Source organism: Crocodylus siamensis, chromosome 3, assembly GCF_052110815.1.
Source record: "Crocodylus siamensis isolate JL-2025a chromosome 3, ASM5211081v1, whole genome shotgun sequence".
Classification (NCBI taxonomy): Eukaryota; Metazoa; Chordata; order Crocodylia; family Crocodylidae; genus Crocodylus; species Crocodylus siamensis.
Genome location: NC_143397.1, coordinates 106,681,441 through 106,955,178, shown reverse-complemented (window position 1 = coordinate 106,955,178; position 273,738 = coordinate 106,681,441). Strand labels below are relative to the sequence as shown.

The following is a 273,738-nucleotide window of genomic DNA, read 5'->3' as shown; positions in this document are numbered from 1 at the left end:
GCGTTAGAGATTGTCAAACAACCTTAACTCCAGATAACGCTGCTCCCATCCTTATGAACTTCTTGTGCTAAAAAGTAACATTTGGAAGGCATTAACTTTATTTGCCTTTTAATGACTGAGAAGGAAAAAGTAGTAACAAATAATGGGCCACTTCTTTTTGGAACATTATCAAGTGCTTTGCTGACCAGAAGCAATTCACTGAGTAGAGCCAGTGCTTAACATCTTCGCTTTGTGTGCTGTGCCGTATAGAGGAAAATCAAGTTTGTTACACAGAAATTGCTCCTTTGAGTCCATTTCTCCCCCTATATTATATTCATACTCTCTTTTAGGAATATGCCATACAAGTGCTATACAAAATCCCCTTTTGTGTTTGCAATTTAAGGGGGAAGATATTGTCTGGAACAAATGAACTACTTGTATTAATTGTTTTCAACCAAATTATAAGGAAATCTGCAGTATGTGGGACCTAAAGAAGAAAAATATCTATCCTAACTCTACATGGTTTGTAGTTGGACTGTTCTGGCACTATATATTTCCCAGTATTTCAAAGATTTCCTTTCAGCTGCATATAATTGTCATCAGACTGCAAGGAATCTTCATGCGTTGACCTATATACGCTCATTCCAACCGTTAACTGCATTTGAATTTTGGAAACTCTGTAAAGTAAACAACGTTATGAGAGAAAACATAACTAAACGTATAAAACAAAGACTGATTTATAGTCTCAGGAAATTCAGAAGTGGGTTGAAGGTAATAAAGTAAAACCTAGAATATGTTCTATCTAACGAGTTCAAAAAAAGTCCAGAGGGACTAGAGACAGGAGTTGCAAAATGAGGCTAGTAACTGTACCAAAAAGCCGTGGGAAAGGATAACACAAAATAAATTACTAGATATGCCAAAGTTCCCAAATGGTTGCATTTTGCCCTTACTTCAAGGGAACTGAAGTAGAAATACCCCTAAATGACATTGCTACACCCACTGGGAAACCCAGATCCAAAAATACTACTTGTATGGCAGTGTTCCTAACACAGCTGGAGACCTGAAGTGGGAAGTTTTAAAAAATGAGGGAAAGGAACGACTTTGAAATAATTATAGTATTTTCACGCTTTTCCAAGAAAGGCTGACAAAGTGGATTTCTTCTCTGAACATTTTCCTTGCATTTTTTTCATGTTTTTTCCCAGTTTGTTTCCAGTAGGAAAAAGGAAAGAAATGAAAGGAAGTAACATGTTTTAGCTCACTTTCCTCTTATTCCAGAAAAAAGAAAGGAAATTAAGAAAGGTGGGGGGGAATAGCAAGTAGAACTTTCCCCATTATTTCAACAGCAGAATATTATTTTATTCTATTTGATTTTTTTCATTAAAAATCCCATTTTTTGTACCTGGGCATAGTTCCTAACTCCATTCCCAATCTGTGTTAATTAAACGTCAGACCAATTAGCCTTCCAAGGGCTGGGCTGTGTTCCACTCTCAGTAAGGGGCAGCATGTAGTTAGTTGCACTTTCTCTGGCACAAAACAAGGTTTAAATGATCAGTTTGCTAGTCACTGTGCATGTCTACATGTGCATTAATGTGCTTTTCCTAATATGCATTAAATTTAGTACCTCCAGTATGAGATATTATATAAATTCAGGCTGCACTAATGTGCAGTAGCACAAGCGCACACTTTTTGGGTGACTCATAATGCACAGTAGCCTATTCTACTGTGCGTTAGCATATTAACACTTTTTTTACACATTGCTTTAAAGCACAGTAGAATAGGCTACTGCACATTAAAGCACACGTGTAGACATGCCCACGTTGTGGTTCCCAGTTTCTTCTTTCAGCCACAGAGCTTATTCTTTCAGCTCTTTTCATTGCAACTAGCACACTAGCCCTTCTGTCACCAAATTGGCTCACTTGTGATGGCTTTTTTTTAAAATAAAATATATTTCTATATATATATAGAGAGAGAGAGTTTTATGTATATATACACACACATCCTCTATCAAAACCTTTCCATCACACATCTTAAACCGAATTAAGAAGCCAGCACTCCTGTTACAATAAATGTACTCACTCCCCTGCGCCCCCATGCACCCACCCTCTAACCTCCCCTAACCCAAAAACAGTCCCTTAGTCCAAGCCCCAATTGAGGGTTTACATTCTCAGTTCATTCACTGTCCTTGTCAATGTCAATGTCACTGTCACTTCTGCTGATGATGATCCTGTTGTAGTCCTTCTCACTGTCTCCAGGTCTAGTTGCGTCTTTGGCCTCTTAGTTCTCCCTTTCCACTTCACCTCCCAGGGAGTCTTTGAACAACCTGTGCCAGGTGTCACTTTTCCAGGTGGAGTTGGTTGCATCTTGTCCATCTTCTCTCACCAATTTCCAGTAGCAGGACTGGAGTTCACTTAGAAACATTCTAACACAGTCTGTCTCCTTGAGCTCAGAGTGCCTGTATAACAGGAGGTTCCTTCATTGCCACAGGACGCTTCTGATACAGGACACAAACTGGTCAAAGCATGTTGTCTAGAACCCCTGCTGCTCAGTCAGGTGTCCTTACAGCGCCGCCTCCCTTGGCATTAACCTGACTCCTGTCACTCCTTCAAGGAGCTGGCTTACCTTTTTCCACACATCCTTGGCATATGAGCAGTGCCACAGGAGGTGGTCAGTGATCTCTGTTTCTTCTTGGCAGGTTTCCCTGGGGCAATTGGGTCGAATCCCTCGTCCCTCACTGTACGTCCACACCCTCACAGGGAGTACTCAGCGTGCTGTTAACCAACTCAAGTCCCTGTGGTCCTTGCAGAGGTCCTTGTGGAAGATCTGGTTCCAGGTGGCTTGGCAATCGTCATCGGAGAGCATCTCCATGGTTGGTAGCCTGTCTCTGTCCCTGACTGCCTTCTGTATCTTTTTGTGGTTGGACATAATTGCTGAGCTTTTCTTCTGAAGCCTGTACTTCGCTCCAAAATTCATTCAGGACCCTGTAGAACTAGAGATGCTCCACAGTCCATGGTCTTCGGTGGTTGATGTGTACCCCCACCCCTCCGCCCCCAACCATCTCAGTAAAAACTGCAAAAAACTTTACTAGACAGGCTATTTTGGTCTATGGCCTGGTCGCCAGCTTGCAAATCTGGCTGTTGTACCAGGCCAACAGGAACGAGTATGTCTGGCATCCCCCTGTCTCCAGCCTGTTTCTTTTTGTATAGGGTCTTCCTTGCCACCTTCTCCATTCAGGATCCCCAGAAGAAGATGCACATGGCTCTCTGGATTCTGTGGATGATACGCTTTGCAGGGGGGAACTCCAGTGCAGTGTGCAGAAGCACTGGTAGCAAAACCAACTTTATGAGTGCCACACGCCCAACAATAGAGAGGTGGCGCCTGTGCCACATAATCAACCTCTGCTTCACCTTGGCCTTCTTCTCCCAGGCCCTCCTTCCACTCAGCTCTGGGTCAAATTCCACCCCAAGGATCTTGACCCTCTTGGGGGAACCAAGACCCCGGGGACTCCAGGTCTCCAAGCTCACCCATGGCCAGGCAGGTGCTTTTGCTCACATTGAGCTTGGCCCCCTCTGCCACTTCATAAATCCATGTGTGCCACAGGGCTCTTTCTACTGCACTCTTATTCCTACACAGGATGTTCAAATTGTCCATGTAGACCAGGACATTGGCCTGTTCCTTACTTCCTCTGGGGATCTGGACTCTGTGCATCCTGGGGTCCCGCCTGATGTGCTGAGCCAGGGGTTTGATGGCACAGATGAAAAGGATCGTGGAGAGGGGGCCGCCCTGACGGACCCCCAACTCTATCGCAATCCGCTCACTCAAGAAAACTTTTACCAGCACCTCGCTGCTTATGTCTGTGTACAGAGTCCTTACCCAGCTGGTGGAAGTCGGAGGAATACTCATCTGCTGCAGGGTCTCAAGAGAAACCAGTGTGACACTCTGTCGTAGGCTTTTTCCAGGTCCATGTTCAGCACCACCATCTTCTGTCCACTGTCTCATTCCAACTGGAGCACGTCTCTCAGTTGCAGCAGGTCCTGGTACTGCACACAACTGGTCCTCAGGGATGATGGCACTGAGGACAAGACTTTGGCCAGCAGTTTATAGTCGAAGTTCAGGAGGGAAATGGGCCTCCAGTTGTAAAACTCCACTGTATAATCCCTAAAAATACTACCTGATATGCGTCTCCTTTTATTGCCCTCACTGTAGCCAGCTTCCTATCTTTGTGATTAACTCACTAAATACCTGCCATATTTTCACCTCCATCCTGCCGACTCATATTTTCCATGCTAAATGCAATCTTCCTGTTTATCCAAGTAAAGAGAAATGGACAATAGTCCTTAACAACCTCCCCACCCTACCCCCATTAATAAATGGCAGATTTGGGATTTAAAATAGTTTGTGCTATAGTTTTCTTAAACAAACAGTAATTAGAAACCGTACCACAGATATTGCCTGCCAAAGTTGTCTCGTTGTCTAGCCAAATGCTTCTTTCAACATGCAATGCAAAAGGGACAGACATTCCTATACTCCTACTTCTTCTCAGGATGGCTGGGCAGTGGGCGTGGAAGCCAGATTTCCCCTCCCATTGGTTGTTTCCCTTTTATGACAATCAGGTGCTGAGTCCCCAAAGAAATAAATCACATGATTCCTGGTTATTCCTGCAGTAGGTTAAAAATCTCCTTGCTATATTCTTTGGCAAGGTTATGAAAATATGCAAGAGCAAGTGTTGGAGGACAATACTGATCCCAGAAGTGTTTTGGCTTGGGTATGAACAGATCTGAGTTTCTTCATCTTGCCAGCAGGACCTGAACTAGAGGAACTAAAGAACTCCTACTCCCTTTTGTCTTCTGATATTTATTAAACAAATTATTTTAACCATGGGAACAGAGTCTCTTCGTTCAGAGTCTCACTTGCCAATCAGAGCCCCTGCTTGCCAAGGAAAAAGAGTAGGATGAGGAGAAGCATGTCACGGCAAGTGTGGGAAAGCGTATTTATCATTTTTTTCTTAAGGACCCTCTCAAGCAAAAATAAAAGAGCTATATCCCCTTGCCTCTGGGTTCTCCATCAGGGGAAAAATGACGCACATTCTGTCTTGCCTTTACTTTCCCATTTAGTTCAAACAGATGGTGAGTGGTGCCTGCTGCAGTAAAGGCTGACTTCCAATTCATGCTGTAACCCCCACCCGCCAGCCTCATTCCAGGTGCTTGTGACTTTCTTCAGCAGATTCCTCTTTAGGCTGGCATTTCTGTCTCGCCTTGAAGGAGAGTGTTTTTGGAGCTCAGGCTAAGTTGGCTCAGTCGTTCTAGAGTCGTTCAAGGAAAAAAAATTCCTTCTTCCAATACCACATGGCTTGAATGGACATTTTGTGATCAAGATGGTGCCAAACTATGACTTGTTATTACATATCTGTGGGCACGTCTACACATGCACTTTAATGCACAGTAGCCTATTTTACTGTGCATTAAAGCATAATAGTCAAAAACCATGCTAATATGCTAATGCACAGTTAAAATAGGCTACTGCACATTAAGAGTCACTAAAAAAGCACACACATTCACTGTTGCACATTAGGGCAGCCTAATGCACATTTATTTAATACCTCACATTGGAGGACTGGAATTCTAACATGTCAGAGCAGATTTGATTAATTGAGTGTGCTGGTGCCCATGCAATTGCTGTGCTCCAGCAGCCTCCTGCGTCTCATGTACCAGCAACCCCACACTTAAAAATGGCAGTGGGGGTGCTTGAACTACAGCTCATCAAATGAGCTTTAGTTCAACTGCCGCCACCGCCATTTCTTTGTGCAGGGACCCTGATACAGGAGACTCAGTGTCGCTTTGATTAAAGCACCGCCCCCCCCGAATCCCATGCAAAAGTGTCCAGATGTACTAAATTTAATGCACAGTAGCAAACGCACATTAATTAACGTGTAGACATGCCTTGTGAAGGCGAGTCAGACCACCCAAGGAATACCCATGCTAAAGTAGAGACTAACGATTTAGCTCCATTGGAACCAGGGCTAAGCTACCCCTTAGGCTGGAGAGGACTGGAAATTAACTGCCCTCTATATAAGGAAACTCTGATTTAACTATGCCCAAGATGTAGGAGGTGAACAGGAAGGAACAGTGATTCTGAAGCCACGTCTACCTAAATACACTCACCTTGTTCCAGAACAGGGTCCACAAACATGTTCCAGGTAGGCTATTTGGTAAACCAGAATCTAGTAACTGCATCTATGTGGCAAACTGGGTGGGGGTATGATGAGCTGATTAGTGAGACACAGCCTGAGTCACCCACTATACCTGCCCTGGACATGCAGGGGTGTACAGCAAAAATAGCAGTGGCACTAATTTCTGCCACTGCTGTGCATGACCCTGTGCATGGGGTTAGGATGGACAAATTGTCTGGGGTGAGTAAGGGAGGCTGGGGCCAGCACCTAGGGTCCTGGGGGCCTCCAAGGGCAGCAGTGGTGGTGATCCAACTGCTTGCAGCCTGGCTGGCAGCCAGAGTATGGTATTGGCTGACCAGGTTCAGGTTTCTGGCGGCTCACGCTACTGCCATCCGTGCAGTGCCGCCTTTTTTAGTTGTGTTTTTTCTGACACTGGGATCTCCCAGTGTCTAAAAAACCCACCATGACGCAAATTAGCAGCATGGCAAAAGCTTGCACATGCATCACGTGCAGTTTGAGGCACTTCAAACTGCTCTGGGGCACTGCAGAGTGCACATGAGCACTCATGGGAACATGCCTTTAGCATCCCTATGTGCCAACCTTTACTCAGGATTTAGCACCAAAGCTCCAGCAAGCCCACTGCTAATGGACAAATAAAGCCAGGAACATAATATTTCTCTGCTCCTGTAAATGTTATCAAAATGCAAGGTTCAAGTAAAGCTTGAATTAAAGTAGCCTAGCTACTGTAAACTTACCATCATGTGAAGAGGCTAGTGGTGCATAACTTCAGCCAAATTTCCCTCTCTGATTTTGTTATAAATATTATTCATTGTGTGTCAGTCTGATCACTCCAAAACATGTTAGGTGCTTCCTAGGGATAAATCACATCCCTACCCCAGAGTGCTTACATTTAGAAAAGACAACAAACAAATAGACCAGAGGGAAAGGACAAAGTTTGCCAAAATTTGGTTACTAATCTGATCCCAGTTTAACATATTCTTGTTGGGAAAAAAAGAAATGTAGAACACTACTCATCTTTTGTCATGTGGGTTGGTGGTGGTCACACACAACTGCCAGCAGTGGCCATCTCATGTACCCCTACAGGCAGACAGCTCTCTGTTGTTCACTTGAATTTCCTGGGAGTTTTTGTTCATGCATCTCTTAGGTAGCCAGTACTGATCTAGTCATCTGTGTTTATATGCATGTCTGAAGCTATGGAGCTGGAATGTTGAAGAAAGAAAATGGTTATTCTTGCAAACCTTCCTGTTTACTTATTATCCACTGTAGGCACCCTAATAAATGGCCTTGTGTTTAACACTTATAAAGAAGCCATTCAAGGGACCTCTTAGAGGTCTGTGAAGATCAAACTCCAGGCATGTGTTAGGTAATGGCTGCGTTTGCAGAACCTGCTTTGTGTGGCAGCTGATAACATTGTAACTAACCATACTATGACAGAAATATGCCTGAGGAAACAGGCAAAATAGCTTTGTGGGTTGTTTCAAATTACTAATCCTGGGGGAATTTTAAGAATTCTAGTTAAATATTGAGGGACACGTGAGTTGGGCTCTTTAATTGTTCTGGTGCCATGAGAATGCTGGGAAAATTGATTCTTAAACAATATCATTCGTTGCTTTTTAATAACATTTCCCAGACGTATTCCAGTGTCATAATCTCTGGTAAAGACAATAGAACAGCTAAAGTTACTGTCATGCTATGTTTTGGAGTGATATTGTAGTCATGACAGTCCAGGACATGTGGAAGAGACACTGATTTTTGCAGGTGATATTTTTTACTGGACCAACAACATGGTTCAGGTAGACTCAGGCAAGCTTTCAAATGTCATGCATTTTTGCTTGTGTTGTGTTCTAGTAGCACATAGCACTACCATCCCCCTCTGTGTTCAGTGCTGTGCAAGAATATAACAAGATAGTCTCTGACCGCAGAAGATTAGGCAAATAAAGTCAAAGCAGATGAAAAAGGGAAAAAGCCACGACCCCATGAGCCACTTCCAAGTTTGTAGTCCTTTCTGAATCCCAAGATAGGATCTGCAGAAGAAAGGAAACTGTCACAAGAAAGTTTGAAGGGACAGAAGGTTCCTTCTACCAACAAAAAAGGCATACCGAGCCAGCCTGTGCTTTGTCACGTCCATCTTGATAAAAGGAACAGGAAGGCCAAACATCTTAGTTACCATCCCTAGTTCAGCCATGAAATTATTCCCTCTCCTACACGTACAGAGGACTGGCCTAATAGGGAATAAGGAAAAGAACAAACAAATATTTTAGTGTTGCTTCTAGCAACACATTGATTCCATAATTTGCCTTTTCAGCGTGGGAAGCTGTGCTAACAGCAGCAGCACCCTCAGGACTGCAAGGGGCAGAGAGTAGGGGAGCCGCTCAGAAGAGAATACAAGGAACATAGCTGTCAATTGGCTCTCCCAGCCAAACCTATGAAAGGCACATTCAACAGAAGAAAGAAGAGCGTGAGCATAACTGCAAGCAGGGTGAGGGGACGCCTGCCTCTCAAAAGCCATTGCCAGGCAGGCATAGAACCATAATATCCATGGCTCCTCTCCAGCTTTCAGATTACTTACGGGGGAAGGCCCTGGAGTGGTGCTGGCTGACAGGAATGCTCCATGCAACACACCCCCAACCCAGCGCAGACAAGGAGTTGAAAGAAGAACCCCTCTTCTCAGCAGGGGAACCAGGATTTTTCTCTTGCAACTTCAGCAAAAGGGCTGAGGACATTCCCAAAGGAGAAAACAAGATAAAGTTAAAATCATAAATACAAGCTGATATTTTGAGAGTTAACTAAAGCTGTTTGACAAATTTATAGCAAAACTTTTCTGATGGTAAACTGGGTTTTCAGCAAAATTATTTGGGAGGGGTTTGTGAAATATGTCTGATTCTCCTGGAAAATTGCAATAATACTTTGGTTTTCTGCCATTTTACCCCCCAAACTATTTTGGTTGAAATTTTCCAAAGGAAACAAACCTTTTTCTGACTAGGTGGAGGTGGATCCTTCCTGCCGCACCTACCACATCTCCTTCCTTTACAGCCCCTGTCTCTGCTTCCATCCACCAGAGTCTGGCATCTCTCTGTTCCTCCCCTACATGGAAGTCCAAGACTTTCTACCCCTCTTTTCCCTAGTTATCATTCTCTGTGTTTGAGCAGGTCAGGGAAACTTGCAAGAGGAATAAAAAGGTAACGGAGCTAAGGTATATTTATCCATGAATGAAGTGTGCCCCTGGCGGCTGGGGGGCACAGCGGCAACGAGAGCACAGTGGTGCCAGCAGGAGTGTGGCGGCGGTAAGCGGGGGGAGCTCCCAGAGACACCGCCAGTGCTGTCAGCTGTGGGGGTATGCCTGCAGACGCTGCCAGTGGTGCTGCCGGCAGTGTTGGCAGCGCCTTTTTGTAAGGGGTACACCAACATGCTCAGGTGGTGCGCATGCACCCGCGTGCACCCCCTACACATCACCCTTGTATTTGTCCCTTCTCTCTACTCTCTTTCCAAGCTCCCCCTCAGGTGTTCAGGCTCTAGCCGTTACCTGTATCATAATGGAAACTCATGAGTCCTCCACTCACATTGTCATCAAAATATGATGCCTCATGCACCAGCTCTTTCCCATCCAATCAAGCTGGCCAGATTTCAACTATCTGCATTTCTTCCCTTTAGGAACCAGTGAACAGTAAGTACATGACCTCTAGAAACAAAGTATTTTAGTTTAGCAGCTGGAACAAAGTAGCAGGAAAAAAGAGTTTTAAGCTTCAAGAACCAGCATGCACATTTGGCGTCTTCTCATGTGCCATTGCACTCCAAACTAAGGAATAGGGCAGGAACTGTTTATGTTCCCCTGCAAAGCCTAGGTACTTCTGTGTCTGGGTATTTTTCTGCTGTGATGGGAGATGTGATTGCAGTGGGAGTAAGCCACTCGGTTACCACTGGGCTGAAAACACACCAGCTCATGCCTCCAGTGTTTTAGGGCAGGTCAATGCCACCGCCATCCTGCACCCAGCAATGCTTCCATGGAACATGTTCACTTACTTGCTCCCACTCTACGCAAGCTAAATTTCCTACCTCTCCCTATGCCTGAAGAAGGGTGACTGCACCCAGAAGCTTGCCAATAACTTCCAACTACTCAGTTGCTCTAATAAAAGGTATTGCATCCACTCAAAGAACCATGCCTGCCTAGGTCCTGAGACCAACACGGCTACAACCAAAAACTCAGCACATCTGAAAATAGCACACAGAGGGAACGTGACTGGGCATCCCTCACGGCTGTGTTCCTGACACACCACAGAGAAGCTGTAGACATGCCCTTGGCTCTGAAAGCTCTGACAGTCCCCCAGAGCTATAGAGAGGGGAACAAGCCAGCTGTGCATGCCTTTCCCATTGCCCAGATGTTGTGAATATAAGATACTGGAGCTTTTCTAGCTATGGTTGTAGTCTGAGAGGCTTAAAATGGAAGCATAAAGGACCTTGATAGCAACAGGAAGGATGATGTGCCCACTGGGCACTAGTCTGGGATTCGGGAGAACTGAGTTCATTTCTCTGCTCTGTTCCAGACTCCCTGTGTGACCTTGGGCAAATTCCTCATCTCTTTGTGCCTCACTTGCCCCATCTACACCCCGCAGGATGGCTGCCAAGATAAATTCACTAGAGATTGAAAGATGCTTGAATACTGCAGTGGCAGGGCCAACAGATGCACTGGGCAAAAACCTGTACAACTTTGGATAGAAAAAAAGTGAAAAAATTAGCTGCATCTGGGACAATGGAGCTCATGGGCACAAGGAAGGGTGGGGACGATGGGGAGAATCATCATACAGAAAGAAGCAGTGAGAAAAGAAACTGGCTGAACATCAACTCCTGCAGGAGGCTGAGGAGTGAGAGCTGGGAACAAAGGAGTTCACAACAGAAAAGTGGACAGCAAGATTGGGATTGTCTTGGCAGAGGTCTCACAGCATCAGGCAAAGGGGCCATCTCTACACTCACATCAAGCTGACTGATCCCAGTTTAACATATCCCTTACTATGGACTTTGAGTCAAGAAATATGTATATTTTCTAGTCCCTGTGGCTGGGAAGATTACTGTGAAGATGCAAACCCAGCAGGCAAGTTAACTTTCGTAGGTTAGGGTACAGACACATAAAACATTAAGACTGGTTTAAATTAAGTTTAAGCCTGAAGCAAACTTACAAGCCTGTTAAATTAGTTTAAATTGTTTGGACCAATTCAAAAATGCACCTGGAAGAACAAGTACATTTTTAATCGGTTCGTGATGAACCAGGTCAATGTTACACTAAGGCTAGAAACAGACACTGACAAACAAAGCAGATCATCTGTGCTATAATGTGTCACGGCACAACTGATCTGCTTCACTGCATGAAACACATCTCACTCCTTGTCCTGCCCTTGACTGTAGGACAAGGAGCAATGTGATCTCCTCACTTTCCACACTTAATAGCCAGACCCAGGACACAGTCTGGCTGAGTGGGGAAAGCAGGGCCTTTTCCCACACATTTAGACCTGCTCCCCTATGATCATGGAGAAGTGAGTCTGGTTGAGCAAGGAAAAGCACTGGTTTCCCTGCTCAGCCAGACCCACGCCCTGGATCAGGCTGGACAGGGGAAAGTCCTTCCCCACACAGCCGGACACAGGTAAAAAAAGTTTTGTGGTAGCATAAATGAGTTGTCAGGCAACATCTGTTTCCACCCCAAGAGTTCTCTGACATGTGTATGGGCCAGTCCCCCAGGCATCCCACACTACATCACTCGGCCCTCTGCGGTAACTGGTGACTCTGGTGCACAGCCAGAACTCTACTACTCCTTATTTCCCCCTTTTGTTGGTACTTTTTATCAAATTTGAACTTCCTGTTCAATAAAAATACTCCTTCTAACAACCAGCTACATCCCTGCTCCCAGTCTGACTGTGTTCCTCCTCACACCCCGTACAAAATATAGGAACCCAAAAACATGGATCCAAGCGCTCCTGGCTGCCCCCTCTCCAAGCAAGCACACTGCAGAGTTTGGTCAAGAGCAGACTACTGATTTGAACTCGTGTTTAGGAGAGAAGGAGAAGCAGAAAAGAGAAAGTGCCCCCAACACAGGTCACCCACCCTCTGAGACCCCTGCCCCCACCCCAAACACGCACTTGCCTACTGGAAGACATGCTGAGCTGGGTGCTCACTCCCAACTCCTAGTGTCAGACCTGCAATACTTCAGCACTTAAAAGGTGCTACCTGGAAGGCACTGTACATGTGGACACCTCTGACTCATGACAACTGTGAACCTGTTCCCAGTCAGTGACATTTTGGAAAAATTGTTACATGTATCCACACACTTAGAGATGCTCCATAATCACAGGTTGGATCTGCAACTTAATGATTAATTATCCCATATTGTGAACTCCTTCCCCACTGATCCTCTCAATACATGCGACTGGCAAACAGTCCTTTCCCAAAAGCCCAAACATCTTCCCCAAGAGTTTAATATAATAAAAAGCAGAATGAACTAATGTATTGAGTGTATAAGCCAAGGTCAGGCTGGATTTCTCAAACCACTTCTTTTCAATGTAAATGTCGTCCCCATTGGCCACTGCTCCACACTCTGGCAATGCAGAGAACTGAGCTCCAGTTTGTCCAGAAATATGTAAGGCCTTGGCTACAAGGCTCGAGGCTGATGGCAGATGGATTATGGGGCCCAGAGCGGGGCACCTCAACCCACAAAAGACCAAAAAATTCTGGAAGCTGTTCAAAGAAGAAAGAAGGAAAAGGAGGAACCGATTCATCAGGAAAGATAAAGGGAACTCTAGGAAATGTGAGCTGGCCAAAGGGAGCCACAGGAGATGGGAGATGGGATAAGAGCCTGCCAGGCCTCCTATGGGTGTAAACAATGCAGAAGGACAGGAATTTAGGGTGGGGCAAGGGGGTAAATTTGCAGGGAGAGGAAAGAGGAAGAGAAGACAATATAGTAGCTATCTATGAGAAAATCTGTCTGGAAGTGACAGCTGGGAAATTGTCTCCCCAAGGGAGAGGTGAGAGTCCTATTGTTTGGGAAATTTCAGTTCAGATTGATGAACCGTGGAGAACTTATCTGGCAGAACAATCTTACACTGGCTCCAGGGACAGTGCCAAGTTTGGGTCTGAGAGTTATACTCAATCTTTAATGTCTGTCTGTTGCCAAATGGGGAAACCGAGGCACAAAGGGAGAGGAAGTGGCCTCCCTGTGGCTATCCAGTGAGCGAGTAGCAGAGCAGACATAGATCCCAGGAGTTCTGTCCTGTTATATAAGAGGCGCTGAGGCAGCAACATCAACGAGGACCCCAGATGGAGGAAGTTTGATGGAAGTTGCAGGCAGTGGAGTGGAAAACAGTGGGCAAAGCACTTCCCCAAATTCTTCAGCAAGGTAAGACTACATCATCTCCTCTCAGAAAGCTGTTTACCTGAACTCTGTCAGATGGCTCCTTCGCAGAGTGGTTATAAGAAACCAGAATGAACCTTAGCGCCATAGCTGCCCCATCAGTATTAGCAGAACATAAAAGCTGCCATCTATAGGTCCGATCAGTGGTTTTCAAAGCTGCTAAAGTCATGGAACCATTTCATACCACTTCCTCTGCCACAGAACCTCTACCCTTTCTTAAAGCTGACACAGAGCCAGGCAGCCCAGACTCACAATGGCAGTGCCCCAACTCCTGACCCACTCTACCATTACCCCCAATCTCTGCAGAACCCCAGGGCTCCCCAAAACCACTGAGTCAGATCATAGGTGCATCTAGCCCAAGGAAAAGAAAAATTTGGACGTGTCAAAATGAAATATTTTGATAAACAAAGCAATATTTTTTCCAACTCAAAATAAGGTTGTGGTTATGCTTTTACTACTACGACTTTTTTGGGGGGGGTAAAAATTAAAGACACTCAAAAATCAGATATTTCATTTTGCATCAAGCAAAATGTTTTTGTGACCCCAAACCATGGGTTTTTTGGCTTGATTTGCTGAAAAAAAAATGAAGCATTTGGGGTCTATTCAAAATGTCTGTGTTTTTCAATTCATGGGTACTTTGGAGGCAGACTGCACAACCAGGTATTTGCCAGTTCTCATCCACAGGAATGATTGATTCTTTGTCTTGCTGCATCTGGGGAGGGGCAGGAGGTGAAAAGGGACTGCTTTCCTCAGAGACTGAAGATACAGAGTTTGACTCTCCCCTTTCCTGCAACCTTAAAATGACCAAATTATCCACATAAATCCACTTACCCAGACTCACAGCTCCATTTCCTGGTCCTTGAACCAGCGACACATTAACTAGAAATCCAGGTTACCTGACTGGTCAAATCACTGTCACACTAGACTCATCTACACATGGGATTCATGTGCACAAATAAACTCCAGAGCTTATTGCTCTGAAGTTTTTTGCTCTCAGACATGCCATGTGAACATGAGCCCAGGAGCAAAAAGCTCTACAGCATATTGCTCTGGAGTTTATTTGTGCACAGTATGTAGAGCCCAGTCAGAGCAACCCAGGCTGGCAGGGGACCCAGGGTGGGGAGGTCAGCCTGCCAGCTCAGGGCTGCTCCAAAACAGCTCCATGGGCTGCGGAGCAGCTGGCTGGGGCAAGAGGGTGTTTCAGCATGGGAGCTGCCTACCAGCTAGTCCCGCACTGAAGCCCCTGCCTGCCAGTTAGCCCTGCATCACATGCCCCATCCAGCTGAGGCAGCATCAACACATGCGTTGCTGCTCACAAAAATGCTCACAAAAAAACTCCACATATATTTACAAGTCCTAACTTGCTGCAAAGTTTATTAGTTTCATGCATATGACAAGCCAGGGCAGCACCTGCTCCTCTCACCCCATAGAAATGTATATTTCTGATATGATAGATATAGTTAAAAATAAATTCATATACACGTCATTACTTTCTAAGATGATGGGAGGGGTGTTGCCACAGGGTCGCCAGCTGGAGACAGGATGGAGCATAGGGAGGTGCAAGCAGCAGGGTTTTGGGGTGACCGCAGCTTGGCAGGGGCTGGGGGGAGTTGGTGTGAGGCTCCTGGCGGGGGGCGGGGACTCTGGAGGTATGGGATTATTAATAGGGGTATTACTTACATACGCCTCCTGCTGTAATACATTAAGAAAGACAGTACTGGGGATAGATTAGTATTTGGTTCCCGTGCTGGAATTTACAGGGAATTGCACAGAGGACTTAATTTGTTCGAAAGCCATACAAACACAAACACAACGTACCAAAATAAACAAGTTTAATATTTTTAATGATCGTTATGTTAATGAGGATTAAATGCCGTAGCAGGTACAAGCAGCCATGCAACCTTATAGGGGCACACATGTAGATGGTGAGACATTTACTGTGCAGTTAATTAGTCAACTGCGCAGCAAACATCTGATATATATGCACCTACTGAAAGCTGCTTTAGCTCGCTGTGCTAACCAGAGAGTGTATTGTTCAAAATGACTCTTCAACTTCAAAAGATGGCCCCAAATTTACTGGGAGGTAAGTAAATACAGAATCCAGTTTTTTACTGTCCTTCCTGTGCTAGCTATGTGGACTGTCAAGAAAAGGTGTATATATAGATCACAAAGCATTTCAGAAGAAATTTTATAGTTCATGCAAAATTGTCTTTGAAGTTTTTAACTTCAGCCCATTTTCATTTTTTTTCTCCCAATCTCTTTCCCAGTGAAACGAGCATAAAGGCTAGTGAAAAGAGACTTTATTTCCACAGAAACAAATGACAAAACCCAACAATTCCCAAAAATTATTCAAAAGTTTTCACAGAAATTTTAAAATTTCAAGCAGTGTGGACCTCTCCTCTCCCATTTTTTTTCAGGGAGAAGATATGTTCTTTGGCAAACCAATTTAGAAAGATTTTTGAGTTCAAATCAGGCTGAGGCTCCCAAAAATGAGAACTTTTATTAGATAGCCTCCACTGGTCAAATGAAACCCATTTCATAATGTTCAGTTTATTTGTGTGAAAACAAAACATGATACTTCCTTCTAGAAAAGTACCATTGTGCATCTGACTAGATACACAAAGGAGCTGAACTGTTCCTTCCAGAAGGCATTTCCTTTAAGCTTTTCAATAGCTTTTTGTGCTCAAGTAAGTAATAACTTGTAGTGTTGACTTGAGCAAGGAAGCTGATGCTATTCCTCCAAGAGATTGTTGTGTCAGAATGCATATTAGTATACAGTTCCTTCTCCCTCCACAGTCCTTTCTGCTGTGCTCTTACAAACAAAAAGCAATTTCCTTCTCCAAATACTCTACAGTGGTTGGGGCTTTGGCAAAAAGAGAAATGTGTTCTATGGCAATAACACTTCTTTGTTCTGCTCTCCTATAGCGCCTGTCATCTGGTGATTTAAGCGTTTCTTGCAACAACAAATTAAGCCTCAGAATGCTTCTGTAAGTTATGTCACTAAAACAGAAGGTTCACTCTGCTTACTTGAGAAAGGCAAGCACTTGTGATGTAGAACACTGCTTAACTTAGAGGAAGCAGTTTAGAGGAAAAACAATACTGCATCTGAAACTGCTTGTGGAATTTTTATTGGTGAACCCTCAGTGAGAGGTGGCCTCAAGAAGCCTTTCTGCAGTAGTTAACAGCAACTTTATCAAACCTACCAATTTAGGAACAAAACTACATATTATTTTGTACCAGTTGATGGTGGAGTCAATCTTGTCAAAACAAGGAGCAATGGTCTCAAGTTGCAGCAAGGGAAGTTTAGGTTAGATATTAGGAAAATCTTTCTCACTAGGAAGGTAGTAAAAGACTGGACCAGGTTACCCAGAGAGAAGATGGTAGAAGCTCCATCCTTGGATATTTTCAAATTCTGGTGTGGGAGTTTCCCTACTTGATGTGACTATTCACGTGTTGGGTGGTTCAGAGCTCCCAGGAGCTAGCATATTAAGGGTGTTCCAGCCAAGGTTTATTAGAGAGTTCCTCTTTTTTTTTTCTAGCTTGTCCACCCAATCTCGCCTGCCATGCCTTGGTATACTTAAGAAAAAAAGAAGGAGGGAGGCTAACCACCCTACTTGGCTGCTATCCTAAGCTAAATATGCTTAATAAGTTGACAGTTACTGGCTGAGTATAGATAGGTCCCTCTTTGCTAAGTACTTAAGTGCCTCTGAGGGATGCAGGGTTCAGAGCATCTGTTTGCACAAGTGCCCTGGTCTGCAGTACCCTCATCCACAGTTTGGATGTCTTCTTCTACCACAGGCTTGGTATTGTATAAGTTGCTCATTGCTGGGACCTGTCAGTCGCCTCCTCTTGACTCTTTCTCTTCAGGTAAGTGTGAAGACTCCTCCGAGTCTCAAAGGGGGAAAGCTCCTTGCTTTCATCCCTTTACCCCCCCCCCCCCCGTGATGTTTGCTGTTCTTCTTTTAGTATAGTAATTTTCCTTCATGGAGCTTTCTCCACATCTGCTGGTCTGTCTCCATTTCGCTTTCACTTTTCTCTCCTCTCCTTCCAGTTTCTGCAGGGTGTGGTTTTTGATTGTTCCCTGTCTAGCACCCAGCCAACCGGAACTGGCAGGAGCTGATAAACTGGGGTATTCCTGCTCCCCAACTCCTGTTCAGCTCTTTAGTAAGTATTTGTGCTTGGGGCACCCACCCCAGCACTTCTTCTCTTCCATTCTGACAGTGCTGTCTTTGCTGCCACACCTGGCTAGACAAAGCTTTGGCTTGGATGATCTAGGTGGGGATGGTCCTGCTTTGGGGATGGTCCTGAGGTCCCTTCCAACTCTAACTTTCTATGATTCTATTATTCTATATTAACTAGGCACCTATTCACATTCTAATATTATAAAAGCCTAAGTCTGTCTGTCTATAATGCATTATTTGCACCCTGATTGCCTGACAGAAGCAGCCAATCAGAGTGCCCAAGCATGGGGGAGCACTGCCATGATCCCAAAGCTGCGCTGGGGACCAGACAGAGGATGGGGGAGCTGAGGCCAGCGCTACTCCTTGCAAGTGGTGTGGAGGACTGGACAGGGGGTTGGGGAACGGGGGACAGCAGAGCTGGCCTTGGCTCTACCACCCTGCTCCCTGCAAGAGGCACTGCAGCAGCATGGGGCATTAGGTGGCAGCACTCCATCCCAGCCCCCTCTCTCCCCCCATCATTCTTGACAGGCAATTGGCTAGTATACAGATAATGCTCTTGCACATGACACTCCCAGAGCACCTTGGTACACAATTCAACCAAAAAATGAAAGTGGGCTGAAGTTAAAAACTTCAAAGACAATTTTGCATGAACTATAAAATTTCAGGTGTTATCCTGAAAACAGCCAGGATCAAGACCTTGCAGCTCTCTCAGTTCAAGGGACATTTGCCCTCTGCAGGGCCATGAGTTAGACCTTACACAGAAAGAAGACCACCATCTGATTGGATTGAATAAGTCCTGCTGCACCCAAGTGGTTGGCGGGGAGCAGGAGGGAATGTTTCCATCTACCTGAACCTCTAGTCATTCCAGGACAAACATCAGGGCTTCCAGATGGTCAGCTGTTTCCAAAAGATCAACTTAAGGAGAGGGGATAATTTCCATCAAAAATTGATTGGCTCTTGTTTTGAAACACTAATCCCAATGAAAAATTGTAACTCACTTTTTAATTTTTTAGGTTGCTATTTTTTTCACACTCTTAACCTCCCTGCCATACATGCTGACAGATACCAGATGTGAAATAATGCAGAATTCTAGCACCAAGGTCTCCTACTGTAATTCCCCATCCCATTTTTCCCTTCCTCATATTGGTCCACCTAGCTTGTTCTACAGTAGTACCATATCCTTTTAGTGGTTCAGTCTTTAGCTTCTTTTCTCAGTTTAGACACTCAGCTGACTCTCCACATGAGCTCAGTGAAATTAATGAGACTGTGCATATGCATCAAATTGACGATGGGTTTAAGTGCTTTGCAGGGCTGGAACCCTTTATTCCAGGCAAGTAGGGAATAACTCCATCAAAGTCAATGCAGCTGTACCAATGCAACACAGCTCTAACTGAAGGAAGTCCAGGCCCTTTTTCTTCTAGCCTTAAATAGCTGCCTGCATGCCTGAACCTTGGCATCATTTTTCAGTCTAAGTCCTTGCACCCTTGTTGTGCTTTCCCTTTACCCATCTGATACATACGTGTGTACTTACAGGAGCCCAGCATTGTCTTCATTAAAAACAAGCACAATGGTGATAAGCTTTGCCTATTTGTTGCAATTCCTTACAAGGAACAGCCACATGGGATTGGTAGCATTGCACTGGACTCACTCTGCAAACCCCCAAACTGAGTGATCACTAATGGCAGCAAAACATTAATGTTAGCAGAGCAACTACTGTAGAAATCACTGTCCCCCATTTGGATTCTCCAGGGTTTGGAGCTTTGAATCTGAAGAGTTGTAAGAGTAAAATCTTGCCCCTCTCCCAGAATGCATTAATTCATGTATGTGCATACTAATAACTTAAGATCCCCATCCTGGGGTAACTGAATATGGCCATGCTGTGTCTGAGTCCTTCTCTTCTGCCTTGCTTACTTAGTTATTGTTAGTTTCACTTCCTTCTCCCTTTCTTATTCTATAAAACCTTTGGACCCTGAAGGCCAGATAAGTGGCATGGGGCCAGTCCACAGGCTGGATCCCAGAGGGAGGACCAGATCCCATGGGCACAGTCATATCATCCCCACAGGGCCAGAAATGTTGTGGTGGGGGAGTAGGGGCAGCATTAATTGCCTGGAAGCCACAGAAATTAATGCTGCCACCACTCCCTCACAGCCAAATTTCTAGGCCCATGGATTCAGTCCACAGGCCAGAGGTTGAACAGTACTGACATAAAACAACATGGAAGGTGTTATACACATTATTAGCTGCTTCTTTATATGATCCTTTCTCTGTAAGACCTCATTGTGGATCCAAAATAGTGGTTACAAGACGAACCATGCAAATGAGATGTTTTGGGATCTCACAAATAAAGGCCCCAATTTAGCACAACATTTGAGCCTGTGCTTCAATCCATGCCTGTTCAGCCAAGCTCTTGTACATGTGGTCAGTCCTATTAACTTAGCTAAGCCCAAGCTTAACCTTCAGAGCACAGCTGAGCCAAGGCTATAGGCACAGCAAGGCTTTTGGAGGGACAAGAGAGAGGTCCACTGCTGTGGGAAGCTTTTCTTTCCCTGCCAGGTTTCTCCCATTGTTTCTTGAGCACAAGCTACCACCAGCAACTCCACCCAGTTCCAGAGGTGACAATGCCAGGGAAAATGCCTGGTTCCTCTGCCATATACCACACACCTCCAGCACTGCTCACTCACTAAGAGCACTCTCTACAGAAAAAAGTGCTACTCTTATATATGTCCCATTGCATCTATACAACATCCTCCATCAGCAATGGTTGGCAAGCATTTGCTCTCAGGAGTACGGTTCAGCCCTCAGTCATAGCCAAACAGCTAACACTGCAAGAGAAGACAAGTTGTTTCTCTTACACCACTAAGAGGACCTAATGATCAATAAAATGAAATAGAAGTTATTCTGTGGAGCCTGGTTCAACTCTGAACAGACTCACACTAAGTCCTCCTTGAGCAAGGTTTGCAAAATTGAACTTGGCCTGAACCTAAGCAATTGCAAAACTGCCTAATATATTCGGATGCTCAATTCCCATTCACTTTTAAACCAGGGATCCAAATCCTTCTTTATGCAGCTTGAAATAGCTCAGTCTTGACCTTCAATAACCTGAGCAGACACCAAGACATGTCATCATGTCCTGGGAAGAATATCGAGTTCTTTTGTTCTCCAGGTTGTGCAAGTTCATCCAACATGGAGGTACAAATATGCACAGCTATGAAAATCATACCGGTAGCTCTCCATGTCCCAGGCAAGAAGCCCAGTGATATCGCTGGCACTTTGTGTGATGCTAATGTTAATACCAAAACAGAAAAGCACCAGACCACATACCATCAGACTCAGTAGAAAGGTAAGGATTAAATTCTTTGCGCTACTGCAAGAGGTGGACAAAGTAAAGAATAAAGCTGACTTGATATTACCTGCAGGAACCATAGCACCATTAATGTACAGAAGAAACAAAAATATCTGTGCAGCTGCAAAATATTAGCCTGCTTAAGTGCCTAAAGCCTTACAGAAAATGAGGAAGAAACAGTGTTAATTGCATTGTTAAACAATGAAGAAGTTATACGATGTAAAATTAAGTAATTCATCCCTTATGGGTAGTTAGAGAGGAAAAAACAATGTATAGAAATTATTTAAAATCCTGAACTATCTTGTTAAGAATTTCCCTCTTAAAATTAGCAAAACAAGTGAAGAAATAATTTGTCTATATGCTGTTGAATCAAGAAAGGAACTTTAGTACAGGAGGATCCACTCCAGCATGTAGGAGTACAGTTTATCATCCGTGGTTCTCTTCCAGCCACCAGATTTTTATTATTAGCAAATTGATCATGGCCACTTATTTTCTGCTCAAATGAAAGAGTATACTACTATAATGACATGAATATAAGATGGGGGGGGGTTTCCCCAGCCAGCATGGAGAAAAAGCTCCCAGTCTTACATTCACATTCAAGAACATCTCATTAAATATATGGTCTATCAATAAGCTGCTGCCAAAAACAGCATATGCTCAGTAATGGAAACCAAGTATACATTTGATTATATGCAGCCAACACAGAGCTTGACCATAAAACAAGTGGTCCATGTTGGACAAATACAGTGGCGGACCAACAGGGTGTGGGGGAGGGCAGAAGGGGGCCATGGTCCCCAGGCATCGACTTGGAGGGTGGGCACCAGCTGGGCCTTTCAGAGTTCTTATTGTGCAATGTGACCAGAGCCGGCCGTCCTATCTGCAAAACTTGCAACCGCAGGGGACCCCACAAAGCCAGCGGTGGCTGCCACATTTATTGTGTAGCCTGCCCACCCACACACCCCATGGGTTGGATATTTAATTGCCTGTTCTGGAAATTCCAACTGCCTCCTCCCAGTGTGCCGGGACTTTCATTTTCTTCCTAGCAGAAACAGGTAACGAAACAGGGCCAAGGCAGGAAACTTTAAGTATTGCTATGAGAAGGATGGGAGGCTGGCGGGGGGAGAGGGGGGCACAAATGCAAGCATTGGCCCCCAGGAGCTAGAGACCCATGGTATGTCACTGGGCAAATATACTGATGGGAGAGTCCCTCAAAAAAATGGGCAGTTTCTCTCCCAGGAGGAAAAGAGCACCAGCCCCGGATGTACCACAATACCAGGTCGGCACTTAGAGAATTCAGATCAAGCTCCAACATCCTCCTCTGATGCCAAAAATGCTGATGGGAACCTTCTTGTTTTTATTTACAAATTGTATTAAAAATACACTTATCATCCTACACATAGAAAGCTTTGCATATTGAGCATCTTTGTTTTACCAAAACTTCATATATAAAAAACTACATATCCAGAACCATACAACTTCATATATAAAACCCTTAAAAAAAAGATATAAACTTTCCACAAAAAAAATGCTACAGAATTATTTTTCTTCATACAGAAACCCATGAAAAACTACTACCTCAGTAACCACCCGAAAGTCTCCGTGCCTCCCATCATTCCTCTCTGTTGGTTCAATGAAACAATTGTGTCTAGTCCTTTTTCCTCCATTTCTTCTCTGCATGGGTGACTGGTGCCACCTTAGTTGGGGAGGCACATACTGCCCCCCCTCCCCCCCCCCCAGCAACCAGTCAGTGACTGCAGCCAGTCTTGCTGGCTGGGAAGCAGCCCCGGTGCTCCCAGAAGTGGTCGCAGGCTCCCTGGCCGGCGCTCCCACCTGCCCCTCCTGCCCGTTGCTTAAGCGGGGAGTGTGGCCTGTCAGGGGGTGCACATGCACCCTTATGCACCTCCTATGTGTAACCACTGCTTCTCTGCCTCTTCTTTTCCAATCTCTTCCTTGTCCCAATTGTTGTAGTATTTCAGTTCATGCAGCCCCAACTTCAGGCATGCTGTTTCAAGTGGAAGCCAAAACCTTAAAAACCAGAGGTTTAAACTAGTTCTAATATATGCTAATAAAATCCTTAATAACATTTCCTTTGATCCCTCTGGTATGAATCCATATAGTACCATCTCCCTCATTAATACAAGGTTTATTTTGGTGACACTCAGAAAGCAGTGGACCATTTCCTACATCTCCTTGGCATGTGTACACACCCAAAAAAATCCAACTTTTTCGTCTTCCCCACATCTCTTCCTTGGGCACCTTGATGAGCTTGTCAAGGTGTATCTGTGTTGCACCTGTCTCAGCAGCAACATATTTCTTACAACCATCCATGCTAGGTCATCATGTTCGTGTTCCCTTTTTAGTTATTTACCCGCCACCGCTCCCCACACCTCCTTCACTTGTCCTTCTATGAAGTTTCCCACTGGTGCCTTCCTGTCTCTCTCCCTTACTACTTTCATCAATTTCCTATGATCCTTCAGGACCTCTAGCCTTACCCTCCCTATTTTATACCTCTGCATGAAACCTTCCATTCCGATGTAATGAATTGGTGGCTGCCATATGCATGGACTCCCTTTTTCCTCAAAATTGCAGCTGCACGAAATCACGTGATAGCCATTGCCCCAATTGCCCCCCCCCCCATTACTGCCTGGAGCCATCCTTGTTGGGGGGGAGGGGGGGACAATTGGGGCAACCACCCTGGGCCCCACGTTTTGGGAAGTCCCGTGGACTATGCTGTCCAGGCCCTGTGGACAGCACCATTGGCATGTGCTGAAGGCACCATCCAGTTACTTGCGACCCCCAACCCCAAGCTCTGCACTCCAGCCTCTCACCCTCCCCTCCCTGCCGCACAGGCACCGCACAGGCTAATATGCCCCAGGCCCTGCACACCCCTAGGGCCAGCACTGCACTTACATATTTTGCATAGACAAACAATCCAAAGTCCAGCAGCCCCCATTCCCCCCTCTCTCTTGCTTTGTACAGTTCAGCTCTAGCCAACCTTTCTTTTTTAGCATTTCAGAAGGACACGCATATTGCCCTTCGTACTTTTCCTATTTGCTACCATGTCAGTGGGAATACAATTGGGAATAATACAATGAGAATACAATTGCAAGAATAATTGGCAGTAGCACAGGCTTAACCATTACCACTTTTCTGGCAAGGGACAGTATCCTTCCAGACCATAAGGGATAGTGTCCTTCTGACTGTAGCCTTCCTATCACCTTTTCCCATGCCGCATTACCTTTCCTCTCAGCATCCATCGGATCCCTAGCACCGTTTTCTCTTTCTCTCTTATTTGAAGATCCAACTTCTCCAAGTCCCTTCAGTTCCCCAGTCCAGTTATGGTGCTTTTTGATCTATTTAATTTAGGCCCCATCACTTCTCCATACTCTGATATATGCTTTAGCACCCTTTCCATCAAAAGTCTCTCTCTACTACATTTATATCATTCATTTATAGTAGGCATTTTACCTCTCCCCCTCCCAGTATCTTTATTCCACTTATGACCTTGTCTTTTCTTATTCTTTGTGCTAATGGTTTCATGACACACGCAAATAGTCGTGGTGACAGGGATCACCCTTGTCTCACCCTTGATGCCCATTCATTTGAACTTAACTCTCCACTTCTCTATACAATAACCCTATCTAACATACACATTTCCATGGGAGCTCCATTTTCCTTAGCACATGGAATATGTAATCATGATCTACTCTGTCATATCTTTTTCTAAATCTAGGTTTACTATAACTGTGTTTGTTTTCCTCTTTTGGATGTGGGACAGTGCATCTCTGATCACTCTGAGCAGTTCAGAGATCCTTCTACCTGGTACTTTGCATTAGTCTTCATGTCACTGGTGATGTGTAGGGGGTGCATGTGCACCCTTTGAGAGCAACAATGCACCCCCTGACTGGCTGCACTTGAAGCTTAGGCAATGGGCTGGGGGGGCAGGTGGCCCCCCTGCGAGTGCCAGCTGGGTAGTGGAGCACCGTGGCACTCCCAGAAGGGGCCGCAGCCACTTCCAGAAGTAACCACAGCAAGCGGCCGCAGTAATAGGGCATCTCATGATCAGATGTGGGGGGACCCTCCCCCCCCCGCTGGTCAGCAAGATCAGCCAAGGTGGGACCACCCACCCCCAGTTGGTGGGATCGGCCGTGGGGAGACACCTCCCCCACCCCACAGTCACTGACTGGTCACTGGGGGTGGGTCACATGCCCCCCCTGACTAAGGCAGCACCAGTTACCCATGCTTCATGTATTATGTTCTGGAAGTTTTTCCTCCTCCTCCAAGCCAGCATCTTGTCCATTAACTTATAATCCATATTAAGGAGTGTAATGGGTCTCCAGTTTTTCAGAAGTTCCTTCTCCCCTTTCTTGAAGAATAAGATCAGAGTGCATCTTGTAAAATCTTTCCCTGCCTCCCCTGTTTCCACTGTTTCCTCCAGCACTTCCATTCTATCCCTCCCTATCCAGGCCTAAAATGTCTCATAAAATTCCATAGGCAGTCCATCTGCTCCTGAATTGTCTTGTTTAAAGTTTATTAAGTACCCCTCCACCTCCTTTAAGCTTATCTTCTCTTCCATCTTCTTTGCTTCCTCTTCCTCTACTTTCTCTCCAGTCTCTTCCAGCAAGATCTTCATCTTCTCCCTGTCTATTGCCTCCTTCTGATATAGCTCTTCGTAAAATCTTCTCATTGCCTCCAACACCTTCTCTTGCTTTTCCATCCAGGTACCACCGTCTTCCTGCACTGCCTTTAGCTCTCCTCTTGCCATCTTCACTCTCAGTTCTTTTGTTCTTTCCCCTATGGTTCTTCTTTCTTCCTTCCTGAAGAATTCTCCAATCCTCTTCTTTACCATCATCCACCATTCTCGGGTACTCCCAAAATATTTTTTCAGTGTTTGCCACTCCTTGTGCTGTCTTGTATATGCTTCACATATCTCCTTATCTTGCAACAGTCACACATTTAACTTCCACAGTCCCCTTCCTCTTACGGGGCTCTTACCAAGACTTAGTTACACTTTCAGCATCTGGTGATCACTAAATGCCACAATAACAGTTTCTTTCTTTCTTATCTCTATTCCTTTTGATATAAACTCAAAGTCAATTCTTGATTGTTTCTTTCCACTGCGGTCAGTTCTAGTGAAAACTTTCTCCCCTACCCACATATCTCGCAGTGACCCTTCTTTTATTATATTTGCTAACCATCTGGATGAACTGTCTAAAGTTCTGTCTCCTCCTCCACCTGTCCTGTCACCCACTTCTATTATGCAATTCAAGTCCCCCGGTTCCATGTATGGTCTCCCCCGATCATGTAAACTGCCAGCTTTTTAAACAGAGCCTTCCCCAACTCCTGCTCTGGTGGTGTTATATGTTTAAAACTTCTAATTCTGCTCCCAAAACTAATAGTATATATTCACTGCAGTCTGCCACTGATGGTGTCTTCCATCTACTTTGCTTTTACCTCTGGATTCTTGAATAGTACTGCCACTCCAGCTGCTTTATATTCATTTAGGGTTACCATATTTTCAGGTCCAAAAAAGAGGACACCTGTGGGGGGTGGGGGAAGGGGGAATATGATGGGGGGGGGGCAGTGACATGCCAGTGCCCTGCCCCTGCCCATTCTGTTGCCTCCCAGTGACAAGCCATGCCCCCACAGCCCTGCTGCTGCCCCTCACTCTGGACCCACTGACCCCAACCCTGCCAGTGCCCCTCACTCCCAAACAGCAGTACCCTGCCCCCCACCCCTTGCTGGTGCCCCTCCCTCCAACCTGCAACCCCCTGGCATTGCCAGTGCCCTGCACAACCAACCCACAGTAACCCATCCCATCCCCTCATGCCCTTCACTTCTGATCCACAGCACCCTGCCCCACTCCCAGCTCTGCTGGTGCCCCTCACTCCCGACCTGCAGACCCCTCTCCCCCCCCAGACCTCAGGGTGGAGTTTGACCCAGAACTGATGGGGCACAGAGCATGGGAAAAGACAGAGGCTGATACCAGACAGAGAATAGGGCTATGGCAATCATGGCTGTGGCAATCACGATGCCTGTCAATGGGGGTGTGTGGCAGAAGGCCACCTTTGTTGCTCCGGAAAAAATCTGCTCTGTGACAATTTGGTTAGTATGGGTCCTGCAGAGGGTACACACCTTACCCTATCTATTTAGGTAACCTGAGTCGGATACATTCCTGAGGGAGGGGGAAACCTGCTCCCTTTGCCTACATGACTGGGATCACATACCTGGGTGAGGGGCTTGGGCTCCCTGGTGGGCTAGAGACTGCCAGTCTGCCCAGCAACGAGTGATGCATTTCAAATTGGTTGGCTGGCAGCCAACAGGTGCTGGCATCCATTGGACCAGGTAAATGAGGTCATAAGGGCTATGTAAGTTAAGGGTTGCAGAGGAGGTGGGGGGAGTAGCCATGATGAAAACTCAGAGAGAAGAGCTGGACCATCTGAAACTTGGTCTCTCTGGAAACTCATGATCAGGGAATCTCCACCTGCCTCTGAATGATACTTGTAAGTAAGCTACCTGAGATCTAACTAGATATATGGCTTGTAGTAACTCAAATGCATGATTAAAGACTACCCCAGCCATCCTGTTTGCTCTATCTGATTTCTGTGATACTACTCAACTCTGTACCCTATTCCAACCCTACTCCTTGTAACCAGTAAAGTTCCCCTCTGTGCCTAGCATGGGAGACTTATTGGGAGCGGGTCTAGATTATGCCTTGGGGTCCCCTTGGTTTGGCTGACTAAGGGAAACCACTACTTGTGCTTCCAACTGAAGGAAGCATCCCAAGTTCTTGCAGTGGGTCAAGTACCCTCGAGGGCTACTAGGTCTGTGTTTCCCAGGGGCTCTGTGCCAGAATCAAGCCTGTTCCTGGGTGGTGGCTAGCAGGTGTGCTCCAAGAAGGGGATCAGCCAGAGGTGAAGCATCCCCAGGAGGACACTCAGAGCCTGGAAGGTGGTCGGGTGCAGTGAGGTGTGTGGCTCAGTGCAGGAGCATCCCCTACTGGCCCGCCACATGGGGCACATGGTGCTGATGAAGGTGGTGTTCCAGCTGATGCTGCTACACACAACCCTAGGCTTCCCCCCACCCTCAGAACAAGTTGTTTGCAGAATTCAAAGAGCCACATGTGTTTTATTTTGGAACGCTATGTGAGAGAGAGAGGAACTGGCCGAGGTCATTGCAAGTCCCCTGACACAACTTTAAGAGCACTCGTGGTGCTCTGGTGAGGTACCGGAGGACTGGAAGAGGGCCAACATGGTTCCCATCTTCAAAAAAGGCAGGAAGGAAGACCCGGGAAACTATAGGCTGGTTAGTCCCACCTCGATCCTAGGCAAGCTGTTCGAAAAAATTATGCTGGCACACATCCAGGAAGGGCCAGCAGAAGACTGCATGCTTAGGGGCAACCAAACATGGGTTCATCAGTGGCAGGTCCTGTCAGACCAACCTGGTGGCCTTTTACGGTCAGATCACCAGATCATTAGATGCAGGGGTAGCAGTGGATATAGTCTTCCTGGACTTCCGGAAGGCTTTTGACACTGTCTCTCACCCCATTCTCATTAAGAAACTGGGGGGCTGTGGCGTAGACACCCACACAGTCACATGGGTTGCCAACTGGCTGGAGGGCCGCACCCAGAGGGTGATGGTGGATGGGTCCTTCTCAACCTGGAAGGACGTGGGCAGTGGGGTTCTGCAGGGCTCGGTCCGCGGGCCCGCACTGTTCAACATCTTCATCAGCGATTTGGACGAGGAGGTAAAAAGCACCCTGTTCAAATTTGCTGATGACACTAAGATGTGGGGGGATGTGGGCACACTGGAAAGACGCAACAGGCTACAATCAGACCTTGACAGGTTACAAGGGTGGGCGGACGAGAATAGGATGGGTTTCAACACAGACAAGTGCAAGGTGATGCACCTGGGGAGGAACAACCGGCACCATACCTACAGGTTGGGGAACTCCCCTCTTGCCAGCACGGAGGCGGAAAGGGATCTGGGAGTGATCATTGACTCCAAGATGAACACGGACCAGCAGTGTGGGGAGGCAGTAAGGAAAGCCAACCGCACCTTGTCATGCATCCATAGATGCATCTCGAGCAGGTCCAAGGAGGTGATGCTCCCCCTCTATGCGGCACTGGTCAGGCCCCAGCTGGAGTACTGCGTCCAGTTCTGGGTGCCGCACTGCAAGAGGGATGTCGACAACATGGAGAGGGTCCAGAGGAGGCCACCCGCATGATCAGGAGACAACAGGGCAGGCCCTATGAGGACAGGCTGCGGGACCTGAACCTGTTCAGCCTCCAAAAGAGAAGGCTAAGGGGGGATCTTGTGGCCTGTTATAAACTAGTCAGGGGGGATCAGCAGGCATTGGGGAAGTCACTGTTCCCCCGAGCACCACCAGGAGTGACCAGGAATAACGGTCACAAGCTGGCCGAGGGTAGGTTTAGGTTAGCTATCAGAAGGCGATACTTCACAGTCAGGGCGGCTAGGGTCTGGAACCAACTTCCAAGAGAGGTGGTGCAGGCTCCTACCCTGGGGGTGTTTAAGAGGAGGTTAGATGAACATCTAGCTGGGGTCATTTGACCCCAGTAGTCTTTCCTGCCATGGCAGGGGGTCGGACTAGATGATCTGCTCAGGTCCCTTCCGACCCTACAAACTATGAAACTATGAAAGGACTAAGCTGTACAAAGCAAAATGGTCCAGAGGTAGAGGAATGCCAGATACCCTTCCTTTCCTCTAGGCCAAATACATGAGCCAGGTTTGCAAACTGGCAACAGGGGTGGAATCTAAAACAACCAGCTTTGTTAAGTATTTTGCAGGACAGTTGCTGTGACAGTGGAAAGTGCACATTACAACAAATGGGACCCTGTGCACCATGGTTTCCCCATGTTTTTACAAGATCCTGAAGTGTTTTCAAGGGAAATACAAGCTGCATTACACTACCCTAGTGACCTTGGTGAACCACCGCAAGATACAGGAGGTGGTAAGGGCAAGAGACACCAAATCACCCATAGATTTACTACCTGGTGACAGCTGCCAGGCTGTGTGGGAGTGAATCTTTCACAAGGACCTGAAGAAATAGCACAGAGACCTGAACTGGCAGGCAGCCCACCATGCAGGCATGGAAAAAAACACAGCAGGAAAGAGGGGTCCATCCAACTGCCCAAGACAGACCTGCTACTGGCAGGCAGAAATGATAGACCACCTCTTCTGGGACTGCCCATATGCCAGAGAGTTGTGGAAGAAAGTACACACACTCCTCCTGGTGGTGACAGGTTTCAGAGACCTGACCAGGGCAGCACTTCTCTATGGGCACCTGCCCAGACAGCAAGGGAGTCTGACAGCCCACTTCAACCAGTGCATATCCTGCTTCAGGTATACACTGTGGAAAGCTAGGAACCTGCTCATAAACACACTCAGACCCCACAGTCGAAGACTGGATTAAAATGGGACTAAGTGAAACGGACTGGTACTGCAAGAAAACAGAAGAGGACGATGGGAAAGAAATGGAAGACCTTAGCTGGTGGAAAGGGGTCTGGCGTAAACTTTTTCAGAAGCAGACCCTCTGAGGAGGGCAGTGGGTGGGGGTACAGGTATGGAGATCGGTGCGCGGGAGCATGAATACACGGTACAAACTGTGTAACGGGTTTTTAGTTTCAGGATCTGAACTAAAATCCCTCAAAAGACTGACTTTTCCTGTAAGAATACTTGATGTAAACTACTCTACCCTTAAATCCCATAGTTCCTTAGCAAAGTATGGGGAAGAAGCTGTACAAAGCAAAATGGTCCAGAGGTAGAGGAATGCCAGATACCCTTCCTTTCCTCTAGGCCAAATACATGAGCCAGGTTTGCAAACTGGCTCGAAGTACGGGGAAGAAGCAGGAGGAACTCGCCCTCCTCCTAGCTGTCACCAGCCCTGACATAGTAGGGATCACAGAAACGTGGTGGGACTCATCGCATGACTGGGCGGTGAGTGTCAAGGGCTATAGGCTATACAGGAAGGACAGGATAGGAAGGAAAGGTGGAGGAGTAGCACTCTACATCAAGGAGGAATATACTTCCTCGTTAATTAGCATGGGGGTAGAGGGGGGGCACTCTGAGGTGCTCTGGGTTAGAGTAAAAGGCAGTCCAGGGGAGAGAGACTTAATGGTGGGAGTCTACTATAGACCTCCCAACCAGGGAGAAGAGCTCGACCTGGAATTCTTAGGTCAGCTTACAGAGGCAGTGAGGGCTAAGGATGTGGTCATCATGGGGGACCTAAACTTCCCAGACATCTGCTGGGAGGAGCAGTCAGCCAAGTCTGATCGCTCACGTCGGTTCTTAGCCAGACTGCAGGACCTCCATCTAACCCAGGAGGTGCACAGTCCCACCAGGGGAGACGCCTTGTTGGACCTAGTGCTGGCCACGGGTGATGACCTGGTGAGGGGGCTGCGGGTGATGGGCCACCTGGGAGACAGTGATCATCGCTTGCTGGAATTCACCATCCAGCGTAAGGTGGCAAAGGGCTGCAGCAAGGCAACAGCCCTAGACTTTAGGAGGGCTGACTTCAACAAGCTAAGGAGGATAGTTGGGGAAGCGCTGAGGACCCAGAGGGGAAGGGAATCAGATGTCGAAGGTGAGTGGTTGCTCCTTAAGGAGACGATCCTCCATGCCCAAAGGGAGGTAATCCCAACAAGGGTCAAAGGGAGCAGGAGGGCACATAAACCCCCATGGCTCACTAAGAGCATCCGGGAATGTCTCCTTGCTAAAAGGGAGGCATATACCCAATGGAGAGATGGGGTCATCGCCAAGAAGGACTATGTTATAGTCGCCCGAGGATGTAGGGGGGCAGTCAGGAGGGCCAAGGCAGAGTTGGAGATAGGACTAGCTTCCCGGATTAAGGACAATAAGAAGTCCTTCTTCAAATACATAGGGGGTAAAAAGAGGGTCCCGGGTAATGTGGGGCCCCTGCAGGACACGATGGGCAACTTAGTCATCACGCCAGATGACAAAGCTAACATATTTAACGATTTCTTTGCCTCTGTCTTCCTAAGTAGGGACCAGTTCAGCCACCTCCCTGCTGGGCCCCCCTCGGGCCCCGAGAGAGACACGCCTGGGCCAAGGGTTAGCGAGGAGTTAGTTAGGGTACTTCTGGAGAGGCTGGACGTGTTCAAGTCCGCTGGTCCGGACGATCTTCACCCTAGGGTTCTACAGGAACTGGCTGAGGTCATTGCGGGACCCCTGGCACGGCTCTATGAGCACTCGTGGTGCTCTGGCGAGGTGCCGGAGGACTGGAAGAGGGCCAATGTGGTCCCTATCTTCAAAAAGGGAAAAAAAGAGGACCCGGGAAATTACAGGCCAGTTAGTCTGACCTCAATCCCGGGTAAGCTCTTTGAAAAAATTATCCTGGCACACATCCAGGAGGGCCTTGCGGGGGAATGCATGCTCAGGGGCAACCAACATGGGTTTATCAGTGGCAGGTCTTGTCAGACCAACCTGGTGGCCTTTTACGATCAGGTCACCAAATCATTAGACGCAGGGGTTGCTGTGGATGTAGTCTTTTTGGACTTCCGGAAGGCTTTCGACACTGTCTCTCACCCTGTCCTCATCAAAAAGCTGAGAGACTGTGGTGTCGATGCCCACACGGTCAAATGGGTCGCCAACTGGTTGGAGGGCCGCACCCAGAGGGTGGTAGTGGATGGGTTCTTCTCGACCTGGAAGGATGTGGGCAGCGGGGTTCCGCAGGGCTCGGTCCTCGGGCCTGCACTGTTCAACATCTTCATCAGTGACTTGGATGAGGGGGTAGAAAGCACCCTGTTCAAGTTTGCTGATGACACTAAGATGTGGGGGGATGTGGGTGCACTGGAAGGGTGCAATAGGCTACAAGCTGACCTTGACAGGTTGCAACGGTGGGCGGATGAGAATAGGATGGGGTTTAACACTGATAAGTGCAAGGTGTTGCACATGGGGAGGAAGAACCGGCACCACACTTACAGGTTGGGGAACTCTCCTCTTGCCAGCACGGAGACGGATAAGGATCTTGGAGTCGTCATTGACTCCACGATGAACATGGGCCGGCAGTGTGGGGAGGCAGTCAAGAAGGCCAATCGTACCCTATCATGCATCCACAGATGCATCTCGAGCAGGTCCAGGGAGGTGATCCTCCCCCTCTATGCGGCACTGGTCAGGCCGCAGCTGGAGTACTGCGTCCAGTTCTGGGCGCCACACTTCAAGAGGGACGTGGACAATATGGAAAGAGTTCAGAGGAGGGCCACTCGTATGATCAGGGGTCAGCAGGGCAGGCCTTATGAGGATAGGCTACGGGACCTGAACCTGTTTAGCCTCCACAAGAGAAGGCTAAGGGGGGACCTTGTGGCCTGCTACAAACTGGTCAGGGGGGATCAGCAGGTATTGGGGGAGTCCCTGTTCCCCCGTGCGCTGCCAGGAGTGACCAGGAATAACGGTCACAAACTGGCGGAGGGTAAGTTTAGATTAGATATTAGGAGGCGCTACTTCACAGTCAGGGTGGCTAGGGCCTGGAACCAGCTTCCAGGGGAAGTGGTGCAGGCTCCTAGCCTGGGGATTTTTAAAAGGAAGTTAGATGAGCACCTTGCCGGGGTCATCTGACCCCGGTGCTCTTTCCTGCTAAGGCAGGGGGTCGGACTAGATGATCTACCTAGGTCCCTTCCGACTCTAGCTACTATGAAACTATGAAACTATGAAAGATAAGATGGGGAAACCTGCCCCATCAACTCACATGTGCCTGAAAGAACTTACCATTGATACATAAAAGGAAAGAAAGCTCTGAGTGCCAATTTTATCACACTTAACTCGTGTGAAATGTGGCCTCTTAGAGCTCCCGTAATTAAAGCATCACTTGCTTGTCCAGAGGATGCTAACAGAAGCTTCACTTTCTGCTCTCCCCTTTCATTTGCAAGGCAGCAACTGCCTGTCATGATGTATAGGGCCAGTGCTCAGCACAAAGGGGACTCTGTTCATAACTGGGACTGCTAAATTCCACCATTATACAAATATATGTATCCATATCCAGCACATCAGGGCTGACTCATCTTGGAGCTGGCATGATCTAAAAAAAATGATAAGGGCTTAGCAACTCACTGACTGAACTACAGGAGAATGCACAGTCACTCCATGTTCAGCATGTTCCAGTTGTTTTAATAATCTGACTCTCCTTTCTGAAACATTTATAATCATTTCAAGAAAATCCTTTGGCTGCTAATTTAATTGGTGTACTGAGTTTCTGGCACGCACCCACACACATACAAATACAAACAAACATACTCCTTAACAGGTCTCTCTTTGTCTTGGGGTGTCTGCTTGACCTGGTTAGTTCTCAAAGCCTGAGAACAATGGGAGGGGGTCCATATAACTCAAGCACTTCCTCCTCCCTCATGGTGCCTACAGGCACATCAGTACAGTAGAGTGTGAAAACGAACAATGAAGCTGAGGCTTGCTTGCATGCCTTCTCTCACTGGTTGCATGAAAGCTGCTATAGCCACAGTGACTTCACCACATGTCTCTGCAGTCCTGTTCTTTACATGCACGGTTTATCTCTATTCTCTCTGCCTCTGGAAGTGACAGTCTCCTGCTATTTTAGTGCTAGAAACATCTCCTGGAGGCTTTAGGAAATGGCATCAGTGTTAGTCTAACTGCTCTCAAGCTCTTGTTGACTTCACTGGGAGCAGAGTTATGCCAATGCCGAGTACTTTCAAAAACCTTACCCTAATGACCAACAGCAGGAACGGAGCCTGCACCTTCAGAACCAAAAAAAGCAACACTTGAACTCAAAGCTCTGACCAGCCGCTGGCAACAGTTTTGCCTCCAACACTTATTACATCTGAGCGTGTCAACACCACAGCCACTGCAGCTTGCTTAGACATACCCAAGAGAGCTGTAAACTTGTCTGCTGTGTAGCTATGAGCAGATGGAACTTGGCACAGGCTGCTAAACACCCAAAAAGCTGGGTAAATACATGGGCAGCTTGTCCATGCTCAACCCCAAGCTACTACTTGTTTGAAGCTGCTCCAGGCATGTTGACATGAGCTTCAATCACAGCAGTGTAGACTCACTCTAAAAAGTTAAAAACCTCCCATGTTCAAGAGTCAGAGGAAATGGTGCCATCTGCTGAATTTCCAAGGCTGCATTTGCAGACTTCCTTGGAACACTTCTGTTGACTATCAACCAAGCCCAGTTCTGACTTATGAAATATGATGAAATTGCAGTCCAGGCAAGTATGGCCAGGGGTGAAATATCCTAATTTCATAAAAACATACATACCACTGACATTTTTACAAATTAACTGCTTCACTGAAGCACAATAAGCCTTGCAGTTAGAACTAAAGCTTACTTGATTGCACAAGCAAAGCAGGAATTTAATCTTATTAAAGGGGATAAATATCTAAATTCAGCCAATATTAGGAAGAGTTAAACATCATATTTGCAAGAGCCAAAATATATAGTGCCATAAAAAAGTGTATGACCGTATAGCAAGAGAAGTGATTGGCAGTACATGATGAAATAAATGACACTGGATATCTGTGTGAGACTTGTGCAAGACATGGCAAGCGAGACTCAACAAGCCTTAGAAACACCTGTGGGAAGACCAACGATTCCCTAGTCTAGGTTGGAGTTCATCATGGGTCAGAAATAAGCCTGTTCCTGTTTATGCCAGTCCTACCAGCACAATGTTGGCATATGATGTGGACTTGATTGCAGAAAATGGGGAACCAAAGTAACAAGAGATTTTGCCAGATGGAGGCATATCTTGGATAGTCAGGGTAAAAAGATGTATGTCATATATGTTCTTGGGTGATGGTGAGGGGAACACACTTCAAGCATTAGAAGATCATCACATACCATCTGCATGCAAATTCAAGTATCTGGCTTCTATTGTCCAAGAAAAAGGAGAGCTACACGAGGAAATTATAAGTATAATAAATCAGGCAAGGATGAAATGAAGGAAAGTTAGTGGAGTGGTTCATGAAAGGAAAATGCCAAATCTTCTTGATAGGAAAAATCTACAGGACACTGATAAGGCCACTGTTGTTGTATGGGTCTGAGAGATGTGCAATGAAGAAAAAACTGCTGTGCAGGATGAGGGTGACAGAGATGAGGATGTCACAAGTGGATCTGAGGAATAAGCAAGAAAGGGCATATAAGAAATGAAAAGGAGTGGCAGCAGGCAAAGTTGGACATCTCCAGGGGTAAATCAGAGATGGGTTGGACAGGGAGCCAGGCGGCCAGAAAAGTCCATAGAAAAGAAAGTTTAAGCCATGAGAGTCAGGGGAAGGAGGAAGAGGGGAAAGCCCATGGAGACATGACCATGTAAAACAAGACCAAGAGTATGCAGTGTTTTAGGAGAAATGACTTAGTATGGGAGCTTGTGGGAAATGAGGACTAAAAAAGCAGATTCCTACCTAGTGCAAAACAAGCTTGGAAGAATGAGATGCTGGGCATGAACCCATCCACAGGTGCAGTGGCCACACCTCCTACTTTCTGCACCTCTGCCCATCTAGCCATAAGCCTGGCCATGATGACTTTATTTGTAGGTAGAGTAATAATCTAATACTTGCAGAGGGAATTTACTGGAAACTCACAGTGGTGTATCTCTCTAAATTTCTTTTGAGCAAATGAAATTATGGAGTAAATGAGAATGATGGATGGGTCTGTAAGAAACTGTATCTGTACCAATTTTGCTGGAAGACAACTTTATCATATGCACTAAACCAGAACGTTGCATATATGCACATGCATCCACAACTTGGTACACATCACAACACAGGCAAAGAAGACCCCTTGTGATAAAGCTGTGGCTCTCCAATAAGTGAGCACTGTCTGGTGCCAATTATATTCATCCAAAAATCTTCCAAAGAGGACAAAAAAATGGCATAATGCAAGCTTGCAAGATATTCAGTGATGGCCACCTGAAAAATCATTCAGTAATGACATGCATTCTCCAGTCCTTACTCTGGCTGAATGAAGTGAATGTACAGTTGTTTCCCCAGCTTTTGTCCTTTATGTGCTCGAGTCAAAGCTCGCTCTAATGCAATGCTTTCTCTTTTGCTAGGGCTTTGCTGCCAAAGAAACCCTAACTCCTGCTCAGGTTGAGCTCTTCCTGCTGTAGACCTCCCCCATATTACAGCAACACCAAGTAGAGCCCTTTGCCAGATAGACAGGCCCAGGTCCATCGGGGGCTGTGTGGATTAGTACCAGGATCTATCTCTGTTTTCCTACTGCTGCAGGAGAACAATATACTCTGGTAAGCCTATCCCAACACAGAAGGTGGGGTCCAACATGCCAGGCTAAGGGAGAGCGCTTCTGGAAGCACCAACTTCTGGATACTTCTGCCAACAATACCAAGTTTACTTAGCTAGATTGCCATGAACAAGCATCTGGAGAACCCCAGAGATATGTTACAAACATGACAAAGAAGAGCCTGCAGCCTTCATGTGAGTCAAGGCAGGTGGTGAAAAATGCAAGGAGCACTGCAGTTAGCTCTGCGTTTGACAGGGTGTGTGTACACGAGACGCTACATCGCCATAGTGACCAGCTACGGTGATGTAGCTCGTTGCTACAGCGATGTAGCATCAGTAGGCATGAACCATGACACTGATGGTACTGCATAGTAGCAACAAGCTACTGCACAGCAATTCATTGCTACTGCACAGTACGGTCAGAAAGGGCCCGTGCACCGCCGGGACTGCGCAGTAACGGCAGTGCTCATGGAGATGTGCCCACAGGGATGCAGTGGCTTGGGCAGCCAGAGGTGGGCAGGAGCATTCAAAATTCTGTCAAACCTCTGACAGACCATGCATTGCCTTGACACCAGGAAGCAGATACACATAATGGAGGACACAAATAATGGCTTGAAGCAGTTCTTCAAAAGATTTCTTTTCCAACTCCCTTCACCTTGCCAAGTTTTAGTGCCCTGCTTTTCTACCAGGTCCTGCTCCTCTATCCGCAAGCAACCTGTTGTCCGGAGGGTCTGCTCAGTGGACTAGTGAACTAGGACTTATGAAATGAGAAGACCTGGCTGTGATTTCTTGTTCAGCCCCAGATGTGTGTGTGACCTTGGGCTGGCCACTCAGGTCACTTCCCATACTCCAGGGTGGTGTCCATGTCCGTGTAATACTTTGGGTGGGCTAATTAGCACCACTGAGTGACAGTTGCCGAGCTAATGGCAGGCACCAGACAGAACAAAACTGCTGTGCATGCCTGTTCCCTTCCAATCTGGGATGGCATCACACTTGGCCTCCCCCGAGCTAACTAGCCTAGTTGCAGTATCACGCAGATAGGGCCTCACTTCCAATTTAGACAGAATCCAGCCCCAAAACAGACCAGCATGCTTGAGGGCACCACTCTGGAACAAGATGAGTTTCCACGATAGACCTGGCTTCTGCCAACCCAGAAATGCGAGTAATACTTCCCTTTCTCACAGGTCACCTGCTACAGTGACAGGAGCTACGTAATGAGAGCTTCTCCTCCGGAGCTGCAATGTTACAGACGGCTTTGCCCCCTGGGGAAGTTCTGAACTGAATCCGTTATGCACATTTTGTGCTTTGAATGCTTCAGGATTTGATTTGTGTTGATCTCTATGTGACATGCCTTTGTTCTCATATTTATGACCCCCTCCGCTCCCAGCAGCTTGCAAAGAAGATCTGTTTTTAGCAGCAGCACGAGGCAGGGTGGGGGGGCCCCACTGTGCCACATTCAGATGCCTGATGCACTAATCCTAGGTAAACACGCTCAATTTAGCTGCATTTGAGATGCCGAAACTAAAAGCTGCTTGTGTCTGTTTGAAAACTTACTCCACTGCCTCCTGGCCTCACGTGACATGCACGTTCTGTTCACTACAGCACAGCGAGGAGACAGGTGTCCCTTGTGCAGAGGAGTAACTGCAGGCATATCTTTGGCACTTTGTGCCACCCCACCGTGCAGGATCTTACAGCAGCGCCCTAAGCCAGAGGGACACTACACAGTGTTCAGTGGCTCAGCTCTGCTCCAACTGAGCTAACCACATTAGTAGGCTCCAAGCTGCTATTTGAGACCACACAAGTCACAAGAAAGGACCTCCTGGGTCATCAAGTTCAGTTCCCTGTTACCTCATGCAACCACCTCATGTAATTTAATGAAGACCCATCGTAAAACCTCTTATTTTCCTCCTCATCCCCCTCCTCTACTCCTATAAGAAAAGTGTTTGAGAGCATCGCTTCTCTGATGGCCAAAGATCTTCTAATTGCCAGCCTAACATCAGCCCCCACATTTAGACACTTCAACTCTGGGAAAGCTCACCAACCCCCTGACATCTCGTTTCATCTACACGGGCCCATAATCTTTGCTAACCACAGAGTAGTTTTACACTGTAAGGACAGCATCCCAACAGTAAGAGAGTAAATAATGCCACCTACTGGCACTGAAGTGAAAGATGATACATTTTATCCACTTGGTGCAATAAAGCATATTACAAACAGATTCCTACTAAATATAGGTCCTAAAGGAAATGTCGTTACAGTTCCTTAGAAACTGCCACTGTATTTTACTTTAAATGCAAACCATTTGGAGGTAAGCACATTTCCTTCTGAGCACTGTTAGCTCATCCCATCTTAACAGGAATCATTTTAAGAACTGACAATAGCTTTCTCCTTGCTAGTTGATGATGAATGGCAAGAAAACAGGCAATCAGACTCAAAGCTTGTATCAGCCATCCATGATGCCAGGATCCCAGCCTGGGCACCCACTGAAGGACTTCTTTAAAAGGAGAATGTCAATAGATTAGGACAAGTTAGGATTTGCCTCTGGAAATGTTTACACACCTATGTAATGTGAGCAAAGGACAGCATGCACGTAAATAACTGCAGGATCAGGCCTTAACTTTACAAAGGGGCATCCATATGATGGGATGTCCCATATTACGAATGATCTGAAGACAGGCAAATGGGTCATTCCATTCTTACAAGACCCACGGACACAGTTGGCATAGAAAAATGTGTGGGCAGGCAGCTTAAAATGTATAGAGGGACGTATCTGAACAATCTATGTGACTCAGGAGAAAAAACATTACTGGATACTACTGAGGCAAACAGCAGCAAACATTTTTTTCACAAAACATATACGTGCCATTAGGGTAAGCATCCTCACTAAAAATAGGAAATGCAAAACATAAAGCATTTGCCAAAGTACTCAGTTCTGTTTCCTCTGAATTCAATGAAGATTTTTACAATTGGCTTCAGTGGGAGGAGTGTTAGGATAAGGGAAGTACTTTGAAAATCCCCACTATAAAGGCTCTATGCATTCATGGCTTACACAGGCCACAATCTCATCTTAGAAAGAGATTTCTCCATTTGGGATAGAGCTGCACAGTTTGGCAGGCTCAGTGTAGAGATGACTGCTTTCGATTTTACTTTGCCTGCAGAAGAGCACCATAGTGAGAAGGGATACTGGCTTAGAGGCAGCATTGACCCGTTTCAGCATAGTACTTCAAATGCTGCTATATTAAAGGTCTAAGTTCTGTGTCACTGTTAAAGTACAAAACTGAGAGCAGACAAGTCAGTTGGCATATTCTAACATTGAAATGGCTGGAGCAAGGGTTTAGAGATGAGAATTCAGACTGAGCAAAAGTTGCTAAAGTGCAGCCAGCCTCTTCTGCACCACAGGAATTTCAAATCAGGCCAGAAACCAGCTGATTTTGGCTCCATTGGAGGGTTTTATTTTTCCCTTTTTCATAGGCTTTAGTCCCTTACTTTGCAGTATAGAGCAGGGGGGAACCTTATTTGTGGACTGTGCATGACACAGACATGCTCTAGCATATGCTACTTAGATCAAGTTAGAACTGGTGAAAACCTACTCTTGTTAAAAAGGCGGATTTTTTATTTTTCCATTTCAAAGCATTGGAAGCAGGGCCCATTTTTCAATATTTCCTGTTATTTTTCAAATTAAAAACATTATTCAGTATATTCAATGAGTATTGGAAATATTCCTTGGCAAAAATCCTGGTTCTAGATGCAATGCTGACCCCGATCCCTACCATCCCAGGGAGGTTTTTTCAGGGATGTAAGGAGAAGACCAGCTTTCTTGACGGAGAAGTCCAAAAGGATACTGAAGACAGAACAGCAAGAGATGGAGAACAGAATAGCTGGGAGACTACACAGTGCCCCTGGAAGCAAATTAATTACTTAGTAGAGCAAATTAGTGCAGACTAAGTGTTTGCACATGTAGACAGTGACGCTTACTATGCGGTTATTTGCTCTATTGCACAGTAAAACATCTCATGTTAGACATAAGGTAAGTCCCCATCTCCTTTTACTTCACATTGACTAGTTCGTTTGCCTAGACCTCTAAGTCTTTATTAAATGAGTTCTGGAAATATGGTTGTGTAAGGAAATGCCAGTTTCTAAGTATTTTAAAGTAGAGAAAAATAAAACGAGAAGCAAATTTATCTCTCAGCAACCATCATCAGGCATGGAGGGGGTGGCCCATTCAATATGTGCTGCTTCTTGCCCTCCCTTATTCTGGGCTCTTAGGAAGTCGTGTGCTGGTAGCTGCGAGTGCCTCCAATGGCAGACTGGAAGCCTAGGGTACCCAAGGCTGTTTCTTCCCTATGTACTTCAACAAAGAAGCTCAGGACTAGGAGGGTTGTATTGTACAGGTAGACATGGGGCCGGAGAGAGGGGGACATGAGCCACCAGGACAATTGCAGAGCTAATGGCAGGCACCAGACAGAAGAACAAAACTGTACATGTCTGTTCCTTTCCAATCTGGGAAGCCATCACATGTTCAGCCCTCATACTAAATCATGCCCTTTGGTTCATCACCAGGCTCCCATTATCTTCACCTCCCTTTGCCTCATTGCAGATCACAGCTAGGACATCGTAACTATGGAAACCAGAGGCAGTCTCAGAGTGGTTTTGCTGTGTCATGGCAGGGATGCTGCAGCAGCTCACAGAGCTGGCAGCTTCCATTTGAACTCTTGACAGTCACACTATGCCTGGGACCTTTCCTTCACCTTGGGGTCCGACAGCCACTGGGCTGCAGCTGGTGTACTGGGGACAGCACAGTTCAGGGTTGTTCTATAGGGGGCAAAATGAAGGGAAGGGATCTAGGGAAAGGTTATTATACCAACAGTTACCACCTTCAGCTACACATAGGTCCACCCCAGAAAGTCTCTCTCCAGCTGTCATTAAACCATGATGTTCAGGCACTTGTAGCTGCTTTAACACAGCATCCATGTTTGTAGGGAGAAACTCAGGTTCACACATGACTGGCACCAGCACTTCTGCTCCAGGGGTGTAACATCTCCAGAAACCAGTAGCCTCTTCAGGAAGACAAGCTGCCTGGGGTGTCCTCCCAGGGCTATGTCCCTCATGGGTCTGAGAAGGAACAAAGGAAGGATGAAGCATAGTAAACAATCAGAAAGGAAAAGGCCAGGAAAAGGCATGCCCTTTCAGAAATGGAGCTGAACGGAAATGCAGGCTATCAGAAGTTAACATTCACTTCAAGAAAAGATGGAGAACCATCCAAGGGACACTTGCTTATGGTATGCATGGGAGAGCCCTGGTTATCTGTATCTATTAGTGGAATGTGCAAGGAGTGGGAGGAGTCTGTGGTCCTGTAAGATACAGGCTCTTCTGAACACTTCGGCTACGGACAGACATTCAAAAAACCTGAACCTGAATTGATTCAATCTTTGCAGGTTAGCCTAACCTGGCTAGGCTGAACCAGTTTGTAACCACACAGACATCCCTTCTGGATTGAAAAAATGCAGGTGCATGCCCGCAGTGGCTCAGGCTAGAAGCTGGGGGGAGGTGGGGGGAATGCTAGAGCATCCCTCCCTTCCCTTCCAGAGTGTTAAGCTGGGGAGGGGGATGTTCTGATTAGGGAGGGGTTCCCCTTCCCCCCACTGCTGTTTATAACACAACATTTAGTTACACAGCATAGAGTCACACAGGAAGTTGTTAGCATTTATCAATCCATCAAGCAAAACAAAAGCTTCTCTCTTTAGTTCAAGGTCTTCTTAAACAACTTTTTCCAAGGAAGGAAGGGAGGGACATTACCAGCTACCTGGTGATTAGCTCCAAAAAGCCCTAAGCTGATACTGTCCTGTCTGCCTTTGTCCTGCCTTCCATAGCTCCGACTGTAACCAGCACATGGTATGCTAGCTAATGCTAAGAGGTGTCTGTGTAAGGCAGAGGGATCAGGGGAATCCCTGCTTGAGCAGGGGCGGGAGCAGGGGGGGAAGGCACAGGAGGAAGCCAGGCAGACACAGCTGTACCTGCAGTCTCTGCCAGAGCTCCAGCCAGGGAACAGAGGGGAGGGGCCAGCCCAGCTCTCTGGACCAGAGAGCAGAGCCCTGCCCAGAGTTGCAAAACATCTGGGATTAACTTAAACAAGGAGGGGACCTGGGACAGACATTGCATAAACCGCTTTGACTCAAATCACTTAAGTCTGATATTGCATTCAACCAGGTTTACCTCAAACTGGTTTCAGCCATTTTCAAACTGGTTTATGTGCACCGAATGTCTGTTCTGATACAGGTTTAAACCAGTTTCTAATCACTTAAACTGGTTTATATGTAAGGTCTGTCCCTAGCCTTCTGGTCTGAGGAGCTACATCATGACAAATATGTACAGCCAGAGGAACAGCACCTGATCAGAGCATGCTCTGAGCATGGAAAGGAATATATACTGGAAAGGAGGTATAGGGCTTGAGGCTTTGGACTGGAGCATATCTTCTTAAAGAGGCTCTAAACAGGGAATTTCTCATTGGCCTCCTTGACTTTCTATAGCAAGGTGCCCAGAGAAGGCAGACATTGGCTTGGAGACACTCAGAGCTAAAAGCAAGAGGCACTAAGGAAAAGAATCTAGGAGTCTTGGTACACCCAATATGTGTCTGCAATTGATGTAGCTGCACAAAAGGCACATGCAGTTTTGGGCTGCATCAGTATGAGGACTGGAGGCAAAACACAGGTGATGATAGTGCCTCTCTACTCATCACTGGTTAAGCCACATTTAGAGAATTGTGTGTGCAGTTCTGGGCTTCATGTTTTTAAAAGGATATGGAAAAATTAGGGAGAGTACAGAGGCAGGCAACAAAAATGATAAAGGGCCAAGAAGGCAAGTCATACAAGGAAAGGTTGAAGGAAACACACATGTTCAGCTTGCGGAAAACAAAATTAAAAGGGGATACAATAACAGCCTTCAAATGTATGACGGGCTGCCACAGGGGGTAACACCTTTCTTTCCTGGTACGGATGGTAGAACATAGACCAATGGCTTAAAGTTGCAGCAAAATAGGTTTAGATTGGATATCAGGAAAAACTTCTTCATTGTTAGAACATGGAGACAGTAGAACATCATTGGAGGTGTTCAAGAGGAGGTTAGATAAGCACTGGTCAGAGATAATCTATGGCAGGGGTTGCCACATGGGGCCAGGAAGGAATTTTTTTTCCCTCCTGTTGCTATGTGTCATGGGGGCTTTTCACTTTCCCCAGAAGCACTGCGTTTTGGCTGCAGCCAAAGCTGAGGATTAGGCCTGGGGTATGCCGGTATTCCTGCTGGGACTAAAACCTGGAAGTTCCTGGGTAGAAAACCTTGCCCCCCTGCTCAGGGCCAAACTGATCAACACAGCTGGTGACAGGAAGGAATTTTACCCTCATAGTGAGATTGGTGGAGACTATGGGGGGTTTTGCCTTCCTCATTAGAGGGAGTGTGGTCTCTTCCTTAGATCTCTCAAGACTATTTTATCAAATCTTGCAGCAGCAGGACACTGGCACCATTGTCCCTCTGCTTTCCCTGTGGCAGGTTAAGGTGCTATGCCTTGCAGTTGTGTGACAGGGTTGACTGTCCAGTTTTAGTAATAGGTTAGACAAGGTTTTATATGGGATTGTCTGGATAGGGATGATCCTGCTTCAGGCAGGGGGTTGGAACAGGTGACCTCATCAGGTCCCTTCCAGCCCTATTTTTCTATAATAAAAAATCTTTTCACTAATACCCCACAGGTGGAGCAGGGTAAGCAGGGGTATACCACCTACTTCTGCATGAATGGGTGGGATGTAAGGTTGCTCTCCTCTGGGCCCTACTCTAGCACAGCCTGCAGACAAGCACCCCCAGTCTGGGAGGGCATAGCAAACTGTGTGGAGCTTGGCAGGATGGGCACAAGTTGCAGGAGGGAAGAGCTTGGAGGAGGCATTAGGAAGATAGCCTGTGTGCACGTGGCTTGAATGGGACCTGCAGCGGCCCTAGCTCTGCAAAGGTTTCTTTTTTTGATAAAGAGCCTGATCTATTTTACATGCAGGGAGTCCTGTCCTGTTATTCTGCAGCAAATGGTACATGAAGCACAGTGGTAGCAGCCAGTCTGGTGAGACCCACAATAAGGAATAACGCGTAATTAACAGAAATATAGCAAACAGCACAAGGGGAGCCACACCAAAGGCTAAATTCGGTTTCTAGACAATAAGTGTGACACAAGCATGGGCTCAGTGGAAGCAAGACTATGTATGCAGAGCAGGCCACAGCAGAGAAAGATGAGAAAGTGAAGGTAAATCTTTTTAACATTTCACAGGGGGAAAGGTTGAGAAGTGAGTGAGACACTGTTGCCGGAAAGGATGCCTGAAATGCTGAAATTGCTGATAAAAGTCTGATGAGTAGTGTGACCCAACACGCACCTAAACTGAAGAGAAATACTGTTTTCATGCTTGAAACCGAGAAGCAGAAGTGGGAATAGATTGTTCCATTACAGAGATGAGAACTCTGGGGTCCATATGTAACTCTGGAGACAGACTCACTAATTAGATACAGAATCAGCTGTGGAACAAGCAATTCCACTTTATAGCAGTGGATGTTGACAGAAAGGGATCTAACAGCAGAAAAATACCTCCAAATAGCAAGGGCAGGCAATCTGTCTGGGAGAGAACCCTAACAGCCACTGGAACAAAACAGGTGCATGCTATAAAAGTATGCAGAAAGGACAGAGACAGACTGACTGCGAATGCGGGCTTCATGGTCCAATGTACATTATACGGAAAGCGATACAAAAGCCAAAAAAAAACATGCCCAGCTTACTGATTGTGATGCAAGGGATGCAGGATGCCATACTCCCTAATATCTCAGTGCCACAGCTACACTAGGAAGAAAAATGCAGCAGCACAAGAAGCAATCAAGGCTGTAGAGGCATCGGATAAAAAGGATGAGGTCTGCAGTGTGGCTGGAGGAGGTTCAGATTCTCTGTGCATATGCACTGCAGAAGGCAGCCCCCAGTCATTGCGCTATCAATGACCCCCAGTCATTAGCAACTAAATTATTAGACCAACAACCAGTCTGAGTAAATGTGGTTTGTGCAGGTCAACTGCAATATAATCCCAGGAGCATTAATATCTTCAGCAATAAGAAACTGAAGAAATGTGACAAAATCCTGGTAATGGACAATAGATCTTTTCTGAGTCCATGCAGTGGGAAAATGCAAATTGTCAGAAGGAAACCCATGCAACAAGAGATACCATTGTACCCACCACTATTGGGCAGTGAGGCAGTGCAAAGAATTTGATCACAGTGTAGTGCCACTTTAGCCTCATCATGGGCAAAGTAGCAAAACTGTGAGCCATATCCAGCAATCTAACATTATATAAGGGCATAGTTCAAGGAGATGGACAACTTGAGGGCAAGCTGATATTAGAAGTAGGTTCCCATGTGCAGCTCATGAGACTATGAAAATACAGAGATGAATCCGGGGGGGAGTGAGATAGTGTAGTTGCAACCCCTTTGATACCTCCTCTACTCAAAGTCTCAAACCAACTCCATATGCATTGCTATGATGGTGTTATCATCAGATATCTTGGCACTCAGAAGATTCATAGTGGCTTGGTAATAGGCTCAGTGTGGCACAGTACTGCATAGTACCTAAGAAAAAAATGCATTGTGCTATATGTGATGATGCAACACACCATCTACACCCAGCCTAGATCTGCTGTTGCTGAAATGGGAGGTTCCATTAAGCTCTAGTGGAGCCACTGAAGAAGGAAAAGGCAAACCTGAAACAAAGAGAAGTCATTAGCACAGGTCAATCAATAGCTTGCTAACAGTGAGGAAATCTTCAGATAAACTGAGAATAGCCATTGATACAACACCACTGAAGAGAAAACGGAAAATACAGTGCATCCCACTCCCTATCAGCAATTGAGCATATTGTAGGTGTTTGATGTAGAACCAATGTTGCTTCCAGTTTGTGATGTAAAGAATGGACTATCCTAGATTGAATTGTTTCAGTTAGGCCTGTGCGAAGTGGCAAGCATTTGATTCAGATTTGGCTGATTCACCGGGACAGTAATTCCATTTGGTGATTCAAGTCACTGTTCCAATTCAATTTGGCCAAATCGGATTCGAAGATTCAGCACCGATTCGGAGATTCGGCCATAGACTAAACAGGCAGCAGTCCTCTCCACACTGGACACAGCTGCCTCCAGCTGGTAAGTCTGTTGTGGTGGGCAGAGTGGGGAGGGAAGGAGCACGGGAGGGACAGATCAATGCTCCCACAGTGAGGGAGGGATATGAGGCTGGGACAAGCTGCCCAGCCAGGGCAGGGTGGCACAGGACTCAGGGAGGTGGGCTCCCACCACTGGACACCACTGTGTACCGCTGGTCTGGGAGGGCACAGGAGCGGGCGTGTGCCCCCGGATCTGCACAGGGCAGGCTGGGCTGGGCTGTGCTCTGGGAGGGTAGCCTCAGCTGCCCACTGCCAGGCTGTGCTCCATGGGGTGGGTGGAGCCAGGGTTGCGCTCCAGGCAGCTAGCCCCCACTGCAGCCCAGAGCACAGCCCTGGCTCTTCCTGCCCTGCAGAGCACAGTAGAGCGGGGGCTATGTTGGTGCTGCAGCCACCCTAGAATTCCCCATAGCCCTTTGCCACTGGCCCCTTCCTAATCCAAGTCCAGGTGCCTGCCCCCACGGCCTGCTGCTGCTCACCAAGCCAGGGTGGGGTAGGGCAAAGCCACGGCTTGTCCAGGAGGCACAGGGAGGCTGAAGTGGCTTCCACCACTGCATGTCGCTTGTCTGAGGCAGCGCAGCAGCACCACCATCCTGTGCCTCCCCACTCTGGTTGGATGAGCGGCGGGAGGGCATAGCCCCTGCTCCCAGCGCCTTCTGTCCAGAGCAAGCCATGCCTGCATCATGCCCCCTCACTCCCCACCCTGACTGGGCAAGTGGCAGCAGGGCATAGCCCCCACTCCCAGCGTTGCCACACCTGCATCCTGCACATCCCCCCCCCACACACACACTCTGGCTGGGCAAGCGGCTGCAGGGCAGAGCCCCTGCTTCCAGTGCTTTCTGCCACCTGCCCAGAGCACAGCTCAGCCCAGCCTGCCCTGTGCAGATCCAGGGGCACACGCCTGCTCCCATGCCCTCCTGAACCGGCAGTGCGCGTTGCTGCACAGTGGTGCAAGCTCCACTCCCTGAGTCCTATGCCCGTCCCCCCACCTGGGTAGCTTCTCCCAGTCCCAGTTCCAATCCCTCCCTCACTGCGGGGGTGTTGATCTGCCCCCACACACCCCTTCCCTCCCCCCTCCGCCCACCACAACAGACTTACCAGCTGGAAGCAGCTGTTTCCAGCATGGTCGAGGACTGCTGCCTGTTTAGTCTATGGCCAAATCTCTGAATCAGCACCAAATCTTTTCTGAATCAATTCGGAGGCTTCCAATTTGATTCGGACCTTTTAATGGGTCTCCCAATTCAATTCAGATTCAGAGGTTCAGCCACCAAATTGAGCTGAATCTTCTCCGATCGAACTGGCTACCAAAGCTTTGCACAGCTCTTATTTCAGTCCCCAGGCTCCCCTGGCCAACATTTTAGCAGGTACCATCAGGTAGAAATGTCCATGAGCATCAATCTGGCTCAGAAGGTGGGCCAGTATAAACTGAACCAGGTGCCAGAGGGTTGTGCATCAAGACTATGGCTGATGCTTTTCTAAATATAGATGTCAACAAAAGAGTTCCTGCCTTGTGCAGATGGTTGATCTAAATGACCTTTCAAGATCCCTTCAAACTCTGTCTCTGTTTTAATGTGATTCTAGGAAGCGGCTATCTGGGGCCATTGAGAAGCTGCAGTACCTCTTAGGCAGGTCTTGAGAGCAGAATATCAGGCTGACTGCAGACAGGAGGAATCTGAAGAGAGCAGAAATTGACAGCAGTGTCCAGCATTGGCCTCCAAGAGACTCCAGCCAGACATCAGGAAAGCAAGAACATGTTATTAAGGAAATGGCCAGACTATAGGACGTGAAGGGAGTCCAATCATTTTTAGAGCTGACCATCTAGCTTTCTGCATGCAGCTATCAGAAGCCTGTAAGCCCAGCAAACAGTTAACACACCACACTGCAGAACAGTCAGAGGCCTAAGACCAAGTGTTTGAAAAAGGAAAGGAAACCTTGAGCAAGCCCCTAGTCCTGAAGCACTACAACCCAATAGAACAACAAGTGCTTCGGTGAGATGGCTCAGAAGCACTTAAGCAAAACCAGCAGCCCAGGACATGGGTCTCTGACAGACATAAGAAAGGGGATGTGCTCAGACAGAAAGGGAACGCTTCAGGGTGCTCTTTGCAATGGCCTAATCCCTCCAGCTCACTTGGGACACATGATAGAAAGGTAGTCAGGTCACAATATAATGTAACTTATAGACATTCTGTTTCTGACTTCCCAAGACCATCTGTGTTATACTCTGGAAGATGCACTAGACTCAGCATATTTGCTACAGGTAGTGGCAATATCTTAGCCTCACCTCAGAGCGCTGGAATTTCAGTAACATATGTTGAAGCCGCTTGAATGCACTCAGCAGTGGCTTTTTCCTGCTGTTTCCATTAGTGCACTCAAGCAACTTCAGTTCACATTACTGAGATTGCAATGCTACAAAGTGAAGATAAGGTACTCCCCTGGAAAGTCATTACTGAGCGTGGCATATTTTTCTAAGTATAAGACATGGCCACAGAAAAAATACTCTGGTGTCTTGGGGAGTGGACTCTCTGGACACACAAGCAAAAATCAGCTTAACCAGCCTGGTAACCGTCACTAGGAAAGTGTGCCTACCTAGCCCTCCCTCTTAGCCAAGCTTTTTATGCAGTTCTGTGAGTCTCTTCATATCCCCCTTAGAAACACTTGGGCTTCTTTTGTTCTGCTTTTTGTAACTTTCTACTTTCCAAACCCCCTCCCTGCAGACAAACTGGTTTCTCAGCCTGAACCCCCTCCTTAGAGTACCCACTGCTGAAACTGGTTTCCTCTTGTATGCTGACCACTACATGTAACTGCCAGCACTGCCCCTGGTCTGGGGGAGATGTGACACAGCACTGAGTGCAACCCAGTGGATTCAATGCAGCAATTTTATCATAATTTCATAACATCAACCGGAATTCATAAACTGAGCACAGATTCCCTGGTATCTCCATGCGTGTGTGCCTAGGCCTGGCACCTCTTTAACTCGGTCCTAGTAAAAGAAATAAAGCATGAATATATCACAGGGTATGCACTGAAAGCACTGAGCTACAAAGGCAGGATGGTTCCAACTCTGAAATTCCTAACAAAAGCAAAAAAGAAGGATAACAGCCTCAGTATCAATCAGTATTAAAATTAATAGATCTCCATCTATTTATATCAATGGAAGATCTGGTCCACAGCCATCAAATATAGGCATTCCCCATGCAGTTTAATAAACTGAGCTGTCAATTAAGTATAAGTAGATAGATTGTTGCTGGTGAGTCCCTCTTCAGCTCTCATCAATATTTTATGACACTGCACAAGTCATCAAGGTAGGAAAGCCTTATACACAAAATAAATAACCAAGCTCCAAAGTGATTTATTTAGTTTTCATTCCTCTTGGGGCAGGGGATAAATCTCATCTGTGTTCACCACATGCCGTGTAAATGTATGATATCATCTGCAGTATTAAAACAATAGATGACCACCAAGACCAATACTCTGGTATGTCAAGTTCATAGTTTCGTAGGCATCTTCTAAACACTCCTGCCTCCTTACTGGAGGTTCTCAAAAACGTCCCCAAAACTGGCTCAAGGTCAGGACTGATACACATTAGGCTGTGGTCCCCATCCTTAGAGAAAGCTTTCTGGTGTGTCACTTTGTTGGTGGATGCTTATAGTGTGTTGACTCACTACATGATCTAACACAGCCAAACACGGCACATACAGGTTTATAACTCAGTGTTGATTTGGCAACATTTAACTCATTTTAATGGGGGAGAGAGAATTAATTGCTAACTATTCAGGATATGCTGCCCACAAAGAGAAAGCAAATGCTCTTGTAAGCTGCTTGTACACAATTATCTCTAGGCACAAAGGCTTATTTTGAGCTACAGTTTTGGGTATGACAGTGGGTAAAACAATGGACTTGGGCTTGGGAGACCTGGGTTTTTTTACAGCTGTGTCCCTAATCAGCCATGCTTTTGGGCAAGTCACTTCACCCCTGTTTTCATCTTTCTTCGTGTGTCTTCCATCTGTTTGGGCTGTCAGTTCTCTGTGGCAGGGACTCTCACTGTGAACTGAGCACAATGGGGCTTTGATTTGGTCTCCACCTTCTAAACACTATTGCAATACAAACAATATGAAGTAATTTATCTGCCTTTTGTAAATAGCCAAATATTAGTTCCACTAATGTTACTACCTTACATCTTTGTTGTATCATGCCACTCAAAAGGGAAAGTTTTAATTCTGGCACAAGATGAAGGCCTACATATAGCAGCTCTTGGAAAAAAGTAACGAGTAATGAGTCATCACTAAGCTAATGCGTCATATCACGCTACAACATGGGTCACCATCCCAGTTCATTCAGTAAGGCAAAAAAGGGCAGAAAACAACCCAAAACTGTATTATGCATCCAAAATGATTGTGCTGCTTTTTCTGAAAAACCAGTAAGTTGGACTTAACTAGAGCAGGATATAAAATAGTTTTCCCAGCCTCATGAAAAGGTCCAGGATTTCACAAAGGTCTTATTGGGCCAGAATGATAAAGATACAATGCCTCTCTAGGCAATGGTTTGGTGCTTAGGCATTCAGCTGAAATAGAAGAGACTCAAATTCAGGACTCCACCCAAGGGATATCTAATTATTCATACAAACTCAGTTGAAAAGCCCCACAGGAGGGATTGAAAGAGGTCCACATGAGAATATCAGATAAACATACAGGACAGAAACCTCATCTGTGATGAGGCCAAGATTCAAGTCCTTAGTCTAAATCAGGCACATATGCAACTGCAGACAACAGGCTATTCTAGGATGAATCCACATGCTCTCTCTCTACACAAAAACACCATCCTAAACCTGAGAAATCTTTCCTAACCAAAAGGTTCATCTCAGCTAGTACATTCCCACAAGAAAGGTTTAATTCCAATGCATCATCATTTTCTTACTTGCTAAAGCTCTGGCCTCTAGGTTTAGAATCCGTAAGTACCACTCCTTCGCCCTTCCCTGCAAGGTTATTTTCCCTTTCTTGGGGTTAATGATCAAAACAACAACACACACATAATTTCCCACTTTGTTCTCCTGTAGCCTGAAGGAAATAGGAGGCCCCAAACCTCAGTGATCCATGAAAATCAGACTACAGTTGAGCCAAACAAAATTGTCTTTTGCTCATTCAAATGGAGGAGGCAACGTGTGTTGCTAAGTGACTTTATAAATCAGCATCATTACCAGCCTGTCTAAAGCCTTCTGGTTTCTTGTATAATACAAGGACAGCTGGAAGAAGCAGCCAACACTGTTACTGGTTTCTTCCTCTCTCTTTCTCCCTTTCCTTGGGATTTTAGTAAGGCTTTAATGTCCCTCTAATTGATGTTCCTAGTAATCTAATTGGGAGGTACAAAAAAAGGAGCTGTCTAGCACTTCTTCTAAGCTGCCATCACATCATCTAGAATGTGAGCCTTCACTTAAAAGAAAAAAGGAAGCTTCCAGCCTTGATGGTTGTAAAGAAAAGTTTGAAAATGTGACCCAAGTTTAATCAAGGCCTGTGTCTGCAGTGAACTTGATAGTACAGCCTCCTCATTCAGCTCACTGAGGTGCTGCTACTCACCAAGGGGCAAAAGGACAGAAAGATTTGGCAGTATGCAATACACCAGCCTATCAGGGATCCTGGGGCACATACACAGGCAGCTAGCCTAGGTGAAGCCTATGCCACTGCATCCTCCCAGGCTACCTAGATTAAAGCTGGCAGCAGTTTTTCTATGTCTGCTGTAATCACACATCTGAATGCAGTGTAGGTGCACCTGAGTGACAGAGAAGAAAGGAGAAATATCATAGAAACAGACACAGAGAAAGAGCAGAGCCCCAAAAGAGACAATCAAAATCAACCTGTAGAGTAGGGCTCAGAGAGAGAAAGATTTTTGGACAAGGCGCTCACTGAACAAGGCTGGGAGCTGTGAACAAAGGAACTGCCTCCTATTTGATTCCTCTTGTGTTCAGGGAAGTGGGACTTTGTACATGGTTTTTTAACCAACAGAATTGTACCAATGAAATGCCCATCTTCCTCATCAACCTCCCAACAATGCACATGGCTCTTCAAGGTAGCTAAATGCCCAGGTCAAAAAGGGACAACTATAGCATGAAAACCTGCAGAGTCAACTGTGAGTGACTTATGAATTTGGTGCCATGAGTAACTGGCATTTGGGAGACAGACCACTTGTTTCCCAATCTCCAGGTAGAAAGGAACCAAGGCTAAGAAACCTAGCAGAGCCAAACAGCATATTAGCTCCATTGAGAAGGCACTGAGCCATGGTGAGAAGAGAGAACATGCACTCCTATTCTGACCTTCTGTGCCATGCAGCATGAGCAGTGTTGCACTCTGGCATCTCAGAAAGACCCCTGGATATACAAACAGAGGAGTAAGAGGGTATTTTTTATCCTTATATACAGCCTTGATTACTGGGTCTGGTTCTAGTGTCCTCATTTTAAGAAGATTGTTGGAAAACTGAAGATGGTACAAAGAAGAGCTAGAGAAGTAGCTCAGAAGAGCTACAAAGAAGAGCTACAGAAGTACTTCAGTCCCCAGAAAATATGGAGCAGGTCCTCAAGGAATCCATTTCTAAGCACTTGGAGGAGATAAAAGTGATCAGGAACAGTCATGGAGTCACCAAGGGTAAGTCATGCCTGACCAACCTGATTGCCTTCTGTGATGAGATGCAGAGAAAACAGTGGACATGATATACCTTGACTTCAGCAAGGTTTTTGATACAGTCTCCCACAACATTCCTGCAAAAAAGCTGAGGAAGTATGGGTTGGATGAACGGACTGTAAGGTGGATAGAAAGCTGGCTGGGTCACTAGGCTTAACAGGTAGCGATCAGTGGCTCAAGGTCTAGTTGAGGAAGATTGGCAGTTGAGGCAGAGGTGCCAGATGACAGAACAAGGAGCAATAGTCTCAAGTTGCAGCACGGGAAGTTTAGGTTGGATATTATAAAAAACTCTCACTAAGAGGGTGGTGCAGCACTGAAATGGGTTACTTAGAGAGGGGGTGGAATCTCCTTCCTGACTCAACAAAGCCATGGCTGGAATGATCTAGTTGAGGATGGTCCTGCTTTGAGTTTGGGTTGTACCAGGTAACCTCCTGAGGTCCCTTCTAACTCTAATTTTCTATGATTTTAATTGATGTGAAAATTGAAGAAAGTGCCTTGTGGTTCAGAGACTTGAGCTCAATCTATTTTGCTTATCAAAAAGCAAAGCAGAAGGTAACATGATTACATGGTAGAGGAACTTCCATAAAAAAAATTCTAGGCATGAAAGAGCTCTTGGATCAAACAGAGGAAGGCACAATGAGGATCTGTGGCTTGAAGCTGAAATCAGATAGACTGCAATTAGAATCTAGGCAGAACATTTTAATCCTTGGGGGATTAAGCCTTGGAACAAACTACCAAGGCAACTTCTCTGTTTCAGATAGCTAGAGTAGGTGCCATCCTGGATGTTACACTTTGGCCAAACACAAGTGACTGGGCCCAGTACCAGGAATGATGAGTCAAATTCACACCTGGAGAGTAGATTACATGGCTTAATCTTCAATCCCATCATTAAACTCTCTAAAAAGTAGGCAGGGCTTGGAAGAAAACCACCATTGTCAGTTACTCCCTTGACTGCTCCTTTCAGGCACTTTCAGCCCAGCTAGGAATGGCTCAGTTCCACAATACTAGAGCCTTCCCAGTTGCTTGGGTCCCTTCCCTTTGTGACTTGGAAGTTGAGCTATTTCCTCCTCCCTCCACCCTTGCTTTTAACAGTAATGCACTTTTTTACATCTCTGCTGCTGGAGAGCAAAGTCTCATTCTTGATTCAGCCCCACAGCATGGCAAGAAGGACACCTTCAGCTAATTTACATCTAAGTGAGCATTTGTCAGAATAAAGAATAAAGGTCTTACTGTGCAAAATGGCTGATGTGGCGGTACTAATCAATACTTGTTTGATGGATTGCCTGCCAGGAGTCTTTCAGGCACATCAATTCAGCTGTTAGACTTTCTGCTTGCTCATTGCTTAACAACATAAATAGAGATGAATCAAGGTATTTAACATAAAACTTCAGCTCAAGACCTGAACTGTTTAAAATGCACTATGTTTTCCAACCCCTCCTCTCATTCCTTGAAAAGAATGTTAAGCTTTGAAATTTTCTGTGGACCAGACACAGGGCTTGAATGATAAGTGTTTCACCAGGGGCTGCTTTCTCGTTGCAATCAAGAATTGCATCTGTAATACAAGGGAGACTCTCTTTTTTTTGCTTTCCCCTGAAGCAGAAACCTGCTGGGGAAGAAGAAATTAAGATTTTATTGGGAGCAACTGATGTTAGTGCAGACTTCTCTGCACTCCCCTTCCTTATCAGCCTCGCAGGAATTGCTCCCTGTGCTCCTGAGCAGGTTCTGCTGTTAATTGGTGTGAAAACAGCTGCCTAACTGGAGTTCTCAACTTCTGATGCTGCTGTACCAGGAGCACCTGCAATCACATCAGATCTCAAATACAAAGGGGTAAGCAACAGACCAGATTCTCAGCAGTGTTTGCTTCCAGTTGGCAGAAAGGGGAGTTGCAGCATGCCTAGCTCCTTGGAAAATCCTGCCTTATTTCAGAACCTAACTGGGAGCTAAGTATTTTGGAAAATCTGGCTCTGATACTGAACTCTTTTGAAGACCTGAACCTGTGGTAGCCTAATGCCCAGCCTGCCTCTGAGGCAGTGAATTTAATACAGCCACAACAGCTGGAAGTCTCCCCTTAAATAACATTAAGCTCCATCCTGTGGTGTCTTCTCCCACCTCCACCTTTTCAACCTCACAGCACCCTGTAGCAAAAATAAAAGACTAATGCCAGAACTTTCCCTGTCCTATAGAGTATTTGATTATTAGTGGCAGCAGTAATTGGCAGCGAGAGCCCAGACTCAAAGGGGTGTTATTTACCTTTAATAGTTGATAATGACTATATAAAGTATTAAAGTTGAGTTTCTTAGGCACCTAGGATGGCTGAAAAACAGTAATGGCTTAGAATTTGCATTTAACTTGAGCTGTTTACTGACTGCCTTGAATTTACATTTTAAAAGAAGTTTCAGGGATGTAGGTTGTTTTAAAATTTTAAAAGAAGTTTGACACCTGGCTAGTCAAACTATCAGGGAGAGACCGTATATTGGATTAGTGAAAGGCTGGATATAGTCTCCTGATCTTAACAAAATCATGAAAATTTTTTAGTCTGGAAAACATGCAGCTTTGGGGAACAAGAAGTTAATGGCACAGTGTGGGACCCCCTCAGAATCCAACAGGTGGTGAAAATGTACTTAAGACTGCTTCACGAGCATGGCTTTGACTTGAGTCTTTCTGGATACAGAAGAGACTGGTAGGCCTGTGCAAAGCAGCAAGTATTTGCTTCACATTTGGATTTGGCCAATTCAGAGGGACAGTGATTTGACTGGGTGATTTAAATCACTGTCCCGATTCAACTCATCCAATTTAGATTTGGTGCTGATTCAGAGATTTGCCCATAGACTATCATGGGGAATCACTAAAATACCTAGAACTTTGTCATTTTTTTGCAGATTCAGATGAAAACAGGAGAGATGGTAGCCCCTTCTGAGGGCATGAAGCCTGCCAAGTTTGAAAGAGATAGGTGGAGGGGTTTCTGTGAAAGTGCACCTCAAATTGTTGAAAACAAAACTCGTATCGCTTATGTGTGTTAAGGCAGAGCGGGATAAAAACTGCAGGGATGGTAGCCCTACATGCGGGCATGAGGCCTGACAGGTTTCAGGCAGAGTGGTGCAGGGGTTTCTGTGAAACTGCACCTCAAATTTCTGAAAGCAAATAGGTGCGGAGTGAGGAGGGCGGCACTCAGTCTGTTTGCAGGTGAAGCGTGGGGAATCCTGGCAGTGGGAGGTTCACCTTCAGGAACACCAGCTGCTTCACCAAAGTGGGATCCAAGGAGGTGCAGTGGGGTGTCACTATATCCCCAGCAATGCTGAACACCCTCTCGCTTGGCACACTCGTCAGTGGACAGGACAGGTGGTCTTGGGCAAGTGGCCAGATCCTGCCATACATGGCTGCAGGTTACCCCATAAGCCAAGGCTCGCAGTGCATCAGCTCCATGTCCTCATCGAGATAGGTAGCCACCAAGGCCATCACACTGCCTACCTGATAGTGGGGTCTGGTGCCTCTGAACCCCAACATTGAAGCCATGCCTTTGACCCACATTGGCAGTGGCTATGGTGGAGGAGATTGGCTCATGGTTGGAGTGCTGACATGGGAAAGTCACCCCTCTTCCCCATCCCCTGCCCCTGCCCTTCTGCCTCCCTGACTCTGTTCACCAGCACCTCTGTCCAGTGATCAAGGGTTTTGCTGCTTTTGCTGCTACAAATACTCCCCTTCACCGTCGGGTCACACATGCCCACCAGCACATGGACCATACTGTACCGCAATGGATCCAGCTGTTTTTTGATGCCCTCCTCCAGCTGCTTCACCAGTGCCTGCACCTCTGATGAAAGCAGCTTACCCCAGCCAGGAACATCAACCCCCTGGAACTTCTCCATTTCATTCTCATGCTCCTTCGCTATGAGGATCACCTGGCTAAGGAGGGCACCACCAGCGCTAAGGCTCTCAGTCTCCTTGAGGAATGGCTTGAGGACCACCAAGACCTGGGAGATGGTATCCCACTCTGTTTTGCTGAGGGAGCCGCTGATCCCAATCTCCCCAACCAAGGCCATCTCATGGAAGGCCTTTTGTTACTCGACCAGCCTTTCCAGCATCAGGTAGGTGGAGTTCCACCGAGTCTCCACATCCTGCATGGTTGTGCACTGAGGGATGCTTAGCTCTGACTGTTTCTCCTGCAGCATCTTGCCTGACTTGATGCTCTGGTGGAAGTAGCCAACTACCCTCCTACATTTTGAAATCAACTGGCTGGTAGTGATGACATCATCAGTAGGAGCCCTGTCCCCCTACAAGGCATCCCTGACTATGAGGTGAAACTTGTGTGCCACATAGCAGATGCCAACAAAGTTGGCATCACACATTAGCCCCATTTTCAGTCACCATGCACCCATGGGTGAGCTCGCCCTGCCCAATGAGCCACCCCTGCACCATGCAGTTTATAGCCACCATGCTCTCTCCTGCTGTGTGGGACTTATCTATCACCTCTGCTTGAAGGAGAGCTCACCAACGCCGTGACTGATCACACCAGTGCCCTGTGAGGGAGAGGTAGGCATGATCTCCACCCCAGGTGCTCCAGATGGCCGAGGTGAAGTGCGGGTCTACCTATGGACCTGCCTTCCGCAGCTCCACTGTCAAATACTCCCTTGCCTCAGACAGGGAGGGCACCACCGTCATGCTAAAGGTGGTGCATGTGGGTACTTGGTACAATGGGGCCATGAGCGCCATGAGCCGCCTGAACCCTGACAAAGGAGAAGGGCTGGCCATCCAGAGCAAACATCTCCCCAATGCTCTGGGTGACCTCGCTTGCCTTCAGAACATGCCCCCCTTTGTCTCCGCCTTTCCCCCACTGGTCCAGGGTGGCATGTCTTATCTTCTTGTGGATGGAGACTTTGGAGTGAGAGGGGGACTCCCCTTTGGGCATGCTCCCACTGGTGCCAGGCTGAGAAGGAACAAGGGGAGGGGGGTGCTGCCTCCTGAGATGCAGCAGCATCAACATGCTGGCAAAGTGTTACACCTCCTTGCCCCAGCTGATTGCTTTCAGCAGTGCTGGCAAGTAGCATACTTGGGATAATCTGCCACCTCAAAATGATCCCACACTACACTACCCACCCACTTCTGGGTTGAGGGTGGGGATCCTACCTTATCCTCCTCTTCACCAGGCAGAGGCACAACAGGGGGAGCTGAGCCACCTGCCTGCACAACCTCCTCCAAAGTGCCTTCCAGGGAAGGAGACCTGCCTCTCGGGGAACTTTGAGGGGTGTGGAGCACAAACTCAGATTCCCCCTCCTTCCCCAGAATTTCCTTCTCTAAGGCCCTCAGCTCCTCTGCTTCCAGATCCAGGTCCTCCTCTGGCACTGGAAGGCTCATTCTGAGAACTGAAATTGGGGTGGAAAATGTCATGCTGCTGCTGGTCAGTGGTGTTAGTGGTGGTGGTGCAGGTGCAAACACTGCTACCATCTCCTTGCTCCCACTAGCAGCAGAAGGCTTGTCGTTGCCAGGTGTGTCTATGGTTGGGGTAGGGGGAACTTACAGCTCTACCTCTGCCCCCTCTCCTTTCCCTGACAAAAGACCTGGCACCTGCCTTTCCAGCATGCTTCATAATGCTTGGTGTGCTGCAAAATGTGTGTGTGTGTGTAATATATGTTGTGCCAGAGCCTTTGAGACGCTGCTGCTCCAAGAGAGACACAGATCACTGCTGCTCACAAAAGGCACAGATCGCTTCAGACACAGCTTTATATGTTGTTTCTACATCCCTCCTCCAGCACACTGTGATTGGAAGGGAACTCAGAGAAAGATCACAGTCACTGGCCAGCTATGGGTGTCAATATCAGAGAAGTCCTTCTCCCCATCTCAGCCTTTTCCATATATGGAAGATCACCTCTCTCATCTCAGTTTCTTCTTCCTATGATTTCTGAATCTCTGAATCGATTCAGAGGCTTCCAATTCGATTTGGATCTTTTAACGGGTCTCCCAATTCAGTTCCGGTTCAGAGATTCAGTCACCAAACCAGGCCAAATCTCCTCTGAATTGAATTGGCTACTGAAGCTTCACACAGCCCTGAGACTGAATAAAGCAGGCTGAATAAAGATGTTGACAGGGGATAAATGGCAAGAAGCTATGGGGAGGGCAAATCTGCATTTTAACCTGTTGAAGTTGGCTGGGGACTATATCCTTGGATTTAAGGTGCAGGTTAAGAACAGGTTATTGTTCTCATATTTTCTTTTGTTTGTTTACAAGAGTATATCTCTGTATTTTAACATGGGGTTACTGATTTCTTATTCTGGTTCTTGGTTTTTATAATAAATCTGCTTGTCATCTTTACTTACTTGTTGCCAATGACACTTGTGATTCCAGAGTACTGATTGTACGGGCTTGCCCATTCTGTGGAAGGGGGCGATCCATCTTTTTCTGAGTCCATGACTGGACAAGGGTGTAAACCTTCTAGCTGGCAAAATCTGCCCAGCTAAGGGCTAGCAAAGCCTGAGCCAGACTGGTAAGATTGAGGCACCACAGGCCAAGCAGTTAGCCTCTGACACATCTCATCTGGTGTTCAGTGGTCAAGCAACAGGCAGCAGAGAGGGGTTTGAGGCAGAAGGGCACCACAAAGTTGTGGAAACACCCCAAGAGGGTGTTTCACAGGTGTCCCCAGGCTGCGTGCAGGGCTGGAGCGTGTCACATTCTCATGTTGATTTGCCACACACTCTCTCAAACCCAGGCTCCTGCCTCTTCCACAAGCTGAACCACTCAACTCTCTCATCTTCATTCATCCTCATTGCTTCTTCATCCCATCTCTGTCTGCTCCCCTGTTCTGTCTTTCATGCACATACCCCCAACCCTCTTCATTCATATCACTGCCCTTTTCCACTGCTTCCTGTCTCAACCTATCTCCAGACAGGCTCTCATGCACCCACCCCCTCTTCTCACATGCTGGTTTGCACTCTAATTCTGAGGAGGGGGCTTGGAAAATATTCCTGATGCCTACTACTCAAATGCCTCCCCCCACCCCCTGAGCCACCTGACTGTGGCTGACTGAGGTTCTCTTGCTGTCTTCAGCGGCTATCAGTCCAACCCTGTTTCCGAACCCTTACACTCTATTCCTGACTTCAAAGCGGCCATTCTTACACAACAACATTTTAAAAACAAATTTGAACAGGAAATTGCAGAATAAGAAATCACCCACAGACTGGGCTGCGTTAATTACGGTCTAAACCAAGACTACAGATTAGTTCATTACCCGAATTATCTTTTATGACCCCAGTATCCTTCAGTGGCTAGGGACAGACATTCAAAAAGCCTGAGCCTGAATTGATTCAATCCTTGCAGGTTAGTCTAACCTGGCTAGGCTGAACCGGTTTGTAAGCATACAGATATCCCCTCTGGACTGAGAAAATGTAGGCACATGCCTTCAGTGGCTCAGGCTAGAAGTGTGGGGTGGGGGGGGCACACTAGAGCAGCCCTCCTTCCTTCCACAATGCTGAGCTGAGGGGGTGGGGGCATGGCCAGGCCCAGGCAGGATGCACTGATTAAGGAGGAGTGCCCCCCAATAACAGATCATTTATCAGCTATGTTATCAGCATTTAGCACCCCATCAGAAAACAAAGCATCTCTCAGTAGTTCAAGATCTTCTTAAACAACTTTTTCCAAGGAAGGAAGGGATGGACATTACCAGCTACCTGTTGATTAGCTCCAAAACCCCCTAAGCCAACACTGTCCGGTTTGCCTTACACAGACACCTCTCAACATTAGCTAGCATACCAAATGCTGGCTATGCTCCATGCTGTGGGAGAGAGGAGGGAGGGATCCCTACTTGAGCAGCAAGGAGGGCAGGGGGAGGGAAGCGGAAGCCAGGCAGATGATGCTGTGCCTGCAAGTCTCTGCTGGAGCTCCAGCCAGGGGAGGAGCCAGCCCAGCTCTCTGGAGCAGAGAGCTCTACCCAGGCCAGGATGCTGGGGGACTCTGATTTAATTTAAACCAAGAAGGGGTCTGGGACAAACATTGCATAAACTGGTTTAACTCAGATCAGTTATGTCTGATACTACATTCAACCCACTTTATCTCAAAACCATTTTAGCCATTTTCAAACTGGTTTATGTGCACTGAACATCTATTCTGTTACAGGTTTAAACCAGTTTCTGATCACTTCAACTGGTTTATGTCTGTCCCTAGCCAATGGATTAACTGTTTTGTTTTTCTCTCTTCCACCCACCTTACCTGTCTCAACAGTGGCCTCTCCTTTTTTCTCTCCCACCCTTCTCTACCTTTTGTATTCTTCTATTTAGACACTCTGCTTTCTGTAGTCCTTTCACAGAATCTGATGAAGTAAGTGTGCTGCTTATGAAAACTTATGCTATGCATTTCTGATGTAGTTAGTCTATTAGGCAAGAAATGGACATTGCTTTTGTCCCAGGATAAACCATTTTATTCTGGAACCAAGTGAAGTCATTCAGACATCCAAGCTTATTGTCTTGAGATAAATCCTAAAAAAAAAGATAAGAAGTACTAACAGTTTATTGCAAAGTGCATCTGAATGATTTTCCCCAGGATTTCATCATGGACACAAAAGGAAAAAAACCAGCCGTGCATTCAGCTGCTCACTAAACCTGCATTACAAAGATGATGTGTGTATATGCTAATCCCAGGATATGTCTATTCTGGAACAAATACAGGGACAACTTGTTCAGGGAGAAAGTCAACATCTGTTCCTAGCCTAAGCTGCAAGTCTACTCTGCCTTCTGTCAGGCCTTGTCTTCTGCCTGCCCCCTCAAGCTTATTCTTTTGCTCTGGGAATGGCCCTTTAAGCATAGTGGCTTTTCACACTCTTACTTTACCCCTTCTCTCCCTGCCAACCTTTTTCTATTCCTTTGTTATCTCTGGACTTGCTCCCCTCCAATTTCCTTTCAAATATCTTCCTCTGGAATATGTGGAGAGGGAAAACTTAGACACAGAGAGGGGAAGTGACATACCCAAGGTCACACAGCAGGTGAATATCACATGGGACTTGAACCCATGTGTCCCAACTCCTACCTCAGAGCCTTGCCCACCAGACCATTGTAAGAGCTATATGCATCGATGGAATATTTTCATTTCTGTTTTTACATGTGTGCCAACCTCCCACCAAGGGCACCAGTGACACCACCACCCACTACTCCCTCTAGCCTGTTTTTGTCATAACAGACAATGTCCTACAGCTGCCTTCCAGGTATTCCGGATAGCAGATGTTCTGTCTATCAGAAACAGCACTGCTGCCGGTATGGCCTTTGCAGCCATTCAAGCAGCACGGACATAATGACACCAGCTAATGCCAGGTTTCCATCTGAATGCAGTGCTGCCTGCAGAGCCAAATACAAAAATCTGTGCAGCTGACAATAGAGATTTCTTCTTCAGGGCTCCACACCCCTACCAACCCAAGCAGTTGGAACAGGAGAAAGCAAGTTCCCCAAATGCTTCCCCAGAAGCAAGCAGGTCAGAGGCATGCAGGGGCAGCTAAGGGAGTGTCAGGCTTTATTAGAGTCAAGGCATGGGGGAGATGTGAAGGGAATCCTAGGTGGACAGTAAAGAAGATGGATGAATTCAGACTACCTGTGCTCAAATGGAGCAGCCTGGTATTATGCAGGGGATAGGACAGTATCCTGGACAGATACCAGGATTACAGTCTTCAACAGGCAGTAGGGAATCTGGCTGGAGAGGCAGGATGGTAAAGAAAATGGGAGCAAAGGGGGGTTTGGCTTGGGCAGACATCTGGGGCTAAAATCAGGATGTCCTACCCTCAACACAAGAGCAGGCAAAGCAGGAACAGCAGCATCTAGAATCCACAAGGACACGCGGGAGGGGTTAGCTGGCACCAAAGAGCACTGGTAGCCTCAGGCAAGGAAGATAATGTGGTACAGGGAGGAGCCAGGGAAGGGGAGTCATTTGCCAAAGAGACAAGCAGCTTTAGAAAGAGGCTTAGCACCAAGGAGGGAGGAGAGGGGCCTACAGCTGGGAAGCAATCTTCCAAGCCTCCATGAAATGGAGCGTAGCCCTCATGTTCTGAGAGGACATGGGCTGCCTCTAACTGCATTCATCCACTGGAAGCCTGGATCCCAAACTGAGGCATCTTGGCAGCACCTTGCTTGCTGCTTGGGCTGACAGGAAGCACAACAATCATAAACATTTGCTGTAGCGCATGTGCTTCAGGCAGCAGGGACCAGCCACTGGCAGGCAGCAGGGACCATGCTGCCCTTGTTTCTGTAATATATCATGTCCTCAGCCCAGAGCAGGGGGCCTCCCATATCTCTTCAAGACACAACAGCCTGAAAATGCCTGCTGGGAATAAGGAGATTCACCCTTCTCCTACCTGAACAAATTGCAGGGTCCTGGGGTTCTTTTGCACTGAACTTCTTGTCTGCCCGTTCTTGACAGCAATCCAAAAGGCTTTTTTTTATACAGGGGACGTGTGTGGCTGATGTAAGATAGCTGGAAGTATAGCACAGAGTTTTAACCATAAGGGAAATTAACCATTGGAAACCCTTCCAAAAGATGTGATGAATTCCCTTGAATTCCCCTGAAGTCTTGCCCAGCCCGTTGTCAGAGAGATGCTCTAGTTCAGCCACTCATGTCTGAATTACTAGGTGAAATCCTACCCCCTGTTCTGTTTGGGACCTTGGGCCAACTAATGGATTCTGCCCCCTGTAGAGCACTGTGGATCTCAAAGTACTTGACAAAGGAGGTGAGGCTCATTATCCCTCCCTCCCCCAACTTATCTTTAAATTATACATCAAAGTTTCAACAATAATCAGAGAAGAGTTTGAATATTTTATAGAAAACTAAATGTTTCATGTTTGCTTACAAAATAAAATTAATAAGAAGATTTGGCCATCGTTGTATTATTTATGCAGTTCTTCAGCAGCAAAAATAGGGGTAGCAAGCACAGTTTACTTTAAAGCCGCATCTTCCATTTCTCATCTAGCAGAGGTAAGAAAAAAAACACTGGCATACCCACCTCCCCTCCTCCCTTCAAGAACACATTTAAAGGAAAGAAGACTTACAGGCAATTAGAAAGAAGACTTGTTCTGCATAATTGAAAAAGTAACCATAACAATCCTCTGACCTTGGAGGTGTCACTAATTTCTCCATGCTTCTGTTTCCCTCCTCTTCCTTATCTGTCTTGTCTGCTTACTCCTCGTGCTTGCCAAGATTTTTACATACAAACCTTTTGCACTGAGATTAGAACTACTGGAGTCAATGGGTGAAGATCTGGTCTTGTTGAAGTCAATGGCAAGTTTTCCACTAACTTCCATGAGGTCAGGGCTACGTCCAATGAGGGTACTGATGAAGATGAGCTGTGCAAAAATCTTAGTCTGATTGGACTCTCACACTGGGCCTTCTTGGGGCATATGCAACGTGCTCCCTTCTAGGAGCTACTGTAACACAAATAATTGTGACTGTCACCATCCTATTGAGATGATTGCAATGTATTTGTCTTTTTTTGCAATAAGGAAGATGCACTACATATGTTCAAGAGACAGCTTAGACGTATGAGATGATTATTCAGTCAGATGCACCAGTTGTTTCGAGGAGAATTCAGAACTTGGCAGGCTGCAATGGAGAATGAAGGATGCATCTTTCACGCAGCCTTTCCAGTTCTTGCCAAATGTTGTCAGTCTAGGCTGAGATAGTCACAACAACTTAAGGGATTTGGACACCCAATTTACCCAAGAGAACTGGATGTCCAAATGTGTTAGGAAACCCTGACAATTTCTGCTAGGATGGCTCAACAAGCTGATTTCGGACCTGGGCAAATTTCTTCCCCCAAGGCAGACTTCCTGCATGATCACAGGTCAGTCTCTTGGCCCTTCTGTGCCTTGGTGCCCCAACTGTAAAATGTGTCTAATAGTTCATCTCTTCATACTGGGATTTGGTCGGAATAAACTCACTGTAGACCATCTGTGCTCTGACAGTAGTACAAGTCTTAGCCCCTGTCTGCACTGCCTCCATGCCAAGCCCATGAGCACCACCAAAAGGTACACCCTGTCCATGCAGTGGGCCTCATGAACAGGGATCCTGGTTTACCCTGATAAAAATAATAATAAAAAAAAAAAAAAATCACAAATTCTCTGATAAAACCCCCAAAATCTGTGATTAAAATTACCACCCCCACAGCTCCCCTTCTCTGCTCATGCCCCTCACTCCCCCCACAACAGCCCCCCAGCCCAACTGTCCCTCATTCCTGCCCCCTGCTCATGCTCCTTGCCCCACACCCACAGCCCCTGTCCGCCAGCCCTGCAGGAGGGGGCCCCCAGCTGCCAGGGCTGTGAGGCCAGGGGCCCAGGTCCACAGCTCTCTGCCCCCAACAGAACGCAGAGGCTGCTGCAGCAGAAGGAGCATGGAGCTAGCTCCCTCCTACTGCCTGCCTGCTGCAGGCTCGGGTGGGGGCAAGGCTGGGTCCCAGCTGTAGTTTGCAGTCTTGGTGGACAGGGGGGACCCACGCCCCGCAGATCTGTGGGAGGGATGGGGGCAGGATGGGTGCATGCTATGGGCTCATGTTTCCTGCCCTGCTGCCCTACCCCAGGGCCTCCGCAGCGTAGCATGTGTGACCCAGCAGGGCAGGGCACAGCAGGGATGTGCAGGAAAGCTACTTGCTGCTGCAAGCTCTGCAGTGCCATGGCGACACTTCCCCTGCAGGTGGGGGCAGCAGTGAAGGGTACAACCCTGTGCTACTGCCTGCACTGCCCCTGTGCACACCGGGGAAGTGTGACCAGGGCAGCAAGGAGTTTGCAGTGCCAAGCAGTTTTCCTGCATGGCCCAGCTGTGCTTGCCACGCTGGGTCTCACACGCTGTACTGCAGAGGCCCCAGGGCAGGGCAGCAGGGTGGGGAGCATGAGCCTGCAGTGCACACCTGCCCTACACCTGTCCCCCTGCACAGATCTGGGGGGCATGGGTTCCCCCCCCCCCAGGACTGTGCGCTGCAGACAGGAGCCGGCCCCCGACAAACCCGGCCCATGGTATGTGCACTGGGAGCTGCATGCTATTGGCCGAGCGGAAGCCACACATGGAGGCATGACGTCCACCCAGTCCAGGCCAGCCTTGCCTAGCTCAGGCCCTGGCTCATGGACTGGTTGCTGCATGCTATCAACCTGAGTGTGCTCTGTGCTTCCGTGTGCAGCCTCCCTGAAGGATCAGCAGCACGCTACACCAGGTTCATGCACTGCCAGCAGGGTGAGCACACCTGTGGGAAGCTGGCTGGGGGCTGAGGGAGTAGGGAGGTGTTGGGGAAAGCCCCACATGGAGTGCCCGCCAGGATGGTGGTGCATGGATCTAGAGCAGCATGGCGTCAGCCCTTCAGAGAAGCAGCACATGGAGGTGCAGAGCCCGTTCAGACCAATAGCGCCCCACTTGCGGACCACATGCCACTGGCTGGGTGGGCACTCCATGTCTTTGCTTAACACCTCCCTGCTCCTCAGCCCCCAGCCAGCTTCCCCACCAGCCCTGCCAGTGCCACCAGCCTTGACCTGCAGCCCCCAGTCCCCTGGAAGCCCCGCTTACCTCACAGGCTCCAGGAAGGAAAAGGAGCCTGAGTCAAGCCTTGGGTAACTAAGAGCCTCAAGCCTCGCCCTCTGGGCAGGGTTGGGGGTTTTCTGCCCCTTTTTCAATCAGCTCCTGCAGGCTGTGACTCTACCACCTGCAGAGCTCTTTGCAAAAGTTGGAAATCCACGGGTTTCTCTGGTAAAAAGTAAAGTCCATTTTTTCTCTGATAAAAATGGGAAATACATGGTTTTCTCTGTTTTTCCATGGGAAACAGAAAACCCAGATCCCTGATCATGAAGCATCCCTGAGACAAAGTCTGAGAGCAGCATTGGGGCCCCCAGTCAGTGCTGCTTTAAGTAAGCCAAATTGGACTTCAGCTTGCATTTCTGGGCTGTGGCACACAGTGAGTGGCAGCAAGCGCGTGGGGCACATTTCTCAGTGACAACCCTGGAAACAACATAGATATTCCTAGAGGCAGCTTTAAATGCTACAGATCAGCAAGATTAGAAAGTTGATCCCTACCCACTGAGTTCTGATACAGCACTGTGATGTTGCTAGCAATATCAGAAACCAAATAACATTAACATCTACTCAAGTTTATTGCATGTGCCTTGGTAAGTGATAAACATGATGCAAGCATTCTACCTTGAGGTGTGATGCATCTGAAATTGTAGAAACCTACCTGGGTCAAAGTGTGTTTGTTGGGGAAAACCATGCTGAAGATCACTGTTAAGATGTGACCCACATAGGCAAGAAAAAAGAAATTAAATTATAAGAACAATAACAATAGATTTATGCAACAAAAGCATAATTCCTAGATACTGAAAAGCAAGCTTGAAAATCCCTTTCTGGGGACTTTTTCAAAAAAACTGGGCACTTAGACAAGAAGAACAGCACAGAAACCTTGGGGAAAGTTTCCAAAATTGGCATGAAAATGACTTGTTACCTTATTATTAAGCAGTAATCCTCAGAAAGGGCCAGATTCTCAAGTTGTATAAGCCGGGATGGCTCCCAGGTGACTTTAACATCAAAGTAACCTTCATTTGACTTCACTAGAGCTGGGACAGTTTCCACCAGTGGAGGCCCTGGCCTCTAAAATGTTTTCTGTAGACTTTTAAAATCTTGACTCAAGATGAAAATTCAAGTTGATACTTACACCTCTCACATTCAAGTAATCAGACAGCCTTCATGAGTCAGTGAAAGGACTGCTCCTTGTGACTTAAAGCCAAGTACAAGTGTGAACAAGTAAAGCCCTCTCCAGGCTCATAAAACTCTGTGCCAGGCCTTTTTGATTTGCATTTTAAAATATTGGTGCCTGAAAGCCTCACAGCTTACCAGGGATGCAAATTAGTATTTATTACTGTGTAATTTATACAGACAAGACAAGGCCCCTGCCTGGACAGTTTACAATATAAACAGTACAGGCAGAATGGATACAAGCTCTCATCTTTGGCCTCTCTCCCCACACTGAAGTCAAAGGTAAAATTCTCACAGACTTCAGCATGAACGGAGGTAGGTAGAGGCTGGCCATGTTGGAAATCCCACCTGAAATTTGATGATCAAGAGGCAAAACCCAACTAGATGAGGAAAGAAGGTCCAAGCCTAGGACATGATGCACCAAGGCTCCTAGAACAAAGACTCATCAAACTGCAATGGACCTTACTCAAGGTCAATACCCTGAGGTAAGAGCAAGATCACTCAAGGGGCTTGGCCCACAGAGTACCAATGTGTTATCTGCTCAAGCACCCAGCTGAATGAGCACTAAGGACTGTGATAAGTCAGTCCTGGCCTACAGGTTGCCAAGGTGAGTGTGCAATGCCCAATCTGTGCGTGGCTCAGTGATCACCAGGACAGGGTTGCGATACTCAGAAAAGACCACTCAGTTAAGTGCCCAACAAGCCAAGCTGTAGGGGAGATGTGTTAAGTTTACTGGCCCAAAGGGCATTTACATGCTGACCAATGCACCTTTATTTACCCATAGAAGGGCCCAGTCTTCTGAAGTTCCTGACCCTGTGGAGGACCAGGAGCCAGAGGTGGAAGTCAAATGCTTTGAGTAGAGCCACCTAAGACAGAGCAGGTGCATCGGCCCAAGAGCACTGACTACTGGACGTGTCTAATTTACAGACCACCCCCATGCCAAGAAAAGGCCAGGATAGACCAAGATGCTTGTTTGCCTACCTTGCTGAGGCACCATATTAAGGAGATGGATAAACTGATGAATCCTTCATGCCCATGAGGTCACCGTGCCCTATTGGAGTAACTCTCTTGCCAGTTGACGACTGTAGGCCAGATCTTTCTGCCTACCAAGCATTGATATAGCAAGCTTAAGACATCAATATACCGTACTGCCCTGCTGATGAGCATGGATGCTTTAAGTTGAGGACTTAACCCCTCCTGCCTACCCCAATCAAATCCTTCCAAGACACCCATGCATTGTGTACTTCTTGGGCCATCTGGCCGATGAGGTGTCTTGCTTCTAGGACCTCCTGCTCAGCTTTGGCAAGGGAATGTGCACTCACAAATCCAAGTGTCTCGTGAGAGGTGCCTGCCATCCCAGATATACTCCAGAAAGGGCCTCCAGAACTGCCTGGTGACATACAGGCAGGGCAGAGGGTATGAAAGCAGCGGATCCTATCTATACATTTCTTTCCACAGGAACACAACAGAAAGTTAAGATAAATTAGCTTTAAAGTGGATTATTCAACTTTCATGAAACCCCTGTAGGGACACTGATCTTCAGAATTCAAAATTTGGTACAGACATTACACATAAACCAGTATAAGGGATTGGAAACTGGTCTAAATCTGCAGCAGAACAGAAGTTCAGCACACAGCCTGGTTCCAACGTGGTGGAAGCCTATCTACGACAGGCCTGGATGGATGTAGTATTACACTGAAGTACAATTTTCTTGCCATTTCCCAGTTGGTCTAATAAGAAGTATCATTTTGGAACCAAGAGTTCTAGTTTTTTGTATGAATTACACTTCATTGGTTCAGCTTAGAACAGTATGTCAAACTTCTGTCCCAGATCTCTGAGCGAATCAGCTTAGTTCACTGTCCTCCAGCACCCAGGTGTCCTGCACAGGGCAGCATGCTAGCCTCAACCAGTGCTTGTCTGCTCCAGGCAAGCCCCACCCTCGGGCTGTCACAGACAGGAGCCAGAAAAGCCTGACTCCTTCCTGCATGGCCAGATGTGTGTGGGGGAACGAAGCCCCACAGCTGTACAGCCCCAGCCCCGAGCCAGCACAGGAGGGCCTTGATTCCCCCCTCTCCCCTGCCCAACTCCCCTGATGGCTGCAGGCAGGAGCTGCACGCTGGCTGTGGTGCTGGAAACCAGAGGCAGGGTGGAGGAGTGGAGCCCCCTGCCCCGTGAGCCCCTCAGCTTGCTAGCTCGGAGTCAGAGGGGCCGGGCCGGGTCTGCCTGCTGGGAGGACTCCACTTCCCCTCCCCCCCACTTCCCAGCTTGATGGACAGCCATTCAGCCCCAGCCCCCAAACCAGCATAGCTGGGGGGCACACACCAGGGGGCTCTGTACCTCCCTCCCGAGCTGCTGCTGACAGTCGACAGCTGGCATGGGGGTGAGGCTGGGGCCGTGCTGGCCAGTCAGGAATTGTTTGGCAGCCTATTGGGAGGCGTGAGAGTGCCCCCTGCCCACTGGCCTTGGCCAGTGGAAGCTGCTTCCATGCCCCCACTCCAAGGGTGAACGCGAGTCCTGTTGACTCTTGAACTAATCTAGGGCACTTAGAAAAAGCCGAAAAAGTTAGTTCAAATCTGCCTCAGGCTTTTTAAACCTCTGTTTCTAGCCAGAGCGGCCAGAATTCAATGTAACTGAATTCCCTTTGGAAGAGAATGCAAGTCACTTCAATTCTGAAGAACAGTGTCTGCATAGGGGCTTAATGCACTTGAAATGCACCGGGTTAACTCCTCTGAGTATCCTTGGGTAGGCAAGCCCTAAGAATGACTCAAAGATTAATAAATGAGCTACAATAATTCATAACAGAGCAACTAGGAAATAGATGTCCTTCGAATTCCACGCTGCCAGTGCATCCAAGGCTGCCACTGCTTGCTTAGACTGGGGTGAAGAGTATGAACCCAGCATCCCGTGAAAACCAATTGGGACAAGTTCAGAGAGAGAGGGAGGGAGCACACCATGCAGGTGTATGAAGCAAAACCAGTCTCGTGGGCAGAGCGGGAGCACTGTTAAGAGACTCCTCCACAGACTGTGCTCAGGGTAGAGCCAACCCAGCTGGAATGGGACTCAAAGAAGCATTAGGGGTACATGCAGGTGCATATGTACCCCCTGAGATCAGTCGTGCACCCCCTGGAAGCTCCAGCCGCAAAACTGGAAGTGCCGGCAGAACTGCACTTCCAGTTTCGCTGCTGGCTCAGCTATCAGCTGGTGGGGGACCCCCCCGTCAGTGATCTGGTGCCACCCAGACTCAGGAGGCAGCAGTTGCCCATGCAAAGAAGGGACATGAACTGAAATGACTTAAGCTACCTGGAGTTTCTAAGAGTTCACAGTGTTTTGGCCTGTTTGACCCCGAGATCCTCCAACAGTGTACAGGTGCCTCACTCCCACTGAAATCAAGGCAACTGAATATCATTTTAGATTCAGGCTGGAGATCCGAGCTAGAGTCCAGTTACTGAGGAGTGGGGTGGGGAGAGGTTTGTAAAGACGAATCTCTTTAGCACAGAATACTTAGATGCCCTTCAGGCTGCACCCCCAAAACACATGCTCCAGCGCTATGTGACTAGACCATGCACAGAGGTGTATGAATTCATGTCTTGCTTGCACACTAACAGATAAGGATGGTTTTAGCTCAAGCAGCTTCCAGCACCTGAGTGTAAAAACCAAAGTTCCCAGGTTCAGACCCTATGGCTGACTGAACTAGAGGCACCGTTAAAGTCAGTTTAAGGAAAGAAATCATGACAAAAGCAAAAAGTTGCAACAGGTGTTGCTGTGTACACCCAGAGCCTGGGCAACAGCTCCCTAATGAACATGCCAGGGAATCTGGCTTCCTCCCAACCAGAATTGGATCCTGTCAATTTGTCTTAAGTGTAGTCACAAATCATAGCTAAGTAGAAAGAGCATTTTTTTTTGTTTTTCAGAAACAATTACAATCACTAACTGCCGCCCACACCGTAAGTTTTTCAGTTGCCTGAGAAACAGGACGTGGGCATTGCTGTGGTAACCAGAATACAGTTCTTCACCCTGCTCGCTCTTCTCGCCTAGCTGCGAGGTGCACCTGCCAGGGAATGGGCACAGCACGTGGTCCTAGGTGCAGTCCTTCCCTCCTCTCCTGGCAGTGCCCACTGCAGCACACCCCCATCCCTTAATGAAAACCTATTTGGAAGAGGCTGTGGAGGCTAGGGGGAAGCAGCAACTAGTTGCGATGTTCTGGGAGATGCTTATGGCTCCTTCCATCCCAACATCAGTGCAGTAAGGCCTGAAATTGCCCAGCAGAGGCGGTCCTTGGAGGTAAGAAGGAGAATGGTCACACCCCAAGAGCCATGCACAGCACACAATGCGTGATTATTTACACATGCTGGCCTGACAAAAATATCCTCTGCACTGTCTCAGATCATAGCTTTCCAGGCCTCATCAGTTATGTAAATCAAAATCCGTATTTTTCAAACCAGAGGCTCTTATCTGTTCTGAAAGCTGAGTCTACACTGAGTTTCCACTTCGAGATGTTGGCTACCTGCTCTGTATTTTATCTAACAAAACACCAGTTACAATTATTCTACAAGGGAAACGTGTGATTTTCGAAGTATTGCTGTACCCAAGGACTTTCTTGGCTCAAAACGGTCTAAAAATATTCACCTGCCTTTACTGGAAACCGAGCTGCTCTCCTACTGTTGTTCTCAGCTTTTGGGGTCATGACCCAAGGGAGATGGAAATGTTTCTGGTGATAATGATTTTTTTTTTAAAAGGAGTTTCAATTTCTTCCTTTCCCCATATATATATATATATATATATATATATATATAGCCTTTCAGATAGCTCAGGGTCGCTCCAAAATATAAAACCTGCTCCATGCTAGACTACTGTATCCAAGTCTTTCTGTTGCAAGTACAGGAGGAAAACGTTTGGTTGCTAAATCTGAATGGATTTTCATGAGGCCAGCAAAAGCCCCTGGCAATGTTAAAAAATGCACTGAAAATTCTGCAGATATCAGAACACTAAAAATTACAAAAAGTTTACTATGGAAATTGTTAGGGGGCTTGTATTTGACAGGCCAGGCTAGTGTGTGCGCGCTGCCCAGGCTAAGAGACTTTGACTAGCATTAACTTGCTATGGTTTTTTCTCAGTCTGAATTGAACTGGCATATTTTTCTTTAGATGCCTGCCATACTCTTCATTAACAGCATGGTTAGGATTTTCCCTCTAGCCCTCAGGCCTTTGAACATTCCCTCACTGCCATGACATAGGATATGTCCCATTTGTTACATTATTCTTTTTCAGAGGAATTCCTGTATGTTGAGCCATCTTTCTTATTGCTTTCAGGCTTTCACCATACTTCTCTTTCTGTTGATTTTCAAGACTTCCTCAGCAGTGCACTGGGTCTCCAGTGCATGCAAGCAATCAAATAGGTACACTTCCACGCAGGCTTGCCTGGGTGCCTGAATATCCTGACATACGCGCATGAGCTGGGGGTTGCATATGGACAGCTACATGTTTGCACACCTAAAAGCATGGCTACACACTACAGCACTTTTATTCTCAAATGAGGACAATTATGAACACTTCTGTATGTGTCCATTAGATAACACTGCCCCTGGGTTTCTAATTCTGCAAAACTGGCAGCACCTCCTTTCCTATTATTTTGCATTCTCAAAACTCATCCCATTCTGCTTAGAACATTTGGGCACTGGTTATCAGCATCTGCATCATTTGCAAATTGTCACATACACTCTCTTTCTGTCCCAAGACCTATACCACCCCTGGTTGTCATTAGACCTAGTGCTCCTGGAGTGTCCTTGGGAAGGGTTCAGGGATACAAGTTAACCTGTATCCCCAAAACATGGAAGATATTGTAATTAACCATTTTGAAATGAAAACTTTGTAATTTTTACAAAAAAGTAGTAAAATTAAACACCCTGAGACTTGGAGGCTAACATCCCTGCTTCAGCTTTTTATTCAGGCCAAATTTGCACTTGCAGAACAACATCTACACTACAGAACTGCCTTAGCCGGGAGAAACATTTTATCGACTAACTCTCCTGTGCAATATAAAACATCTTACCAAGAAAGAGGCAAAATTCAACATCCTGCTTGCCATCAGACACCTTTGAGGTAAATAGACTGCGCCAACTTTTATTCAAGCCTAATTTCCATAACATGAACTTTTCCACCTAGGGGATCTTATAACATCCCTCAATTCTCCTGTGTAATATGAAGTTTCATTTCTACCTAGGAAAAATTTTACAATCTTTGCATTCTCCTTTGCCTGAGGAAGGGCACGTGAGCTTGCAAATAAAGAATTTTTTTTGCAACTGTCTAGTTGGTCCAATAAAAGATATCACCTCTACCAAGAGTTCTGACTTCTTGGAGAAGGGTGGAAAAAGTCCTGCTCTGAACCCTTCCTCCATGCAAAGCAGCAGAAGTTTCAGTGGTAAAAGGAAGGACTTTGGGGGCCAACACAGAAAGGAGAGCTAAACTTCTAATCCAAAGCCCACTTAAGTCAAAGAGAGTTTTTCCCACTGGGCTCTGAATCAGGCCCAGAAATGAGACAAAGAAGAACTCACACATTGCTGGAAAAAAAAATCCTGTACAGAAACATGATGGGTGAATTTCATCAGCAGCTATCCTGAGTGCAGTACTTGGTAGTATCTCAAACTGACATTTTCCCCTTTCAGTTACTATATTAGGATGTGCTATTGTTGCTAGGTTGGTTAGTGCAGTTGCTAGCCTCATTTCATCAAAGGTCTACACTTACCTTTACTGGTTAAGTCGCTACCTCTTGCTGAATTCTTTATAAATGGGTCACATTCGCAACAACCATAGCAGCCCTAGATAGAGCAGGGACTTTGGGTATTCACTTGCATACATAACCTAACCCTTTCAGGCATCTCTAATCATCACTATACTCCTGAGTTGGAAATCTGAGATGAACATTGACAATACAAGAGCATATAGATGCATTTGTTTTTCAATTTGCAGGGGAAAGCTTCTGTTTTGTCATTTTGTTCTAGTTTAATGCATTGCGAGCAACGCGATGGGACTAAAGATTAAAAGCAGAAAGGGATCAGCAGAAAACGCTTATCAGAATAGACTTTGTCAGCTGGAAAGACAAAATAGAAAAAGATAGGGTGAGCAGCACTGACAGGAACATTCATAAAGAACATGAATATTTTCAGACACAGTTAAAACAGTCATCAGTATTTATATGGAGGTGCTGGATGTATTTTCTACATAGACTTTTCCTGTACAGGTCTGTACTTGTACAACAGATCATATTTGGTTATACCAGTGTTATCGATATACTCTGGGTAGGAATCAACAGGATGATTATTTTCAGGTCCTCACTCCTTCTTTGTATGGGGCTTTGCAATTACCATGGAATAGGCTTAACAAGCCTGCAGTTACAGCACTATATATGATCAGAAAAAACATGGAAGCATTTTGAACTGTTTTAATATACTCTGCTTCGTCTCTAGAGCAGTGGCTCTCAACCTCTTCAGACTCAAGCCACCCCTCAATAGACTCTAGGCACCCCTCAAAAATGCCAGCTCTTCATTTTCATTTGCTTTTTGTATACAATAACATAATAGATCAATTTTCCTGTTAGAAAAAAAGTCAGTACACCACAACAGGTCAAAGTGGTTTTAAGGATGAAGGATACCTATTTGAAATCTCTGGGTTTATCTTGTGAATCATGTTTGCACACTGCAGCACCCTGGTTGAGAATCACCACTCTGGAGCTTGAGAAAGCTCCTGCAGAAAAAAAAAACATTTTAGGACACTCAAACCTGTAAAGAAATCTTGCTAAACCAATGCTGATTTTCCCTTTAAACATACATGTATTTGTTGTTCTTGACTCTCAACATTTCAAACACCCCTAATTTAAAGAACCCCTCTGTGCCTTTGCAATGACTCATCTTCACCTGCAGTAGGGTGACTCATGCATCCATGCCTATGGCTCATTGGCTGTCGTGCCTTTGCTTTTAATTGGGCACACTATACAGGAAGCTGTTCAGCTAGGTAGGGGACTTGCAAAAAAAAACAGTCTGCTCAGTGTGGCTGAGCTGTGAAACATTGTCTACAACTCCTGACCTGGCCTCATGAAATCTGGCCTTGGGATACCACTAGCCAGCAATTCCAGACTTGCCTATTCCATAATATGCCCTTGCATCATCTGTGTTCCTTCCACACCCCTCAAATGTTCCTGTATCCTGGTTTTATACCACCTGCCTGTTCTGCCACTCTGCTCTCCAATGATCAATCAACATGGCTAAGAGGCTTCCCACCCAGTGCCTCCCTCCACCCCTCTCAGGTGTTCAGTAGTCCCTTAAAATCATCCTGCGTCCCTCCAAGCTCCTCAAACCTGCCAACCTCTGCCTTCTTTTCCCTGCCTTTTACCACACCCTTGCCTTTCACCTCTGCTCAGCAGGTACAGCAGCAGTATCCAGTCAGCTGTTAACAGTGGTTGTCATTCTCCAAAGGGTGGGATGAATTGCTCTCTCAGCCGTGGGCTGTAGAATGCTAGAAACACAAGGAGGAGTTTTAAGAGAGAAACCAACTGCACGGTTCCCTAGCAGTTCCTGTTTGCTCCAGCAATAATGGCAGGGCTGGACTGCACGCACTTTCACAGCTCTCTCTCATCCATGGAAAATCCCAGTTGGAATCTGAAAAATCAGCACCACACTCTTCCCTCAGGGCCCTCTAAAGTACACCTTGGCAGTAACAGACATGGCATCTGCTGAGGACTGGGCAAGATGAATCCCATGATTACTGCTAGGGACTGGTTAAGAATCAAGTGCATTCTCCATTGCAGCCCAGTAGTTAGCTGCAGTATCCTATTTAGACAGAAAGCAGAGTAGGTTACCACCTTATAAACCAATTCATTCAGTTAATCTAAAGGGTGCCACCTCACCCTGTCTTCTACCAGCTTTGGACAAATATGGCTAACTACCTCTCTGTATCCAATTTAAACATGATTGTCGTTGTTGCATATATTTCTACAGGATCTACCGCAAGGGGGCTGTGATCTGGTTTAGACTTGTCAGTGCTACTACACTACACATTAAAACAACAACCGCTTCAATGAAAGAGCATTCAAATCCAGCAGGTCAAATACATTTGGTTTATTTCTCTCTAAAGTTTGTACATATACATATATCATATACATATGTGAAATCCTTTACTGCTTCGCTCAATTTCAATGACATAAAAATCATTTGGAAGGCTGTAGACTCTTTGTTGCTCTAAAGCAACATTATTCCGACTTATAAAAACACAGAGGAACAGAATAATAGTCATGAACATGTACACAAGAGAGAACTCTACTATGTCTCACAGTTTCAATACATCAGAGGTGAATTATTTGTCTGCATACCATAGGCTTACTCCAGCAATGATAAAATGGAAGGAAATATTTATTTACAGTCACCTTGAATGAAAAATAAAGCAATGTAAACTTAATTTCAAAATATTATTTAAACGATATAACAATATCCACTTGAGTCCTTTTTCCCAGCGGGAGAGAGGACATTTTATAAGTGCTTTCGTTTGTCATAAAATTATCATTCTAGTACCTGTTCTGTGGAATAGCATAGGAGATCCAAGGGTGTCCTATGGTACCAACAGAAAAAAAGTAATGCCTCAATTCAGGAAAGTATTATTATTCAAGAAGGTACATGGGTAGGCCCATGTACACCCATGGTGCTTCAGCAAAAGCAAAAATGCTTTCATGAATTGGGGCCAGTACCTGGTCTGCATAGGTCTGACTGACTGCTGAGTTGAAAGTGGGCTGTTGTACCTCTATCCATGTTTATTGGACAGGGCCTGCACCAGCCTGAAATAGAGGCTGCACCCAGGGCTGGAGCAGCAGGTTTTATTTTGTGGAAGAAGGGCTGGAGATCCCATCAGTTCTGCTCCATTATAGACCAAACAGCTGAGCAGTGAGTGCTGAAAAAGGGATAGATCTCTTTAACATGCCCATGTAAACACATTCACTGGGACCTCAACATTAAAAGCAAACAAATATGATATGTGATTATAGAGGGGAGGTTCTTATACTAGCAAATGGGCACAGTCTAACAGCTGGAGAACAAGATAACAGCCTGGACATCTTGGGCCCACCAGGGGCCACCCCTGACCCTGCTCTACTCACTACTGATGCCTCAGACCCCAGTACCAGTAAGGTTTGGTCTGTATCAGTGGGGTTGCTTAACTGCATGCGACTGTGCATGCACATGTGCATGCACGTGCATATAGCATCTTCTGCAGTGCTTCCACTGAGCATTAAAACTTTTACACAGGTACTGAGTGCGACCTCAACAATATTCCTTATTCCACAGAAAGAAAGACCACAGCATCTCAGGTGTAGTAAGTTGTGGATGCTCCTGGCCCTGATCTAGTCAATTGTTTAGGCTTGGCCTCAGTGTGGCTGCTAACACTCTTAAAGTTAAGTGCAGGCAAAAGTGCTTTGCCTGTCAAAACAGGATCCAGCCCTATATCCTCTTTTCCCCTCCACTGTTTGGGGCCATTCTAATATTCCAGAAGTTTTGACATGGCTTAGATGTTAGTATGCAAGGCCAATGACTTTTATGACGCATGTACCAGGGCTAACAGCTTCTTCTGACTGCTTAAACTTTCCAAAGGCAACATATGGGAGTCACTGAAAATGCCCAAGGCTAATATATGACCTCTGCCACTCTGCTGTTGATGAACCAAATGGATTCTCAGGCCAATCTCTGCAATAGTTTAAATAAAATTAAATGAAATAAAAACACAATAAAAATAAAGCTGTTGCTACTTTCACACAAGCACAATCAAGTGACTTGGGCACCTGTGTCACTGAGACGCTTCGGAAAATTCTACCCTGGGTTGACTCTTCACAGAGTTAGGCCAATATCTTTGAAAACAGGAGCTGGAAATCAAGATTTCTTGGGTGGAAATTTCAGAAGTACTTAGTGCTGGTCTAATTCTGGTCCCATTGAAGTCAATGACGGATATCCGCAAAAGCCAGCAGCGCAACAACGTTGCTTTTCTAAATCTCACCCATCCTCCTTATTCAGGCTCCTAAATAAATAACTTCATTTTCAAGCATGTTGAACAAATGCCAGCTCCTGCTGAAATCCACAGCTTGGCAAAGACAAATTAAGGAATATGCTAAATCTGCAGAAGCTTTGAGAGCCGTTTAACTAAAACCAATAAACAATAAAAACAAGCAACTTCCAATAACAATTCATAGCTATTACACTGTTTGGGTAGGAATGAAGCATCAGAAAAGAAGCCATAAACTCTGCAGAGTTCAATCACAGAAGCCATATATCACAACTCTCTCTCACACACACACACACACACACACACACACACACGTGCATTCTGCATAAAGATACTCAAGAGGCAATGTCATGTAACTTGGTTTTTTTAATCTCCACTGGTACTTTGAGACAAGCAGCTATCTCCAAGATTTAAAGCTGTCAAGAAATTCTTGTTTTGTTTTTACAAGGCTGTTTCCTCCCTGAGTTATGCAGCGTCACTCATAGCTCTAAGCTCCATGAAATAGATACAAATACAAAATGGCCCTCATTCCAGTCTCCAACTTTTCAGTTTCATTGAACTCAAAGTGGGGTTTTCAAAAGTATTGGAAGTGGCTTACGTCTAAAGGAAAAAGGGACTTGTGCTCTTAAGTCACTTGAGCCTTTTGAAAGTCCCTGTGTGTATTTTCCCCAAATGCTGCAGGCTGGATTTAAAGGATCTCCTTATTTTCAGCAGATGGCGTCATCAAGGCGCACGAAAGCTCTGAGTCAAATAAATCTCTACTGCGACTTGGCTGACTGCCATGGAATCATGTCAGGGATTCATTTGGCTCATTGTGGGACTGAACATTTTGCCTACCTTTTTTTTTTTTTTTTTGATTTGACCAATGAAAGGCTGAGAATATGGGCCTTGGGCCTGGCTTGGATGTCACTTACATGAGCGGTATCTGGGTATATCATCATGGAGTTACCACCAATTAGCACTGGGTTAAATCAGATGAGAATCCTGCCCTCTCTGTTTTCTTATCGCAGCACTAGCATGTCATTAATTCTCATTCAGCCACACGCTGTGTTCTCTCTGCAAATGAAATGTTGGGTCTCTGTTTATCCAAATCACAGATGAATCTGAACGTTAGATGTCACAAGCCTCTCCTTATCAATAAGTTACTAGCTTTCCAAAATACCCTACCTATACAGGTAATAATTTTGAACTCCCTTAAACTATGGGAGCAGAGTCAAGTAAATGGCGAATGCTTTGCCAAACTCTAGCTTACATTCACTAATATTCTGTGGAGAGTTACAATATAAATAATTAAAATAAACTCAGTGCAGATGACAAAACAAACAAACAAGGTACATTTCATCATGCATAAGCCTTGCTCCTTTCAACGTTTGTTCGCTTGCTAATTAGCAACCTTCTGTCATTTGCTATAGATGTCACGGGAAGGCTTCCTAATGCTACATTTTTCTAGCTCTTCTGTTAATTCCTATAATACTGAAAAAGAAGTGCTGCTCTGCGTATGTGTTGGAGTTGGGAGTAGGGGGAAGTGCAGTCAGAGAACACTAATAATGCCTGGCTCTTACATAGCACTAAACAATAGATCTCAATGCAGTTTACAAAGGAAGTCTGAATCACTATCCCATTTTTTAAGAAGAGTGAAATGAGGCACATGGATGAAATGACTTGATAAACATGACTTAGCAGGCCACTGGTAGAACCAGAAATAAAATCCAGGCTCCTGAGTTCCAATCAACAATTCAGTAGGGCACAAATGGCTACCTACCAGAGGAGCAGTGGTTCACTGTATGTTTTCTGTGCTCACTCCTGTGGGATATTTCCTTCTCACTGCTGGCCCTCTCAAACAGAAGAGCAGGACCTTTTGCAGCTGTACATATCCCATTTCACTGCAGCAAGCATTCAGGTCAGAGTAAAAAGGGCTGTGAAGACCCAAGTCCTACCATTCCTTGTACTAAACCCAAGAACTGTGTGAGACTTCCCAGGGGAAGGCAGGCAGGCCACGTGCCTATACAGAAAAATTGACCCCCTGGAACCAAGAATACTATTGCAAATACCTGGTTTTCTTTCTTGAGACAGTTTCTGCATATTTCCATCTGGGGCAACTTGGTGCCCTGCATAAGACTCAGCTCAGGAATTCTAATCCAGTGCAAAACACATCTAAGCACCCCCAGGGGACAGCTGAACAAGGGCTCCAAGCCTGCTGTCTAAGAGCAAGCTCCAGATGCCCCACAGAAACTTCAGCACTGGGTAAGCACACAAGCAAGTAGCAGAGGATGGAAATGCTGCTGGCACAAGCTGTAGACAGTCAAAAGAGGCCTCTGACCCTGGACTCATGACAATTTATCTAGTATTTCGCTATCCATCGCCTAATCTGCCTGGAGGACTGATGAATGGAAATAGCAATCTTACACTGACTCCCCAAGGCTGCAAAACATCCAATTCTGAAATACCCAAGACCTAAACAAAATAAAATCTCCCTAGTTTCACAACTAGCACATGGTTTATACTGTTGCTTGAGAGAGAGTAAGGTTTTGGAAAGAGAACTGGGGTCAAACGACACCTTGCTGGGGCCGTTTGACCCCAGCACTCTTTCCTGCCATGGCAGGGGGTCGGACTCGATGATCTACTCAGGTCCCTTCTGACTCTAGAAACTATGAAACTATATCATGGTGGGATTCACGGGGGGGGGACATAATCTTGGGTCTAACTTTGGGGTAAAGATAGTGGGCACCTTTTGTCTCTGTAAGCTACAGCAAGAGGAGGACCAGCTATGGAAGTCCTTAGTCACCTCCCAGATGGGCTTGTGATCAGAAATGTAGCCTAGAGCAGTACGCCAAATAAAGAGCACAGCACCAAAGGATAGGATGCTGAGCCTGTCAACCTTGGTAGCCACTGGCTCCAGTACTGCCAGGGAATGGGCACTCTCATGGTGAGAAGATGCCAACCATAGCTGTCAAAGTCATTTTGTGGCAGTGGAAGGAATGAGACTGAAAGAACCATCCATGGGCACAGGATACACTGAGATAGTAAAAAGTGCACCCTGAAAAAGGTGAGGGGAAGCTGGGCAATGGTAAATAGGGCAAAACTGATCACAGGGAAGTGAAATGTACGTGCAGAGAGCCAATTCCCCACCTGTTGGGAAAGCAGTTGCCCATTTCTCAAAACAACACTCCAGTGCAATTCCCAGCAGTGAAAGGGTGCTGTCAGCATCTTCCCTCCTTCTAAGCATCTCACCATCTTGTTGCTGATGCGACTGTCCTGTCAAAGGCCTGCTGGCTTTGGGCCAGGAATACTGTCTGAGAAAAGCTGCTGCTCACCTTGGAAAAGGACAAAGCTGAAACAGCAAGGAAATGTGGGCCTTGAACCTCCTTAGCCCCCCTGAGTCCATGCGAGGAGAAGAGACTTGTAGGCTCTCCAAAAGGCTTCTATCCACACAGAGGAGTTCAATCCACAAACGGACACAAACAGAAAGATGCCTCTCCAGAAAAGGATTACTGTGATGCTTAGAAACAATCCCTCAACAATTTCCAAATACTCAGCTATTCTAAAAAAAAAGTTGTGACCTACACTCCAGGGAAATTATAGCCCCCAAAAACTCAGCCAGATTCATCATCAGTGATTAGCTGGCTGATTTAATGACCAATCTACCCAACATTAAGGAAACAACAAGATGGGTCTGAAAAGCTTAGGGTGCCCATATGTGACAATGTGAAACCCTTGACACGGTCCTCCCCACCCCCCACTGCCTCTCAAGTCAACAGTGCTGCTGCAGGCAGAGACAGGGGTCAGTGGTGATGGTGCAGCTCTGGTATTACTATTCAGGCAGCTAAGGGAGTCAATGGCAGGTTAATGACCCATTCTTGTTTATTTCACAGGTGTTAACCATTATCTCCCCTATTTAATGGTCATTCCATTAATCATACCAACCTATTTTAGGGCAATTTTGCTGTCTGCTACAGCTTCCTATTTCATGGCTCCTGCCACTTCCACCTCCCTGCCCTGCACATGGGGTGCTCCAAAATCTAGAACTGTTCCAGCAAAACCAGGATGTATGGTCACCCTATCCATGTTCCAAATACGTGCACATGCACACACATACAAACACACACAGGCACTTCATCACAATCCAGCCTAGTAGTATCAATCTCTTCCCAGCTATGGACCCTAGAATGAACCAATCCCAGAGCCCTATCTATATGCAGACCACAATGAGATTTGGGTCCCAGGATGACATTTTGGCCCTTTGATTGGCTGTGGATGCGAGAATGTGAGGGATGGGTTGCTTGTGCCTCTGAGGGATAATAGTGGCTGCTTTTTAGCTTTGCTCTCTCCCTCCTCCTTTTGCTCACTGCTCAGCTTGGCTGGTTGGACAACTCTAAGGGGTTGCCAAAACATCTCCCTTTCCCTGGAGCAGAGTATTGTGCACATGCTAGGGGCAAGCAGAGGTATTTTTAAGCTGGATGGAGGGCACAAGACCCTCAGCAGGAAGCCTCCTAGCCCCAGGCTTCCACTGAGGCCTAATGAGCACTGGAATTTTGCAGCTGTCAGCAGGACTCACTGGGAGCCTCATCCTCTGCCTAGCTAGAGCTGGTAATCCAGCCCATGATGAGTAAATTAAGCACAAGGCTGCAGAGATTGCCTGGCCTACCATAGGCCTGATCCTGACACTCTCACATTCATCCTGGGATGCTAGTAAGAGGTGTTGCTGAGGACGATAGGAGAGAAGCCTTGAAAAAGTCCAAGAGCTGCTCTAATTAAAATCCACCACCCTGCCCACCTGCACCCTGACTCATGTCTAGGCACCCTACGGTTTCAGCTTTGCTTCATCCTAACTTGCAGCTTGTTGCTACTGAAGTGGGTGACAGTAAACATTCAGCAAACACCGCTGGGCCTCTATCTGGAGACCTGTGCAATTCCTGGAAGGATTTTTTGTTTTTAATTACTGAAAAAATAGTGCAAAGGGTTAATTCTAAGAAAAACAGCTCTTCCTGCATTGGAATGACCTTGTCAGCCATAGCTGACAGGAGCTTCAAGCCACCTAGGCTACATGGTGCCAAAATAGAAACCTTCAGCCCAAGCCAAGTTTGGAATTACATTCAGCCCTGTGCTGGGCCAGTGATCTGATACTCTCATGGCACTGAGTCCTCAAGCCAATACACCTGGGTATAGACATTAAGCCACCCTCTAGGAAGCGACTCCTTGGATGATATACATAAAGCCAGCATCCCACTCATCCATTACATCCTCTTCCTGCAGTCAGCACAGGGGGGATATCTGGGATAATGGCTGGGCTTGCCTTGCAGCATGCTAACCTCTGGTTCTTTTACCAGCCCCATGGGATCAATAGCCTGGCAGCGATTCTCCCCTAACCACAAATGAGCTGGAATGTAAGCAGCTGAGAGCCTGGATAACTACACTGGACAAACAGATATGCTAAACAGTATTCAGAAGCTGGAAAACAGCACACTCAGAAAATCCCAGGAAATCATGAAGCCAGAGATGCATGTGCTGGCAGAGCTCCCTGGTTTTCCAGGCTGATTTACAGCTCCGAGAGTCTGGCCCACCCTTTCTAACTATACTGTAACATTAAAAGGAAAGCAATCTACAAGTGCCACTCAGCATTTGATCTGGCCCTCAGTGAAGTCTGTGAGTTTCTGCCAGTGGTTCCAAAAGCAGCAAGATTTTTTTCTCCTTCCAGTAAAACAATGGGCATATCAAAGCATTCATGTAGGAGCTCGCTACATTGGTCATTAGCAAAGGGACAGACTCAAGCAAAGCCAGTTACAAATCTAACAGAAGCTCACAAATTGCCAATTAACTAATCCGTAGGCCTCAGAGTTCTCACCAACACCATTTGGAGCCCAGCAACTATTTGATAGCTAGAAACCACAAAGAAATCACATTTTACTAAAACCCATTACATTTTACAAAATATATCCCAGTCCTTGGAGTGGCACAATAAATAATCAAAACTAAACAGCATTTGAAACATAAATAAATAAACAAAAAGTATTTTTGCAACTCATTGTCTTCAACTTTTCAAGTGGATTTTGCTCCCCACAACTGCAATGAGTTTTCTGGTCTTGACCATGAGTTAGCCAGTTTGGTACCAGGGTACTTTGCAAGATCACCAGCTTTCATGCAATCTTGAAGGAGCTGGAGTATTTTAAAAAAGTCACAAGAACTGAACAGGTCAAAAGTCACATCTTTGCTTTTTTAAACCATTGCACCCTGTCTGCAAACCCAGTGAATCAGGTGGGGGTGTTCAACAAGGTCAACCAAGAGCTGTACTGGCCCAGTAACAGAGCAAGGATCAAATGGCAGCTCTGGACTTTTGCTGGTTTCACTTTTGGGAAGTGAAATGCCACTCTCAGAAAAAGCTATGTCACCTCCTTATTTACGGGCATTCAACATTCCCAGATTATTCTCTCTTGCTCTATAACCTTAACTCATTTTTTTTTTTTTTTTTTTTATACCACCACTACATAATGAACAGCTGCAGGGATGCCTACGCTTTTCCCCTGAGTAGCTAATCTACTACACAACAGTGAGTAATTGAAATGAGTCCTCCTAACGTGCATTACCATGCACCTGTCTACACTGAACTTCATCTCCCAGCATGCTGCTTACGCATTTATCTTTGGCTTTCATTCAGGAAGACATTCCTCCATAGGTCAGCATTTTTGTGTGTGCTTCAGTTCAAGCTAAAAATTAAAAAAAAAAAAAAACACAAATGGGGAAAATGTCAGTCATCTCTACTCGCAGCTCTTCGAATCCCAGTCTGCCCCAGTATTAGTTTTAAAGACGGGCAGGATATTAGCTACCCTCTAGATCAGGACTGTCCAACTGACTGCTTGCGGCCCACAAGCAGTTAAAATATGACCCTTAGCCTTCTGTCCAGCCATCCAGCCATTACTCCCCTACTGCTCTGGCAGCAGCAAGAGCTGCAGTCCCTAGGCTCTCCCTCCCCCTCCAATATACACTTTCAAGCCCTGCCCCAGGGGGGCACGGCAGAGCAGTACAGCATGAAGAGCTGAGGGTAAGGCCAGAGCTGTGTGGGCACACAGTGTAGTGGCTGGGAGGGAGAGGCACCCATGGGTGCATGGTGCAGTGGGTTCCCATGGGCATGTGTGCACAGAACAGTTTGGTGGGGGTGTCACATGCAGCAGTGTGTCACCCAAGTGGCGTGCAGCCCAAGGGGACAGTGGCTCACCTTGCTGCTGCCCCCACCAATGCACCCTAGGGGGGCACGTGTTCCCCGGGCACTTAGACTTTAGACAGCCCCTGCTCTAGATTTCTAGCACACAACAGATTACATGTATTTGTTATCAATTCTGTGACTTCATAAATCCTGTCAAAACTGTTGGAATCAGTACCCTCTTGTTGTGCTGACTGCAACTACGACGATTCATTTGCTCCACCACCTCCTCACCAAATCCTACAGCCACTGGTGGCACAGCATCTTTACAGCAGTCCACAATTAGCATAGCACTGGGGTAGTGATCTCATAGCTGTCTACTGTAAGGGAAACTGGCACAGAAAAATGATTTAGCTGCTCCACAAAGTCTTTATCCTCCCTCAGCTGTCTGCTCGTCTGGCAGCTCAGTAGTCTAGAGTAAGCTGGTTTCTCTGACCGATTGGTTCTGGCCTCTCTGTGGAGCCTGCCTACCCACTTGAGTGGTGATCTCTGTCGTGTAAATACCTGCCCTCATAAGAACTGATCTAAAAGCACCAGCATGTTTCTTTATGGGCTACTTAATAAAGTAGCTGTTAAGATGGCCTGCCTCTGGACATTAAGGACTAGAGCTCACAGGCGGAATGAACTGTGCTAGGCAAAATACTACAGAATGAAACCTTGTCCCTCTCCCTGGGCCCAGGTTCCTGTACAGAAGGCAGAAGCAGGGATTAGGCAGAAGTGGCCATGCTGGATGATTTCATGGGGGCAGGGCTGGCTGACTATGGCTGCTTTGTTCTGGCTGCTAGGCAGGGGGAGACTATAACAGGGACAGTTTCTGGCCCTCAGAAGAAAATGTTTCAATTCCATTATCAAGTCCTTAAGACGTGAGGACTTCTGTTCCAACACAGACTTCCTAAGAGTGATTGAAACTAAAAGGGATCATTGGGGAGGATTCCCTTCTCAAGAGGGAAAGAAACTCAGCTAATACCAGAGAGAATGCAGGCCACCTGGGCATACTAAGCAGGAAGCAAATTTTAGGAAAAGGGAAAAAAGTGCAGCTGCACAATGTACATTAAGGCTCTCTATATAGCAGCTATGAGACAACAGGTTGTAAGAAATATATGGATACCTCTTGCTTCTTAAACATAAAGTGAAGGGTGACCTCTACAATGGGTTACTGCTTGATAAATGGCTGAATCTTCTCTAACCACCAAGAGAAACATGGCAGTGGGTTTCCTTTGCCTGGTACCCCAAGCTTTTGTTTTGAAAGACAAAAAGGAAACCCTACTTCAACTCTGGAATCTCAATGTTCCCAACAATTTTCAGGTTTAGCCCCTAAATATTTACAGGTCTAGCATGAATGCAATATTGTAACCTGTCTATTTACACAGCTCCCAACACTGAGCATAAGTACCAACATGTTTTGCATCACTGGGAAATCTCTATTCCCAGTGTCAGATTTTAACTGACCTCTCGCTGCAAGTGGCCAGCCCTACCTCTGCAGCTGTGCAACAATTCTTGTACAAAATTTGTGTGTAGCTGCAGCTGGAGTTCACTGGGCTGCAACACTCATCCAGTTACTTTTCCCACCCACCACAGAAAAGTCACAAGTGACTTGAGATGAAAGTCATGTGCCAATGGAAAAAGGTAAAAGGGGAAGCAACATGAAACAAAGTCCTAGTCCCCTTCCCAATCCTTGAACTTAAGAAGAGGTACTTCAATTGCTAACTGATAAATTAACAAGGCAAAGCAAGTCAGGAGCAAAGACATCTCCCACAATCTGTACAGGAACAACAAAATATACAATAGAAAATGTCACTAACACCCCATTCAGGCAGATGCGCTTGTTTTTGTGAATGACAGGTTATCAAAGGAAATGTTTGACCACCGGCATTTTACTGCATGGCTGTTCCTCCTGCTGTCTCATGCACCCTAGGTAACCTTCTGCTTAATGCTGGGTGTTTCTGGTCTGTAGTCCTTCCTCTCTGAGACGTTTCGCTTCACCTTGGCACTAACTGGGGACTCCTGATTTAAGGAAGGACTTGAGTGAGATTTCTTCAGTCCTGGCCCATCATTCTCGTTACTGCTCAGCAGCATTTTCCCCCCTTCTTTCAGAAGGGTAACATAAATCTCGTAGCGAATTTTCTGGAAAAAAAAAAACAAAAGAAAATAAAGGCAATGAATCAATCTGCATGAAATTCTATGGGTTATGATGGGCAGGTGGTCACCTTCACTCTTTCTAGCCTAAAATCCAGGAGCCTAATATGAATATGGCTAACATCCATTATTGCACATAAACTGTCTCAACCAGCTGGAACCCAGGAATGCTGCAAAATGAACTACTCTCATTTCTCGAGTGTGCAAATTCCTGCACTGTGACTAACGATGGCACTTGGCCAATCAGAGAGCAAGTTGAATGAACGTGCTGCACGGCAATTTCTGAATATACCAAACAAGATGCTGCCAGCCTTACTCCTGGTGAGTAGTATCTTATTCCATAATTAGACCCAATGAAAAAAAAAAAGGGGCTGCTCAGGGAGCAGCTTAGCATGAGCATGCTCAATCAGAAACAGTTCAGAAGGACACAAGTGGCTACTGCCCAGATTGCTATAGTTAAGACTCATGTGATCCTTCAGGCTCTGCTTTCTCCACATGGACTTGGTTTTAAAAAAAAAAAAACAAAAAACGACAAAAAACAGGGGTTCACAAAGTGCGTATACAATCCATGTTTGTCTCCAATGTGGAGTGAGAAGGCAGGCTTTACATTAGCATTTTTAGGGTAATTTTACCTGCCCCTTAGCTCATGGAAGGCCACTGTTCAAGTCCTGAGCACTAAAAATGGGCGTGGGCTGTAAGGGTAGTAGATCTTCCCTCTGAAGGGAGCAGTCTTTCCAAATACCAGAAGTCTGTTGCCTGTTCAGACCCCAGCATTTCTACGAGTTGAGGTGCAAGTCATTATGCTCAAAGTCTGATTTGTACAGTGTCTGGACTGCTACATTTCCATTTGATATGGGAAAATCATGCTCTGCAGAGGGCAACAATATGCTCTCACACACACAATAACTTAGCCATCAACAAGAATGAATAGTGATTAACAGGCATTCCCTGCAGGATTTCAGAAAAGATAGCCAGTATGGCTGGTATTGAGAAAAGTGCAAGCTACCCCCCCAACAGAAGTGATTCATTTAATAACCTGTCTCTGACACACCCACTAGTAAGCGAATGCTGGCATTGTAATTAAAGTGATTAATTAAAGTGAAGGGGGTAAGAGGGGGAAAAAGGCTTTCTGCTGACTTAATCCATTTTTCAAAATAACAAAACAGTCTCCAAATTATTATGTTTCTGACCAAGCAAAAATGTTTAATGAAAATTCTCTCAATTTATAATAAAATAATAAAGTCCAGACAATAATAATACTTATTTGAGTGCAAAAAACAAGGAAAAAAAGGAAAAAACACAAAGAAAAAAGGGCTTTGGAACCATTTGAAGAGCACAAAAAAAAAGGAAAAGTAAAAGAAGAGAACGTGACTGGGATTCCAATGAAGTACTTTGAAGGAACAGATTCTTACAGAGAAAGATCACAGAGAAACCCACTTAAAAATTAAATGAAGAAAAGCATTCTTATCAACTCCATATCTACAGCTTCAGCTGAATGCTGCAGAGACAAATATATTAAACAGGTAAGATGCGTCACTCAAAAAACCTGGAGAACCATCGGACAGAATTCTGATGATGCCTTGGGCAGAGGAGTGATTCACTGCAAAAGGAAGGAAAAATTGCTACAAACGTGGGGTCATCGCAATATTTATCAAGGGAAAAGTGCATTCTTTCTATCCACACATGTGTACCTACAGTTAAAATAAATGTGAGGGTACAAGACTAGGCAAATTTTAATGCCAGAAAGAGAATACAGGCTGAATTTTTGCCATATATATAAATCAAAGAGCTTTGTCAAGACTTTTATAGGGCCAGGATTTCATCTCTGTTGTCCATCTCTTTTAAACAGCTCTTTTTCTACCCAGACAATTTGACACACAAGGCCAGACCTTCTGCAAATGGGTATCATATTTTCTCATTTAAAATATATAAGATCCCTGGATAATTACATTAAGAAATCAAGAATATTAATGTTAAATAGAAAAATACTCAAATGCTTTAAGTTGCCTTCAGCTCTGCTTCTTTATTGGATGCAACAATGTAACCACATGCCAGGTTTTTGGCCACAACTGAAGCACATTTAAAGGTAAAGAACCTTCAGTACCTACCTGAAGAGAGAAACTACTTGGCTAGCGGCACTATTTTCTACAGGATGAAAAATGAGGGGAATTCTGATAGATGAAAGGGAAAAAGTGGCCAGAGAAGTAAGAGAATCTGGCCTCCTCTCTGCCTTAAGGCACCATGCTGTTTCCTATGGGACATCAGGCCCCTTTTCACTAAGCTTCCATGTTTCCCTTTCCCTTCTCTTACCACCTACTGTTCCCACTAACCTGAGGACAATTCAGGTTGCACTCTCACCTGCCAGCAGCCTTTTTGCCCCTACCTTGGAGAGGTCAGTTGCTAGCTCACAAGTGAATCTCAGTGACTTTGCTCCAAGAATGGGGACAAATAAGAAATCCAATGGAACATTTTGATTTCAGGTTTTTCACAGCGATCTTATGCTTTTTATAGTCTGCCAGCAATCTTATGCGCTCTGTGAAATCTTTTACAAGCATGAGGATAACCCGTCCTCACCTGCGAGTAGGTTAAAATCACCTCTCTCATGCAATTAAAGTATATGCAATCAAGAACATTTATCTATGGGCCCTTTTTGACAGCACTGGTCATATTTCATTTCATCTGCATGATTCAACTGTCCTTTGCGATTTTCTCTAAGGAAGGAGTTACCTTTTACCTAAATGCATGCTGTTCCAGTTATGATTTGTATTAACACCCCTGGCCGTTTCTCTAGATTCCTGAATGCTATATATTACTAAATATAACACCAGGCATGGAACAAACTCCCTAAGCTATAATCACACGGGAGCTTGGTTCTCCCTGACTCACCAAGCTATCAGAGAAGCAGTAAAAGGGTCTTAGTGTCAACCATAATCAGCCCTCCAAAAAGTCTCTCATCTCCTAAATACCATAACTCCCTTCTCCATAAACTCTAAAAATCTAGGGACATCAGGCTTGTGCTCTGCTGGCCAAGAGGGGAAATGCTGATGGACTTATGTATTCCAAAGACCTCCTTGCAAAATCAACCTGGCCTGGCCTGGCTCTGGTGATCCAAAGGATGTCTGCTGCTGAGGACAAGGCATGTATAAAGAGGCAGTTTTAAGATACAGATCAACACATTAAGGTAGCTCATGGAAATTCACACAGCTTCTGGAACCCCCAAGGAATGTGTTTTATTAGCCAGCCCTCTTGGAAGGCCACAAAAAGCCACATCTTGCACAAGCTGATCCTTGGGTATGTCCCCAGTGGAGTACATGACAATAACAGAGGCAGAGGCTGGGCTGGCCATAACAAAGCCCTAAGCCAGTACCAGTAGATGTGACCTTTCTATGCAAGTGGAGACAGACAAATTCCTGTGACGCTAGGAGCGACCGCTGATTAAACAGCTTCTGTACTGCAAAGCACAACAAGAATCCCCATCACTCTGTGGACTGAGGGGGTAGGGAACAGGGCTCATATTTCCCCACCATTTCTTCTGGTGGCTTTTCCTGGGACAACTATTATGTCTGTCTTATCTGGATGGAGCTTCAGCCTGTTAACTCCTAACCAAGCCCATGCCTTCGCCAGCTTTGCAAGCCAGGCCTGATGGAACATAAAGCTGGATGTTAACTGAGCACAGAGGATCCTATCAACTGGAGGCTTCACCATACACTTTGCATGAGAAGGCAACAGAAGCAAAGCTTGTAGTAACACAGAACAGAAACACAGACGGAGAGAAAGCACCCACTGAACGCTCCTCTCTGCATTCTGACATAAAGGAAAAAAGCCAATGAAATATCGCTCTGGTGGCCTCACAGCCCAGGTCTGACTACCTCTCTGAGGCACAGAGGTTAACGACATCAAAGATGTATACGACTCAGTAAAGAAGCCTGGCCTCTATCTACCACCAAGAGAAGAGACTCAAAACATCGAACCAGGGCTGTCTTCAGACCTTAACCAGAACTGGAACCAGAGTGATCAGGGGCCAAAGAAATCTGTCACATACAGGTCTGCCAAACTGACTCCCCGTGCTTTAACCCTGATCTTTTGTTCAAAAATGAAATATCAGGGCCAGGCCAGTAACTATCAGCATCAAGAGACAACATGCAATGCAAGGCCTAACAAAACAATTGCTTGTTGGAAAGTTAAAGTACCTCTCCTCCTTGAAGAAAGGGAGTTACTTTGTCCTTTGATAAAGGACTCAGTGTTACTTGAAAGAACACAGCTGCAGGCCTTAGCACCCTCAAAACTTCACTCAGAGAGTACATGGAAGAGGTCACCATGAGATCTCTGCTTTGAACCCAGGTGCTTTTGTCTGCAAAAAACAAGAGGAAGGTCTCTGTATGAAATGTTCAGGACTGCATGCCTAAAGAGACCAGAAAACCCCTGGCTATTTGCCCAAACCCTGGACAGTCCTGCTAGCTGAAACTCTGAAGATGCTCTGGTGAAAGAGGAGACTTTTCTCTCTGTCTGTCACAGACACAACACCAATCTCTTTATGCTCCAGTCTACCTTGTGGAACAAGGCGTACTATCCTATTTTATCTGTTTCCTCTCCCACTTTACACATGGTGCAGGTAACCTTACCCTGTACCAAGAGTTTTGGTAAGTTCAGAATGGCTGCTTCCTTTAGAGTATATGCATGAAACATGATTACTGTCCTTTATTTTACCAAATAATACTAAGACCGCATTGTATAGGCATCTAGTGAGAGCCAGTCCCTGCCATGAAGACAGCTCATGATCTAAATGGATGGGACAAAGGAAGAAACTAAATCCCAAGCTCTTGAGACCCTATCCTTAATAGCAAGACCATCTTCCCCAATGAAGTAACAAGCAATTGGAGTCAGATCTCTAGAATTGTGTCAAATGTGTGTGGCACTAGCATCATTTGTATCTCTGTGTGTCAAGCTATGCGCAAGTACACTGACCAAAATCCCCAGTTTAAAATATATCCACCATATTTTACATGGAAGGATCTGTTCACATATATTTTAAACTGAAGTGCCTTCTTTTGGTTAGGTAGGTCAGACCTTTGTTAACTAGTGTTAATAAGGTAAAAGAAAAACTTCACAGAGTCTGTCTGATATACAGATCTGCCTGTAGGAGTGTTGATAAGATGAATCTCTACTTTTAGAGTCCTTTTCAGTTTAGAAAAACAACTGCCATATTGTTCAGTGTCTTAGTTCTACAATAATTTCTACCACAGTATCAGTTTTCCTCAATAGAGATGCCTCACCAACTGCCCTCGCAGCAGTAGCCCACACCTACCTCAAACTCCAGATAATGATCTTTCAGTTTGTAGTCATCCACTTCCTTGCCCTTCAGTTTCTTGTCTGGCGGGTAGGAGCGATGTTCAGCTAACTCGGTTGAGATCTGCTTCAGCTTGGCTTCATGCGATTTTAGCTGTTCATCCTTCAGAAACATACAAAGCACTTAAGTGTCAGAATCAAAAACATGTAATAAGTAGAGACAGGAAAACCCCCCCGGTTCCAAGATTCTACCAAGTAGCATTAAAAACAAAATATTTTTCTTTTAACTAAGCCACTAAATCATATGGGTCAGGTCCTCAAGCCTTGGTCCTCAGCTCCTGTTGAACTGCAATGGAACAGCCTACTTTTTAAAGATTCTCTGCACCTTTACACTCCCAACAGACCTATGGCAAATCCATCATTCCTCCCATATAAGAAAACCATGGGACATTCTGGCAGCACAGCACTGTTGAAGATGTAGTGCTCACACTCCAGTAAATCCTGTGCCAAAACCAGTGCTGTTAGGTGGGGCAGAAGTAAAAGCCTTAGCTCCTGACAATTTTACACAGGCCTGTTGTGAGGCAGAGCTGGCATCATTATAAAGACACCTCCCCACCATGACTATCAGTAGATGCTCTCCACCCTGTGGCATCCGTTTGCTGAGAGCAGTTTCCAGGCACAAGCTCTCCTGGGAAGAGGATGCGCTGTCCTCTCTGGAAGATTTATTTCCTTTGGTTAAACTCCTCTCCTCATTTATTCCCCTGGGCAGCTGGAAAAGATAAGGAGTTGCTACTCTTTCTTTCTAGACAATTTCCTTTGCCACAGTCCCAAACCCACTCGCTTCCTCCAGTCCATCTGTGTCAAGAATGGCATCCCTTCTGCAGCTCTCAGCGTGCTTTCCTGCAGCTTGTGAAGTTCCTCACTCCTGCAGGACAGACTTATGGCCATCTCTAAATCAGGGCTTCATGCTCAATGTACTTGATTGGTCTTTAGTGCCAAGTGAGCTAATACTGCAGGAGAGAGCAGAAATGCTGGAATCTGATGCGATGGAGGAACTCCCAGGCTGGATCAAACCTGAGGTCTGGAAGATTCCCCCTCTGGAAGTGGCAAGTACCAACAGCTTCTGAGGAACCTATGAAGACCCTATAGATGTGGGGAAACTGGCAGCCGTATTAAGCCTCCTCTTGATCTCTGAAGTTAAGAGTCTGGCTTAAGCCGGAAAGCATGAGGTTTAAAGTCCCTTCCAGAGTTCTTGTAGTCATTGATAATAATCCAGATATAAATGTTCCTCCCCTCTGTCCACTAAACTCTTGACCTCCATGACTTCCAGTGGCAGAGAGTTCCACAGTGTAGTTATGCCCAGTGACATGAAGCATCTCCTTTCATCAGTTATGAATTTGCCACCTTTGAATTTCGTGTACTCTTGTTCCTACACTAAGAGATGGGAAGAGACATTTCTGATCCACCTTCTCTAGACACCATGTTTTTAATCATGTCCCCTCTTACCCACAACTTACCAAACACAGGACATAAGAACCGAGAAGGAATTTGGTGCCTCTCCTCCACCCTACCCCCTATTACAATTAAGATCTGATCTTGCACTCATTGACATCAATGAGAATTTTGGCACAAGCTTCCCTCTGTCTAGAATCAGGCCTTGTGGAAGCATGCATTATAAGAGGGATTTTGAGTGAGTTTACAAAATCCTAAACAGCAAGCAGAGGAAGTTGACAATTCATATTTTACCTTCTGCAGACTGAGAAGCAGCCTGCTGGCAACATCTCCAAGCTGGCAGATAAAAGCAGACAGGTTTCTGCTTGTCTTTGAATTTATCTGCGTTGAAAATTTAACATTCTTTTTTGCCCTAGCAAAAATAGCTTATCATATTCCACTCCTCCTGTCTGTCTTTCTCCAATACACAGACCTTGGGGTTCTGTTCCATTATTATTTTTTTTCCAGATAAAATGGAAATAATGCATCTAGGAAACTACATGCTAAGTGGAACAATCACGCAGCACAGTGATCAGTAAAAGGATTTTTTTTAGAGTTACTGGGGGAAAATTACTGAAACAACCACCAAAGTTACAGTAAAAAAAAACCCAAAAACACGCTGAACAAGATACTAGGTTGTATCCACAGAATGAAAACCCAGAACAAAACAAGTTGACATTACATTGGTATAGAGGCACTTTTTAGATTTCTACCTTGCATATGGCATGAGAAGTTGATCACCCTGACGCAAGATGTTATTGCCCTAAGGAGGGTACAATGGAAGCTGATGAAAATTACACCATCTTTGAAGGAACTAGCATATGAGGAAAGGCTGAGAGCACTGGAATTACGTTTAATCAGAATCAGGAAGCTGTAATGATGGCAAAAGGTCTTTAAAAATTTATGAAAAAGAGCAATCAAGATCAGGGAGATCGCATCTCACAAATTTAATCTCAACTACATAGGCGATGCATAGGGAGGGCATGTGCCCCCCCCCGAGACTGGCCAACGCTGAAGCTGCCACCAGCTTCTGTAGACAGTTGTTGCTAGCACCCACCTCCACAGCCAGGGGCAGCTGTGGGCAGTCCCCGCTCACAGACAACACCACAGGCAGCAGCTGAGGGTGGTCTCTGCTTGCTGCCATGGTGCCCACACAGTTGCAGGAGGCACCAGTCATTCATGTCTCAGAAAGCTGGTAGTAAGCAATACACTTGTGCTGACACAGTGTCAGGGAAGCACAAAGTTGGTTTACCTTACATTCTAGAAAGTCCTCCGATTTGGAGGAATCCCAAGTGGTGAATAGATGCAAATCACCTGCAGAGGTCCTAGAGAAGAGGGTGGATGCATGCATTTAGAGTACTTTATTTAGCAGCCTGGGCAGCATTAGAGCCCTTCTGATGCTGCTCTAAGTGACTGCGGGTGACTGATGATGATGAACCACCTCATAGCTAGATCAGGGAGCCATGAAAGTGGCTCAGACTCAATTCTATCATCCAAAAAATCCCAAAGAGTCCTGAGCATTGCAGTTTTCTAGCAAGTCAGTAAGAGCCAAGAAAATATGTACCTATAAAAAAAAAAAAAAAAAAAAAAATACCCATACCTTTGTTTTTAGAACAGGAGGGGGCTCAAAGGCATAGTTCAAATAAATCTCATAGGAACATATATCTCATGCCTGTAACCTCTTTGTTCTTATACATTCAGCCGTTCCCATGGAATAAGGGCTTTGTATCCAATATAAACTTAATATAAAGCTACAAGATCCCTTCCTTCAGGAAAATAAGCTTTGTCAAAGTCTCCCTCCCTCACCAATCCTGCCCCGCTCTGCAAATATTTCTCATGCCAAAAAGCAAAAAATTTGCTTTTTCTCATGCCAAAAAGAATCCCCATTATTTCTAAGTTCCAGCACCACTTCGTGCATAGTGGTCTGAATTGGAATAGCACGAAAATAGTGTAGCCCCTGCTCTCCCTTTCCAAGGTTACTGCCAACCAAAGGCATCACTACCACAGGAAATGTACTCGCTAGAATGGCAGCTCACCTGAGAAAGCTTTGTCGTGGTGGCAGGCAGAAGCGGGCGGCTGAACTTCTTCTGAGAGCCAATAGCAGCTGGAAATGGAGGTGCAGAAAAGACAGCTGCGACACAGTTGATTTTGTCAATCCAGGCTTGCATTTCATCTTGACTTCTGAGGAATGCAGACAAATATCAATGAGGACATCTGTGGGCCCATTTGCTTTTCCCACTACCTCCTCACCATCAGTGTGACACCTAGGGACTGGCTCATGAGCTCACTCCTGTGGAACAGCTAACTCAGCATCCTGTCTCCAATAATGATTAGCGTTGTGTGTTTCAGAGGCACACACAACAAATACGTTTCTTTCACACCACTTTGATCGGAGGCTGGCCTGTGCCCTGAAAAGTCAAAATGCTCTAACTCCTCATTTTTCCATCTCTCTTTTTGCCCTTAGCTGCTTTCACTGAACCCCAAATAGCTATGCCATTAAGTTGATCAGTAAACACTCCCCTTCCCTAATCAACCACTCAGTCACAGAGTACAGATGCAGAAGCTACTTCTTGATTAAATTTAAACCTAAATATTGGCCCTTGCCAAAAAAAATTGACTGTTTCAGCCATCCCCTGTCCCTTGCTTCCTAATGTAGAAAAATATGCATAAATGCAGTTCTTTCCCAACCAACTTGCTTCTCTAGAATAGTCTTGAGATTACTGCCAAGCCAGGACCTGCAGTACCACCAAGATCTTTCAATTAAAGTCTCTTAAATACTAGGGAGATGCAAGGTCAATTAAAAATTGTATGGGGAATGCCACCAAATGAAGCACTAATGATGATGGCGAGACAGGAAGGAGACAAGAAAAGCCTACTGGATAGTATAAAATCTAGTTTGGGACAAAGTTACATGTGAATAAAGCATGTGTCAATTCTTCTTCTCTTTTCCAACTAAAGCCCAGTTCCTGTGAGCACGGTTCCATGCAATGTGAGTAGTCCTACACCGCATACAGAAAAATCTGTGCTTAAAACCTTGCAGGATACTGGCTGAAAAAGATGCAAAAATTGTTTCAGAAAGACAAAAACCCCATCAGACTAGGCCTTGTGGTAGGATCCTACATGTAAAGAAATCAACCCTAAAGTATTAGACTGAGTTCATCTCTCTGCCTACTGTTTCCAAACTCATTTTGCTGCTTGTTCTATCTAAAAGGAACCTCCAGCACCTTTCAAGCTTGAATTTGTGAGTCTTGTAAGAACATGTTCTCTTTTTAGCACACCAGGGGTACATCTACCTGTGCAATTAATCATAGAATGATAGAAAATTAGGGTTAGAAGGGACCTCAGGAGGCCATCTAGTCCAATCCCCTCCTCAAAGCAGCACCAGCCCCAACCAGATCATCCCAGACAAGGTTTTGTTTAGCCAGATCATAAAAAACTCCAGGAACAGAGAGTCCACAAACTCTCTGGGTAACCTGTTCCAGTGTTTTACTACCTTCCTAGTGAGGAAGTTCTTTCTAATATCTAACCTAAGCTTCCCTTACTGCAACTTGGGATCATTGCTCCTTGTTCTGTCATCTGCCACCACTGAGAACAGTTAACTCCATCCTCTTTGGAACCACCCTTGAGGTAGTTGAAGACTACTATTAAATCTCCCCTCAGTCTTCTATCCTCTGTATATCATTCCGAAGTTTATTGCTGTCAGGTGCCGCGTTTACATGTGTGCTTGAGACTGCAGAATGTTGAGCGGATTGGCAGGGGGTCCAGGGTGTCAGCCTGCCAGCCTGAGGCTGCTCTGACCCAGCTCAACATGCTAGAGGAGCTCACTGGGGCATGAGGGTGCTTTAGTGCACGGTTTAGCCAGCAGACAACACCCTCATGCCCCAGCCAGCCCCATTAGCATCTACACATGCCCTGCTGTGCAGTAAACAGCACTGCAGCAGGACAGTACTTGTATGTACAAGTACTAACTTACAGTGGCATGTATTAGTTTACTGCGACCTAATAGGGCTGCACTTGTGGACACAGAAAGTTTACTGCAGAGCTAATTAGGCAGCTCCACAGTAAACAACTCATGTAGATGCACCCCATGGGATCTATAACTGGATTAAACAGCTGCATCATATCCTGGTATATTAGGAATGTGCTGGGGCCACCTGCAAGTGGGCCAGAACAACACCAAATGTATTTAATCCAATTTTTTTTTCAATGCCAGGAGATAGAAGCAACATTTAAAGTTGCAAGTAAAAGTATTAAGACCAAGCTAGAATCCTTTACTGCGAGCTTCCTCTCTTTGAAGCTACAGCTCTTGGCTTCCCAAGGAAAGCTGACAACCTATACACCTAGCTTGAAAGCTACTGTGCCCTCACAAAGCTCCATGAAATTCTCTGTGGAAGATCAGGACTTAGGCATAGATTCAGATTTTTAAACCCAGAAGGAGCCTTTAAATCATCAATTCTGACCTCATGTATAGTGCAGGTTGAAGAATTCCAGCCAGGGACTCTTGTGCTGAGCTCAGAAAACTTATGTTTGAATAGAACTTACTTCCCAGAAAGGCATCTGGTTTTATTTTGAAGACATAAGGAGAAGGGAGAATCCAAGATTGTCCTAAGTAGCTTGTTCCAATGATTAATCACCCTTGCTGTTAAAAGTGCGCGTCTTATTTCCAATTTTCATTTCATCTGGCTTCAACTGCCAGTTGCTACTTCTTGTTATGCCTTTCTCTGCTAAATTAAAGAGATTTTCTGTGCCCAGCATTTTCTCCTCATGAAGTACATATACATCATAATCAATGCTTCTTGGGCTTATTTTTGATTAGCTAAAAAGATCAAGCTCTTTAAGCTTTTGATTTAACCCTTAAGTCACAAATCTATGCTGATCGTCTCCATCCCAGAATGTTAAAAAAAAAAATATGGTCCCCTCTGTTCCCACCTTTTCGCTTCCCATAAATTAAACACCCATATCAAAATGATAAATTTGCAAACTCACTGGGCTTGGAAAAGCAGGACTCTCCAATCAGCTGTTTTGAGCTTTAAAACATTAGGCCTTTTCTCATAGTCGGTTGCCTTTGATGCTAACGCGTGGTGTACACTCACTGCATTTTTAAGATCTTCCTCTGACAAAGCCTTTTCTGGTTTATATTCATCCTGCAGGATTTAAAAATGAAAAGACAGTATAAATTATTCTATATTATTAATCTCTTTCTTTAACCTAAGAACAGCAATAAAGTCTTGCCCCACATAGGGCCATCAGCAACATTAAAAGATAGAAATTTAATTTAATCAGCCCTAAAACATGTGCCTTCCCTGCTATTAAAATTCTACCTTTTCATATTCTTTAGTCTCTCTACAAAAGATGTGAAGAAATTCTACCATCATTTTCCCAACAAGAGAGAAGAACAGAAAGGATGGAATCATGGAAAGGATAAATCATCTCTGTGCATCCCTCCACAAACTGTCCCCTTCTCTGTCACATCAAGGAACCAATATTCAGGGCCCTTCATGGCCTATCCCTTGCTTTCACCACCAAGAAGTTCACTTTCTTCTCTGACTGGCACAAGACACCAGCTCCTATCACTTACTTCTAAGTACTTTGACGTTTCCCCACATACTGCCTCTTTACTTTGGGAGGAGCTCTTTTTACGAATCCCCAACTAACACCGTATATTCTTTTATAACCTCTCTTTTTCTGTAATGCTACAAAACAACTGACAATGGTCAGGCTATCAAACATGCTAAAAGCACTGCCCACCAGAATGATCAACATTCCCTCATGGTTTCCTTGTACTCCTAAGTCAATCCACTCCTTTTGTTCTGTTGTCTCTGACAGGAACATGGGACTGAAAAAGATCTTCCAGATTACTTCTAGGCAACCACCTCAAATAAGCCCTGTCCTGTACTCATATTTAATATGTACATGATAAGTTCTCCAGGGCAACAACCATCTTTCTGTTCTGTATTTGTACAGCAATGGCACAATAAGGTCTTGGCCCATAACTGAAGATGCTGCAGCAACAATAGGCTAAATTCCTCAGTACTGCAAGTTTCAGCCTGGGAACTCATTCTGTTCTTAATTGCTTTAGGGCCACAGTTAAATCAAAATCATGGTTCTTGTTGTCAGTGAAAAAAAGTATTCCAAGTGCCATTTGGAGCACTGCAGTGTGAGAAATAAAGACTCTAGTCCACCAGGCACAGGTGCCTAAATAACCTCATGGCCAAGTAACAAAAGGGGCATGTGAAGGGAAGAAGTCATTTGCTGGCAATGCTGCCATGGGGTAAGCTGATAGAAGTGTTTATTAAACAAAGGTCTAAACAGCCCTTCACCTTTCTATATTCCTAACCTACAACCAGCTCACACTAGTCAACCTGAATGTCTTTTATTGTTCTCTCAGCTTCCTAGTACTAAGCAGCATGATACATAATTTCCACAAAATGTGCCTTCCCTGGAGCAAGGGTAAAGAAATCAGAGAAGACCCTGCGTGATCTGTCACCCTGATTACCAATAGCTATTGGGCTGGGGGCTGGTCAGGCACTGACCTAGTGCTGGGTATTTGTCAGAGACCTGCTCTAGGAAAGACAAATTTAGCATAGATGAATGGCTTTAAACAGAGAATGGATCCTCAGCTGGCACAGATTGGTACAGCTCTCAGCTCCTGCAGATATAGTCCACAGTGCATGGGAAAGCTTCAGCCACTGTTTTGGGGATGTACAAGCCTCCCTACACTCAGAGCCCAAGAAGCTGTTGCTAAATGGGGTCTCTCTAAAACTCATCATTCTGGGATGGGTAACTGGCCCATTGGTGCATTGGGTTAGAATTTCATTGTGGTTCTCCCAGGTGGCCTCCTGAGCTGATCATGTTGAGGGACACAGGCTTCACGTGTTCTTTGTGCTGGAGGTGTAGTGAGTGACACCAATCCCACAAGTGAATCATTACTTGCCCCAGAATATGGACAGAGCTGTTCATTTGCACAACAGCTAGCAGACTTACTTTTTGGTGCCCCCTACGATAAGTCAGCCGAAACGAAATCAAATGCTCTGCTGGAGCAGATAGGCATTTATAAACATCTGCAGTCACCAGTTAATCTACCAGCCCATAGATCACTCTTCCCTACCATGTGTAAAAGTCATGATCATCTTCCCTCCACCTGAAATGGCTGAAATAAAATGGTAGAAGACTGGAGCTTTGCTAGCAAAAGAACACCTTTGAATCTAAGTAAATGCAGCATAAGGAGTTTGCATGGTCCTATGCTGTGGCAGTGCAAGAAGGCAACTCACCTCCTCTTCCATTACTCTAGCTCCTGCAGAATCCTGACCAGTTTAGCTGCTCTAGTTAGTTGGCCATATAACGAACCAAGATAATCTTTGCCTGGATTTGCTCTTAAATGCTTACTGTGCCAGGGCACTCACCCTAAAAACCTTTATTCAGTTAGCACCTCATCCTATTGCGATATTTAATCATACTCACCTTAGCCCTCACCTTTTTCTTCAAAACCAGCTGGGAAAAATTGGAGTGCACATTATACGCAAGGAAAAGGGCTTCTTACAGGTCCAGAAATTAATTTGGGGGTAGGGCAGTGGAGTGGTACAAGTATTAATTGCTGCAGTGCTGGAAACCACTGGTCCCTCCCTTTCCACCCGTCTGCCATGAATTTCTGCCCCCATGCAGAGGTGTGTGGGGCTGGTCTATGGCTGCAGTGCCAGGTTCAACCCAGCACACAGCCCTGGAGCCTGCATGTGGCTCCACAGTGAGTGTGCAGGATCAGACCTGCTGCACAACTGAAGCCAACATGGTGGATAGGGCCCCACCAGGTCATACAGCCTCAGAGTCAGCATACTAGATTGGACCCTGCCAGGCCCCATGACCCCAGAGCCGGTATACTGAATTAGACCCTACTGCTCCAGAGCTGGCCTGCTGGCTCAGGCCTTACTGGGCTACCCTACTACTCTGGAGCTGGCATGCCAGATTGGGCCATGTCACTTGGCCCCAACTCTGACATGATAGACTGGGCCTTACCAAGCTGCTCAGTCCCAGAACCAGCATGTTGGATTGGGTCCTGCCATGCAGCTCCCAGTCCTGGAGACCTCAGTCCTCTGCCACTTACCCAAACTCCATGGTAAGATTTTTTTCATTTCTAAAGGCCTTACAAAAATAGGGAGAATGTTATATTCAAGGGTATGGTATATGCAAAAAATATGGTAGTTACCTAAGTGCGAGTCTATTCCACAAGACTGAAGTCCCTGAAAAAATACTGATGCATCAACATTTTATACTTGACCTTCTGATCTCTTAACACTGATTTACAAAAGGTAACAAATAGAAGAAGGACACACCCACCTTTTCTGATGGCTGTTTTTCATGGACTAGAGCAGGGTGGAATAGGGTCACACTTAGGTGCCTACTTGGTGGAACAGGATCTGGGTCCTAGTCTGCATGCAAATGAGATGCGAGCAGAAGAGGGCAACCAAGCAGGCCTTGTGTGATGCTGCCTCAAGGGACTAGTTTGTTGAAAGCTAGTGGCAAGTAATAGGGATCACTGCAAATGATGTTTAATGGAGACAAACAAGCATGGCTAAATCTTAAACATATGGTGGTCTGGCCATCATTCAAGCAGCTGGCACTGTACATCAATGATCCTGACAGCTATTGCTAGTCTTACGTCCCATCTTCTTGCAAAAGATTTTTGAAAAGATGATGGCAAGTCAACTCCAACTGTGTACTGACTCCCTGAAGCAATCTAAACCACTTCTGAGCAGGCTTCACTGATGTACTATCCCTTCTTACATCCATGTTAATCATAACAGGCGGATTGGCAACCCACACTACCATGGATTATGCAGCTCCATTAACTTGCCTAAAACCCCTGACCAAGATCTTTGAAATTGCTTTGAATTATTTTACTTTGTCTCACTTATGCAAACACTCTTAAAGGTTGAAATGGGCAGTCAAACTTCTTCAGCAGAAGTCCTTGATCCTGTGTGACTGGCATGCTGTAAGACCACTTGTACTGAAGAGCTCCTGGTATTTGGAAAATATCCAGCTACACATTTCTTTCAAACAGGAACTGAAGGAAGTTCCCCCCGATGATCTAACGTCTGAAAGAGATAGGAGCGCCTGGATGGCAGCTGGCTCAAGCCCAAACCATGTCAGATGGAGGTAGTGCAAGAGAAGTGTTCTGAAGACTTGCCAGGAGCTGTGACATCACTAAGAACCCCATGGATTTGTGAATGCCATGTTCTTCCTTGGTGTCCTACTGAACATGTATTTTGGCGTCTCAGGTAGCTGATAAAAAATGACTCTTCTACCTTCAGCTGACCCACTGTCTGTGCTTCATTACTAATGGATTAAGAAAGGCAAAGCAGGGTATTTTAATTTTTACAAGCTATTGTGCAACGCATGGACAAACCAATTGAGTTAACATGTCATAGTTCCAAAATTCTTTCCTTTCAAAGGTCCCATAACTCCCACTGAGCTGACACTTAACTTGGGTCTCTGTGACAATAACTCCACATCCTACTTTTCATAGTTTCATAGTTTCTAGGGTTGGAAGGGACCTGAGCAGATCATCTAGTCCGACCCCCTGCCATGGCAGGAAAGAATAATGCCAGGGGGTCAAACGACCCCAGCAAGATGTTCATCTAACCTCCTCTTAAACACCCCCAGGGTAGGAGCCCGCACCACTTCTCTTGGAAGTTGGTTCCAAATCCTAGCTGCCCTGACCGTGAAGTAGCGCCTCCTGATAGCTAACCTAAACCTACCCTCTGCCAGCTTGTGACCATTATTCCTGGTCACTCCTGGCGGTGCTCGGGGGAACAGCGACTCCCCCGATGCCTGCTGATCCCCCCTGACTAGTTTATAACAGGCCACAATATCCCCCCCTCAGCCTTCTCTTTTGGAGGCGGAACAGGTTCAGGTCCCGTCGCCTCTCCTCATAGGGCCTGCCCTGTTGTCCCCTGATCATACGAGTGGCCGTCCTCTGGACCCTCTCCATGCTGTCAACATCCCTCTTGAAGTGTGACACCCAGAACTGGATGCAATACTCCAGCTGCGGCCTGACCAGTGCCGCACAGAGGGGGAGCATCACCTCTTTGGACCTGCTTGAGATGCATCTGTGGATGCATGCCAAGGTGCGGTTGGCCTTCCTGACTGCCTCCCCACACTGCTGGCCCATGTCCATCTTGGAGTCAATGATGACCCCAAGATCCTTTTCTGCCTCTGTGCTGACAAGAGGGGAGTTCCCCAACCTGTAGGTATGGTGCCGGTTGTTCCTCCCCAGGTGCATCACCTTGCACTTGTCGGTGTTGAAACCCAACCTATTCTCGTCCGCCCACCCTTGTAACCTGTTGAGGTCTGATTGTAGCCTGTTGCATCCTTCCAGTGTGCCCACATCCCCCCACATCTTAGTGTCATCAGCAAATTTGAACAGGGTGCTTTTTACCCCCTCGTCCAAATCACTGATGAAGATGTTGAACAGTGCGGGCCCGAGGACCGAGCCCTGGGGGACCCCACTGCCCACGTCCTTCCAGGTTGAGAAGGACCCATCCACCACCACCCTCTGGGTGCGGCCCTCCAGCCAGTTGGCAACCCATTTGACTGTGTGGGCATCTACACCACAGCCCCCCAGTTTCTTAATGAGAACGGGGTGAGAGACAGTGTCAAAAGCCTTCCGGAAGTCCAGGAAGACTATATCCACTGCTACCCCTGCATCTAATGATCTGGTGATCTGATCGTAAAAGGCCACCAGGTTGGTCTGACAGGACCTGCCACTGATGAACCCATGTTGGTTGCCCCTAAGCATGCAGTCCCCTGCTGGCCCCTCATGGATGTATGCCAGCATAATTTTCTCAAACAGCTTGCCTAGGATTGAGGTAAGACTAACCGGCCTATAGTTTCCCGGGTCTTCCTTCCTGCCTTTTTTGAAGATGGGAACCATGTTGGCCCTCTTCCAGTCCTCCGGCACCTCACCAGAGCACCACGAGTGCTCGTAAAGCCGTGCCAGGGGACTTGCAATGACCTCGGCCAGTCCCTTTAGAACTCTAGGGTGGAGATCATCTGGACCAGCTGACTTGAATACGTCCAACCCCTCCAGAAGCCCCCTAACTAAATCCTCGCTAACCCGTGGCCCAGGTGTGCCTCCCCCGGGGCCCGAGGGGGGCCCAGCAGGGAGGTGGCTGTTCTGGTCCCTACTTAGGAAGACAGAGGCAAAAAAATCGTTAAACATGTTAGCTTTGCCGTCCGGTGTGACGACCAAATTTCCCAACACGTCCTGCAGGGGCTCCACATTACACGGGACCTTCTTTTTACCCCCTATGTATTTAAAAAAGGACTTCTTATTGTCCTTAATCTGGGAAGCTAGTCCCAGTTCCATCTCTGCCTTGGCCTTCCTAACTACCCCCCACATCCCCGAGCAACTACAGAATAGTCCTCTCTGGTGATGACCCCTTCTTTCCATTGGATGTAAGCCTCCTTTTTAGCAAGGAGACATTCCTGGATGCTTTTGGTGAGCCATGGAGGCTTGTGTGCTCTCCTGCTCCCTTTGATCCTTGTTGGGATTACCTTCCTTTGGGCTTGGAGGATCGTCTCCTTAAGGAGCGACCACTGTCCTTGGACACCTGGCTCCCCTCCCCTCCGGGACCTCAGCGCTTCTCCAACTATCCTCCTTAGCTTGTTGAAGTTTGCCCTCCTAAAATCTAGGGCCACTGCCTTACTGCATGCCTTTGCCACCTTGCGCTGGATGGTGAATCCCAGCAGGTGATGATCGCTGTCGCCCAGGTGGTCGAGCACCCGCAGCCCCCTCACCAGGTCATCACCCGTGGCCAGCACCAGGTCCAATAAGGCGTCTCCCCTGGTGGGGCTGTGCACCTCCTGGGTTAGATGAAGGTCCTGCACTCTGGCCAAGAACCTACGTGAGCGTTCGGACCTGGCTGACTGTTCTTCCCAGCAGATGTCAGGGACGTTCAGGTCCCCCGTGACTACCACATCCTTAGCCTTCACTACTTCTGTGAGCTGACCCAAGAATTCCTGGTCAAGCTCTTCTCCCTGGTTGGGAGGTCTGTAGTAGACCCCCACCGTTAAGTCTCTTTCCCTCGACTGCCTTGTACTCTAACCCAAAGCACTTCAGAGTGCCCCTCCCCTGACTCCTTGCTAATTGACGAGGATGTGTATTCCTCCTTAATATAGAGTGCCACGTCCCCGCCTCTTTTTCCTATCCTGTCCCTCCTGTACAGCCTAGAGCCCTTGACATTCACCGCCCAATCATGCATTGTGTCCCACCATGTTTCCGTAATCCCCACTGTGTCCGGGCTGGTGTCAGCCAGCAGGAGGGTGAGTTCCTCCTGCTTGTTACCCATACTACGAGTGTTTGTGTAGAGGCATTTGAGGCCTCCTGTGGATGTGTGTACTTTTCTCTTGTATCAACTCATTTCTATTACTTGATGAGTAGTTATAAGGAGTATTCCTAAAGCCCATATCATTATAAAGAGATGTTATATCACACTATCGCTGAAAACAAAATCGAATCAAAAGGAAAATCTAAGGCCTGCTTTACTGCACTGTTTGCTGAGGAAAAATTTCTTGCAAGCCAGCTCATGTTACCATTCTTCCCTTATAGCTCTGTCTTCTATAGGCACATCACATTTCAGCTCAGTTTAATAGTGACAGTTTCCTATTCTGCTAAATTCCTATCAGATTATAATCAGAGAGCAGGAAATTAACCTTGGCCTGGAGATGCCCACGAACAGGGCAGACATCACAAACATGTCAAATCTCTGATTTTATATAATATTGTGCAAACATATTTAGCTAGCTAATTGCAAGTGTTTCAGCTAAGTCCCCTCCAGCAGTCTCACTGCTCACTGATTCAGAAACCATCCCTTTCAAATCACTCATTAAAACATGAAACAATATGCAGTACAACAGTTTAGCATTGGAGCGATTCCACAGAATAGATATGTGGGCATAATGTCTGAGTCTACCCATGCTAATCTCAATACAAGTTACTTAGATACCACTGCTGAAAATGTCTTTAAAAAGAAACAGGGATAGTGAGATAAACTGGTAAAAAATATGATATGTACATATTAACAATTTACCACCAGATAAATGGGGGAGGAGCTTTTCTGCATGTCATTTCTCTGTGGTAATTGCTTTTGTGCATGTCCTTAACTGATGTTAAACAGAAGCTAGAACACAGTCACTTACGTCCAAGGGCTAAACCGCTGCAATTCAGCTACCACTTAGCGTGGGGTAAGAGCATACAAATGGGCAGTTATTATGGAGCAGATGGTGAAGAGCAAAGCCTCACCCTACTCTGTCCCCATAGTAAATGGTTTCTACATCCATACCCATGTCATGAGAACATAATCAGGGCTTAGTTACCCTCTGGCAGGGCAAGATATCTAACAATTAATGGATTTATTCACATGCCATACCACATGCCGCCTTGTTTTTGAAAGGCAGAATGGAAAAAAAAAGATTTTTTCCAGAATCTTACCTGCCACAGCACAGGCTGAATCATGGCTGAACACTGCCTGCATGGAGCAGGACCAAAGTCCACTTGTCAGCTAAAACTGCTGCTAATAAAGCAGCAGCTATGAAAGGGTTAAATCACTAGCTATGCAACTGTAGAAGGTACAAGGTGCATGATGCTGATGGGTAGACACCACCCTGACTTCATGAGGCTGAGAGCTGAGCACAGCTCCCCCACAGCCATTCCAGCACCCCCATGCCTCTATTTTGGTGCAGAAATCAATTTTGTCACTTACGACACTGCCCATCCTCATTCTGAATGGCTAATTTTTGTTAAAAAGGTACAAGTGAAATGCAAATAAATAAGGTATTATTTATATGCCAAGAAGATCCAGAGGGAGCAGATACGACTGGGGTTACACTATGCTAGGGGCTGTGCAAGCAGAGGGAGAGAGTGCCTGAAGATGTCAGAGTTCAGAGAGATGAGGTAGACAAAAGATGCAAGGGGAAATGGAGGCAGAGGGAAAGGCAATGATTTTCCTGAGATCACAGAGCTGGTCAGTAGCAGGGCACTACATTTCTCAGACTACCTTCCATGGAAACCAGGATTTCTACGGCTCTCCTAGAAGTCAGGATAACCTTAATATAATATACTGCAGAAGGAAACCACAACTCAGTAGGCTTTGCTACTGGTGAACTTGCCAAACTAATTTTAAACCCTTTGTTTTTCCCAAAACAGCAAAGAATGTAGGCTAATAATTACCATATTTACTTTCTCCCTGAAGATGGAGGGTTCATTTTAAAAGTTCATGCAAAGCTCTGCTGAGTCAGGTGACAAGTCAAAAAGACAATCCTTAATTGTGACAGCACAGGGGAATCATGTGCATAAGCTTGGGGCAAGCAAGCTCAAAATTCTCAAACATGTCATGAAGTCCTCTGGGGCTTGAAAAGGGATTTATTAAAAATTAAGCTATGAATTGACACATCTCCTGAAGCCCCATTTTTCACTGCAGGATTTATGGGAATGAAAGAAATGCATTAAAGAAATCGGGATGAAGCAGTAAAACACCATGATAACTCAACTCCTATAAAAGAATATTAATGCTTTGCCAACTGAGGTTGAAGTGACACAAAAGACAAGTGAGCTTCATCAAGGCATTTTTGTTTTGGGAGCTAGATGATGGGAGATTACTCTTAGTTTCCAAAGGATGAAGGGGAAGAAAGGGTCCTCAGGAAATATCCCTTTACACTCCAGTATTTAATTTATTTTTTGAAATACAAAGTGTTTAACACTACCCCAACAGCATTTTAGTAAGATATGAAAATAGAGAGGAGAGGCTTAACACTTAATAAGCTTCTGAAAGCTTAAAGTGAATCCTCCCCTTTCAGGTACATGTCAAGAAATAAAATCATGCCCCATAGACACTGCAACTTTACATAAAGCAATTCAGTCAGTTATTAAATCGCTTTGCCTCTTGAAGCAAATGCTAACAACGATTTATTCCAGAAGTCAAATTCCAGAGGAAGGTGGTTGCCATTCATTTAAAAGTAACATTCTGGACAAGTCAAGAATTTTAGGTTAATATAATATGGGACTCACACTGATAAGAGTACAGGAAAGGGCACTGGATTAAGATTTAGGATGCCAGGGTTCTACTCCCAGCCCTGCCACTGATATGTTGTGTGACACTGGGTCAGTCAATTTTTGCTGTGGTACTTTCTCTTCCTATCCTCTGTCTACCTCTTCTATTTAGTCTGTAAAACTTTTTGGAGCATGGATCAATCATCTCTTACTACATGCTTTCCTATAACGAGGGCGGGGGGGACAATTGTCCAGCTTTTCATGGATTCCATAGATTTTAGGGCTGGAAGGGACCTATCAGATCATTGAGTCTAACCCCCTGCCCTGGGCAGGAAAGAGCGCTGGGGTCAGATGACCCCAGCCAGGTGTTTGTCCAATCTCCTCTTGAAGACCTCCAAGGAAGGCGACAGCACCACTTCCCTTGGAAGCATATTCCATATTTTGGCAACCCTCACTGTCAAGTATTTTTCCTGATGTCCAGTCTAAATTTGCTCTCCTTCAGTTTGTGGCCACTGTTTCTAGTTACCCTGATGGGCGCCCTTTGCTAATACCAGTCCACCTGACAAAAAGATATTCCTCCTTCATCCCCCATTTCCTCCTCAGTCTTCCACCAGCTTCCCCTTGCTCCTTCATTCTATGATCATCTCCTTTTCTAGATACCCTTTGTCCCACACAGGATCTACTCCTCTCAACCTCTCCCAAAGGCTCCTCTTGCTAACTTCTTCAAAGCTGGGCTGACGTAGCAAGGCAATGAGGTCCAAGGTCCTTGGTGGTCCTCTCACAGACAGCCCAAGTGGCAGTTAAGGGGCAGAGAATTAGCTTTTACACACCACGAACTAGGCATTGTTACACTATTATTATGACAGTGTAAAGAAATGGTCATATGGTAATGCCTTCACCTTGAAGTAATGCGTCATAGCATATACTCTGGATACAAGATTCAGCTATACAGCTATTCTAGGGCAGCACCCAAAGGTCCCAATTATGGAGCAGTAACCCCAGCGCAATAGGTACTGTACATAAAGTACCTGCCCTGAAAAATTTAAAGCGAAAAAACCAATGAAACTTAACCCAAGGACACTCTTTGACGTCAACAGCATTTGGAATCTGGCCCCTTTGAAACAAATGGCTATGGTGGGAGAGAAGTAGAACACAGCCACATCTAGACCATATTTATACACATTGAAAATTGTCTGCTCAGTAGCCATAAAAAGAAAGCGCAGACCGAAGCTGGTCAAAATATTTCTGAATCAAGAGTTCTCTCTGGGAAACCACTATTTAATCAAAATCAGGATCTTATGTGACTGTGTTCATTTTGATGAAATTTCTGAGAGAAGTCATTTAAATGAATCATTGCAATGTTGTTGTTTCAATTCACTTATTCCTGACCTTTATGTTACATTTGGTATTTCAATATAATATTATATTGAGTATTTCTATACCATATATGACTCAGATTTGACTTTTTTAAAATTGCTCCACAGGAAATTAAGATATTTTAGTTTTTTGCTCCAATTTAGAACTTTTTTTACCCCTGAATTAGTGAACAGAACTAGAACAGAAAAGGCCAGTTTGAGATCAGCACCATGGACAACAGCTTATGGCCTTGAGGGGGGGGTTGGGTGGGGGGGGTGAGAACATGTGACTCAAGTACTTTTACTGATTACAGATGAGAGACATGCTGTGTGGGTAGCAGAGGGTACGCTCATCTGAAGGAAGGCTGAGGATCATAGCATTAATCAATCTTTAATTAGCTTCCCAAAGAAACATATTTCTTTTACCTTTTGCAAGTAGAGCACTGTTCCCTTCAGAACAGCATAAAAGGTCTTCCAGCCACGTTTCCCTCTGGGAGCTAAAGAGAAAACAAACCAAAGAAACCCATTTTACACTTTGTCTAAGCAACAGGAAACCTGAATTAGGTCTGAATTAAGTCTTTTCTGTATTCTGCTATTCAAAGAAGCATGTGGCTAGCCATCATGACAGCTCAGTGACTGCTGTAGGGGGAAATAGAAGAAGTCACAGCTACAGCACAGGCTCAGTAGGCACCAAGGCTCATGCAGAAAGCACACACAACATCTCTCAGTTTGCAAGCTTGATCACAGCAGGAGTGTGCCCCTTCTGGATTCCATTGGCAGGCACCACTCATGACCACCACAGAGTGCTCAGTAGGGCATGGCACAAAGAAGTATCATTTCCTCTTGCAGCTGCCAACAACAATGCTGGCAGTGAGGTCTCACTCCTTCCTGTCCTCCTGCACCTTCCAGAGCTTGCAGAAACAGTGAAAAAGATGGAATCTGATTAAAAACCCAGAAAAAGGAAGAAAGAAAATTCTACATTAAGCAAGAGATAAAATGAAAGTGACTTAAATGATAGAATTACCATATTTTCTCAAATATAAGATGACCCTCCACAATAATTAGATCCTATATATGGAAAATGTATTAATGTGTCATAATGTTTCAAGTATAGAATCTAATTTTTGAAGGTTTGCCATGAATCTGTCCCCCATCCCACTGCTACAGCAGGGAAAATAAATCTAAGGGGCCAGGTATCCTATTGCCCTCTGCCCACCCCCAACTTCTTCCCCCCCCGCCACAGCCCCTTCTCCCTCTTCTTATTGTCAGACCCTGCTCTCCCTGAACACATGGAAGTTAGGCGAAAACCTGAAAACACTGGGCGTATCTACATGAGATGTTTACTGCACAGTTGACTAATTCACTGTGCAGTAAACATCATGCGTCTGGCCCCTAGTAGGCCAGAGTAAACTAATTTACTCTGCAGCAGGATAGTATTTGTAAAAAAAAACTCCACAGCAGAACACATATAGATGCTGCCCTGGCTGGCTCAAGCACGAGGGTGCTTCAATGCAGGGGTGCCTGCTAGCCAGCCCCATGCTGAAGCACCCTCGTGCCCCAGCCAGCCCTTCCGCACCACGCTAAGCTGGGGTACCAGCCCCAGGTGGGGACCTGGTTGCCCTCCCCATGCTGAGCTGGTGAAAGCAGCCCCAGGCTCACCCCTGGACCTCCTGCCAGCCCAGGCTGCTCTGACTCTATTCATTTGCAGCATATGGAGCAAACTCTGGAGCTTATTGCTACAGATTTTATTGCTTCCCTGCACAAGTTCAAACAGCACACTCCAGGAACAGTAAATGGGGGTAACAAGCTCTAGGGTTTATTCATGCACATGAATTGCACATGTAGATGCATCACTGACCTTGAAATAGGCATACCTATAATAATTTGCATATAATACTGTGGCAGCACAGCCTCTAGGGGTGCCGTGACCTCCCCTAGCGCCCCTACCTACCGTGCCAAATTGGGTCTCGAATACACCCTCTATCTTGCCTGCCACATCTTGCTGGTAAATATCTTTAATGGGAGGCTGCCTTCCTGCCCTCCTTGGCACGGTGCCTTACTGTACTGGGGCTCTGTCCAACTGCCTGCCTGTGTCCTCATGGATGCCCCCTCACCTCCCTTGCCACACCGGGGCCTGCCTCCTGTGCTCTTGCCCACACTGGGCCTGTCTCCTGCGGCTCTCGTAGCCCGCACCGGGGCCTTGCCCTTGTACCGTCGCCCTCACGGGTGCCCCCTCACTTCCCTCGCGGTCCTCGCCGCACCAGGGCCTGTCTCACAAGGCTCTCGTAGCCCACACTGGGGCCTTGCCTCGATACGGTCGCCCTCCCTGGGCTGGCCTCTAAACTGTCATCCGCACCGGGGCCTCTATACCGCCACCTGCTCTGGGCCTCGCGCTCCCCATGCTCTCGCCCCCCAACAGGGGCCTGGGCCTCGCACTCTCACCCCCCCAACCAGGGCCTGGGCCTCGCACTCTCGCCCCTTTCTGGGACTTCTCCGTGCGCGCTCCCCGCCCGCACTGGGGCCTTGCTCGCGCTCCCCGCCCACACTGGGGCCTTGCACCCCACTAGGGCTTCTTCCAATTGGGGCTCAGGCAACCTCAGCCTTATCTGGCCCCCAGACCCCTTCTTGGGTCCTATGCCCCATTGGGGCTTCTCCCAATTGGGGCTCAGGTGGCCTCAGCCTTACCTGGCTCCCAGACCCCTTTCCTGGGTCCTACGCCCCACTGGGGCTCCTCCCGATAATTGCCCACACTGGGGCCAGGGTCGGGACACCCCAAAACACAGCACCCTCTCCAGTGCCAGGAATCCCCCCATTACTGGGGAGCTCCCCTGAGGTCTCCTCCAACCCCTACAGCCTCGCCCGGTCCTCCGGTCTTATACACAACCAAGAACAGAAAACACAAAGCCCCTTGGCCATAACACAAATCTTAAGCCAACCTGGCTGTCCTTCGTCCACATCCCTGTCAGGGTCCTCTCCACCCCGTATCACCATGTCAACACTGCTCAAGCCATCCGGCTTCCTTACTAGGCCCGCAGAGCTCTGCTCTAGCAGAGCTCCTGCTTCTTAGGCTACCAGAGGGGAACTGACTCTGGCCTCGGCCTCGCTGTTTATGAAGGCCAGGCCCTGCCCCCTTCCGGTCAGCTGACCCAATCCGTTGCCTTAGCAACCCACCTGTGCTGCCCTAGTGAGTGGCAGCTGAGCCCATATTACTGCTCTCAGTAGCAGGCACCCTAGTGCCCTGCTACAAGTACCTATAGTCTTAGCTCATTCAGAATTGATACGTTACTTATTTTGAAACTGCTGCAAGTTTTAGTGTACATATGTCACAAACACACTTTTAAGCATTGCTTTTTTTACCTACTTAGATACCATGTGACCTATGTATATTAGCCCAGAGCAAAAAAAAACTAATGATTTACCATATAGTTCACTGGGCTGGCCCCACAAAGTAAACATTTTGCAGCCACAGTGACCCCAAAGCTCAATACTGCTCAGTATGTGTGTGTACTCCAAATACTCCCCGCAAGGAATCCATGTGGTAATTAGCCCCACCACTCATGACTGGGACTAGATTTTCTTGTCATGAATCCTGGGATCCTCCAAAAAAAGTGTATATGCAGATGAGGAGCAGGATAACCTGGTCCAGCTCCACCTCATAGAGAGTAGGGCAACACTAATCATGCGTGGCAGGCTGAGAGAAAGAATGAAAGAAGGATTCTGGGGGAACTGTTTGGGGCCCCATTTGGTGATGTTTGCCAGGCATTTAAAGGTAGTGAACATGAATTATTGGAAATGGAAAAGAAAAGTGCAGCTCATCTGTGGAACTGAAGAAGTCAAAATGTAAGCCATGTAGTAGCCCACCAGGACTCGAAAAAAATTCAGCACTGAGGGGAACTGAGCTCAATGGGCACTACCTTATACCTCCATATCAGCTACGCTAACCTATCCTTGCAGTAGGTTCTCATCAATGCCGTGACCTTTTTAGCTAAGATCAAATGTAAGTAAATCAAAAAAGGAGTTAGGGTTGGCTATGGCCCTCCTGGTGCCAGCCTGGTATTACAGTATAACCAGGACCAGTGCCAGTTCCCTGTGGAGGGAACACCTGCCCATTATTTTTAAAGGCCAGAATTTTTTTTTAAAGGTTCCCATCAGTATGTTTGCCCAGTGTGGGCCATGTGTTTTATAGTCATCCTCAGATTTGGCTGTATTTAATCAACTTCATAGTTGGTTTCCATTGCTGAGCACATGCTGCTTTTGGCAGTAGTTTAATGATTGACAGTGTATTTAATGAGATTTCTTTGTATACAAATGCAAGACAAGGGGCTTTTTTCCCCATGCTGATTGGGGAGGAAACCCCATCATGTATTCGAGTAAATATGGTAATCCAAAATAGGCATTACAAATCTGGGAAATTCAGAGTTAAAGTTAGACTTAATGGATATTTAAACATGCCAATGTACAAATATGTACAATTCATAGGTTTAGGGAAGATTCAGGACAAAATGAAGCTTTAAATCAGCTCCAACATATCACTGTCATGACACTTCACCAAGCCACTCTTGAATTTAATCAAAAGCATCCCAGTCTGGGTTGGAAGATATCCACAGATAAAATGCACCACTTCCCCTGGGAGTTTGTTCCAATGGTTAATTATCTTGGCTAATAACAAAAGTTCTGCCTAATTTCTAATCTGAAGTTGTCTAGCTCCAGCTTTCAGCTATTGCTTTTTGTTATGCTTTTCTCAGCTAAGCCAAGAGCCTTTCCCTCTTCAGTATTTTCTCTCTGTGAAGAAAATCAGATGCTTTAATCAGGTTGCCAGGTTTCTGGCTTCTACACCCTCTGCCCTATAGCAACTCCATAAAAACAGATAAAAACTTCACAGTAACCTTTAAAATTAAGCTGTAGTTTATCTGGAATGATCAAATGCTAAGAAGTAAACTCTTCAAAAATGCCTTTGCAACTTTGAAGCCCAGGACCCACCGACTCAATGGGACTTTGGCTTCTAAACTGCAGAGTGAACTGGAAAGATTCTGCCCCCCTATGCCTTTATCGTAATTGGGTATGGTTGCCACAGGAACCCTAAAATTCAGTCCATTAAGCAAGAAGTCTTTTGTAAACAGATAACACAACAAAGGCAAGCACACAATTAATCATTAAGAGTCACTACAGGCAACAGACAGCACTAATAAACCTGCCATAGGATATTAAGTCAAAATGTTCACTCAGAATCTGTTAAAATCATCAGTTCACCAGAAATAGTAAGGTACCTTACATTTAGGAACTTAAATATAGGTACTAGTGCTTATTTTTTAGAAATCTGACTGCAAACGCTAGTCTTAACATTTAGGTACTAAGTGTATACCTACACATCAGAATGTAGTACTGTGTGGAGACCCTCCCCACTAGTTAGCTGTGACCTGCAGGAGTATATACACACAAGGCAGTGCCATGCAGAGATACCCAAGCAAGTTCTGCACACTCTCGCTCCAGAACCAGAAACAGGATAGCACATTGTCATGGCACGGTGCCTGAGCTAATTAGTGCTGCAGAGAAGCAGGAATCGTGTTTTGTTCATGTGGTTATATTGAGTTCTGTACCCAGCATAGAGTATCACTGCATGGTTATGCCTTGTACTGAGAAGCCATATCCAAAGACCTCCTAGCAGTCCTCCAAGAGTCATGCAAGAGTTGTTTTGAAAAAGAGTTGCAAGCATTCACAATTTGTAATAACATCAGGTTTTGTTTCCCGTCTTAATACCAGCAAATATAATATGAATCAACATGAGGTGTACATTAATAAAAAAATGGGGAAAAAACCCCCCCACAGATGTTGTTACTAACCACAGTATAAAAAATTGCAGACATGATAAATACAGACACATAAATAAGAGGTCTTTGATAATTCTTCCTTCATTATTGAATTGGGACAGAAAAAAAGGAAACATGACATTAAAAGCAACAAATGTAACCTGGAATAGCTGCAGATTTATTATGAAGAGGGGGCCAGGAGTTACTGTACTGTGTGCGTGTGTATGTATATCTATATATATGAAAGGGTGCAATACCTAATTTAAAGGGGAGAATTATATTCCACTAATAAGGAATGACCTCCTAGATCAGCAGGGGACAAGCTTTTCGGCAGACATGCGACAAATTAGTCCCACACTATCCCTGAGTACCACTCCAATCCCCTTCCTCTGCCTGATTAACTGCTCTCCTTTGTTCCCTCTCTTGCTTCCTAACCAGTCTGTTGTTCTGCTTTCTGCTTCCTGCCCTGTGTTTCCTGTTCAACCTGCTGCTTGGTTTTATGCTCCCTACCCTATCTGCCCCTGCGCTCTTGTCCTCTCCCAGGTCTGCCAAGTGACCCACAAGGCTGCACATACTACTTGCAGCCCCTGTGTTACAGGTTGGCCATCCCTATCCTAAACTAAAGGGTTACTCTGAAAGATCAATAAATATCTGTGGGAACTGACTAATTGGTTATCTAGTGACAGATGTGAGCCCCAGTGTTGCTGCAAATTGATTTCAAGGGGTAAGAACAATTTTTTCCCCTATAGCTAAATGATGGCAAAATCCTGAAACGTTAGTTATTGTAATTTAGTATCATATATAGAAAAGGCAGATAAAGAACCTCTAGGTACTTCAGATGAAATGGCTTTCAGCTTTGTAAACCACAAACTTCATTTTCTTTAAGCACAAAAGATGCACATTATTGTCCAACACTACATTTCTTTGTGCAAATGCAACACAGCAACTGCAAAAGGATGTACATATCATTAACTTTTTAGGCCAGTGGCCACTTAACAGTCCTCATAATTGCCTGATAATATTATTTTCTGCTGTGATAATCAAAACCCTATTTTGTTTCTTCTTCCTTCAATATCCCCTGATGCAACAGAAGTGTCCTCGCTTATGGGCCTAAGGCCTTTTACTACTGAGCAGCACAAAGAGATAAAATAATAGGTACTCACTTTTCTTTCCATCCATATCTGCATGGATTTTCCGAGCCAGAAATCCAGTTTTATAAACAGCAGCATTGGGGTCATGGGGAATATCTAGGAATGGGTTATTGGAATTGCCAATCCGATTGACAGCCTTTGGGTGGGAGCCATTATCCTTTTCATCAGTACCATCTGTGTGAGATTTTTTTTTCTCTTTCTCTTCTTCATCTCTAAAATATGTGAAAATAAAAAAGTTTAGATGAAAAACTAGATGTCTATTATGCACCTATGCCTCAAAGTTTCATGACTTACCCAGTTTTTTAAATGTTCCTGTCTTAGTAGGTTATTTTTACCAGCCCATTTTACTTATAGGATTGTCCTAAAGCCTGTCCAAGTCAGTAGCAAAACTCCTATAAACTTCAGATCGTTTTTGATTGGGACCTCTCACCTTAATTTAGCAAAATATTTAAATACCTGCCTGACTTTAAACTCAATGGGATTTTTTGCTTGGTTAATAGGGACTTAGATGCCTTATTAAGTAGTTGACTGAATTACGGACCAGATTTTCAAAATAACCCACTTGCTATTGAGGCATCTAAATAAACAGACCGTTGAGCTCAAATATAGCAAACATCAAGTTGTTCCCCTTGTTTCCACCTTGGAAAATCTGCCCATTTGCTCAGGTGCCAAAGTGAAGATGTTTGGATTTTGACCTCTTCTGAAAATCTGGCCTGATGCCATTAGGCACTTTCATATAGATGGGAAGGAAAACATTCTTGTTAGATTGGTACATACCACTATGCCTTTTCTTAGTCAAAGATCAGACAGCTGAATGATCTAAGGATCTGGACCACTGGGAAAGACTAGTTACTTGCCTTCAAGTGACTGTAGTTTTTGAGAGTTGTTGTCCATATAGGTCCTATTCTTCATATGCCAGCATCTCATGATCAAGAATTTGAATTATTTTAAATAGCAGTGTCCCTTGGAATCACCCTTGTGCTCTAAGAACCTTCTCAATATATGAGAAAGCAGAAGAGGCAGGGCAGCTAAAACTACCACTCTGTTCTTTCACTGATATACATATTTTGTAGAACCACAGTACTTTTGGGATGAGAAACTATACTGTCTTTTTCAAGCAGATGTCCACACACACTTGACTTGTAGTAATTAATAAGTGGTCAACCCGATGCCAAAAAGGCAGGCAAACTGAGGACTCCTTGAAGAGTGACTGTAGCCTGTTTGTATTAAAACAAGCATCTATTTGGAAACTTGCACTGACAAATAATGAGTAATAAAAGTGTGGATCAAAATTCAGGTTGCAGTACTCTGTGCCTATCCAATCTGTTGATGTTTCTCTACCGAGTTGTAGGTCAAATTGGAGCTCATGTGGAAAGAACTCTAATCTGATAGGACGGATTAGTCTTTGCAGCATTTCTGACTCATTTAAGGCAGAAGTCGTCCCTTAACTTGATATACAAACACAACAAAGAGCCTGTGGGCACACCTGTATTGTCATGTCCTAATCAAGCAAAAGAATAATACTCTCACAATGCCCAATGTGGGAACTCTCTTTTCACTCTGGGTAGTTGAGGAAAGAATTAATTTAGCTGGGGAAAGAACAGCAAAGGTGAACAGGCTGGCTGACAGGATAACCAGAGGTGATTTTTTATAGTAGCTCTCCCACTGTGGAGGTGTGAATTTCCCTTATCTTCCTAGCTGATGTGAAGACCTCTTCTGTCTTCACTGACAGGTGACAAAATGAGCAGATGGTGAGTGGTTCAAAGGGAGCAAGAAACACCTTTGAGTTCCCTCAACACTGAGATGTGGTCCCAAGAAGAAGACTGGTCTGAACCAGTGTCCAAATCCCATTAGGAACTGTGCTACCATAATGTGTCAGAAAGCAATAGATGAGGATGCAGAGCTATCACTGCCAGGTACTCTTGTACCAAACCAAGGACAAGACATAGTGCTTGAAAGAAAGGAAGCAATGCAGTATAAGCAGCACTGAAGCTGCTGCTGGCAAAAGATGACACTGCATCACTGAAAGAATCTCTTCCACCAACCTAATCGGGGGTTTCCAGCAGTGAAGCAAGATGCTTTGCACTGCAGAAAGCAGTCTCATTTTGCAGATGTCACCCAGAGAGCACTCTAGGCAATCAACACAAAGATACTGATGCCTGGGTGAAGGAGCTCACCACTATTTTGTGAGAACAGATCTGAGAGAGATGGTAAGGTGACAGACCTCCATACAGTCAAGCACACAACTGCTAAGAAAAAAAGCTGCCTGCCTAATGTTCTTGCTATGACAATCCAGCTTGCATCCTGCCTCAGTCTTCTCCAAGCTTGGGATATCATGGTGTAAGCTGTAGTCTGTAACAGCCACAAAAGAGGTAATGAATGAAGTGGGGAGAAGACCAGTGCTGTTAGCTCTCCAAGAAACAGGAACAGGTATCCTACAATGCAGCAAGAACAAGGGCAGAGATGTGTTTGATAACCAGAGACAAAAGGGTCAGGAACAACCCCCACTCATGAATGGGTGGAAAGGGGATCATCAGAACAAGTGCCCAAAGGATTAGTGAAGTGTCTGAGGGGAAGCTGGTATTGGATGTTGTAACATGTTGCAAACATTTCTCCTTGCAAGATTTCCCCTTTCTAAGGTGGGAACCATAGTGCTCAGGCTTTATTCCAGGGCCTCTTGTAGCTCCTGAACAGATCTCCTCCGAGGTCATCTGTAAGGTGTTCTGGAGACTAAGGGGCTACAGAGCTACCAGAATAACATGATGACGGATGCACCAGTTCCAGAGACGCACAGCTTCCTGACAGAGGGGAAGAAGACCTGCTTGCCTTTGTCTTTTGAAGTTATGTATCACTGCCGTTTTATCTGTGAGCATATGTATGTGTAGGCTCCTAAAGAGGAGAGAGGGAGCTTTGCATAACAGCCTCATTGCTGTGAGTTATTGAATATTTACGTGTAAGGTGGTTTCTTAGGGAGACTACTAGAGGTGCACTGATATATATCTGTTGCATATCGGATTGGCATCAATAAAAGGAAAATGAACATTGTCAGCACTCAGCTTTTTTTGGCAGGTGTAGCCAAAAACGTCACTGATAAATAGAATATGCCTTCTGGCCAGGGCCCCTGGACATCACGTGCATGCAAGCAGGCAAACACATGCACGTGGCCAGGAATGCAGCAAGGCACTGTGAAGAGCAGTGCTCTGCAAGTAAATATGTGGAGGGGAAGGGAAGGGGTATAGCGTGGGGGGCAGATCAAGGCCCCCATGGTGAGGAAGGGAGTGAGGCATGGACAGGGCTGGCGGCGCTGCCCAGCCAGGACAGTGAATGGGGGCAGGGCAGAGAGAAGGACGGAGCCATGAGCAGCTAGTCCAGGGGGCATGCCCCTCCCACCCCACCCCCAATTGGTGTGCAGGGCAGATGCAGGCTGCTTGCTGTGGGCTCAGGGGTCTCCACTCTGCTGCCCGTCTAGGCAGGGGACATATGGCTAGCATGAGGCTCCCAAGAGAAAGGCAGCAGCAGAGAGGAGAGCCCTAAGCCTAGAGTGGGCAGCTCACATCCACCCTTGCCCCAGTCAGCTCCACTAAAAAGCATCTCCATGCTTAAAAATGGTGGTGGTGGTGGTGGTATTTGAATTAAAGCTCACTGGACAAGCTTTAGTTCAAGCACTGCCGCCACCATTTGTAAGCACCAGAACACTGATCCCCTGGACAAGCTGCCTACAGCTCGGTCCCACACCCCACCTTGGCCCCATTCACTGCTCTGGCTGGACAGCAGCCCCAGCCCCAGCCCCAGCCCCTCGCTCACCGTGAGGGCCTTGATCTGCCCCACCATGCCCCATCCCCCTTTCCCCCACAGACTTACCTACAGGGAGCTGCTCTTTATGCTGCCCAGCTTCATGCCTGTAAATTGTTTCTTGGATTTGTGTTGGCCGATATGGTTGGTTAATAATCAATTATCCGTATCAGATTTTCTTGGCCTTCTCTGTGCATCTCTACAGACTACTTACTTTGACCTTTTGGTTGATCAAGATGCACTCCACATCCTCACAGGGATAAAGCTACACAAAGTTTTAGAAAAGGCTTTCCAGCCTTGTTCTAATGGAGGGTGGGGCATCAATGTCAGCTATGTCAGCTTTAAGTTCACTGGCACTATTTGCAGCAGTGTGGCTGAGTAGCAGGACTTAGGCAATGCAGCTGTGGACCTGGGAAGTACATTGCAGCTCACCAGACCACTGGTCTGATGAAACAGATGCAGCATCAGGAGCTTCTCTGAAGGTGTGCTTGAGTGGGGCACTGCTTGCATGGATCTCGCCAAGAGGAAGAACTTCAGTGTCACCTCTTTCACCTTATAGTTCCTTTGAGAGAAGGGCCTGCAGACAGCAGTATCCTGGGGCCTTTGCCAAGACACAGCAGTCATGGGGCAAGTCTTGCACAGACAGGCAGAGCTGAATTGTAGGCTGGGAAGATCTTAAAGGGCAGCAAAGTAGGATGTGTCAAGGTGTAATACAGCAGGGTTAGATCAGAAGAGGGGACCATGTACAGAGAGGCTGATGACCCCTGAATAGGCAGAGAAGGCAGAGCTGCAGGTACCTAGGGGACTTTTAGGTTAAGCAGGGATGCACCTTGTGTTTTGAAGAGCCACCAGGCTTAAGCAGCAGCAAGACAAAGTTTTTGGACTCCCATTGTGAACTTAGATGCTAAAAATCTACCTTAGTCCTGTTTTAGGTACCTGCCTCCCTTTTTTTTTTGGATATGGCCCACAGATACATTTAATGCATCCAGTGATTTTACAGTAGTTTCTACTATAAACAGTGCTTTAAGCCTTGTATATTTTAATATTGTGCTTCCATACATACAGTTGTATGTGGTTATTTCTACTGCCTGCATACAGAAGCAAACACCATCTGACAAGAAGTGGGGAAAATGTTTATCTCTGTATTCTATCTCAATAGCACAGAAATGAGATGTATTCAACTTTATATTATTCCACCTCTAAGATAGAGCAAGGTAAACTTCACATTTCTCTTGAGATGTTAACATCCTACTATACATCTGAATGTGCAAGAATCACATGGGGCTTGGGGGAAGCTGAAGTCTACAGAATGATGGGAAATTACACCACTTATGAGGAAGAATTAGGCCTAGGTGAAACTCAAGTGACCTCACTGCAGTTACACCCAGGATAAATTTGAGTTATTCAATACTGGCTCCACTGAAGTCATCAGGAGTTTTGTCATTGACATCAATAAAACCAGGATTTCATTGCCTACATTTGTTGTTATTCCTCTTTTCCCACCCTAGAAAACAGGAATCTATACAGCTCCACTGACAAAGAAACACAAGGCAAAATTACTGTCCATCTATATACATGGTCAGACTACACTCTTTTCCCCTACACCCTCTGAAATACAGGCTGAACATTAAAAACAGCTCATACAGATATGGAAGTATGTTTTGCAAAGTGCTAAATATGCAAATACAGAAAAAGGGAAAAGGGAAAAGACCATAATAACCACATCTACTGATCTTTGTGGCACTTCTCTTCCAGGAAACCAAATGATATTTCAGGCAAGGGGGAAAACTGATCATATAAAATAAGGGGAGGTTATTCCCTGGTAGAGGAGCTCCGGGGGGAGTGGGGGGCAGGGGAGAAGGAAAAAAGAAAAGAAAAGAAAAGAAACACAGGTTCCCATATTTATTAGTTCTGAGTGTCAGATCCAATCTGTATATTTTCCAAATCACAATATACGTTTCGGTTTGACAGCCAGGTGAACTTGTATTTGGAACCAAGTTAGTAGTTTATAGTAGATGAGGCAGGAGGAAGAAAGCAATCAGCTATACTTCCCTGAGCTTTACTTACTCTGCCACGCTCATAGAAATATAAAGAAATATTTTCACTATTAAATGAAATTGGTATACGACTCTTAAGGCACATAGGAAGCAGGACTGAAGAGGATCTGGCTGTATCTGACTGACCTGGGCATAAAAAGCAGTGACAGCCTTTGCACTCTCCTCCAAGGCCATTGGATCAAGCCATGTAATTGTGCTGTGGACAGCATGGCTTTTAGGATGAGAACAAGTCTAGTTAGCAATGAATGATAAAGAACAAGACAAGAATTATGTAGCAGCCTCCCCCCCAGGTGTAATTTATCACTGTCTCAGCCTTCTCTGCCCAAGGACTTATTGATGACCGTTAATCCACCCAGTAATGATTGCTGTAAGCTCTTAAACCCTTGTGTAGCCCACAGAAACAGAATCTTGAATCATTAAGGCAGCTCTGACCAGATTAACAGCATTTCATCACCAGCAGAAAGTCCAGGGTCCATCTATGCTGGGATGTCTTTTCGTCTTTTCCCCACACAACACCCCTCTCCCAAGTGGCCTACCACCCCACAAGCTTCACCAGCAGTGGCAAAGGACTGTTCCTTGAGAAGCCACTCTGGCCCAGTATGATAGAGCTGATGGATGGATTCCCAGGTGGACATACTGGGAATCTCTCTCTTGCAGACCAGTGTATGAGTGTGGCAGAATGAGCCAGCACCTCTGTCCTTTCAGAATGAGTTGCCTTGCATACTCTGGGGCCCAAGAATGGGCCCCAGAGTGAACAACAACTGCACAGCAATACAGAAAGGGGGAGGCTCCAGCTCCCCCTACACAGGGTCTGTGCTCCAAGTCCAGCTGTAAATGAAGGGAACCATAATTTGAGCCTGGCATCCTCTGGTGCTGGAAGTTGTTCTGACATCAGCATAGACTGCATGCAAGAAAAACAGTCACAGCTGGTATTCCCTACAGATAAAGCAACCCTTGGCCTAAATCCCAAATTCTGACACTAAGGGGTCTCTGATTTGTATCTTCCCTGCATAGCCTGCCTGTGTTTTCCCCCAAATCCAGGTCATTATCAGCAGAAACTGCTTTGCCCTGTCTATCCATACATAACTGAGCTATTGCGTAAATCATCTTGATTGAAACAGTCAATTTCCACCTGGAAACTGTCCAAATGGATTCGACTCTGTGTATTCTCTTGCCAAGAACTAGATGAAATTCTGATACCAACAGGTCTCCTAGCACATTCCACCAGGTCTAAGACAGCTGCAAGTGCATGTCTCTACTGCTGGGATACAGAAAGTCTGACACAAGAGTATTCTAGACCTGAGATTCCATTTGAGAGAGGACACCTGTAAATTTTACTCATGTGAGGTGCCCCAAAGTCATCTCCTCTAGGTCTTGGGTCTGTTTCTTAATTACCAAGCATTGGGTTATCTGCAAGTTATGCTCAAAAAAGAAAGCACCATATTTTCTTGCATTTCATATGCCACCAAATAAGGCACACCCCTTGGTTGGGGAAGGCAGAAAAAATAAGATGATTGTTCCAGTCGTGGCTAAATGCTAACTGCAGGGGATCCTGACTGAAGTGGCTGGAGAGGTGAGAGGGTTAAGGCTGTCGCTGACCATGAAGGATGAACTCCACCGCTCTCCTTCCCTGACGCTGGCAGAGGGATCACAGCAACCATCTTGCAGCAGCTTCTGCCTGCGTCTAATTTTCCAGCAAAGACAAATTAGCTTCCCTGCTTAGGAGAGACACCCCAATTTCAGAGGGCTGATTTTTCTGGTGGAGAGGAGGTGCGGTAATATGCAAGTGAATTCAGTGTGATCACTTAGTATCATAGCTAGGGCCTCTTACAGCTGATTAGCTGCATAGATTCCAAGTAACAACCTAATGGAGGACACAGAGTTGAGTGATGGGACCCCTCTTTTAAATCCTCCAAAGCAGAGAAAAGGACAGACAATGCATAAATATTGCTCTGCTTGAAACTGAGCTTTCACAGTGATGGGATGCACATCCTCAAGTGTATGGACCTCACCATCTCTCATAACCACAACTACTACAGAACATGACTCCTTCCTTTGACTATTAGTTGAAAAGAGTACCCGTCTAGGGTCTATCTATACTGCAAAGAAATCAAACATGGGAAAATGTCAATTAATGTGAACATAAGGATCGCCATAGTAGGTCAGATCAATGGTCCATCAAGCCCAGTGCCCTGTCTCTGACAGTGGCAGGTGCAGATGCATTAAAGGGAAAGCACTGAACCAGGTATATCTAGAGTTTATTATACTCCCTAGCATCCACCCTCTTTGGCTCAGAGATGCCAAGGATGCATCTTTGACTATTCTGTTTAATATCTATTAATTTAATGCCTATAGCTACCTATTCATACCTTAAATTTGTCTCATCCCTTTTTGACCCTGGTTATAGAGTGCACCCTCAGCAAGTTTGCAGATGACACCAAGCTGGGGGTAGTAGTAGATATGCTGGAGGGTAGGGCTAGGATTCAGACAGACCTAGGCAAATTGAAGAATTGGACCAAAAAATCTCATGAGGTTCAATAAGGACAAGTGCAAAGTCCTGCACTTAGGATGAAACAATCCCACGCACCAGTACAGACTGGGGGCTGACTGGCTGGGCAGCAGCTCTGCAGAAAAGGACCTGGTGGGTATAGTGGACAGTAAGCTGGATATGAGCCAACAGCGTGCCCTTGTTGCCAGGAAAGCAAATGGCATTGGCAAGAGTGTTACCAGCAGATCAAGGGAAGTGATGATTCCCCTCTATTCAGCACTGGTGAGGTCACATCTGGAGTACTGTGTTCAGTTTGTCCACATCCTTTCTGTAGTGGAGGCTCAAAACTGGAGAGTCCAATGGGGAGCCATGAAAATGGTCCGGGGGCTGGGGCACCTGCCTTCTGAGGAGAGGCTGAGGGAATTGGGCTTATTTAGTTTGCAGAAGAGAAGACTGAGAAGATTTAATAGCAGCCTTCAACTACCTGAAGGGTCATATGAAAGAGGATGGAGCTAGACTTCTCAGTGGTGACAGATAACAGAACAAGGAGCAATAGCCTCAAGTTGCAGCAAGGGAAGTTTAGGTTAGATATTAGGAAGAATTTTTTCACTAGGAGGGTAATAAAGCACTGGAACAGGTTACCCAGAGAAGTAGAATCTCCATCCTTGGATGTTTTTAAGACCAGCTAGACAGAACTTTGGCTGGGATGATCTAGTTGGGGCTGGTCCTGCTTTGAGCAGGGGGTTGGACTACATGACCTCCTGAGGTCCCTTCCAACCCTAATTTTCTATGATTCTATGATATCTGCCTCTACAATTTTCTGGTAGTAATTAGTTCCTGAACTTTACATGTAGCGTAAAAATGTGGCTGGAAAATAAAACTGAGTTCTAGTAAAGCAGTAGCTTGTCAAAACCAGTTAGAGGGAAACAGATCAGACCTTGTTCAATTAATTATCTTTAATATCATATTATTGTCAAGTTATCCATAGCTCAGAGAAACAACACTAGAGAACCTAACAGCAGGAAACTCAATCCAAGACTTGTGTTTCCATTCAGTGGTTCCAACACAATGTACTGAAAGATAAAGGAAAAATTCAACATTTGTTTTATTTATGTAGTCATAGAACAAACAGAGGATTTAATTTCTCTCTTTTCAGGCTGAAGTTTCCTACTAAATGACATGTCCTCCTTCCTGACAAATGAAGTCTCCTTCTATCATTAACGATTTTCCTTACAGTAGCAGGAGGAGGGCCGGACGGGAGTGTGGGGGGGAAGGTTTAACATTGCTATTCATAAATGGAAGAGTGAAACCAGTGTTCTATGTCCACTGAGCTAAGACTCTGCCAATCGGGGGGGTTGTACAGAATCCACAATTCACACATAGTGCGACACGAGTACTAAATGGATTACCACAAAAGGTACTATTTTTAAAGTCATGAATTCTACGCAGAACACTTACACTGCCCACTCAAGCTTCTCATTCTTGATTGAATTGTAGAGAGCCTGCAAAGAGAAAGAGACAAGACAGAATTATTATTGTGACTCTGCCATAAGTTTTAAGATGCCAATGAAAAGTGGCCAAGAACCAGCTCCTTCTGATCAAGAAAGTACACTATCCACACGTGACAACATTTGCACCCAAGTAGGAGGCATAATATTGCTCAAGATGGAAACAGCATATCAAGAGATAGGGTCCTATTCTTCTATAGGGGTGGAAAGATCAGCTACATTTTTAAGCTAAATATTTTTGGTTTGCACTATCCCACAAGCTTTTGAACGGCAGGGAACAGCCTGCACCTCAGATAAAATCATGGCTCCATTGAGACAATAGGAGTTTTCCAAATAAATCTGATGGGTCAGAATCTGGTATTAAAATAAAAAACTAACAGAATAGTTTACTGGTGACACGCACCAAAATCACCAAACCCCAAATATACATAAACCCTTCCATCCTATAGTACAAAGGCATTTATAAAGACATTCAGCCTGTATGTGAAGGCATGTTAAATAAATTGGAAACACCCAACACATTTAAGAGAACAATCTACTACAGCTGTTCACTAACAGAGCTGCTCTTAATTTAAGAGAAAGAGGCCAGTGACTTTGACACTGAAGAGTTCATATTTTCTAAGTGCTCAGTGTGCGGTAGCTGGTCATTATAAAATGGAGGCCTGTACAGGATGAAATCTCCCATGTATATCAGAGATGGGAGGTGTGTTTCCTACGAGTGTGAGCATGGGAAATACACTGGCTAAGTGTGCCTGATGTTGTGTTCCTCAAGTGGCTGCTCCCAAGAGTGGACAAGAACCAGCTACTGCTAACAGCTAATGGAGTTATTGCTTGAACATGTTTCTGGCACTTATGTTATTAGTTATGGGAAAGACCAGGTTTTAGCACTGCCTATAACCCACGTTTGGGATCTTTACATATATGAATACATACTTCCTCCTCCAGATAATTACTGAAGGGATTCATTTCAGTCAAACTCATTCTTCTCCCTAAATTGTGGTGTCCAGAGGAAGTGCATCTCAAAATAGGATATACATGGTTGTACCCATAGGGTGCCTTTATATGTGCTCTATCGCATTTTAATTAAAACATGTCAGAGCAGACTCGATTAACTGAGTCATCTGGAGCATTCTAATTAGAACTCTCCAGCAGGCCCGACTGTCATGTGTATTCAGCATCCCATGTTTCAAAATAGCAGTGGGGGTACATTAACTAAAACTCGTTGAATGAGCTATAGTTAAAGCACCCGCAACACCATTTTGAAACAGAGGATGCTGAATACATGTGATGCTGCAGCGTTTTAATTAGAACGGCTCTCCAGGAGCTGTTCTAATTAAAATGCCACCCCCTCCCCCAGATCATATGTATAGACACCCTTGGTTACCAAAATAAAAAGGCACATATACAAAAATCACCAGATAAAGTTGTATAAATAACTGAAATGCACCTATAAATAGAACAAGTCTTACTGGCTAGCATCAACAGCCTTAACTCTGCCCCAAAATAAACTTCACATATGCTGACTACGTAGCTTACATTATACTTGGTCCTCCTGAAAGAGGTAAAACTACGATGCATAGAACATTGATAGCTTGATGCTGTCCATTTGTAGGATAAGTGCCAAAGCACGGGTTCTCCTACCCCCAACTCATGTGGGAAATCCATGCTAGGCCAGGAGAGTAACATAGTGCCATGGTATCTTTATTTTAAGTCCCAAACAAGATCATAAAACTGCTGTTCTTATTTTAAAGTAGCCAATGGTAGCACCCACAGAAGCACCATGTTTGTGTAAAGCCAGCTTCCAGAGGTCCCAGAAGATGTCAGAATCTCCACTGTACTGCTACGGACAACGGGCAATTCATTTTCTGCTCTGGGGGGTTTACAATCTATTACCATTCATCTGCCTCAAGCTTTCCATGCTTTTAGGGAAGGTGTTATCTGCTCCAAGGACTTCAAAAACTAAGGACAAATAAACACTTATCATAGAATCATAGAATTTGGGTCAGAAAGGACCTTGTAGATCTTCAAGTCCAATCCCCTGCCTGGGCGAGAGAAAAGACTGGACTCAAATGAGTCCAGCCAGGTAGTCATCAAGCTTCTTCTTAAAGATCCCCAGGTTAGGAGCCAGCACCACTTCCCTAGGAAGTTGGTTCCAGCTCCCACCTCCCCTAACTGTGAAGTAGTTCTTGTGGATGTCTAATCTAAACCTATTCTCTAATAATTTGTGTCCATTATTCCTTGTCATGCCAGGGGTTGCTAGGGGAAACAGCGTCTCCCCTAAACCCTTCTGGTCCCCCCTTAGACAGAAGTCAGTGAAGGAGAATAACTGGCCATGCACATGCAGTTTGCCTCATTTTAAGATGAGGAATCACAAGTGAGTTTAATCAACAAAGAGAGGAAGACAAGATTCGTGTTGATCTGCTTGTATACTAGGTAGGACTAGTCCATAACTCAGTAAGTTGTATTTTTAACAGGACCTAGTAGAAAGGCACCTTCTTTCATATTCTTTAGCTGAACTGATACTTTCCATTCTGGCCTTTTCTTCCCAGTTTCTTTTAACTTTGCTAGGTTACAGCAGTTCAGACTAAGTTCCAATGTTTGCTCTCTGGCCCAGTTTTATTTTTGGGTTTTTTTAAAGGTTTAATTAAAAAGGTAAATGACTTCCAAAAGTGAAGGGGGGAAAATAGACAGTTTTGCCAAGGGTAATATTTTTCCCCCCAGGGCATTTATTTTTGAAGAGCTCCTTCATAGATTTCATAGACATTTCTTAGACATTAGGGGCTGGAAGGGATTTTGTGAGACCATTGAGTCCAGCTCCCCCCCTCTCCACCATAGGCAGGAAGTCAGCTGGGAGCAAGTGACCCCAGCAAGAAATATATCCACGTTTTTTTAAGGAGTCCAGAGTAGGTGCTTGCACCACCTCTGGGGGGAGTTTGTTCCAGACCCTGGACACCCGTACCATAAAGAACTTTTTTCTTATGTCTAGCCTGAATCGGCCTTCCTGGAGTTTATGGCCGTTAGATCTTGTTATCCCTTGGGGAGCTCTAGTGAACAGCTGTTCTCCCAGGTCCTGATGTACCCCTCTTATATAATTGTAGGTCGCCACCAAGTCCCCCCCGAGCCTTCACTTTTCCAGACTAAAGAGTCTCGTGTCCTCATACGACTCCCCTCCAGGCCTTGAATCATATGAGTGGCTCTCCTCTGGACTTTCTCAAGCTTTGCCACACCCCTCCTGAAAGGGGGAAAGGTGGGGGGGGGCAGTACTGAATGCAGTACTCCAGCTGTGGTCTCGCCAGGGCTGAGTTAAGCAGGAAGATGACTTCTTCCCTGGTTTTGCTTGAGATGCATTGGTGGATGCACGCCAGAATTTGGTTTGCTTTGCCAGCCACAGCATTGCATTGGTGGCTCATATTTATCTTGTGGTCAATCAAGGCCCCCAAGTCCCTTTTGGTTGTGGTGCTAGTAAGCATAGCAGTGCCAAGCCTGTTGGTATGTACCTCTTCCATTTTCACAGTTTGACATGAAATTTTGAAACTTGGTAAGAAGATGGCCCAGGGTTAGGGAGGTGCCCTTTGTTCTCACCTTCAAAAACCCAGATAGACTTGGCCATGCTAAAAACCTGAAAATAGTTATCTGCGCTTTTTCAGTGCTGCTTGTTACAGGCTTATTGCTAAATATCTTCCAGGATCACACCTGCACTAAGTAGACTCGGACACAGGTGCACCAACAGGGATTTTGGGGGCCAATACCAATAGCCGATTTTTAAGGAGGCATTATCGGGCAGTACCAATCTGATTTCCAATACAGCTGCTTGCAGCTGGTAAGTCCATTGTGGTGGAAGGGGAGGAGGGAGGGAAGGGGATTGGGGGCAGATCAAGGCCCCTGTAGTGAGGGAGGAAGTGGGGCTGGGGCAGGCATTGCCCAGCAAGGACAGGGCAAGGGACAGGACAGAGCTGTGGCTTGTCCAGGGGTGCAGGGTAGGGGGTGGTCCCCACCTCTAAATGCACCTGGGAGGGCATGGGGGGGTGGGGCATGTGCCTCATGGATCTGTGGGGCAGCGCGGGGCGGGCTGCAGCTGTAGGCTGGGGCCAGGGCTGCACCAGGCTCTTCCCAGAGGGGGCTGGGCCAGGCTGCGCTTGGAGCAGGCGGTGGCAGTGCTTGGAGGGGAGCTACAGGGGAGGCTGCAGCCACCCCAAGTTTTGCTGTAGCCCCCACTCCCAGCACCACCACCTCCCACCCTGAGTGCAGTCCTGGCCCAATCCTCCCCATGCCCCAGGAAGAGCCCAGCACATCCCCAGCCCCAGCCTGCAAGTGCAGCCCACACTACCCTCTCAACACAGATCTGGGGCGCACACCCGCCTTCCCCCATGCCCTCCCAGGGTGCATGCAGCGATGGGAGCCACCCCACAGACCAGCCACGGCTCTGTCCCACACCCCGCCCTGCCCCTGCTGGGCAGCACCTGCCCCAGTCCCTGTCCCACTCCCTCCCTTACCATGGAGGGTTTTGATCTGCACTCCCACACCCTCTCTGCCCTCTCTCCTTCCACCACAACAAACTTACCAGCTGCAAGCAGCTCTCCATGCTGCCAGGCTGTGCTCCAGGCACTTATCAGCCAAATTATCGGCCACATCAGGCCGATTTCCAATACAATCAATTTTCTTTATATCGGTGTCAATCCGATATTGGACCTACGTATTGGTGTACTGCTAGGTTCAGACCAACAGACTTCCTACAAAATAGGCAAAAGAGAAATAGAGCTGCAGTAGTAACCACCTCACAAACCTTTTTGCCAGAAGTTGGGGCTTGGAGTAGATTGTTTTTGCCCTTAACAAGTTTCTGCCCTTAACAGCTTTTATTAATGAGCAAGTTCACCTGCTCCTGATTTAAAAATGTTACCAAATATCATCAACCCAAACGTATGCATGAGGAGGAAGAAGAGCTCCAGGCATCTGCTGGGAGGAGCAGTCAGCCAAGTCTGATCGCTCACATCGGTTCTTAGCCAGAGTGCAGGACCTCCATCTAACCCAGGAGGTGCACAGTCCCACCAGGGGAGACGCCTTGTTGGACCTGGTGCTGGCCACGGGTGACGACCTGGTGAGGGGGCTGCGGATGATGGGCCACCTGGGAGACAGTGATCATCGCTTGCTGGAATTCACCATCCAGCGTAAGGTGGCAAAGGGCTGCAGCAAGGCAACAGCCCTAGACTTTAGGAGGGCTGACTTCAACAAGCTAAGGAGGATCGTTGGGGAAGCGCTGAGGACCCAGAGGGGAAGGGAATCAGATGTCGAAGGTGAGTAGTTGCTCCTTACGGAGACGATCCTCCATGCCCAAAGGGAGGTAATCCCAACAAGGGTCAAAGGGAGCAGGAGGGCACATAAACCCCCATGGCTCACTAGGAGCATCCGGGAATGTCTCCTTGCTAAAAGGGAGACATACACCCAATGGAGGGATGGGGTCATCACCAAGAAGGACTATGTTACAGTCGCCCGAGGATGTAGGGGGGCAGTCAGGAAGGCCAAGGCAGAGATGGAGATAGGACTAGCTTCCCGGATTAAGGACAATAAGAAGTCCTTCTTCAAATACATAGGGGGTAAAAAGAGGGTCCCGGGTAATGTGGGGCCCCTGCAGGACACGATGGGCAACTTAGTCATCACGCCAGATGACAAAGCTAACATATTTAACGATTTCTTTGCCTCTGTCTTCCTAAGTAGGGACCAGTTCAGCCACCTCCCTGCTGGGCCCCCCTCGGGCCCCGGGAAAGACACGCCTGGGCCAGGGGTTAGCGAGGAGTTAGTTAGGGTACTTCTGGAGAGGCTGGACGTGTTCAAGTCCGCTGGTCCAGATGATCTTCACCCTAGGGTTCTACAGGAACTGGCCGAGGTCATTGCGGGACCCCTGGCGCGGCTCTATGAGCACTCGTGGTGCTCTGGCGAGGTGCCGGAGGACTGGAAGAGGGCCAATGTGGTCCCTATCTTCAAAAAGGGAAAAAAAGAGGACCCGGGAAATTACAGGCCAGTTAGTCTTACCTCAATCCCGGGTAAGCTCTTTGAAAAAATTATCCTGGCACACATCCAGGAGGGCCTTGCGGGGGAATGCATGCTCAGGGGCAACCAACATGGGTTCATCAGTGGCAGGTCTTGTCAGACCAACCTGGTGGCCTTTTACGATCAGGTCACCAAATCATTAGACGCAGGGGTTGCTGTGGATGTAGTCTTTCTGGACTTCCGGAAGGCTTTCGACACTGTCTCTCACCCTGTCCTCATCAAAAAGCTGGGAGACTGTGGTGTCAATGCCCACACAGTCAAATGGGTCGCCAACTGGTTGGAGGGCCGCACCCAGAGGGCGGTAGTGGATGGGTTCTTCTCGACCTGGAAGGACGTGGGCAGTGGGGTTCCGCAGGGCTCGGTCCTCGGGCCCGCACTGTTCAACATCTTCATCAGTGACTTGGATGACGGGGTAGAAAGCACCCTGTTCAAGTCTGCTGATGACACTAAGATGTGGGGGGATGTGGGTGCACTAGAAGGGTGCAATAGGCTACAAGCTGACCTTGACAGGTTGCAACGGTGGGCGGATGAGAATAGGATGGGGTTTAACACTGATAAGTGCAAGGTGTTGCACATGGGGAGGAAGAACCGGCACCACACTTACAGGTTGGGGAACTCCCCTCTTGCCAGCACGGAGATGGAAAAGGATCTTGGAGTCGTCATTGACTCCACGATGAACATGGGCCGGCAGTGTGGGGAGGCAGTCAAGAAGGCCAACCGTACCCTGTCATGCATCCACAGATGCATCTCGAGCAGGTCCAGGGAGGTGATCCTCCCCCTCTATGCGGCACTGGTCAGGCCGCAGCTGGAGTACTGCGTCCAGTTCTGGGCGCCACACTTCAAGAGGGACGTGGACGATATGGAAAGAGTCCAGAGGAGGGCCACTCGTATGATCAGGGGTCAGCAGGGCAGGCCTTATGAGGAGAGGCTACGGGACCTGAACCTGTTTAGCCTCCACAAGAGAAGGTTAAGAGGGGACCTTGTGGCCTGCTACAAACTGGTCAGGGGGGATCAGCAGGTATTGGGGGAGTCCCTGTTCCCCCGTGCGCTGCCAGGAGTGACCAGGAATAACGGTCACAAGCTGGCGGAGGGTAAGTTTAGATTAGATATTAGGAGGCGCTACTTCACAGTCAGGGCGGCTAGGGCCTGGAACCGGCTTCCAGGGGAAGTGGTGCAGGCTCCTAGCCTGGGGATTTTTAAAAGGAAGTTAGATGAGCACCTTGCCGGGGTCATCTGACCCCGGTGCTCTTTCCTGCCAAGGCAGGGGGTCGGACTAGATGATCTACCTAGGTCCCTTCCGACTCTAGCTACTATGAAACTATGTCCATGCACACTCCCCTCACAACACCGACAGTTTTTGTTATTTATCAAAAGAAAACTAATTCAAACCTGTTGCCTTTCTTCAGCTCACTGCCAGAGCTGTTACTCCAGAGGGGAAGGATTGTTCAGTACTCAGAACAATAGTCTCAGCTATGAGCCACGTGGGTTTAAATCCTGGATCTGCCACATGCTTCCTGTGCCACCTCAGACAAGTTATTTAACCTTTCCGTGCTATTGTTCCCCACCTGTGAAGTGTGGAAAAAGAGCCCATCCCTACCCTCACAAGGGCATTGCAAAGAAAAAAAAGAATCTATATAGCTAGACATGGTCCTGGATTCTACATTAGTCACACGACTCCTCATTAAAATGGTCCTAAAGCTGCCATACATAGTGTTTTAGATGCAGTATTCACTGTTCTTGCTGGAGGGAACAGTTAGAATATACCAAAGAAACAGTTAGGAATATCTAAAATGACTGATGGTTTCTTTTTAAGGGTAACCTCTGTATTTGCCTATCTTTGGGCACAGTGCAGAAGTGAAGAGTAACTTTCTCTCCTACTAGCCCTGTGCTGTCTAAGCTGGGTTTGCTGACGTGTTTCAGCTGCTTCACACTCCTTCAGTTTCTTAAGTGTCCCACTGACTTAGGTCATGTGCCCTGTGGGATTCCTCATTATCTAGAAAAAAAATCTCATCCTCATATTTTGAAGCAAGTAGCAGATCAACACACACTGCCTAAGGGCCTGCTTTGCTATTTTATGGCTATTACCTCAGGACCTGATTCAGGACACTACTTAAGTGTAGAATTAGATTAATAAGACTTATATACACACTTAAGAGCTTCCCTACATCAGGTCATAACTGGGCAGTGATTACAACAATGATGCTGCTTGCACTAGCATTTTGCTAATCATGTGGGTGATTTCCATCACCTTTTTTACTTTCTGAAAAGAAATAACTCTGGCATTTTAAAACAAAAAGCATTGCTGTTCTGTCATGTCAGAGTTCAACTGATAAAATTAAAGTTTGTCATCTGCTGTCAGTAAAGATGGCAGAAAAGGCAGGGCTAGGCAAATTTACCATACACCAGCTAGGCCAAAGGACTACAGTCAGATGGGGAACTCCAGCACTAGTCTAGCTAACCAATCTCATTCTCAAGCTCCACCCTGCTCTAGCATTTGGAAGGAAGAGAGAACCGTCTCTCTTCTTCATCTTACAAGGCCTCGGGGCTATTACAGGGAAGAAATTTATTTTCCTACAGCCTGCTTCCACCCAACCTCCTGTGCCTTACCCTTCTCCAGTCTTTAACCTCTGGGTTCTTTCCTTCACTGCCCATCTCCCCTACTACTCAGAAGAGAAATTCACACACAAGAAATTAACAGCAATATAGATCAGAATATAACAGTAATAAGCATCCTAAAACTATAAAACATCCTATAAGTAATTTCATTGTGTTGCTGCTTGCCAAAGCTCTGATCAGCTGCTGATATCCTATCACAGACTCTCTGCAGACTCAGGAATGTAGTAGCGTATGTTTCTTTAGGGTTACTAACTGAGAAAGAAAAGATACTTTTTTTTTTTTTTTTTAAATCAAAACGTAAATTCTGCTGCAACTGCCCAATTAATTCCTTCTGTCCCCCTTCCATAGTTGATGAGTCAGTGGGCGAAATGTAGGCTTGAAGGCTTTGGAAAGGGTGGTTTTGACAACTCTCATTAAAGGTAATAGGGAGGTGAAACTGAGTGATTCTATGCATTTCCAAAATCCCATGGCACTGACCTAATTTTGCTCTTACTGAAATCAAAAACAGACTTAGATTAACAGGAAGGGACACTGAAAATTCTCCCATCCCTCCCTCAGTGTGCGTATGTGCAATGCATACATATATGGATGGGAGACATACTGTATATATTTTTTAAAATATGCATTTGTATATAATGCATACTATTGCCATCTATATATTATACATATTTATTACATCTATGTGTATAGATATATATGCATATGGACACTGTGACAGGACGGGAACTCGGGGTCGCCATGCTCCCCCTTAGTTACCCTCTATATCGCACCAAGCTGCCTATCTGCACCTCGCAATGTCGCCCACCACATCTTTGGTCTTATGTGAATTATAGGCACGCTACCTTTAGTCTTCCTGGTCACAGTTCTCCTGTCCTATACTGAGCCCATTTTCCAGAATGGGGTTCAGATGCACCCCAGCCTTATAGGCTCTGCGTGGCTCCAACCATCCCTGTATCGCACCCCAAGCCTTGCAGATGTACTGGACGTTCTTCGGTCTTATTAGATGCCTTCTCGCGCTGCCCCCCCGTGGGGACTTCTCATGCTGCCCACTCCCTGGGGCTGGGACTCCCACACTGATGTGGTTCCCCCTTATAGCCTCACCTGGTCCTCCAGTCTTACAACAACAACAACAACACCACCACCACAACCACAACCACCACCAACAACAACACAAGCCCCTTGGCTATAACATAAAGCTAACCCGCTCGGCTAACCTCCTTTGAGCCACCCTCTGTGGATGCTCCATCACTCACTAGCATAACTGACTGCTTGTGTTCACGCCTTACCCCTTTGCTTAGTCAGGCACCACTGCTTCTCCTTGGCTGCCAGCCGAGACCCCCTCTCTCGGCCTCCAGCCTGTGCTTTATAGAAGTCAGCCCTGCCCCTTCCGGTCAGCTGACGCCACAGGTGTGGGCCCCTAGTTCCTCCTGGTTGCCCTGGCAACCAGCACCTGGTGGCCATTCCTGCTCTTCAAGTAGCAGGCACCTTAGTGCCCTGCTTCAGACACATTTAGTGCAAACAAGCATATATATGCACATGATAAGCAAGCTACGTATGTATTAAATCAACTAAAGCATACCATTATGAAACTCCTGAACGTTCTAAAGAAATAAGTTAACATCCAGAGGATAGCTAAATTGCCTTTGTCCCTCTACCCCAAAAAACCTGCCTATGTGTAAATGTAATTGAATCACTGGCTCAAAACAAAGTCTACAGCATCTGCACACCTGTATGAATGGAGAGGGGAAGAAGATGCATGTAACCCGTTACCCAGCTGGTGATTTGCAAGAGGTAGATCATTAGCTAGTAAGACCATCGAGTTGGGCAAGGCATTCCAAGGCAAAGAACACTGATCAGCAGGGCCCAGAGTCCTGATGGGCTGAAGGCAGGGCCCTGTGCCTTTCTGAATAAGCCAGCCTCTGAGTCTGTTGAAGGTGACTTCTGGCTTTCCTTACTTCCAGAACTAAGTTGATAAATGCTCTTTCATTAATGTTGGCTAAAGGGAAGGGAGTGTGAAGGCTGAAAGGAATACACAGCTGGCACTGGTTCTGCAGCACTAGGTTGGAGGTAAGCTTAATGGCCCTAAGGGCATTGTACTAATTGTATCAAATGAAGCAGTTCAGCTTGGGATGTGCCCCTAAGGATTTGCTTCCTGATTCTCCCACCCAATGTTCACTGGGGCATGGTAATGCTGACTCAAAACTGTCTGTAACAGGCTGAACTGCTGAAAGAATTTCATAAGCCACAAAAGCTGACTTTACTGGTCAACATACTCCAGCCTCTCTGCTGACACCTTGCTTCTACCGTGATTGCAGCAGTTAATGACTAGACTGCAAGGGGAACCTCTCTTACATTCCCCACACCCACCACTGCCAGTAGTCTATAAAAGATACTCCAAAGAGCCCCCCTAGTCTCTGCCAGATGCTCCAAAAGTGCAGAACAAGAAAGAAGACAAAGATAGGGCTATGACACAACTGCTACATGGCAAAGGAGTCCTCTGTCAGCACTCACCCAGCCATCCCCAGCTAGTGCTTGTAACAGGCAGTCACTAACACAAGAAAACCTGCTCTCCTGAGTAGCCTGGGTAAACACAGTCCTCATCCTCAGCACAACACCACACAGGAAAAACATGAGGAACTTAGTGGACATGCCGTCCTCATGGAGAACTGAAGGGGACTTACTCCCCAATGATTCACTCAACACGCGCCCCCCCCACCCCATAAAGAGCTCGCAGGATGTCTCTACTGCTGCTGCAAAAAAGATGCTAGCTAGGGAAAGGGAGAATCATGATGTGATGAGAGGTGCTGGGGGATGAAAGGATCAATGATTGATTTTAGGGGAGTGAGTGGGTGTACATGTAGTTTCAGGGTAAACTGGTTCCTCTTCCCCTTTGAAGGTACCTTCAAGGGCACTCCACTTAGTCTCAAGTTCTCCACCTTTGTCATAAAGGAACCTGTATCTCTCACCCTCCAGGCTCTTACCCTAACAGCCCCAAATTCTGTTTGGCAACTTTGTGCCTGCTTCCTCCTTGCAATTATAACATCTAACCAGAGACCAGTTACCCCTCCCAGAGCACAGCACCACTTAGGACAAAAGCAGATCAGAGAAACACAACAGCACATAGCCCAAGGACATCCTTGAGTTTGCCAGGTATCACCCATCCTCTAGAAGAGGTCCTGGCAGATATGTTGCCCATGTCTGTCAGTTCTTTGTCCCAACATGTGTTTCTGTATCACGGCTTCCTGTCAATTTTGGATGCAGCAAGAAGGACCCCTCCTCTATATTGGGCTATATTCACTGCTCATTGTCTGGAAGCCTCCTCCAACCACCAGCAATGACCCTCCCACTCTCCAGGGCTGTGGCTTCTCCAGTCTTGTTTACTTGTCTATGGATTTACATTAATCTGTTCCCTCCAAAAATGATTTAGGTCCTGTCATTTCACACACACACCCCCAACTCTGCCCTGCTACCCATCCCTACATACACACCTGGAATGATTTATACACTTATTGTAAGGTCTTGGAATATTCCAAGTGCCCAGGTTTTCCATGCTCCTAAAATCACATCTCCCTTTTCCAAAGGGCACTGGTATCCTAGGGAAGTCCACCGCATGGCATGCCTGCCATCATGTTCGGGGTGACATGTCTGCCATTATGTCTCACAACTGCAAATTCCATCAATTCCTATAACAAACATTCTTACAACAGCCCGGCATACATTATTCATAAAACAGCACACAGCCGTTCAACAGCATATGGAACCGATGAATGTTTTTTGGTGTGGGTGGAGAGAAAGAATATGGGGTTGATGAGGATTTTTTTGAGGGGGGTGTAATTAGAGGGGAGTGGGGCAAGGGGAGAATTATTTTACTGAGGTAATTTTGAACGTGTCACCAACTCAGGCAGACCATTTCTGACGGGTCTTCCCTTTAAACCATTTTTAAAAATTACATCCATAGAAGAAAGCCTGTGTCATCCGTATCTTCACCAGAAAACGTAACTGGAGAACTAGCTGGGCTCCTCAGAGCTGAGCAAGGCTGCTGCGCAGAGCATCTTTACTCTGTAATCTTGATGTATTGGCTTGGCCAGAGCGATTTGTTCTGCATTTGCTTGAACGTTTAATCAACTTATGGTTAAAAGGGGCCTTACCACATTACTCAGAATGAAGCTGGTTGGCTGGAGGCAACACAGAAAGACAGACATGCTTCAGACTATGAGAGCACCTGCAGAGCATATTTCAAAAAACTATTTTGTGCCTTTTATTGGCCCATGTGCATTTGCAGGCAGGACAGATTTAAGTGCTTTGCAGTTCATTCTTGAACAGCAAAACACACCCATGTCTGTCTGGAGAAGAGAATGCCAGGCATGCAGGATCCCAGGAACCTTCTGGAGCCTCCACTTATTATATATCTGATCCATTTTTGAATGCCACCCCCAGAGGTGATAAAGACACATTAACCCTATGGACCAGCTACACTGGCCTGAGATTACACACTTGCAGATGTAGCTAGTCACATCAATACTGTATTAGCTAATGGTGAGCCTAACGGGTGTGTGCACGTGTGGTGTTTTTAAAGTAGATACGTGGCAACTGGACCAGCTGGGTCCTGCTCCCAACCCAACCCCTGAATCAGTATGTGATATGGGGCAGGTTACACAGTCTGTCCGCACCTCATGTATTTTAACCACAAAGTGAGAGGCTCATGCCACCCACCTGAGCAAAGCACACCAAGATCCTGAAATGGGCACATAAGTGCAAAGTATCCCAGAAGGGGCTTGTTCCTGGCACAAGAAGAGGCTGGTGCTGCAGATGCCACTGCCCCTGTGGGGAAGAGACACCTGCAGAGCCTGAGTCTTCTGCTGCAGTCCTGTGACAGGCTCTCGGTTTTTTAATCCCATTATGTATGATGTGACTGATACAAATAAGTCTCTGAGAGAAAGCGAATGTACAAAGAAGGGCAAATAACCTCAGGCTGAAGAACAGAGTGAATTTCTCGCAGAACAGGGCCTAGATTTCAGTCAAGAGTGGGGCCCCTTGTGTTGGCATGATATAAATACCCACTATTTGATTCCCAGTTACCTTAAGGAGGCCATCAGCCTCCTCACACCCTCCCAGCCAGTCCCTTAATATTAATGCTCAAGCCTGTCAACACTGACAACTGCCAGAGCTGGGGAGACGGGCTTTGGTGTGCATATCAATCAGGTGCACAGTGAGAGACAGTCCCTACTGTCTTAGAGTCAACACGCAAGCCAAACAAAGGGGAAGAAGGGAACAGAAGCACAGCAAGGAAAAGCAACTTGCCTGAGGCCACACAGAAAGTCACTAGCAGAGCCAGAAACAGAAGCCTGGATTCCAGTCCAAGTGATCCAGTGTCTGCTCAGTTGCACTGCCTCTCCTGACAAAAGGCAAAATGCCTGCAGCTGGAAAAAAGCTGGGGGGGAAGGGATAGAAATGCAAACGACAGAAAAAAGGACTGTACTGAAAAATCATTTTTGGGCACGGCTCCTCTTTGCCTGAACTTAGAGTCTGTTTGTGCTGGAAGATCTTATAAACAGATGCGTGTCTGCAAAGCCTTTTGCCCACTACAGGGCCCTCTAGAGATAACATAGCGATAAATGGTGAGGGCTGTAAAGAACTGATGATTCACTTTTAAAAAGAAAAAACCATAAATTAAAAAAAATGACACAGACTCATTTCCCAGATTACTGAACCAGAAATGGGAGTATTGTACCTACAAGCCCCAACTGAGATCCAACACCCTGCCCCCTGTGCCAGGTGCTACACAAACATAGCAGGCACAGGGAAGCTGGACCGGATGATCTGTAAGGTTCCTTCCAGCCCCTAACAACTATGAAAGTATGACAGTGTCCCTGCCCTGCAGAGCTTACAATCTGAATAGATGAGGGAAGACCAAGGAAGAGTGAGGAAAACAGAGAGACAGCTAACTGCTTTAATCTGAAGTCCTTTCACAGCATCTGATGATGTGAGCTCAGGCTCATGAAAGCTTATGCTATACATCTGTAATTTAGTTAGTCTTTAAGTTTGCAAATCTACCCTGCCTTCTGAGGTAAACTGAGGCACAGATGGCTGAAGTGAGTTGCTTGAGGTCAAACAGCAACTCACTGGCAGAACTGAAAAGGGAACCCAGGTCTCCTGATTCCCAGTCCAGCACTTTAGTCATATAAAAAGATCTGCCAAATTCAGCAGAATAATTCATAGATGAATGTGTTTGCAAAGTGTAGTCTTCATTTCAGAGCTGGACCCGTAATGGCCCAATGAGCCGTATCATCTTACTTCTCTTGAAACAAGTTTGGCCATGTAATATTAAATGAATGCATCTTTCAAAGCTTGGTTTGCCTGGACTGTCTTAAGCAAGGAAAGGCATCTGGCAAAGTTTGCAGCACCCTGTGGCTAACTGCATTAAGCCGGTCACCTCACAAGGACTTCAAGAACTGGGCAAATGAAATGTGCCAAGCAAAGCATAAAACTGTGCAGGGTAGGGATGACTTTATCATGGCACTCCTTTAAAGAAGCCTGCCGAAATGGGACTTATCCAGGCAGAAGCCTAGGATTTGGCGCAAAAGACACCGGACAGGGAGGTCTCTAGAATAAAGGAATGGGGGCTACAGAGAGAGGGTGCATAGCTGCACACATGTAAACATGGGTGCACACACATGCTGAACATAGTCAGGTGCCGTTGTGTGTTCTTCAGAACCTTTTAAGCCTCATCTCATTTCAATACTCCCTAGTAGACAGCCTCTCTACCTCCGTACTCCTGGGCATTAAACTGCGTTTTAATCAGTTTGCAGTGGGGGCAGAAACAGGTTGTTGCTCAGAGCACCTTGCTCACACAGGAATCCTGATTCTGCTAGATGCCAAGTACCTTTGGGAAGGTGTGGAGTACCCAGCTCTTAGTGGAGAGGTTGGCAGTATCTCTTGTAATAAGATACACAGACAGTGGTGGAATGAGGAAGGAGACACTGCTGCATAGGATACGTGTATATTTGCCTACAGACAGGAGCAACTGTGCTAGGCTACTATAAGACCCAGTAAGCTCACCTCCTGTAGCAGCCAGTTAGACCCAGGGGCTACATCCACATTAAGCAAACAGCAATTATACATTCCTACTAACGCGCAACGATGCCTTCCCAATCAATATTTTATGGCAATATTTAATCACGCAGTACAAGGAAGGGGATATTTTTATCTAACGTTCACACAGACAAAAGCACAGCCATGCAACGAGGGGAAGAAAGAATGCATTTAAAAAAATCATTTTCTACATAAAATATCTGAGAAAGAATTTATACACGTACATCGGCAGCTTTCTCAGGAACACAGCTCTGATCAGCATTCCACATACTAAGTTTGCAGTGCTTACTGTTGCACCAAGCTATGTGCCTGGGCATCCCTGTCAAATCTACTACTCTACACACCACCAGCCCTGCTCACCTTCTCCAGCTACCAGATCCTTACTAACCTTGCAGCAATTCAACAATTGCAGGGATAATCCAGAGCCCTGTCAATTGCCTTTCACTTCAAACATCACAAGGCTTAATCCTATCCCTATTCCTAATCATAGCAGATAGAAACATTGTGGATTTGTTATTTTACCTTGCTTTCTTTAGCAGAAAACTCAGAGGAGTTGGAGATTTTCATTGACTTTGACCGGTGGGACTGTCGCCAGAGAGAGTCTTCTCGAGAGTATTTTACTGAACCTGTAGCTCTCACCCGGACCTTGCTGGTGCTCTGAACACTATTAACTCCAATCATTTCCAAAAGAGAGAGAGAGAGAGTGTGTGTGTGTGTGTGTGTGTGTGTGTTTGTGAGGGGGGAAGGAAAGCTAGGAGTAGTTCCCAGCCCCCTGAAGAGAAATCAGGAAGAACTCTGTCCGTGGAGCTTAGGCACAAGCAATCAGTGTTGGTTTAAAATGCACCAGGCTGTTTTTCCCAGCATCTTCAACTACACTGTTTTGAGCCAGCCTGATTGTTCCAGGCATTGCTCACGTCACTGGCCGTAAGGGGGAGGAAAAAAAAAAGACAGAAACCCCACCCCTGCTCCACTCCCCCGCCCCAGACGCACACCAACATGGGCACAAACACGAGGAGGGAGAGAGAGATTCAGATACCAGAACAAATGGCAGTGGACCAAGCAAGCAATTCATTTCCAATTCATAGAGCAGCACTTTATTCCTGTGATGTCATGCCAAGCTCATTAATGTCTGCAATGAAATAAAGACACCACAAATAAAAGCCTTAAGGAACCTGCCAGGCACTGGCCGTTACAAGTGAAAAACGCTGATGGATTCCAGAATGCTGAAGAGAAATAAAAACCAATGGCGGGGCTCTGGAAAGCACGCTAGCAATACAGAGGCAGTCTCCAGCCACTGGCTGCCCTTAAATGAATGACAAAGTACTACAGTACATCTGAGGGAGACACCACAGAACTCTCCAAAGAAGGGTTAAACACTGCTGTCCCCCCTTGAAGAGAGATGAGGTTTGAAGTGGAGGGAAAATAAGCAACAGGCTCAAGGTCATCTGGTGAATAGGTGGCAGAGGTGGGAAAGAAAGCCAAGGACCTAATTGTCCTTGCAGCAAACAGGCAGTTAAACAAGAGAGAGGAAGCAGCTTCCCAGGAGCATCTGCTAACTGGGACTGTATCCCTTCAAACTGCACCTTCTTCTCCCAGCAGATCCATTCCAGCAGGCAATCAGAGGGCAACCTGCAGAACCCATGCAAGCCAGAGGTATTGCTTCAATCCTACCCGAGCGGAGCCCTACACCGTAGGCTGCAGTGATGTATGGGCTGGGCGCAGGGGTGATTTTCAGCCATTAGGGGTGAGGTGGGGAGGGGGACTTCTATATGGGGAGAGATGTTTACCTAAATGTTGCACAAGCACCGTTGTTTCTGGCTCCTGGAGACCCAGAACACAGCAGACTGTATGTCACTATAGCAACCAGTTCAGATGAGAGAGATCTCTACTATGCCTGGCACAGAGGTAGTAGCAGCTGACGGCACAGGCTGAAGCAGGTAGACAGTTCGCACAAGTGAGGAATGTGACCGAGGAGGGGGAGTGCAGGCCTGGACCCAGGAGGAATAACCAAGTTGTAAACAGAGGGGAACGGGAGGGAAAGCTCAGTGACCCCTGATCCCAACAGGTGAGGACACCACTGTGTGCCCGCAGCACTGCCCACATTGGCAGAACCCTGCCTCACACCATGGCCCCATACCTGGCTGTGATGTACAAACAGGACGCACAGCTGCTGTGAACAAGCACTTTGGGGGGGTCACATGTTTCAAAGGCAGAAAAACACATCACTGCCTTGGACTCCCCCAGGGAAGAAGAAATCTTCATGTGAAAAAGGCCTGGATGAACAGGCTCCCTGTCACACCCTCCCACTGCCCTGCCTCTGCACTGGTGAGGTGCTTCAGTTCTGACCAGCTGGCATAAGGTGCCCTAGCTGCCAGTTGTCGTAGGGTAGGTCTCTACTGCCTCCATGCTGTCCCCAGAAAGTCGACAAGAAGCATACCCCCACTCGGTGTGCACCAAAGCCAGGGAACAAGGCAGTGCAGCCATCTTAGAGTGGCCCTGGGTGTGCACCAAGACGCATGCATGGGGCAAAGTCTGAGAGCCAAGCTGTGGAGTACACTCAAGGCTGCTCTAAGGTGCCTGCACCACATCATTTTAGTGGGCTGGCTCTTGTGGAGCAGGACTAAGCAGCCAGTGGTGCTCCTGGCTTTGGCACAGAGGTGCCCAAGGAAGGCTTGCACTACACCTGCCACAGGACCGTTCTGTGAGTCCTCCCAACCACCAAGACCCTTGCCCCTTTCACAGCACTAGGGGCTGTCAGTTCCCCCATGGGCAGGCTGGAAGTGGCGTGCTACAACAACCTGAAACGCTTCTCACTGCTTCACTCATGGTTTTGGAGAGCTACATATATGAGGGATCCTAACTCCACTTCCCTTTCTGGGAGGCCCCATGTTTTCCATCTGCCTTTGCACTGTCATCTGCACACCCCTCCATTCAGGGTGGAATGAGCATGCAGCTTTTCTGTGGAATACCCATACCCCAGCTGCCCGGTGGAGCAGCAACAGGCTCTCTGGGCCCTAAAGGCTTGCTCTCCTTCATCTTTATCCCTACTTCACCCAAGGTCTTTGAAACTTCAGTCTCCTATAGGAATCCTGCCAGGACAGGGTCTTTCATGCCTGGAAGCTACTGGAGGGTGGGGGGAGGGCTCTTCCTTTCCCCAACCCTTCCTTCCACAATTGTTCTGCCCTTAGGGCAGAATCCCATCCACCCACCCGCTCCTGCAGCTCTCAGGATTCACTACAAACATCTCCAGACTTGGTGTTCAAGCCTCCAGAGTTGATGCAGTCCACAGAACTTCCTACAGCACTCTCAAATTCTGCAGTACTTCCTGTTGAGTTTGAACACATCGGGAATGGAGAATGAGGCACTGGAAGAGGAGAGAAGAGAGCAGGAAATTTTGAGACATTAAAGGGCAGGTAGGGAGGGAAGCTGAGCTCGTGTAGTGTTATACAAACAAAACTAGCTGCTCCCCTCCCAAAATGCCCATCTTCTCTCTAGCATAGTTTCATAGTTTCTTAGTTTCTAGGGTCGGAAGGGACCTGAGCAGATCATCTAGTCCGACCCCCTGCCATGGCAGGAAAGAGTACTGGGGTCAAACAACCCCAGCAAGATGTTCATCTAACCTCCTCTTAAACACCCCCAGGGTAGGAGCCTGCACCACCTCTCTTGGAAGTTGGTTCCAGACCCTAGCCGCCCTGACTGTGAAGTAGCGCCTCCTGATATCTAACCTAAACCTACCCTCGGCCAGCTTGTGACCGTTATTCCTGGTCACTCCTGGCGGTGCTCGGGGGAACAGTGACTCCCCCAATGCCTGCTGATCCCCCCTGACTAGTTTATAACAGGCCACAAGATCCCCCCTCAGCCTTCTCTTTTGGAGGCGGAACAGGTTCAGGTCCCATAGCCTCTCCTCATAAGGCCTGCCCTGTTGTCTCCTGATCATGCGAGTGCCCCTCCTCTGGACCCTCTCCATGATGTCCACATCCCTCTTGAAGTGTGGCGCCCAGAACTGGACACAGTACTCCAGCTGCGGCCTGACCAGTGCCGCATAGAGGGGGGAGCATCACCTCTTTGGACCTGCTCGAGATGCATCTGTGGATGCACAACAAGGTGCGGTTGGCCTTCCTGACTGCCTCCCCACACTGCCGGCCCATGTTCATCTTGGAGTCAATGATGACCCCAAGATCCTTTTCCACCTCTGTGCTGACAAGAGGGGAGTTCCCCAACCTGTAGGTATGGTGCCGGTTGTTCCTCCAGAGGTGCATCACCTTGCACTTGTCTGTGTTGAAACCCATCCTATTCTCGTCCGCCCACCCTTGTAACCTGTCTAGGTCTAGCATGATTCCCCACAGTTCCCACTGATGCAGATGTTGATTTAAAGGATGCAGGGCTGGGTCACTGAATCCAGTCCTCTGAAAGCCAGCTGGGATCCCTCAGTGAGATACATACAGAGGGTCCTGAATACCTAGATAAAAACTACTTAGGGGAGGAACCAGACTGTACCCTCCATGAAAATCAGAAGAGTTTTTTCCTCTTCTAAAAGAGAAATTCTTAGACTCCCACAATAAATCATGCAGAATATCAACAGATCTCTATGAGAGCCAGCCGCAGAGCACACAGGCTTCCTCAGACTTCTCATTGCACTCCAAATCCAGTACCCTTATCCACTAGTGTACAGGAAGGGGCCTTTGAGGTAACATCTTTGCAGCCCACTACCAACCACAAGTTACCTAAGCCACCTCCAGAAACCATTTACATGTGACTTACCCCATAAGAGATTCCTTGCAGTAGTAGAATGGCTTTTAGAAAAGAAATGTTTCTTTGGAGGAAATTTTCAATGCAAGAATACAGCTCCAGACAAACAGAGCAGCAGGTCCTGACATGTACCACATAAATGGCCACAAATAATTCACTAGCCTACCTGCCCTCTGCTCAGCAGGCTATTTTTGCACTCAGATTTATAAGGCCACCTCCCAAACACCCTCAAACCAAAGTCGCTATAATTATATTCCCCAAATAAAAAGCAGATCCTGTGCATCAGAAAAATTCAGGAAATTCAGCTATTTTATCGCTTTGCCTGCCCTTCTGCTGCAAAAGAGAATATTATTTTTTCATCTTGAATGCGCAACTAGATAGATATTCATAGTTTCATAGTTTGTAGGGTCGGAAGGGACCTGAGCAGATCATCTAGTCCGACCCCCTGCCATGGCAGGAAAGAATACTGGGGTCAAATGACCCCAGCAAGATGTTCATCTAACCTCCTCTTAAACACCCCCAGGGTAGGAGCACCTGGTGCACTTTTCCCTCTGGGCAACCAACACTGCACCCTTAAAAATGAGCAGCATCCTACAATTTTGATTTGCATTTGCAAACATAGCTGCATCCAAAGTGGGGTTTTTGGGGGGAAGGGAGGAAGGGGTAGAAGGGCTGTAAATGTAAATACAGGTGCAAATTAATGAAATTAGAAGGGTTCTCCTGAAGGAGGGAATTTGACATTGCTGGAATGATGGCAAACTTGAAGGAGTGTCTATCACAGAAGACCTTATGGTGCAACAAGAAGCCAAAATCTGCCCCTAGAGCCACTCCAGACACCTGAATTCAGGTCATTAAGAGATATTTCAAGGAAGTAAAAGGAACCAAACTCTTCAGCTGGTATAAATCAGCACAGCTCCAGCAAAGTCAATCAAGCTGCCCAAAGGATCTGAATTGTTTCTATGTTAGTCAAAGTCAGGGCGCTGCCAGCTGAGACAGATGGGGTTTTTGGGACAATGAGATTAGTACAGAGCAGGTGGGGCCTAAATATGCTGACTTCTGTCATGGAGAACAACACAGCTTGACAGACATGCTAATATAAGGAAGTGAACCTATTTCTGAAAGCAATAAATCACCAGCCCTGAAAATCAGACTTTAGGATATGTAGCTTGCACCCAGAATCAGAAGGCACTTAGGTCTAGTCATTCTGACCAAAGTGAAGAGTCCACACAGCTCCTACCTTCCTATGGTTTTAACCCCTCGTTTAGAGCTTGCCTCTGCCACAGTGCCTTCAACAAACCTAGGTGTACTGAGCTGAGAAACCAGGGATTATTGTACAATCACTTGTTCATTCTTCTGGACCAACCTCCTCTCCCATCGACCTGTGGGGTTTTCCCTGTGGAACAACTAGCAGGGATGGGCCGTGGCTGGTGGTCCCAGGCACTGCCGTCAAACAAGTAGCAAACACCACCAAAAAAAAAACTCAGCCAATATCTTTGTGCACACTTTGAACAGGCCAGATTAACTGGAGTTTTGCTTGAAATAGAAGCCTATGACATGTTTTTGCAGCCTGATGATTACAACTCAGGGAAACACCAACAATTTTAAGTAAATGCACGTATCCCCCAGAGGAAGATTTCCCTTCAAGAGCTGTTTTGTTCTTTGTTTTTTTCCATCTAAGCACTGCAGTGGATTCTGTTGGATGAACAAAGCATATTTAATTAGTGTTTTAACTACAGCCCCCCAAAAGTAATCAGCAATCAACTGTCGTTGGGGAGGTGATATTATAGAGATATTAAGAGAACGATTTCTACGGTCTGCTGACCAGTTGGAGGTTGATGACCTAAATTAAATCTTAATGTCTCTGGCTGTCGACCACATATGCAGCAAACACTGCTTCTCAAAAACAACTACTTTGTCTGCTGCAAGCACAAGCAACCAGGTAAAGGCCCACACAAAGATGACAGCATGTTTCATGCATGATGGATATCCATATAGTTTTCTGACATTCTCTCTCTTCCTCTCTTCATGACATCCACCAATCCTCGCCCAACTGAAGCATATTATAGCAAATGGTTACAGAACACGCAGTCTGATCCTGCTCCCAGAAAAGTCAAGGACAACCCCCACTCTATTCCACCTGAGCTCTATGCAGAACAATCAGACACACTGTTTCCTTTTGGGTTAAAATGAAGGGTATATGTATACCAAGTATGCACCTGAATCCAATTAGGAAGGTATATGAGACCCTGATACCAATTCTGATATCGCATACACGCAACAATTTACATCAGTAAATCTCTTGAAGTCATAGCACAACACTGGTGTAAGAATAGAATCAGACTTCAAGCTCTTCCATCTTCTGGGAGCCACTACTCCTTTATAATAGCAACTTGTTTTGGTTTAAGGAGTGCAATGGCATTTAGAGGAAGGTAAGCAGGGAGGGGAACTCAGAATTATCTGCCACCATCATGAAAACCAGTTTCTTTGGCATGAAAGAGTATTTCACATGCAAAATTACTGCCCTGAAAAGCTGTTGGAAATACAGCTGAGGTGGAGCCACGAACTAACTAACCCTGTTCCCCATCCCACAGGAACATCACACTGCAGACCAAACTGATTTTGATTTATACTGGACACGTCTACATGAAACATTTACTGTGGAGTAGACTAATTTGCCCTGCAGCCAACAACTCACATCTACACGTGCGGCCTTGTAAATATGAGTATGATCCTGCTGTGGAGTTTTTTACTCCACAGCAGAGCACATGTAGATGCTGCACTAGCCGGCTGGGGCACAAAGGTGCTTCAGTTCAGGGACTGCCTGCTGGCTAGCCCCACACTGGAGCACCCTAGTGCCCCAGCCACCCCCTCCACAGCATGTTCAGCAGGGGGGAAGCAGGTCTGGGCTAGCAGGCTGACCACAGGGCCCCCTTCCAGCTGGGACTGCTCTGACCCAGCTCACCATATTGCAGTCCTGGGCACAGGTTCAAATGATGTGCCCAGGAGCAATAAACTCAGGAGCAATTAGGAACTCCAGAGTTTATTGTCTTGTATTAACTGAACATGTAGATGCACCCACTAACAAGGGCATAATCAGCAGGAAAACAAATTCCTGTTATTCTATTAGCTTGATGACTACATTCTAATATCCCCTACATATACTTACTCAGTGCAACTTATGCTGTAAAAAGTACTGCCACATCATCTAACACCAAAAATTTCATCAAGTCAAAAGCTACCAACTGCAACTCAAGGGAAGACATACTGCTCAACACAGCATTGGAAAAAGAAAATAAATCTTCATGTACTAAAAATCTAGGCATTGCCAACAGAACCTATTCAAACAATTCAGAAACCAACTCTGTGGTTGGAGTTTAACCACTGAAGGTAACAGCTTAGACCAACACATGAACAACCTTGACTCTGCACCTATGAGAAACAAATCACAGTAATGACAAAATCTGAATGAAGCACATGATCCATTAAGCCTCCTCACACCACTGTGCATGAAGACTTGTTCTGGCTCACATGCGGAGCAGAACTCACCAAAACAGGGCTGCTTTTGCAATGGCTTGAGTTGCCAGGTCTCCTAAGAGTTGCAACACAGAAGCCATAGCACCAGGGCTGGATTTATGACATTTCTGTACTCTCCAAATTCCGCATTCTTGTGGGAGCCAAACTGGCCTGTGGCTTAAATTAAGGCAACTCCAGGTAAACTGCATGATATCACCTTACAGCAGCCTCCGCAGAACTACTTTGAAGCTGCCTGGAATCCCTTACAGCACTCTTTGCTATAGATCAGGGGTCAGCAACATTTTTGGACAAAGTACCAAAAACACTTACAACCTCGACTTGTAAGATATTGGCATGTCAGGGTCAGATAGAAGGGGAGCTATAATTTCTGTTGTGGCAGCACAGCCCCAGCCCCTTCCCCACCATCTGCCCCATGGCCAAGCAAAATGCCTTTGCATGCCATGCTCTGGCACCTGTGCCAGGGGTTGCCTATCCCTGCTATAGATGTACTATAACAGGGAGACAGAGGTCCTGTTACTAAAAAGGGGGAAACACCACTGACTGGACTGCTACAGGCAGGAAAGAGCTGAAGACCCAAGCAGCAGCGGGAAGGACAGAGGGGATCATCAGCCCTAAGGTCAAACACTTGCAGGAGCCTGTGACTCACCTAACTCAGATAAGGTGGCAACCAGGAGATGGATAAGGGGGGACGACTTGGAGGCAGGCCTGCATTGGCTGGGAGCAGACCTCTCCGGAGGGAAAAAGCAGCTACTAGAGCAGCCACCCAAGGAGGCTTGCAGGAGCTAGGACACCTCCAGTAGAGGGATGAGAACTCAGGGCAGCATGGCTCTGGCATTTACCTAGAGTGAAAAGTCCCCCATATGGGGGCTTTTTACCAACTTGTACCACCTACACTTTTCCCAGAGCCTGACGAAGAGACTTTGATCCCGAAAGCTTGCAGAAAAGGACAATTTTCTTGCCGTTTTCCAGTTGGTCTAATAAAAGGTATCATTTTTGGAACCAAGAGTTCTAGTTTTTTGTTTGTCTTTTTGTCGCAGACCAACACGGCTACCAAATACACCCCTAAGGCGATAACCTGCCTTTATGTTATAGTTAAACCTGGAGGACTGGGCATGGCTACAAAAGGGGTGAAGAGGAAAGCACAGGTAGAATCGGTATGGCTGTAGGGCAGGTCTGAGACCACAAATACAGCCCTTAAGGCATCTTGTGTTCAAGGACACCAACAGAGAGTGACCTGGCCTCCCAACCCTTTCTTTCCAAACAACATCAAGGTATGGCTAGCGAGTGAGGGGAAAGGGCCAAGTGACTGGAGAAGGCAGGAGTCAAGTGACCGCCAGAGGACACTACAGCGCCACTCAATCCCTGTCCTGCCACCAGACTCACCTTTCCCTAGCCTTGGGCTCACCTCTCAGAAGTGTAGCAAGCTCCTTCAATGCCCTGGGCAGAGGGGAGTGGAAAGGGAAAGGGGAAGAGATATTATGCCAGTTGCTGGAGAACCAGGGTGGTGAAGTCTTGCCTGCAATAGCCCTTGCTCTCTACACTCTGCTGGCAGCTGCTACTACTGCAGCCACTGCTATGGTAGTAGAGTAGGGGTGGGCAATTATTTTGGGCAGAGGGCCACTTACTGAGTCTCGGCAAGCCACTGAGGGCTGCATGACAGGCAACCCAGGGCAGATTAATATTAATTTTCTAAACTTTTTAGGGGTCTCACGGGCCGGATAGAATGGCCTGGCAGGCCACATCTGGCCCTCAGGCCACATTTTGCCCACCCCTGTAGAAGAGGCTCAAGCCGTTGTGGCTGGGGGACAGGGTCACTGCACACTGGCCGAAGCAGCCCCATCTTCCTAGGAGCAGCCATTCTGGTGCCCCCTCTAAATCAGCACCCAAGACTGGTGACCAATTCATCCCCCTAAATAAGTTACTACCTATAACTTCCCTACATTTGGGCCTGCAAAATGGAGTCATTGATGATGCTCCTGTTCCAAAAGGACCCTGCCTTGCCCCTTCCCCCTGCAGGATCCCAATATGCCAGCAGCACACTGGGACCAAAGGCAGCTCTTCACCGCTTACCCAGATCCTATGAAAAACTGACACCTCTGATCATCTGCAGAAACATGACCTTGCAAAGGAAACTAAATGTTCCCTTTAACATCAACCATCCGAAGGAAAACATCAAGATGCAAGTAGTAACCCAATGTTCTCATTCGAAAGGAAAATAATTTAAGTAGGTCAGAGAGAATAGCCCGGTGTCATTTTAAAAGCATGACAACTAGCAGAATGCAGGGATACTGAAGATTTATACAGCAATAATTCCAAATCCAATAGAAATAGTGTTTTCTTTCTTTCTTTTTTTTAAATATGGTATAAATTATATTCCTACTCCTCCTTCCCCTGAGTTGCAGTACAGAACTTAAATTTCGAGCAGATCAGTGGGTGGAAGATCAAAGAATGTTTTTCAGATTTTGTTTTCTACCCACGTGGAGGTGGGAGTAAGATGTCACAGGGACCAAAATGTATGTGTGACATTGTATTAGAGATTTCCCAGCTCTGAAAAATCCCAGAATTCTGGTCTTAAAGTGACAGCACGTGCTATTTCCGAATAAGACCATACATATTTTCTGAACTGCCAATCAGTGATAAAGAGGCCTTAAAGTGAAGCTTTACATGTTCATTATGCATGCTTTCTAAAAGGACCCAAGATTACAATCATTAAGATTACAATCATTAAGCCTGTCTGTAACTGAAAGCTTTTGTTACTTACCAGGATGGGAAAGCCGTGTACTTCCACCTGAGGAAGTCCACTTAAATGATCATTCCTTAGACTATACCCTAAGGAGACTTTACACAGATATTACCAAGATACTGATAGACATGTATGTACCACTCCTGAACACCCGCAAAAACCACATCCCATCAACATGCTCCTGCTGAGCACATGACAGACCCAGAAATGAGGTGGCCATACTGCCCCTCAGTTCTTGAAAGCAGCAGTGGGGGGCTGAGGGGCAAGACTCAGAGGGGATTCGCTGCTCCGTTTCTGGGTTTGGGCATGCAGGGGAAGAGTGAGAAGTCATTGCCTGCTTTTCAGCAGCACTATGGAAGCATCATAGACTTACCCTTAATTCACTCTCTCTCTCTTTGTTTTATCACCTACAGATTCAAAGAAAGGTTAAGGTATATTGTGCTCAGTGCTGCATAACACATGCAGTGAGAAGCTGTTCCTTCCCCAGGGAGTGTTAGGTAAGGGTAAGAGGGGAAAGAGTAGCTCCAAGGAGTGAATGACAGACAGCAGATTAGTGAGTACAGGGAGAACTAGAGCCCTGGTCTCCTCACTCCTAGGCCAGAGCCCCCGACCCACTGGGCCACACTTGGAACATAAAAGAAGAGTTTATGTATTTCTGTACAATCATGAAAGATCATTTTGTAAACTGTAGAGGTCATTGTTCAAAAGGCTTTATTTTATGTATTCAGAAACATAAAGCTGATAGATTAATATTACACTTTTGCAGTTGGCTTACACTGATTTCCTAGACACAATGCCTGGGCTTATCTGCCTTGAGATTTTCTGACTAGAAGCCCAGGAATTTGGAAATAAAACAACGGAGAAGCATCTGACAATCTCCCAACCATCTATCTGAAAATCAGCGACAACAAGAAAATCTTGGAAATATCTCTCTCAGGGCCAGGTTCTTCCAGCTTCATCATGTCTGCATTTCAACAAGGCTACTCTTCGACTAGGGTCAGACATTCAAAAAGCCTGAGCCTGGATTGATTCAATCATTGCAGGTTACTCTAATCTGTGGAGATTGAACTGATTTTTCAAGTGGATAGACATTCACTTTTAATTCCAGAAATGCAGGCACATGCCTGCAGTGGCTCAGGCCAGAAGCTTAGGGGTGCTAGAGCAGCCCTCCCTTCCCTTCCACAGGGAAGCTGACCTGAGCTGGGGTGAGCAGCCAGACCCAGGCAGGCCTGAGTATGACTGAGGAGGGGTATAAACCCCCATCTTGGCCTGCAGGGTTTGCATGGTGGGGGAAGAGGGAGCGTGGCCAGATGGGGACATGGCCAGAACCCTGTGGCAGCAGCTGTGCTCCACACCTGCCAGCCCCTTCGAGCCAGCCTGAGTAGCCTGTGGCCCAGCCAGCCGCCACCTGTGCAGCCAGGCTGCTTTCGCTGAGCTACAGCTGCCAGGGAGGCCTGTGCCACTGCGAGCTGGCCCAGCCATGCAGCTGCCTTGGCTGGGGGCCAAGCAAGGCAGGCCCAGGTCACAGGGGCGGGGCCATCCCCAGTGGCTGCAACTCAGTGACAGCCACTCCCCACACCCAGGCTGGGCCAGGCTAGGCAGCACTGCACAGAGCGCCCCTCCCCACCCTGTGGCAGTGCGGGGGTGGGGGAAGGAGGAGGGGTGGCAGGAGGAAATGGGCTGCTCTGCCCCAGCTATTGTCCTCTGCTGGGAGGGAGGGGGGAAATCAACCCCCTCGCTGCCCCCTTAGCCTTAATGGGGCCATGATGCTGGGACGGCTGCAGTCCATGCCAGTGGCACAGGGATGGGAGGGGGGAATAAACCCCCTCCTGGGCACCCTGACAGAGGCTGCTGCCACTTCCCTGCCCCTCCAGCAGTGGGGGTGTGGCCAAATGCCATCCCAGCATGGCCTCATTAATTCTTCCCTCTGTCCCTTCTGCCCCGGGAGCCGCAACCCAGCCGCCCCCTGTGCCTCCCCCCACAAACAGGTAAACCCCAACTGCTGCAGGGGTGGGAAGGGAGTGAAGGGGAAGGAGAGAAGAATTAAGCCTTTCCCTGCCCACTTTGCCTTAAAGGCAGAGCATGCTGGGATGCTGGAGGACTCTGGTTTAGCTGGAACCAGGAAGGGGTCTGGGACAGAAGTTCCATAAACCAGTTTGACCCAAATCAGTTAAGTCTGATACTACATGCAACCAGGTTCATCTTAAACCAGTTTCAGCTATTTTGAAACTGGTTTACGTGCACTGAGGTTCTGTTCTGTTACAGGTTTAAACCAATTTCTGATCACTTAAACTGGTTTATATGCAACTTCTGTCCCTAGCCTTACTGTAAGGAACTCATTGACATAGGGGTATCAGAATCTTGCTCACCAGAAACTACCACAACAATGCATGCTAATTATAATACAATTATTTATATCATTTTACACTTTGCAGTCCTTTGTTGTAAACAAACAGGTTTGCTTTACTTGATAAAGGTTCCTGAGTGTTACAAATTTCACAACTTAAAAACCCACGAACTGCAGGAAAATAAGGATTAAACTGAGAGAAGCACTGGCAGCAGACAAAGGGCAGAGTTAAGGTTGCCTGGGTGTGACTTCAGTTGCTGAGGTGGTGTTGCATTAAGGTGATGGAACAGCGTGTGTTTGAAAGTGTTGGTACAATGACAACGTACGTAGGTGGATGGTTTTACTCTGCATTTTCTAGCTTGCACACATTTGAGTTTGCATTATTACCCCTCAGCAGACTAAAATAATTTTCTGTAAGGGATCTTCCATACTTGAATGAGGAAGGACAAGTCTAGGACAATGCAGGGACAATGCAAGGACTAGAAATCCTGCCCCTGCTAAGGGAAAAATTACTATGGCTTTGCAGAAAATCAAACATCTCCACTGGGCAGAGGAGGGATGGGGGAGGTAAAATAAGCTCTCTATTATAGAGGTTTGTGGCTGTTCTCCTTTGCAATCCACCTTACTTTCTATAGCAACAGAGGTATTGCAGGTCTCTAGGAACTCCTACTGTCATCCAGAGGTTCCCAGCTTCCTCCCTACTGGCTCTCCACTAGAGCTCTCTTCTCATTGAGCTGTAAATTAGTCAGCCTCCCCTTTCCATTTAGCAATAGCAGAAGGGTTGCGACCCCTCACTGGAGAACCTGCACTGTAAACAAAGGGAAGGAGTGCAGAGACTACAAATGAAAGCAATTAATGCATGCACAGAAGTATGGCTGGCATAATTTCCTCTGTGTAAATAAGAGAGGAGTGATGGAAGGACTACGATCTCGCCCCCTTTCTCCATTAGCCACCTGAAATGACTGGACTGGATCAAGCTAGATGCCAGTAATTTTGTTTAAATCAAGTGTTTGCTCTGGAGGGTTGGAAAAGAACATGATAGACAGAAAGACAAGAGACAAAAACAAATCCTTAATTAAAGTGCAAGGAGCTGACAGCAAAATGAGATAAACACTACCTTGCAGCTTCCATAGGAAATTGCACATCCCAGGAAGTCTAATAGAGTATTCATATGATTTAGGAAATTAACGAGCAAGATTTTCAAAAGAGCTCCGCACCCAGTCATTCCTTCTTAAGAACTGGCTACATTGAGATGCCTCTATAGGAACTGAACTAAAGGTGGTGGAAGAGTGCTTAAGGTCTGTCACTCTAGCGCCAGAGACATGAGTTCAAATCCTGTTTGGGCTTACGCCAAAGGCCACACCCAGTAGCTTCCAGCTGTAAATGGAAACCTGGTCATTCAGACTGGGGAGTGAAAAGTAGCTGGACGCAATGTAACCACATCCCCACTTTGTATGCCACTGGAACTGGTGTGCTTTAACCATGCTAGCTCAGAAGGACTTGCAGTGGGAGTTTAGCTAGCTTTGAAAAATCTCTCTAAATATTCTAGTCACTATGCTAGACTTGAATCCAAGATCATGTAGAAATTTGTTGACTATACAGATAAAACCTGCAACACGCTGTACATCTGTTTCTTCTCTGTGTGGTAGTGGTAGTCTACTACAAGGCTCTCATGTCAGCCCTGGGAACAACCAGCACCTTCTATCAGAACCATAATTGTTGAGCATTTATCCAATGGGCCCACGTCTCTTCTATATATGGAACAATATGGCTACCATTGTCATCTGCTGAGGTCTAAATTCATGGTTCACATAACAAAACAGACACGTCAATATGAAATTTTATAATGGTCCCCGGCACCCATCCACAGATTGTCTCACAACAAATGTCCCCAGTTCTCTATCTCTAAGGACATTATACCAATGACCACACAGGTCCAGAGAAGATTATGTGCAGCCACAGGTTCTACATACCCAGGGGTCATCTTAGCTCATGGTCCCAAAAATGAATGTTTTTCCCTTGAATGAAAGCCTAATTGTTTCCTTTTAAAGCCAGGCTTCCTGGGTGAGGATCAGCCATGCCTCTGTATGGAAATGACTGCTCATACAGTACCCCTACAGGTGAAATAGGTATTTTTCCTCTCCACATAACAGAAATCTGCTAAAACCTTTGCACCTCATTTGTTGGAGGTGGAGCATTTGCATATTGTGACAGCTCTTCATTTGTTATCGCAGGATGACACAAAACTCAATTTTACAAAAGCAGCTTCCTTGACATAGATCATTCAATGTGAGAATGAGCTGTAGCAGCAGAACAGGCCCATGGCCTATTTAGTCCACTAGCCCACCTCTGAGAGCAGCCCCAATGAATGCTTCATAGGAAACTGTCACAGCACCAAAATGCCCTTCTTTGTATGCCACTGTGATTTACAACTGTTTTCCTAGTCTCTAGCTTAGTGGTGTTCACCAAGGCAGTCCTAGCACCCCAGATACCATAAGATGCCCTCAGGGCTGCTGCAATACAGGTACTGCCACTGCAGCCATGTGCAGAGCTATGGCATGCACATGACCCCACTGTATTAGAACTCTCTGATAACCTTAAAACAAACCAGAGAACTGGCGCAAGTTGTAGCCCTTCCTTTCACACTCCTCCTGGAAACAGAGGTACACAAATGGTACTGTCCCTTGAACCTCTGTTTCTAGGATGTGCATGGTGGGGGCAAAGGGCTACAACCTCAACCAGCTGTCCTGTCTGCTTTCAGGTTATCAGAGCGACCTAATGCTGGAGGAGCATGGACATGTGCCACAGCCCTTTCCAGTCTGGCTGTGCAGCAGGCACACAGGGCAGCTTTACCTGGAGGCAGCAGAGCCCAGCTGAGAAGTACCAAGGTAAGCTAAGGCAGCACAAACAGTGGCTTTCAACTGGGAATACAACATCACTCAAAAAAGTGATGGAGGGGTGCCATAACTCTGAAAAGATTGAGCTCTCTAGGCAGATCACCCCGGTTTAAACTCACCCCCTTTTTAAACCAAAAAAAAAAAAGCCCCTTTGACTGTCCATGTATAGAAGCCAAATATTTTCCTTTCCATATCACTAGTCATTCTTACGGTGCCTCTGTAAGTCATTGTGTCAGGTCTGGTGTGCTTATCTGGGGATGCAGGAACCAAGCTGTACATGGTATTCAAGGCAAAGATGAACAAGACAATCAATTTATACAAGAGCAGCATATTTTTTTCACTTCTACTATGCACAGCCAGATAACTTACTGATTCTGTGACTACTGCTGCACAGGCAGCAGAACACTTCCAAGGACATGTAGGACCTCAGTAATGCCACTTTAAATCTCAAACTTCAATGAACTCTGGGGAATTGCATCACTGGAAAGATGATATGAGCAAGAGCTCCTGTAAGATGCACTGTATAGATGTATTGTCTGCTCAAATCTTCCCTCATCTAGGTGTCCATTCCTAGCCAGCCACAATCTTCACCCCATTAAGCAAGATGGGAAGAACATTTTGCTCACAAGCCCCAAGCTCAGAAATCCTGATAATCAGTCTGAACTGAAATTCTGAATTGCTCCTCACATCATACTGCCGGCCATCTGCCATTCTGTTGACCAGTTTAAGGTGGGCAGAGCCCTCTGAATCTTCTTGCCTACCCACATCCTTGCATGTACAGTAGCTACTCAGAATGCCAAGTATGTCTGCACTGGAGCTTAGTCCCTTAGGTTTTTCCATTTATTGTCAACCTGTCACTTTTCCAGAGTTGTAAATTTCATGTAGTTGTCTGATTCTGGATCTGCTCCGAGAGCAAGTTGAACATCTATCTATATGAAGGCATCATCATGCAGGTGGGAGGGGGAAGTCCACAGAAAAAGTCATAACTGATATTTCATATTCATTATAGAGGAACTTTTTTAGACTTACAAGGATGGAGGAAGTAGAAAATGTACTGTTTCAATGGTCTGAGCATGACACGCTGCCATGAATTCAGGACTGACCTGTCTTGTAACAGTCTGATAGAAGGCAACATAGCTTGTGTGTTTGGTGTATAACTGCTCAAAGGGCGAAGGATTTCCACAAGCTTCAACACCTTTGAAAAATTCAATCAGGGAAAAAAGGTCCACCCCTGCCTAGGACTGTACAGGCCTGATTCTCTTTTCAACTCATATCAGGTAGCTCTGTGGACTACAAAGAAGCAGTTCTTGATTTAAGCATGTGAAAAGAGAATCACAACTTAGAGTCCCAAGTTGCTATTACACAGAGGCCTGGCAACAGGAGGAGGCCCCAGAGCAGTTGTCAGTGACATCTGTACCTGCTGGAAGGCCTCTGTCCACTAACAGGGCTCTGTGAAGGAGCCTTGAGATAAAGGAGGAACACCACCATTTCTGTTCTACATCAGTTGCTGATGGCAGCTGGAAGGTATGTGTGACAGACGGTCTTACTGGAGCAAAGATGAAATACAAGGGAAGCCAAATGTCTCTCCCTGCCTAGTAAAGTACCAAATGGATAAATACCACAATTAAATCCAATGAGGAACCTGGCTTTGCATCTTAGTTATGCTTGCCTTTGTGATATCTATCATTAAAGACAAAGCACATCAGACCTGACAAACCAGGTGGGGGAGAAGGGGGGTGACGAAGAGAGATGGCTCTTTCTACAGGCTGAGATATCACAGTAAAACTCTAGTCAAGTGTTAATGAGCAAATACACATAAGAGACAAGGTGTTGGAGCTCATATCTCGATTTCTCTTTTCAATTTCCAAGGATCATTAAACCTCAGCTCCTGAAATGTTATCAAAGAGACTTGCATCGTAACTACAAAACCGTTTATCAAAGCAACCGGCTTGTCGGAGAAAGCTTAATAAAACAAGAGACCTCTCTCACAGGATCCCACCTCAGAGATCTTCTAAGGCAGATAACAAAGTGGGTATGAGCCAGCTCCTAAGAGTATAACCATGTATCCCAGAGAGCAGCAAACATGAGGTCTCCAAACCAAAGACTGCTCTTTGCAACACAGACAAAAATAAAGAGGCTGGCCCACACTCTGCTCTCTGCTGTACTGGGGCTTGACCAAGCATATTCAAAAGCAAGATGCTATTTCTGCTTGCACCTTGCCCATTTCAGACACCTGGTGGAAATGCAAGATTTGTAACTCTAACAGTGTCTCAATCTGTGGATCTTGCCAAGCAATTCCAGACCCCATTTTTCAGTCTATGTAAGGGACAGCTTCCTAGAGTCCTGGACGGATGTTTCTCAAGACTTTAATTTTCTTTTTCCTTTAAGCCTGTCTTCTATTAACCATTGATTCAGGACTTGATTGTGCCTACAAATACAGCCCATGCGAAGAGAACCACTGAGCTCAATGCCACAAGGAGAGCAGAGAATCGTGACTCAGAGAAGCCCAATTCCTTCCCTGACCCCTGCTGCATTAATAAGAGGTGGGCGTCTGGTATGTGAAAACCCAGTCATGGTTGCCAGAGAGCTGTGGCATTGCTCCACCTTGTGGTGATGGCACATCTCTACCAGAATAAAAACATCAAGGAAAAACAGAGGCAGGAGAAAGCAAGGTGGGGAGGGAGTGTTTCGGGGTTCTCAGTGGGACACCAAATCTGCTTTTAACCGAGAGAGACTAAGAGCAGTCATTGCAAGAGTGAAACAAAATATCTTGCTGCATCACAGCCTGTGCACGCAATGCTTTTAAGTGTTAAGCTGACAGCTGCAGATTTAGTTATCTTAACAGCAAGGCTATCACCAGTCGGATTCATTAAGACACAAAAATGACATGAGTTAAATCCCCATCTGAGCCAGGGTAGGGTCTCAGGAGAGCATGAGGGGTAAGAGAGGCCCTACACCATCTTTTTGCCCACCCATTATACACACCACCCAACCCATGGCCTCCAGCACAAGTCAAAGCACATAAAAGACACTGCTGCACTTCTGTTTCTCCTTCTCTCTTCCTGTGACATGCTGTGAAGTGATTTATTTCTACTGTCATAGGTTGTTTTGTGACTGGGGTTTGAAAGAGAGACTAGAGTAACATTCTTGTGGACCCTTGGGGCAATTTTTTTTTTTTTTATGTGGCTGTCTGAACCACCGTAATGGCCTGGAAGTTCACTTCCAGTCCTATGTTCCTATGAAAGGGAGTGGGGGCAGTGGCAGGGAATGCAGGAGTGCAATGCCTTCTGGCCCACCAGCTCTAGTCCCTGAAACACACCCAGGCTGGCTCTATGACATTCCTCGTGCTGAGCTGGGCTGCCCACAAAGCCTGCTGTTCCAGCTTCACGGCTACCCAAGGAGAGGAGTTTGAAGATCAGTGCTGAAGATCAATGCTGTAGGCCAGGGACTAGCCCAGCCTATTATTTTTGCTGTTCTATGAGCAGAAAAACAGAGCAGGAGAGCACAACAGGAACCTTCCTCTCTCACAATAAGTGTGCTATTTCAGTGCAACCCTAGAGATCAGTTTGGTCAAGGAGGACCTCTAATTAGTCTGCAAAGGAATCCCACTGCTCCTCTCAACAACATGTGAAATCAGCTTCCTTGGAAACTTTCTTTTGGCAATGTTCCAACTGAAAATAACTCAGGTTAGGTTTAAAAGAAAAAAGGAAGGGGGACTATGGGGAGAGGGCTACACAAAGCCAGAAGGAGCCAATACCAAGTCTCTACCACATGACCGGAGAAAAGGGCCTCAGACCTTAGCTAGGTAGTGCACTCAACATTTCTGTCAGGCCAGATCCAAGGTCGATTGAAGATCTTCGGAGTCTTTCCACTGATTCAACAGGCTTTGAATCAGGCCCTAAGTGCAAGATTCTTTCACTAGCCCCCTGCCAAACATTTCATAAGCTCTAAAGCAACCTTCTCATCATCATTCAAACAGCTTGATGATTTCTGCCAGCACACAGACAAAGGAAAGGAAGCACTCCCATTCTCATTGATAAATGAAATGAGATTCAACCTGCTTAGACTCTTTTGCAGTTATTCAGATTTAACTAGGGGCATAAATTAAACAAACAAATGGAAGAAAAAGAAGCTCCATACCAGAAAATGCTTTATGTAATCTAAAATTACATCTTCTACTCTTGTGTGAATACCCCTAAGCACCTCTAATGGAACTGCATGGGAAAAAAAATCTGTATTTAAATATCCCACCTAGGGCCAGCCCTTCAATTTTCAGTAGCAAGAACAGTCAGACATTCTGCCTGCACTTATCATCACAGAACACTAGTGTACCACAACCTCATTTTCAGTTATAAAGAAGTTACGGCTCCAAACATACAGAGACCAATGCAGGCACTTACCTTTCTGCACTGGAAGACTCTCATTGGGATTCCTACGGAATGGATTTTGCAGGAGGAAAATGTTTGGGTACTTCGAGAGGAAAGAGCCATCCCATCACTAATCATGAGTGACAGACAGGATTCTGAGATTGGAAAGGCCTTCACTAATCACTTGGCCTGTGTTGTCTGCAACTTAGCCAGTAGGGGCAAAACTAAGCCTCGTATTCTACATGGGCAAGTATTAATAACATCCCTTACCTTCAGCAACCCCTTGGGAAAGTCCTTTCCATCATTCATGCCCTGAAGGTTGGCAATGAATTCTTGACAGGTCATCTTCTTCCCAATGTTCTGAAAGGGGCCAAAAGATACATGCCATAAACAACTGACCCTACTGCATGCTGCTTTCCAAGAACAATTCAGTCTCAGCAATCCAGGCCAGAGTGGATTTCATTTCCTTGCTTTGTTTCAAGCCCATGCATTCATAGAACTGCATGAACTTCCTATGCAAGCGTGCCTGTGCGGTCACAACTATGACAGACAGAAGAAAGGTGCATTCACAGCCCAAACCCCCTTCAAAAAAGAAAAACAGTGGCTATCAAATGCCTGAAATGATGGAGAGGAGGAGGAGGATGGTGGTAATGGCTCCTAGCATCTGCACAGTGCTCTTTTTCATCCACTGATCTCTAGACCTTTCAAAAGAACTTTATGGTCTGACTTGAAAGAATGCTGGGCTCTGGTGCTAAAGCAGCAGTCTGGAAGCTGGCAAATACCAGGCTTATAAATGGAGATATGGATGGAGAAAGGAGGCTTTTACTCGCACCATGGCACCCCTAACCCTTGCCTTCAGTAGCAATTGTCTTGCTCCTAAGGAAAATCATTGCCACACTCCTGGCAAGGGTACCCCACATAAGTCACTGCACATGGGCTGCAGGGCAGTTCTCATAGTAGAGGACACAGTGACATTTCCATTCTAAAGAAACCTATCCCTGCTTATACCCAGCTCAAACTTTCATGTCCCCGGATGAAGATTTCCAGGGTCAGTCCTGGGCTTAGGTGTGACCAAAGTGGACTTGCATGGTCTGGCACAAGCTGCACCCAGCTGGGTCCTGGCAGGTGGAATGGCCCTTTTGTTGAGCAGCTGGGGAGAGAGAGGTCTGGATCTGCTTCAGACTGGACCTCTGAGGCAACTTTATATTGAACCTCAAGATCAGATGTCAATTGAGAGCAAGTGTAAGTGATGCAAGCAATTCTGCTCCAACTGTCCCCTCCTCCCCTTCGCCCTCCACCAACTCTGCTGAGATAAGCCTCAAAAATCAGGTCCTAATATTTTCTCTGCATGGTGCCTACTTCATTCAGAGCATAAGCTGCAGCATGATGCAGGGCAGTGATATAGGCCTTGTGGATTTCAGCCTGGTTTTTGAATAAACTGCTTTTAATTATAGCAGAACAAGTTTGAAGGGTAGCACACTGTGAAACAAGCATGGATTTGGAGGGAAGAGTGTGTGTGTGATGTACATTATCATTTTATCCCTTCCCTAAAAACCAAAGAAATAAGCGAGAACTTGGCAACACCAGAACAAAGACCAGAAAAATTCCAAATGAGCTCATCATTATGAAATGACTAATGGGCACGGATGCTTAATGTCAGCACTACCTACAGATTGCTGCAGAAGATAAATGCAACTTTATGTGAGAATACTGGCTGGTGGGGGGAGAGGTTATCTAGTTTTCTTTTACCAGCTGGCACATGCAAAGCAACTGAGGAACTTCAATATTTGCTTACCTAGGCACTGACCAAATTTGAAGAAAAGTACAATCAGGGCTCGAAAAGAAAAAAACAACACGCATACCACTACCACATAAACATGGCAAATAGATCTTTTCCCAGGGGAATGCCACCAGAACCTAATTATTCACTTACAAATCATATTAGGTTTCTAGCCCTGATAGTATCCAAGATCAAACTCCCAAGCATGGCCACAGTATAACAGACACAGAGAGCTCTCCCCCGCTGGTCTGGCAGGCAGACTGCTCCACAGCTTCTGCTGCTACTTAAGAGCCTCCACCGGCTCCCTGGGGAGTGAAAGTTGACTGACTTATTGTCAACTTTTGTGGCTACAGCTCAGATACCTGAGGGCAGCAATGAACCTAGTGTGAATTTCACTCTGGTTCACCTCAGGAAAGCTCTAGACAGCAGGGGAGGTAGATCTGGAGGCCTTTGCTCTGGAGGAGGAATCCAAAGGCAGCCAGTCCGGCAAAGGGCAGAGTAGCGAAATGCAGCTACTTGGGCAAGCAGGAAGCCGGCAGAAGGGTGGAAGAGCAGGAAAGTCCCACGCACATGGCATCCAGGAGCCTCTGAGAAAGGAGAGTTGCAAGAGGGAATGCACTTACTTCTCTCAACAACCAGGCTGGGGAAGCTCCACACATGAAAAGACATGTAACATGGGAAGACACAAATAGAGCACAGGGAGGAAGCTGGTGAAGCCAGTTCTGGGTCCCACAGAAAACTGGAGATAGGTCTGCAAAAGCCTGCCCTACAGCAAAAGTATTCCTTCACTGATGAGTTAGCACACGTTATCACACCTTGGTCTGAGTGCCCTGGTTAGCCTGACTTGGGTATGAGCAATCACACACCACAGCCCTGCCCAAATTACCGTGTCCTCACTAAGGCTACATTCACCCTTGTGTGAGACCGTGACACTCCTTGGCTCTGTGGGCTGCAGTAAGCCAGCTGCACCAGGACTCCTGCCCAGTGACCTGCAGGAGAACTCTTCTGTCATCCTGGATGCCCAGAGGGATTGCGGAAAAGTGCTGGAGAGCCAGCAGCACCACTATAATTTAGTCCGCACCCTCACTGCAAAGCAGGTGGACTACCACCCCAAGTGAGTACCTCAGCTTCCAGCCTACACTCCAGTCATGCCAGCTGAGCAGAGCATTCAGCAACACAAAGTCTGTGGTGCTGTATGTGGTGCTGCTGTGTCATGGCCCAAGATAACTGCAGCAAAGACAGAGATGGAGAGAGCTTGATCTGTTATGTGACTTGTGGTAGTTTAAGGTCTTTGAACTGCACTTCCTTTAAAAGTCCATGGCTCAGGAGGGAGAAAAGGAAGAAAGCAGGCGCAGACCCAAATCTACCCCCACAACAGGTCAGGCAGTGCAGGTGACACAGCACATGCAATGCTGAAGCCTGCTACTCGTGTAGGCCAACAGTTAACTGCTAACCGTCTACCCCAGAGCCAAGAGAAAATGAGGAAGGAGGGAACACCTCTGACCAACACTACCCCCCCTCCCCCTGGGACTACCCTGCAAGTGATGCAAATGGCACCACTCCTTGGATCAGGCCAGAGTATGACCAGCACCAGCTGGCTGTAACCCTCCACCCTGGTGCTGTTCAGCTTCAAGGATACCAGTGTGGTTTTAGAAGTCAGATTTAGGCTCCTGCTTGATAGTCAGACCCTAAAGTTATACTTCCTGCCCCCACTTAGTGATGATGTTCCCTCTTATACACACTCTTCCCCAACCCACAGCAATGACATTAGGACAAGGAGGGTATGAGAGGCAACAAGGCAGGGTAGAAGAAAAAGGATTGGCAGGATAAGAGCTTGTCTACACTTGATGGTTAACAGGGATTAAAACAGGGTGCAAAATTGAAGGAATGAGAGTATGCATGCCTGAAATTATCCCAAAACAGTTAATCAGGAGCAACTCTAGGTGTAGACAAGCCCCAGGAGTCATTAATTTGCTACTTAGTAGGCTGGACTGCATAGCAGAGTCATGCTAACAGGTTAGAGCACCATACTATAAGTAGAAAAACAGGCATTCATCATAAATGCAGAAGAGGCTGCATTCAAAATTAGAAACACCAAACTTACCACCTAGGCAGAAAATGCAAAGCAAAAACAAATACATATTACAAGACATCCAAGGGATTACAGAACAAGAGAAATGTGTGTGATGCATTTTGTTAGCTCCTGCAACAGCTATTCTGTATTCTCCATAAGCAAACAACAGTGTTACAGGTACCAGAGACCACATCTGCAGGGTGAGACAGCCAGCAGAGAAATGGAAACCACTTTGTTTTGGCAGCAACAGAAAGGCACAAATAGGATCTCCGGCTAAACAGAGGACCAGTGCAATAATATCCATGCTGGGGTAGGTTCCCTTACCCATACTCACTCTGCACCTCTCTGTGGGACATCCCGTCCAGCTGAGTACTGAGCTGCTGCTCAGCATGAGAGGGCATCAAAATTTGGGCCCTCTGAGAACAGAGTGGGCTCACAACTTTGCTGCCTTATCTAACCCTGTCAGCAGAGATCTGCAAAGCCACCTTATGGATTAAGACTCCTCCCCATCAAATTTCATGAGAGGTGGATATCAAAATTCCTTTGGCAGCTTTGTGGTAACTTCTTCAAGTTTCTCATGGTTGCACTGAGGCCCATCCCCAGGCACTCCTCAGCAGAATAAGGACAGCTCTGCCCCAAGCCCCTTTGCCCATTCAGAGACCCGTTGGAGCTGGTGCTTGGGGCATACAAAAGCAGGTCTCCCTACATTGTTGGCAGAGTCTCAAATACAAATGAAGCAGCTTTGCATCACAGCAATGGAAGGGATCCCTGGGTGCCTGCTACAGGCATCGTATCATACAAATCTTTATCACTTTTCTGTTGCCCAGGCTGCAGCATCTCTGCCTCCTGCCACATCACCTCTCTGAAGGTGAGAGGAGCATTTGATGCACAGGTTGTGGCCAGGAATGAATTTCAATAGCAAGACAGGCTGACCTGGTGAAACACAGCTTCCTCCTGAGCATGCTAGTCATCCCCTGCCACCTAGTGGCCAGGACTACAATGATACCAAACCAAAAAAGGGGGGTGAGAAATGAGGTGGGTGGGGGCTATATTATATTTATGACTAGATTATGAAGAGCTCTGGCCCACTCCCCTACCTGTTATATGCCAATGTGAAGGGTCTGACCTTCCCTTGCACAAGAGACTGACTAACCTGTTCCTTCTGCCTGTGGCCTGGGCACAAGACTCCCCCAGGAGGCAGGAAGCGGGCCTTGAGGACTCCATAAATCTCCCCTGAGAACAAAATGCTGCTATGCTTTCCTCAGGGGGCTCTTCCCCAACATGGGCCAATGTCTGACAGAACCCTGAATTAAGCCTTTACACTACAGCTCTTGCAACTTTCTGGCGTGCATCCAACAAAAGCAACCCCCTTCCACAGGCACCTAAGAGATGCTGCTGTCCTTCACAAAGCACAAGCTTCTGTTAACTTCAGTGAGACTGCGCCTGCTCCAGGAGTGGCTGGTGGCTGTTGAGTATTCTATGGAAGTGCACTCAGTTTCTGGTAGGTGTCTTTTTTCAAACAGGGAAACCAAGGCTCCTGAGAGTTAATGCAGTTCCACTTGCAGCTAGGGTTGCTGAAACAGATCTTAGATGCACAGTCAAGACTCCCAAAATGTTGAGAAAAGAGGTAAAAATTCAAAGTGGCCATGTCTCATAACAGGCACATGCAACAGGGTTGTTACACTTCACTGGAACATGCACGCCCCTGTGACGCTCAGTGACTGGGCACATCCACTGTCTTAGATTCATCAATGCTAGGGTTGGAAGGGGCCTCAACAGATCATTGAGTCTGGCCCCCTGCCTAGGCAAGAAAGAGTACTGGGGTCAGATGACCCCAGCCAGATACCTATCCAGCTTTCTCTTAAAGACCCCCAAAGTAGGGAAGAGCACCACTTCCCTTGGAAGCCCATTCCAAATTTTGGCCACCCTTACCAGCTTACTAGGTGTTTTGATACCTACAATCAGATCCCTCAATCGGCTTTCAACTCACTACCAGCTGCTTGAACGTGCTCTCTTCCCCAGTGGCTTCCCAGGCTGCCCTGACCAGCTGTTTCCCAAACAATCATCCCCTACTTCTGCATGTTCTTTCATTTATTGCCCCAGCTGCTTTCATGGCCTGGAGAGGACAAGCCAAAGAACAGTGCAGCTTTTGGTCCTGAACAGGCTTGCTGACCTTTGGTAGGACTAGCCTATTAAAAAGGGGCATTAAGAGGAGAAGAGCTTTCAGTTTCCTCTTCCTGGGTGCAATACTATTTGCACTCAGCCTCAGTTAAGGGAATGAGTACAATCTCTGCCTGCAGCTCACAGGCACCCAGGAGAGCCATGCCCAGCATGAGAGTCCTTCAGGAGAACAACTCCTTTCCTCATCTGTGCACTGCTGGATTTGCTTGTCAGGGCTGTGGGCTCTGAGATGCCCTGGGGAGGAAATGTAGAATATGCAAATGTAATTGAGAGTTTGACACCCCCTCTGCCACATGCATAGCAGCCAGAGTCAGCCTGGTCCTGAAAGAGGAGTGCCACGAAAAACAAGATATACTTGAAAGGTATGAGCACCAGAGGTATCTCCCTTCTTGAAAGCACAATTCTGACAATGTATTCTTATCTTGCATACTCACATGGCCATGCAGGTCCGTGTTAAGCAGCATCATCGCGCAGGTGAGGCAGTGGACTCCATCTGGCAAAACAGACATAAAAAAGATCATACCCAGCCTTGTGCTGCCTGGAGCTGTGTATTTGATGATAGCTCAGACCATCCTGGACCCTTGCTGGCTAACTGAATCTGTTTATTTCTTTAAGGTGAAAGGGCCATTAAAGACATGCCCAATTAAACAACCAAGAACAAAATCATTTAGCAGGTCCCAAAAGAATTCACATGGGAGTGTCTATTCCAGCCCCTCTTGCACACTACAGCTACAAAACTCATAAGTAAAAAACCTACAATGTGCCACAGACTATTTGAAAATCATCAGTTCTGTCCACAAGTGGTGTGGTAATTTGAATTACATGTACTACCTGAGATGAGAAAGGGGTTAAAAAGGGGATGGAGACAGCCAAGAGTAGGCCAAGCCATAACAGCCCTGACCCTCAATGTACCAGCCAGAAAAGTCAAACACGTTTAAGAGGACAGCAAATATTACTCTTCTGTGCTCAGGTAGAATAAGCAGGTGTGTCTACATGGGTGACTAATGAGCATGAATAAACTCCAGAGCTTACTGGTCTGGAGTTTTTTGCTCTCAAAGCACGCTGTTTAAACATTTGCCCAAGAGCAAAAAACTTCAGAGAATACTGCTCCAGAGTTTATTTGTGTGTATGTGGATCCCAGTCAGAGAAACCCAGGATGGCAGGGGGGTCAGCCTGCTAGCCCAGGGCTGCTCTGACCGGACTCCACGTGCAGTGGATAGGCTGACTGTGGCACAAGGGTGCTTCAGTGCGGGGGCTCCCTACTGGTTTGCCCTGCACTGAAGTACCTTGTGCCTCAACTGGCTGGGAAAGCATCTGCACATGCACTGTTGCATATGAAAAAACTCCACAGCAGGGCAGTACTCATATTTACTACCCTGCTGCAGAGTTTATTCATTTTGTGTGTCCTAATAGGGGTGCACATGTACAAGCCAAGATGTTTACTGCAGTTAATTAGTCAATCACGCAGTGAATTAGAGGTGCACCGATACATCAGTTAGATAACAGATCGGCACTGTTATAAAGAAAATTGATTGCATCGAAAATCGGCTTGTTGTGCCCGGTAATTTGGCTGAAAAATGCCCGTGCATGCATGCAGCCACAGCACAGAATGTAGGCATTGAGGAGCACAGCCCGGCACCTTGGAATGCTGCATGCAGCTGGTAAGTCTGTTGTGGTAGAAGGGGAGGGGGGAAGGAAGGGGCATGCGGGGGGCAGGTCAAGGGAGGGAGTGGGGCAAGGACTGGGGGGAAGCGCTGCCAAGCCAGGGCAGGGCAAGGTACGGGACAGAGCCGCGGAGCAGGGTGGCTCCCACCACTGCACACACTCCAGAAGGGTCATGGAGGGGTGGGGGAATGGAGGCATGTGCCCTAGATCTGCATGGGGAGTGGGGTGGGCTGCAGCTGCGGGCTCTTCCCAGCACATGGGGGCCGTGGGGTCACACTTGGGGCTGTGCTCCCAGCACCTGGGGGGTGCGCTTGGAACGGGTGGCAGTGGTGCTGAGAGGGGACTATGGGGGAGTTACAGCTAAATTTGGCTACAGCGCACCCCGATAACACCTCTCCCAGCACCGTACCCGCCTGCCCCAAGCACAGCCCCAGTGTGCTGGGAGCACAGCCCCAAGCATGGCCCTGCAACCCTAAGTGCAGCCCCCATGCACTGGAAAGAGCCCAGCGCAGACCCAGGCCCAGCCCACAGCTGCAGCCCTTCCCATGCATATCCACAGCACCTACCTTCCCCCCCAACCCCTTGCCCTCCCGGGGGTGCACCCAATGGCAGGAGCTGCCCCACCACCCCGCGCCCCCCCAGACAAGCCTCAGCTCCAACCCATGCCCTGCCCCACCCCACCCTGCCCTGGCTGACCAGCACCTGCTCCAGCCCCTGCCCCACTCCCTTCCTCACTGCAGGGGCCTTGATCTGTCCTCCTCCCCATGCTTTTTCCCCGCCACCATCCACCACAACAGACTTACCACCCACCCACAGCTGTATCAGAAATCAGATCAGTATTGGCCAATATGCCTCCTTAAAAATCAGCTATCCGGTATCAGCCCCCAAAATCTCTATCAGTGCACCCCTACAGTGAACATCTCGTGCAGGTACTCCCACTAAGTAAGAAAGGAACAATCATTCTGAGGGACAACTCTCCTGGTCACCATCACAGGGTACAAGGGTTACCTGTTACCCTTTAAGTAGGCTCAATCCTCAAGGACCAATCAAAGCCTTTAGTTTTGACTAAAAATTACCTTTTTTTAATTTAACACTCCCCTCTTCTCAAGGTAAAAATGAATTTAGTGCCTAGTCAGTTTAAATCGGTTTTGCTGCAACATTCAACTGCATCTCAGGAAAAGCTTCCTAACTGTAGACAGCAAGACAATGGAATAAGCTACCTAAGAATCTCCCTCACTCGAGTTTTTCAAAGTCAGGGTAGCATCTGTATGGGATGGTTTAAGAACACCAAATCCTGCATCTGTGCCAAGTGTTGGATTAGATGACTGACTTGAGGTCCCTTTGAGCCTTCTGGTCCCATGAACATTTACTCTAAATCCTTGCATAACCCTTCTTTAACTTCCAGACCAGATTCCTGACACTATCATCAAGCATGGTTTTCTTCTTTCCTCCCTGTTCTTCCCTGGGTTTTGTTTGTTTGTTTTCCTTCCAATTTCAAATTGACTGAAAACGTTAGAAAGTTGATTGTTGGCTGATGCTAGCCAGCCTAAATGAAATCATTCCAGGGTCTGAATACTGTGCCCAAAATTCACCCCCACAACTTGCAGGGATTGGCATAGTTTATGCCAATCTGCGCAGACTGCCTGCTCAGTCTTTCACATATGATAGCTAGTGGTTCTGACATGCTGGATAGGGACCTCTATTCAAAAAGGTACTTAGGCACCTAAAACAACCAGCATACAAGTAGCCACACTGAAGTACACAGGACTATACGCATGCTAAAGAATCTAATTCAATGCTTGACATAAGCAGGGGCACTTTAGGTGTCTTGAATGGATAAATAAGAGAATTTCCATCCTCACCATTGTCAAGCTTCTCAACCTTTTCTACAACCAGTATGTTTTTACATACATTCTTTGTTATGTTTTTAACACACACAGTTATCTCAAGAAGAAGGAATGCACATGACCTTATAGTGAGCAGAAGTAAAAATTACCTTGAGTTGAAATAGTATTGGGGTTACATTGATAATATCTGTTGGAAAAGTGGATTAAAACTCTCTCTCTTTCCTGAGTTTCTCCAATAAGTGAAAAGGCCTTAAAGAAACTCCTAAAAAGATAAAGAAAGCTGAAATTAAAAATGTAAATCTCTACTGGCAGCTACAGCATTTAGATTTTAGCACAATTCAAAGTAAGGGATAAATGACTTCATGTCTGCAACTTGTTTCCAAGAGTCTTCTTACAAAAGAACACCCAACTAGATAATGATTCCATGCGTATTTAATCCCATTTTAATAAAGGGCGAGAGGTAGGTAAGTTACTAATGGTCTCGGAAGAAGGATAAACATGCCAATACAATATTAAAACATGTAAAATATTTTCTTCTCCTCTTTTAAGGATGCAATGGGGGGAACGTGGGGGAGATATTTTAGGGGTAAGGAACACAACAAGGATAAGATACAAGAGCACCACTAAGGGCACTGTCCCCTTCCCCTAGGTCTGTTAGAGGGGCTCATTATTATGGACAAAGTAATTTTTAAGATCTTTCTTCATTGCTCTCTAGATCAGTGTTTTTCAGCTTTGTTACACTCACAGTACCTGCAACCCCTCCATAACTTTCTGGAATTTAGAAGCACCCCATTTAAAAACTGATTTATTTTTTATAGTCCATACCTTCTTTCACCCCATGGCACCCTTAAAAGAATCTCACAGGGTGGCAGGATGGGTAGCAGCAGGCAGGTCACCACTGAGAATATGAAAGGGGTTGGTATCAGTGCTCAGCGCTGGCAGGGGCCTCTCAGCAAGACAGACTGGGGAGCTTGAGGGTGGGTCATTAAACCCCTGTCCCTGTAGAAGGCAGAAGGGTATGACATCAGCCACTGGAGGTGCAGAGGCTGGGACCAGGTGAAGGTGGCAGGGTCAGGAGCTTGCCATGCCCTGCTTTTTCTGCCATCTGCCCCCTCCCTGTCCCCAGTCTGTCATGCTGGATAGGGGCCTCTATTTAAAGCAAACACAGTGCTACGGCTGGTCCTCCTTGGACTTGAATGCCAGAGCCTGGAGTCACTTGTCCCTGCAGCACTCCCACGAGCTCTGGGAGCATTGAATGAGTAGAAGAACAAGCTAGGTGGAAAAACACAGCCCTGTATCTGCCTGCCCATCCATAGCAGAGCACACACCACTCTGAGCACAGGGATGATTGACACAAGACCTACACTTGGCACTGCTTGGCACCTTCCTCCACTCCTACCCGGCTCATGGAGCTGACGGGAGGGGCCCTGGGGAATAGCGTGCTAGGGGCACTGCTTGTCCATGAGATGCACTGGGACTGTCCCAAGTTGCACAGTGCGGGGAGAAATGACCTCTTTCCACCTCATACAGGGCCAGATGCCATGGCAGCCTTCACAAAGTCTCACAGCACCCTAGTTCAGAATCACTGTTCTAGATGATCAGTTAGGCCCAGACCCTGCCACTGCTCAGGCAATGTTAGGTTGCAGGGGGGCTTTATCCAAGCCATGGGCAAGCAGTGATGATGGTGAAAACAGTAACAGCTCAGCCAGGCCTACATATAAAATCTTTATGACCAACTTGAGATACAGTGCATCTTGCACAAAAAATGCAAGGTGACAGCTGGGACCATACAAAATAAAGCAACCCCAATTGGTTTTATTCTCTGTGCTAAATTATGTCAAATGAAGAAAACTGTTAACAGAGACCTGACACTCTCACCATATGTGTGTACCTAAGAAAGCCAAAGAAAAAGGCTGAGCCAGTGAAGGCAAGGAAACTACACACGTACTTCAACTGAACTAGCAACTAAAGAAGACGAAAGACTTAATATGCGGTTCAAGAGAAACTTCTAAACGGCACAAGAAAGGTGTCCTGTGCATAACAAATGCACCTTGCTCACATTTCTCAAAAACAGGCATCCAATGTCAAAGGTTTTACAAATGTCTCAATCGTTCAACACATGTCTGGAGCTTTGTAAACAGACCATCACTGGTACAAGCTATTGCAAATTTGCCCCATTGATAAACAAATATCCAAAGACTGGTCCAGAAACCAATACCTATAAGCATCCTGTTTGACCACTCAAGACCCATCACCTGTAACTGACCTATAACCTCAGGGGTTGCAAAGAAACACAAGTTTCACACCTAGACAAATGCAAAAACAGGAGCCAGGCAATTTAACAACTGTAAGATGATGGTCTCTCTTTTCGTCTCTGTTTTGTTTGGACTCTAATCAGCCAACTATCAAGGGAAAGTGCTTTGAAGCTACACAATTAAATAGTATAAGAACTAAGCAAATTTGCCAGCAAGGTGTGTGCACCTTGAGAGATCACTGCAACATTGTACCCGACTTAACCAGCAACAGATCCTGTTCAGTGAAGGCTGCAAGACTGAACCAGCTTCCTCTGCCTGCATTGGTGAGAAAACATGACTGCAGCTAAATATGTACTAGGACTTTGTGGTGCAGTTAATTTCATTGGGAAAGAGTCTTTTTCTGTCATTTAGTTTTATAACATACTTGTGGTATTGTTAGTAAAGCCTTTCTGCTATTGATCAACCAGGTGGAGTGTCAATTCTTGGGGCACTGGGTTTAAAAACCCACTTTCTAAGTGCAACAGTGATTGGGCCAATGGGCATCAGGCATCTTCATCTATGCTGGACAGTGGAGAAAAGCGGCAGCAAGTGGATCTTAATGCCAGCTTGCCTTGGACCCAAACTGGGCCCACCAGCAGAAAATGTTGCTGACCACAGCACCAAGGAAAGGAAGCAGGAGGCTGTGGCTCCCACACTTGAGCACAGCAGTTCCAGGAGCAGTCTTACCCTCATGAATCGATCCTCACAACCCTTTCACAAGGGAGGTACACTCTATTCCCATGTTACCAATGGGAAACTGAAGCACAGACTCACCCCCATGGTCACAACTGAAGTTTCATGAAGGAGGCAGGGAAAGCGGGTGAGGGGAAAGGGAACACTTATCTTTCAACTTCCAGTTCAGTTTCTTTATTACAAAAGCATCCTTCCCCCAAGAATCATTACCAGCAATGGCAAATCTTAGAACAAAAGATGGTATATTCTTTAAACTCTCAAATCCTGGCTGCCTGCACGTTTTAAAAAAACCCCAAAACCATGCTTTACTGGAAGAAGCAGCACATTACTTCAACTTGGCTCTCCAGCATCTGTATAGATCAGGTGCTTCAGCAGGGCTTTTTGGAGCTTTTATCTCAAGCTGAGTCAATCAGTTATTAGATAAAAGTACCAAAAAAATCCCACAAGAGCACCCAATCTATACAGATATACATTGGGTGAGCTGGTTCCAACTAAAGCACTGCCTCTTCTGGGCATACCCTGGGTTCAACGTAGAACTGTGCCCAGTTTCAAGTGCCGGGTTTTTTGTTGTTTTTTTTAACGTCTGCAACCAAGACTAGAGTCAAGTGATTACATCAGAATCTCAGTGTTCATTAAAAAACCAGGTCTGTAGCACTTGTAGAAAAAAAAGTATGGAGACACAAACCCTCAAGGCTCAAAACAAGGAGGTAAATCAAATAAATTTCAACATTGACACTTTTTTGCGTATCACAGGAGTTTTGGTTCCAGAACACAAGATTTGACTCCTGACTCATGACTTCTGAGCATGAGGCTATATCAGTATACACGTTTTTACTCACAGTATTACTAAAGGTTAAGTGAATTTACTAACTTGATCAAGGAAGCTGCAATATTACAATATTACTGCACCATCTCCTTTATATATTTGGGTACGGAGAGATGGAACAAACTATACTGAGTGAATAAGGAGGGGGGGCTTCCTGGGGGTCAAGTGGATTCACTCTAAATATTTCATGAGTCTGTTCTTTTTCACAGTAAGGGGAAGCTGAATGACAGAAAGTCAGCAGTTGTTTCATGCAGGAGTAAGCTGCCCCAGCTTAGCTTCCACTTACAGCAGAATACTGTGAACAGACAAAATAATTTACCACTGATCAACTGGATACAGGGAAAGACCCTTACTTTGATATAATGGTTTCATTTGCCCATAACCTGAATGTGCATGTGCACATGCACATATATGCTATGGCAAGTAATTATCTTATTTAGTCAAGTTACACATTTTAATACAACCTATTGCCCAGTTCAAGACAAGTGTGCCATCCAATACTTTTCTTCTCTCCCCAGTTCATAGTGCTGCTCAGGTTTCCTCAACATTTAAATTGTGTGTTTGCAAACAGGTAAGACACATTCCCTAACCCAGAGAACATCATTGTAAAAAACAAGACAGATAAGGCAACTGCAGCACAGCAGTTCAGCTGATGGAGATGGTGCAAAGATCAGGACTGAGCCTGGGATCAGGTTTGGGCCTTTCCCATATTCAATGGGAAAGGCCCAAACCCAGGAGAATAGGTGGGTTCTCATCTATTGCTCCCCCATTCTTGCTCTCCCATTCCCCTTTGCTACAACACATACCCCTGTGAGCACACAGAAAAAGCATGGTCTGTGACAAACAACCCTTTAAGGGGGGGTGCTGTCTACTAACTGGGGATAAGCCTCTTTGCATGCTTGGCTCTGGACAATCACAATGCCTCTGGGCACCACATAATGGCCAGTCAGCCTGAATCTAAAGCAACCCTGATGCTGCATTGCCATAGGCAATGCTTGTATCATGCCATAGCATATTTTACTGAAGGTCACTACTATTAATATTAACAGAGTTATAGAGAGAGAGCAGGCTTCCTAAGTAAGTACTGCAAAGTAATTGCTTATTGGGTTCCACCATTTAAAAGACAAAGTATATTTAGTATCACACTGCCCAGCTGACAAAACATCAAACATGTGGCAATTTTTCCACCACGCAGGACTCAGTCCTACATGAAACTCAGAACTCTGGCTCCACTCCACTTAAGCACATGAGTAGTTCCACTGTCTTCAATAGGCTAAGAGACTTTACTACTGACCTTCTGGATGGGATGTTTATAGGTGAGAGAACGATGTAATGAAACTCCTACAACACAAGTAGTTAAGTTTAGCCAGCATGACATGAAGCACCAACTTCAAAGTGCTCAGAACCACTGCACTTGCAATGGTATACGCCCCCTCAGAATACTGTGCTCCTGAATGGTCCAGAAGTTGTTATATTAAAAAGCTTGACACTGTGCTTAACAGCATGCTGAGACTCATAACTGGCTGCACAACTCAGGACAGGGGGTCAGACTTGAAGATCTACTTAGGTCCCTTCCGACCCTACATCTATGAATCTATGAACTTATACATACCCAGATGTACTTCCTATACTCTCAGGCATTAGAACAAATGACATAAGACCGATCCTAACATCATTACTGATAATAAAGGCAAGAGATGATGCAAATCACCTGCTCCATCAACTGTTAACTAAAGACCCGAACATACAGTTTCATAGTTTGTAGGGTCAGAAGGGACCTGAGCAGATCATCGAGTCCGACCCCCTGCCCTGGTAGGAAAGAGTACTGGGGTCAAACAACCCCAGCAAGGTGATTGTCTAGCCTCCTCTTAAAGACCCCCAGGGTAGGAGCCAGCACCACTTCTCTTGGAAGTTGGTTCCAGATCCTAGCTGCCCTGACAGTGAAGTAGCGCCTCCTGATGTCTACCCTAAATCTACCCTCTGCCAGCTTGTGACCGTTATTTCTTGTCACTCCTGGGAGTGTGTGGGGGAACAGGGACTCCCCAATGCCTGCTGGTCCCCCCGACCAGTTTGTAAATGGCCACTAGATCCCCCCTCAGACTTCTCTTGTGGAGGCTGAACAGGTTCAGGTCCCGTAGCCTCTCCTCGTAGGGCCTGCCCTGCTGCCCCCTGATCATGCGAGTGGCCCTCCTCTGGACCCTCTCCATGTTGTTCCCTCCTGAACTGCGGCGCCCAGAACTGGATGCAGTACTCCAGCTGCAGCCTGACCAGTGTCACAGAGGGGGAGGATCACCTCCTTGGACCTGCTCGAGATGCATCTGTGGATGCATGACAAGGTACTGTTGGCCTTCCTGACCATGCCCCCACACTGCTGGCCCATGTTCATTTTGGCATCAATGACAACTCCAAGATCCTTTTCTGTCTCTGCACTGACAAGAAGGGAGTTCCCCAGCCTGTAGGTATGCTGCTGGTTCTTCCTCCCCAGGTGCATCACTTTGCACTTGTCAGTGTTGAAACCCATCCTGTTCTCATCCTCCCACCCCTGTAACCTGTCTAGGTCCGATTGCAGCCTATTCCTCCCCTGTAGCATGCCCGCTTCTCTCCACATCTTAGTGTTGTCTGTGAATTTGAACAGGGTGCTCTTTACCCCCTCATCCAAGTCACTGATGAAGATGTTGAACAGTGTGGGCCCAAGGACTGAGCTCAGGGGGACCCCACTGCCCACATCCCTCCAGGTCAAAAATGACCCATCCACCACCACTCTCTGGGTGCGGCGCTCCAGCCAGTTAGTGACCCATTTGACTGTGTAGGTGTCGACGCCACAGTCTCCTAGTTTTTTAATGAGAATGGGGTGAGAGACAGTGTTGAAGGCCTTCCAAAAGTCCAGAAAGACTACGTCCACTGCTACCCTGCATCTCAGGATTTTGTGACCTGGTCATAGAAGACCACCAGGTTGGTCTGACAGGACCTGCCTCTAATGAACCCGTACTGGTCGCCCCTAAGCATAATCTCTCCTGCTGGCCCCTCGTGGACATGTGCCAAGATAATTCTCTCAAAAAGCTTACCCAGGATCAAGGTAAGACTGGCCTATAGTTTTCTGGGTCCTCCTTCCTCCCTTTTTTTGGAAATGGGAACCACATTGGCCCTCTTCCAGTCCTCTGGCACCACACCAGAGCACCACAAGTGCTCGTAAAGCCGTGCCAGGGGTCCCGCAATGATCTCAGCTAATTCCCTCAGTACTCTAGGGTGGAGATCATCCAGACCAGCTGATTTAAATACATCCAGTCCCTCCGGAAGTTCCCTGACTAGGTTCTCACTGACCCTAGGCCTGAGTGTGCCTTCCCTGGGTCCTATGGGGGTCCTGGTGGGGGGCGTGAGCCAGTCCCTGCTCAGAAAAATGGAGGCAAAGAAATTGTTAAATAGGTTAGCTTTGCTGTCTGGTGCAATGACCGGATTTCCTAGCATGTCTTGCAGAGGCCCTGCGTTACCCGGTACCTTCTTTTTATCCCCTATGTATTTAAAAATGGATGCTTAAGAGGCTAAAAGGTCGTAAACTGTTTGTACATGGAACCCACAAGCTCCTGAAAGAGACTGGGGATGCGAAACCAAATCTATGGGGAGTAACAAGTGGGCTGACCACTGGGAAAGGTCAGACCTGTTCCTACAGCTTTGTATACCGACATCAAATGAGTCCCCCGTTGGGCATAACCTTGACAGAGAAGCACGGGCCAAGCTGAACAGACTGAGATCTGGATATGGATGCTTAAAAACAACACTTTACAAGATGAACATCTTGGACAGCTCCCTGTGTGACTGTGCTGCTCAATAAACAGCACAGCACTTAATTGAAAGTTGTGATCTCTACAAATGCCCAGACAGGGCAGAAGGAATCCACGCACTGAGCGATAATACCAGACAGTGGTTCACAGAAGTGGAAGGTGATATCTGGTGCCATAGTAAAGAGAGAGACAGTGGACCAAGCATGCCTTGGACTACTTTACACCTTACAGGAATGAGTTCTACAAAAGAATTTCGCTAAATAAGTCCTTTTGAGCTAGGGACAGACATTCAAAAACCCTGAGCTTGAATTGATTCAATCTTTGCAAGTTAGTCTCACCTGGCTAAGCTAATCACTCTGTAACTGGACAGACATCCCAGACATACAGATACATGCCTGCAGGGGCTCAGGCTAGAAGCTGGGGGGCACAAGAGCAACCATCCCTTCCCTTCCACAATACTGAGCTGAGGAGGGATGTGGTCAGGCCCTGGCAGGACGCTCCGATTAGCCTAGCAGGGAACTGATAACGGTGCTTATCACCCCTAAATCACTGTTTATCACCCCATTAAGAAAACAACAAAGGGACATTACCAGCTACCTGTTGATTCTGCCTGTTGATTCTACCTTTTGACTCAGCACAGACCGTAGCCAACATGTGGTCTGCTAGCTAATACACAGACACCTCTCCACAAGGCAGAGGGGAGGGAGGAATTCTTGCTTAGCAGGGAGTGGTGAGGGGGAAGGGGGAAGCAGTTCACAGTCTGTGCCAGAGTGCAGTCAGGGAACAGAAAGGAGAGGCCAGCCCTGCTGTGGAGCAGAGAGCCCCGTCCAGCCCAGAGAGCACACCGGGATGCTGGGGGAATCTGGTTTATCTTTAACCACTAGTGTCTGAAGGCCCTGGATTGTTTGGCAGGCCATTCCCCTGACCACATCCTCAAGTTCCAGTGGCCCACCAGTGTCTGACAGGCTGAATGGAGTGGCTCTGGATCCAGGCCATATGTTTAACACCCCTGGTTTATGCCAATGGAAAAAAAATGACAAAACTATAATCATTCAAATTTGATACCAGACAATTAAATCTTATTTTAAATCTCTCTCTTTTAAAGTCCTCCCATTTAACTGCCACAATGTACACATCCATCTCACCTACGCAGTTAAAGAGCTGATGCTTCAACTCCCGAAATAAAAAAACCTGAAAAAATCTTGAAGACAGGGGCCTGAATCTGCTAATCATATATGCCTTCCCCGCCCCCGAATGTTAAACTTCTAGGGCCAAATTTTCAAACTGGCACTGAAAGAAAGTGGCCAGGTTTTCAAAAGTGCCCAGGTATAAGCCACTCCCATAATTCTCAATGTTCTCAGATGCCTAAAATGGATTGGTTGGGATGGGTTGCTGAGCTATTCTGAAAAACAGGCTCTGCTGTAAACAGTGTGACTGTATGTTGACTGATTTCCAAAATTAACCCTCTGCAAAATCTTAAACTAGCTCATGATTCAGCTGTTAAAAACTCTTATTCTTTTGATCTATAACAATCCTCTTCAGGCTCAATCACTTCTTTTCATGGGGCCACTGCATCACTACAGCTATTTGTAGACATGCTCAGCATTTTCTAAACCGTTTTAACTGATTTGTGTTGGACAGTTCAAATCAAGTTTCAGTTCAAATGAACGGGTAATAGACGATCATTGACCATCATGGCAGGGGGCATTGGATATACAGAGCCTATACACTTGACAGCCCCTTAACAGAGGTTGGAAGTAATCAGGAGGTGACAATAAGCCTATGTAAACACTGCTACATTCTTGCAGTTATCCTCAGGAAACACTAATCTAAAGTGCTATTTCAGAACCTGTAATTAACTTGATACTTAGCAGGGTGAGGTCTTGTTGACACATTTGCCTTTGTAAATATGTTACTTTGTACCTGATAGCCTCTATCTATTATTTTGCAAAAACCCAACTGAGTTTCCCTGGGGGAGAGGGAAGGATTGATATTTGCAATGCTTATCTGCTTATCTGAGTTCCTAAGGATTGTTTTTTCTAAAAGCAATGTTGTATATACATGTTAATTAATACAGTTTAAACTGCCTAATTCAGACTGCCTTAGTCTGTATTAACTTTGATCCAAATTCAGTGAGGATCAATTAATTCGGACTGGAGCCAGTTTTAATTTGGACTACAGACACCCACGTGCGCATAGTTACAACTGTAGTCTGGATTAAACCTAGAAAAATGTAACATCTATAAATGGCCTATGCGTCTATCCTGATCCCCAAACTGCAGAAGTACAAAGAGGAAGAGGCACACTTATTCCTGGAAGAGTTTCACTCACACTTACTGCTTCTCATGCAGAGCATTTCTAGTAATCATTCTACCAATTATTCCTCTCCCCTTTGATGCATAACTGATTAGGGACAGCAGAGCTAGAAACTGGGGTACAAAAGGCCCAGAAGTCAGGTGCTTGTGGAATTTCTTGTTTTTTGGCTTTCAGCCTGGGTGAGTTTGGAATACAATGTATGGCATGGCATGCTAGGGAAAAGTCCAACTACAGGCCTTGATACTGGATTTCCACCAGGGGATACTAACCAAGGAGTTTTGAATGTGGATTGGTCAGCAGATCTGGAATAGAGGCTACCCTAGGCTCAGAACTAACTAGCAGCATATATACTCTTAGCAATTAAACAGAAGTGTTTCCCTTCCAAGGCGATATTATGGATTGCTAACTTCTTTAATAAGGTTATGATAATACACTAAAATTGCAAGCCAAAACAAACATTCTCCAAACCTAAACTGATCTTTCCCTGAGCTTCAATTTCAATCCCTTCAGTTTCCTATAGATATTTTTTTTTCTATTGGAGACAACAGAAGAAAAAGAGCATGACATTTTGAATAGGAAGACATACCTGAGTGAGTGATCCAGCGTCATACCCGTAAAATCAAAAAACTTAAGATATTCTTCCGCCACAAGTTTGCTGAACTCATTGCTATAAAAAGGGGAGGAAAATTGTTATTAAAATGTAACCTTTTGGCTGCTTTTATTATTGTAAAGAATCAACCAGACAAATGACATTTAACAACAAGCCAAAGCAAAACACCTACTTTTTACCCAAGTGCTTTGCCACGTCAGAGCGCTTGAATCGGTCCAACTGGTAGAGACGCTTAGCTAGTCTTCTGGCTGCTTCCAAATTGCTGTTGGTGCCATTGCTAAGATCTGTGCTTAAGTTTTCAGTGGCTTGTTTCTCCAGAAACTCATTGCTACCCATGGCAGACCTGGAGTCTATGAGCTTGTTCTTCAGTCCGGCATGGCTATGAGATAGAAAGAATGTGAAAGGGGAAAATAAAGTCTTTAATCACCTCCTAGCCAGTCAGAAAGTAAAGTCTTCTTGAAAGTGCTAATGTTACGGTGCTAAGATTACATGATTCAGTGAAACCCACTTAACTAAATAACTGGTTGCAGTGGAGTCATTTAGTTAGTAAATACCACAAGCCAAGATTCCCAAACATGGAGCTTCAAAGCCGGGTTCTTAAGCCTATATTTAGACATCTAAATCTATGGTTTGCCCTTCAACAGTCCTGAGAACTCCCAGTGACTTCAGTGGGAACTATTAGGTACCTGGCACTCCTGGAAATCAGGCCTAACAGGGCGATCCTAATGATGGAGTCCCCTGCTGTTTGTATTGATTTCTTGTTGTCCTTCTAACCATGCCGTGCACATGCCTGACAAGCTGCACTTGAACCAGCACATCCCATACAATTGTCAAAAGGAGTTACCTACCTGGAAATGGCTGAGCTGTCAGTTATTAATATACCCACAAGGGCAAAGGGAACATTACTATGACTTACAGCTCTCCCCTGGTTCCCCAAGTCACCTGCTCCATAGTCTCCCCCTTTCCCAGGAAGCTTTCCTCCCCCACTCAACTTCTGCTCTCAGACACGGACTGGCTTCCCCTCTGGAACTGTTGTGAGCCTCAGTAGAGTCCATACCTATTGATGGTCCACAGCTCCTCTGAGCTACCGTGGATTTTAAAAGATGCCAAGTAAGGTGCAGGATACAGGATGAGAAATCTGATGGTTCAGGGGAAGCTGCATTACAGTAGGGTTACCAAGGTTGAGTACTCTGACTGTCACCTTGGTTCTCAGCATTTTTCACTACTTCAAGGGCCAGAGAAGCAGTAAAACAGAGCACTCAGACTCCCCACCAATTAGCTGTGGGCCAGAGAGGCTGAGCCCTGTAGCTCTCCATCTCTGCAGCACGTAGAGCAGGGAATAAGACTGACTGAGAGGCTTTCCTCAGTTCCTCTTGAGCTCCTACAGCAAGTGTGCTGAGGGGACACCGAGTGCTCAGCTCCCTGCATCTCCGACAGGGGGGCTAGAAGGCTTCTGCCAGTCTCCCTCCCTGCTGGTAGACGTTGTCTGATGCCAGGCAGTTCTGTTTCAGTTCTCTCAGAGCTGACTCTCTCAAAGATCCCTCCCAGAAAAACATTTCACGTTATTCCCCCTGCCAGGTTAAATCAACAATCTGTCACACCCACAATCACACACACTTGCAAGGGTATGTGTGCACTTCTTTTTCTTTCTTTTTTTTTTGCTTGGAAAAAAATCATCTTCCAGCCAGTGCTAGTCTCAGTACCTCCACACAGCAGCCAAACATGCAATGGCAGAAATTTTTCAAAAACCAGCGCACCCATGTTCAGATTCAGTTATCCTGCCTTTGGTCTTCCATGATCTCTCATTAAAACCAACCAACCACCAACAACACAAAAAGTTTAGGAAATTCTCCCACAAAAAAACCCCTTGATATTAAGCTTCTGTTAACAGAGGGTTGACACAATGTCACAGCAGCTGTTACAAACATGTTCCAGATGTGGGCAGCATGCATTACAGAGGATTTCTAAGCACCAAAAGAGAATGCGTTATAGCTTCATAAGCCATTACAAGCCTTTAGACATTATAAGCTATGTTGATAAACAACCAAATGACCTGTTGTTCTACCAATGGGTTAGTCATCTATTAAAGCATCTTGTAATTATTAGCTCTTTAGAAATGGGACCTCACATTAAGCGGGACCCCAAAAAATCCTTGCCAACTTGCTAAACTAGAAAAGACCTGCCATGAGAGAATACACATCTGAGGACTACACGTTTCTTCACCTACTAGCAAACACACACTAAAACAAAAAGATGCCATATAGCATTATCAGAGCATTTTTATATTGAGTCTCTCTGCATTCATGTCCTGCTGATTCACTGACAATTGAATCAAAAAGGCAAGCCCTCTCAAATGTACACGTTTATGGTTGGAGTTCAGAGTTGCCATCTTAGGCTAAGCTTTTTCAAAGCATCTACAGGAACAGGACATCCATCTGGGATTTGTTTTATTTTAATTTAAATAATAAAAAAAAGACACCATAAAAAGCTGTCAGAGCCCTACCTATTATGTGATTAATAAATGCCTTCTAATGCCAGCATTATTCAAATTCCACCAGATGGCTACCCATAATACACAAAAGCTCCCTTCTTCTCCTTCGCAGCAGTAAGCAGTACATCCCTAGCCTTTTCCTAGCAGATGTCTGTAGCGTGCAAAGAAGAGCACAAATTGCAGACACAGTGCAAAGAGCAAGTTGCAAAGTTCTGCAGCCCTCACAAAACACACTCTGCCAGCAACCCCTTGTCCTTTCATACTAAGCATAGACAGCATCTGACTCCCATAGACAGGTTCAAATACCTCCGCCTAAATGTGTAACAAAAGAAAAGATAAACTACTAAGCTGCAAATTATTCTTGTTATCTCACTCACCCCAAGTCACCTCAGCTGGGACTTGAACCCAGATCTCCCACATGGTAGGCAGGAACGCTGCCACATTATTACTATCCATGTGGCAATGTTTGCCAAACCTTCCACATTCAGACACTGTTTCCAATGCCATGTCAAACTCTGCATGACCACCAATAAATCACAGCCCTCCTTCCCCACTACTCCTTATAATGGCCAGTATTTATCACCCTGTAAGGTAGCAACCCTGACAGATGACATCTGCATTATACCTGGAGTCATTATCCATGAAAATGAATGCTACCTCCAACCCCCAGTGCCTAGTACCAACAACCACCATGCAGTGAGCATAACTATAACCATGTTACAGCAACCATAAGATTCTAGCCAGTGTGCTGGCACAGTACCTGAAGAGTAAAGGGGGAATGAACAAAGGGAAAGAAGAGAGCTGGCTCCTTTCTCTCACCTTTGGATTAGAGCAAATGGGGGAAAAGTACAGCTCCTGGGCCAGACTCAGCCTTCCAACTGATTGTATCCAGCCCACGGCTGCCCCTGCAGGACTCCACATGGGGCCGAGCCCTGCCTGCTTCCACCCCCAGGACAGCCAGCACAGCTTCCCAGCAGGGTTGCTCCTGGTGCTGCTACAGCTGCCTGGGTACTCCTCCCACTTCTGGCTAAGAGCTCACCGCGGACTCCAGGAACTCAACCCAGCTGCTGCAGGCAAATCTGTCAAGGTGGAAGAGAGACCATCAGCCACCTCCTATGGCTCTGTCCCTATGCCAAGGATGTGTGGAAAAAGGTAAACTGGCTCCACGAAGAGGTGACAGGAGTCAGAGGCTGATGAGGACAAAGGTGGCACTGTACAAACACCTGGCTAAACATCAGGAATCCCCAACAACCTACATCAACCAGTTTGTGTCCTGTGTCAAGAGCACCCTGTGGAAATGCAGGAACCTACTTATGTACAGATACATGGAGCTCGAGGAAGCAGACTGTGTTAAAATGGTTCTGAGTGAACTCCAGTCCTACTACTAGAAATTGGTGGCAGAGGACAGAGAAGATGCAGCCAACTCCACCTGGCAAGGGACACTTGGCAAAGCCTGTTCAAAGACTCTCCAGGATAACGAAAATGACAGCGACCCAACTGGACCTCGAGACAGCGAAGGTGACAGCAGAAGCGGAAGCAACAGGAAAGCAACAAGGACAGTGAATATGCAGAAAATGTAAATCCCAACCATCGGGGCAAGAACCAAGAGACTGTGTAAGGGAAAGGACTGCAGATTGGTGAGCAGTAGTACGGATGTACAGGTGCGTCTTTTGTAATGGGTGCACGCGCGGGTTTTGAATGCGTTTTAAAATGTGTGAAGAAGAGCTTATGCAGGATCCTGTATATATATATATATAACTATACCGATATCTATCTTTTTTTCATCCCCCCTACCCCCCCCAAAAAAAAACAAAACAAAAACCACCTGGTGACAGCTGCCAGGCTGTGTGGGAGTGAATCTTTCACAAGGACCTGAAGAAATAGCACAGAGACCTGAACTGGCAGGCAGCCCACCATGCAGGCATGGAAAAAAACACAGCAGGGAAGAGGGATCCATCCAACTGCCCAAGACAGACCTGCTACTGGCAGGCAGAAATGATAGACCACCTCTTCTGGGACTGCCCATATGCCAGAGAGGTGTGAAAGAAAGTACACACACTCCTCCTGGTGGTGACAGGTTTCAGAGACCTGACCAGGGCAGCACTTCTCTACGGGCACCTGCCCAGACAGCAAGGGAGTCTGACAGCCCACTTCGACCAATGCATATCCTGCTTCAGGTATACACTGTGGAAAGCTAGGAACCTGCTCATAAACACACTCAGACCCCACAGTCGAAGACTGGATTAAAATGGGACTAAGTGAAATGGACTGGTACTGCAGGAAGACAAAAGAGGACAACAGGAAAGAAATGGCAGACCTCATATGGTGAAGAGGGGTCCGGCATAGACTTTTTCAGGAGCAGGCCCTCTGAGGAGGGCAGTGGGTGGGGGGAAGGGTATGGAGATGGGTGCATGGGCATGCAGATATGAACTCTGTTAGTGCGCTTTGAGCTGCCAAATGAACCAGAGGCCAACTGGCAGAGTGCTGGAATATATATATATATCTCTCTCTCAAATATTTTTGCAAAAAAAAAAATACAACATCATACCCAACTTAACCAGCAAAGAATCTTGCTCAGTAAAGGCTGCAAGACTGAAGCAGCTTCCTCCCTCCTCCCCCTGCATTGGCAAAAAAACACTACTGCAGCTAAATACGTACTAGGACTTTGTGTGTAGTAGCTCGTTTTATTGGGAAGGAATCTTTTTCTGTCATTTAGTTTTATAGCTTGCTTGTGGTATTGTTATTAAAGCCTTTCTGGTATTAATCAACTGGTGTGGTGTCAATTCTTAAGGCACTAGGTTTAAAAACCTGCTTTTTGAGTGCAACATAAATCACTCACATGGACTGGTATAGGGGAGGGATCACCCCTTATGGAAAGGAGGAGACTGGGGTTCTATTCCTGATTCTGCCACTAACCTGCTGCATAACCTTCAGCAAGTCACTTCACTACTCTGCTTTCCCCTCAGAAAAAATGGTGCCCTCTTGGTGAAGTGTTCTGAGATCTACCGACGAAGTGACAGATCACAGCAGAGTAACACAAGAAGGAAAAATTGCTCTGTTGCCATCTTTGGCTGTTACATGCAGGCTGACAACAGTGCTAATAGCCCATTAGTGCCAACTGTAAATGGTGGGGGTTTCTGTCCAATATCTGTTCTTAGTAGCTAGAACCACATTCCTCAAACTGGAGTATACAACAAACTTCTGGAGAGGAAGGAACAGGAAAGTAGAAGGAGGAAATGGAAGGAAAACAAATAAATGAGGAGCAACTCTGAAGTCACTCTTTGGCTTTGGAAAAGGTGTCAGGGCAATAATTGTGACGAGTGGGTTACTTTTTTAGGTCCTATACCACAATCAGAGAGGCACATAGTAGGAGAAGTTTGGGAGTCCCTGATCTACAGGGAGACAACTCAGGGTGGACTCAGATCCCTTGCATAAATGAAACTGGCCCTGAGGCATCTGCAGTTTACATGACAAAAATGAAAAAATGTTCATGATGTAAGCCCAAGAAATGTGTAATGGGCTTTACTTCATCCAGCCCTGGATTTAAAGACAGAAGGAACCATAACAATCAGCTAATGCAATTCCCTGCATATCATAAGTCACAAAATTTCACCCAGCATTTCCTGGAAAGTTAAATTAAGAGGCCATCCTTAACAGACTAGCTGAAGGCAATATCCTGAGGGATACCTAGCATGGGTTTGTTGCAGGTAGGTCTTGCCTGACCAATCTCATTTCCTTTTGGGACCAGGTGACCTATCACCTGGACATGGGGGAAGAGATCGACGTTGTATATCTCGACTTCAAAAAAGCCTTCGATCTGGTATCCCATGATCACCTCTTGGCTAAACTGGCTAGCTGAGGCCTCGACCTCACTACGATCCACTGGCTGGGGAACTGGCTCTGCGGTAGGACCCAGAGGGTGGTGGTCGACGTGAGCCAATCGTCTTGGTGTGCTGTGACCAGTGGGGTCCCTCAAGGCTCTGTCCTAGGGCCTATATTATTTAACATCTTCATCAATGATGTGGACATTGGTGTCAGAAGTGGACTGGCTAAGTTTGCCAACACCAAACACCGGGGTAAAGCATCCACACCTGAGGACAGGAGGGTGATCCAGGCGGATCCTGACAGGCTCAGGAAATGGGCAGACCAGAACCTGATGGTGTTTAACACCGAAAAATGCAAGGTTCTCCACCTCGGGAGGAAAAACCTGCAGCATCCTTATAGGCTCAGCAGTGCTACACTGGCTAGCATTACAGATGAAAGGGACTTGGGGGTCATGATTGACCACAAGATGAACATAAGCCTTCAGTGTGATGCTGTGGCTAGTAAAGCGAGCAAAATCCTGGCCTGCATCCATAGATGCTTCTCAAGTAAATCCCGGATCGTCATTCTCCCATTGTACTCGGCCTTGGTGAGGCCAGAGCTGGAGTATTACATCCAGTTTTGGGCTCCACAATTCAAAAAGGATGTGGAGAAGCTTGAGAGGGTGCAGAGAAGAACCACACACATGATCAGAGGCCAGGAAAACAGACCTTATGATGAGAGGCTGAGAGCCATGGGGCTCTTCAGTCTGGAAAAGTGCAGGTTCAGGGGTGATCTGGTGGCCACCTATAAATTTATCAGGGGTGCTCATCAGGATCTGGGGGGACGTCTGTTCACCAAAGCGCCCCAAGGGATGACAAGATCCAATGGTCACAAACTCTGCCATGACCATTTCAGGCTGGACGTAAGAAAGAACTTCTTCACTGTCCGAGCCCCCTAGTTTTGGAATAGACTGCCGCCGGAGGCGGTTCAAACACTCACCTTGAATGCCTTCAAGACACATTAGACTGCTTATCTTGCTGGGATCCTATGATCCCTGCTGACTTCCTACCCCTGGGGCAGGGGGCTGGACTCAATGTCCACTCAATGTCTACGAAATCGATGAAATTATGCAAGCCAGGAATAGAGGGAACTTGAACTCATCAGGCCCACACCATCCTGCTGAAGTCACCAACTAAGTTAGCTCAAACTATTTTTGTCTTTGGCAGAAAGCACACAACCTATGCTGTTCTTTCTGCTTCAGACTTCTCAGACTCTTATCTGACCACTCTGAAGCTGTGTGCTGCAGTACCTAATCAAAAATCTGAACAGCATGATAAACAATTACAACCTTAAATTCAATATGTAACACTAACCCTAATGGTCTTACAGCCAATAAATACAGACTGAAAATGCCTCCAGGAATACCTTTACCTGATGGATTACAATAGCTGTGCAGAAGCTTTTTAACAATAAAAAGTCTCCTTTTTTAGATATATGGGGAGCTAGAGGAACAGCAAGGGCAACATTGGACCCCTGCTAAACCAGATGGGACAACTGATGCCCAGGAAAAACCCAACTTGCTAAATGGGTACTTTGCATCGGTCTTTCACCTGTCCCATGGGACACTCCTGCCCATTACGGGACAGGGAGGCCCGGATGAGGGAGATTCCTTACCCCCCATCAATGCTGACCTCGTGAAGGAACACCTTGAGAGGCTGGACACCTTGAAGTCAGCCAGCCCTGACAGTTTACACCCCAGGGTACTCAAGGAGTTGGCTAGCATCATAGCTCAGCCCCTGGCATGGATCTTCAAGAACTCCTGGTGCTCTGGTGAGCCACCCAATGATTGGAAGAAGGCCAATGTGGTGCCTATCTTCAAGGAAGGGAGGAAAGTGGATCCAGCAAACTACAGGCCCATCATCCTGACCTCTATCTCAGGGAAGGTCTTGGAAAAGATTATCAAAGAGGCCATTCTTAACAGACTGACCAATGGCAACATCCTGAGGGATGGCCAGCATGGGTTTGTTGCGGGTAGGTCTTGCCTTACCAATCTCATCTCCTTCTACAACCAGGTGACTGGGCAAAGAAGAAGAGATTGATGTCGTATATCTTGACTTTAAAAAAGCCTTCGACCTGGTATCCCATAATCACCTCTTAGTACAACTGGCTAACTGCGGCCTCGGCTACACCACAATCCGCTGGCTGGGGAATTAACTCCATGGTCAGACACAGAGCGTGGTGGTTAACGGAAGTCAATCATCGCGGTGCCCTGTGACCAGTGGGGTCCCTCAAGGCTCTGTCCTAGGGCCTATACTATTTAACATCTTCATCAATGATGTGGACATTGGTATCAGAAGCAGACTGGCTAAGTTTGCCAAAGACACCAAACTCTGGGGTAAAGCATCCACACCTGAGGACAGGAGGGTGATCCAGGCTGACCTGGACAGGCTCAGGAAATGGGCGGACAAGAACCTGATGGTGTTCAACACTGAAAAATGCAAGGTTCTCCAGCTGGGGAGGAAAAACCTGCAGCATCCTTATAGGTTCAGGAGTGCTACGCTGGCTAGCACTACAGACAAAAAGGACTTGATTGACCACAAGATGAACATAAGCCTTCAATGTGATACTGCTGCTAGTAAAGCAAGCAAAACGCTTGTTTATATCCACAGATGCTTCTCAAGCAAATCCCGGGACGTCATTCTCCTGCTGTACTCGGCGTTGGTGAGGCCGCAGCTGGAGTACTGCATCCAGTTTTGGGCTCCACAATTCAAAAAGGATGTGGAGAAGCTTGAGAGGGTGCAAAGAAGAGCCACACACATGATAAGAGGTCAGGAAAGCACACCTTATGATGAGAGGCTGAGAGCCATGGGGCTCTTTAGTCTGGAAAAGCACAGGCTCAAGGGTGATCTGGTGGCCACCTATAAGTTTATCAGGGGTGCTTATCAGGATCTGGGAGAACGTTTGTTCACCAGAGCGCCCTGAGGGATGACAAGGCTGAACAGTCACAAACTCCTCCATAACTGTTTCAGGCTGGACATAATGAAGAATGTCTTTACTGTCTGAGCCCCCAAGGTTTGGAATAGATTGTTGCCAGAGGTGGTTCAAGCACCTACTCTGAATGCCTTCAAAAGACATCTGGATGTGTATCTTGCTGGGATCCTATGATCCCTGCTGACTTTCTGCCCCTGGGTCAGGGGGCTGGACTCTATAATCCTCCAAGGTCCCTTCCAGCCCTAATGTCTATGAAATCTATGAAACCTTCCATAACTGTTATCCCTCTCATCCTTTTTGAGCATTTTTACTGAGGAAACCAAAGGGCTGAACAGATCTTGATTCCACTGAACTAAGTGATCTGCACACTAGAGCTGGCTGGGGATTTTCTAATGAACTTCTTTTTGATTAGTCTAAACTGAAATTCTATGGAAATGTATCCATTTGGGAAAAAATGTTTCTCAGGTCTAGGATACAATTTCTGTCACACAAAAAACAGAAAAAGGAACAGCCAATAAACTACAAGTTAGGGCATTCATTCACCTGAATGACTGTGGTTGGCTTGATTCAGAGTGAGGGCTTGAACCCAAGTCTCTGACACCCTGGGAGACTGCTACCCAGGAGGGTCTCCTTCCTTCCCTCATTTTCACAAAGCACTTCATAAAAGATCTCAGTTGTGTCTTAAGTAAAATGGGAATATGTTCAAAGTGTCAAAAGCATTCATCAAATAGGAAAGATATTTCCTACCCGGCTACAGTACTCATATACAGCGAACAATGCTACCCTTTCCCCACACACCTGGCAGCCTCAAAAGCAAGACAGTACGTGGGTGAGAAACACCATTGCTGCTTTAGCACAGACTAGCTCTTTGTACAGTACCAGCAAACATGCTTGCCTAGCCCTTATCAGTTGGCAGTGTAATGTATGCTGTGTGGCAGATGCCTTTGAATTACAGTCTCATCTGGAGGCAATGCAGCCCTTCCCCCAGGAATGTTAATCCGTCTGGCATGCACATCCAAAAGAGAAATTAAATTAGTGCAGAAAATTCAGAGAAGACAGGGCTGGGGTTTAATAAAACTCTGAAAGGGTGGAGGAGGTAAGGAGGCAAGGAGAGTTGCTGTAATACAACCGTGTGTTGTTTTTTTCCCCTTAAATAAATCTGCATTTCCACAACATCAGCTTTCTTTCAAGACAAAGTAAGTTATGCTTCTGTCAGAAAAGCCCATCACAGCCAGGAAAGTGGCAGTTATCAAATAAGGTGCTTAACATTTACTAGTGAGATACTCTGCAACTCAAGTTTGTTTGTTTTTAATGAATACAGTTTAAGTCTTTTTTAATATATAATTTTAACAAAGCACCTCTGGATATGAAGTTGTATCTGTCACTAATCGAATGGCCCCGCAATGGCAGCTAGGCCCTCCAAACCAGGGGCTGATACCCCACTTTCACAGGCTCTGTGGATGGGATTCCCAGAAATGCTCGTCCGTCCCTTTCCAGTCAGTGTCAACCCAATGAAAACTGCCACTACTTGTGGATGAAAAACCCTGCCCAGTCAATGCAACTGCTTACTAAGTGACAGTCCCTGCTTAAAACAGCTTACAATTTCAAGGAAAAGTGAACACCGAGTAAGCGAGAGAGCTATCCAGCTGCCTCAGAACCCACCTTGGAGCACAGGTATGCTATAAGAAAGTGTATGCTTTAAGGGAGCCGAAACACTGTGGGTGCTAGAGGAAGGACTGTGCAAGGGAATGCCCTGGCAGAAAAAATCCAAGCAGCTTTAGAACAAGATGAGTCAGTTCCTGCTATGAATGACTGACACTGCAGAGAGCTAGAGTGCTTCAATCCTACTTACAATGAGTTTCACAATTAGTTAACGTCTTGCGATCTGTTAGGCGGAAGGTTCTCCAAGGCCTGCGGGTTCAGTAGAAACTCACGTCAAACAATGATTTACCTCGTTGATTAACTATACTTACAGACTTTCCCAAGACACAAATGCAGGAGGAAAAGTTCTTTTCTGGGTAGGTGATTCACTGTGCTATTTGGCTGTCCGCAATTTAACACGCTTTGAAGTCCTACATATGAAATCGCTTCAAAGACAAGCTTTGAAGTAGATCAGTGCTCTATGAGCAGTACAGCTGCCCTCCCTTGCAACTTCAATTTGTGGGGTGGCTCATAAGCACAGCTATAGTGAGGATATGAATGGAAGGCAACTTCTATGAACCGATATTTAAATGAGCAGCTACCAAGAAGCCATTCAAAAGAAACAAGTACTCAAACTTGTCACATTACCAAGAAAAAGGAACATAAAAAGCCACTATGATCCTAACTTCCCATTATCTTAAACAAAAAGATACATATGGAGACTCATTTCAGGAACTAAATCACTTTCAGCCACCTAAAATAAACCCGGATTCTTGATTCACTCACACTCTCTCCCTTTTAGCTATTTTAGAAAAAACACCCCTTGCTAATCACAAAAAGCAGTAAGCAAGTCCCTGAAACATCAGAAAATGCCATTTGTAGCCAACCTATGTTACAGCAAGTCCAAATGCTACCTATGTAGGATCAGAGTATTAGAACAGCAAGTACATCCGTATTCAGAGATGGGATTAAGAATCCCCCAACAGACAGTACATCCAATAATACAACTGATGCCACATGGGATTGTAGCCTGGAGGGCACACGTGCTGAAAACATAATGTGCTGATTTCCATGCAGCTGAGAACTATTTTACACTGCTGTACACCTTATACTCATGTACACTTTTAAGGGCCCTTTACTCATGCACACTTTTAAGGGCCTTTCCAGATCCCAAAGAAGTACAAAGCAGACTCAGTGTAAATAAAAATGAAGCCCCTTCTGACTGTCCTGGTCTAGTCTCTATTTTTTTTTTTTTTTTTTTTTACAGTTTAAGCAGATTGGCTATACAGAGTCAGACACTCACAATGTAAATTAGCCTGGTCCTGTTCCTGTCCATTAGGATCTGACCCATCTGCTCAATGAGTGCAGAAATAAACACTCAAGAAAGAATGCATTCAGTGTAAGTTACCTCTGTTCAGAAGCACTCAGCCCATAACTGCTCCGCACGTGCAGGGGAATCGCTTTCTAACCCATTTGTTCAGCAGTGATTACCATCACTGCAAGTTTCCTGCATCTGCTGCTGCTGGGGCAAGAAATCCAGACACTATACACTTGGCTCTCTTGTGACATTTCCCTGCAGCTTTTTCATAGGCTCCTCAGCAGCTGGATCCCCCACTTGAAGGAAATTTAAGTACTTCCCCCTGCTCTTCCTAGTTCCCTACAACAACTTCCCTCCAACAAATCTGCTTCAAATACCTACAATGAAGTCATACATGACTCTCCACCAGTTTAACTGTTTCGATACCAGCCCAGGCAGCCCATGTTAATGGTACAGCTGTTTCACCTTAATTCTTTTGCTGGCACCTAGAAAAACAGATGCACAGAAATACAGCAATTATTCGCTGATTTAATGGCTTCCCTGGAAAAAAAGAACTACATGCAGATAGTATGGGCCATGCTGGTAATTTTCCATACAAGTTTTTCTCCCATAGTGAAATGAACTTTCATTTATTTTTTGCCCCAACTGAAAGACCAGTCAGCTAGGCTGCCAAATAGTTTGAATATTTTTTGTATTGCTGTCCCTACCTAGTCACATACGAGATGAGTTACGTTCTCATACAGTTCTTCACAATGGTTTGATTCAGCTTCTCTTGAAGAAAGACATCAGAGAAAAAGCCGAAGTAACCAGTAAGAGGGGGCTTGAGTGACAGGCAGGGCATCTCTAATGGATAAGCAAGCAGTTTGCCAGATTCTCAGCTGGAATAAATCCACCAAATTCAAGCAGTGGTCTGACAAAGTATGGGCTACCAAACTAAAAGACACTCACTTTAATGGAGCTGTGCCAGAACATGCCAGCTTCAAATCTGGCCCCTGTGCTTTACACTGAATAGGCCTGTGCTGCTTTCTGACCAGCTCCTCTGGATCTCCCTCTCCTTTTGTCAGTTCCTGGATTTTGTTACATTTTGTTTGTCTTGCTTTATTTTGGGAAGAGGCTGAGAACCAACCATGTAGTCAGCGGGTCATTTTATAAAACAACAGCTCATTTGTTGAAGTCTAAGTAGTTTTATAAACCCTCAGCAAACATGCGTCAGAAATACAGTATTAACTGATGTGGAATTTTTGTTCAGAGAAGCAATATAAAGTAAAAAATTCAAAGCTAGAGATAACAGCTCTTCTGGCCTCCAAATCTATGAAGCTGTCCTGATACAACCATTTCTTGGAATGAAAAACAATACTGGGACAGGACCCTTCACTTCTCTAAACAATTATATATCCCTGACACCACAGCAGATCAGGCAAACAATTTACACCAGGTATGAACCTGCCGCATTTGCTTCACTCATGTTAATAAACTAAAGTACATCTATTATACTTTTTAATGTGCAAACAAATTGCCAGATGCATTAGCTTGGCTGTATACAAGTGTGCTATTAATACTGACTAAAGGGTAACCAAGTGTCTAAGGATCTATTTGTCTTCTTTGGTTGCTAATGGGTTTGATGCATTCATTTTCCCCACATAGCAACAATTGCTCCGTATTCTTTGAAATCAGGTAACTTCTTGTCTACTGAGAAGCTACTGGTAATTTAGCATCTACTATGGCAGGAGTTATGAAGGCTGGAATTTTCAAAAGGAGCCAAAGCAAGAATAGCCCAAATCCCACATCCGTGGGGGGCTTTCATGCAACAGGTGAAATACTTAGCAGAGAATGGAGGTCTAAGGGCAGTTTCCGCTTCCTTTGTGCTTCCTGGGTATTAGAGATGAAGGGGGAGGGAAATCAAAATCTGGCCCTTTAAATAATACTGTTTCAACACACCTTCCTAAACAGAACATGATGAGCTTGCTTCTTAACTGCTGATAGTGCATGGTTGGTGGGGGCGGGGTGTGGGGGGTTCAGAAACAAAGTGAAAAATTGCTCTGGCTTCCCTACATAAACAACTTTTTCAAAAAAGAAAGCAGACCCAGAAATCAAACAAAAAGGGACACCTTTTTTGTGTAACAGCCAGAAGCCAAAGATCAGAGTTAAGTAGAAAGGCAAGTGGTGAAAGACTAGCCCAGAGATGGGCAGCAGACAAGACCTGTGCCTCTGACTTCACCTTCAAAAGGATATTAGCTTGAAAGATAAAATTGGTAGGTGCTCCCTTTAAAAGTGATCTTCATGGCACCTATGCTACCCAGCAAACAATAAGTTTTATAGGCTCTTATAAAATAGACCAGCACCTGGAGCAGACACACAAAGAATCACTTTGGGGTAGTTCCTTGCAATAAGCACTACCAAAGTGCATCAGCAGTTAGTAGCAGGAGAGTAGTTCACACCCTGCTTGCCTTGAGCAAACAGCTACCCCAGATTAAGCTGCAGACAGATGACACCTATACCAGTGTCACTGAACTCCTGATTTCTTTCAGGAGTAGTTCTACACTGGATCAGGTAACTTTAGTCTAGTGGAGCAATTTACATAATCTGTCCACTCCTTTTTTAATACCAGCATAAACCTGCCACCTGTCAAGCCTTAAGACTGTACAGAAAACAATTGTAGCAACTGTTCTCAAAAAAGGTCATAAGTGTGATCCTGGTAACTACCATGTTATAGATCAAATCCCAAGTAAAAACTTCAAGTGATAAAAAACCCACTGCATAAATATAGGGGAATAGAACCATGGAACAGCAAGTACTGTGCATTTGCAAAGAATAAATCTTTTCAGACAGCATAAGGGGATGTGAGAGACGTCTGGATTTTGGTCCAGCATTTATACTGTGGTCTCACGTGAATACTGTAATGAAAAGTTCATCTGAATTGCCCAAGATTAAAAAAAAATAAAACAAAACAATCCCTGCCCACCCCCCTTCAAAAACACTGTTCAACCCCCCTTCAAATTACCCTGTATATTCAGTTAATGATAAGTGGCAGGAGTTTGGGGAAATCAAGAAAAGTCAGAACCTGACCTGATTTTATCTATCATCTTCACTTTTTTATCAGAAGAGGCAACAAAGAGAACACAAATAACAAAGGCTGATTAGCTCAGTTGGTTAGAGCATAGTGCTAATAACACTAAGGGCACTGACAGAAGTGACAGTGTTTTGTGATCAGTCCCTGAAGCACTCTACAACTGTGCCCTGACAGAAAAGCACGGCTGCAGAGCACTTTAAAAATGCCCACTCACACAACAATCTGAACCCTCATTACTTGAGGGTTCAGATGAAGACGCTCCAAAAAGAAATACCTTCATTAACTTGTGTCAGCACATGCTGGGAGCAGACTGGATTGATGTAGCCCAGCCCAGCCCCGCCCCGCCATGGGTGCTGTCTGCAGAATGGGATGGGAGAGGGAGCTCAGTCTGGGGTTTGAGCAGCCTGTGCTGGAGGGTGGGGCAGGTGGATTGGAGCCTCCCCACAAGGTGAGGAGGTACAAATCCACTCACGGCACACTCCAGTGCAGGCTGGGCAAACCCCAGACCAAGCTCCCTCCACTCTCTTGCCATTCTGAAGATGGACCGGAGCTGGGAGGCGGGGTGGGCAGGGCTAGGCGACAGCAGCTGCAAGCACGCAGCTGCTCCAAACTGCAGTTTGATCCCCTAATCCCCCAGACCCAACAGCAAACGTCTGTTGGGTCTTGGGGATCACTGTAATTCATGGTGCTTCTAGCAAAGTGCCATGAGTAACAGTAGGGACTGCACATCTGTCAGCCTCCTAAGATTGTAGGTTCAATTCCTATATGGGACAACAAACTTTTCCTGCCTCAGGCAGGAGGTTGGACTTTCTCAGGTCCGTTCCAGTCCTGCTTCTCTATGATTGCTATGATAACCAGGCTGCTGGCAGGACATAGTATAACCATAGATAGAACCAATGGAGAGGCAGTAGAGAGAACAAGCAAGTAGGAGAGAGAACAAGGTTTAAGAGTGACCAATTACAACTGTGGAAGAGCCCAAAGTCTCTTAAGCAAAGTCAAAATCACACTAAGCAGAGCCTGAAGTACCTTGGAAACTTTGGCCTGGAATCTCGTGGATATGTACAAATTATCTTCAGGTTTGCTATTCTTCTCCACTCCACACCTCCCGCCCCCTTTAATACTTGCTTACAACAAAATCTTTTCACCAAAAGTCAGCTGCTAGAAATTGTAGTGTGTACTAGATGCAAGAATAATTGTAAGAGTTTCCTCCCATTATGGGCAAAAGTGGAAGTAAAAGCTACATATGACTCAGAGGGAGCAGAACAATAAACAAGCTCTGCTCCCTGGCTACTACTACTTTGTTACTTACTGTAAGGAAATATATTTTTTCTTCATTCTGCCTTTCAAAAGCAAGGTGGCAATTATACTCCAGGGCATCTCATATGCAAGAAAATACAGTATATGGAGGCCAATTCTCTCTCTTTTTTTTTTTTTAAATTTAAAGGGACTCAATTCAGGCTCTGAAATCTAGGGGCCTAAATATGAATTTAAGTGGCCTAATTTTCAGAAATGCTGAGCACTCAAATCCCTTTGAAGGCAACAACAGCCTTTTGATGCTGAAAGCTTGTGAAAACCAGGCTACTTATTCAGGTGCCTAAATATGGATTTAGACTCCCAGATTTTTGAAAACCTTTTGGAGGATCATTATCAACCGAAGTGGAAGACTTCAAGATCCAGGAAGGGAAATGCATTTCCCCCATCATTCTATTGCTATCAGCAGTATGCATGTGAAATGGAAAGAGACAACTGAATAGACTCAACTGGGCCTAAAGGGAACACAGGAAGGAGAAATAAACAGAGAAATAATTTGGGAGGAAAGCAGGGGTTCAAGTTCAGCAACAACAGAAACAAAGGAACTGAGAAGGGCCACTGTCAGTACCAGGGTCATGGTTCTCCATACTTCTGTAGCCACTGAGAACCACGTACCTCAGATATAAAATATGACCAGATGAGAGTAGCTGCATTTTGCACCCACACTACACTGGTGTAAATGATTACACCACAGGCAGAGCAATGGAGAATCAGGCTCAATGTCTGACTGCTGCAAAGGCACACAGACCTTCTCGTTCAGTGATCTGCAGCAACTAGATCCTTTGAAGGATGCCCTGAGGTTTAAGAATAATGAGATAAGGACAGGCTCAGACTCATTCCTACCTGGCCATTCCCCGTGCCCACTGCCCAGCCTCTCTGCAAGGAGGTAAAAGCACTGTAATAAATTCATTTTTGAAATGGGGTGCAGTTCCATTCATAAAAGTATGGAGGGATGCCTTGAGTCTAATGAGGGGTGCCTTAAAGTCTAGTAAGGGATGCCTTGAGTCTAAAAATGAGAACCACTGTTCTAGGTTAACTGTTCTGAAAGGCTGTGCAGCCTGCCACACCTGAACAATGTAGATCCACAGAGAAAGACCACAGCCCAGCAATTCTTCATTGTTCTGATTTAAGATAACCCTCTCTTCCTTGACTATACCTAGCCTGCACTTTGTAGGGAAACACTGGCTACAGAGACAGATAGGCAAAAATAGGGAAAGAGAAACTCCCAGCTATTAACATGCATAGTAACCAGAAAGTGGAAGTCTTTCACCAATCATTTAAATAGTGTACAGGTCTTGTTCATCCCCAGCACTCTGCTCCTCCATCAGACTGTAAGCATAGCCTGCAAGAAGAGCTGTATAACAAACCTGTTCAGAGAATTTCTTTTTTCAACCAGTAAACCTGTTTTCAGAGAGGCCCTACACAACTCTGAGAAGCAACTGAGAGGTCCAACATAGCAAGTGAGATGGGCAAGTTGGACAATTCCAGCAAAGGTGAGGCCCTCTCCCTGGTCCCAATCAGAAAATGCAGTGGGCCCAATGTCCTAGTGGCCACATTCTGTGTCCTCCATAGTCAGGTTAGGACTTACCAAATCTAACTAGGGTCAGCAACAGGTTGAGCCACCATGATACAAACCTCCAGACACAATAGAGCCTATAAAAGCTTGTAGCATGGATGTTTTTACTCTTTTATAATTATTATTAAATATTATTTCAAAGCCTTCACATACTAAAGTAGCTCCCTTCCTCCCCTTCCCTGAGGGATACTACCCTTCTGCTTTTTCATTAAAAGGCTGGAATACAATAGTGGTATGAAGTAAACCCTGTTAGATCGCCTGGTCTCAAGTCAACATGTAGGACCCAAGTACCATTTAGGCTAGGGCCTCCTTAAAGGCTGCCATAGAGGTGACAAGGGCGTTTCAATATACTGTACTCTCTGACATGCAGCACACCCCTGAATAAGATGCTCACCTGGTTTCTGAAAGGCAGAATGAAGCAAAAACGGCAACGTTGGGCAGAAAAGAAATAATGGGAGCCATGAACCATTTGGGCAGGGCAAACTGTCCTTCCTTCTGCAGAAGGAGCCTGGCAGGGGGGGAAAGGAGGTGTGCTTTTGCTTTCCCAGAAGTGGCAGAAACTACTATTACCATATTTTCTTGCTTATAATGTGAACCCCCATTTCTAACAGCTGAATTTTGGACAAAAAGTGTATTTGTATACAAGAAAATACAGTATATGGGAATTAGGCTGCTAAGGTCTGAACTACCGGAAGAGACTGATTCATCCTGCCTGTGCAAACAAACCGGATGTGTCAAGTGGCTGCTTCTCCTTTATTACATGAGAGGCTACTTTCATTTTCATGGGAACCATTAAACCTTTTCCTGCCTGTCAAACCTCTGCCTTTTGCTATTTACTGGATTGAAAAGAATCATTTTTCCTTTTACAATCTGTTTCTCTACACATCAGCATTGGCCAATAATTTTCTCACAACCTCCTCCCCCACTGCCACTCACATATTTTATGTCGCTACCGCTCAAAAGACAGAACTGTCCTTTCCTGCACCCTCAATTTACTGACTGTTCTCATCTTCTCTGTGCCTTCTGGCTTGGTTTCCAAAAACCACAACCCTTCCTTCTCAACTCCTAACATCCCAAAGTTTAGGCCTAGCCCTGAAAATTCTTACTTGTATGCTTGGTTTTAAATATGCAAGTAGTTTTATTGAACTCAATAGGATTATTCGCAGGCTTAAAAGCAGGAACACATGCCTTCAAAGTACAGGGACCTCAGATTACTCTCTGGACAGAAGTGCATACCCTTCACTCAGTGACCATCTGCTGTAAAACAATATCAAGGACATAGGCGAGAGAGCAGGTTGTAGAGAGCCCACTCCCCGGAGCCACAAGTCACACAAGTCCCTTCCTAGAGGACTGTATCACGGCTAAAGTCCTGGGCCCACTGGGGCGGACAGGAAAATTCCCATAGACTTCAATGTAAATATAGAACACTACAGGGCAAATAGAGACATCTAGTGGGTGCCTGGTATACCGCAAGCCATCAACTCATTACAATGACTTCCTATAATAGCTCAACAGTAGAGGTGGAAGTTACTGGAGAATTTCAGGGACAAAGCTGGCCAGGGAGCCTGGTGAAGGACACTAAGGAGTTGGCAAAACCATGTATATGTATATCTTTTAAACTAATTTCATTCCCAAAAACGACTGAAACTGTTTATCTGAAGCTTTCCAATATCATTCAACCTGAGATATAGGAAATTTCAACTCAAATAGTTCAACGGGACGAAGTAGTGCACATCTGCAGCACTACACTGTGGGCTGTCTACCTGGATTTCCCTGTACCCACCTAATTAGAGTAGGGGGGTTGTCTTTTCTTGCTAGCATGGTGACCAGGTTATCTGTGTATATTTCTTTCCTCCCATTATTCAAGGCAAAAAAAAAAAATGGAACAGGGTTCAAGGTGTGTCTACCTTCTCAGTTTTATCTATAGGACATTAGCAACACTGCTTCAACCCCTCCTCCATTCATCTAATGTCACTGTACTCATGTCTTCATCCCTTCGCTTTGTGTGGCAAAACCCCTGGACATATCCTGAATCATATCCACATCTCTCTGGGCTCTACCACTTCAAGATCCCTTTTTGACTTCATCTGGAAACTGGGGGTACTGAGCACTTGAAGCAGCGGGGTTTCCCTCCACTGTTCATAAGCTAGCATCTGAATTTAGCATTTCTAAGCCAGACCATCTCTTTTCTCTCCCAAACCCTTCAGCCTCCAATCAAGTGTGAGGTTTGGAGTCAAGCTCCCCAAACAACAAGAGGATACCTATAAATGTCCAGCATCCTTTTGCATTTTTGGCAACCTGAATTTCCAGTCCTCACAATCACTCTTCTTTTGTTTTCTTTATCTCCCTCCTGACATAAAAAACCTGTTTTTTAACATTTTCATATCTTGCAGTACCCCATTATCTCTCTTATACAATTTCTAATATACAGGAATAAATGGCAGCTGACTACTTTGTGAGGGGAGGTAGAAAGGAGACTAGATATTTCTGAATCCATAGGTACAGCACGGATTAAATCCTGTCCTGGTTAAAACCACTGGCAAAACTGCTAATTTCACAAATGTCATGGTTTCAGCTGCATTATTCATGGTTAACTTTATATGTCTTTAACATTCAGATCAAAAGTTTGGTCGGCATGACCTCAGAGTAGTATAAATGGATGTTTTGTATGCCATTGCATTGCTTTAGAAAATACCACCTTCTTGAGATGACACATTCAAGGAGCCACTGAGCTACTCGAGTACCACACTTAGACCTGTAAGTCCTTGGAAATGTAAAATCTGCCAACTTCTGATAAAAAGCAAATGCACTTGCCTTCTCTCCCTCCCCACATCCCTTAATTTCAGTGGAAACAAAACACCAATTATATTAAAAGTAGTTCAGCATTTGGAATTCATCTATGGATTCTGAACTAAGCTGCTGAAGGAAATGCCATTAAAAGAGACGGTTCAATCTGTTTACCTTTCCAGATGAGTAACCTCGGTGACGTCTCCTTTGAAGAGTGTGCCACTTACTTCCCTGAAGCCATTGGAGATTCCTCCACAATGACTCTTACTCTCACCATCTGTGGGAAGCTTAAAGGCATCTTGCTGCCCTGAAGCTGAAGTCCTTTCTAAAAACTGACTGCCTTCCTTCATACGTTGCTGGATCATTGGAGTGAGTGGCATTTCAAAGCTAAAGTAGCTATCGGGCTCAGAGTATAATGTCTCCAGTGATTCTGCGCTATAATATAAAGACGCATTGTCTAGAATGTTTTCAAACTGTGAGCTGTACACATCAGTCGAGGCTTCTGCATGCCTGTGTCCAAGGACATCTTCATATCCTCCCATGGATGCGTCTACCTCCTCCATGATCCTAGGAATTAACCAAAAACAGCTACTTTAATTTGTGTTCTGTATGAACTACAGAGTAAATCTGCTTTGCATTCTCTGTTAAAGTCACACACATAAAAAAGGGACCAAATGTCCCGTAATTCCAGTTAGAAGGACAGGATATACCAGTCATCACTGCTGTGCTGTGGTACAGAACTGACACAATCTCTCTCACTCACAAACTATACTTTGGATAGAAGGGGAAGCCAGAAGGCTGCTCCGAGTAAAAGAAAAAACAATATTTGTGAAGAAATAACATTGGCTATCCTGCATAAGAGTCTAGCTATTCTCTCTCAGCACCTAAGCGACACATGGCAAATTTGAGTGGATAAGAAACTTTGCAAATAACCTTAGGTCCTGATCATGCCTGCTGGACTTGCTCAGATCCCCACATAATCACAGTGCAGATTTGGGGGTCGGAGATGAAAGCGAATGCAAAAGTAACATGGTAAATTAATGCATTCTAGAGAAGGCAGCGTTAATCATGCAGCAAAAGAAGCACCAAGATGAAGGTGTAATATGCTCTGCTATTTGGCAGATGTCCACACCAAGGTTCAGGACCTCCCCCTCTCAGAGCTACCATCTTTTTCAGTCAAAGCTGGATGAAGTACATAAGAAACGGATGGCAACCAAAGTAAGACAGTTTGGGTCTTCATCTTTTAACGTGCAGCCTTCCCTCAGGCTCTCAGGAGGCAATAGCTTCCAAAGTGAAGAAAATCAAGAGTCAGAAACTTAGCCCAAGGCATGTTTTAACAAAGGTCTTTGGTTTCTGAGAAAATGTTACCCTCAGTCTTCTAAGAAACAAACCAAACTGAGCACAAAGCTCTTCTGCCTCTACATCACCTATCACAGGGGCCTCAAAGGAGCAGCTTGGCAGCTACACCCAAGGACCCTTCACTGCTGCTGTCCTGGTCCTTCTTCCCAAACCCTACTACTAGGCCTATTTGTATCATCCATGCTAATACACCAAGCTGACTGACATGGCTTTCAGAAACCGTACCCCTTCTGCAAGTGTGTGTGTATTTGTGAGCATGAGTGAGGGAGTAATGCTAGCCAGAAGGAGTAACTTTCTGCTGCACTTGGGAAACATAGTTTACAACTGCTCTAAATTTGGAAAGGGTTTTGTGTGCAGAAATGACAGAACCCAAACCTAAACACTGCTTGTCTTGGTGTCCTGGTGACAGGATGAGGAAGAGATGTGGGCTGTCGGGTGGTAGAAGAGAAGCTGTAATGCTTTATAAAGGCAGTCGATGAGCAGCCCAGTGACAGGATACCAAATGACAAAAGCACAACCAGACATTTACTTTTGCTCCCCTCACCCAACACTGGCAGTTCCTAGCCCCCATTCCCACTCTTCCTATTGCCTCTGAGTGTACATGCCCACATCTCCTCAGCTTCCCAGGGCATTGCTACTTAACAGGCCAGGGAGATGGTGCTGTGGGAACCAGGCAGTTGGTAAAAAGTGCTTGGCTAGTACAGCCAGGGAACATGGCTAGCTGGGCACTCTAGGACGGGGCGGAGGTTGTCAGAGCAGGTACACTCCCATGTTCATCGCTGCATTAGAGCAGCAGCACCAGGGGCTACTAATGCCATGATGCTACTGTAGGGAGATAACGGACTTCCTTGGAGTCACTACCAAATGTGTCCAAGAGCTGAAGAAGCCACCAGCAGAGCCTTCTCAATGCCAAAGGTTTTGAACACAGCCAGTGACCTGCCCTCTACTCTACCAGAACCTCACTTGTGACAAACCTGTTCCCCTCATTATACAGCCTGTTGCCTTTACCCCAGCCCTCCAAAGCCATACTGTACCTCTGTCCCAGAAGCTACCCCAACGCTGTTTTCCACAGCCTGTCTAGAGATGCTTAGGAAATTATCACCAAAAAACCCCCCCACACCACAGAGCAGAGCATTTTAAAAGTCCTTCTTTCCCCCCACCCCCAACTGATATTTTGCCTCTAGCTGGGGAACCAACCCAGTAGTATCCGAAAACAAAAGTAGATTGCCAAATGTAAGCTCAGGGTTCAACAATTATGAGACAGTGCTCCCTTACTTCCTGCTTCCCCTTCCCTCGCCCATCATCCAAAATTGTAAGTTTAGTTCAAAATCAGGAGAATTTGAAAACATAATACAATGGAGGTTGTTATTATTTACCTTCTGGTTTCTGAATCTCTACAGTGCAAATGAGTCACTGTTTTAAACTTTCCTCCACAACCCAAGGGGTTAGAGACATACAATTTGCACTAGAAAATAAAAGCTGGGATTCACACACAATCACACAACCCCAAGGTCTGAAGCTTTTGGAAACATGCCCAATAGTTTAAGATTTGTGAACAGCCACTAGAGTTGGCAAGACCACAGTAGTTCCAATGGCTACTCTTGGCAAAATGAAGAGGATCCCAAGTAATAAGGCGACTACCTTTCATGTCAGCCTCTCAAAATCAGCCAGTGTTTTAAGATTGTGTGTGCATGAGGCTACAAAAAGCAACTGCATTTCTCCCAGAAGAAACCATTTTATCCCGGGGCAAAACACAATCATTCAGACACCTATGTCCACTGTCCTAGGACAAACCCTAAAAACGTTCACAGGATAAGATGTGCCAACAGTTTCTCCCAGGACATTATAAAATGCATCTGAACAATGCTCTAAGGATTGCGTCATTGATTCATGGCAGAAATGCAGCAATGCATTCAGCCGCTCACTGAACCCTGACTGCAAGGGTGATGTGTGTACACAGCAATCCTGGGACTTTTCTGTCCAGGGAAAAGCACAGGCACAACTTGCCCATGACAAATTATAGTTTCAATGCCTGTTCCTAGTCAACGAGCACTTTGATGATGGGGCCCTATATTTACTATGCAAATACAATAAACGCGAGGACAACAGGACACAATTTAAATAAAGAGTACATATTTCTAACGATTTTACTAAAATGCAATGAATTTATCCTCTGCTAATACATAAAAGAATACGTCCCTTTAAATAATCTGTGATGCATCAAGTGGCTCTTAAGGTTTTGTGCTCTGAATCGTGGCTCTAGCAGTTTTCTGACAGGACATGGAGGTAGCAAGGCCCTAAATGTTCCTATTTAATAAGAACAGTTTTTTGGGACATAACAGTGCTCATGAAATTCTTTAGTATTGTCTTTCTTCTGCAAAAGCAAATGACAGAAGGGTTTTTTCAACATTTTCAGACAGATTTGGAAGTGAAATTTAAGTATTAGAAGTGTGAAACAGAGGAATTTTAGTCCTGCTTTACATGCAAATCTCAAGAGCACACTAACCGTGCACTGTCACTTCTGTCACTATTGCCATGTCCAGAATATTTTAGAAGGGAGATGCAGAACACGATGGGTCATTTACAAATTAGCAGCTCGCAAAGAAAGGCAGCTTCTGTCCTCAAAAGCCAACTTACCTTTCCTTGCCACTGTCAGACCTGGGGATCTTCTCTTCAGCATGTTTCTTCTTTTCCTTCACAAAGACTTCATCTTCCTCACCTTTGGCCAGCAAAGTAGGAGAAACAGCCTCAGAACCACTTCCTGGTTTCACATCTTTCCAGGCTTCATTCCAAACCTCCTCAGGCAACGTGACTTGCCCTGAGGAGACCACGGGTGGAAAAGGGTAGCTTGGTTCTGTGGAAAATGACTTCCTTTCCACATACACAGTTTTTTGTGAGGGTGCGTTAGCCTCTAGGACTGAATGTTTCATGCCCTGCTGCCCTTCTGCTTTCTGCAACCATAAGATCTCCACCCCTCGAAATTCTACATGCTTGCTCGCAGCTGCCTCTTTCGATATCCTCCTCTCAGGACCTATTTGCATTTCACCTGGCTCATATGCTGAAAACTCCTTCTCAAAATCAACCCAACCCTCCCTGAGAACGCCAACTGTGCCTTCTACTTTGCGGTCTGCTTCCAGGTTCATCAGAGATGGTCCGCAACAGCCAGTCTCCTGCACTTTGTGGTCCTCCCCAGTTTTATTACTGATAATTTGAAAGGACTCTGACTGCTTTTCTCCTCCTAACACTAAAGCCAAATTGTTCTCTGTGATCAAGTATAATTCTTCCTCAGCTGTTACTTCAGACCGAGAAGGCATGTCTGAGGGTTTTTCTTGGACTGCTGAAACCAGTTCTCTGGCTGTCTGTAAGTTTTGGCTGCCAGTATTCCTTTCTTTTTCCATTTCTGTCTCTGAACCAAGAGTACTTTTCACTCCCTTTGGTTCCTTTGCAGTTTCCAGCTCTTGAGAAATTCTCATCATTTCAGTCCGCTTCTCATCAGGTTGCAACGTTTCTTCTTCAGAGGACTGCTGCAATGTCTCAGTGCAAGATCCTGACTCATCTTCGTAAGCACCACTCTTGGGACAAGATCTGCAAGGCAATGTTTCCCCTTCCCACCCCCCTGGACTGCACGTTACAGCCTCTGCTTGAAGCTCACACGAAGACTTCAGTGCTTCCACACCTTGCTGCTCCATTGTCCCATACTCTGGAAATTCATTGATGACAGTCTGTGGGAGCAGCGTGCTACCTCCATGGCCACCTACAAAGAAGAAAGAGAATTTGTTTGGTCTATTTGTGAAAGATATTCTCTCCTTTCCCAATGTTCTCATGACAGACTAACAGTCTCTGTTAAGCTTCCCCTCACCACACTGCAGAGAAACACTACTCTATATAGTTCACTTCTGCATGCTCTTGCACTTCAGTTATTTCAAACCTGGCCTTTCTTACATCTGAGTTTTGAAGCAGCATACTTTGCAAGTTAGCATGACTAAATCAGGAATGCCAGCAATGTTTGCTGGACATCAGCAGGGTCCCAAAGGCCCATGAATACTCTGAGATTTGCACTAGACATGAGGAAGCCAGTATTTGGAGGTTTCATATCAGGATACAGTGGGCACATCTACGTGTGCACTAATGTGCTTTTCCTAATGTGTATTAAATGTAGTACCTCCAATATGAGATACTAAATAAATGCACATTAGGCTGCGCTAGTGCACAGTAGTGCAAACACATGCTTTCTAGGTGACTCAAGGCGCAGTAGCCTGTTCTACTGTGCATTAGCATATTAGCACAGGTTTTTATGTGCCACTTTAATGGATAATAGAATAAGCTACTGTGTATTAAAGCACACGTTTAGATGTGATCAGCCTATCTGTAATTTTATTGTTGCTTTCCATTTTTACATCTTCTCATGCATGGAACACAGCTGGTTACATCCCACACACCCCACAAAGACAGACAAAACTGGCAATGCCAAAAGCCCCCCTTTAGCTAATTATAGAATAACTAAAGAACAATGACATTTTCTGCCTCTACAACATCCTTAAAAACTTGCAGAATTTAAAGTTCAGACTACAGCAATACAGGGAAGTGCAATAGTACACTTCACAACCTTCTATTTAAAAAAAAAATCAATTTAGTGCCACACAAAAAACTGTTATTTTCAGCCTTGTTTTTCAAGTTGATGAAAAAAGGCAATTGAGAAAACTGAAGGCCAAATTTTCAAAAGAGCTCAGCACCCAGTAGCTCCCATTGTTCTCAGATAACACTAAATCAGCTGTTCTTGATGAGAGCTGCTAGATGCTACAATTATGACTATCTGGCCACTTCAGTTAGGTGCATCAGAGAGGACTGAGCTTTTTAGAAAACTCCAACCCCATTTGTGGTTGCTAAGCACTTACAGAACACTCTGGCCCCAAGCAGTTACTTGGTTATTCTAAAGACAAGCAGAGGCACATTTTAGACCCCAGTTGTAGCAATCTTTATTTAAATATTCTGTTTTAAACCTGGAAACGGACCCAGCTCCAAATCAAAGCATCTCTTGTCTTCATGTCCCCACCTACTCTGAACTGCGCATAGGGACCAGATCAAGAAGTAGAATCAAATTTCAAAAATGAAGACCTTCTCAGAGGCCAAGCTAGACAAACTCAGAGTACTTTGCACTGAGGTCCAATTTCACAGCTCGGTTTTCAGTATAATGGTCATTTAGCCCCACTGCAATGAGAAACAACAGGGTTTCCTACTCCAGATGCAGCAAATAGGTATATTCTGATTAATTCTGCTTCCACATGTAAAAAACCAGATGTCAGTTATTCAATATACACAACTTCCTTTTTTGGTACTACCACTTCCTTAGGAGCACATGGGGAACTACAGATCCACTTGACTTTGAAAAAAGTTCACAAAGGATTTTAAAAAGTAGGCCTATGTCAAACCACCTGTTCGGCCAGCTGTTAGACTTCAGCAGAGGACCTCAGATTTACAAGAGATCAAAAGGAGGCTCAACTCCCAATTGCGTAAGTCATATTCTGACTTATTCCTAAACAATAGCACTCACTACCCTGTAACTCAGCACACATAGCTAAGCTAGATTATTTAAAGAAAGGACTTCTTATTGAGTCCCTTACTTCAACTGTCTACCTAAAATGCATCTAAATGGGCAAGCCAGCTTTTTAATGCTCAAGAACAGATTGAGTAACGCTCCTGTTTTATGAGTAGCTGATGTTTCTGAAATGCTTAGCAGGAGACATACTGAGCTTTGCCTTGTGAGATTTCCACAAGTAAGACATCGTTCATGGGTAGGCTTCAAACCTAAACCCTGTATTGCCCACAGCTGGGATATGCCAAACTCAATGGCTACTTTTGCTTCCAAAACAATCCCAAGGAAACAATGCTGACCTCAGCCTTCTGGTAATGGACACAGGGCTCAGCCATGGGCTTCCCCACAAACCAGATCTGTCAAGGTAGCTGGTTAAGTAGAGCAACAAACAATTCACATCAAGTTTCTAATGTTTTTTATTTTCCACATTAAACCTTTGAGTGACCTAATCCTTAGCAAACCAATATCAAAACTCTGTCAGACCTTGAGTAATTAATACTCTGTCTGTCTCTCCAGCTGGAATGTGAAAGAATATAAACATGCTATTAAGGAGGCTCATGTTAAAGAAAAAAAGCTCAAGCTTGCAATAGAGAGTAAGGGCTCTATTCTCATGTACATCAACTCCTGATCACACCAGTCTGCCATTGTAAAGTTCACATTAAAGGCCATTTAGAGCACCACAAGGCTGCAACAGACACTGGTACACATAGGTCTCTAGCCCATTAATAGAGTCCCAGGGGGAGACGGAAAATGCAACACCTCCAGTTAGTGTCAATAAGAACAGCTAATAAAGCAAGCATGTGGAAAATGAATCAAAGCTATAACCAATGCCGATATGTCCAACAGCATCAGGCTCCCACATTCATTTTACCCTGGTCTCCATTCCCTGCAGTAAAATATGCTGGTAGGCTACCAGCATACGCACCTGTTCTTAAAAAACACAAGCCGCTGCCAGCAGAGCCCATACCTTTATTTCAGGTAGTAAAATCTAAAGGAGCTTTAGCTCTTTAAGAGAGACTCCTCCCTTATTCCCATCCACCACCACAGCATCATGTCTTGCTACAGCAACCGGCATATCCTGTCGAGCCCCCATCCCCCAATATGACTGCATTACAAACAGGGCTGGAAAAGGAAACGCAAAATTTCGGGACCTGCCCAAGGCGAGCTGAAAAGCAAACGCAAAGACGACACATTTTTTCAGGTAACACCAATTTCTACTTTCCATTTAAGGTTGCTTCTTGTGATCAAGCAAAATATACTAAAAAAAAAGGCTCTCAGCTATAATGAGAAGAGGTGCCTGCACGGAAAGCTGAGACACTGGGCGAATATAGCCTGACAGCAGCTGGCACCTTTCTGATGACTAGAGATTTAAACAATCCGTTACTTAATCAGCACTGGCACAGATATCAGAGGATAAATAACCGTTGAATTGCAATCCACCATAGGAGCTTGCTCCTGGCACAATAAAGGAAAGGCTAGGAAGCAAAAAACACCCCACACATTACACATACAGAAAGACATTTTTTACAGGAACATTGACAAAAAATGTGTGCATCTCTCCCTATTAGCGAGCGAGATAAATAGATATATTTGCTTGAACAGGCTTCCTACTCACAGAGGTTACTGTAGCTCCAGCAGTTACCCATTGGTCAATGAAAATGCACCGATCATCAATTTATCTATAATGATACAAGCTAATTCAATTGCTGCTGTTCTAGTCAACAGGAATCAAAATAGTTTCAAATTTCCTGGCAGCCGGCAGCCCTGCACTGCACACAGTGATGTAAATGGAAGCATTCTGAGCATTATGAAACTGATGAGGGAACTGCAGTCTCATACAGGCTATCACAGAAGCTAAGGAGTCCACCTCGGCAGCTTAGGGAAAATGCTTCCGAGCAGGATTTTCTCTATTTGAGAAGATTATTTCCAGGGAGATATTTATGATTAACAGGAGGTTATTTTATTCTAATCAGATTCATCAGCATAAAAGAATAGAAGGGACCATGGCTGTTCTGAGAGCATTAGTGTGGCTTTATAGCAAAAGTGATGACGGTTTAGCATGATAGAGCATTTGCTTTGGCTGCAATGACTGCATAAAAGAAAGCATGCTTCTTATATTTTAATTCTCTCCAAGTCCCTGCATGGATCATAAGCTATATTTTAATTCAAAAAGATTAAATAAAAATGATATTAATTATACTTCTCCCCTCCTGCCCCCAAATTTAAGCAAAAAATATGTTTAATACAAAAAAGTTCTGTAGGCGATACAGATGTGTGACCTGCAAACTACAGGATTTGTGGAATTTTCTTACTAATTAAACCACCACAAAGAAAAGGACCCGCATATGGCTGCAGTGTGAAGTCCCTCCAGTGACAATTTACACAGTAACAAAAACTGTTTGGTTTTACAGAGTGTCTGAAACGGAAAGGTCTCGGCCAGAGTGCTACACAACCACTTACAGGTTTTTATTTCTGCAGCTCTTTTTTTCTCTATATGATGTAATTCCCTGTGCTTAGATTGGATCCACGGGTGATGGCTTTATTAGCCAAAGCAAAGGGATTTGCATAATCTCAAAACAATTCTTGTATAATGGCACTCCAAATGTCCAAATATTCTGACTGGTTACAATAAGTGCGCTGCTTGGTCTGGATTTTCCTCAGGATTTTCTGAGAAGTTTGCTGGCAACAGGGATGTTGTCTGAGCCTCACACATCTGCCAGCTGAAACCATAAAATCTGCAGAAACTAAATAAAAGATGAAGGGAAAAACAGAGTGCAAAACTCATAAAAGGGAGGTTGTTTTGAAGGAAGGGATGAGCTGGAGATGGCCAGCCTAAAGGAAAAAAGTATGGAAGTTAAAAGCAGCTTCTATCCCACTCGCCAAGTCTTACAATTATTTCATGAATCTCCCAAAAGTCAGTATTCTTTTTGAAGTCCCAGCTCCTGGAATCATGTGCTGGTGTGAAATTTCAGCTTTCATAATCTCAACAGCCTCCCCTGCCCCACTCAAGCCTGTCTAGTTTAACCATATGAATCCTAGCAGCTTAAAAGACAGAAGGCAAATAAAAAGAACCCTATGTTCATTATTTTAATGTAATTATTTTAAGCTGCTTTTATAACATTATGGGTCCTAACCTGAATGCCTAGGGTTGGCAATACTGTATCTCAACCTCAAATTCCATCTTTTCAGACACTATCTACTCCAGCCTAATTAAAAATGAATAAACACTACAAACGCCTCATAAAACCCCACCAAGCTAAAGAGAAGAAGTCATTTCTCAGTACCAACTCAGCGTCCTACATGCTACAATAGTCTTGGAACAAAGTCCAAGAACAATAGCCATGCTGACATGGTGAGACACCCCCTGCCCACCTGGCAGCAGTGGGGGGGAACAACTTTGCGCTGCCGCCCCTGCTGCTGCTGGGCAAGGGTGTCTCACCATGTTAGCACAGCTGGTGTGGGGCTCCCAATAGTGGCACCACGCCTGCCTGCCCCACTCTGTCCTCCTGCGCCAGGTCCTGCCCACTGAGCTGCAGAGGTCCTGGAGGGAGGCAGCTCAGCATGGCAACACAGATGGCTCGGGGCTCCTGGCGGCAGCACCAAGCCTACCCACCCTGCTCTACCCTCCCACGGTGGGTCCCGTCCACTGGACTGCAGAGGCCCTCAGGGGAGGGCAGCAGGGCAGGGAGCCCTTGGTCCACAGCAGGTGGCCCACATCCTCACCCCACCACAAGCTCCATTCTGGCTTTGCCGCCTACAGGGGAGAGAGAGCTAGGTCTCTGGGCTCCACTCCAGCCACAGCAGCCACTACTCTACTGGGCTCAGGTGCTGCTGGGGGGAGGGAGTGGGGTGGAAGGTTGTGGGCCCTGGTCCCATAGACCTGACAGCTGGGGGATCTCTCTGGCAGGATGGGGGGCCAGGAGGCTGCACATAGCAAGTGAGGGGCACCAGCAGGGTTAGGGCCTAGGGGTGGGAAGTGAGGGGCACTGGCAGGACTAGAGGGCTGAGGGTGGGGAGTAAGGGACACTGGCAGGGCCAATGGACTGTGGGTTGGGACTGAGGGGCACCAGCAGGGCCAGGGGCCTGTGGGTGGAAAGTGAGGGGCATCAGCAGGGACCAGGGGGCTGTTTTCCTAAAAGTGAGGGACACCAACAGGGCCAGGGGGTTGTGGGTTGAGAATAACGGGCACCAACAGGGCTGGGGTGGTTGTGGTTTGGGATTGAGGGGCAATGGCATGGGCAGGGGGAGACCACTGGCATATCAGGGCTGCTCAGCACCACAAAACAGGGGTGGAGGGACAGCTGCAGCTGGACCCGTGTTCTAGTAAGTGAAGGGGGCAGGGGGAGCTCTGATTTTCTATGATAAAAAAAAAAGAAATCAAATGCCAAAATATATATGTAATTAGAATTTATTTTATTATGACTGAAGCACTGGTAGACTTCCACATTGCTTTAAAGTTGTAAACAGATCAATAAAACGTGTTCAACTGATACTAGGAGTGCACCAATAAAGATTTTTTGGGGCTGATGCTGATTCGATAGCTGATATGCAGCCCGGCACCTTGGAGAGCAGTATCTGGCTGGTAAGTCGGAGGGGGGGGGAAGGGGCATGGGGGAGAGAAAGGCAGGGGGCTGATTGAAGTCCCCGTGGTGAGGGACAAAGTGGGACAGGGTTAGGGAGAAAGGTGGCAGCTCCTACCGGTGTGCGCACTCCTGGGGGAGGCATAATGGGCATGTGCCCCTGGATCTGTGCATGGCACAAGGGCAGGCTGCCACTGTGCACTTGGGGCTGGAGGCTACACTAGGCTCTTCCCAGTGCAGGGCGGGACCCAGGCTACATTCAAGGTGGGCAGGGTGGGTGGCAGCAACACTGGGAGGGGGGATTACGGGGTGGGGGCTGCATCCACCCCAAAATTCTCTGTAGCCCCCACCACTCATAGCTCCCCTCCCAGCACTGCTGCTGCCACCACCCATCCTGCCTCTGCCCAACCCAAGCGCAGTCCAGGCCCAGCGCCACCCCCCACTAGAAAGAGCCCAGCTCAGCCTCTGGTTCCAAGCGCATAGCCCACCCTCACCAAAGACATATCTGGGGGGTATGTTCCCCTACATGCCTCCCTCAGGGGTGTGTGCAGTGGCAAAAGCCACCCACCCCCTGCCCAAGCTGCAGTTCCGTCCTGTACCCCACCCTGCCCCAGCAGTGCATCCCCTACCCCAGCCCCACTCCTTCCCTCACCATGGGGCCCTCAGTCTGCTCCCCCTTACAACTTGCCCCCCGCCCAGACTTACTGGCTGGACTCTGCTTTCCAAGTTGCCAGACTGCACTCCTGGCTGCATGCATGCACACAGCATTTATCGACATTATTGCTCACATCAGCCAAAAAAAGTTAATTGCAAATAATGTCAATTTTCCTCTTATCAGTGCCAATATGATATGGACTGATGTATCAGTGCACCCCTGATACGCGTGTGTGTGTGTGTGTGTATACACACACACACACACACACACATACCTATATATATAAAATATACACACATATATCCCTATACATATACATATATACACACCCACACTTACACCTATACATATGTATAGAGTGGTGTTTTGTTTTAATCATGGATTCAGGGGGGGTTTAATCAGAAAATTTGCGATTGTTAAACAGAGAAAACCAGGACCCTTAATTCATGACAAACTGCCATGGTACCCACATATGGGAAGTGTAATAGCTTGATGCCTAAAATCATCACCTTGAAAGCCAAAATGGTGCAGTGGAACAGCTAGCAATACAGACTGAAAGCAAGTTCCACTATCAGGGCCAGATGGAAAATAGTTGAATTCAGTATCCTAATGTAACAGAATTGCCTAATCTCACAACTGAGTCTCACAATATCATGCTATTTTCCCTATCCTTAAAGTCCTCACTCCTGAAGTCAAATGATTATGTGAGAATCTCAGCTTTCATTTTTAAAAGTTTATACCCTCACACTAGCTATTTTGAAACCACAAGATTTAAAGGCTCAAAACTAGACAGCAAAGAAAAAGACTCCCCAAATGTATTATTTCAAAAAAAACTTGTAATTTGCCAGAGCACGGGAGGGAAGAAGGGGTGCAACAGGAGAAGGAAGTGGGATTTTGCTCTTCATTTTTTGAACAGTCAGATTTGGCAATGATGATGTTAACAACAGTTTAACACCCTGCACCACCACCATCACTGTAGACACAAGCAAAAACATTCATTTTAGCTATCATTATAAACTCTTGCAAAACCAGCAACCCACCACTTCCGTGGCTTTGTGGATTCCTAGGTGTTGTAATTATCTTGCACTTGCTAAGTGCTATAGGTGGCCATGTTCGCATGTGTTTAGTGTTTATGTAACAAGTGCTGGGTGGATGGGAGGCTCTGGGGCTGCAGCGTGGAAGCAGCATGCGGCTGGAATTTTCCGCACGGGGTTTCTCAAGGGGAGGTCCAGGGCTTGTCAATAATGTGACAGTCACCGCCCCAGACCAATGAGAAAGCGCCGCATGTAATTAGACCGCCCTGCATCACGGAGAGTATAAAAGACATTACACTGTGAACTTTGGGGTCTTTGCGCGCCCGATGGAACGTACCCTACGGATTGAACCGACACGGAGCGACCTTCGGCCTGATCAGCCGGAGGGAAGGACGCCAGACCCGCCTGATCCCGGCGACCCTTCCCGGAGATACAACACGAGTGTGAGTGGGTGCTCACTGCTGCACCCAGCATAGTTGATTTTGTTTTGTTTAACCCTTACTAATAAACTTAAGCCTGACCTTTAAAGCGAGCGTGATCTGCGTAAGCCCGACTATTAAAAGATCCTGTCTACATGGCGTCACGAACAGGATGGTCAGCTGCAGATCATGACCGGGATGATCAGTCCCGCTGTCAGGCATGTCCTTGGGCGTCCGGCTGCAGGCAGCTTGTGGACGCTGACGAACTTTGGCGCCATCTGCAATTTCATCAGGCTCCCAGCCACACCGATAATGACGGGACCCAAGTATTTTGTGTGTGGCTTGGGGAAGACCCCAGGAGACCTTGGGAAGCCCGTCTTACAGGCCGCGCTCTCGGCTGCGTATTAAGAGATCCCGCAGTCGCCTTCTCTGTCCCGTCGGCCCAAGGGGAGCAGGTCGCCACAGCCAGCGAGTTCCCCCCTCCCGAATGGGATGCCACCCCCTCCCAAGAGTGGGACGGTTGTGTGGAGGCAATCGTGGTGCTTGCAGGTGATAAGGGGTGCTTGCAAGGAATCGCTCCCTCCTCTCCATCCACGATCCCCGGCGGCGTCAGTCACCGGCAGCTGCACGCCCTAGCTGAAGATCTCGGGGTGTTAAAAGAAGGGAAAAAGAAGGGAAAGAAAGTCACATGCTTGCGTGCTTGTTTTGAAACCCTCGTATCCACCCTTAACCGCCTGAATGATTATGAAGTGGCAGTCGTTACCATGAGCCGCGCCAGCAAAGATGGCGCCCTTCAACAACGGCCGAGCGGCGGAGACAAGCCAGAGCCCCCGCCCCCTGCTCCACCCACTGCCCCACCACCTATTTGGGAGACAAGGCACCGCCTCCACCAGTGACGCCGCTATATCCACCACTCGTCGAAGGGCGGGGCAAGACTCGTCCTCCTCCTCCAGAGCCTCCTCCTCCAGTGGCCAACTCTGTGCCAACCCCTCCGCTTCAGGCTCATCCTATTGAGATTGTGAAAACCCGCCAGGATAACGACGGCAACATTATCACTGAACGAACCACTAGAGACCGTGATCGTGGTGAAATGAATGAACTCATAAGCAGGACAGTCCGTCAAAGCGATGAGACGCCAACCCAGTGGCTAGGACGTCTGGTTTTGGAATGTGGTCATGAAACGCTCAGCCACCGGGAGGCTGTAGTTTTGACCACACATGGAAGTTACAGCTTAGGACTCCTACCTGGATCCAACATCCTAGAAATTGCACGTACCCCGTGGCCTATTTCGCTTCCTGCTCTAGCGGCAGGAGCCATTCACGAGAAGCCACATCAAGCGCACGAGGGGGCCCAACCGATGCACGCTCCGCATTCACAGCCGTTTGCTAACGCATTGGCTGGCGCAGTGTATCTCTCTATCCCGAAGAGACGTTCCACAATTGATGCCAGCATATCTGTTCTCACCCAAGCAGGAAACAAGGGCGATAACGACAATAGCGACGATGATGACGGGGACGAACATCACTCCAGTGATGACATACCTACCTCTTCCAGGCCACCGGATTCCACATCCACCGGACCAGAGGCATCATCCAATCGACCAACACAACAGCCTCGTCATGGTTATGACCCGTGGCCTCAGCGACATTGCAAGGATCCTCTTCAACTTCAGATTTCCCCAGCGATTTTACAAGCCGTGATTGACATCTATGCAGATAATCCAGAGCTCGCAGAGCTTCAAGTTAGCTCTCTTCATCATCAGTCCACTGCAGCGTTGTACCGGTTCCAACACAGACGACGACAATGACAGCATGAGCACGGAGCACCAAAACACCCTGCACAAGCCCTGCTAGCCAAAATCACCAACACTAGGGATGAGAACTTTATTGCAATCCTCAATCCACTACTAGTACTTAAGGTTTTCATGCTACAAAATTTGAGAAACTGACCCCATTTACACTGAAAGAATCTACTGCACACTGGCTGGCAACAAAGGACTGATGGACAAACTCGTAGCCTGCCTTCCTTCATATACCAACTATGGGTCTCCACAATAACTACAAAAGGAAAAATCAGACATAAAAAGGATGAGATCTATCTTACAGTCACTTGTTAGCCAGGTATAAAGAAGCCTGTATAAAAACGTGAGTGATGCCATGCTAGATCAGGTCCATCTAGCCCAGGGTCTTATATCGCGACGGGTTCCTATACATGTGCTCTTGGGGGTGGGGGAGAGGCATTTTAATTAGAGCAGCTCTTAAGAGCTGCTCTAATTAAACCACCAGCAGCGTCTTGTGTATTCAGCATACTGCGGTTCAAAATCAAAATCACTTTAACTAAAGCTTATTCAATGACACTGAGTAGATGCAGAGAGTAGATGCTGAGGAGAAGAGTGTTTATGCAGGGTATGTGCAGACTGATCTGTCCCCTGCTCCTCTTCCCTTACAGCTTCTAACATCCAGAGGCTTAAGAAGTCCTATGATGCAGTCTTGCTCTCATGTTTATTACCTCTAATGGACCTATCCTGCATGAATTTGTCTAATCCTCTTTTGTACTGAATTGAAGTATCAGCCTTTATGTCTGATGTGCCAACAAGCTGCATGAGAACTTAACCCAGTTGTTCTCAACCAGGGTGCCACCTAGAATGCCATGAGATACTTTCAAGGGTGCCATGGTGCACGCACTATCACCACAGCCAAGTTAAACTGCCCCTGACTCCTTGTGTGAAGCCTGTCCAGAAAGGGCTCTGGCAGAAGCAAGCACTCCTGCCTGCATTAGGTATATCTGATAAAATGCAGGAAGGAGCACCTGTTCCTGCCATAGTCCTTTCTGATCCAACCCTCAGCACTGCTCCCAGAAAAAGAGAGACACAAAACAGTTCCACCTGCTGGCAATGTGGCAGCCTGAAAATTTTTTCTGTGAGCTCCCCCAGGCTACTGCGTCACCACTGGATGCAAGTCCCAAACACGTCTGTTTCCGGGACAGCACTGCAGGGGTGGGTTGGGAAAGCGTGTTGCAGGAATGGGTGCTCCTTAGATAATCCTACTGCAGATAGGGGTGCTGACTCCTGCCACAACCCTTCCTGGTCAGGCTCCTTATGAGGCACATGGGGCAGTCCCACCTGGCTGTAGCAGCATCCTGGTTGAAAACCGCTGAAATAAGCTGAGGCAGGACATGAGTGGCTCTCAATTAGGGTTCCATCAAATTCAGAAAAGTCATGAAGAGAGGTTTTGAATCTAAGATGCTTGAGAACCGCTTTAACCAGTCCTCCAAATATTCCAGGAGCCAAATACTGAAACATCCTTATACTGAGCTCAATTAAAAATATACCATATTTTCTTGCATATCACATGCCCCCAAATAAGACAAGCACTTTGTTTTTTGGGAAGGCAGAATTAAGAAAAAGACGGCTACATAGAAAAGAACACAGCCTCATCTTCAGCTCATTCACCCTCCTCTTCCCGAAACCTTAGCTGCTGCTGCCGAAGGGTGGATTTATGATTTTTAAAAGAGCTAAAAAGAGTCTGCCAGGATATAAAATAGGACAAGAAACTTTTCAGGAGGGTTGTATAGATATTTCCTATAGGGAGTGGGACAATGCAGAATCTATGATACAGGAGTCTAGGGCATGGAACAGATGTTAAGGCAGTGGACTATACCCACTGTTCTTGTGCCATAAGTTTCCAGCATTATGCTGGACTAAAACTGAAGTCTTCTGTGCAATTTATACAGCCACCTTCTACACATCAGTTTTCACACTGACTTTAAAAACATGATTGCAGATGTTGGTTTTCCCAGGCTCTAAGGGGGATGGATCAGGATTGTTCATGGTCAAGAAGGCCGTTGCCTGTAGGTCTCCTCCCTCATTTACTGCAGAAGTTGGAAGGGATGCACTGATGAGATAGGGAAGGAATGAGCTAGGGAAGTGGAAGAGATAATCCAAAGTGTCAGGCAGCTAAACAATGCTCTTAGAAACTGGATCCTGTCTTTGCCATAATGGTCCTGCATGAGGCTAAGCAAGTCACCTCACTGAAAAATTTCCACAAAGGACTACGCATTTGCATCCCTCATTTTCTAACTGTCCAACAAAACATGCTTAGGGCATACCTTTCAGAGATGCTGCAAGTCTAAGAGAAAGCAACAAGTGGCATAGATGTTCATTTCCTCTGCACTGCAGGGAGGAAAGAGAAATCAATCTATCTCCACGTGTCATCAGTGAATCACCAAAAATTAGCAAATGCATTTGCAAATAGTGCCATTCATCTCTATGTGCTAGTCTGCAAAAAAGAAAGGTGTTTCTGCCTCAATTCCTGCACATCATAACTTTGAAATGCTTGACACTGAAACCTTGACAAAAAATAAAAGCAGGAAGTTATGTTCACTGTAATCAACTGTGATGCCCTTGGCCTTCAGCTTCAGTGCCAAAGTCTGGGACACAGTTAACTCCTCCCCAGAACACAGCTGTAGGCTATGATAATGTTAACCATCCTGCTTCCAGCACAGGTCAGGTGACATCCAGGTTTCTATTACAAAACAATCTTTTTGTTAGTATACTGCCTCCAAGCCTTTTTGGCTTCCTCGGGGTCTTACTGAAGTCTGAGCTTCCAATCTATCAGTGTTTATTCTAGAGTTATCCTCATGCTCCACAGAATTCAGCTCCAGAAAGGTCATGAAGACAGAGCTCCAAAGGGGGATCTAAGCACACAGGGATACAACCAGACCCATCCATCTAATAGCGCATGCTTCCGGGGAAGGTGCAAACACCTCCCAAGCAAACAAATATGGAATAATTGGCCTGTAGTGAAAGCTTCCTCCCTGAATCTTCATTGGTTCATCACTGTAATGTCCTGAAGGAAAGAGGTGTCAATATTCTTTATTGAAGATAAAAGTCATTGTCATCTTCTGACAACCCTTGCAAAGAAAATGGTGAGAAAACAAACTCACGCAAATTAGCATTTCAAGACTCCAATATATCCATTATTGTTAGGGATATACTTAAATTGTGGATATACTTTAATTGGCGGAGAGGCCCACCCCTCAGCACTGATTGGGGGAGAGGCCCCAGGGGGAGAGGAGGAATGAGGCAGTGGTCATCATCTTGATTGCTGGCTGCTCTTTGTGCGGCATCGCTGAGCAGTATGGGTTAGATGGAGAGGCCCTGGTTGGGAGAAGGATGGACAAGGGGGCAGCTGCCATTTTGTCTGCTGCCCCACTAGCCAGCACCTTCCCCTCCCAACAGCCAAGACTGCTGGCTCCCACTAGGGAACCAGCTTTTTATTTTTATTAAGTTTTTGTTGTTATTGGTTTTCCAGATTTTGCAGACAATCCCAGATTCCAGAGTTTCTGTGAAATCCACAAAACTGCATATTAAGAAGGTCCCTAATTACTGCATTAAGAAGTTAATTAAAAAAACCCCTGTAGATTCAACTACCTCTGATGAAGCAACACATTCACAGACAAAAGTTTGAATAACACCATTTTTAAGTATTCGGATTTGAATCTCACAAGTGCTCCTCTGTACTTGTAACCTAACACCACATTCCCGAATCTGTTCTGACATCCGCTGTCCATTCCAATGTATCACTTGCGCATGAAAAACAGGACTCCTCCAGCCCTTAGAAAAAGTAGCTGTGTGTCTCACCCAAAGAGAACAGGTACAGAGGAAAAGTCAGACAGGGGATCCAAGTTTCTAGGATGACCTAGGGGTGGGAAGAGCAAGAGATAAAGATGTCATGTAGGGTGACTCTTTTGGAGATGGTGTGCGCTCCAAAGAGAAGACAAAGGCTGACGGAACTCTGGGCTAGGAACCGAAGTAAGAGAATACTTATCAGGGAACATAGGAACAAACAGGGTTTTAAGAGATGACCCGATGTAAAGAGATGGACACAGAGACTGAGGGAAGGGATATAAAGACTGGTGGATAGTGCCATTGAGGAGGATGAGAAAACAATGTGGAGAAAGGAACTTAGGTGAGCTTCCATGAGGTGAGCGTGATGCTTAGACAATAAGGTGAGGGGAATATTCTTAATAGTTTTTACTTAAAATGACCAGAATCTTTTGTTACAATCCCTTTCACTGGGTAGAAGAGACTGCCTTTGTACAAAAACCTGTCATTGCAAGTCACTTTGTCACGTGAAATAAGCATAGGTCTATAGCAAGGGTGGGAAAAATATGGCCTGTGGGCCTCATTCAGTCCACAGAGCGATTTTGCGTGACCCGCAGTGGGCAGTTCTCTTGGCACCACTGAGCAGCTCTGGGCTACCCCTGTCCTATGCCAGACCACAACTCAACCCAGGTTGCCTGCACCGCAGCAGCAGCCCGCAGACCCACTTATTCAGCATGGGGCAGAGTGGCGTGGAACAGAGTGGCACAGGGCAGTAATGGGAGCCCTGGTGAGGATGCTCATCCAGGGCTGGTTTCCATGGAGACTGCGTGCAGCTGGGCAGGGAGCTGCATCTGGGGCCAGGGGTAGTCTCCATGGAGACCAGCCCCCAGCCCTGGATCCAGTGCCTTCACCAGGGCTCTTGCCACTGTCACTGCCACCATGCAGACATCCCAAAGTGAGCTGCAGGCTGGCATGGGATGGGTGTGCCCCAACACTGCCTGCTTCCCGCAGCCCCAGCCCCAGCCCCAGCCCAGTCCTGGCTGCTGCAAGTGGTAGGGCATGGAGTTGGTGCCAGGTCCTCTCCCCGCCCCCACTTGCAGGCTGCATGCCCCAGGCTGAGGAAGGGGATGGGCCAGGGGAGGCAGGAGAGAGGCTAAGTTCCTCCTGAGCCTCCTCTACGGGGCTCTCAGCCCTCCTCCCCCCCTTGTGGGTGCTGCGGCCCCCCAGTGAGGCCCAGGGGTGGCTCCAGCTCTGCCTTGACCCTGCGCTGTCACCATGCCAAGATCCCAGCCCCAGATGCAGCTCCAAGAAGCCACACAGAGCTGCATCTGGGCCCAGAGCCAGGACTGTGGGGCGGTCACAGTGCAGGACCAGGGTGAGGCAGAGCTGCGATCTGCTCTCTGCGTGCCCCTGCATGGAACCCATGCCCATCGCAGGGGTGTGCGCGCAGCGGATCATGGCTCTGATCCAGGCCTGGCTCCATACTGTTACTACCCCATCACCCTGCCCTGTGATCCCAGCATCGCTGGCCCCTTCCACTCCTCAGCGCCGCTGCCTGGGGCCCCATCCCACATAGGATGTTTTGGTGACTTGTTGCAGCAGGGCGAGAGGGGACCTGGCTCGCAACAGCTCATGAGAATAGCCTATGTGGCCTCAGGCCCACGTAGTTACCTGCCTCCGGTCTATAGAGTGTGTGCCACCATTTTTATGATCCAGGCTCATGGGTTACTACATGACATATAGAAATAAAGGCTGTGATACTCTTCCAAGTGATGATACATGTCATCTTAATGAAATACCGGAAAAAATACGCTCCTCCTCTACTTTTGTGTTATATTTATCTTACAAGAGCCTGGACCCAGAACATATTAATGCCAGTATAACTTACATTGGTTTTATGACTTGAGTGGACAGATGGAGTTCCCCCTCCCCCGGCAACAGCTATCACAGAGTAGGTGCAATAACAGTGCATTGCCACAAAATGGTAGTGGAGCCAGTAACAGCTTGTTCATATTAAGCAAACCCCTAAGTTTTTTCTGTAGTAACTCTAGACTGCTTCCTAATAAGTGCCACCAGTGAAAGGCCATAAATGTTGTGTTTTTTTCAACACTAACAGATTGTGTGGTCAAGCCCTTAGTCGCACTGGCTAAAAAGGCAAATAAAATATGCATAACCCTACTTTTCTCTCAATCGTATCTTACATGTTTGATTGTCAGTTGTCCATTATGAAGAAGGCTCACTGAACATCCTTCCCTCAAAGAATCACTCATGTTAGAGTAAAAGTTGCATGTGTGCCTCAACTGTATTTTTATACTAGCAACAATTCTGGTGTCCTTTTCAATTTCACTGTAATTAAGGACCTTTGGAGCCTGGATCGTATTCTTAAATGCCACAAATATTTTTGTAAGGCTTAGAGTTTTATTTCTGGTTTTTTCATTTATTTACTCTCTAGTTTCTGGGATGCACCCTCTACCTTACGTCTTTTGCCAGGCCTCATTTTTAATTTTTCTTTTTTTTTTTTAATATACACACACACTAAACTACAAAAGGCAAAAAACAGAGATGCTCTAAAAGGTGTCTAGAAGTACACAGTAAAAACATTCAAGAGGGATTTCCACTTTCATAGGCAGTTCTAGACTAGGGTCAGTTTCCAAATCCACCTGAATAAGTAATCCTTCAATTAAGAGACTGAGAAAAAATAACTTGTATAAGCCCATTTGGTTTTGTTATATACATACAGGCAACCCCCACTTAATGGTGTTTCACTTAGCACTATTTCGCTATAACACTCATTTTAAATTGATACCAGATTTCACTTAGCACTCAGCAAGTTTTGTTATACTGCTTGCAGTCGCTATCTTGGGTCATTAAAAACAACTGCAGTCACCACCTTGGGGCATCAAATACTTTCAGTTTTGTTTAGCACTAGTTTCGCTTAACGCTCTTTTTAAGTGCACTAAGCAGGGTTGCCTGTATATAGCAATATAATAAAAGCCTTAGTCTGTCTGTCTGTCTGCCTGTAACGCTCTGGGCCAACCACGCATGCGCCACCAAGAGGGCACACACCGATTGGCTGCAAGGACCCAAAGCATTACAGACAGAGGGGGAGAGGAAGCAAGAGAACCACCGCATCCCCTCTGCCCCCTAACAACAGCTGGCATGGAGGTGGCAGGGAAGAGGAGAGGAAGGGAGGGAGGGAGGGAGGGAGGAAAAAGGAGCGGGAAGGGGGAGTTTCCCGTGGCAGCGGCCCCTACCCTGAGCAACAGCTAGCAGAGAGGGGGAGTTGATGGGGAGGGAGGAGAGGGGGAGGGGAGACAGGGAAGGGGGACATGTTGCACGCCACTGTTTGTTGGCAGCCAATGCTGTATGCAGCCTCCCCTCCCACCCGTTCCTGGGAGCCGGAAGTGGTGTAGGATGGAGTGGGGGGGGGGCAGGCACAGGACAGCACTGGGAGTGGCGGGGGGGACCACAGGGCTGGAACCAGGGAGTAGGGAAGGTTGTGGGGGGTCAGCGGGGGGTACACAGGGCCAGATGTGGGGGGAGCACATGAAGCCAGAGGTGGAGCAGTGGCATGATTTTTTAACTGCCCAGGGAAACCAATTTCCCCAACAACTGCTTTAAACTCTTTCCTCTCTGAAAACCCTTGAATTGATGAGATCAGACACAGAAATGAATAACCCATCTGGCTACTCAAATATTCAAATTTCACCTTTTACAAGCAATTTCATTATTCTTCTTCACCCAGTACAAGAGGGCAAAAGCTCAAAGACTAAAGGTATTTTGCTATGGCTTGAAAGGCATGAGTTTGCTCCTTGCTTCAGACTTTTAGCAAAGGCTGCCCTTCAGACAACCCAGCTGTAAATGGTACCTGGTCATTCAGCCTAGGGATCAACTGTGACCAAAGTAAGGCAGATCTCCTCATTCCCTTGTGTGCTGTTGGCTACAGAAACTGGTTATGATACACCACACTCGCTGAATGGGCTACCAGTGTCAGGAGGACTTCTGACCCAGTGTCTCTTTGCTAATCTCAGTTCAGTTTTGATGTAAAAGGGTGATTAATAGACAATAGTTAACATGTCATCTTCAGTTGCTTAGTAGATATTTTTTTACTCCCACCCTCTCTTTTCTAGCAACTCTGCCCGCTGTCTGAGAGGGCTTTCTGTAGCAATGAAGCCTGTCAAAGCAGATTCATGGTTGAGGAAAGACTGCTTGAATTTAACTACTTCCAAAATAGTCAATTCATTGCAGAGGGGACTTCTAGGCCAAGGCTGTCTTCATGATAAACTTCAAACAGCTTTGAAGATTAAGTGGGACTTCAGTCTAACACTGCCTGCACTGCTGATTAACACCATCTAGACATTTGTAACAGCCATTCTGCAACGCCTACATTTGAGACTGTGATGCAGCAAGAACACTATTCCCCATCCATAACCGGTTTTTTTTTCTAGAAATCTAAATTCTGGTCCATTTTTACTAGATAAGTCTAGGGAGAATTAAGGACTGCACAGAGTTAAGCTGATTGTTAGACAAAGTCGTCTCAATACAATCCATCCAATAGCCAATGATACAAACAGCTCCAAGATGGACTGGACATCTCCATCTGTAGAATCTGCTTAAGAAGGGAGGAAACTTAATATTTTTGACCCCATGGTGACTTTCTTGTAGGAGGAGGAAGTATCTGTGTGTGATAATAAGGACATAAACTGAATAGGCAGTTCTCCAAAGCAAAAGGCTTTTGTTTTAAGTTAGCTGAAAGAACAGCTAAGCACCGGTACGCTTAGCCAGAGAAGTTATAGAAATCATCCACTAGACCAGGGTGGGCAAAATATGGCCCGTAGGCTGGATCCAGCCTGCCAACTAGCTGGCTCTGGCTCACAGCTGCTCCTGCGATGCTCCACCTGGGACTGAGACCCACCCACTCACACCCAGGCAGCCCACACCTGCACTCTTCCCAGCCAGCAGGCAGCTTCTGGTGGGGCTGTTCCCAGTGCAGCTACAGCTGGCCAGATGTTCTTCTGCTACCCTCATCTCCAGCAGGAGTAGCTGGGCTGAAGCTTCCCCACTCGCCTGGAGCGGCACAGCAGGAGTGGGAGGAGGAGCGGCCGCTGGAGACAAGAAGAATGTAGCAGCACCCAGCCAGCTGAAGCTGCACCGGGAACAGCCCCACCAGAAGCAGCGCACGCTGGCCGGGGCCAGTTCTGCTCCCCTCACCTCCAGCTGCAGCTCTAGTTCTTGCTCCTGCTGCCATATACTATGCCGCTCTGGACAGGTGAGCGGAGGGAAGCTTCAGTGGGATTCTCCTGCCCAGCGCATGGAGATCCAGCCCCAGCTCCCAGCTGCCTTCCACCCACCTGTCCACAGCAGCTTCTCATCAAGCCAGGCAGGTGAAGCAGGCAGCAGGCGGCCAAGAGCTGGAGCTCCGTGCACTGGGCAGGAGCCTCCCACTGAAGCTTCCCCCTACCCACCCAGACCAGTGCAGCAGGGGCAGGGGCAGCACCCACAGCTGGAGGTGAGGGAAGCAAAAGAGCTCTCCCGACACCTGGCCAGCATGCAGCCCAGCCCAGTTCAACACAGTTCCAGCTGCAAGGCTGAGGACCACATGGCATGGCAACCACATGGCGTGGCAGAGCCAGCCCAGCCCGGCCTGCCTCCTCTGTGCCGCACCACTTGGGTTCCAGCCTTGCAGCAGGGAACAATGTGCTGCTGGGCCAGGCTAGATCCGTGCTGCACTGTGCAGTTCCTGGCTGCAAGACTGGGACCAACATGGTGAAGCACAAAGCCAACCCAGGCCAGCCCGACCCAGCTGCAGTACACAGTTCCCCACTGCAAGGCTGGGACCCACATGGCATGGAACAGAGGGGACAGGCTGGGCCGGGCTGGCTGCACTGTATGGGTCCACACCTTGCAGCCAGGAACTGTGTGCCACAGCCGGGCCAGGCCAGGCTGGTTCCAGGCCATGCCATTTCAGTTCCATGCTGTGCTGTGCCATGTGGTCCCTGGCCTTACAGCCAGAACTGCATTGTGCCAGGCCGGGCCAGGCTGGCCCCATGCCACGCCATGTGGGTCCCAGCCTTGCAACCAGGAACTGCACACTGCAGCCAAGACGGGACAGAAAGGGCTGGCTCCCCACCTCCCCCCATATTCCCAACACATGCCCACACCCTCCCACAGCCCCACACATACTCCCACCCCCACCATAACTTCACACCGTCCCACAGCCCATACACAGTCCCAAACCCCCCACAACCACACACACTCCCACACCCCCCACCATATCCACACATACACCGATACCCTCCTACATACTCCACTCCCCACCATACCGCCAAACATACCCTACCCTTCCACAGCCCCCACACACTCTCACCCTCCTACCCCAAACACATACCCTAGACCCCCACCATCCCCTACACACCCCACATATACACCCACCATACCCTCACACCCACTCCCCAACTACACAGCCCCCATGTACACACCCTTAAGTCCCCCTACCGCCCCCACACAACATACAAGAGTAAGAGTGTGTTTTGAGCTATTATGCAATTGCCTCTAGATACACTACATAAACACATGTAAATTGGGACAAAATATTTTTTTAAATAAAATTAAAATAAGTGATAGTAGATATTTGATTTTTTTAGTATACAACTTGTTTTTTTCCAGTTTCAAGATGGCAACCTCCCCCCCAGGAGTACTGCTGGGACAAGGGGAGGGACATCTGGTGGCAAAGGCCAGGGGTTAGGGGCAGGACTTCTGGTCCCAATATGGAGACCAGGAGGTAGAGCAACTGTTGGGGGCAGGGCTACCCATGCAGCCCTTGACAGCTCACCAAAACTCATTAAGCCCTCCAGCCAAAATAATTGACCACCCCTGCACTAAACATTTATGAACAAGTTAGATAAACATTCGACAGAGATAATCTAAGTATGTTTGATTCTGCCTCCGCGCAAGGGGAGGGATTAGACAGCCTCTCAAGGTTCCTTCCAAACCTGCATTTCTGTGACTTTGGAAGAACAGTCTTGATTTGTGACAAGATGGGATACTCTGAGATACCATTTGAAGGATCCTTTACAAGACAAATAGTTTGCAACAAGTTATAATTGTTTGACAGATTTCAAAAGTGGGTTTGCTGAGCTCCCACAAGGAAGAAGGATTACCAAGCAAAAAATAAATCTCACTTCTACCTGTCAGCACCCCCTGGACTATCAGTTGTATCCCACTGGCACAGGAAAGAGGCTGCCAAAATCTTAGAGGAAGGGGTCCAAGAAATGCTGGAAATTATTGGTGTGTAAACTCTTCCAAAACATCAACTACATACACAGCCAGACAAAGAAAAGGTGCTTAATTACCATTTATTCACTATTCGGTTCAAAAAAGATCTCTCTCAAAAGCCATCATATTGAATTCAATTTCTGGTTAGGAAGCATGAAGAACTATCTTTGGTTTATTAATGAGCAGAGACAGCTCTCTCAGTTTGAGGCAAGTCCCCAGACACCCTACGGAAGCACTAAGGCTGTATTGTGGCACTGTGTTCCTCTAAGCATCCAACGAGTTTGTTATGAATCATATTGTACTTTGATTCATGTTTGGCAATGTTTTGTGATATTGTTTACCCTTCTCCTAGACAGCAATTTAGAAGTATGCTTGCAAACAAAAATATAACTCAGAAAAAGTCTTGGAGAAACTGTTTACAGTAAAATCTTGTTCATTTGAAATGCAAGGCACTAAAAAAAACCACACCCAACCAAAAAAAAACCAAAACACATGACTTTGAAATAAATGTGTTTGAAATAAATGTTCACAGACTTAGTTCACCCACAACCATTTTTTTTATCTTTTTGCAAAATGCTGCAAGTTTTAGCACGTGTATTCCATAAACATACTTTTGAGCAGCACTTTTGTATCTGTTCACATACAATGCATATATAATGCAAACTGGGCACATCTACATGAAACTTTTACTACAGAGCTGACTAATTAGCTCCACAGTAAAACATCACCATCTACACGTGGCTCCACAACAAAACATCACCAGTGTGGCCCTATTATGTTGCAGTAAACTAATAAACAGTGTTGCAGGGTAGCTCAGCTAAACACAAATACTACCCTGCGGCAGTGTTGTTTCACGCACCACAATGCATGTGTTGGTGGTAACAGGGCTGGCTGGGACATGTTGGTGCTTCAGCACAGAGCTAGCTGGCAGGCAGCACCTGCACTGAAGCACCTTTGTGCCCCAGCCAGCCCCTCACAGCACATGGAGCCCAGCTGGAGCAGCCTGGGCTGACAGAGGACCCAGGGCTGCTCCAACCAGGCTCCACATGATGCGGAGCAGCCCCTCTGTCTCAGTCAGCCCCCCCACAGCACATGGAGCTCAGCTGGAGCAGCCCTGGCCTGACAGGCTGACCCGTGTCCCTTCCCAGCCTCGGCTGCTCTGACCAGGCTCCACATGCTACACATGAATAAACTCTGGGGCAATACGCTCCAGAGCTTGTTGCTTCCAGACACACATTCAGACAGCATCCCAGACACAAAAAACTCTGGAGCAATAAGCTCCTGGGCATGCTGTCTGAATGTGTGTCTGGAAGCAACAAGCTCTGGAGCGTATTCATGCACGTTAACTGCACATGTAGACACACCCACTATATATGCTATTAGTCCAAAGCCAGAGCTGGGATGGTACAGGTGCTAAGGCTCATGGTTGACAGTCTAGGGGTGGCAAGTTTGAGGCCATATCGGAAGCGCCCACAGTGCAACCCCATCAGATTCCAATGAATCTGCAAATTCTGGTAAATGCCATGTCACAAGGACATAAAAAAAATTTTTTTTAAATTTGTGCCAAAGTAGCCAAATCAGTTCCAAATTCTATCGACTGAACAGACCTCAACTGTTCAAGTCTGTGTGGCTCTACCACCGGCAAGTATCCTACCACCCAGGCTATTCAGCCTGGGGCTTCAGATATTCCCAAATCCATGGCAGGCTTCCTCTGTGCAAGCGCCAAGCCTGGAGGCATTGGGGTTCAGATGCCCCTTAGTCTCACTTGCTCCTAGGGAAAGACCATAGGAGCAAGCCAGAGGAAGAAACCAAGAACAATCACCTATTACCATAAATTGTGTAGCCAAGATCCTCTCACTGGGAGGCTACAGTAGACCCTCGCAGGGGTGCCTGCCTGCAGTGCAATGGACAGGTCTCCACCCCCAGCTACACTAAGTTATCCAAGGCCAGGACGAGGTATGTAAAATCACCTTTCCTTGGAACACTCCTAAGAGGCTCATAATTTAGAGGGTAGTTTGTTGAGCTACGTCCCAGCAGTCAACAACGTTTCAAGACAGGGTGACCCCATAGCCCAGCATTACTCCATGTGTGTATATTTCAAATACTCCCAACAAAAGAGCCACATGCTAATTAGCCACCCACTCATAACTGGACTTGACAAGAACACCCAATTCCTCAGACCTTCCAAAAAGTTATATGCAAATGAGGGGTGGGGCTGCCTGATCCAGCTCCATCCCATGGAACGTGGGACCACACCGGTCACACATGATGTGTCAAGAAAGGGAGCCAAGGCTCTCATGTATGTAGACATTTGGTGATGTATGCCAGACATTTAAGGCTGGTGAAGAAATAGGAAAGAAAGGCATTGCTCAGCTGTGGGAGTGAAGAGGAAGTTGAAATGTATTTGACATAGTGATTCAGTAGGACTTAAAAAACAGTCAGTGCTGAGGGGGCTCAAGTGCAATGCCTACTATGTCTTATTCAGGTGGACTCTACTAACCCAGCCTTATGGCAGGTTCCACCAGCCTGTTTGCCCAGTATGTGCTCTGGCCTTGTGCTCAATGTTCTACGGGCATGCTCAGTGCAGACTGCACTCAATTAATCTTGTAGTTCAGGAGTGCTCAACCTCCAGCTCACAGCCCAAATGGATCCCATAGAGAAATTGCATCTGGCCCAGGGGGCTCTCCATGGGACAGGAAATTTGCCGGCAAGGGACCACTGGTCATTAATATGGTCACCCTCATCCTCCCAAATTCCCAAAACCCAAGCCCTGCACTACCTGTCACAGCTGGACCATGCCCCACGTCTGGATCAGGGCTGGGCCACATCCCCTTATCCCCTGCCAGGCCAGGCTGGGTAGGGGCCAGGCCTCATCCCATTCTCTCCTCCACTGGGCCAGTTTGAGGGTAGAACACACCTATTCTCCTGCAGGGCCAGGCCATGTCCACTCCAACTGCAGAGCCACATTGGGGATGGGCCTCTTCACCCGTGAGGTCAAGCCATGCACATTTTGGACAGTTCTGATGACAAGAGAAACCTTTTTTTGACTAAAACAGGCATGCTAGCAAGACAGCTTGAGATTTGTGAGGTTCCTCTTGCCAAGATGCATACAAGCTCCTGCCTCAGAGCATGTTACCTGTCCTGCAGCGAAGGCCTGGACTTGTAATTACCAAAACAGAGAAAAACAAGCATCACAGTGCTGTTTGTTACAATTCTTGTCCTTGGGTTATCTACACGCAGAGGAAATGCCCAGTTTTATAGCAAAGAGAAGCAGGACTAACTACTAGGTATTTCCTTTGTTGCTGCCAGAATAGAAATCACTTCTAATACAGAGAGCAGGGGAGAAAGCAACTTTAATTTAGCAGTTGTATACAAATTCAAAGTCTTATGAATCTGTAGCTAGATACATTATCAGGCATGAACACTTGATGTGTTTCTGGAATGAATACCCAAAGATTTGGCAGTGATTTGACCCATGCAGGATGAGAAAGCATGGCTGCAATGACTGGCATGGTACAGCTGGCAGAAAGAGTCACTCTGAGATTTACAGTATAAATTAGGGGAGGGATACCAAATGAAGAGTTCTGTGCCAGACACAATCACGTGGCAATGGTCCTTGCTATCTCAAGAGGAAAGTGGTGTACTGGGTTACAGGACTGCTGTCACTTTTTTATTTCTGATATAGCAAGAAGCAAGCCCAACTGGCAGTTAGGCCAAGGCTCCTCTGACCAGCAAGTCAAGCTTAAAATGCAAACTTAGGCCTCTTGATGCTAGGAGTCCAATGCCAGCAGGCTTTCAGTAATAGACTGTAAGGAATCAGGTCCTGCACGCCCTTTTCACAAGCAGTAAGCAAAAATCCCTATGACACTACTTACCCATTCCTGAAGGTCTTTCTTTGTCTGAACCAAATAAAAAGTTGTACTTGGCCTTGGCAACAGTCTGGGAATGAGCCGATGCATCGTTACTCCAGACAAATGCTTCTGCCTGCAAAGTCAAAGGAAAAAATAACAAGAAAAATGTTTTTCCCATTCAGTTAAGTGTGAACCAGGTTACTAAGAAACCTTTTAAGTTTGTCATCAGGGTGGAATTCATCAAAACCAGTTCCCATTCAGATGTACCTGAATGGGAGGGAGCAGAACACAGCCAATGCTAAGCCTCTATACACTCCTTTAAATAGGAAGAGCAAGACTTTCCAGGAATGACTGGGCAGCCAACCTGCAGCAATTCAAAGAACTACAGTTGTCTGAAGTTGGGTCCCAGATCACTAATCATTTGCACTGACCTGAATGACTTCACTCATAACTAGAAACTCACATTTGAAAACAGGGTCTCATAACTTACCACCCTCCTAATGCAGGATAGGCTTTTAATTAATGTTGCAGAGTAATTCTTCCACACTGAACTCTGCAACATCAATTAAAAGCCTACTGCTTCTCTTTCGACTGACACTACTTACAGTACAAGTAAGGAACCAGATTTCTTCCCAAACACATGGGACACATCTTTTTGAAAAGATTCTGCTGCTATGGTGAAAAAGGGAAATCTTTAGTTAAAGATACTTCAGTGAAATTTTACCAAAATCCTCTTTCCACTTCCTGAGTATCACAGTTACATCAGTCCCTTCCACGGTTTATGCTGGCAAGGACTTGACACACAGGTACACATCAGAAAAACAGAAAAAACTTGTAACTAAGTTCAAAATATACACTTATTAGTAGCAATCCAGACAAGCAAGTGTTGAAATCAATGGCACATAAAGGCTCCAGCTTGTCAGAAGCAAGGTACCAATAATGCTAGTAAAAGACCTTCTTAGCCCCATCTTGATGGAGCTATATAAGCAGAGAAAAGAACCTGTTTGATGGAATCCTGGCCCTGACAACATTGCTGGGGTAGGATTACACCCACTGGATGCAAGACAGCTAGCTATATGCACAATAGCTCCCATACCAGTCACCAGTCCTGGATGCAGCTCCCTGCACAGCTTCTGGCCACAGACCTGCACGCAGCGCCCTCACCGGGGCTTCCACCCATGTTGCTACCCCTGTGACGCTTCACCTCACACTGAGCTGGCAGGGCTGCCACTGCCACACAGGCATCCCAGGTCTAGCTGTGGGCTGAGCCAAGGGACCTGCTGCAGGCCAGGCCAAAATCACTTCACAAGCCAGATCCAGCCCACAGGCCATCTTTTGACCACCCCTGGTTTAGAGCATCATCTGCTTTTAACTATGCTATACAGGCAGGTAGAATCCAGACAGGAGAAGCATCCATGTACAGAGCCAAGATACAGTCAGTACATGAATCAGCTGGAAGGTCCAGGTTTTTTACATGGGCACTTTTGGGGTCACAGTTCTTCCATTCCGAAACCAAACCTGATCTGCTGTGCTCTGTTATCATGCCAGCAAACTTGTTTTGCTGACTCTTGTTTTTGTATACATTTTGTCATAATGCCAAGAAGGAAATTCCAGTGCACTACACCCTAGGCATCATCCAACAATTGTGAGAAATTCCTACTGTTTGACTTGGTAGGCCCAAGATCAGGTGCCTGAGATGAGATTACAAAATCCATCAGAGACCTACAAAACACCCTGGTTTTCAAACACAATGTTCTCGGTAAGAGTCAGGCCAGTTATTTACCAGTAAATGCCCAAACACAGACTTAGAATATACTGATGTAAATTGTGGGCATAACACCTACCCCTGTTGCAAAGGAATATAAAAAGTCCTTGACGTTTAAAGGAGTTCATGCCCTTAGGATCTTAAGTTTTTTTCCTTAAATCTTGGCAAGAACAGTGCAACTTCAAAACCATGGGATAGCAGCTACCACTTCTGTCTAGTTTGCTGAAGAAAGACTGAGGGTGAGGGGACCATATGAAACAAGCAGATCAAGTTGGGAACTGGGAGTTAAGTTTCCTTATTTATGTTCCTGACTTTGCCACCAACTTTAGGACAGATCCAAGGCCCACGAAAGTCACAAACTCCTGGTGTGGACAAGTCATTAGCAGGAGTTCACAGGAGAGCTAGACGTTTATTTGGAACATCCCAAGCCACATTAGTAAGGACTGAAACAGCCAAATGGGTTTGGAAAGGAAATTAACCTCATGCATATACAAAAGTCTCTCCATGAGAGGGAGAAACAGATGGTCTCATGAGCACGTTATTTCATGAGGCCCTGTTTCAGGAGAAAGGGGCTGCATCTTTCTCTGAAGTCTCTGTAACAACAAACAGTCTAGCGGAGTAGATACATTACTGGTCTGATCCAGCATGGCTGTTCCTAGGTTCTCATGGTCTATATTAAGCAACATTGCTTTTTAAACACTTGCAAGGTCTTGATCCTATGGCACTGAGATCTCCCTTACTCAACCACCAGTTCCATTTCTGCAGCTTGCTTGGCCTCACGCAATATGTAAAGCTATTTGAAAGATTATGTGAACACATGGGTCCAGGCCATAGCATTAGCCCCATAATTCCCATTCAGCAGCTTGAGGTCTACATGCAGCTATATCATTTGCTCCATGATTTGCCTCAGTGTCATTTCACACAAGCACAAGCTACCTAGGTATTGTGCCTTTGGGCACATAGTTGAACAAGTACCTCGATCCAACACCAAGAACCAAGGAAAGATTTCTATGGTACATTGTTTTATTAAATGGGTCACAGGAACCCTGCACTGGACTCTAACTCCTGCTGGTAGGGCAGGGGGTTTTGAGCTGTGGCACAATTGGACTCAAGCATCTCTAAGACCCTCCTTGTCAGGGTAATACAAGAAACTGTCTTAGCCATATCAGGTCTCCACTTCTTTTTCCAAGAAGGGAGATGCCTTAACGATGGGACCAGACAGCCTCGAGCAGCAACTTAATTTTTTTTATTTTTTTTTAACAATTTCCTTGGACATTTCCTGGCATGCCGAGGAAAAAGTTTCTGTGCACCACTAATTGGCACGTGCTGGGGGTTGCCTATCCCTGGGCTAAAAGAAAGCTGAACTTGGACCAGTGTTTAAACTGGGTAGTTGGGCTGACCCATATAGCCTCTTAATGTCTTCCTGGGAACCAGGCTGAGCTAAGAGGACTGATACAAAACTCCTTTAATTAAGCAAATTAACAATTTCTGTTAGTCCAAGTGGGTTTATAGCAAATTATGTTAAACTCCTTTGAGACTGCATATTCTATTGATAAAGGGAAATTACATATTTTTGTAAGGCTCCTAAATTGGTACTGCCTGGCCACATGATTAAGAAACTAGGAACAAAATCAACACATTACACACAGAATGCATTAAAAGCTAGCTAACAGATGGGTCTTGAGACTGAACAGGGAATTGTGCATATTTGGCTGTGTGCCAACTAAGGTCCTGCACAGACTGTGTTTTCTTCTAGGTCATTGGTTCTTTTAAATAATTAATTACTGATGAAGTTTGCAGATGCCTCAATCCTTGTGTCAGTAGAGAATAACTTAGAGACTGTGATGGTTGGTTTGAGCAGCCGGGGGCAAAGGAAGAATGTGTTTTAATATGAGCAGATCTAAAGTTCTGCACCTAGGAATCTAGGCTGCACAGGATGCAGCAAGGACTCTTGGTTATTGCTCTCCATGAGATCATGATTATCTGAATATGCCTATGCAATCTATTGATGAAGAAAAAGGTGTATGGAGGAACAAGAAAGCTTATATTACCTCTGCCTTAAGCATTGGTGTGACAGCTACTAACCATGTTGCACCCCATTTTGGGGTTCACTTTGTGAAGGATAGAGGGTATAGTCTCCTTGCACTCTTAGCCAGCCTAGTTATGGTGGTAAAATGTTGTAGTATAGATCAGCTCAGACAAGAAGTAGATCCAGGATATTATGAAGGGGGTGTGCAGGAGCAATAACTGGTGCTGCAGGAGTAGCTGCATTCCTACTCCTGCCCCCCCTCCCCACCCTTTTACTGGGGGAGGCAGATCATGCCACAGGAGTAGCAGTCGGGGACTTCAAGTGCTGAAAGCAAGTAAAAATCCTGGCCCACCTTTTCCCTCCCATGCATCCCCTCCTCTCTTTCCACCTCCCTCCCTCACCTGCTTCTGATGCTGTCCTAGGGAGCCAAGGAACTCCAGAGCTGGGGTTAGCCTGGGGCAGCAGCAGCAACAGAAGGCAGGCAGCTTGTCCATCCCTGTGCCTACTCCCAGGCTGGTGGGGAATACCTTGGTGTGTGTGTTGAGGGGGGGGCAAGGGATGCAGACACAACAGACACCAGGCAGGGAGGGGGAATGTGCCCACTGTCTGCCACCAGTGTCACTGTCCTGGGCTGAGATCAGCCTCCTGTGCAACCCAGCTAGAGCAGGACAGGAGCTCCCCTCGTCCCCAGAACAGCAGAAGTGGAAGGTGAAGGAGCAGGGAGGGGATATGCCTCTGAACACAAAGGGGGAGGAGGGGAATTCTTACCTTCAAGGGCTCAGAAAAATCCCTGGCTGCCGCAGGCACCAGGGGCAGAGTCAGGAATACATCCTGCCCCCAGCCAGGCACCGCCCCTTTGTGGGCAGGGCAGCTGCAACCCATCCCCATAGAGTTGCATGGGCCAGGTCCTACCTTGGGTACCACTGGGTGTTCCCACCCACCCACCAAAGCCCAAGTCTGCAGCACCCCAGGGAAGCCCCTGCTTCCTTTCTGGCCCCTGGTCTCCTCTGACTGCCACCTTCCCAAGGGCCCAACCCAGCTAGCCTTCCCATGATGCCTGTCCTGAGAGCCTGCTTCTCCCCGTGCTGCACAGACCCTGCCCTGAGCACCCAGCCCCTGTGCTTGGCATCCTGGTGCTGTCCCCACTCAAGTGGGAAGAGGCACCTGTCTGCCTGGGCTCCCCCCACTCCAGGACCATTAGAGAGACCTGAGCACCCCAGCTCTGGCAGCTGCAGCTGAGATGTTGCTGCCTCCATTCGCCAGATGCTGTCCTGGACCAGAGGGCCTGAGCTGCAGCCAGTAGCTGTTAGCTGTGGGTGACCTGGGCAGTGAGACACACACCCTGTTTCTTCTTCCCTTTTTTCCCCTCTCTCCTCTTACTTTCCATCCCCCCTCTTTTTTTGTCCTTTCTCTCCTCACGACATGCTTAACAAAAAAAGAATACACAAGAATAAACGTCATATATGAAGTTTTTATTGTCACCAGGTTTAGAATTTTTAGAAAATCTGGTATTTATTGTAAAAAAACAAAAACCATTTGTGATTATTAACTATACTAATATGCAGTTCATTCCACCATGTACCACCTGACCTGGTTTTGTTTTTCTGGCAGGCCGGCACTCTAGCACCTCACAAGGTAGACACTGCGGTTTTTTTCAGCACTCCGGCCAAAAACGTTGCCTACCCCTGTTCTAGTCCTTGAACTTCCCAAGGTTTACGGAAAAGTATTAACTGGCTCTTTGGACAACTATTTTAAAAAAAGAGGAAGGATGGACAGTCTGCAACCTGTCTGTCAAATTCTGAGGCAGGTGGCTACAGTATCAACCTCTCTGGAATCAAGTATCATGAATTCTGGCCAGCAACCATCCCCTTTATCAGCCTAAGCAGGCAAGAGACAATTGCACCAGCCTGCTCCAAGTGGACAGTTAATACTTGTCATTAATATTCCTGGAGATTGCATTCACTAAGGCCTGCTGTTAAGAGCTGAATCCATGAAAATATTTCAGTGCCTCCATGTGCCTGACTTCCAGACTTGACTCCAAACCCCACAGTTGGTTATCTAGGGTCCCTTAACACTGCCTGGGGAGGACTGGACACTTCTGAACTGGATCCAAGACACCCATGTACTGAGCAGTGAACTGCCTGGAGCTAGTTAATAGGCAGCTGTATGTATGGGGCTTATGTTCAAAATCCTATCGCCCTCCAGAGCTTAGGTGCTAAAGTCAAGGTTGCATATCCGCTGAGGGACTAGAGCCAAGAATCCTGTCTTTCAAAAGGCAGAAAGGAGTTCAGTTTTCCTTCTAAAACACGGCCAGCAAAGGTGGTGTCACACCCACCTTTTATAATCATAGCCCAGAGGTGAAAGTGCTTGCCCAGGAAGTGAGAGGTCTGGGTTCTAGGTCCTCTCAGCTTAAGGGACTCAAACCCCCACCTCCCACTTCCTGGGATAGTACCCTATATCGGGAGCTAAGCTGAAAGCCCTATAGCATTCCTCCTGCAAGAAATTTTCTTTTTTTCCCCAATGGCTTAGCAAGTTTAATGGGGCCAGGAAGAAGGAACATAATTCCAGACTAGTGTTGAGGGCACTCAGATGGGCTGGGCTGAAATCCCAGCTCCGAGGATTACTTATTTTTAATCCAAAAGTGATTTAAATTGAATCAAATTCAGGAACACTGTGGGAAGTAGGGAACAGAACCCCAGTCTCCCCTCCTTGCTACAGGTCAGAATGAGACCTGTGCAAAGGGGCAGACTGCCCCACCTCTGCCTACAGTGCAGTTTCCTGCATTGGTCTTTGAAACTTCTAGTGCTGGGCAGTGTCAGAGGCAAATACTGGACTGGATGTACCAATAGTCTGATCATCCTCCACTTCCTTCTCTGGTGTAAAAAGCCAGTGCTCCAGTTTTCACTGGGACTCTCCTAGTTTTCCATCAGCTGCCCCCGTGTCCCAGGAACAAGGTACACAAGGGTTTTCACTCCATGCAAAAACACTTGGGTGGAGCAGAATTTGTTTACCAGAAACAGTTTAAATCGAAAGTATTCAGAGTGAAGAGAATAATATAAAATGAGCACAGATACTATGAGAGCTGTTTTCTTTGCTCAGAGAAAGTGTTGACATGTTCAGCATTACATAGTAGGCTCAGTTCAGACACTAAAGTGGGAGCATGGGGGGAGAGGGAAAAAAATGTTCTTCCTCCAGAGATCAGCATGGTACAGTCACACAATGAAAAACCAGTGATTTTAAAACTCAAAAATGTAGGCAGCCTTACTCTCTAACTAATCTCATGACTGTACTCTAGTAATTTCCCCTTAAGGTTCACTGTCATTGGTTGGTATAGTCATCAAAATGCACCCTCTAGCATGGACTGTTGCTAAGAACATGTAATCCGTGAACGTTACAGCTAAACATATTTATTCATATTCTTGATTTTAACAGTTTAAAAGAGGTCATGCACTATTTCTATTTGCTAAATAATTTTTAGAGTGTCAAGCTGTACTTAGATAGAAATTGAAAGTGATCAAGATGCACAGAAACAGGACTTTAAGTTTTAATCAATTTTAGATGTGTTGGACAAACATTTTGCATTTAAAGCATATTTCAAGAAGAGTTGGTTAGTGCACTGTCAGATGAGTTCTGCTTGCTTGGCACTGGATTTTCCAGGGTTCTCATTTACCAAAAGATATAGACAGCTTCAAAGTTCCTAAATACAATAGTTTATGCACCATCTTCTCAACAGCTACATCTTCAGCTGATCATGGCAATGAGATGTCCAATTTCCACAACTCCCTCAGTGAGGTTTACAAAGCATCCCATCTGCATCTTTATACTCCTAAAACCCAATTAAAGTACAACCGCATAATGTCTCAAGTTGCCAGAAACTGTAGATTACATCCTGTCCCACCTGACTTGTGTTCCTGGATTGGAAGCCAAGAGGTAAGCTTATTTCTCTCCCAATTTTTCAACAAACCAGATAATCCAGAAGAAAATATTCTCTTCATCTGCTATCTTTATGTAAATCAAAAGTAGCTATGGCAAAAGCTTTTATGCACCAGGGAATACTGAAAAAAATATTTCAGAAGAGTTTAAATACCAGTATTAACTCCATAGTAAGAAACCTGAAATTATATATTACAGGACATAACACATGACATTTAAAAAGTTTCATAAGTTAAAGACTCCCTCCCAACTCTGTATCTAATTTAGAAAGCACCAGTTTAAGTCTAGGATGGTGCACTGAAGCAGAATATTTTTATTTAAATGACTTCAATTACAGTAATTGTAGGCCTTAACATTGGTTGTCAACTTCAAATTTAGTTTCAAATTACCAAATATTAAATCCAATTTAAGTTTGAATCAAGTCCTCTCTCGCCTTGAACTCTCGAGACAGTAACTCCAGCACATTTGTAAGTGCACTTTTGTGTAAGCGTTACCATAACCTTAAAAAAAGCTAATATAAGGAGGTTCTGGCTTTTGATTTTGGAGATAAGAGAACCCTCAAGTTACTGTTAAGTGCTACTGTAAACTGCAGCCTGGGTTTAAGAGATTTTTGCCATCAACCCTTGCATTTGGTTTAGTGCCAGAAATATAAAGTTTATCTTAATGATGCTTCCTGTTTAATATTAGATAAGGCTAATTAAAAAGCCACAGGTTCAGCTTGGCCACTCATAAGGAGACAGAAAGCTACCATATTTACTTGAATATAAGACAACCCCTGCAATAATTAAATTCCATATGAAAAATTTACAAATGTGTTTGTTCTTCTGCAATGCCAAAAAAGAAAGGCTGGCTAGAACTGAACTGTACAGACCAAGAGAGATGTGGGGATAGGAGCTGCCAGACTTGGGACTGTTTAGCTATACAACATATGCAAGTATGATATGCAAAGCAGAAACAGACAGAGAAGGGAAAGAAGCACATATCACCCAATTTCAGGCAGCTGCTATTTTGAGGAAATGGGGTGTATATCAGACCTCTCTGAAGAGTCCAAGGATTTATGCACAGGTATAAAATAGAGAGGGTAAGGTGGGAGGTCCTGAAGGGTCAGATGAAACTGATGAAAGAGATAAGGGAAAGAGACAGGATGGCACTAGTGGGAAACTTCACAGAAGGACAAGGTGTGGGGAGTGGTGGCTTGTAAACAACTAAAAGGCTAACATGCTGACCTAATGTGGGTGGTTGCAAGTAATATCTTGCTGGTGAGAGAAGTGCAACACAGTTTGGGCTTGATGAGCTCCAGGTGCCCAAGCGAGAGGTGTCGGGGAAAAAGAAACAGCAAGACATGCGTTTGGGAGCGTAGATGTAAAGGGCGCATGGGAAAGGGTCTGCCACTTTGTGTCACCAAAATAAGCCTGCACAGGAGATAGTACTACATGGTCTCATACCAAAGGGACCAGAGGAAACGTTATTAAGGACTTTATATGTGAAAACTAATTTATGGAAGGTAAGAAACCTTGGCTTTCACTGAAAGAAAGTGCCTGAAGCTGGGGCTGCGTGGGACAAGGAAGAGATCAGAGACAAAGAGGCAGAGAAGAAGTGGAGGAAAAAAAGACTGGATGCACTTGTTTCACTAAACTAACAGAGAGGACTGATGGGAGGGGCAGAGTTTCAGGTGGTTACTGAGGTAACAGTTTTTCATGGGGCTGTATATAAAGAAAGAGAGTTGTGCAGGGGTTTGTTTTTGTGGGAAGTTGATGCATGTTGTTTAAGGGTTTCATATATATAATTACAGGGGTGTAGGTTGTAGCATACACCAACTCCAGAAACTTCCTCAACCTGACAAAGGGTTTTTAAACCCGAAAGCTTGCTTAAAAAATTGTTTTCCAACTACTTAATAAAATATATCAGGATTCACCCAAAGAACCTTGTCTGCATACATATAGTTGTATGCTTTTGGTATGTAGTTTCTGTGATATGAAGTTTTGGTAAAACAAGGATGCTCAATATGTGTAGCTTTGTAAGTGTAAGGTGATAAGAGTTTTTAATAAAATTTGGGGGAAAAAACTAAGTCCCCATCAGTATGTTTGCTTAGTATGAGCCATGCGTTTTACAGGCATGCTTAGTGTTGGCTTCATTTAATCAACTTTGTAGTTGCTTTCTGTTACTGAGTACATGCTGCTTTTGACAGCAGTTTAATGACAGACAATGTATTTAATGAGCTTTCCTTGCGTGTGAAGGTAAGATGAGGAGCCTTTTTTTCCTTGTCTTATATTCAAATAAATACGGCATGTCCATTGCTTTCTAAGAACCGAATGCTTTTAGTGTTTGATTTGCTTCTCCGGTGTAGCCTGGGTACATATCAGAGACCTGGTACACCTGCCTTATCACCTATTCCTTTAGCAATATTTAAGCATCTACTTAGTGGGACTCTAGTCTGAAGTGAACCTAGTATAAGAAACTTAAGATAATTCTGCCGCCAAGGCAAATCTCACCTCTAGACTCCAATAGTCTTTTCAGTCCAAAAGCTGGGTCAGTTAAACTGCCTAGTGGTCTTTCGACTAGGTCATGCCCCCTCCAGCTAGAGGGAAGTATAGATAATCAGATTCTAAATGCAAAGTGCCAGGGCTCCAGCCTTCTCCCTGCCCCCTAGGCACACACATGCACTGCTCAAGTTCAGCAGGAGGCAAGGGCAAACAGAACATTTGCCACAGACTGCTTGGAGGCAAAGGCCTTTCAGGGATTTCAGTCACACCACAGAGCTCATTCTGAACAGCAAGAGCTTCTACTACATGGCAGGTTTGTTTCCTCTTGGTGTCCAGGAAACATAGTAGGTTCAACAGCAACCTGCACCTCAGGGTTTAGACTGCAGTAAAGCTATACTGACTGTGGATACCAATAGCAGTGCACCCTACCCACCAAGCCAAGGTTAACTAACTCCTCCTGCATTAAGGTACAGCATAGGGTCCACCTGACTCATCTCCGTAACAGAGAATAAGTGTATACATGACACAGCAGCCCCAAAAATGCCTGAACTCCAACAGGTATCTGCAGGGCACATGGAACCTCAGATGCCAAAGCCTGAGGGATCCCACAGCCAAGAAGGGAAGCACGCAAGGAACTTAGAAGAAAGCTGTTCTGGCAACACACTGCAGAAGTGTATTTCAAAGAGTTTCATTCCCAGAGGGAATAGGCTAAGGTTTAAATAAATCCGAAGATCCAAGAGGGACAAATTAGAGATGAGCAGGAAATGGCCTTCATGTCCCACAGATGTTTTCTTGCTCTAAATGAAGACAGGAACACAGACTTGAAGGTCCCTTTAGGGTCAGAGTCCTTTCCCCTGTGATCAGAGACACTTTGTCACATGGTCCCCTTCTATAGGTGTTACAGCTTAAAAACAAACAAGGTATTTCTCCTCCCACCCTTACTCACAGGAAAGCTGTTCCAGAACCTCACTACCCTGAGGGCTGGGAGCCTCCTCCCAAACCAGGGATGGCAAAGTCCAGCCCACAGGCTGGATCTGGTCAGCAGTGGACTCCATTTCCCAGTCAACCCTGTGCATGGCTAGGGCCAGTCTCCATGGCAACCCCAGCCACACCTGCATTGTGAAAACTCAAGGCTGGGATTGCCATGGAGGCCAGCCCCAGCCCTGCTGGCAGGGCACATGACAGAGCAAAGCAGGGGGCTGCTCCAAAGCTGCTGGGCAGAGCCATTATCTGTAGCCTGCACACTCCAGGTAGGGGCATGCGCAAGCAGGGGATCACAGCTCTGCCCCAGCTCCTTGCAGCAGACACAGCCTGATCTGAACCAGGGGCAGAACTGCAACCCCCTGCTTACATGCCCCTGCCTGGAGCCTGAAGGCTACAGATCACGGCTCTGCCCTGGCTTCGGAGCAAGCTGCCCCCTTCAGAAGTTCCCAGCAGCCCCAGAGCAGCCCCTGCTCTGCTCTGTCACATGCCCCACCAGCATGGCTGAGACTGGTCTCCACAGCAACCCCAGCCTGAAGCTTTCACAGTGCAGGTGTGGCTGGGGTCTCTCCATGGACACTGGCCCCAGCCATGCGGGCAGGGGCTCCTGGGAAATGGAGTCCAGCTGCTGGCTGGATCAGCCATTTTGCCCACCCCTATTCTAAACAGACCTTTTGAGATGGAAAAAAAAAGCCAAAAGGGATCTCTTCAACACCACCCTAAATACTCTGTAGCCACATGGACAGAACAGTCAGTTTCCACATCCCAGGTACAAGTGAAACCTTATCCACTGAGCTACCAAATATTCTGGAGAGTGAAAGGGTCAGTCGTAAAAAATCCTTCTCCATCACAGCTGGTAAGCACATTTCCAGAAGAAGCTTGTTCTGACAAATCAGCAAAGCATCTTCAGCCAGAAAATACCAAGCAATTCCTCAGCCAGCTCCACACTCTGAGTAACCTAGATCAAATGCAGCCAGCACATCAGCTCTCCTCCCTTTTCTATCCCCTGTACAACCCAGGCTGAAACACCTACCACCTAATCTGAAACAATTCACCTACCTTAGGCATGACAGCCTCCTGTATCAGGCCTTCCAGACATGTGCCTAGTCAGGGGCAGAGGTGACAACTACTAGGATTTCCAGACTTGCACTTGCTACTCTAATATTTTATTTTCTGGTTTAGCTTATGGCTCTTATCAGTGAAGAGAAGATGAGAGATGCAACTAGGCAACATCTCAAATCACCATGTCCCCTCCCCCCAGCCAGATAATGCCACTACAGGAATCAACCAATTTTCAGTACAGAACTTGCAGACAGACCACAGAGCTAGCAACCATTTTTCAAGCATCCTTCCTGTCTAGGCCCTTACATCCAGGCCCTTAAAAAAAAAAAAAAACCAAAAAAAACCCAATATGCTCCTCTACTTGGCTTGCTTACCACTATCAGCCCAACCATCCAGGGACTCCATCTATGGAGTCGCATCTCCGTATGGAGCAAGGAACTTTTTCTATCGGAACAGCAACATGGTAAACTCTTCCAAGGAGATAAAAGCTGTGAACAAGTGTCTTAAGTGGGGAGCAAGGCAGCTGCATTCCACGCCATCAGGTCATGGGCTGGCCAGCGATTACCTCCTCCACCTTAAATTCATTATTGCAGCTCCCAGAACTTGGGGATTGTGTGCTGAACCTTAAAATCTCCAACTACAGCAGCAAGCCTGGCTGTCAAGAGCTCATTACTCATTTCAGTTCTTATGTCACAGTCTGATCAGGACAGCACTCATCTTTAGGACTACATACTGCATTGGTTCAAGACCCTTCTACTTAGGGCTGTGTTTTCATTCCACAGGACCTTTGCAGCCAACCATGTCCTGAATCAATGTGAGTGTAGAGGACAAAGCTTTCCTAGCAACTAGTCCACAAGGATGAAGATCCTCTCCAGGGAGGGGGAGGACAACTGACCATCAATTCCCAAACTCAGAACAAGGTAGAAGTCTCATTTCTTTAGCCTAGCTTTCCCAGAACATCACATAAAGAAACATGTACTCCTCCAACTCCCAACAACTTCTTGGAGACGAAAGCATTCAGTCTACTTGCTGGACTCCTCCACGCTCTACTCCAGAGGTTCTCAAACTGTGGTCCACAAACCACCCCTGGTCCGCAAGCTCCATTCAAGTGGTCCGCAGAAAGTTGCGGAACAATTGGGAATATCTGTACTTGTAACGTAAGGCTACTGATACTAAAATATGAGTTGTGTGCTTTGATTTGTAGAACAAAAAAAAGTTGAAGTGGTCCACCAAGACCCTCAGCAATTTTCAAGTGTTCCGCCAAAAAAAAAAGTTTGAGAACCACTGCTCTACTCCCTTCAACTGACAGCACTCAGCACCGAAGTACCTAGGCATCTGGCACAACAAAACCCCTTCACTACTGCCGATGAAACTTGGTTGCACACAAGCTTAGCCAACAGTCTGAATGGGTTTGGCTGCATTAAGATTTGAAATGAATACTACAGGAGAAGTGGCTTTCTGGAAAGCAACAGGAAAAAAAGAGATAAGTTCATCAAAGATCAATGGCCCAGCTCCTCTGTCAGTGCAGGTCAATGGCATCTAGCATGGAGCCACACCAGTTTTACACTAGCAAAGCATCTGACCTTGCACCACCACAGGATACCATCTAATCTACTGGTTTCCACTGATGAGCAAAATAATATTAAGTAGGAAAAGGTTTCTTTCCACAAGACTAGCTAAGCCAGTACAGCTTGAATGATTTAAAACTACTGTAATCAGCCGCTTAGAAACAGAAGATTTGGGTAGGTTTGTATGTGGTAACTTAGTTACAGAAATGCAGGTTTTTACTTCCCCCTTATCCCCACGCCACCCCCCATTTTAATTCACTTGGAATAAACAGTATTAAGTAGCACTGCCAGTTAATCTACTCTCCCAAACTATGTCAGTTGTGCTTGTCAGACAAAGCGTACCTGTACAGCAGTCCCACAGGACACGTGCTAATTGTCTAGAATAGCACAGAACTTTTTAGGGCAAGGAAATACTGAGGGGTTGGCTGATGTGAGGAGTCAACATTTTTAGCCCATCTTCAACTAAAGCACATTAAGCCCAGGCATAATAACTGCTTTCGAGTCAGATGTAGAGCTGCCACAGTCGACTGACAGGAATTAAGCCACAATCAAATTATGGCCACTTCTGAATGGAAGCATCCCTGCACAGATTAAATGTGATGAATTAACTAACTGTGTGATATTAAAGTACAACTTCTCTGTGTGGAGGAGACCCAACCTACAAGTTGTTGATGCAGCCCAAGTCTCTGGCTTCTTCATAATACCTGACCGAATTCAAAAGAACATGGAACTACTAAAAACAAATCACTGCTGCAATGCACTAGAGGAAGACACTTAAAAGCAGAATTAATCACACAAGACACGCCATGGTCTGTTAAAGGGGGCACTGAAGTGGAAGTCAGGAAGTCTCAGGGGAGTTTCTGGCATACATTAAGTCCCTCTGAACCAGCTGTAGCTAGGCACAAAATCCTCAACACAATGGAGGGGTGTTTTTGGCTCACCGAGGCACTGACTTTCACTGGGGAAGAAACGGGAACTCATTCACAGGTAACTTCCTTTAACTGTTGCATCAATTAGCCTTAATCCATTTTTCTGCCTCATCTAGAAAATCAGTGAAACCAAAGGGATCTTTGCCAGGGCAATAATGGCACAGCAGAGTCTCTGGTGCATTACTTTATTTCATTAGTAGCTTCTCATCCACCAGCTGCTATAGCTGGAAAATTATAACCTGCTGCAGATTAGCTGTTCAATGAAGCGTCTTGCCCATTGTCATGTCCAATACAACTGGGGGATATTTTGCTTTTCAGTACTCCAAAAAACTAGGTTTTATAAAGGTAAGAAGACCTGTTTCCTTTTGTCAATGTCGTTTTCCAGAAGTCAGCAGTAGTTCAATGTAGACATCAAGGCCACAAACCTGCATTCGAGTTCTCGTGCAAGGATTTGTGCATGTCTTGGGTGTAGATTGGTGGTTCTCAACCTCTGTAGACTCAAAGCACCTCCTGTCAAACTTGGGTCCCCCAACCTCCCAAAGTCTGTTGTCCCATGGCACTTCCTACCACACCATCTTAGCAGGCTGGGGTATACCAAGCCAGCCTGCTTCCAGATCGCCCATCACTGGAGGCTCTATCGCTCATGGTCTGCACCCTGCGTCCTCACGTCCTACCCAGTCCCCCTTGGCCAGGGTCCCTGCTAGACGAGTATATATACCACCCTGATCCTATGTGCCACCACAGACCTCAGCTAGCAGCTCCTCCACAGAGCTGTCACCATTGGTGTGCGTCTAACATGGTTTACTGACGCCCCCAACACTGCCCCTCCTGCAAGCAGAGGGAGGCCCCAGCACCTACGTGCTTGCAGCGTGCCAAGCTGCAGCCCTTTCACCACCTCCCTCCAGGACCTCTGCTGAGGGGCTGACTGAACTTCTCCCTGCACCTTCTCACACACATGCTCCCCTCCTGCAGCCCCAAGTCCCGGGACCTCCTGGCCCTAACCAGGCTTGTGACCAATCTCACCAGGAAGAAGATGCTGGGCGGGAAGACTGCCGGGCCGCTTTCCTGTCCCTTCTCCATTCGCTGGCCCCGCAGGCTCATGCAAGGGCCCCCGAGCACTGTCCAGCACGCTCTGCCCAGCGTCCCTCCTCCGTGCCCCTTGGCTTGGAGCCGTCTGCCCTCGCTGCCCTCCCCGTCTCGTCTCCGAGCATCCCAAGCGAGGTCAGTGACGTGCCCCCTGCAGCCCCCACCCCCACGGGGGCTCACAGCTCTCCTTGGCGGGCTTCACAGCGCCGCAGGACAAGGACCGGCAGGCGCCCGGCGCCGCTCCGCTAAGCAGCGCCCACTTCAACACCTCCGAAGTGCCTTGGGCGCTCACCGCCTCGCACGGAGCCGCGGGCAGGGGGCCTGCCCTTCTCCCCTCACAGCCCTGGGCAGGGCAGGGCAGGGCAGACGCGACAGCCCGAGGCCAGGCCGGGGCCGCGCGCGCTCGCTTGCAGCGGGGCCCGGCGGCAGCCCCACGCTTCCTGCGGGAGGGGCCCGGCCCGGCCCGGCCCGCGACAGGATAGCACAGGACAGCACGGGACGGGCGCAGCGCGCTTACCGCAGCGGCGCTCCCGGCCATCTTCCATCGCCGGCGCCCCGGGCCCCCCGGCCCCGCCCCGCTCTTTGTTCGGGGCAGCCCGAGCCCGCGGCCCCCGCCTGCGACCGCGCATTGGCGCCGGTACCGCCGCAGCAGCAGCAGCAGCTCAGGCAGCGGCGGCGGCAGGGCCAGGCATGCCGGGGGGGCGGGGCGCGGCGGGCGGGACACGCGGCAGCTGGCCTGCCACCCGCCTTTTTTTTTTTTTTTTTTTTTAAACTCCCTATTCTGGGCATGCGCCGGAGAAGCCGCGCGTGCGCACTGAGGGCGGTGAAGGCCTTGCCCTCATTCTGTGCCCTCAGGCCATGTGCTCGGGGCGTCACGTGGGTGCGATAAGCCCCGCCCCCTCGCGGGACAGCAGGGCTGGGCGGCGTGGCGCTTGGGTTGCTCAGAGCGCGCTGTGTCTCAGCCGAGTCTGGGGAGGCCTCCAAAGGTCACGTGTTCTGTCTGCACAGCTCCTCGCCTGACCCCTCGTAGCAAAGCCACCCTCACCCCTGACACCTTCCAGAGAAAAATAGAGGACATAAAGGTGTTACAGTTTCGTATCAGTCCAGGGCAGAGGACAAGCGGACTGCCCTGTATGATGGCCATGCCAAGTCCAGACCAGCTGTGCATGGGGTAGCATTCCCTCCTGGCCCCAAGTAGGGGGCTGCATCTGACCACAGGCAGGGAGGCAAGATCCACTAGCAGCTTCCAGCCCTCTCTTCCCGAGGACCCTGTGATGTTGGGGAGAGCGGCCCAAGCAGAGGAGTGCGGCAGCTTGGACACATGTGCTTCTCATTTGCCAGGAGGATGTTCCATCACATGACCGCCTGAAGAGTGTGTGGGGGCCTGCTGAGGCCCGGCCAAGAGCCTCCCTTTAGTATTTATTCCAAGTGTGAGCTCCTTCTAGGAGCTCAAAAAGCAGAAACACAACAGGGGGAAATAGCAGGAGCATTGGACCAAAACATAAACTGGGCTGTGGCAGAAGGAATTTCAGGATTACAGAAAGTAGCAGGATGGGGGACAAGTGAGAGACAGCCCACAAATGCAGCCTTTATAGGAGAGATTTTGAAAAGCTCCTCCAGGATTTAGGACAAGTTCTACTGACCTGTGCCCCTAAATCCCATAAATTTTGAAAATCTCCAAATAAATATACTTAACTCCCCACCCCTAATGCAGGGACTTGGCATTCTTTTGTTTCTCACTGTGGAAACATTTGCAGTCTGAAGAGACTTTTGCAATGCCATCACATCTGAGTGATATAATAAGAATGGTTTAAAAAGTCTACTACATCTGATGTTTCATTTCCCCTCTATTCTCTGAGTCATGAAGGTGTCCTTAAGTCATAGAAAAGTAGGGCTGGAAGGGACCCCAGGAGATCCTGTAGTCAACCCCCTATTTAGGGCAGAATCACCCCTGATGATGACTCCAGTCAAGTGTTGGTTGTTTTCAAGATTTCTGTAATCACAAGGTCTGGTAATTGTTTTAAGAATTAAAAGCTGGAATTGCTGTTTACAATCATACTCCTCCAGGAGCTGGAGCTCTTAGAAAAATCTCAAGTTACACAGGTGAAATCACAAGAAGTTGGCTACACCAATAGTTGGCAGTCTGGGGACAAGGAGGTATTAATTTCATTGCATTTCTCAACAATCAAGCACCAAAATGTTGTTAGATTCAAAAAGAAATAAAAGAGAAGATAGGATCATGTGCTCCCTACCCCCGGTTGCATTCAGTATCTCATGGCTGTATTCTTGTGATATTTCGTTTAATTTTCAAATAACAAAAGGTTAACATTTGCTAGCAAGTCCAAGTTGTGCCTCTGTATTTCAGCAGGAACAGATTTGAGCCTTGGCAGGACCGTGGTCCATAGACCTAAGACCTCAGTGCTTCGTCAACATTTATTGAGAACAATCTTGCCTCCTGGTGAAAGAGTACAATGGTGCATGGCATATGGATCATCTGTGGGCTATTCTGTGCTAACCTCAGTGCCTTTAAGCCAGTATGGTCCAGCACACATTTGCACAGGAGAGCCTAGAGCTACATGAAGATCACACAGCAGCAGGTGACATGTATAACCACTAAGAAGCCTGCTCATTCAGCAACTGCAACCCACTCTGAGGCAACATGCCAGTGCCAGTGCCCCCTAGTGTCCACTGTAAAGCTCCTTGAGATAGAACAATCAAAGCTGGTATCACTTGCCTTTAGGTAAACCTGTATTGCTCCATCACACTCTGAGCCAACCATGTATCCAAAAGCCCTTTTGTGTTTGTTCTTGTTGGCAAAGGGAGCTGGTTCCTTTCCATCTGGCTTTTTCTGTCCAGTGAGTTGAGTTACACCAAACAGGGTTTGTAATTAGGGGAAAGTCTGAATTAAATAGCTAAGAGTTAACAGCTTTATTTGCCTTCCCTATATTACAGCACAGGGCATAGATTTATATTGTGGGGAAAAAGGTGTTGTTCCACTTGTGTGATGTAGGACTTTAGGACATCATTCAACAACAAAGTGAGTCACTCTTCCCCTGGTGAGTTAACACAAAGTGTGTCTCCACCTTTGTGTCAGCTCCCACCCAGGCACAGCCCCACCCCAGGAAAGAAGAAGAGTAGTCAGTGTTTGCCTCCCAAACAGCCCTTGTTATCCCCATTATCAGCCCAGGTTCCCTCTTAGGGGTGGTCTTCTAGCAGGTGGGAGGTAGTAGTACTTGCATTTTCCAGGCAGAGAAAGCAGTCACTCCGTGCCAGGTTAAGGAAGGTCCAACACAAAATGGGAGGCATTCTGGCCCACTCAGCCCACAGCATTCAGTGGTTCCTACCAAGCCAAACCACCACTGATACAATGGTAAAAGTCATTTTTCTTCCTTACCTAATCTAGCTAGTCCCATAGATACCGTATTTCCACCATTGCCTCCCTTGCTTTCACAAGCACCTTCCATAGAAGCCCCTGTTCTGGGCCCCACAACATGATGATCACAGTCAACTCCCAAGCCTGGAATAATTTTCTTTCCCATCACCCCATCTCATGCAACTTACCCAGCTCCATAAGCAGCCCTTTTGTTATAAAATGTGTATTATCATTCTCACTGGAGTGCAGTGGGACCTACTTACCCTGCTCCCCTACAGAGCAGGCCTTGCTATCAATTACATGCTTCCCGTGGGACTACAGCCTGGGTTTTAATTGGCTTTTTCACCCTTTAACAGAAGTGCTGGACTGCACCTGCCCTGAAAGGGGCTTTCTGCTGTGTTACAAGAAGCATATGTCTGTGTTCAGCTTCAGTCTGGTCGCATAGGATGTGCCCAGTGGTAAAAACCTGCCCCCTCACCATCTGTCTAGGATGATGCACACCATTAATCACAGAGACCCCACAGGGGTGGACGGACTCACTTGAATGGCTCCACTCCTATATTGCTAAGAGTCCCAGGGGCTCCATTATGTGGAGTCTTTTTTGTTACTCCTGGCTTTTAATGTGTATTATGAGGCTGCTAAGGTTAGTGAGGGAACAAGGGTCCCAGCTCTCCATCCCTGCCATACCTGAGCCAGCCAGTACAGTGGAACAAATAACCCACTGTCTCAGTCTAACATGAAGGCAACTGACTGAATTAATGATATAACATTGCTGGGGCATAGGAAGCAGCTGGCAGAGCTGACAAAAAGGATATTACCCCACAAGTGCTAGAGTGTGACTGCCATTCATGAGAGAGGTGCGTGACTCAGCCATTTTTGTTAAAGCCCTGCTTAACTCCTAGTTGCTCAGGTATCAGGTGGCCAGGAGCACTTTTTTCTCCATCTGTGCCCAGTGAGATGAGTATAAGCTTTCCTTTCTCATCCAGATACTAGGCTCTAATTACCTTGTCCTTTGTTCCTTTAAGATTTGATTGCAGAAATGTGCACTGCATGGAGCAACTCATGGAACCCGTTCAGATACTGAAGCTACCCCATTATGGGGCCATCTGCCCATGGAAGAGAGCATCATGACAGAAGCATCCTCAGGATCCTAACTGGCTGCCAGTGTGGTCCACATGGATGAAAAACCCAATGTTCTAAATGATTTATGGTCTGTTTTTAAGGGATTAGTTCTCAACCAAGAGCTATTCAATTTGTTTTTATTAATGATCTTAAACTAAAAATGAAGTCACAGCAGGTAAAATTCACAGATTAAATGAATGCTAGCGGGCCTATAACCAATGATAAAGGGAGATTATTTTTACAAAGCAATCAGAATTACTTATTTATCTAGACTCTGTAAAATACCTTGCTCCAAAGCAAGATCATGGACACACAGAGCACTTAAACCAGTTTAAATACAGTTTAAACCTCAAGACAAGGGACAGATATTACACATAAACCGTTTAAGTGTTCAGAAACTAGTTTAAACCTGTAACAGAACAGATGTTCAGTGCACATAAACCAGCTTGAAAATGGCTGAAACTGGTTTGAGATAAACCTGGTTGAATGCTTAACTGGTTTGGGTCAAACCTGTTTGTGCAACATCTGTCCCAGACCTCTTGCTGGTTTAAAATAAGCCAGACACCCTCAGCATCCCAGCATGCTCTCTGGGCTGGGCAGGGCTCTCTGCTTCACAGCAGGGCTGGCCCCTCTCCTATGCTCCCTGGCTGCAGCTCAGCAGGTATGGTAGCATCTGCCTGTCTTCTCCCTGCTAAGTAGGGATTATCCCCCCCTCTCCTCTGCCTTATGCAGACACCTCAGCATTAACTAGCAGACCACATGCTGGCTACAGCCTGTGCTGTGGGAGATGACCAAGGCAGACGGGCTTTTTGGAGCTAATCAACAGATAGTTTAATGTCATTCCTTGGCAAAGCTGCTTAAGAAGAGCTTTATGCTCCTCTCCTCCCCCTCACCACTCCCTGCTAAGCAGGAATTACCCCCTCCCCTCTGCTTTGCCAAGAGGCATCTGTATATTAGCTAGCAGACCACATGCTGGCTATGGTCCCTGCTGAACTAACAGGTAGAATCAACAGGTTATATCCTTCTGTTGTTTTCTTAATGGGGTGATAAACACTATGTTATCAATACCCAGCTGGGCTAATCATCAGAGCATCCTGCCAGGGCTTGGCCACACACCTCCTCCCTCCCCCATCCCAGCTCAGTACTATTCAAGGAAAGGGAGAGCTGCTGAGCTGCCTCCCAGCTTCTAGCTTGAGCCTGCATGTCTGGGATGTCTGTGCAGTTACAAAGTGATTGAATCTAGCCAGGTTCGACTAACCTGCAAAGATTGAATCAATTCAGGCTTAGGCTTTCTGAATGTCTGTCCCTAGCTGAAGTGTCTGTTAAACCAGTTTGAAGCTGCCTGGAACAGTTTAGAAGTATACTTGGACTATCACGTACTCTTTTAAACTGGTACACTGTGGACTGGCTCAATGTTACTTGTGGCTGCCAAACATTCTGTGATACAGGTCTGGTTAGTCCTACTGCATCCCACATTGCATCACGCTCTCCTCCTCCATCCCCCCAGTACACACACTGCTACAATTGGTGTTCTGGTATGCAGCCAGAACTCTGCTGTACCCTTTTTTCTCTTTTGTTGGTACTTTTTTTTTTTTTAAATCAATGAGCTGCCTTGCACTGCTTTTCAATAAAAGCCATCTTCCTAAAAACCGGCTGTTTCCTCACCCCCTACTCAAATATGCCCCCTCATTGTGACCCTTCCCCACCACCCCTAGGAACCCAAAAGCATAGGCCCAAGCACTCTTCCCCACCCCAAGTCTGGCAAGAACACTGAAGACTTTGGTCATTTGCAGGCTATTGAGATTTAGTGAAGCCATGGAACTCACGTTCAGGAGAGGAAGGGGAACCAAAAAAGTGAAAATTCCCCCAGCCACAGGTCACCCATGCCTAGAACCCCCAAACCATAGATGCAAGCACTGCCTCCCAACTCCCCCTGCCCCCAACAAGACCTGGGGCTGTTTGCTCACTCCCATCCCTAGTGTCAGAACCACAGTACTACACTCAAGTGAAGTGAATCGGTTCCCACTTGGTGATGTTTTCAGGTGGTTCAGTTATGTGTGTCCACACCCCTAGAAGCACAGAATGGATGCCATATTTACAGGACTGGAGACTATACCCTAGACAGCTGTGAAGTTCCAGCAAAGCAGCAGCGGTAAAGACTAGTGTAACTCTAAAATGTATAAACTGAAAAACATTAAGCAAAAGTCAGGAGTTGGCATATTGCACTGATGAAACTACTGCTGAATTACTAGGTATAGTTTTGTTGTCTGTGCTTTGAAAATTGGAAAGGGTTGAAGAAAGTCTTTTATCCAAGGCTGGATGTCTTTCTAAGAAAACTCCTATAATTATTGATCTCGATACAGGAATCATGCTGGGGGCTGAACTAGATGACCCTTGAGGTCTCTTCCAACCCTATGAATCTATGAATCCTCAAGGGACAGTCTCTGGCTTGCATTAGGTGACCACAGTGGTCCTTTCTAGCCTTTAAAAGCACAGACCACATTATCAGGTTTGCTGAGCCCCCTTTATGACTTAAAACTAATGAGAGAAAACGAGTGTGGAATTCTCCCACCAAGACAAAGTTTCCAAATGGGGAAGGCAATCCTGCTGCCTCTGCACCTACTACCACTCCCAGCTCTAACATAACGAGTAGACATGTTAGAAGATGAGGAGGGGCTGTGGTAGAACAGAGATACACCACATCTTCCACTGATTAAAGAGCCTCTGGGCAGCCCTCAACCAGTTCCCAAATGAAAAGTCTCCAATAGGATGTAGAACCAAGCACACAGTGCTTGATAACATACTGGGTTGATCCTACAGAGGAAAGGGTTGCAAAGTGAACTTGCCCTTACAATACAGCCAATCCACTGAATACAGTTCAACCTCTCATAAGTAGGCTCTTATCCAAGAAGAAAATAGCATGGAGAATGTGGTTCTCGCATGGATATGTGGTTGGAATATCCTTCTGGAGCATGACTTGGCAACTCAGTATGAATGACCAAAACATTTTATCTCCCTAGCAACCAATATGATCATTTAATGGAGACTGGCCATGTCCTCACATATACTTGTATAAGCAAGTACAAAATGACTGTTCAATAACTGGCAAGAAGTATCCCCCCCACAGGTATTTGGGTATTCTTGTTTTTGATAGATTTTCAGTGTGCGTTCATTCTGGTGTGCAGTTGTTGTTTGGTTTCTCCTGCATAACTTCATCAGGGCGTTTGGTGCACTGGATGAGATATGTCACATTTCTAGAGATGCAGGTATAAGATCCAGGAATGGTGATGGTTCTGTTATGGAGTGTGGTAATTGTGGAAGTGATGGAGATGTGTTGGCAGGCTTTGCATTTCTTGTCCTGGCATGGCCTGGATCCATTGGGTGTGGTTTGGGTCATCACATAAAAAAGCCTCTTTAAAAATTCTGATTAACTTTCCAGAGTGTCCCCAAGTTGCAAAGCCCTCAAAGACTAATAGTTGGACTCTACTATGTATTAATTAAATGCCCCTGCCTCCTAAAAGCATGTGAGCCCTGCAGGTAGGCACAAGATTTCATTCTAGGTATCTAGATACTTATCTTGGTAAAGAAACAGAATCACTATAATTACAGTTATTACATTATAAAGTAATCAGTCAACTTCCCGGCCTCATCCCAATCGCACATTCTCCTCACACAGAGGACTGAAGGAGTTTGGGAAACTCCCCGCCAGTTTCTTCTCCCTCATCAAAAAAAACACAAAAGCAATTAGGCCATCCTTCCAAGTACACGGCAAAAGTCTAAGTCATGACTTTGCATTTCAAATCAAGCACATCCCATCATTGCCTTTTTTTACATGAAAACCAGAGACAGGCAATAGACAATACAAAAATTACTTTACCCATAGATGGAAATTCTGAATTAATCATTTACTGAGTTTTCTTCTGTGTATTTGGGTTGCTCTGGCTACATTAGGAAAACAGAATATTTTTTGTTTTACTCAGAAGCACTGAATTGCCTTTCTATTTTTCCTCGTAACTCTTTTCTTCACCTGTTATGGATGGAAAAATAGCTATGAAAGTACAACATAGAACAACAGATTTAGAGGCAGAAGTCAAAAAAGAAAAGGTTTGACAGTAGAAAAGGGGATATTTTTCATTATTATTTTTAACCCAATATCATTTCCCAAAATCAAGGAGGCTTCTTACAGAATCTGGAACCATCTCAAAACATTGTGTAGGCTAAAATCTATCCTGTGCAAGACTTTATGTTAACTTCCAGAGCAGCTCTGTTTCTGTCAAGCATTAGCATGCTGCTTCATGGCACACCCAGGCAGGTCTCAGAACTATCCCATTGTATTTTATGTTCATCTCCCACAGGTTTTAAATAGTTTCATGTAGTGCTCAAATAAATCTAGGAATAGGGAGGGACCACATTCTCATGTAAAATTAAAAAGCAAATGCTACCTTGTGAGGAGAAATTGCAATAGTGGTGAGGCGAGGGAGTAATCCATTCCACCCCGCCTGTCACCTTGAGGGATCAAAAGAAAATGAAACTGTGTTCTTTTAATCTTGCCTCTCCTTGGATGTGCCTCATGGGCCATTTACACTGTTAATTTTAAATGAGGAGAGTGAAATAAATAGTGCCCTGAAGGACAACGGAGACCAGAATTAGAATTACTGGGAAGGGCACAACTTAGAAGCATAGGACTGGAAATAGCTTGCATAATTGGGGTGTTGAAAATTATCCCCGTAATACAAGCATGGGCTATCTGCATGTATTACCCTTTTCTGAAGCCCTTACATTGACATGATGGTCAGGAAGATGAATGGACAGGAGAAAAAAAGCTTTTATCATAGTGGCTGCCCTCCCATTGTCACCTTCCTTTCCTGAGCCTATGGTTGTCCTGGCCAGATAGAGCAAAAAAAAAGGGTACGGAGAACTCACGACCACATTAACTAGCTTCTGCTAAGTCCTACCAAAAACCTGGAATGTAAGACTGCTGCCACTCCCAACCTTCTCCTTTTTCTTCCCTACCCCGATCCCGGGACGTCATTCTCCCCTTGTACTTGGCCTTGGTGAGGCCGCAGCTGGAGTACTGCATCCAGTTTTGGGCTCCACAATTCAAAAAGGATGTGGAGAAGCTTGAGAGAGTCCAGAGGAGAGCCACATGCATGATCAGAGGTCAGGAAAACAGATCTTACGATGACAGGCTGAGAGCCATGGGTCTCCTTAGCCTGGAAAAGTGTAGGCTCAGGGGTGATCTGATGGGCACCTATAAATTTATCAAGGATGACCACCAGGATCTGGGGGAACGTTTGTTCACCAGAGCGCCCCAAGGGATGACGAGGTCGAACGGTCACAAACTCCTGCAAGACCATTTCAGGCTGGACATAAGGAAGAATTTCTTTACTGTCCGAGCCCCCAAGGTCTGGAACAGTCTGCCAGCGGAGGTGGTTCAAGCACCTATATTGAACACCTTCAAGAGTAAATTGGATGCTTATCTTGCTGGGATCCTATGACTCCAGCTGACTTCCTGCCCTTTGGGCAGGGGGCTGGACTCGATGATCTCCTGAGGTCCCTTCCAGCCCTAATGTCTATGAAATCTATGAAATCTCTTCTTTTTATTTATCTCTCTCTCTCTTTTTGCTTTCCGTTTAGTAAACAGTAATGCCAACCCTCATGAAACAGCCACAAGACTCCTGATTTCCAAATCAAATTAACTGTAACTCATGATCTCAGGATACAACCCTCAAATCTCAGGATTTTCCTTCCAGCATGTGTAGTGAGTGCTCAGCTGGCAAGTCTGTGAAGGGGAAGGGGTTGGGGGAAAGGGAAGGGGTAGGGGTGCAGATCAAACCCCCCATGGTGAGGGAAGGAGTGGGGCAGGGGCTGGTGTGAATGGGCCCCAGCTGGAGTGGGTCGTGTGGCAGGCAGAACATCCAGAGTGTGTGGGGAGGGTTGGGGGGCAGCTCCTCGCCATAGCGCACACCCCCAAGGGAGGCATGGGGGGCACATGCCCCCCTCATTTGTGTGCAGGGCAGAGGCAGGTTGCCTACTCTGTGGGCTGGGGCTCTGTGCCCTGCTGCCTTTCCCTGGTAGCCACGTGACACCGTGTATGCCTGCTGCCCGCTGGGTGGGCACAGGACGTGCCATGTGGCTAGCATGCAGCTCCTGGGGGCAGGGGCAGGGGCTGAGGTGAATGCGGCCCTGGAGCTGGGGCAGGCTCGGGCGGGGGCGGGGCTCCCCGCAGCAGTGCGCACCTCCGGGGGAGGCATGGGGGACATGTGCCCTCTGCAGGGCAGAAGTGGGCTGCCCACTGCAGACTCAGGGCTCTGCAGCTTGCTGCCTTTGCCCAGCAAGCCGCACAGCACCATAACTGCCTGCCAGGTGGGCAGGGGACACAGGGTGCGCTGGCTGCACAGCGTATCCCCTGCCCACCTAGTAGCAGGAAGCACACTGGCATTGTGCAGCTGAGCTTCCAGGGCAAAAGCAGCAGGGTACAGAGCCCCAAGCCCACAGTGGGCAGCCCACCTCTGCCCTACAGGGGGCATATGCTCCCCATGCCTCCTCCGGAGGTGCACACCAGTGCAGGGAGCCGCACCCCTACCCTGTGCCTCTGGATGACCTGCCTCAGCCCCAGGGCCCCATTCACCCCTGCCTCTGCCCCTGCCCCTTCCCCACTCCCTCCCTCACCATGGAAGCCTTGATCTGCCTCCCCACTCCTTCCCTCTCCCTGTGCCCCTTCCCTTCCACTTACCAGCTGGGTGCTGTCTGTGTGTCTGCTCCTCGTTCCCAGGCCACAGCCCCCCCAGCCCTGGTGGTGCTCCTTGCTCCTGACCCACAGGACCTCACACCCTGACAGGGTATGCGGGGATCCTTGCTCCCTGGGCTCCAAACCCCACACACATACCCACAGCTCCCTCCCCCCTCCCCCACACATACACCTTCACAAGTAATCCCCCCACCACACACACACACACACACACACACATACACACACACACACACTTCAAAAATAGCATCTCATGATTTACATGCCAGTCTCTTGATTTTTTAAGAGTTCATCTCATGGGTTTTTGGCACAGTGGGGTTGGCAATACTAAATGTTTCTTTGGTAACCAGGAAAGGCATGGAGTAGCCATGTCTGAAGCAGCCAGAAGCTGGTCCACATTTGTTTGGTCTTTGGGTGCCTGACAAGACCATGTCCTGTTCCTAACACTGCAAGGCTGCCAGCCAGAGTCAAAACCAAGAGCAGAAGCTGCATTTTCCTCCTTTGCTGTTGTTTTCTTTCCCCCTTCACTGTATGTGTTGTTTTGTGTGTAAGGATGATAATGGTTAGCCCATCTCTACTAACATTTCTGTCATTTCTCTCAAAAGATTATCTGTTACCATCTAAAAGAGTATCAGACATGGAGGTTTCCCCATACAAATTCTCTGTAGCTAGAGGAAGAAGGAATAAAAGGGATGTTGTTAAGCTCACTTAATACTTTATAGAAGGAGTGGGCAAAATGTGGCCTATGGGCTGGATCCAGCCTGTGGTGTGATTCTATACGGCCCATGGCACATCCCTCGGCCCCATCCACCCCAGGTGTGGGGGCAGCCCGGGCTCTGGCACATGTGGTCAGTCCCGCCACCCTCAGGCACAGAGGTGCCACCTAGTGCAGTCCACACTTTTCCCACACAGGGCTCTTGGGCATGTCAGGAGCTGCAGTCCACAGGACTGTGTGGCAAGGCAGAGGCAGCTGGACTCAGTTTCCGGGCAGCTCCCACTGCTGCTGCCCAGGAGCAGGTGTGTGCCCCACTGCTGCCAGACCTGACACTGCTGCCCAGGCACCCCAGCCTGTCCATCTCACACCCACCATTGGGCCAGCAAGACCTCCATGGACTGGCCCAGAACCCCTATGGGCACGGCACACTCAGCTAGGTGGATGGGATGGGACTGCAGGCGGGTGGGGAGTAGCATCTGGGAGTGGAATGGGCGGGTGGGTGGCGCTGGGGCTGGGATTGCAGGTCAGTGACAGCATGGAGCCATGGCCTGAAACACAGGGACATTCAGGGAGCGCATCACAGCTCTGCCCCAGCCCTGCACTGCCCCACACTGCACCTGGTTCATGGCACAGCTGCCTGGCAATACAGGCAGCCCCAATAGATCATGACCAGATTCGGCTGCCCTACACTGCTAGGCTTCACTGCTCCACAGCCATGCTGTTTTGGGGCTGCCTGTGCACCCGAGTACTGGGGCTTTGGGGGCCAGGTCACAGGCATGTGTTCCACCCCCTCCCAGGTCGGGCTGGTTGCAATCCCTTAGTTGGGGCCACCGCGTACTACCAGGCTGTGAGCAGCCATGGCATGAACCAGGTGCAGTGTTGGGGCAATGCAGGGGCGGGGCCTCAGGCAGACACAATTTTCTCCCCACACCCCACACATCCTATGACGGATGCCGGTTCTGTGGGCAGAGATGTGCAGGGAATGGATCACAGCTCTGGCCTGGGCCCATGCTGGCACCACCCCAAGATCCTGGCCTCAGCCCTGGCCGCCGGTCCTACTCCTGGACACTGCTCCCCACCCACCGCCCACAGCCTCTTCCCATATGCCCAGACAAGCACATCCTACCCGCAGGATTCCCAGACTGGTTTCCATGGAAACCCAGGCCACCTGTCCACTCCATCTCCCTCGTCCAGTGCCTCCAGTGGTGGTTGCAGGACAGACAGGCTTGGGGCCAGATAGGCTCAATTCCCTCCCCACACCCCCACCAGGCTGGGTCAACAGCAGGAGCAGTGACAGTAAGCGGGGAAGCTCCTGCAGATGCCACCAGTGCTGTTTGGCAGAGGGAGGGTGGCGGGTAGCAAGCACTGACCAAGGGTCAGTGACCACCCACAGATGCCACTAGCATAACCCCCAGTAGGGGGTGCACCGCCACTCTCAGGGGGTGCACGTGCACCCACTATGCGTCGCCCCTGAGGTCTACCTGGATAGACTCAAATGCCTCCAAGACTGAGCACTTCAGGTTCTTCCACTCATTCCAGTTGGGAGACCAGGCTGGGTTTAGTATTTGCAACCCTGAACAAGGAAAATAAGCAGATGGGCTCAAGGTTGGTTATGAATCCAGGGAACAATTCCTGCTAGACACAATCCATGATTTTAACCCTGCTCCCTTCAGTGCCAGTCAGAAACAGATGAATATGGGACAAAAGTTGCCTCAGGGAGACCCACTGGGAAATCAGGCATTTGCTGGGGTGGCAGGGGGAGATTATACTCTCCTGTATAAAAGATGAAAGAGACACCAATTTCTAGCCTCTGGCCTGTTCACAGGTGTCCAGGGCCCTCTCTGTGGATGAAGTAGAATGGGGACTGTGTGGGCAAGTCTAGACAAGTGCACACATGCGGTTTGTGGCACTGCAGTGCTGCAAACCACATGCGCCACATGCAGGAGATCCCCATTTCAAGAAAGGCTGTGGCAGAAAAAAGCGGGTGGTGCATGTGGCAGCAGCATGCACTCCCCAAAACCATAGCTTGGCTGGCCAGAGCCATACTCCAGCTGCCAGTCAGGCTCAGCACATCCAGATTGCCACCACTGGAGCTCTGGGAAAACCCAGGACACCAGGAAAGGCTGCTGGGGCGAGCCAGGTTCAGGCCCCAGCCTCCCCTACCCCCACCTGGGGCAGCTTGCTTCACACCAGAGTGTGTGGGCATAGGTATTCCCCAGGGACAAGCAGCAGTGACACAACTATATGCTGCTGCTATTTGTCCCTGGGGAAATGCATGCACGCACTTATTTGGACATACCCCGTGTGTGCAAGTGTGACTGTAGGCAGGCAAACACAAACGCAGTTGTTCTGCTACCCCAGACCCTCTGATATGTCTGCCTTCAACACACTAAAACATGAGCTTCTCCACGTGGAGCTATCACCTTTCCATTGTGGGAAACGATGAGGAAAGGACAGCTGCTTTCCCATAGCCAAGTCACCTGAAAGCTGATGAGGATGGAAACAGCCCTGTGCCAACTCTAACTGGGCACTTCAAAGAAGCTCACAGCTCCAGCTAGAAGAGTGGAAAGGAGTCCCTGCCCTCAGAGATCAGCGTGTCCCAATTCCCCTGCATACCATCCCTATAGACAGCCCACCGAGCTGAGTCCAGAACGCACTAGCACACAGCCACGTAGAAAGCTCCAGAGAGGGGCACACGTTCTGAAAGGCTGTGGGACCCAATGCTACCAAGGAACCATCTGAGCCAGCAGTCCCTTTCCTGCCCCACTCTCACTCTCAATGTACTTGGAGTCTCGAATGTAATGACTGAGAACTCTGGGGATTTACTGGGACCCCAACTCTGGCCATTTTAAAGACCCCACAGAGAATCTGAGGGTTGGAAGGGACCTCAGCAGCCAAACTCCTTGCAAACAGATGCCTCTTTCCTCAGCCAGGAGCATTGGGATCCTTATTTACTATCTTTTGCTGGCACAGACCCAGCAGAATAACAATAACCCCTCAAAAAGACACAATGTAATGACTGATCACCCTGGATGGCAGCAACATGCAGGGCACTTTCACTGGCTGCTTCTATTTTTTCATGTCTTCCCCCACTTCCTCCCCTGGGGTCTGCACCTGGGCTGCGCCCTGGTTGCTCCTGCCCCTTCCCCTTTCCCCCTCCCCCTGCAACACACACATCACCCCTTTCCTTCAGCTTCAACCCAGGGCCCTGTAGATGTTTTGACCTCAGCAGCTCAGCCCTGTCTATGCTGAGGAGGAAGAACAGGCTGCACTCCATCACTAATACCCAGTTTTTTTAAGCGGGCTCTGGCAAGGAAGGGAGAGGGGCGACCCTCTCCCTCTCCCACCTGAGCCCACTGAAAAAAAACAAGCAGCAGTTTGTTTAAAATTATTTAAAATGTATACTATATATATACACATATATATATACCTATATACATATGTCTTTTGTGTGGCAAAAAAAAATTCCCTGGAACCTACACCCCCACCCCGTTTACACTAAATCTTATGGGGAAATTGGATTTGCTTAGCATCTTTTTGTTTAAAGTCACATTTTTCACAAACACAACTACAATGTTAAGTGAGGAGTAGCTGTATTACATGGAGATACCTTACATGTAAAGGGGGAAGATATGTGGGTACCTTTAAGAATGTAATGTATAAGTTGTTACAGTTGCGGGGGAATGCAGGAGGGAACAGCAGAACTGTAGGCAGGGTACTGCTCTCTGAATAAAAAAGCTTTATGTTATAAGCTTAACTCCTTGGTCTTTTGAAAATAACACACATGGGACCTGGTGCCTGCTGGCATAATGTAACCAGTCTTTGGGAAGCAAAAACCAGGACACAGCCCCAGTTGCTGCATAGCCTCTGGAACCGAAGGGAAGGCAACACCCCTTCTGAGGCCAGTTAGTGTAGCTGTCTTAGTGCAGTGCTGTGGACTAGTTAATTTGCTCCGCTGGGAGGCAGAGATTTGTGAAGCACTGGGCCTGAACTAATTATGATGCCAGACAGCATCACACTGCATTATCTTAGTAGGCATAGGAGAATGTTCTCTGGCACCAATCTGTGACTAATTTTACGAATTTGGGACAAAACTCTTTCTGGAGTTTCTCAGCAAGATTGCAGTAGGGCCTTTAAGTCCAGGACTGTGCCAGAAAAGCTGAGAGAGAGGGTTACTTCCAACTGGTTGGATAAAGGAGATGATTCATCTATTTGGCTGTAGAGCTGCCATGTCTGTGAGGCCAAGTCACGTCGGAACTGGTCCAAAAGACAGATTTTTATATCTCCGTTCTGAGGCGTTTGTATTGTTGCAGACCCCATATTAAAGATAAAGAATTTCAGGGGGTAAAGGCAGCAAGAACAAAGGGCAGAAAAGCTTTATGCCATATCTGAATTTGCTTGAGCCTAGGAAAAACCCACCCTAAAAACAAGAACATGAGATGAGGCTAACATGCAATTCTCTATGCAGCTTGGGTTTCCTCAGAACACAGTAGCATCAGGCTTTGACATGGGGCCATGTCAGCTTGCAGGTGGTTCAACAGCAGGAGAAGTTGTACCAGCCCTAAAAGAGTACCAGCCCTACAGGCCCCTGTAGCCCACGCTACACAAAGGTACATACTTACAGGGTCAAAAAATGTATAGGGTCTAAATTATTGAACAAGGGGCAATATCAAATGATCCTATAAGAAACCATTGCCTGAGTCTTCTCCCCAGGCTTCATTGCCCTTATAGTCCTTCCCCTTCGGGCCTGTATATCCCACTCCTCTGTTCTGATGGGTTTCGCTGCCTCTAGCCTGTAGCACTAGCATCTGGCTAGTGATTTAACTAGCCAGATGCAGCAGTAAGTCAGAAATACCCACTTGAACCCTTTGCCACTGGTGTCAAAGCCTGCTAACATGGAGATGCATTAGGTAACTATGTCAGCCTGTTACAATGAGCTATGCCACGGGCTACAATGAGCAAACTCAACTGGCCAGGCAGGCCAAATGAAGTTCACTGTCCCAGTCTGAGGGCAGGATCAGGCTGCACCAGAGCTAGTATGTAGGGCCAGTCTGACAGGGCACTGCATGTAGTGCATGCCCTGTGCTGGTTCCCTGTGCTGCATGCCGGGCACCCGAGTCCAGCCCTATGCCTATGCACAGTCCTGCTCCAGGGCTCAGTTTGCACATGGTGCATGAGGTGTTTGCTGTATCAGGCACCATGCTGGACTGGCCCTGAGTGCTGGCTCCAGCACAGTCCAATATAGACCAGTCCCAGAGCCAACATGCAGGTCCCATCTAGTGCAGGCACCACATATAGCTCATGCCCTGGACTAACCCCCTTTGCAGCACATGTAGTTCTGGGTCCAGCCTACATACTGCACCAGCTCCATGCACCAACACACAGACCAGATACAGGGCTCTACAGGCCAGATCCAGCGCATGGGCTCTTTTTAGACACCCCTGGGCTACAACACTGAAACAACAGCAGCACAGATATTCAGAAGCAGATTGAACAAACCATTAGTTCAGAGGATCATTCTGTGCTAGAGCAGGCAAAAGGCTGAGCGAGCTGGTGCTCTTTTCATTAACACTTGTTATTCTGGCAGCCTTTCTGGGAAAAACAGGAGCTACTGTCCCATGAACGGTATTGTGCTCCAAAGGTAAAAGGTAGGCAGAAACCAGGATGCTTATCTTGCTGGGATCCTATGATCCCAGCTGACTTCCTGCCCTTTGGGCAGGGGGCTGGACTCGATGATCTCCCGAGGTCCCTTCCAGCCCTAATGTCTATGAAATCTATGAAATCAAATACAATGGGAACTTAAAAGTTCTTGTAGTAGCTTCTCCTACTTGCATCACAAAAAGTATGTGTTCAGCTCAATACCCTTCTTGAGGTATTAGCACTTTCCTGCAAGATGTCTGTGTGTGTTTTCACCTGGTTTACCTGGAATGGATAAATTCTTTCTTGTTTGTCAGCTTTTTCAGAGAGACTAAGATTGCATCCCAGGGGCACAGCTGGCAGGAGATGGCATCTTTTGACTTCAAACATATTTGACAAGGCAAATATTTGTTGTTCAGAGCTCAATGCCCTCAAGCTTCTTTTGTGTCCAGAAAGACAGAGTTCAACAAACCAATAAATAATCCACGTGACCAAACAAGGATATCACATCTTTGTTTCTTCCTCCACAAACCAATAAATGCTGCTGGCCCAGAACTGTCACTATAATTGTCAAAGCACTATAGGTCAGGGCTTAGGCATGCCAAGGGACGTGTTGCAGGGGAAGCTTGCTCAGTACAAGTTGTACTATGTCCAGTGCCAGCCAGTCCCCCTAGACACTTGCTTTCATGAATATTGTATACAGTAACCTGCAATAACAAAGCAAACCTTCCCGCTCTACTCTGGCACCCTGTCCAGTCTGCAGTCTAACTTAAAGTTCTGACTCTTATTTACAAGGCCCCTACTGGGTAAGAATCATGATGTCCTAGTGATGGCCTCACAGGCTGCATTCACATGAGTATGGATGTTTGTTTCTCTGGGGTCAAGTAACGGGCACGCCTTGTGCCGCTGCTACTTGTCCCTGGGGAATGCCTGTGCCATGTGCCCTGGTACACGGCAGGTTACCCTGAGTGGGGAAGGGGGGACTGGGGCCAGCACTGTCCCCACATTGCTACTTTACAGCACGGAGAACATATGAATGTGCACCGTTTGGCGCCACACATGCATCTACAGTGCCACATACCGCACGGCCACGCTTATCTGGACACACAGTTCATATTAGAATGGTATTTGCATACAGCTAGAACAGAGTGGGAATTGCAAAAGAAGGGGAGAAGTGCTTCTTGGTGCAGCAATGAAATTGAGGCCTGTGTTAGCCCTGACTGAGCCCCTCTTATGGACAGGCACTAGACTGTGATAACCAGACCCAATATTTGGATGCCAGTAGCTTTTCAAACTCAGATGTGTCTGACAGTGACTAATCACAGTGACTGACACATGGGGGCTCCTGAATACATCCCCCTGGTATAGACCCAATAATGAACACCTTCCTTCATAGTTAAACCCTGCAGGGCAGGTGTCTAAAAACTCCAAAGCAGTGCCTTAGCCCTCATGGGGCATGTCCAGAAAAGTGCACACCTGAGTTTCCTTGGGGACAAATAGCAGGGGCATATAGTTGTGCTGCTGCTATTTGTCCCCAGGGAATGCCCGTGTACGTGTACTCTGGCACGGGTAAGTTACCCTGGGTAGGGTAGGGGAGGCTGGGGCCAGCACCTGGCCTGGCTCCAGCAGCCTTACCTGGGGTCCTGGGGGCATTCCAGGACTCCGGCTGGAGCAATCGGGCAGCAGGGAGCCTAACTGGCAGCTGGAGTGTGGCTTTGGCCAGCCAGGCTCCAGTTTTGGATGGCACACACAGGCATCACATGCACCACCCTGCTTTTTTCTAGAATGGGTTTTTTTGACACTGGGATCTCCCAATTAAAAAAAAAAAACAAAAACCCACTACACTGCAAATCAGCAGCGCACCGAATGCCTGCATGTGTAACGTGTTCAGTGTGTGGGTGCCGTAGACTGGTCTGAGGCACCACATACCACATGTGCATGCTTGTCTGGATGTGCCCACACAGTTCATCCAGCTGGGGAGAAATTTATCATTTAACTCTCAGGGGACCACATGACAGGTAAAATCAAGGTTGCAAAGGAACTGCTTAAACACAGACACACTTTCTTCCTGGACAGCCCAAGAGAGTTGCAGATTCAGGCACAAGACCACATTCTTGAAGGCACTTCTACCCTGCCCCTCCCTTCTTCTCATTTCACCCACTGGTGAAATTCTCTAGGTCGGTTTTAAGTCCTGCAGGGAGGTCAGGTCCATTCTTGGTCCCCCTCCTCCAGCTGGGACTTTTGGTTCCAGCAATGGATGGTCATCAGAAATCCTCTTCAAAAAAGCCCAATACTTCTTTTCTCTTTCCTTTCTTTCCACAGGAAATTGTCCATGTTCCAACCCAGCTGGGGGCAGAGAGTCATTAAAAGTCAATAATTCTTACAGTAGCAACCTCCAGAAAGCTATGCTACCTCCAAAGCACTTTTCAATTGTTAGTATCTCTCTGATGCCCCAATGACCCCAGATATGGTATTTCTGTTCAATGCCAAGTCCCTGCCAACTGATGGATGATCTAAGTTGCGGGGACTATTTTCACCATAATGATCTTTACAAAACAAATTGATATTCATATGTTGGGACAAACATTCTCCCTAAATTGCTGCAAACTCCTTGGGAGAGTTGGCTAAGCCCTGGCCTTCTTCCTTTAAGCTCAGCTTTCAGCTTTGTTGGGAGTCTGACCCCTCTCTAAGAGGTACAAATGCAGAGCTGGGTGAGGGGAAGGGGAAGAAATGTGCTTGAAATGTGGGAGGTAGTAGTATAACTGAGGCAGGGGGGCGACCAGGAGCATTAGTCCTGGGTGTTGCATTTATTGGAGGAGGGGCACAAAAATAGGCTAGCACAAAAATAAGCAGCTGACCATGCTACCGCTGTCAGTGCTGCAGCAGCCAGCACTGCCCCATGCATCACTGCTGCCCCAGGCACAGAGCTGCCCTCTGGTAGGAGATGACCATTTTATGATAATAAATGTCTTTAAGACAGACTTGATACTATTGTTGATGCAAGACATGGCAATAGCTTCCAAACCATAGTGAAGCTAAGACTGAGGTACTGATCTTTCAAAAACAACCCAAAACACACTACAGTGATATTATAAACATCTCCACACCAAGAATGACAGCCCTAGTACAGTTAGGATTAAGGTTACACCCAAAGGAGACCCAAACATATTAAGGCAAGAAATGCAAAATTAAGGAACTTAAATAGTCTTAACTAACTACACCCTGTAGTGATGTCATGCAATAGCCTACAATTA

At 46.4% G+C, this 273,738-nt stretch overlaps 1 protein-coding gene across 5 annotated transcripts; it reads right to left on the bottom strand.

Annotated features, from left to right (window-relative positions):
* Positions 1 to 77,983: 77,983 nt before the first annotated feature.
* Positions 77,984 to 253,633, bottom strand: PSD3 (pleckstrin and Sec7 domain containing 3). 5 transcript variants are annotated; one of them, XM_090038925.1, is made up of 16 exons: positions 253,404 to 253,633; positions 237,075 to 237,183; positions 210,676 to 211,792; positions 206,854 to 207,246; positions 185,863 to 186,069; positions 185,667 to 185,747; positions 175,322 to 175,434; positions 172,095 to 172,153; positions 165,896 to 165,985; positions 129,186 to 129,229; positions 119,403 to 119,602; positions 112,859 to 112,929; positions 101,021 to 101,178; positions 98,071 to 98,215; positions 94,563 to 94,706; positions 77,984 to 89,245 (listed from the first exon to the last, which is right to left on the bottom strand). In XM_090038925.1, the coding sequence occupies exons 1-16, from the start codon at positions 253,422 to 253,424 to the stop codon at positions 89,033 to 89,035; spliced, it is 3,165 nt and encodes a 1,054-aa protein (XP_089895051.1). In that variant the 5' UTR covers positions 253,425 to 253,633; the 3' UTR covers positions 77,984 to 89,032. The 5 variants fall into 5 exon arrangements, with proteins under 5 accessions (XP_089895051.1, XP_089895052.1, XP_089895053.1 ...); XM_090038926.1 differs by lacking the exon at positions 165,896 to 165,985; XM_090038927.1 differs by lacking the exon at positions 206,854 to 207,246.
* Between the last annotated feature and the right edge of the window lie 20,105 nt (positions 253,634 to 273,738).

Bases quoted from the DNA above. Each gene is read 5' to 3' on its own strand.
- PSD3 (XM_090038925.1), bottom strand. From the start codon at position 253,424: ATGGCCGGGAGCGCCGCTGCG. The intron at 237,184-253,403 runs GTAAGCGCGCTG...TTGACTTTGCAG, and splicing joins TGGCCGGGAGCGCCGCTGCG to GCAGAAGCATTTGTCTGGAG. The intron at 165,986-172,094 runs GTGAGTATGCAA...GGCCCCTTTCAG, and splicing joins ACACGGACCTGCATGGCCAT to AACATTGGGAAGAAGATGAC.